This window comes from Ochotona princeps, chromosome 18 (assembly GCF_030435755.1).
Source record: "Ochotona princeps isolate mOchPri1 chromosome 18, mOchPri1.hap1, whole genome shotgun sequence".
In the NCBI taxonomy this organism is placed as follows: Eukaryota; Metazoa; Chordata; class Mammalia; order Lagomorpha; family Ochotonidae; genus Ochotona; species Ochotona princeps.
In genome coordinates, this window is record NC_080849.1 from 38,920,289 (window position 1) to 39,157,932 (window position 237,644).

General features: G+C 44.6%; 1 protein-coding gene across 2 annotated transcripts; it reads right to left on the reverse strand.

The window, feature by feature from the left end:
• Positions 1–2,653: 2,653 nt before the first annotated feature.
• LAMA3 (laminin subunit alpha 3) lies at positions 2,654–219,233 on the reverse strand. Of its 2 annotated transcripts, XM_058676778.1 has the most exons (75): positions 218,703–219,233; positions 202,133–202,285; positions 172,535–172,652; positions 171,388–171,506; positions 170,585–170,755; positions 167,131–167,222; positions 164,732–164,847; positions 161,952–162,070; positions 154,611–154,701; positions 152,140–152,271; positions 150,840–150,902; positions 143,356–143,490; positions 130,723–130,860; positions 129,237–129,283; positions 127,700–127,799; positions 126,990–127,042; positions 126,653–126,758; positions 126,321–126,420; positions 125,667–125,823; positions 123,400–123,532; positions 120,474–120,616; positions 117,787–117,884; positions 117,173–117,326; positions 109,386–109,546; positions 105,838–105,946; positions 103,217–103,314; positions 101,870–102,014; positions 99,433–99,559; positions 99,192–99,331; positions 94,502–94,617; positions 93,217–93,428; positions 92,062–92,266; positions 84,424–84,568; positions 83,586–83,726; positions 80,816–80,977; positions 78,438–78,536; positions 75,486–75,569; positions 68,330–68,560; positions 64,410–64,526; positions 60,199–60,308; positions 57,534–57,614; positions 54,252–54,358; positions 52,828–52,884; positions 51,825–51,976; positions 50,087–50,197; positions 49,878–49,989; positions 49,477–49,644; positions 47,527–47,723; positions 46,255–46,371; positions 45,497–45,651; positions 45,088–45,229; positions 44,258–44,360; positions 42,103–42,219; positions 41,838–42,017; positions 41,202–41,344; positions 39,840–40,010; positions 37,661–37,812; positions 37,344–37,506; positions 36,772–36,905; positions 35,501–35,645; positions 29,964–30,083; positions 29,490–29,623; positions 24,132–24,249; positions 23,287–23,427; positions 22,135–22,274; positions 21,280–21,411; positions 19,694–19,847; positions 17,814–17,983; positions 13,604–13,787; positions 11,938–12,078; positions 8,425–8,587; positions 8,179–8,309; positions 6,059–6,152; positions 4,420–4,533; positions 2,654–3,118 (listed from the first exon to the last, which is right to left on the reverse strand). In XM_058676778.1, exons 1-75 carry the CDS (start codon positions 218,988–218,990, stop codon positions 2,973–2,975), a joined length of 10,017 nt encoding a protein of 3,338 aa, XP_058532761.1. In that variant the 5' UTR covers positions 218,991–219,233; the 3' UTR covers positions 2,654–2,972. The 2 variants fall into 2 exon arrangements, with proteins under 2 accessions (XP_058532761.1, XP_012786938.2); XM_012931484.3 differs by lacking the exons at positions 68,330–68,560; positions 75,486–75,569; positions 78,438–78,536; ... (33 more) ...; positions 202,133–202,285; positions 218,703–219,233 and adding an exon at positions 66,983–67,254 and having other exon boundaries at positions 2,658–3,118.
• Positions 219,234–237,644: the final 18,411 nt, after the last annotated feature.

The following is a 237,644-nucleotide window of genomic DNA, read 5'->3' on the forward strand; positions in this document are numbered from 1 at the left end:
ATTTCAATTTTTCCTTGTGAACACATGTGCCATTTACATTCCATAAAACAAATTTATTTAAAAAATCATTCCACTCTTCTGCTGGCCTTAAGTCATCATTCCTCAGAAAGCCATGATAGGCACTTCTGCGGCTAGCACTGTTGCACTCAAAGTTGGAAATAGTAAGAAGAGAGCTGGGGAATTGAAAGGGAGAGGGTCTGGTGGTTAATGGGGTGTAAGTTGGGGTCCTGGAGTTTCACCATGCAGTGGTTTGGAGGAAAGAGGAGTCAGGAGTTCAAGTTCTCTGGGGGAAATGAGAGAGTGACCTGATAGAAAGGAGGGTTAGTGTATTTTGTGGTGACTGTCCTTCGCCGTGTGCTTATGGTGAGTGTGGTTAAAACTTAGGAACTGAGTACCGAGGGATGAATACGATTAACCAGTACCTTGAGAGGCTGAAGGATGCAGGCCCACAGAGGTGCCAGCTGCTTCACAGGTACCCGGTGCCCCTCAGGTGCTTGTCGCCAGGGAGATGTGCTCTCTCCAGGCTCCATGCCACTGGACCCAAACGGAATCAGCAGAAGCTCTGCAGAGAACTGGTCACAGCTGTTGATCAACAACCTTGTCCTCCTCTGGGGTCAGTGCCACGTCTGACAGCAGTGACAATATCTGCATGGCACTTGGAGTTTGCACATCATTGCCGTAATTCTGTATTGGGGAGCGATGAGCAGTGTTTTCTGAGAACAGATATTTACAATCCGGGGAAGGCCATACAGAAGGCTTTCCGTCTTGTCAACTACAATTCCATCTGGGCCTCTGCTGCTTCCTGGTGGCCAGAATCACATGCAACAAAGGCAGATGGCACACTGTTCCTCAACTTCTTACAAAATGGAAGGGAAACCACTGGGATTAGCTGCTGGAATCTAGGAAGAGCTAGCAAATAGTTTAATGAATAACTCCATAGTTCTGTTAGGTTAATGACAGGGTCGCAGAAGCAATGGCCATTGGTTTAAGGCAGATCTGCTAAGGTGGTAAAATGGGTGATCTTGCAGACCCAATAGTTACCTGGTACATATTTCATTTGAAACGTTACTCAGGGTCAACCACTGACCCTACCCTAGGGTTTCCAAAGATTCCCATTCAGCATGTGTCGAGTAATTGCTGAACTAGGGCCTTTCTACATCTCCAGAAGATTAAATTTAGTAGATTCCATTTAGTATGGAAAGCAGACCCAAACAGACTGCATTGTGAACATTGTAAAAGAACACTGGGCTGATGAGAAGATGATTCATGCTCCGAGGTGGACGGCAGGTGACTAAAAGATACCATATGGGATGACTGTGCCCAATTTTTACAATTTGTTATTTTTCTCCTAATGAGCAAATACTATGTGGAAGCTACAAAATTGCTTGCATAGTCTTCCTTGTTAAGGAAAGTAATGTCAGTTAGTAATATTGGCCTAATCCATCATTCATTTACTCTGTGGATAAAACTTGGAGCAATTCTTCCTTCTCACTGACCTCTGTCAGCTTGCCATTCAAAGCTTAGATCCATCTCCGCTCTCCTAGAGGATAGCTTGTGCAAAGACCTGATCATCACAGTCTAGACATGGTGGAGAGCAGATCGGGTATACTGGTCAGCTTTTGTTAATTTGACCAAAATGCCTAAGAGAAGTTTCTCAGAAGGAAACACTTTCTTTTGGCTCAGTTTGGGTCTCAGGATCCAGCAGCTCCATTAATTAGTCTGGGATTCTGGGAGAGCCTGGAATTGCAGGTGTGCAGAGGTATGATGACAGGTTGAGCCAGGAAGCAGCAGGCACGCCAGGCTTGTGGAACCAAGTTTCTAAAGGGAATTCCCTTCTGAGGGCCAGCGCCTGGTGGCTCAAAGATCTATCACCTCAAGTCTAAACTCCTAATCCAGCAGCCATTCACTTAAATGCCTCCATGAATTTGGGTAGCCAAGTCCTGCCTAATTCATAAAACTGGGGAAGATTGGGTTTGGGAAGCCAAAGGATCTCATAAATTAATAGGTTTATTAGTTCATTTTGCTAATTACTAGTATTATGAGTACTTTGTATTTCCACGGTTGGAATGTTTAATCCTTAAGGCCAGACAGCACTTCTTATACCTCACCATGTCTGACACTAAGCACTCACAGACCCTCACCAATGTGTGTTCAATAACTACTTGTTGGAAACTGCTGTGGGAGCACACTGAATAGGTGTTAAAGAATGAATACTATTAATAATGGCTGGGTCCGGCACCGTGGCCTAGCAGCTAAAGTCCTCACCTTGAATGCGCCGGGATCCCATATGGGCGCCGGTCCTAATCCCGGCAGCTCCACTTCCCATCCAGCTCCCTGCTTGTGACCTGGGAAAGCAGGCAAGGACAGCACAAAGTCTTGGGACCCTGTACCTGCGTGGGAGACCTGGAAGAGGTTCCTGGCTCCTGGCTCTGGATCAGAGCAGCACCAGCCGTTGTGGTCACTTGGGGAGTAAATCATTGGATGGAAAATCTTCCTCTCTGTCTCTCCTCCTCAAATAAATAAATCTTAAAAAAAAAGATCATCAAGCCATTGGCTTTGGGCTAACAAAGAGTAATTTACACAAGACACAACACTTATTTTATACCATAAATTATAATCCCTTAACAAAGGCAGAAGTTTCATATCCTTAGAGATTTAATTTTTCAACAAGTGGGAATGAAATCCTTTAATAGACATTTTTAATGGAAAACAATATTACCAAAAAGGTGTTGTGCATTTTTGAATAACAATTTGTTCTTCTTTAAGAAAAGGGATATTTATATAAAATACATGTGTAACACTGGATGCTTAGAGTGATTGGTGTACGTGACTGGAATTCTAAATAAGATGTGCTGTTAAGCCCATCTGGGTGGTATCTTGAGACAGGATTGAGCTCCAAACAGGGCAGGGAGGCACTTGGGGACTCAGTGCTTTTGAAGCTGAACTGTTCCTGGGGCTGTAACAGGCTCATGTCAGTGGTCAGGGCAGCCATTCAGACTGACAGGCCCCCGAACTTCTGAGGCTTCCGTGACATGGACAGGGTTGTGGTTGATGTGCATATTCTTCAGACAACCGAAAAATGATTTCCACACTGGCAGCTTCTGGGACTGCAAATTGGCTGGGAGAGAAAAGAAGAGGCGCTCAGTTCTGCCAAATGAAGCTCCGTGGGGAGCACACACAGGAGGATGAGCTGGGCGCAGGTGAGCTGCTGCTCTTTGCTGTTTCCACACAGCTCTGCATGTGACTCCATCCCTTTACATGTCAATCCTGCACTCCCTCCTTCCTGGGATGGATGCATCTGTGTCTCATCCAGGACCAAGAAGGAGGAGACGCCAAGTCAAACTCCACGTGGAAAGACTGTGAAACTCCCTGAAATGCTCTTATACGCTAAACTCTGCTCAGACTCCACCCCATTTTGATACCAATCCCTACCCCACAAAAAGGACTGTTACACATGGGAGTGGCCCTTTTGCTTCTTAGTTCTTGCCCTTGTTGTTGGTCCTCCTCCAGTTACCCCCATACTCTCTCCTCATTGTCAGCTCTCTGGCTCACACATGGCAGCCCTCTCTCCTTATGGAGTTGCCCATATTCAAGGTACATTCACTCTCACTCTTTAAAAAACAAAATTGTGTTTTCTTTTGTGCACTGTATTGATACTTCTGCTTTGGATTCTTATCTCAGGGTGGGATAGGGAAGGTCACTTGAAATAGAAACTGAGATATATATCCCCTAACAGCAGCATCCTGGGGTTTAAGAGACAGTCTTAATGGAAAGAACTAAAGGGATTTCATGTCTCAGCATCCTGCCCCCTTCATTTCCTCCTCTTGAAGCAGGTGTCTGACACTCCACCTGCTGTGATAAATTAGCAAAAATGCTACTCTTCAATTCCTTCACAGTCCAAATCAATAGGCAATAACTGAACTGCAATGCTTTTTATGACTCCTGAAAGGCCTATAAAATTAACTACCAGACCATTGGAAGGGACGTAAAACAATGAAGAATGAAAAGGTTCTCTCTGGGCAAAATTCCAGCCTTAAACTGGATTCCATTTCAACCCACCTGATGTCCCCATTATGGGCCAGTAACACCTAATAATTCACCAGCGAAAGTAAGTGCTCGAGAGGAGAGATGAGCTCTCCAGCCCCTTTCCTGATTCTTTGTTGATTTCAGGCTTCCAGGTTAATGCACTCTCTTAAGAGGGGCTTATAAATCACAGGCTTGGGACAATGTGGCATGGGCTGCCCTGAAACGTGTTCATTGCTGCCAACTGTTTCCCTCATCTCTGTCACCCACTCAATGTGGGGGGTGCCTTGCTGATAATCCATGGGCTGGGCTATCACCTTTGCCAGCTTAGGAGGAAAACATGAGAGCTGGCAGGAAGCATCATTGAGAAGACAGAGAAGTAAGGACTAGAGTTACCTGGAATACCTCCAATGTACAGTGGCTCTTGGGAAGGCAGGAAGGTGAGCTGTCCAGCTGTGTAGCTGTTGTCTGCATCCAGTTGCAAGTGCAAGATGTGTTGTTTGATGGTCACTGGGGGGAGAAAGCTGCTTAGATTTTCTGCCCTAGGGCAGTCCTCCTGCTTGGTTAATATCTATGCTACTGTGTCACACTGGTTTCCCTGGAACCCCTTCCTACATAGCCCTGGGAGCACTCCTACAAGCATTCCACCAGCTCCTTTGTCAGTCAACCAACTTCTTTTGAACACCAGGCACTGTTGAGGTGCTTCCAGACACGTGACTGACTGAAATGAGCACTTAAAATAAATCTGAATATGGGGCCCGGCGGCGTGGCCTAGCGGCTAAAGTCCTCGCCTTCAACGCCCCGGGATCCCATAAGGGCGCCAGTTCTAATCCCAGCAGCTCCACTTCCCATCCAGCTCCCTGCTTGTGGCCTGGGAAAGCAGTCGAGGACAGTTCAAAGCTTTGGGACCCTGCACCCGTATGGGAGACCCGGAAGAGGTTCTGGGTTCCCGGCTTCAGATCGGTGCAGCACTAGCCATTGTGGTCACTTCGGGAGTGAATCATCGGATGGAAGATCTTCCTCTCTGTCTCTCCTCCTCTCTGTATATCTGACTTTGTAATACAAATAAATAAATCTTTAGAACAAAAAGAAAATAATAACTCTTAAATAATAATAACCCTCAAAACTTACCAACAGCCAGAATTAGACAATAGGAAGAGCAGTTCCTTACTGAACATGGACTGTGTATCTGGCTATTTGGGGCAGTGTGCACACATCATCCAACTTAGTTGCCACAACCCATTTTATAGAAGGGGAAACTGAAGGTAAATGGCAAATGCATTACTTGCCCAAGGTCACTCAGGGCAAGGGATGGAAATGACATTTGACCTCTGTTGTTTTTGACTTCAGAGCCAAAAAGCTATCACAATATTATGCTACCTTAAAAATTAGCATGGCTAGTAAGTGTACTAGACCATATTTAAACTCCCCTTCCCCAACTCCAAAAACAAAAGCCAAAAACAAACATCCCATGAGGAGCAAAAAAAGCAAAACCAGGGCCCGGCACCGTGGCCTAGCAGCTAAAGTCCTCGCCTTGAAAGCCCCGGGATCCCATATGGGCGCCGGTTCTAATCCCGGCAGCTCCACTTCCCATCCAGCTCCCTGCTTGTGGCCTGGGAAGGCAGTTGAGGACGGCCCAATGCATTGGGACCCTGCACCCGTGTGGGAGACCCGGAAGAGATTCCTGGTTCCTGGCTTCGGATAGGCGCAGCACTGGCCGTTGCGGTCACTTGGGGAGTGAAATATCGGACAGAAGATCTTCCTCTCTGTCTCTCCACCTCTGTATATCTGACTTTGTAATAAACTGAATAAATCTAAAAAAAAAAGCAAAACCAAATCTGTTAAGGAGAACTTGAGGTAGCAGATATAAATTACATGGACAGAACAGGTTGATAATATGCATGGTAACCCAGAGGTCTGACCCTGGTCAGACACTATTAATGGACTGACTGAGCTTGCACTTGAGATATTCAAGTACAGGTGGAAGGAATGAAGACTGCTTCATATATGAACCACAGGCTACTGGATATCATACCTGCCACTGAGTGCCACTGTCCATCACACAGAGACTGCTTTGGCATGACCGATGTTGAGACCCCTCTTGTCCCACTGTCCACAGAGGCTGTGACCTGGAACACACATGTGTTTTCCCATTTCCTCCAGAAATCCAGGTGGAGCCAGTTTTCCATGAGCATCCTTCCTTCCCACCCCTGGTCATACTAACAGCCTACTAGGGGGCACTTCGGATACTGATCTGACTCCTGTACCAGGTGGCCACCTAGGGGTGCAAAGCTGGTGAAGCACTCCTCTACCGCACCCCTCTCAGGTTTCCAAGAGCAAACCAGGTTCTTGCCTGAAGGTGCTGGCTAAAAGCAATGAGCTTTTCCGTCCTCTCCCAACCCCAAGGCCTTTAGCCCCACTCCAAGGTTATTGACTCACATTGAAGGTCTTCACTTGCAATGAATATGTGACATGTGGTTGTCTTTAGAAGGACATGTGCAATTTGGAAGGCAAACATATTGCTGGAGACCAACATCCTGCTGCACCAGCCAGGCCATTATACAGTCATCACTTGAATGTGGCGCATGGGAGGGGTTCTTGTCCAAGATAAGAGACGAGTGCACCAAATGTGATTGTCCTGCCCAGCAGTGGGCACACTGTGTGCAGAATTCCACCTCCCCAGACTCTAGAGTGGGATCTCCACTGGGATTTTCCAAGGGTTAAGGTGAATGAACTGAGGGAACTCAAATCAAGCACACTTATAAATATTTTACATCCAATTTGCATATAGCTGGAGGGTGCAGCCTACTCTTAGGCATTTTTGAGCTAAGCAATGCCACTGCAGTTAGGAAGGCCACTGGGTCTGGGTTTGGTTTTTTTGTTATTTGCTATCCAGAATTTCTCACTGGGACCCGCTCCTCTGTAAAGCCAGTCTCCTCTCAACTACGCAGCAAGTGGACAGGTGCTGGCTTCTCTGATTTTGGATTTCTGCTCAGAATGAAAGGCTACTATTTCAATGACAAGTATCCCAAAAGTTTGGACCATTTTATCTTCTGAGATTTTCCCCTCTCACATTTAATGAACTGTGGATGGATGATGGATATGGAATCAGATGACACATCATCAATCTTTGCCTTCAGACCTTAAGTAAGAGAGGCTTTCTGGAAGAATTCTGTTTTTAAGAGATTTCCCAGAGGAGAGAGCTGGAAGGTTGAAAATGGGATATTGACCCAGGCCTGTGAGTAATGGGGAGAATGAGGTAGCAGAAGATTAAACTGAAGGAGAAACTCCTGAAAACTATAGGCAGTGGGTGTGGAGAAGAAGGCCAGCTTGGCTTCAGACTACAAAGCCTGGGGAGTTTTACAGAAAGAAGGGAATCCAGAGCTATGGTGTGGGATAGATGGTTGGGGAAAAAAACTATCTTATGAATTCTGGTAGTATGCTTAGGATGAGAGTAGAACCGCAGTGAGGAGGATGGTGAGGGGAAATGAATACTGATTAAATATAGTCAACCCCTGCTTCTGTGGTATCCACACCTATGTCTGAAGACAACAGGAAAAAAAATGTTGTGTCTATATTGCATATAGATTTTTTTCTTATCATTGTTTCCCTAACAATATAATACAAGGAAACCTTCAACAATTTACAGGAAAATCTAGATCATGAAAAATATATATATCTGGGTATAAAAAATGTGAACTTATCTTTAAATTCTGTACTTCCCATGGACTTTTTGAAGTCCCTTCTTGTCACAAATTTTGATTGCATTAGCAGTAATCTGAAGATGATTTAAAGTATACAGAATCTTGGAGCCTGCAGCAGGTTCTAGAACCAATCTCTCTCTGCCCCCAAGTCAAGCAACAGACCCAGATACTGAGTACCAACCCAATATGGCAGCTTCTCCAATCTGACAAAAGCTTTGGGATATAAGGATAATTATTATACATTTCACAGATTGAATTTCTCTGATTTTAAGATGATGGACAGAACATAATGGTTATACTGCTTGCCAAAGCAAAGTGATATTAGTCTCGAAGTCAGGTCTCTTAAACACAAGATTACGTTTCACCTTCCAGGGTAACTTTATTTATTAGGATCTCTAGGAAGGGCATCTGGCTTCCATCCACTCAGTCCTATTATCAGATTGCTACTCACCTGTCCTGCCTCCATATAAACACTCAGATGTTGCTTGGGTTGACTTCCGATGTGTATTAGGATTCCAGTGAGACTTCTTGGGCGAATGCTGAAAACAATTTTAAATTCCGGTCCCCATGACACAGAGTTGGCTTTCAAAAGGGAAAAAAAAAAAATAAAACAAAATCAGTTACAGCATTGTAATGAAAGGAAAAGGATAGAGTTCCTAAGATTCAAAGTCATAAATTCTACCTCATTGCTTCTTACCCAAGAGAACATGACCTCCTTCTTCTTGGGAGAAATAAATGCCTTTCTCCAAGGAGCCTCCCAAGCATGGAGTCACCCCGGCGTTTGCAGATGGGGTATCCAAGGGCATTAAATCCAGTTGGAAGTTCTTCAGGCATCCCACAAAGCTGTTTTGGGGGAGGCTCTGCAACCAAGCAGAAAGGAGAAAACTCATGACCCACAACTCCCAGAAAGGCAGAGGTGACCAAGTTAAGAATGTTGCATTGTATCAATCAGCACAAGGGGTAAAGTGGATAGAGGTGGCTCCATCCTGATTCAAGGAGTCAATGGAGGTAGTACAGCAGATGGCTGATTGGTGGGTGAAGCTTTAAGATGCCATTGGGTCAACTGGTGTGTGCATATGGTGGGGAAGGGGTGTGCTGAGCTTAGAACAGGGAGGTTGACCTGACCCTAGTCCACACAGTCAGAGCTACAACAGGGACAGTTTCCAAGCAATAATTCATACACCCATATCTTTGCAGGTATAAGTTACTTCTTAGGATTTCATGAGTCTCTGTGATAGCTTAAGACAAGGTATCTGGGTCCGGCACCGTGGCCTAGCTGCTAAAGTCCTCGCTAAAGTCCCGGGATCCCATATGGGCGCCGGTTCTAATCCCGGCAGCTCCACTTCCCATCCAGCTCCCTGCTTGTGACCTGGGAAAGCAGGCAAGAACAGCCCAGAGCATTGGGACTCTGCACCTGTGTGGGAGACCTGGAAGAGGTTCCTGGTTCCTGGCTTTGGATTGGTACAGCATTGGCCGTTGTGGTCACTTGGGGAGTGAATCATCGGACGGAGGATCTTCCTCTCTATCTCTCCTCCTCTCTGTATATCTGACTTTGTAATAAAAATAAACAAATCTTTAAAAAAAAAAAAGACAAGGTATCTAACTGGAAAAAAAAGAGGCTAAAATTTTCCAAAATTAATCAAGCAAAAAAAAAATTCCTACATTGTTGAGTTCAGCACAGCACCAACACTATTGACGAGTATCACCAGGGTGTCAGCAGGGAGCCCATGGCAGCTCCTCATCTGAGCCAACGGGCCTGGATTAGGAGTTTAGGAACCGTCTTTACTATCCACCAGATGGCCTCTATGTGGGCACTTTCCTGGGGGAGAAGTACTGTAGTTTTCATAAAACTCTTAAATCAGTTTAAGAATAAAGTCTCCAAACTGGAAAAAAAAAATCCCTATGTTCCTTTCTAAAATAAATGCTTCCAGGACACTAGAATTCTACTTGATAAAGGCAAGAGAGGGTAATTGCAAGGGAATTTGGCCATATAGGTTTAACATCATCCATACTCTAAAATTCAAAATGCTCCAATATCAGCACTAATTTGAGCACTAATTTGATACAGGGAGAAAATTATACAGCTGATTTCATGTGTTGGACTATAGGCAAAACTACAGAGGCTCTAAAAATATTGTCTAAAATTACTTTTGGGTTATGTGTATAAGGTAAGTATGACACATGCATGAATTTTGTGTTTATATACCAGTCCCATCTTTAATAAATTATTTATTTATATGCTACTAATTCCAAAATTCGAAAAAATGCAAAATCTGAAACATTTCCGTGCTAGATCATTCTGGATGAGGGACACTCAACCTGTCGTGACAGATGTATGGTGCCAGCATCAATGATAGGCCAGTGATTGGGCTTCTTAGAGCATTCTTAGTTTCTTAACACTTGTCATGAAAACCTACACCAGAAATCTGGCTGAGACTCTGTAGGATAGGCCAGAACCTGACAATGAAGCCCTCAATAACAACTGTACTTTCGGTATTCAGGAGCGGAGACTGGGTGATTAATAGGGAACAAGGCTAACTGTGGTTTGCACTCTGACGTGAAAGGGAGGCTACAAAAAGGACCTTGCTTATAAAGAATCTTGGAAATTGGAAGCTATCAGATGCTCCAGATAGTACAGTGTTGGATATGATAAAGGTGGCTACAACAATTTATCCAGGTCAAAATAATGCCCAAATTGTGCACTAGAATAGCTGTCCCATCCTGTGATTTAGCTGGGATATAAATAGGTACAAAGATAGAGGAAAAGCAAACATTTGAATGAACCTTAGCAACTACCATGAGGTACACAGATCTGTATTACAATGAATACACTATGAACTTGTTATGAGAGGGTTCTTCTGTTCATGGACATATGTATTATGAAAAGAAAAACTATGAATGGATTTTAAAAGCTGCACCAAAAATCTTTCTTTAAATCCATTTCCATGGATCTTTTTGAAGTACATTTATATATTTATGAGATACATCTATTTATATATGTGTATATTTATAATGTACATATGAAAGTTATTCTATATTACAAAGCAACTTGGGTTAGGGGCCAAATATCAGTGCAAAACACCTATGGGCCATGCAGAGCCCTGGGTGGTGATGAAGGAGGGCACTGAGCACCTAGAATAAGAACTAGGGGACTTAAAAATGTCACCAAAAGCACAGGCAGTCAGAGCCAAAATAAACAAATGGGATTACATCAAACTACAAAGCTTCTGTACAACAAAGGAGATGATCAAGGAAAAAGCAACCAACAGAATGAGAGAAAATCTTTGCACACTATGCAACAGATAGGGGACTAATATTCAGGATTTACAAAGAACTTCAGAAACTCAATGACAACAAAACAAACAACCCTGTGAAGAAATGGGCAATGGAAATGAGTAGGCATTTTTCAAAAGAACAAATTCAAATGGCTTATACATGGAAAAATGCTCTGGCCCCCTAGCTATTAGGGAAATACAAATGAAAACCACACTGAGGTTCCACCTAACTCCAGCAAAATTGGCCTACATTTGGAACTCTACAACACCTGCTGGTGTGGATGTGAGGAGAAAGGTACCTTACTCCACTTTTGGTGTGTAGGCTAGTTCAGCCACTATGGAAGTGTGGAGAAAATTGATCTATTGCATGACTCAGCTATCCCATTTCTGGGAATGTATCTAAAGGAAATGAATTGTGCATTTGAGAAAATGACCTGTAACCACATATTTATAGAGGCATAATCCACAATAGCCCCAGAAATCCTGCTTCTGATCTATCTCCCTACTATTGTGTCTGGGAAAGTAGGGTAAGATGGCTTGGATCCATTTACCCAGGAGAAATCCAGGCAGAGTTCTGGTTTCAGCCTGCCCAGCTGTTATAACCATCTGGGGAGGGAACCAGTGGATGGAAGAACTGCCTCTTTGTCATTTCCCCTTTTACTTAAATAAACTAACTTTTAAAGAAAAACAAAAGGGAGCCGGGAGTGGGGTGGGGAGGGGAGAGCCCTGGATCGAGTCCTACAGAGTTTGTATCTCAACTTGCACCTCACAAAGGTTTGTGAATGACAGCCCATCTCCTAGGGCTTTGAACATGAATTAGGCATTTTAGAAGGCTTTCAAAATATTTGTAGATTCTCAGAGTGCTGATGGAACTTGAATGACTGTGATATAAGGTGAGTGATTTTTACTTTGAACTCCAAGGGGTGACTTCTTACCTTTGGTTTCCCTGACGAAGGAGCTCCCAGGTAAACCGAGGCTCCAACACTGACAGTGGAGTTTCCAGGCAGACTTCCTCCCCGTGCCCTCAGGCCATCCACAACCAAGTGCACCTTTCCTCCATCTTGCCCAAACACCACCTTCAGGGGACAGAAAATCAGATTTTTTACCTTTGGTCACTGGGGCTATATTTAGTGCTCACAAGCACATTTTATTTTTAATGGAGCCTAAAAATGAACCAATCCAAAACTGCAACTGATCTTGAAATCTATGAAAAAATATAGGCAATCATTGGCACCTAAGTAAACAAATGTCAGTGAAAGAAGGGAAAGAACATAGTTGTTGGTACAAAACTGAGGGGAAAAGAGTTAGGTGAGTGAACTTCCAAAAATTCCTGGAAAACAGAATAAACAAGGCAAGCTTATTTTGGTATAAAAATAAGCATAAATAAAAATAAAATGCATAGTTTTTACATGGTATGTATTTTCCACAAACTTTCTTAAAATCCATCATATACAAAAGTTTCAAAAACTTTCTGTGGCCATGAAACAACCAGGGCTTTGCCTCTCTAACACTATTTCTGGTCCCTTTATATTCTGCTAACTCAGGCAGTTCCACCTCAGGGCCTCTGTATTTGTTGTCCTGGGCCTGGGAACTCTCTCCCAACACCTTCACATGATGTCCACTTCTGTCAGAGGCCTCTCTTCGCTATCATATCTATAACCTTCCTGCTTTGTCATTTCCTCTCCTCACTCTCAAGTCTTCTCCAAGCACCCACGTATCTGATGCTACAATGAGGATGCTTACATTTGGGTAGCAGCTCATGGACCAGTGCCTGAAGGACTGAGTGAATGCAACTCAAATCACGTAAGTTCTCAGAGTTCCAGTTCCCTCTTTAGAAAAAAAATAGGAACAGAGAAGGGTCTAGCCTAGTTGCTAAGATGCTCCATGTCCCATACCAGAGAGTCTGGGTTCAGATCCCTGTACTGTTGCTGAGTCCAGCTTCCTGCCAGTGCTGATCATAGGAGGCAGCAGTGATAGTTTAAGCAATTGAACTACTGCCACCCCATGTGGAAGACTTGGGTTGAGTTCTTAGCTCCTGGTTCCAGCCTTGGACAACCCCAGCCATTGTGGGCATTTGAGGAGTAAGCCAGTGGGTGGAACCTTATTGTCTGTCCTTCTCTGTTTCTCAAAAAAAAAAAAGTTTTTTTTTAAGGACCTCTTGCCTTATATTTCTTTAAATCTAGGATGCACCCATGCGAGAGCTGGGTAGCTGTGATTGTAGGTCTTTAAGCCTGAACCCCAAGGAAGGCATTCCAAGTACAGAGAGGGGCCTGGAGCCTTGGAGGTGAGCTAGAGACAGACCGTCCAAAAAGCAGGGGAGGCGGAGTAGGGATGTGGAGAGGAAGGAGGCGGCCCAGGGGGTCACCAAACAGATTGAAGACACAGCAAGGAAAGCCCACTGGGCAGTTAGGATGATGTTCCCTGCCTAGCATGGGCATCAGTATAGTACTAAGATGCTTGTCCCTCAGCGCCTCCAGCTGCACAAGTCCTCGCAGCACTCAGGCCTTGGTGCCTAGGAAGAATGCCTAGGATCCTGTTTCTAACCTCCCACCCGGATACCTACACCCCATCTGGAGGCACAGATGGGGTGCCAGTCCTCACCGTGTGCCACCGGCCATCATTGCATTTCTCTTTGCTCTTGAGCCGCAGTTTTTTTCCTCCAGCCTCCAGCGCAAAGATCAGGCGTCCCTTTGTCAGGAAAAGGGCCAGAAAGGAGTTCTCCATGCCCGTGTAGAACACCAGCCCCCTGGAAGCTGTTGTCTGCATGTCCACAGTGAACTGTGACCTGGGGTGGGGGAGATGGTGGTAGATCTTGAAGGGAAATGGGATTTTGTATGTCTCTCTGTATCTCAGAGCTGTGAGGGAGGGTGAGGCACAAATACCAGAGAGCTCCTTTTTTAAACAAACACACAAAGGCTTGTACTGATGAACTGACTCATCTCTCCAGGGAATTTGGAGAGCTGTTCTATGTTACCTGCGAACAGTTTGGGTATAGGAAGGCCCATATGCAACTTCAGTGGCTGACCTAGCCCATAGTGAACATCCCAGCACATGTGAGCAGGAACATGGCATGGCTTTAAAAAAAAATTCCACACTTCAACAAAAAATTCAGCTAAAATTCACCTAACACAAAATTCACCACTGCTAAGGTGTGGATGGGGTTTAAAGGTTTGCGGTTTGAGCCCCATCAAGGCTCACATGCTAGTGGTGGATCTTTAAGAGGCAGAGTCTAGTGAGAGGCGGCTGGGTCAAGGGGCACTGCCCTTGGAAGGGATTAATGTAGTGGTGGAAAGACCAGCTAATTCCCTGGAGGGCTGGTGAGCATCCAGTGGGACCATCCTGTATACCTGGCCCTCTCAATATACAGTTTGCTTCTTGTTGCTTCATTGCCATGTTGTGACACAGTTAAGGGGCCCTCTCCAAAGGTCAACCACAAGCGGCTTTGACCTTTCAGCCCCCAGCATCATGAGCCGAATCAGTCTTTGTCAGTTGCTTGGGTACTCTTCAAAGCCACCAAAAAAAGGGACTAAGATAACTAGCTTATCCTCAGGATAGGAGGGTTAAGTGTGTTCACACTGCTGTACAGCCATCTCCAAAACCCTCCCCGGTGCAAATCTGAACCTCTACCCACTCACCAGAGGCTTCCTAGTCTCCCCTCCTCCAGCCCCTGGCAATGACCTCCACTTTCCCTTTGGGTGAACTGGATATCTACAGGCACATCACATATGTACAGGTGGAATCCCACAATCTGCTTTTGCATGTCTTACTTCATACGGCAGTTTATGCTCATTAAGCCCATGAACATGCAATCCAATGTGGACATATTCATGGAAACAGGGACACAGGAGAAACGGGACAACATAAGTGTGATGTTTCCTTCTTGCTAAGACATTCAAAGGAGCTTCAAAAATTCACAGAGAAATGCGTGTGATCTTTCTATTCCACTTGTCCATGGACTTTTTAAAGCCCCCTTGTATCTAACACAGGGTGCAGAGTACACATATACTTTGTCTCACCCACACACACTTTTCTCAGACCCCAACACCCACCTATGATAGAAGAGAAATGAGACCAAAACCAAATAATGAAAGTTAATTTCCAATTGCATGGTAATTATACATCAAATACATTTCTGGCTAAGTAAGACTTTCTGTGGAAACTCACTTCTCATCTGTCTATCCAAAAAAACATAATGATTGTGTGCTGGGTACCATGCTGGAAGTACAGTAATGGATATTCTGTTCCTTGAGTCACTGTGGCTCCTAGGTGCACTTTGGGGTTCCCAAAGGTTCTCCAAGGAGAGGAAGTGGGAGAGCTAGCCATCAGTCAGCCATCATCACTTATTCCCTGAAGTTCATGTCTAGGCACACACTGGCTAGAAGGCAGAAACTGGGTTTATCCTGTTCATAGCTGGGCGGTATCTCCAGTGCCAGCTCCACAACAGGCACTGAATAAATAGTTCCTGAAATGTGTGACGTGGGCAATGGAAAATCTGGAAACAGAACCTCACAGTGGAAGAACCTTGCACTGTTAATTCTCTTGGCTTTTTAATACCAGAAGGCTGAGCTGCACATTTACACTTCAGATGAGCACGTTTCCTTGAGAGCAGCACTCTTCCAAATGAAAAGGAAATCTATATATGTTAAATCCAACCAACCAGATGGCAACATGGCTCAATGTTGCTGTGTTGGGGTGGAGATTTGGGGAATGTAGGGGGTTGGTTAGCCAGTTGAGGGAAGAGATTAGCAAGCGCTACAGAATGTGAAGTACTTTCCATACGTGAGCTTGGTGATCAGACTTGACATATGTTTTCCAGAATGTTTCCTAAAGTGATTTTCTTTTTTGTTCAGAAAAGACTAACTGCCAAACACTAAAAAAAAAAAGGCAACAGTGGATTCAGATTCCACTGTGTGCAGGTGGCTGGAGGTGTTGCTGTTCGTGACTGGGGGCGGGGAGGGAAGCTGGCATGGCTACTGAGCTTGTTTACACATTCACCAGAGTTCAAACAATGACACTGGGGTTCACGAGAAGCAAAACATCCCTAGAATGCAAATCAGAAGAACCACAGCCAGCCCCTCAAGTCATGCAACCTCCTAAGAACACCATCTGAGAGCTACACCAGCTGGGATTACAATAATGTCACAGCTACATTTACTAATGATGGGATGCCTATTCCCTTTGCCTTTTGAAATGCTACCCTTTTCATGTATGACATGTGACGCAAAACTGTTCAGGAGGGCATGGCTGCAGACTCTTCAGAAGCCAGATGAGTCATTCCCAAGAATGTGCTGGGAGAGAAGATGCCAGGGAGGACGCTAGGGAAGGAGGGTGGGCTGGGGACAGAGCAGGAGGGACAGCATCTGCTGCAGCCATTTTTAAAAAAAAAAAAACAAGAGAGATTCTTGTCATGAAGGCCAGCTTGACAAAGCAAGCTGTGACAGCAGTAGAGCCTCCCTGTCCAGTAGTAACAGGGCACAATCCCCCCTTCCTACCCAAGTCTTCCACCAGTTTTGACAAATGAGGAACCCCAGGACTTTCCATGCATGTAACAGGGAATCCCTGGAGCCTCCAGCCACAGGTTCCCCCTTTAAAAACCAGCATTCCTTATTTCTAGCCTTGATATGTCTCTGCTTGCATGGCTTTTGGAGTGGGTTTTCCAAAACCAAACTCCCTAACAGCTCTCACCTTTCCTCCCTCCCTACAAGGAGAGCATAACCAGCTCCCATGTAACTGATAAGAAAACTGAGGTCCAGGAAGATGTCTCATTTTGCGAAAACATGGGAGCCTTGGCTTGGAAGAGCTAAACAGACTGCAGTGGCAAGGAAGTTGCACTAACTCCCAGAGAACCTGCAGTTGGGAACATAGTGGACAGGCAACACCCAGCATCACACTAGGTGTGTAGGACCGGTAGGGTCATAGCTGCCCACCAAGGACTGTGAGGGGAGGTATATGGAGCTGGGCCCCTGATGCCAGTCTGGATGTTCCCCCAGAGGTCATCTCTGGCCCAGATTTTCTCAGTGATTTACTATAGTCTGAGGCCCTTCCACCTGCACCCTCCCAGCATCCTTCACAAGCTTTCCCACAATAAACTTCTCAATTACTTAGCCCCACCAAGGCCTCTGTGCTTCATAGCAGCTGAATGGACTTACACCCTGGGTTTCTGTAACTATAAGGTGGCCCATCTGGATTGAAAAGCATGAGCTAAAGCCAGGTCTTCCTGACCCTTGGAACATGCATTTCTTATAGGAGTGCTGAAGGAATGACTGCCACCTTTTAATTTTGTCTCCTTCAAAACACTGGAAAATTACAAACCTGGCCTTTTGATTTTCTTCTGACATCTTTAATACTACTGCTCATCCCCTCCCTGCCCACAGCAATGGAACTTGTTAGCATAAAAAGTCTAAATGCATTCTCTAAACCTGATTTAGCTCACATTGAGTCTACCTAAAAGAATGACTTCCTTCTACAGGATGCAAGAGAAGATAGGTGATTTATCAGGGAAATAAGCAGCAGCGTTAGAAGAAAACAGCATCAGTCTTATTTTTAGAACCCTGCTGGCTGGAAGCCGGAGCTGAGCTGAGCTGTTTCAGTGTCAGAGCCTGTGCGTCACGTTTGCAACCCAGCTGTGGGAGAAAGCTCCTGGTTGGCACTCATATTCCCCCTTCTGTGCAGGTTGGCACCTCGGTTCACAGGGATGACCGTGCCACCTTCACAAGTGGCAGATGCATGGCATCATGCTGCCAACATATCCCTGGGGTTCAATTGCAATCATGCTCTGAGTTGGCAGTGGAGCGAGAACATTTGAAAATACCTGGCTTTCAGCAACTCCTGGGGAAGCTTGAATAGCAAGTGGCTGGTGGGACTGTCCCCAAACCGGAGGGCTCCATGACTGGGCTGCACCCTGGGAAGTGGTGGGCAAGACCTGGCATCTTTCCATACCTCCATGTTCTTCAGAGAGGCCACTGGTGTGTCATGCAATGGCTGCATGGGAGAGGAGCAAAAAGTCAGGAGAGGTAATTCTCAGCAGGGAGTAAAGAATGATTATCTCACCCTAGGTCTTACTCCATTTTCACTCTGAATCCTCAGAGAGAAGTTTAATAGAGAAATAAAAGATCTGGCCAGTGGTTCCATGGGTGGGGAGTTACCAGCGTGAGACCTTTCTGCAGGCCATTCACTGGCAAGGAAGGGACAGGAGAGGAGTCCCAGCTTGCTCTTGACTTCATAAGCCATCCTTCCCAAAACTGGATCCTTCCCACCTCTGTTAAATAAAACAGCAGACACACTGCTGAATGGAGCTGGCTAGCCACACCCACCAAAGCACATAACCTCCTTCCCAGGATTATTTTCCCTTACCTGGGACATGGGGGTGGTACCACATAACCATGCCCCTTCCCACTCTCATAAGAAATAGGCAACTGGGAAGGGCCAACAAGGACTAAGAGGAGATGGAAGGTGGGAACACCCTCTTTTGCCTCCCTCATCTTTTCCTTTCCTGGTCCACTCTACTTCTAGGCAATGCATGTGTGTGTTCTTCACCTTTAAGTAAACTATATAACTTTGTGTTTCGTGTTTGTTCCTGTGGACAGAGAGCATGCCAAGGACTTGTGTGGTCCACCCACATGCTGTCTCTGGGCTTTGGACTTCTGTTCATGAGGCAACAATATTCGCTCAAGAGGAAAATGCCTGCTGCCCCACAGATCCAAGGGTTTTTCTTGAGAAGATGACTTCAAAGCTGGGTTTGTTGGAAGTGTGGGTGGAATATAACTGAGTGAATGTGGGTGGACCTTGCTTTCTGTCTCACTCTCCAAATCATCTGTGTTGGAATTCCAACTCCACCTTGCACCTGTGGGACCTTGCACACATTGCTTATCTTTTCAAATCACAGCTTTCTTTTTTCTAGAAGATGTGGCTAGTATGGCCTTACTTTTTGAGGATATCTAAAAGATTTAGTTACAAAGTAAGAAAATCCACTTTGTGCTTAATGAAACGCATGGCATATGAGGGCTGCTCAGGGTTGTCCACTTACACTATCTGTGGTGATCTCAGACCAAGTAAGGAATTTTTTAGGTCCTAGTCCTGTGTTCAGTCATTACAATGTCTCCACTCTTTCGCACAAGGAATTGCATTTCCTTTTAGTTTCAGTGGCACACACTGGAGTTTTGACAATTATGAAGTCTGGGCCTGTTCCAACAGGCAACCAAGTACAGCAGAGCAACTGTAGTACTCCCCAGATGTTCTTAAGGTGCAGTCAAGGTGTAAGATGCACTGGATTACACAGGGCCTGGGAACACAGGCTGGTTTTGTCATAGGAATTGCATTAGAGCATGTTGGACATCTAATGGCAGAAGGGGAATGGCCCTTGTATTCTAGACAAAATCATTACATCTGCTAGGGACATACAATAGTGTTAAAGAGCAACACATAAACTACAGCCAAGGTACTGTATGTTCCTGTGACTGCAAAAACCACCAATTCTCATCAAGATACAAAATAATAGCTACAGAGAAAACCAATTTGACATTTTGAGGTGGTTCAAATGTTGATGGCTCAGCAATGGTATTTCATATAGACCCCAATCACTGTGGGAATATGTGATTTTCTTCCTGTTCCCCCACCATCTCCCATAAGGCAGGCTTAAGAGAATCCCCTGGGGGGGATAAATGAACACCAGGATAGGGTGGCAACACTTACCTGGTTGATATCGAAAGCATCGGCCTTGTTCAACCTTGCAGAACCTTTAAGCAGCATTAGAAAAGGAGGTTGGTTCAAACTGCAGCTTCCCAGGGCCACGTCTTGCTTGTTAGATCTACTGGTCAGATCTAAGACTTCAGGACTCGGTGATAATCTGGAACAAGGACGGGAGTAAAGGTTGCTGCTGAAGTCCAACACACTGAGGAAGACTCACGGGTAGAGTGCCCCTTTCCAAAGCACACATCTTACTGTCATGGGTCCCAGGTAAACCTTCTTCTACTACCTCTACATCCCATCTAGAAGACTGAAAAAGGCTTGAGACATTTTATTGACTTGGACTGTGGCAGGACGGTGGTTGCGGATAAATAAGATTACTCCTTCTTTGGATTGGATGTCATCATATCTGACATGCAAATCTTATTCAGAGGGAAACACGGGCACTGATGACATGGACTGATGGTCAACACTGGGAGACATCAGAAAGGTTTATGGAAGGACTGATCTGATGACATTCAGGTAGCAAGTTACATGGGGAAAACTTGCTTGTTCTCATGACTATTTCTGGAACCTCACAAGGACAGGTGTGAACACTTCTTTGTCTTCTCCCTCACTTGCACTGCCTGTTGCAAACACTATACTACACAGGCAAGGACAACATTTCATCAGGAGGAGAGTGAGATCCCCGAGTCACATTGAGCCCACAGGAGGGTGGGTGACCTGCACTGTCACAATACACGCAGGCCCAAGCCGGAGCTTGGTATCCAGAACCAGGCTCTCCCTCGTTCCTGGGGAGAATTTTGCCTCTTACCTTAAAGCAATTCTTTACTGTCAAATGAACACTTTTAAACGCTTGCCTGCATGGAGGAGCCAAGCGCTTCTTTCTCTACTCACAGGCATGTACAACATTGAGATTGGTTTTCTTAGCCCTACATTGGTTCATGCAATTCCTTGCCCTTACAAATAGTGGAGAACTGATTAGATCTCATTGTGCAATCTTGATTAATCACATGGTTGGGTCTGGTGCTATAGTCTAGGGGCTGCATCTGTCAGGATCCCATATGGGCATTAATTCTTCTCCCAGCTGCTCTACTTCTATCTAACTCCTGCTAGCGGCCTGGGAAGCAGTTGAGGATGGCCCAAAGCCTTGGAACCTGCCCATGTGTGGGAGACCTGGAGGAAGCTCCTGTCTCCTGGTTTTGGATTGATTCAGCTGCAGTCACTGCAGTCCTTGGGGAGCAGATGGAAGACTTTTCTCTGCATATTTCCTTCTCTCTGTATATCTGCCTTTCCTATCTATGTATAAATCAAATGGTCAGCGTGATTGTTTCTCATGGCCGTAATCTGAAAGTTAAGGTATTTTCCAATGTTTTGTGCCCAAACTTTTCCAAATGGACCCAGGGCCCAGGACTCTTGAGGTGGTTAATTTTTAAATGTGTATATATTGCTAAAGCAGGTGGCATTTCAAAGGTTTGCAATATGAGAATGGCATGCAGCACACACTGACAATGCTGACCTTGGCATCCCAGCCCTTGAGATGACATCAGTGTGGGCAAGCTGTTTGCATCAGTTGCCCACAGAACACCCACCTCTGCACAAAAACATTGCTGATGCAACCCTCAAAAGAACTCCCGCCCAGGCGCAGAGACTGCTGGGAATTTGCAAAGCCTTGCAGCTTCTGGCTGCTCCTCAGAGGCTGATCATCAACAAGAAGACGGAGGCTGAAAGGGGAGGAGAGAAAAACAAGTGAGAACTGCTGGAAAGCTGATTCTCGCAATGATGTCAGTTGACTTTGCCTCAGTATCCACAATAGAAAATATACAGTTAAATCAGACTTAACTTTAAAGAGCATTAATAATTTCAATGTGTTTCTATTTACATGTAACATTTTATTAAAGTACTATATGCATACAGAAAATGCATATATCTAAGTGTTCAGTCCAATTTTTTTTTAATTTTTTAACAATTTGAACACACCAACGTAACCTTAGCCCAAACAAACAAACAAAAAACAGAATGGGTCAGGACTCCAGGAAGCCTGTCATGTGCTGCTCAATGCTCTCCCACCCCCATCGCTGCTCGCTGTCCAAGGATGACCACTCCCTTGAATTCAAATCCCATTGATTGATTCTGCTGGTTTTAAAGTTTGGTATAAGTGAGACCCTAAGAGGTGAACTCATCTGTTTTGTTGCACAGTATGTTTGTAAGCTCCATTCACATCATCAAACATTAGTTCTAGATCTTTCTTTCCTACTGTTAATATAGCATTTTATTTTGAATACACCATGATTTCTTTATTTGTCCTGCTGTTGCTTGTTTTTAATGAGGAAATTGTTATAGAACAAGAAATAAGGACAGGATATCAAGGAATATATTTGTCAAAAAGGCACCAAGAAAATTCCGTTGAACTACACAGAGCCCAGGGGAAGCAACACGGCACTCACCCAGCACTGTCACTTATGACAGACACGTAGTGCAGCAGGCCGTCCACGTATGTTTGTGGAGATCGAAAAATTGTGCCGCTGCTATCCTTGGTGCTCACTTCAATATGACCATTCTCCAGAGTGACCTGTAGGCTGCTCGTCTGAAATTAACACAGAGGATCACATCAAGAAACCCTCTGCATGTACAATGAGCATGTCAATATCTTATTGACAAACCATGTATGAAACAGGATGTTTTGACCCACAGTGTTTTGACTTTGTCATTCTGAAGTGAAGAATATTGTTTCAGTATTTTGACTTCATTTTTAAAAATACATAAAAATCTTACACAAATCATTACATTACCAATAAATTTGTTAAAATCACTATGCTGGACTTACATTTACTAAGGCAATCTAATGTCTCAACCAATTACACAAAATAGCTAAATCACTTCTAACTTTTTCTATCTATATTTTCACTTGGATGAAATGATTACCATCAAGATTCGTTTCTGAATAAATTTTACAGCAAAGAGTTGATTTATCATTTTTTCATTTATGATGATAACAATCATTTCTTCTTTTTGGTGCTTATGCATTTGTTTTAAATTATCTGGTCATTATTTCTAGGAAATACAGCTTTTCCTGTTAAACTAGGCAGATCTAAACTTTGTCGAGGTGATTTGACACTGTCAATTATTAATAAAAATAATGTGTAATTCAGCAGCTCTCATTTTAACTGTGTTCTCTACCAGGTCCAGTTTGTATTCTTTAAAAAGAGGTCATTTTTTGTGCACTTTCAGTCTGAAACAATTTTACAGCACATTATAACCACTGCTGTTTGTATTTTGTGCTGTTTTTTTCCAGTTGACAGTATGTATTATGAATTGGGTCAAAGAATGCTAATTTAGATATATTTATTGGCTAACCCATGAGACACAGAAGACAATCCCCCTAGGATGTGTCTGGGATGCCTCCGTTGCCACATGTATCAACTCCATCCTGTACATTACAGTAGACTTTCTAAACTTGACTTACTGTAGAATTAGCCCAGGATGGCAATGGAAGAAATGCTTGTCTAACTCCTCCACTTTCCAAAGCCCCCTGTCATTTTTGACATCAAATTTGGAGCTCCGTGTTTGATTCAATGTGAATGCACACTATTGCATACCCGTGTCTGATGATTTAATAATATACCACTAGGCTGAAACGTCTGGAACCCAAATGAGGTCTGGTAGTGGTTCGGCAATGGGAGACCCAAATTAGAGAAACTCAAATATCCTCCTTTGGAGAATGAGGCCGATCGCACGAGCTGCAAAGCAAAGATAGCATTAATCACTGATGCTGCAATCATTTCCCGGCTGAAGTACAGTGTTTTATTCTGCCTGTCTCACTTTCCCAAAAAGGACTGATGTGATTCATGTAGCCCCTCAGAAAGATGTGGAGCTTGCTTTTCTACGTAAGAAATAACCTTCATCTATAGGGTTTTGTGTTGTGCAAATGGATGTTGTTCTCTCCCACACACTAATTTTGCAATTTTTAAACAATCTATTTATTTATCTGTTTGATAAACAGGAAATTGTCCATCTGATGGCTCATTCCCCCTGTGTGCCACAGCCACAGGGCTGAGCCAGGTGGAATCCAGGAATGACCAACTCCACGTGGGCTTGTAATGTGGGAGCAGGGGCTCAGAACTTGAGCAGTCATCTGCTGCCTCATTGGCACGTAAGCAGGAAGCTTGACTGGAAGCAGAGTTGGAACTAGAACGTAGGCACTCAGATATGAAATGCAGGCATGCCAAGCGGCAGCTCTGTCCTCTATCCTACAATGTTCACTCCTCTCCCTGAAATTTAATAAGTGAACTTGAGGACATGACATGCTGTCCATTGCAAGTACACAGCATATATGAGCTTGCTCACTCTAACACAGTATGCTGCCAGGAAACAGTCACTAGCTAGGGTGTGCTCATGAGTCTGGATGTTCTGAAGAATCTCAAGGTTCTAACCTTCTTCTTACCTTCCAGTCTTCGGAGCACTTTTTGGTTACTCCGACAGAGTCATTCAACCGAATGACTCCAGTGGTCTTCTTCAGATTCTTCATGCAGCCTCGAAAAGCAGGTGTAGAAATGTTTAATCTGATTGGGGAAAGAAAAGATAAGAGAAGCGATTACATTGGGCTTTCCCCAAGAACTGTGCTTTCTGCAATACTTCCCTTCACAAGCAAGAATGTGATCTGTTCCCATGGAATTCCTGGGATCCTGCCATATGATCCTAGGAAAACTGACTTCCTTTCTGGGTGAGTTAGCATTCCTTATTGTAAAAATGCAGCTAACATTGTTAACAGAAGGATGTCAGAGTCTCCAAAAGGCAAAGAGATAAAGAATATACATGATACCTGCAACTGTCCAGCCCTACCTCTCAGAATCATGGTATTGCAAGGTGGGTAGGCACATTAACAAGTGGATATACCACATACTATATAAATATGCATTAGTACATTAATAAGCAAATTGTAAGAGCCACAGATGCTCTACAAACTTTTGTCACAGTTTTTCTGCTGCTTCTTAAGCAAGCCACTGTAAACCCTGAAGAAATGAAGTGTTATTTTTGTTTCTGTTCAATGAATGGGTAAGGTATCCTGATTTGAATAAAGTCTGTGAAACCTGTAAATAGAATGAACACTGGTTCAAATCCTCGCTGCTCTGCTTTTATACCAGCTTCCTGCTAATACACCTAGGAAAGCAGCAGGAGACAGTCCAAGATGGAGCTCCAAGATAGAGTTCAGGGCTCCTGGCTTTTGCCTGGTCCAAACCCAGCCATTATGACCATTTGGTGGGTGGACCGATTAATAGAATATCTCTTTCTTTTTCTCTTTCTCTTTTACTCATCTCTTAAATAGATAATTTTTTAAAATAAAATAGTATGTGTAACATACTCAAATGGTACTTGGACCAAGTAGAGACTCAGCGTGAGATATAGGATTAGTGACAATCTCCATATTATTGCTATAACACCAGCAATTTTTAATATTTATTTATTTATTTTTAAAGATTTATTTATTTTTTTATTACAAAGTCAGATGTACAGAGAGGAGGAGAGACAGAGAGAAAGATCTTCTGTCTGGTGATTCACTCCCCAAGTGACCACAACTGCTAGTGCTGCACCGATCCGAGGCCAGGAACCAGGAACTTCTTCCGGGTCTCCCACATGCGTGCAGGGCCCCAAAGCTTTGGGCTGTCCTCAACTGTCTTCCCAGGGCACAGGCAGGGAGCTGGATGGGAAGCGGGGCTACCTGGATTAGAACTGGCGCCATATGGGATCCCGGGGTGTTCAAGGCGAGGACTTTCGCTTCTAGGCCACGGTGCAGGGCCCTATTTATTTATTTGAAATGCAGTCAGGGAGCAGTGAGAGAGTGAGTTATCTTCTATTAGTTGGTTTATTTCCATAATATTTACAATACCCAGAGCTGCACCAGGTCCAAACCGGAAGTCTGGAACTCAATCTAGGTTTCCAACATGGATAGCAGGGACCCAAGTACCTCAGCCATCATCTGCTGCTTCTTATGTGCATTAGCAAGAAGTTGGACTGAAATTGGATGCAGGACTCAATCCCTGGTACTATAAAAGGGGATACAGGTATCCCCAGTGATCACTTAACCCCCAGTGCCACAACACCCTCTCTAGCAGGGATTTCTCTTCCCACACACTGCCTTAACATCTCCCCTTGGACTTCAGAATATGTCTGGCACTGATTTCACAGAAAGTATTAGCACGCATGAAGTAACTAGGACCAAGGCAAATACATATTTGTGTTTCTTCCACAAATGATGTGATAAGAAAACCCAAGCTGATTTCATTAGAAATCCCCAAGGCTTCTACATGGAAAGGTGTCTGCATGTGCCTTAACTCAATTCATTATAAACCGTTAAATTGCATGTCATATGTGTTAAAATTAAATTTCATTGAAAGGAAAAGGAAGAAACAAATTCTAACTTGCGTTGAGGAGCAAGTTTAATCATTTTTTTTTTATCAAGATGCCCTTTTTGCCTCAGAAGACAAAGTCCATTTCAGCTCTGGGAGCTTGTCTATTTATGCATGTTTGTACAAGTGTTTCAATAGGCCTGTTGGACACCAACATCCTCTAACGTCACTCTCTCCATAGAGTAGAGATCAAAGGGAGAAGGTGGCAGAAAAGAAAAGAGGGACAATAAAGGCATTAAACACACAGTACCTGTTTTGATAAGGTAGTACGACTCCATCCTTCCAGTAACCTCTTTTCAGAGATATTTTCTGATCCAATGTTTATATAGCAGTTACCACGTGCCAAGCTGTGCTAGTTCCTGTACATGTTTGAATCCCAGCAGGGACCCTAAGGGATAGGCATGTTACTGTGCCCACATTAAAGATGTGGCCATGAGGTGCAATGGGGTTGAAGTCCTTGCTTAGGTCACGCAGTGAGTAAATGGCAGAGCTGGGTTTTATCCCATCACGCCATGCAGGTTAGCCCTTAACAGTCTGGGTACCTGCAGTTCTTGGAAGTGATCGTAACTTCTAACTACACATCCGTTGTCTAGCAGAGGCATTAAGATGGGTTTATTTCTGCTAGTCCTGGAGAAGGCTTGGGGATGGGTCTTGTCACTTTGGCTCATGTAGAGACCTGGATTTCTGTTCTGATTCTAACGTGCTAGAGCACTGTGATTATGGAGAGCACACATTGCAGTATTAATAGGTTCTGATGTAGCACACTTGTTCTAAGCTAAGCTGGCTGTAAAAATTGAGCCAACTCCACTGCTGTTATAGGTAGTTCTCAGCAGAACACAAGCAAAATGCAATGCTAAGCATGAGTGAATGAACACTGGATCCCTCACTGACTTTTGCTTTTCTGATGATTTCCATTTTAATGTGTTGCTATTATTCTCCATACCTCTAGGGTATGGTTCTTAGGGAAAATGACCTTGCTGGTGTCAGCCCTTCCAGCAGGATCAGGAAGCGTTTGCACCTCTCCTGGGAAGCAGATGGGATCAACAGGCTGGGATTTCTGATTATCATATTCAATCGCTCCAACAATTGGGTCTCCATTCCCAGAAGATGTATTAGAGTGAGAGAGGGAAATACAACAGTCCCCCCCCACACATATACACACAGAATCACTCAGGGAGAGCTGCCTTCATTAGCAATCACAGCTGCGTGCCCTGGTCCAAATCACACAAGTGCACCCTGACTGGCTAGGTGGTCAGAACACAGCCCTCCCTGGAAAGGGCTGCCAGGTTTCCCTTACAGGGTCAGGCTACGAACTGTGGGTAAAATTTTCTTCTTTTTTATTTGAAAGGCTGAGCAACAGGGAGAAAGAGAAACAAAGAGATACAAAGAGAAAGAGAGAGAAGGAAAGGGAGGGGGTGAGAGAGGACAGGAGGGAGGGAGGGAAGCAGAGAGAAAAAGAGAGAAAGAGAGAGAGAGAGACACTTCTATTTGTTGTTCACTCCAACATGAATACAATAACAGGAGAATAGCCAGGCCAAAGCCAGGAGCCAGTAGCTTCATCTGGGTCCCCCACATAAGTGGTAGGGGCCCATCTTCTGCTGCTTTCCCAGGCACATAAGCAAGGAGCTGGATCAGAAGGCATGGCAACCAGGACTTGAACTGGCACTCAGGGGGTACTAGCATTGCAAGCACAGCTCTGGCCCCAGATGGACAGAAAAGGCTCTTTCTGTCCATCTAGACTGTAGGAGGCCAGTCTGAGGACTCCCTGGAACACCAAAGATTAGCTCACAGGGTTGGAGCAAAGCCCTGAGCAACTGAACATGACTTAGCTACTTTTGAAGAAATGAAAGATCAAGGAAACCTTCTGAATGGCCTCTCTATGTTTTGCCTTTTACATGTTCTTGCTATTGCTAATAAAAATTTGAAGCACAGGAGCAGACATTGGCATAGTGGTTAACAATGTTTGAGATACCTGCATTCCATATCAGAGGGCCTAGGTTTGAGGATCAACTCTGCTTCCACCTCCAGTTTCCTGTTAATGTGCACCTCAGAGGCAGCAGGTGATGGCTCAAGTAGTTGCACTCTGGTGCCCATAAGGGAACCATCGCATTCCAGGGCCCTGGCTTAGGCCTGGCCCAGTGTGGATGTATTTGAGAAATGAGTCAATGGATAAAAGATCTGTGTGTGTGTGTGTGTGTGTGTGTGTCTTTCAGATAGATCGATAGATAGGTAGACAGAGATAGATAGATAGATAGATACAGAAAATAGCTAGATGTCGAAAAATAAACTTGCTCAGAAAAAGAGAAGCAGCCCTGTCTGCAAGGTCCTAAGACAGGTGATTACTGCTCTGTATGTATGTATATCTCCACATCTCTGTGTGTATATGTGAGTCTTTAGATGAAGATCAAAAGGAGAAATAATTTGAGTACTGACTTAACTCAGAGTCATACCACTCTTTGGTGGCTGGCCATCTTTTCTAATAAGCCTGGATTGCCTGAGTGACATCACTGTGGGTCTTCTGCTAACATTACACAAATACAAACCAATGTCCAATGCTTCCCAGCATCCTGGGGAAGACTGTCTCATCACTCAGGATGGGCCCCCATCTCCATCACCTTGCTTGATGGCACACGTGGGGTGGGGAATATCCATGTGAACGAGACAGTGTCTCTTACACTTTTGGGAAGACTGCCAGAGGGGAGCAACCTCAGCTTTCAGTGCCCACTTCTTAGGCCATGGGGAACCTGGGCTGTCCTATGCCAGCTTGAAGGGTCCAGGGATACTGCTTCCATTCTATTTACTGACAGCACTGTCTCCTTAACTCTATCCTTGTGGCTTCTCTCCACTCACAAGCAACAATGGAGTAGAGAGGGCATTTAGCCTAGTGGTTAAGACACTCACACCCTGCATGGGAAAGCCAGGGTTAGATTCCCCAGCTCTGGCTCCTAACTCTGGCTTCCTGCCAGTGTAGACTCAGGGAGTCAGCAGTGATGGCTCAAGTGCTTTGGTTCCTGACACCTGCATGGAACACCTGGGTTATGATTTCAAATCTAACTTAAGCTTCAGTCCTTGCAGGCTTTTAGGGAGTGAATCAGTGGATGGGAGTTCTCCCCCACTCTTCTTTCTCTTTTTCTCACATAATAGAGAGAAAGAGAAAGATAGAAAGAAAGAGAGATTTACAATAAGGTTGACACACAGTTCTCCTAGGTACCCTGCTTCAAATGCCTAGTCTCATGATGCAAAATTTATAATCTGTTTTACTCTGGTGACTGTACTATTAATGCTGAGAGATGCTTCTTTGAAAACTAAAATAGATTTATCAGTAGCAAAACAACAACAAAAACTACTGAGACAGACAACTAGTTCAAAGAAATCAAAGCCAAGTGTGGTCTCACCTTTCTCTGATGGCAATTGGAATTCCCCCCAGGTAATATGTGCTGAAGTCAAATAGGTCCCCTTCAATTTGAATGCTTTGAGAATGCATGCTGATTAATATTTGCTTTTGGGCTTTTCTAACGATGATCTGAATCTGAAAGAAATGAGAGATGGATTAGTAGCTTACTCCCAGTGACTGAGCCGGGCTATTTTTGTATTCCACCAGATTCATTGCTCTCCCTAACAGGATCAAGATCTGATCCTAAAATATTATAACAGAAACATTTGCAACTGCAATCCATGGTGTTTTTACACATACCATTTGCCTGTTAGATATTTCTGCCTGAATATTTGCATTTTCAAAGGATGTGTCCCTCAGTTAATACCCAGCAACTCATTTGGTACTACAGAGGTTTTTCTTGGGGATCCTGACCCCACATTTTAGGGAAATGAGGCCATTTAGCAACTCAAGGAGACAGACGTAAAGGTTGTACCGAATGGTCCCTCCCGTTGTTGATGGTGCCTTGAATACCCTTCTCTTTGGGGGGTCCCGAATCCAGTCTGTACCGCACCATGAAACTGCCATCTTCCACGTTGAGAGAGATGAAGCGGTCCTGGAACACAGGAAGGGACAGATCACCACGGACAACTAGAGCACTGGACTCAGCTTTTTCCCAGGTCACAACTTCTTCTCAGCTTCCGCAGTCCCCTTCATGCAAAGGGAAGAAAGTGTTGTCCTATTTAACTTGCAGGAAGAGTAGGAGGGTGTGGTCTTGTAAGACAGGCTAAACACCATGTTCAGCACCTGGCACTTGGGAGGAACATTAATGAACACCAGCTGTTGTCATGATCATGTGTCCCACACTCCATTGCCAGCATGCAAAAATGGAAACCAAGGATATACATCTTTGTTTTTACTTTTTAAAGATTTATTTATTCATTTGCAAGGCAACTGAGAAAGATTAGATAGATAGATAGATAGACAGACAGACAGACAGATAGAAAAAGAGAGAGAGAGAGAGAGAGAGAGAGATCTGCCAACTGCTGATTGACAACCCAAATGGCTGCAATGGTCAATAAGCCAAAACTGAAAGCTTGGAATTCCATCCTCATCTCCCACATGGATGGCCAAGTACTTGGGCCAAATTTCACTACCTTTTCAGGTGCAATAGCAGGTAGTTGGGTTTGATGTGGAGCAGCCTGGACTCAAGCTGAAGCTCATATGGGATGCTGGTAGAAATAGGTTTAACCTGCCCTGTCCCCCAGATCTCAATGTCATCTGAAAGTAGGACTGCCACCTTTGAGAGACAAATAGGGTCTTCCTTCCTCACCTGAGATCTGTCACTGTCTCTCAATTTCCTTCTACCTCTCAGCCTCATCTGCGGCTCTTCCATCTTTGCTCTGGGAGTTCCTTGGAGATTGTACTCAGGACTCCTCCTAAGCCACGGGTGTGCTGTGACCAGCCACAGTCTCTCTTGCGATTCCAATGTGGGCACACCCACAATGCCAGCAGTTTCTCTCCAGCCCAGGCCTGTGTGCTGGGGGCCAGGTCTGCCCAGCTGTCTTCCCTGTGGGCACTGTTGTTACTTGCACGACTGCCACATGCCTCTGCTTGGGAAGGTTTTAGACAAAAGCTGTCTGTCTCATGCCTCCCACATGCTGTCACTGCCTCCTCTCCTTCCTACACACTGTCGCTGTGTTTTCTCTTACACACACACACACACACACACAGAGCCACAGCCACACATCAATGAATCATTCCCTATCCTCTTTTACCCCTACTAACCATATTGTGAATTCCCCCATTTCTTTCTTTATGTCTGTCTTTTTTGGGAGGGTGGATGAGGGTTAAATATTTGTTATTTATGTTTACTGAAAAGGCAGATTAAATGGCCTGTAAAACAGCTGGAGATGAGCTGATCTGAAGTCAGGAGCTTCCTACGGGGCTCCCGCGCAGATGCAGGGTTTCAAGGCTTTAGGCTATCTTCCACTGCCCTCCCAGGCCACAAACAGGGAGGTGGACAGGAATCAGGGCAGTCAGGACACAAACCAGCACCTACATGCGATCCCAGTGAATGCAAGGTGAGGATCCAGTCACTAGGCCATTACATCCTACCCTCCCCCAGCCTTTCTTGACTCTCCTTGCCAGACTCTTTGTCTCATCCACATGTCTTAACTAGACTGCATAGCAGCAACTTACAGGTTATTCATGTCCCATGTCCTCTTTCTTGCCTCTGGAATTCACGTTTCTTTCTAAATCCATGGTAGCCTTTTGAGATTGTCACTGTTGGGGCTGGTTCTGTGGCACAGCAAGTTGGGCAGCTGCCTGGACATTGGCTATCCCATGTGGGTGCCAGTTTGAATCCCAACTATTCCACTTCCAATACCACTCCCTCAACTTCTGATGCAGCTTTCTGCTCATGTGCTTGGGAAGGCAGCCGAAGATGGTCCAAGTGCTTGTGTACCTGCATCCACGTGGGAGACTCAGATAACGCTCCTGGCTCTTGCTCTCTGCCCTGATTCCTGTCTTCTGCCTGACCCAGCCTAATCAGTGTGACCATTTAGGGGAGTGAGCCAGCTGGTGGAAGACTTCTTCCTCCGTTCCTCCCTCCCTCTAATTCTGACTATCAAATAGATAAATAAATAAATAAATCTTTATAAAATAATATAATAAAATAAGACATGGACATAGGCAGAGACATAAAGAAAAGGAAAGAAAATGCCAGTGTGAACAAGCTCCTTTCCCATGCTAGCAGGACACAGTCCTGGCTTCCGAGGCTCTGGCCATCTCCTAGCTTTGTTCCCAGCACTCCCTTGGCTCCCCATGCCACCTTCACTCACATCCAGGAGGGCGGCTACCCTTCTCCCTCCAGGCCTTTCCTGTGTACCTTCCCTCCTGTCCCCTCAACCCCAATTCCTCCTCTGCCCTGTTCCCTTCAGATGCCCGTTGCTAGTTGCCCTCCACGTCTCAGGTTCATGATCCTTTGCTCAAGAAAGTCTTCTAAGTCATGGTGCCTCCCAATTCCTCCCCTATGTTACTCTCCACAGTGATGAATGAGGGAATGTGTGAGTTGCATTATCTTTGGTTAACATCTGTATCTCAGTCTAAAATTTAAGAACATGGTAGGATTGAGTTGTGGTTGTTCTGGTCATAATGTTATGCATACATAATATGTGACACAAAGACTTGAATTGGCTGTTTTCTCAGAACAAAAAGAAGCCCAGTAATTTCTGCCTTAGGGCCTGGAGGCTTTGCTCTCATCTGGCCTGCCCGTCAATGATGAGAAGGTTGCTAAGAAGGCCTCTCCTTTAACAGAAAGAAAAAGAAATTAACAACATTATGAAGTTAAATAACATGCTACTGAATGACTAATGTGTCGCTGAAGAAATGATAAAGAAAATCAAGAACCTTCTTGAAGAAAGGTATGATCTATGAGTCATTGAAGGATTTAATCAGAAGAAAGTGTTTTGAAGAGATGAAACTAACAACAACAAAAAAATCAAAATCCATGAGCTATAGTTTTGGCTGATTTTTGTTGGTGAATGTGAATCCTGTAGGCAACAGATGGGTTTTGTTTTTTAAACCAGTCTACTAATCTATGATGTTTGATTGAGCTTAAGCCATTTACACTCAGGGTTAATATGTTTGGGTGGCAATTTGGTCCTGTCATTTTAGCAATGGGTTGTTCATTGATTTGGTCTTGATTTGGTTATCATTTTACTGGAATGTTCTTCACATTTGCCTTTGGTTTTGGTGGGTGCTATTCTTCTGCTCTGTCAAGAGAACATCTTTAAGTATCCTTTGTAGGGCAGATTTTCAGTAGCATGTTATTTAACTTAATGGTGTTGTTAATTTCTTTTTTCTTTCTGTTGTTGATTCTGTTTTGTGGCTTTTCACTTAAGAGGATGTATAGTAGCTGTGTAATGGAGACTCTCATATATAGTAACATGTTATTTAACTTCATGGCATTGTAAATTTCTATTTTTCTTCATGCTGTTGATTTTGTATTGTGGCTTTTCATTTAAGGGGATGTACAGTAACTGTGAAATGGAAACTAATATATCCAGATGTGAGGATACAATGCAGTATGCATCTTCTACTTCCAGACTAAAGATGGACTCCCAATGAAACTGTTTACTATATCCTGACAATAGGATGCTGGACTCTCTGCCATTGTCCATGCCCACAATAATGGACATATGACTGTGTATGAAAACTATACTTCAGCAATGACATAGGGAACTTGGGGGTTGGGGGAGGAATTGGGGAGGGGATAAGGGAAATCCCAGGGGCCTGTGGAACTGTATCATAAAATGATAATAATAATAATAAATAAAAGATTTAAAAAAAAGAAGGTCTCCCCTTGAAGCCTGGGGCCAGCTTCCTTATTTAAAAAGAATATCAACCTTGGGCTGGATTCTAGAGTTCCATGGGAGTAGCAAGTGCTTCCCCAAACAGCAACTCTCCTGGGCCATTTCTTACATAATGCTGTCATGCAAGTTTTCCTGTAATAGAAGTGATATTACTGATTCTTTAGGAACCTCAAAAGGTAGTACAGGTTGAGCATCCCTAATCCAAAAATCCAAAATCTGAAATGCTCTAAGATAACAAACCTTTTGAGCCATAAGTCTGATAGTTTCATGTGTACAACTTTGCTTCATATACAAAATTATAAAAATATTGCCTCAAATTATTTATAGGTTACGTGTATAAGGTACACATGAAACAAATGAATTTCATGTTTCTTTTTGGGTCCCATCTCCAAGATATCTCATTAGTTATATATATATATTCCAAAATATGAAAAAAAAATCTCAAATCCAAACTTTTTCTGATCCCAAGCAGCATTCTGGATAAAGGTTACTCCAATCTATACAAAGAAGACTCTGTTTTGAAAACAGTCACTGAGCCCTGGAGATACTGCATGACTTGTCAGCTTTCCAAACCCTTCAGGCTGCTTAGGATCTTTGCAAACCATCAAAACAAGTCCAGCCTTGGATCTCCTGAAGGTCCAGACCAAACGTAATAAGCGAGGGTCAGACCAACACTGCATCCCTGCCTCCCTGCACACAGGCCTGGTCAAATCTCAAGCTTCATCCTCATCCCATGTTCCCAGAGCAGATTCTATGGGCTGATGTATACCTCTGCGGAAAAGCTACCTGGGAGAGCAACTACAGAACCTCGGGTTCTCTGGGGCATTGAGCTGTAAAGTTCATGGTGGATATGAAGGAGAGCACTGTTCTGGCCAACTCAGCATAGAGCAGCAGGGTGTGCTAGCAGTCACTTGAAGAAGGTCACCTAGCATTTTCCTAACCTGAAGGAGTTAAGAATGGTCCTCAGGGAGCTGATGATCTACCTAATAGTTAAAACTGCAAGGAAGGTGCCCATGGCTATCGAATTACCTAGATGTGATACCCAGCTCCAGTTCCTGACTCCAGGTTCCTGCCACTACAGACCCCTTCAGCAGCAGTAATGGATCACATGGTTGGGCTCCTGCCACCCATGTGGGAGATTCCAGATTTTGCTTGGCCCAGCTTCAAACATCACAGGCATTGGAAGAGTGAACCAGAGGATGGATAGAAAGTTCTGTAGAAGCCTTGTCTGCTTGAAGGTAGAGAAATTCCACATCTTGGGAGCTACCATCAGTCCCACACAGCCTGGGAAGAGGCAGACCAGAACAGAAACACCAGAAAGCTGAACAGTGTAGAGCTCATAGAACCCCAGCAGTACTCACTCATTTTGAGGCAGAATAAGTAGGTTACCAGGTCAACAGCAGTTTTCAAATAAAATTAGCAAAGAGAACAGAACAGGAGAGGAGGAACATCTCCCACATTTTGCTGGCATTGTTTCAAATTCCCGATAACATAAAAGATATACTCCTTAGTCATCTGGGCCAAGCACAACGGGACCAAGGGGAAGGGTCCAGGTAATATCTGCATGTGGCTGATGGTTTGTAACAACCCAATCATGCCTAAGTTGTCAAGCAGAACAGATATATCCATTAGTATTGGGGTGGTCGTCATCAGTTACCTGGTTTTCTGCAAAGAACACCACACCTCTGTCCACAGTGGTCTGAATTGTCTGTGCAAAGGTGAGGATCTGGGAGTAGGGTTGAGTTCGAATTCGAGCATAGCCTGTACCTTCAAAGTAATTTTTGTCCGACTCCTCCTTTCTCCTGTGAACATCAATTATGGGGAATCAGACCATGGCAGCTAAAGATCTCTATTCAAATGTGCTCATGGACACGAGGGGCTGTTCTGTGTGCAGTACAAGCACAGGTACACAATATGAGGGGGTCACTGTTGTATTCAAATGGAGGCAGCATCTTTAAAATGTGAAAACACACAGTTCTTTCTCCTGTATGCATTCTCCTACTCTTTGATAATCAAACCCTAGCTCAAAAAAAAATGATGATATTCAAAAGTCCCTTTGAAAATGTCTATCAGTTGAAGATGATTAAATGCAAAAATTATTAACTTAAAATGTAATTGTATTCTGAGTAATAATCACTTGAAAAGCCTCAGAATATTCAAAATCCTTTGAATTGCAGAGAAGGTTAGGAGCTCAAGGCAAAGATTTTCAACTAGATTCAGTTTGGCAGAATGCCTAAGTCACGATGGTATATTTTTTGCACAGCTATTTTTTAGTACTTACAACAAGTACAAGTTTTTGTGCCTAAGTCACATACCAGCTAATGTTGACTATTTTGTACTAAAAGGCACCACATTTTAAGAAATAATTATTTAAGGAAAATGGATAAGGCCCAGTGCAATAACCTAGTGGCTGAAGTCCTCGCCTTGCATGTGAGAGGATCCCATATGGGGGCTGTTTTCTGTCCCAGCTACTCTACTTCCCTTCCAGATCCCTGCTTGTGACCTGGAAAAGCAGTAGAGGATAGCCCAAAGACTGGGACACTGCACCTGCATGGGAAACCCAGAGGAAGCTCCTGGCCCCTGGCTTCGGATCAGCTCAGCTCTGTTGTAGCCACTTGGGGAGTGAACCAGTGGATAGAAGAGCTTTCTCTCTGTCTCCCCTCACTGTAAATCTGACTTTCCAATAAAAATAAATAAATAAATATATTTTCAAAGAAAAATGGAGAAAGCTCTATCAATCCAGTGTTTTATTAACAGTAGAAGGTTGCCATGATTAGATTCTAGGAGGGACTGTCAGTGCTGCCTGCACGCATGGTTCAAGGACTGCTGGTCCAATTTTACAGGCAAGTCCTTGAACCCTCCCTTCCTTACTTAGATACGCAAGTTCTGCACCAGCAATAGAGACATTGGTTGTGACAGTATATTTACCTTCTGCAGGGTTCCACTTCAGTTGTATTGAGATTGAAAGTTTTTTTGAAGTTGTATAAGCTCAGAACATTTTCATTCAGGTCATCTAATTCAATACAACCTTTATATGGCGGGAGTCTTAGTCTACTGGGAAGCTGAAAAAAGAAACAAACAACTAAATCCTCCACCAGTGTATCACAGAACAAGAATCAGGCTGTCACAGAAACAGAACAAGCCTATCATTTTTAGTAATCTCTGGAGTATACAGGTGAAGGGCATGGATCTTGGAGCCAAAATACCCTAATGCAGCTATTTACTAGGTACATGACCTTGGGCAAATCAGTAAACCTCTGTCTCAATTTCCTGATCTATAAAATGGAAATAATATTTCTTTTGCTTAAGTTAATATTCTTAAGCTTAGACTAGTGCAGTGAATAAGTGCTAAAGAAGTGTTAGCTACTATCTCTAGAAGTGCTTTAAGAATATATAGTTGAATGCATGCTACATACAATTAATTATAATACAGACACGAAGCCATTCTACCAAAGTAAAACTTAAATGTTTTACTACCATGGAAGAGCATTGGTACTTACTATAAAATCAGATGGGTAACCTCCAACATAGAACACGACATTTTCCGGATCCAGATTAAGGAGGGTGTTGCTAGTTCCACTCTCTATGTCGTAGAATTGAGGTGGCTTTGGTTTACTGGATGTGGCTTCTTTGGTGTAATTGAGACTTGCAAATTGATAGATTCTGTTTTTTAAAAATTAGATAATAAAGCAATGTGAAAACAGTTAAAGAATCCAGAGGCAAGATACTAAACATGGGGTTAACAAGACGTGGAAGTGGAAGAGCCTAGTGAGTCGTAGGTCAGGTTCCAGAGAGCGAGCATCAGTCAGATTCATACCTTTGAAATTTCACCCGGTCCATGACTGCCTCCTGGGTCTCACTCTCGGTCAATATCTGGTCCACCTGGAGTTCAGCCTCACGGTCTCCCAAGTTGTAGATACATGTGAGGCGGTTGTCTATGAGTGCCATGCCTATGTAGTCCCTGGAAGCCTGGAAGGAGACCCTTACGTTAGAACACTTCCCACAATGCATTGCCTCAGCAACCCATCCCAAGAGGTTGCAGGCCAAAACACCTATGAGTTTTATGCAACACACCCTAGGCAGGCTGAATGAATGAAGTTTCTCCTTTCATAGAATATGCCAAATGTTTTATCAATAATTTCCATAAGCTGTCTTTGCTCCTGTTATAATGCACTCATTTGTTCATTCCCCTATTTGTTCAATCCACAAATATTTGCTAAACACCTACCATTCCAATGGACCAGGTATATTAGCTCAGTCTGGAAAGAGAGTTAGCCATGCTCCCTTGCTACCATGTAACACTATTGTAATACTTTGTGCACTCCTCTGTTGCACATCCCTACACTAACGTGGCCAGTTATGTATGAGGGGTCTTCAGAAAGTTCATGGAAAATACATATTATAAAAAAAAACTTAGTGGGGCTCGGCAGCGTGGCCTAGTGGCTAAGGTCTTCGCCTTGATCCCATATGGCCGCTGGTTCTAATCCCGGCAGCTCCACTTCCTCTCTGTCTCTCCTCCTCTCAGTATATCTGACTTTGTAATAAAAATAAAATAAATCTTTAAAAAAAAAAAAAAACTTAGTGGATCTTACTTTTGTTTTGCACCAAACACATCTTAATTCACATTTCCCACAACTTCCTAAATTACCCTGGTGTATACCTTTCTTCTCTGTTAGAATGAGAGTGCAGGCAGAAATGAAAAATGGTGGGGCTAGCACTGTGGCTTAAAAGCAAGTCAAGCCACAGACTGTGGTGTTGGCATCCTATATGGGTGCTGGTTTAAGTCCTGTCTGCTCTACTTCTGATCCAGCTGCTTGCTAACGCACCTGAGAGAGCAGCAGCGGATGACTCAAGTGCTTGCGCCTCCACCACTCATGTGGGAGATCTGGTTGGCCCTCCTGCTCCCTAACCATTGCTCTGGCCCAGCCCTGGCCATGCAGACATTTGGGGAGGGAGCCAGTAAAGGGAAAAATCTCTCCCTATTCGTCTCCCTCTCTCTCTCTCTCAGTCCGTCTCTCTCCCTTTCTCCAACTCTGCCTTTCAACTAAATATATAATTTGATACCATTTTTAATGATGATAAAATTTACCATGTTTAAGTGTACATTGGCACAAAGTATATTGAAGAAATATTTTTTGTTTATCATAAATTCAGGATATGGCAAATGGTAGAAGTATGGTACAAAATGGTAAGTTTAAAGTATAAATTCTTTGTATAAATCTTTCACCTTTTACTAAAGTATAAATTCTTAAAGGAATAAAGTAAGGTGCAAAGCAAAAAGTCACATTACAAGGAAGCTGCAAATAAAGTGTCAACATCATGAGGTGTGAAAGGGTAATTCATAATAGTGTTGACTCTAAGAATTTTTGATTTTCCTCATCAGATAGCATTTTCAAAGACCTTCTTTCTTTCTGACACTTCTTTTCCAACAATTAAGTCCTAAGCCAGTCAGAGATCAGCTTTTCCTGTAACCCTGAAGTAGGCGGAAAATATTTTAACAGAAGGAATTAGGAGCTGAACCCAACCACTCAAAGTGCCTAGAATGGGCACGGGAATGCCTACATGCAGTTGTCATGAACGGCTTCCCTGTGCTCCCTGCTCAGCCTCGGACGGTCCTCCACCCGTCTGCCTGGAGGGAGACTCTGTGGCTATGCATGTGAAGAAGAGCAGAGAGACACCCAGCTGAAGAGGGGCTGCTCTTGACCTCCACAGAGCCTTGACGCGGACGCCCTGGTGCTGTGGAAAACACTCCCAGCCCCCAGGGTGAGGGTGTGTGTGCGTTCTCATGAGCACATATGTGTGCTGACATGCTGGGCTCCTTGGGGGAGACATCTCGGCTGACAGCAGGTGACAATGCATGATGATGGTGTCTGCACAGCACAGAGGTGCTGGCATTGCAAGGTGGCAGCGCCACAGTTGTGATCCACTTGGCAAAAGCACATGTCTCCCTAAACATCTTGTTTTAAATCTGAAAGAAATGTCCAAACAATACTTACATCTTTATTTCCGAGGTACATGACGAACATATCTTCAGTCCCGCCATTTTCTCTTGAGTCAGGTCTTTGGAGAAACAGAGACAGAGAAGTGTATCCTTTTAAATCTCCCGGATCAGTGGGGAGTCGGACTTCCACGCCAGACTTCCCATTGAATCTCATGGGGACAGTGACCTGTGAACAATGAATTATGTGATGTCAGACCTCCTGTGAAGCAAGGGGCTGGCTCAGGGAGGTGACTGTGCCTTGGTAGCCTCCTTCCCAATTATCTAGTTGCCTGTCTTGAATTGTGATAAGAAGGCAGTAAGAATGTTTCTTAAACTTGGATTTGAAACTCATGAAGCTGTTGTAGGACCTGGGTAATAAGCATTCATACTCTCTCTGTGTAGTAGCCAGGGGTCGTCAAGAAGCACGTTTAGATCTATGTAGTAGCAGTAGGAACAATCAGAACTCTAGTTCTACAAGGTTCTGGCACAGGCGAGCCATTCTGTGCAGATGGGCCTGGCACATAGTAGATATAGAATACAGCAGAAATAGTCTAGGATGAAGGTTTAAAGGAACTGATCCCTGTGTATGCAATTCATGATCTGGTCACATTTATCACAGGCTTTCATGTATTTAAAAATAAGAGAGACAGGAAGAGAGAGACAGACAGACACACAGAGTCATTCCTTCTACTAGTTCACTCCCCAAATGACTGCAACAGCTAGGGGCTGGACCAGGCTTAAATTGAAACTGGGACACCATCCAGGCCTCCCATATGGCTGCTAGGAACTTAAGTACTTCAGCCATCATCTGTTACCTCCGGGTTCGTGTTAGCAAGCTGGATGGGGAGCATAGTAACTAGGGCTCAAATCAGGTACTCTAACAAGAATGCAGGTGTCCCAGGTAGCAGTTTAACTGCCATACCACAATGCCTGACTTAAACATTTTTGTATGCATGTAGGTATGTATATATGCATGTATGTACGAATGTATGCACGTATTTGAAAGATGGATAGATAAACACATACACACACCCACATCACACATATACACACATAGTGAGAGAGACTGAGAATGTCCCTCATGCTATTTCACAGTTTGCTAAGTGGATACCAGAAGAAAATTCTCCCTCCTGCCCTCATGAATGCTAAAGGAAGAAACTGCTCCATGTTTCTGACACATCAGATACTCAGGGATGAATATCTTGTGTTGTTTAAAGGATGACCAGAATAAATTAATGTTTGTACCTCAAGTCACTAAGGAGTTAGGGGAAAAAAAAAGATAACTGGTCTGCCGGTAAATAAATGCCTTATTTTCTTGATAAATGTGGTAATTTATGGAAGAGCTAGTCAGCTACTAACCCCATAGGGACACACCCACCTTGTTTGCTGCATCTCTGGCCTGCTGAATTAGCTCCCGTATCCGGTCCACATTGTCAGAGATGTTTCCCAGGGGCAACAACTGTTGGTTGATACTTTCAATTTTGCTCAAAAGGTCAGGCAGGTTTCTGGTTAATTTTTTCACTGTTTGGGGAAATCGGAAAAATAAAAAATAAAATTGTGCCATGAGAAAGGTCAAACATGGATAATACTCTCATTGACATCACGTATCAACAGGCATATTTGGGCCCCAGAAGTTGAACAGAATGGATCATGCTCAGGAAATAACCTTCCTACATGAACCATGGTTATATTGTGCAATCTAGGGACCAAGTCCCTGTCCTTGATCAGGGGAAGAAAAATCTTTATTTTCTGTCTAACTATCAGTCATAATTCAATATTTTATGATTCAGAAAGCTGCATTCTCATTCCATAAATAAGAAAATCAATAGCACTGTCAATGGATTCAACAAAAATCCTTTCTAGTCTTCCTAACTGAAACAATATCTCTACTCTTCAAATGTATCCTGTAAGTTCTCTGCTGAGCTTTTCATTGCTGAGATCGGACACTGCTAGGAAAGCATGAGCTGGACCAAGCACACCACACTGGAGGAAAATGTCGGAGACTGCCTCGTACCTGAGCTATCTGCGTCCGTCAGGGCCTTGTTGAAGTCTTCACTCCGTGAGCTCCCATAAGTGTCCTTAATCCTTTCCACATCTGTCTGGATGGGGTGCAGCCCATCAAGAACCTCGTTTGTGATGTCATTGGTCTTTTTGACTGTGTTCTTCGTGATACTGATCACCTCATCGATGTCACCTAAGGCACACACAAATAGGGAACTGCAAGGATCTCCAGTGTCCAGTGGAAGGGGCCAAGCACAGTGGGCTGGGGAGATGCTCACCTCTCTGTATCCCATGGAGCTCAGCACGGAGAGCGGTAATGTTGGTATCTATCCCTTCTCTCTGAGATGTCACCGTTTGCAGCGTTTGCTTGAGGTTACTGAGAGCTGGACTGATTTCTGCAAGAAAAAAGCACCACGAGAAGATTACTGTGTGGGTTTGGATGCTCCATTTGCATTTGCATACCTCCCCGCCAGGGAGCCAGTGTCTGCAGAGTATAGAGCAGACAGGTATTAGCCCAGACCCACAGACCTGGGGCCCTCAGGTCACAGAGATCAGAAGTACATGAAGACCTCGTGGTAACAGGTTCCTTAAAAATGCACAGGAAGAAAGGGGCTGAGTAACTTGGGAGGGGGTAGCGCCTAGGCTTGCGCCTGCTCGGAGAAGATTGCTTAGGGAAGGACGTGTCTGTCTTGAACTCACTACTGCGCCCCAGTACACAGTGTAGTTCCTGGCTTAGGCTTACTATGAGGACATACTTGCATGAATCAATGCATCGACGAATGAGTGAATAGATGAATAATACATAAAGGATTCCTCTAATCAGGGGACATAAAGACGAGTGTTGCTCAGCCTCAGCCAAGCAAACACAGACACAAACTAGGCAGTGTTTGCTTTGTTCATGTCTAAACTGGCACATTTTAGAAAAATCCATGAAAGGAATAAAGATAGCAGACAAGCTTATTTGATCATGTTGCCATCTTTGGTTATGGGGACTGACTAGCAACTGCCTTAAAACCCTACTGATGATGTAGAACTTGAATTACAAATCCAGAACTGCTTTACTCGACATCTTAATCATAAAAACACTGATCCTACCTTCAAGTACAACTTTTTTTTGTTAGAAAGCATATGACTTAACAGGATGTCTCCCAAAGACTGCTTATTGATTTGAGAGGGAGAGAAAAAAGGAGGAGGGACCTGACTGGTTGAGTCTTCACCTGTTGCCTGCCAGGAGTTTGTACTGGGAAGCTGGAATTGGGAACCAGCGTTGAGTATCGAACTCACACATTCCAGTATTGGTCACAGGCATCTTAACTAGCAACTTTATTACTGTCAGTAGTGGTACTGTCTTTATACCAGGAAATCTTAATTCATGAAATTTGCTAGATAAATGATAGTAGATCACCTTTATCAACAAGGTCTACTCTGTGGATTTAATCAACCACAGACCAACAACATGTGAAAAAAATAACTGCATTTGTATTGAACAAGTATAGATTTTTTGGTCATTATTTCTTAAACTAACAACCATCAACAGAGCCTTTGTATTCTATTAGATCTGATGAGTAATTTAGAGGTGTTTTATGGAAGAATATGTTTAGGTCATGTGCAAATATTGCATCCTTTGATATAAAAGACTTAAGTGGATTATGAATTTTGGTAGTTTCAGGAGTCGGGAACCAAATCCCAGTGGATACCAAAAGGTGAGGGTACATCCTTTTTGTAATTCATTGCTTCATGCATCTAATTTTAAAAAACATAAATGGAAAGAGGGAAATCAGGAGGGAAGGAAGGGGGAAGGCAGGAGGACAGGCAGTTACAAAGTCATTATTTAATCCCTCTGAAAGGCCTCCTGAGGCCCCTCCGAGGTGGCCGATGACCACACACAGCAACCCAAGAGACAGCATTTTCAGAACAGGGATTCAGTGAACTGAAAACTTTTTAAAAAGACAATTGGAAGTTTTTCAAAAATACAATTCATGTTTCAAAGAATTCATGTCCTTCCCAGTACTTGCAATTGTAGAGACTTTAAATTACTAAGATTTTAGGACTTAAGAAATATTGAAGCTGTTTCTATAGTGATTCCAAATAAGCCATTTTTGACAGGCAAGTAAAATAAAACTTTCTAAAATACCCAAATCTGGAGACTAGATTAACTTATAATAGCCCCACCTCGAGGTCAGATTCAAAGAAGCCTGCTGCCCTCAAGACAGATTCTTATTGGTGAAGTTAAAATTAATTTCACATATGATGGGTTGAAGCCCTTTACACGTATTGGGCAGATGGGTGACATTGTTAGAATAAGTCATGGCTTTAGAAGTCTGCAATGGCACTCAGATTCAAAGGGGTGTTTGCTGTTAGGGCTGCCCCTTCTGGTCCCAAAGCTCATTGAAAGCTCTTGACTGGGTCCACCCCCCAACACACACCCAATACCTTGCTGTAGTTTCTTCTGTGTTATCTTGGCTTCCTTTAACAGTTGATCACTCTCAGAACTCAGGGTCTTAGCTTTTGCTGGAAGGTCTTCCTTTATCACTGTCTGAAAGCAAAGTATTTATCAGCCTTCAACATACTCTGTTCCTTAGAAGATCCACAGTTAAGATTTCTAATCTGAGACCCTTATCTTTAATTGTTAAAGGATGAAATTCAAACAGGAGGAGAGGACTAAACCTTTTGATGAAAGATAGAGCTCTAGGTAGACTTTTGCGACTTGGGGAGGTGGTGACACATCGACAAGCAGCATGATACCTGTCGCTCGCTGATACTTGTATAACGTGGACTACACTGGCTGCCCCGATTTGGGACATGATCCTCCATCTTTTCATTAGGTGTATCTGAGTTTTCAACTTTGATGTTTGATATTCCATCTTTATTTTCAAAATGAAGACTATTATTTAGTGTATATAAGATCACACACAACTCCAAGAATGCTCAGATTTAGGATCTAACCACAAGGAATAAACAGGGATCAAATCTCTCTTTTATTAATACCTGAATATAGCTTAAATACACCATTACAAAAAAATTCCTGATCCGAAATAGGATGGAATATTTATTTAAGTTCAAAACAGGTATTCCCTCTGATTTTTACTCAGTTTTACAAATATTTGTTTTTAAACAGACATACAAGGAAATACTGGCAAAGACCCTGTCTAGAGCAGGTTCAACTCTATCCCATATAGAAAATTCTGACTTAAAGCAACAACTCATTATAGAGAAAATAAGACAGGAAACCATCTGCAGAAGCCCTTGGTGCATGTGCCCACCTGGAGGGCAGACTCTGACGCGCTGGTGGCCTTGTTGGCAGCATCCTCGGCCGCTTTGATGGCGTTGAGGATGTTTTCATAGGCAGTGGCAGCGTCCACAGCACGGCGCACCAGCTCATCCCCACTGGCGTTCCTCTTGATCCTGGAAGACAGTATGGGGCTTCGTTCCTCCAGCTAGTGCTGTCGCCCTATTCCCTCAGCAAGCAGGGCCAGAGGCAGTGGCCTCCACAGTGCCCAGGGATGCAGCTGGGCACCTGCTCCCTCACTGGTGGACACTGAGCACTAAGGCGGGGCTTCCACCTTGACCGCACTCACTCCCTCATTCCAGACACCCAGCCAGCCCAGTGGGAGAGACCTGACTTGGCTTTGAAGCCAGCATCTCATTGGAACTTCCTGGCCATACACTCACTCTTCCAGCTGCCTCGCCAGCTCCTGCAGAGACCTGGCGTGATTCTCGGCTTCCACCACCAGGGATGTTTTGCTGGCAGATCTGGAAAGTGCTCTCACTCTGTCACTTAGTTCTTGCCTTGCTTCATTTAAAGTAGCAGCAACTTTTTCATATTCCTATTTTTTTTACAAGCAAAGACAGCATGAAATCAAAGACTGTATATGCCATTTCTCCAACTCTCATAATTAATGTGTTTCCAGAAAGCAACCATGAGAAATTCTATTTTCAAGCCCATTTACCATGCCAATTAATCCTTGGTGATCAGAGAGTGGCATTGAGAATATCCCTCCAGGTTTACTGGCATCTTGAACACCGTCCTTATAGCAGTACCCCCTTCTGTACATTTTATGAAAATACATTTTATGAAAATATCAATGTCAAGTTACACTAAATCAAGTGATCTATCATATAGAAATAGTTGTATTGAAAGATACTTTCAAAATGGCCCTTGGATGGCTAATACATTTTGTCAATAGTTTATCAAACCCTAAATGTCATCTATTAGTGCAGGCATGCTTGATACTTCAGAAATAGCACTGCAAGATGTTATTATCACCAAAGGGATTTGCTTGTTGCAGACAAACCAGGTAATGCCATTGTGAGCATTCTGGTATGTTCCTTCCCATCCCAAAGAGAAGACAAGGTCATCTCATCTCACAGTTTCCTGGCAAGCTCAAAGAAGTATTTTTAGCTTTTCTGGCAAGCAGGCAACTCCCTACCTTCTGGCTTTCCTCCAGCTGCTGCAGCACAATGTTGGTCTGCAGCAAAGAAGCATCTGCAGTGCTGAGAAACTTGGTAAAGTCACTCTGCAGGGAGCTGATTTCTTGCGTATGTCTCTGCAGAAAACGAACAGGTTAAGTGCTTGAGTGGCGGGCTACGTCATCAGAGGACACAGACACATCTGTCAGACAACAGCGCAGGTGTGATTTCAGAGGCAGAATGTTTTCTTGGCCCTAATGGTAGGGTCGATCACCACTGGGTGAAGAGCTCTGGGACCACTGCAGGCTTGATCTGTTGTTAACATTTACCACAGCTGTAAATCCACAAAGAACTCCAGTCTCTGCTGAAGAAGCTGTCCACACTGGGTGGAGGGAAACTTGATCAATGGAGTGGACATATTCCCAAACTCTGGCTGGTGGAACAAGTGATTTTGAACTTCAGCTAGGACCAAACCTCAGCACAGTCTGCATGCCAGTCACGGACAGAGCAGGTGCTTGGGTGAGAGAACATGGCCCCCTCTCCAAGAAGGCCAGGCAAGAAGGCCAGGCCAACGCTCAGAGACTCACACAGCTGCATCCTGCTTCCTTCCCTTGCACAGTCAGTGAGTTCACACTGTCTTGGGGGTTTTGGGTGCTAAGCACACAGATACCCTTAGCCAAGATCATTCTTTTCATTTACTAAGTTTTCCCTTTTTTGACCCAAGTATACGTTATTCAATTTGGATCATACTGTCATTTTATATCCCTCACATTTTTGTTCATCTTTTTGATATAATGTGCACTAGCAAAAACATCAACTCTAAAATTTGAGCTCAATATTTTATCGTTGTGACTTGTGTAGGTGGCCTGGATTGATAGTCCTTACCTGTGGCTTAAAATACCTTAGCTAGTGGGTGTGATCATGATGTTTACAGATCTGATATGAAAAGTCAGTTATTGAAAACATATCACATACTCCTGGGATTTATTACCATAATACTAAGCTCACATCCACTTGAAACACTATGATGTCAGTACTCTTCCTTTAGAAGTGAGGCTGAAGCTGTTTGCACAGCATGGTCTCAGGCTGAAATTCATAATCATTTCTGGTAGTGGAGGAAGAGGGACACCTTTGGTTTTGTATCTAATGCCTCATTCCTTTTTGATCAGGGTCTGAAGTGGTACAACCAGACATATGGATCAAGATTTGGCTGTGCTACCTTAATAACATTAGAGATCCCTGCTCCCTTCATGTTGTTAATGCAAATGTGTGACTTCCAGCCATCATCTCACCTTGATGTCTTCCAGAGTCTTCTCGTTGTCTTGGTTGAGGTTGGCGGCCTGCTTTGCTTGGGCGGATGCCTCCTGTAGTGCAGCCCGCAGGTCACGGAGTTTAGCTTCATATTCATTTAATGAATCCCATAGACTCTTGGCTAGTCCGTTGCTATCCTCTCGGTGGGTTGCCAGCAAGTTGCTTACCTGACTCAGCACTGGAATACATCAACTTAGTTTTTCTCTTGAGAGAGACTGTATGTTGAAGCTAAGTTACAAAGACTAGACACAGAGAATTGGGCTTCTGCTCACTTCATGATCTTCCTTGGACTTTCAGGGAAAGGGAAGAGAAACTAATAGTTATTCAGACCGACTGTGTCTACCACACGCATTGCCTCATTTAGCTTACATAGCCACACAAACACAGTAATCATCATGTTCATGTTTCATGTTGAGAGCGCCTAACGATCTGTGGGGCTGTCTAGCACAGCACCGCAGACCAACGCCCTGACGAAGGCAACAGTAAACAAGTTCAGGAAGTGTCTTCCCCTTGGGGCCTGGCTGTGTGTCCTGCCTGGGGGGTGACCTTTTAGCTGATTGGTCGCTTCCCACGTGCAGGAGTGACCTTTTAGCTGATTGGTTAGGTGTTATATATAAGCAGGTTGGGTCCCAGAGCAGAGCAGACAGAGTAAGAGAGCAGACAGAGAAGCAGAGCAGACAGAGTGAGAGAAAGAAGAAGCAGACGGCTTTCCTGTTTGCATGCTGCCTGATGGAATAAAGAGTTTCTACACAGCCACTCAGCGTCGGGTTTTCTTCCGCGGGTCCGGAGATTCCCCGACAGTTTCACAGATGGAGAATCTAGAAAGTAGGGTACCAACTCAAGTTTCCATGACCAGACTTGGACTTTGAACTTGTACTGCAAAGGATCCTGCTCCTTCCACCACAAATACCACCTCCCAATAGTGAAAGCCCAAGACTGACATTACGTCTGAACAACATAATCCAATAAGAAAATTGTTATGATATGTATGCATTAACTACGGAAGCACCATTTTGCTGCAGAATAAAAACATGCAATGAACTAATCTGAGGATACTTCAAAAAGTTCATGGAAAATGCAACTAAAATATAAACCTATTTTGGTACAAAAAGATGTTGAAATCTATGCACAGTTTTACATAACACCCATATTTCAAGAAGTTTTTGAAGAATCCCTATTTTTCTAAGTTTTGACCTATTGAGGCATTTTCTCTTGTTAACACCTTTAGATACATTGCCAATTTATAGAATATGTATCTTTTTGTTTTGATAAATAGGAATGCTCATTGAATTGATTCAAAAACCTGTTTTGCAGATGACAATGAAAATAACATAATGAAAAAAATGGAAAGAGTGAGTGAAAGAATCAAAATGCAGTTTTAAAAAAAGGGAAAGTGCTATCAGTATCAAACTTTAGGGGCACTTTTAAAATTCTACAGCTTCATGGTCCCATGGCGAAAACACTCCTGGTCCCCAGGGGGCACTGTAACAGTAATATCTGCTGAAGGGAGAAGTGAGGAGACCTTCCACCTGTAACTGGGAATTCTGTCTTGTACTTCGCACATCATAAATCAAGCCAATTAGAGTGGACTGGGTGTACAAATGTGCAAGTATCCAAGGCGGGCAGGCATTTGGCACAGCAGTCAGATGGTAGTTGGGATGCCTGTTCCCCTCATTCATACCAGCTTCCTGCTACGGCAAACCCTGGGAGGCTAGAGTGGATGCCACAGCTATTTAGGTCTCTGCCACCCACACTGTTGATCTAGATTGAGCTCCTGGTCTCGAGCTCCCAGTTTCAGCTTGGCCCAAATGGATAGGAGTGGCATTGGATCCACTGGCAGTGGATGGAACGTTTTTGTCTGTCCCAGCCTTTCCAATAAAAGCAATAAATTTAATGTTGTATATATGAATATAAGTTGGGAGCATCCTTACTGAGCTGAGCTGCTCGCTTCTCCGCTTCTGCTTCTCTCAGTTGGTTGCCAAAGTTTCGGCTCCGTAGCTCCCTCATCATGCGCTGCGCCTCAGCCAATTCCCTGGAAAAATCTCCTGAAGGTAAGTAGTTTCCTTCTCCATTTGCCCCAGAGATCTGTTTCAGTAGGACTGGAAAACAATGAGCAGTTTATTAAACGGGGAATTCTGAGCTCTAGTACACTATTAATAAATAAAAAGAAGAAAAAGAATGCTAGAAACTTGTATGGAGGTTTCATAGTAGTTTTTGGAATCACTACAGGATCTTTTTCACAGCATTGAGGAAAGGGAAACTCTCCCATTGTACGACAAAGGCCATGTAACAACAGCAAAACCATCTCATCGGACTGAGTCGCGCCTCTTACTGTTCACGTTCCGGATGACATTTTGAACCTTCACATCCAGCTCTTTGGCTCTCTGGGTTGTCTGATCAAGGCTGGCATAGAATGTTTGTGCTTTTCTGGAATTTACTTGTGCCTATATGAGTAATGGAATATTGAGCAATTAATTATGTGGAAGCCAAAAATAGTTTGAAAGCAAAATAAACTGTTGGGGGGGGTGGTTAACACCCTACCTTTTCTTGCAAAGTTTCAAATTCACGATTCAGATTACTCAGCTCTTTTTCCAGGCCATCTATGTCTGATCTACGACTTGAAATGGTAGAATGGTAGTTGAGCAACTGATTCTGAAAGCGAAGCAAGCACAAATTGAACTTCACTTGGGACCAGACTAACTCCCCTCAGATCTGGCAGATGTGGTAATAGACCAAACAGATAGATTTAGCAGGGCTGGTAGCACCACACACACACACACACACACACACTGGTTTGTACTGTCACTGCTCCATACTTGACGCAGCTCCCTGCTAATGGTCTAGGAAAGCAGTGGAAGATGGCCCAAGTCCTTGGACACTGGACCCACATGGAAGACCCAGACAAACTCCTGGCTCTCAGTTCCAGCTCAGCTTAGCTCAGGTCATCACAACCACACTGGGAATGAAACAGCAGGTGCAAGATCCCTCTCTGTTCTGTCCGTGTGTCTGCCCCAACCCCGTCTGTAACTCTGCCTTCCAAGGAAAGAGAGTAGCAGTGAGTATGAGAAGGGAGCAGAAATTTTTGAATGCTTAGGAATGTGACATTCTGGGACATGCTTAACTCAGCCCCAAAACAAACTCTAAAACTTACTGCTAGGATCCCCAACTGACCGAAGAGGGGCATTAGGTTTAGGGAGGCTCAGAGAACTGCGCTTTGTACCTAGATTTTTAGATGTGTGTTTTCTCATTCAACCTTGGTCCTGGCATAAACGTGGGGGGAATAGTATCTTTTTTTTTTACCTAGTCTTTTTTCCCAAGATAGTCACACATTGGAAATACTCACTGCTCCAGACACTAAATGCAACAATATCACTCACTCCAAATAGGGAGGCAATTGAGTCTTATAGAAAGGACAAGACACCTGGATTATGGTCCTGGGCCAGTCACTGGCTGGACAACCATGGACAAGTCACTCAGCAACTTTGGCCTTCCATTTTCTCTCATCTGTAATATGAAGATTTTTCCACACCATGAACTGTGACTTCCTGCCCAGGTCTATTAGATGGGATTCTTTGAAGCTGATGTGTGTTCAATAAAGTAGTTATCAGGCACATGAAGCAGCTTATCAGGTTAATCACAGATTTTTTTTTTTAGTATTACTAGGCAAACCCCAGATTTTTAAAAAGCTTAGCTGGTTATAGAACCTGGAAATAAATAGCTAGATAAATAGCACCCCCTCATTTCTATAAGATTAGTCATTTTCAAGTAAATTTCGATAAAGTATCTTGTCGCTCATCTTTTTTTTTAATTTGCTACTTTGTTTTAGAGCCATGTCCTAACTTGAATGAGAAAGCAGATGAGCTGTGTAACTTACCTCACAGAATCCTGTTACCCCCGTGAAACAGGTGTTACTCTTGATGCATTATCCTTATTTTAAAGATTTATTTCCTTGAAAGGCAGAGTTAAAGTGAAATCATGTCTCAAAGGTTGCTTTGGTTAGGTGTCTTTCCTACTGCTGTTTATCTGTTGGACAAATGTTCACAGGTTCCTACTGTGAGGAACAACTTCCCCCTCCCTCTGCTACTCCTTGGGCCTGCAAGGTGATCTGACAGGTAATTCGTGGAGGTGCCAATATTTTGAATTCATGAGTATGAGTATTTTTTGCCAGTGAACACTGAGTCTGCATTTGGAGAGAATGAGTCATCAGTGGAAGCAGCCTCTCCCCCTGTCCTACCCATTCTCGCAGCATCTTCCCCTCAGTTCCCCACAGAACATTTACCCTCAGCTCCTTGGTCTGGGTTTCCAGGTGCCTCATCTGCTCCAGAGCACCCATGCCAACACGCAGGCCCTGCAGCTGCGACTTGACCAGATGGAGTTCCTCACTCTTGGCAGCCAGGTCATTCAGGAGGGTTGTCACACAGCTATCACAGTCTGCAAAAGTGCTTCAGGTTACAACTTTGCTGGAAGGCAAGGGAGGACGCCAGGGCTGTGCAGTTACGGACACACGGTCATAGACACACAGAAGTCAGAAGCTGCCTATACTGGGGGGTCGGGGAGAGGGCAGGGGCGGTGCAGCATACAGGGAACTGTTGAAAACAGAACAGGGATTTTACACAACATGTGGCTTATTTTGTCTTGGGGGAAATATGGTAATACATTGTTCTTGTTTGTAGAGTGTTTGCTATTGGCCAAGCATGGCGGTGGGTATTCATAGGCATTTTCCCTAGAGACTATGAATTAGATTTAGCTATTACAGGTTGAGTATCCCTTACCCCAAAATGCTTGGGACAAAGTGTTTCAGGATTTGGAATAGTGGCATATACATAATGTGATGTCTTGGGGATGAGACCCAAATCCAAACATGAAATTCATTCATGTTTCATATACACCTTCTACGCATGGACTGAAGGAAATTTTACACAATATTTTAAATAACTTTGTGCACAAAACAAGATTTCATTAAATGGGATTTTCCCTGTGGCATTTTGTCAGTGCTCCAAAAAGTTTCTGAGGTTCTGGAGAATTTTAAGTTTGGGATTTTTGGGTTTGGGGATTAAAGGTACCAAACCTGTGTATCCTTTTTATAAACGGGGCTTGGAGAAATAAGGCCACTTGCTAAAAGTCAGCTAATAGTTGATAGAGACTGAAATGATTTGAAATTGTCCTCCTCCCACCTCTTTTGCCCATTGTTCCAAGCTTGTATATGAAATGTCTATCACGGGCTCACAGAATTATAATCTATGCTCCTCAATGAGGAAGAAAGAAGACCATCTTTTTCTCACCATCACATTCTTCCCCTGGGCTGCTGTCTTTGAGTTCATTGTGCTGGTTGATGCAATCTGAAATCAGAAAATAACCAAAGAAGACACTGTCATTAAACTTATTCTTCATCTACTCATTAACTTCATTTTCAGAAAAGCTGATTTTGGAAGATTTGCTTCAACCGATCATCCAAGAACATCGCTGGGTCTTTCAGTTCCCACCATCTCCCCTGTGATTATTCGGGGAACTTTCTGTCTCCCAGCACACTTGCTGCAGGGATTTCCTTGGTGGTCTCCATTATACATTATCTTCCTTCTACTCAAAGGGCCATGCTTTTCATATCAAACAAAACCTTCCAACCATTAGCATTCAGGCTTTATTCACTGCCTAACCTCCTTCATGTTCATGCTTCTTTTAAGATTGTTCAAGTGCACTGAACATTTGTTGAGAATCTGTGCTTTCACTGTGGATCATGTCCTTGTGCTAAGTGTAGGAAACACAAAGTTATCAAAACTTTCCTGTGACTGAACAGTCTCGTGGTGTACAGACTCCGTGTGGAGGGGAACACACACATGAGCTGAGAACTGAGCTTCCCAGCCACAGTGTCTCTTCCTAGCACTCCCATTCTTTCCCCATACCACATATTTTCATACCAACATGCCCCCTCACTTCTTTCTCATCTATCTTTGCCACAGGAAAATTTCTGAAACATGATCCTTTTGCATATTGACTGTGTCCAGGCAGGCACTGGCTATCCTCCCTAACTTTGTGTCATTTGAAAACACAGCAGGCATGCCATCTCTGGGCCCATCCAAGTCACCATTGTTGAACAACATGATGCCAAGGATACAGTCCTTAGGCACAAGAGTAAATACCCACTCCACTCTGTTATTTATCCATTCATCCTGAGTTACTTTGGAAATGATCACTCAATCAGTGAGAATCCACAAGCGCTGGGGTCAATTCTTCATCTTGGCCAATAGCTGTAAGAGAAGCTAATCTAAGGGTACATACAATGCATCTTCTTGACAAATATGAATATTCTCCAAGAAGGATGACAAGAGTCCTCCTTTTTGTTTTGAGCTACTCTTGGGGAGCCCATAATTATCTTTTCCTTGGTGTTTAAAATCCAGTTACCTACCCACTTCCCAACACATGCATTGCTATAAGAAAGAGTACTTTGGCCTATTCAGATATACACGTGCAGATAGAAGAGCTAACAATAACCTTATCATGTCAAAGCGAAATCAGTAAAAATCTCCAAAAGTAGGATTAACAGTATTTTATCTATAATTAGTTCAGTTAAAAAATCCTCCTGACTGTAGTAAGTTATTCACCAAAATTGTGTCTTGTGTGTCCCAAACATTTGTACTTAGATTCTTTGCCTGTTATTTTATACCAGTCTTTTAAATGCAGGGTAGCAAAGGTGTTGTGTTGGTCTTACCTCCCGTCACGGGGTCACAGCTGCCCAACTGGCCATTGCTGTTACAATTGCATGGTTGGCAGCTCCCTCCAAATTTTGGGGGATTCCCAAAATATCCTGGCGCACATCTATGCAAACATACAAAGGAGGAGAAAAAAAATAACTCCTTATTTATCCTGCCCAGTTGCCTTGTCATTTTGCTCCCCGTTTGAGCCAGGGTGGCCATGTGGGAGGAAGACTGACACCGACTTGCAAGAATAAAGTGTTTCCTGATGGAGCTCCTGAATTTGAGAAGTCTGGTGTGAGTAACAAGCAGGCAGGGACGGCTCCTCCCCTTCCCTCAAACACACCCGCCCGGTGGTTAAGTAGCAGATGAGCAGAGCAGACTGCTCAAGGGAGCAAATGGTTTAACCAACACAGAACTCATGAACAGCTGAATTTTACTGAAGACTTTTGTACCTAAAGATATGACAGAAATATTGTTTCATTCAAGGCTAATTTCCTTATAGAAAAGTTTAAAGTAAGGTTCATATAACTTCACAATTTTCATAAGACTTTTTTTTATCCTCCGTATTGTATTATTTCAAGACTGTATTAATTCTTAGTTACACAAGTTGCTACAGGTGGGTAGATGACGAACTGAACAGTAGTGAGAGTGCTCACACCTGCTGCCATTGACTTCGAGCGCGTGGTACTCTACGGACTTCAGTGAGGAGAGCTCAGTTCCTGATTTACAGGTTTGAACTCATGTTTTCTCAATTCTGTTTTCTTAAAGCTAAAAAAAAAAAATGCATGCTAATGCTTCTGGAGTTGGGGTACTAATTTCCATTTAGCAAATCTCTATTCCCCACCCAATTATCTCAAATTGTCATTAAATTAATGTGTAATATATTATTGTAAGCAGAACTGATAAAATCAAGGGAATATTGTATTTAACCTTTTTCCAAAATTTAAGCTTCACATCAACTTTAATAAGCCTTGCCAACTAATACAATGCTCATGCGATACGGAGGGCATGGCTTTTGGCTCAGGAAGCCCGGGCTGGACCCTGCCAGACTTAGGTAGTGCTATGATATTGTGGTGTTTTCATAACCCTTGAGTTTCAGCTTCTTCATCAGTTCTCCCCATGACATTATGAACTCCAAAGAGATACTACTTTTTTTTTTTACTGTTTTCCCTCATTTGCAGATAATTATTTGATGAATGAATAAAAGAATGCATAGTATTCTGATCAAAGGATGTAAGATAGCACAGTACAAAAACTAGCATAATGTCTACACATATGAGACCTAATAAAACATACATCTTATAATTGGTATCATTGGGAATTATTACATTTTAGAAGATAGAAAGGAAGGGCCCAGGCTGATGGCTCAATTGGCTAATTCTCTTCTTGCAAGTGTTGGGATCCCAAATGGATGCCAGTTTGAGTCCCAGCTGCTCCACTTCCCATTCAGCTTCCTGCTTGAGGCCTGGGAAAGCAGTAGAGGATGGCCCAAAGCCTTGGGATCCTGTACCCATGTGGGAAATCCAGAAGGAACTCCTGACTCTTGGCTTTGGATTGGCTTAACTCTGGCCTTTGCAGTCATTTGGAAAGTAAACTGGTAGATGGAAGATCTCTCTCTCTTTTTTCTGTAAATCTGCCTTTCCAATAAAAACACATCTTTTTCAAAAATGAAGAGAGTAGAAATAAAGCAAAAAAAAAAAGATGAGTTTTACCCAATTACTAAGATCACTAGGCTGAGATGGCTTGCCTAAGTCTGCTAAGCAGAGTGGTAATGTACTAAATATTAAACATTAAATATTAAACAAAATAAGCATTTGCATTCTTGAGGAGGAGATGGAGAGGAACTAGAAAAGGGAGTGGGAGCATCACCTGCTGCCTTTGCAGGCGCATCAGAAGCAGATGGATGGGGAGTTCAGCAGCTGACACACTGCTACTCCAAGATGAAGCTTAAGCCACTGTGCCACACACTGGCTTCCAAATTGACAATCTTGAGAACACAGATCTTTTGAATGTCTTCTCAGGGGAGGCAGTCACTTTCTTCTCCATAGCTACTAGACACATCAATTTTTCTGGGAGGCAATTTTGCAAAATGTTTTTAGAGCTTGAAAACTGCCTATCCTCCTCTGATCCAGGAGTTCCACCTCTACAATCATAACTTGAGGGTTTAGGTACAAAAATATTTAGATACAAGTATTTAATTTACATAATGCCTTCAATAGAGAACCATTAAAGGATCTCAAAGGCCAAGAGTATGGGGAGTGTCAGCATGACTCTAAATTTGGCCCAAAGATGCCTCCATACATGAGTCCTTACATGGTGGACTACAAGCTAGTTAACTAAATGTAAGTGTTGGACTGACATCTGGGAACTGCATACCTTGACATCACGATGCACGTGGCTTCCCAGCATGCTTTGGGAATGCCCCCGGTGAGGGTGAGGCTGGAGCAAAACCACAATGCTAATTATATAATAATGATATAATGATCCTATAAAAATATAGGGTTGCTCCAGTGTCAAGCTGGAGTTCACTGAGCATGTGCAGTAGCTCAAAGTGTCTGGTCTGGTTGAGCTCCTCCTTTATTAGAATTCTTTAACCGTAAATTCAACTGTGAAGTGGTTGGTCTTGGGGGCACTCAGCACACAGCCTGGTTCCTGCTCCAATCACAGCATCCACCATGAGGATTTTAGGGTCTCTTCCCCAGTCACTCATGGCCAAATGTCTACCTGATAATACAAGGCATCACAATTCAGAAATGAACAGGATACAGATTATCCTGAAAATGTTCAAAATACACCATGGGGATGTGTGTAACAGTTTATTAAACTGCACATTTGTGTACAGGTACATCGGAGTGTATACACATGGAGAGCGGAGTATGCAGGAATGAATCTACATGGGGCAGGAGTGTGTAGGAATGTCTGGGTGGGAAGGGAAGGTAGGCAGGTGGGGTTAGAGATGTGGAGGACCAAAGAGGAAGTAGGAGGGGAAGGGGATGTGAAAACAGGAGAGGGGTGGCAGATGGGTGTTGGGCAGTGCCCAGGACTATGTATGATGTGCTCTTGTGGGGTGCCTCCCTCTCAGCTTTCAGACATACACAAAGCAAGAGAGAGCGGGAGGTTAATGATTTGCTAAGTGAGAAGTGTTGTATTTTTCAAGACACCATTTTCCAGCCCTGAGGATTACCAACAGCCCCACCCCTAGCTCTGAGCCACCACCCAGTAGAGCCCTAGCCATGCCCCGCCCATGCCCAGTGGCAGTGTGTTTGTGTGTGTGTGTGTGTATAAGGCACACCCACCTTTCACACCGAACTCCTGTGTACCCGGGTTTGCAGGAGCACCTCACGTTTCCCCCATTCACAACACAGCCGGTGGCAAAACTGGAAGGAAGATAGAAAGAGGTCCCAGTCAAAACCAGACATCCATGAGCCTCTATTCATTCGTTTCCAACACATGGGCTGGCTGGCAAACATGAAGGGAAAATTGAAAGCTACAGGCTGGCTTCTTTTTGCGCCATGAAAATCTTGCCCATCGAGACTTGCAGAGATAATGAGGAATTATTTCAGCTGATACTGGGTAAATCGTGGTGAATAAGGACTCAAGGCATTCATTTCCTTTTGGGTTTGGAGAAAGGCATTCCTTCCTTTAAGTCAGCAAAACGTCTCGCTGTGCAAGCGATGGTTATAGCAGCACTTTTCTGCAGATAGCAAGGAACAGATAAAGCAAGTCAAGGCAAAAAAAACATCGAGTTCTGATTCTTTTTAAAAACTTGTCTCTGTGTGTATTCAAATCGTTTTTTAACAGACACATAAATTCTCTTCTAGGTGGACGGGGTGCATGTGGGGGGGTGCCTGGGCCTACAGTGCCCAGAAGGAAGCCCAGGGCCACTGGTTGGCCTGTCTTCATGTTTCTGTGGGTACAATCATTGGCAACGTTCAAATTTTTTCCAACCACATTATGGAATTTTGAGCCCTTTTATTTTAGTTCTAAACAAGAGGTGGGAACCTTTTATTTTATTCTGCCAAGGGCCATTATGTTACATATGACATCATTCGTGGGCTCTACAAAACGACCAGTTTAAAATTTAGCCTGCTATGAGACTTATGCAATTTCAAGTCCCGCCTGTGGTTGTCTTGGCAGGGTCATGTCAAACGACCTCATGGGCCTTACAGAGCCAGCCAGTAGGCTGGACACCCCCCACCCCTGTTCCAAAGTGATGCAGAGTGGAGAAGCGTTTAAAAAAAAATCACCAAGAAGCTTGTTGCTTCGAGATGCATCTGTCATTGACCCTGACACTGTCACTGTGCTGAGGGAATAGAATTTATCCTTGGAGGTCCTGGGAGATGGATTCAGACTTCCACCTCAGGAAGTCAGCTAGAACTCAGCAGTTCACAGCTTGCTGTCACTGGAAGGAGAACCGGAGAAGACTGGGGCTTTATTGATGCTCCTGAGCAACTACGCAGTCCTCTCCCTTCCTGGGAAATCGACCTTGACGATCACAGCACGCCTTGCAACCAAAAATGGAAAGCTTTTGCCAAATGCTTGAGTGGAAATCTTGCTGCTTTCTGCTCCCGCCAGCGCCGTTCCAACAAGTCTGGGCAAGCAGCAAGTGATAGATCCCTCCACAAATACAGCTGCAGGACTGGGCAGGCTCTGGCGGATCAAACCCACAGAGAGCAAAGCAGGGCGAGCCATGCAGATGAGTGGCTGCGAAGGCTGTGCTGGGCAGCGACCTCTGGCCACAGGAGACGCAGCCAGGCTGACGCTGCACTGACAACCATCTGCCTGTGTTGTACACACTCGTTTCTGAACTTGTCTGCTACAGGGGACTTTGATCCACTTCTGGAATCTCAGACTGACGCTTGCTTCACTTGGGGGTTGACTTTCTTGTCCTGGGCTTGGATCCCACAGTGAACACATGGCAATGAGCCAAAATAGAATGAGGTCCCAAAGTCCAGAGAGAGCCTGGGTTACCAAGAGAATAAAGGTAGCTTTCAATCTGAATGAGCCTGAAAGGAAAGCTCAGATTGTGTCACTGTGGGGCCTGGCAGTGTCCCCAAGGTTCCATTACCCTGAGAACAACAAGAAAACAAAAACAAAAATCCAGATACTGTGCTGCACCTGCAAGTCCCAGGATCAGAGCCTGAGCTGCCCGTGGCTCTCTTCGGGGTTCTTGCTTACACCTTGCTTCAGCCCCTCGCCTTCTCATCTGGGAACGCATCCTCCCAGGGGCTTTACCTTTTGCACTGTTTTGTTCGAGACCCACCCCCCTGGTGAAGACAGAACATTAGCTTGCTGCATCCCATTGTCCAGGTCCCTGCTACACTGGTGGCTTCCTCGACTGCCTTCCATAGAGAAGCTGATCATCCTATTTCAGAAAACACCCTCACTATCTGAAATCCTACGGACACATCTCTGTGTGTCTTTACTGAGCAGGACAATTCCCCGGTCTCCCTCTCCAACCAGTTCCAGGCGAGGCCCCATGGGACCAGAGGCTCTGCCAGAGAGAGGTTCTGCCATCTTTATGCCAATCTTCCCAGGAGGAAAAAGGGCCAAAGCCTAGTGCGATGGGCACTCAGAAAATAACAGCCTAACCACCAAATGAACAGAAAGAGAAAGAGGAAAAACAAAAGCCCCAGAGGACTATAACTTGCAGAGACTACTTCTGTTTTGTTGTCATTGTTGTATTAATTTTTGTTAATCTTCTAGCTTCATTGAGCTAGGAGTCACATATCATACAATGAATCCATGTAAAGTATGCAGCTCAGCAGCCTAGCATGTTCACAGAGTTGCACAACCTTGCCACAGTCAGCTTTAGAACACATTTATCATTCCGAAAAGCAATCTCGACATCCGTCAGCAGTCACCTTGCATCCCCACCAGAGTCTGTATTCACTCGCCCAGTCCCAGGCCACCACCAAACCACTTCCTATTTCTATAGGTCATTTTCAGCATCGATAGTACCTGTTGGTGTGAGGACATGGGCAGACACCACAGGCTCCGACGACCGCGTTCCCATAGTAACCCTCCTTGCAGCGCTCACAGTGGTCCCCCGCCGTGTTATGCTGACAGTTCTTGGGATAGGTGAACAGGACAATTACTTGCAATCCAGGATGGGGATTGTTTCTGAGGTCATCGCAATGCTACCTACTTGATTATAACTCAAGCCCTCCAACTCTAAGCAGAAATGGCTGCCATCTAAAATACAAGTGTTGGGGATAGAAGCATAGGTCTGAATGTCCTTGTCAGTTATTCATGTGGTCTGAGACAGCAATACTGACCAGGTTTAAATTCTACTCCAAGCTTTCACAGCTGTGGAACTGCACAGGTTCCTTCACTTCCCTGAGCTCTATAGCATTTTTTAATACATTGATTTTGCTGATGTCTGACTCAGGGACAAATGTAATTTTCTTAAATATACAGTTAGAAACATGCTCATTTTTCAAAAACATTGGGAAGATTTTTAAAGGTATACCTGGTCCTTGGGAAACACATTCTCTCCCTCTTCCCTTTAGAACTATTTCTGCAATAAGAAACTTCATTTTCCTTTAATTGCCTTAACATTGATACACTGAAGAGCAATTAAAGTTTTTGAACCATTGGAATTTGTGAAAACAATAAAAGGCCACATTGTTTCTGAAGAAAGCACTCAATTAACGTCCCAAAGAAGCAAGAAATTAATTTTGCTTAGGCATTTCTTTTATGTAAATCCAATGATCTTCATTCACATCAATGTCTAATGGTAGCCGGAGAAGTGCTGAAATGACACAACTTTGTAGCTGAGCATTCTATTGATCCATAACCTAGTGGTTTGTGTTGAAATAACCTATCATGTAGAATTTTTACTCCAACAGTACCTGCCGGGGGCTTAAGAATAAAGAGCTTTAAATGCACAAAGCCATATAGAATAGAATCATTACTGTGGACCACTTGATCACTTAGAGATACTGTGTGTTGATTTGATTAAATGACCTGAAAAGATTATAGTTTTCAAAATTTGTTGAGACATTTTACCCCTGTATGTGGAAGTAGTACATGAGCAGGAAACTTTAATGGGAGTGGATTTTAAAGCCGTGTCCGAAGCCAGGTGGGGAAAACTCCATCACCAGGGGACTGGTTTATTGACAAAGCGAAAAGTTACACTTCATTCATGAACATCACCCATTTGTCTAGATTAAACAAATGTGTCCTTTGGGAACCATTCAGTAGCAGAATTACAGAGGACACTAAGATACTAAAGTACAGTTTCATATTTTCTTCCTATATAGAAAATCATAAGGGATTGGTAAAGTAGAAAATGAGGAAGGTCTTTAAAATGGGATGTGGCTCACACATTCCCTCTTGGCCACCACCAGAAGGCTCAGCCCTGGCCAGAACGTTGTTTCCCCAGTTCTTGCCCTGTGGTTTATCTGTGTGCAGAGCAGTTGTGTCCGGGGCAGGGGAGACACTGCTCCTGCCTGTACCTCTCCTTGGCTCAGGTACCCCGAATCTCTCGTAACACACCTGCTCTTTCCAACTGATCTTTAATATTTCCACTTTTCTCTTTAGAGGCAAATGACAATTTCAAAGAACATGCTTGCATGGATGCATTTGGGTCCTATGTGTATGAGCTCTGAAGCTGGAAATGTGGAAGGAACAAGAATGGAAACAAGTTACACTGAGGACATTCTGTACAACTGAAAACACTTGGAGCACTGACCTTCCTCAGGCAGGAGAAGAGAGGAGGAGGTCAAAGCTGTGTTGTTTCTACCTTTGCTCTCAGTTAATAGTGGCTAGCAGCTACCCTTAAATCAAGTCCTGAACTTGAAGCATCTGCCTATAATGTTTTCTAATGTTTTACTGTGAATGAATGAATGAATGAATGAATGCCACAGGAGCCCAAAATACACTCCCACGGCATGTGTTCCCCTAGCTCTTTTGACACCAGACACCTATGGGGCATGTATTTTTTGCCCAACTGTGCAAGGTACCAGGAATGAAAGATAGATTGGTACCTTGATTCAGGAGCAGAGAAATTTTCAAATTTCATTTTAATACAGTGTGGAAATTGTGGTGCTGTGGCAAAGCTGAGCCAGTGTACCAAGGGAGCAAGAGGAGGAGTTGCCCCAGGAAAGGCCCCCTGCAGGTGCTGCTGCCTGCTTGGAGAACAGGAGGAGGAGAGGCAAGAGAAAGGGAAAGGGGAAGGGACAAGAGGACAGAGAGGAAGACAAGGTTATGGTGGTAGGAGGGAAGTCAAGGACAATGGAAGACAGAGGAATTGGGGGGAAGGGAGAAAACAGACCTCAAAAAGGTGGCAAGGCAGGGACCTGGGATAAAAGAGAATCTGCCACCTGTCGTTTGTATCTGGACACACTCACTGTGCTGCCTGCTAGCAAAGACCTTTCAAAATTGATTATTGAAATGACATGGATGCTTGCACCTGTGTGAAGTCTTCAGCTTTAGAAACTGATTTTACATCTTGATAAGTAGAGATCACTTTGCAGGGGAATTCATCTGAAAAAGCACTCAGTTTGCTCCTTCCTGTTTAAGAGTCAGGCTGCCTCCTTGGCTTTCATGTAATGGACATGCTGCTATGCAGTATCACCACTCGGTCCTTGCCATTGAGTGTAGCGCAGGCTCTACATGTCTGTACACACCTGTGGGTGTGCACACTGCATAACCCTCACTAGACAGCACACTTCTGGAGAGGTTATGTCTGCTGATTTTGCCCTGGCACTTTAGCTTGCCATCTAGCACAAGAGCAAACACTCTGTAAGGATTTCCTGAATAAATGTTTTTCCTAGCGTCCACATGGGAGACACGGCCACAAAGAAAAGGGACTAAGAAAGCAAACCTTGTGTGCCTCAAATCTGAGCTCTGATGTTCACTAGGTAAGCAGACTTTCAGGAAAACTGCCCTTGTTCTTTGGTAGCTGTTATAAGTGGACTGGACTTCTAGCCATGGGTCAGTAGTAAGATAAACACTGTTCATTAAAGCATCTACCAGTGTTACATGTAACATATTTTCTCAACATAAACAGGGACATAGGGATATTTATCAGCGGAAAAAAATCTTTCTCCACATCCTTCATTTCTTTGGAGCTTACAAAGTTACAGTCCAACCAAACGCCCCATGCAGTGGCTCTTGGCAGCGGTTTCCTAGTCTGGCCTGTCCCTTCTTGTCCAGGAGGCATTCTCAGGCACATATAGCACTGCCTCAAGAGTCTAGGAGCTCCAATAACTGAAAGACACTCTTGTGGCCTGACACAATGCACAGGAAATCCATACTGGAATGAAATATTTCCATAGAAACACCTCCTGCCTGGGGGTTCTGATGCTCCTGGGGGTTCTGATGCTTGCAACCCTTCCCCTCATCCCCAAGGATGGACTCTAAGAGAGGGGCGAAGGAAACCAGATTTTAAAAATTCCAATTCCACAGATGAAAGACAAAAAGTTCCTCAGAAATGGCTCTTATGGGAGAGAATTTTATAAATGAGTTAAAAAATAAGATAATTTTCCAGCAGTTATGTTCTAGATATTAAGGACTGTCTGAAGCTTCAAGAAAAAAAAAAATACAAGCGTTAATACAGGGCGCTGCAGCTGGGTTGTCCTGTGAGGAAGGGGAGGAGGTAGAGCTGCCTCCTCCTCCCCCGCCTGCCCCTGTGCTCCCCGCCTGCCTCTACCCTGCCTCTCCCGGCCCGCCCCATTGACCTCTGTCATGGCAATGGTGGAAGGTTTGGGTTTGACCCAGAGAATGGGAGCTAAAAACCTTTCTCTGAACCTGCTTCTCTCTTGGCTGCTTTCCTGAACTTTGCTCTTCTGACACCCGTGAGACCCTGCATGACCTCCTCTCACCACAATGGAACTGGAGCTCGGAGTAGAGGCTCTGCTTTATTCTATCCTGGCAAGTGTTCCGTCCCAAGGATCCACCTCTTAAAATCATCTAATGAGACAGGGGTTAGAAACAAGGGAATAATTGTTCAGTCTGGTAATCTTTTCCAATGGTGTCTGTTAAAGTGAACAAAATGAAATGTAAAATACAGACTTCAGTCCAACAGCACTGAGCCTCCTACACATGCACGACTATTCGGAATTGGATGTGGGATATAACACTAACATCTTAAGGCATTGAGTGGGGATGTGGGGACAATGGAAACACATGGCTTGCTCATAACATCAGAGCATCAATGTACTCACGATACATATTCCTGTGCCATCCTGGCATCGATTTGAATGTCCGTTACAATTGCAGGGCACACACCGTCCAGGGTACAAGCCTCCTCTGTCATCCCGATAGTATCCCGAGCTACAACCCTGTGTTCCAAACAAAGTGCTTAATTCAGTACAAAGCAAGGAAATAGTGACATCCAAAGCAGGTGACAATTCTGACTGTGAAGCAATTCATGTCTTTTCTATCCTTCAGTATGTGTAGATTGCTAATCTCAAACTGACCAGGTCCACCTGCTTTTTTTGCTGGGTTGTATTTTGTCTCCATGCTACGGTACAGATGGGGGGAGGGAATGGGGCTCTTTCTTTCCACATCAGTTGTTATGGAGGTTGGTGGATGGGGTGGAACCCTGATGATGAGGGGCCCAGGCCTCGGGGAGGGCGGACACTGAGATGATCCCCTCAAGCTCTCTTTGGGCAGCTGTTCCCTCCCCAATGTGGGCTTGGGCTGATGGGAAGAGTTGTCTAGGATGAGAAGGAGGAGTGAAGGGGTTTTGATCTGGGCCTATGCAATTATGGTGCCATTGCTGGAATCACTTCCCTGGCACTCACCATTCTGTAGGTAATGCGAGGCCCTGGGAGAGGGGAGGTGCTTGAATGTTCCAGAATGTTTTTCCAGAATTGAATCCAGAGACCCAGCCTGAGGGAGTGTGGGGGGCTTTGCCTTTTGTTCTGGTTCATAGCTCCCTGAGTATTTCTATTTCAAATATTTTGTTTGCTTCCAGCATAGCAATATAGATTACTAGTTCTCTTTTGTTTGAAAAGAAGTACTTTTTTTTTTAATGAGCTGGTATCCTTTCAGAATGTATCTCCAACAGAAAGGAAAATACAGTGGTTCTTATCCCAGCCATCAAAAATTATTCAAATCTCTGTCCTGAACGAGAATTTTAGACATGGTCTTTGTTTGGCAGGGTTCATTGGTGCATAAATTAGAATGTTCTTACTTCTGTTCTTACTTCTTTCACTGAACTGCCTGATGGCCTATCATTAAAGCATCAGGAAAAATTAATATTTTAAGACACAAGCTAGTCTTTTCCAATCCTCTTTAAATACATATGTCTGTAAGATTCTGAAATGGTAGTGAAAGGAAATCTTGAACAATCATTCTCACTCCTTCCCAATCACAAAAGTCTCACCGAGCCAGGTGGAGAGGAAAAGATGCAGAGGGGAGGTGTGCTTTAGCTGCTCCCCAGGAGGACCCTCCACACCCCTACCGGGAGCATCTCCCACCATTACCAACCTAAACTGCTCATCAACAAGATCTTAATTTCCAATACAACGTTCCTTTAATCTATTAGGAGCCTTGTGTAGGCAAAAGAACACATCCTGGAAAAAAATGAGATTACCTATGTGTTATATGAATAGGCTTGTCCTGGAAGAATCAAAATATGAAAGGAATGTTCTTTCACTGAAAGCACGACTATTAGATGCATCTGAATGGGATCCAGCCACGGGTGGTGTGATCACACCCACAAACAATCATCTCCACCAATATGGGGGAACTTCCTTAATAAAGATCATCAAACAAAGATAACATTCCCGGCTTGCAAAAACAATCACACTTGGCAGAGAACAAATGACTGCAGCAGGCAACTCTATCTGGTGAGTTTATGACAAGGTGCCTGAGTAAAAGTCTTCATTAAACATGCTTTGGGAAAGAATAGTCTGTCCTGAATACAATGAAGTCATTCATCTTAACTTGCTTCTGAATAGAAGTAGGAAAAATACTTTCAAGAGTTCTGTATCACATGACTTGCAAAATATTTGCCAGTTACCTAAATACAAGCATTTTCTCACTTCTATAGCAACAAACTCCTATTTCACAAACAATTCACATGGTGTGGAACAAATATTTTTTAAATGCGAATGCATCTGTCTCTGCCTCGGATTTCGGTAAAGGGATTTTGTAACCGGTGAAGTTTGCTTAAAGTGATACTTTTCTCAAGTTCACTTTCCCAAGTAAGCTTTTTGAGTACTAACGGTAGAAAATCAAGTTCCTTTCTGATTTCCAGGGCTGTTCAAACTTCAGTAGGATCTGTTTTGCTCAATGTATCCAAAAGTATCCATGTAACCTAGCCCCAAAGGTTTAAAGAAAGCAGAATTTTTGCATGGCTCATGCCTGGCAGACTAAAACCTGTCTCTTAGGTATTGTGCAAACTTTTGCTGAAACATGCTTTCATTGTCTTTCTCATTTTATTTTGTGGGTAAATGTTCTTCCAAGCGAATCTGGGGACCCACCGGCACTAACCTCTTCAATCCTAAGGTTAGTGTCTAAGAGGGACAAAGTTTCCTAGCAAGTGAACATTCCCACCAGCATTGATGCTATTCCAGGTGGGCTGTTGTTTATGGGGCTTGTGGTTAACAGCTCTGGAGAGCTATCTGTCAGGTCCTGTAATAAACACTGCCAGTCAACGCTGCCCTGGGGAAGTCGTCGACCCCTCCCCCAGCCCACCTATGTATTTATTCATCTCTAGAACTTAAAATGTCACAAAGCTAGGGACTCAGTCCCCATCTCGAAGTAAAAAACGTAAAAAGGTTGTTACCTGGCTGGGTCTAAACTCCGCAAAGCTTACTTGTAGCTGACTTTGACCCGGAGGCTGAAGAAGCTGTGCCCTTTGTTGCTGTGAATTGTATCCCAGACACTGCGCCAAGGTTGCCCCAAAGATCCAGAGCCTCAGGAAGCACCAGGCTGACCGCCTCACTGCAGGGGGCATCCTGGTGCCTCCCGCCGTCCCGCCAGCTGCACAGAAACCTCTGCTTCTTCCTCTTATACCTGCCCTTCCTGCTTAGTGCTCAAGCCTGCCTGACTCAGGGAAGGTAGGCTGTCTGCGGCGAGGGGCCCCACCTTTAAACTTCACACATGAGTCAGCCCGTGCCAGAGCGCTGCTAACAGTCGCACGGGTAAGCGCGCCGCTCTGTAATTCCTAGGAGGTGGGGCAGGCAGCACCTTCCACCCATCTTGCCCCGCAGACGGCACTAGTCAGCTAGAGCCGCTGTAAATCACAGGCTGAGTCACAGCCAAGTACACGCCCTGGGTGTGAGGCGGGTCATCCCGGCTCTCTTCTTTTTTCTTGGGCTGTGAATTTTGATCAGGCTAGAACAGGTGTGGAGGGGTAGGGGGACGATTGAAGCCACCTGCAAGCCAGGTTCAGGAGCCACAAGTTCTCAGAAAACCCATGGTCAAAGGAGATATCTGCAGGCTCCAATGAGCAGAAAGTTTTGTGCAGATCACACACACACACACACACTCTCAAGGGTTTGCCAGATCCACATATGTTGGCCATGCAGGATCCACAGCGTGAGCAAGCTTACTATTTCCCAGCGAGTACACTAACAATATGTTCCCCCTCCCCCCTCTTTTACCTTGAGGGCTGGAGATCTGCTGCATTTTCATTTTATCACACATTCTAATTCCTAAGAACCAATCAGATCCACCAGAGCTGAAACAATGAGGACCAGCAGCAAGTAGAAGTGAGTTCTGTTGGCAGAGTCCAGTGTGTTCTGCTCTTCCGGGTCTCGGAGGATGGTGGAGAGGGAGTAGGTATGCGGAGGGGACTGTCAAGGGAGGCCTTGGATTGGAGGCAGGCAGAAGCAGCACAGGACAGCTGCTAGGAAAGCAGTGGCTCAAATACTGGGAGACTGAGAGATTGCTGGTGTCTGTGTCACATCTGACTGCTGGAGGTTGTGCAGGCAAGACACAAGCTCTAGCCCTGCAGAAGCTAGGACAATCCAGAGTGCTGAACAATCTCATGGTGCTGGACCACCAGTGAGAGTAGAGGGCACAGCCAACACACACACACACACACACACACACACACACACACACACACACACACACACACACACACACAAATGCCCAGGGTCATGTTGGCAACTGGGAACTGTCCTACCTGACATGAGTCACCTGCGTAGTCAGGAGGGCAGGCACACATCTCAACGTGATGTGCCCTGCGTCCACTTCCTGAGTCGGAGGCTTCCTCCAGCCCCACCTCACCCAGCGTGAGCCGCTGCGTCTCTGTGAAGTAGAGGCCTCGGATGCGCAGTCCATCCAACCGAGACAGCACCATCATCAGCTCCTCTCTGGACACTGGGGCGCCACTGCCTGCATGTCGGAAGTTTCCCTGCACAGGGAGATGGAGTGGGGATGCTCTCTCAGTCAAATTCATGCCCAGGGATTTCAAAGAAGAAACTCACAGAAAAAGAAGAAGATGGGAAGATGGGAAGGAACCTCCTGAAGCCTGCATCCAGCAATCAGAGCTCCCGGAGAAGCATAAGAAAGACAGCAATCAAGGGGGGAAAAGTGATGTCTTTGTTTACTTTTATTACCAAAGACACCTTTCTATGTGTAAGCAGCAGATAAAGGATCGAATGCAGAGAGAAGCTGAGTCAGGATGCAGTCATTAAACACACAGGAGTGACTGCCTTCCCTCGCACATCATGCAATGTCAATAACTTATTATAATAAAAAACATGTAATGCAAAGTGTACTGTATCCACCATGTTTTACTGCACCCTATAATCTTGTCAACAGTAAGCCTAATGCTTCTCAACATATATCTAGAACTTGCCCAGCTTGCAAAGCACTGTACCCACAAAACCACTGCACTTCCCCTACCACCATCCTGCATTCTGAGAGCCTTGACTATTGTAGATAGCTCTTGCAAGAGGAGTCGTACAATATGTGTCTCCTAATGCTTGGCTTTTTTCACTTAGTGCCCTGTCCTCAGGGCTCCGTCAGGGCAGCATCCCTCACTTTTTGAAGGCCACCCAATGTCCCTTCGTAGGCCTGCATCCCTTTTCCCTTTGTTCATCTGTCACTGGTCCTTCAGCTTGCTCCCACCTCTTAGCTACAGCAAAGAATACTGCCACACGAGGGGTGTGCAAATACTCTACAAGACGCTGCTCTTGAATTCTCTTGGCTATAACACCAGCAGTGGCACAGCAGGATCAGATGGACATTTTTGTTTTTAAGTTTTCAAAGAACCTCCCCCACTGGTTTCCACAGTGGGTGTCCCATCTCACACTCCCATCTACTGTGCACAAAGATCCTAGTATCTCAATGGCATTGCTAACTCTCACTATGTATTTTTTTCTTGTTGATTGTTGCCATTCGAATGGGTGTGAAATGGTATCTCATTATTTTCATTTGTATTTCTTAATGAATAATTAGTAATTCTGAGCATTTTTAATGTAAAACCCTTCATTTTTAACCTTTATATTTTATTACTTCCTTTGAATTCAGTTCCTATATCTCTTACAAGGCACAGTAATAATCTCCCAGGACTGAAATGTGGATTGAAGTAAATTAAATGATATAATGTAGAGAAAGTGTTCAATATGCTACATTAGGTAAGAAGCAGCTATTATATCACTTTATTTTTTTAACAACCTCAGGTATGAATTACATATAATATTCTGATTTTGAGTGTACAAGTTTTGGTATGTAAGCATGCAACTATAACATAATCCTAGAGTATTATCATTATCCCCTGAAGTGCCAGTAACACCCTTCTGCCAGTTCTTAGTCCCTATCCATCTCTACCCCATGTCCTGGGCAATCACTAACCTGCATTCTGTTTCTATGGATTTGCCCATGCTAAAAAAGTTACAGAAATAACAACATAATTTCAATAGTATGTGTTATGGTTTGGACATGTTCTGCCTCCCAGACTCATGCAGATATTTAAGTACAAAAGTTGTAAGTGAATGGTACAATAAGAATACAGAAGTGAACCTAATTATGTCTAGGTGGTAGGCTGAGTGGTAGGTCCGGATGTCATTTGGAAGGTTGTTTCACAGGGGGCTGGATTATGAAAGCTTGAGTGTAGCCCACCCTGGCTTCTTGGCCCACCACAGCATCCTGTGCAGGTAGGGTCTACCATGACCTTTGCCAGCCTCACAGAGGTCAAGCCAAAAGGGAACAAATCCCCATAGATATGAGTTAGAGAAAACTTTCTCTCTTTCTAGTGTAACTGCATTTTAAGTTTGTTTTTAATTGAAATAGAGCATGTATTCCCATTTATTCAGTTTCTCCTCAACTACCCAAACAACCAGGCTGGCTGGGGCTGAAGCTGGGTGCAGGAAACAGCATTCAGGGGTCTGACATGGGTGGCAGAAACCCAATTACTTGGGTCATTATCACTTCCACCTTCTGTATTAGTAGGAAATGGGGGGCATGAGCTGGAGTTGGGAGTCCAACCTAGGCACTCCAGCATAGCAAGGAGGAATCTTAACTGCTAGCTAAATGCTCACTCTGATCTTTTTTTCTTTTTCTTTCTTTTTTTTAAAGATTTATTCATTTTTTATTACAGCCAGATATACACAGAGGAGGAGAGACAGAGAGGAAGGTCTTCCATCCGATGATTCACTCCCCAAGTGAGCCGCAACGGGCCGGTGCGCGCCGATCCGATGCCGGGAACCTGGAACCTCTTCCAGGTCTCCCACACGGGTGCAGTGTCCCAATGCTTTGGGCTGTCCTCGACTGCTTTCCCAGGCCACAAGCAGGGAGCTGGATGGGAAGTGGAGCTGCCGGGATTAGAACCAGCGCCCATATGGGATCCCGGGGCTTTCAAGGCGAGGACTTTAGCAGCTAGACCACGCCGCTGGGCCCGATCTTTTTTTCTTAATAGTTACATGCCTCATGTATTTTGTTATAGTGATAAAAAGCTGACCAATAAAGCATATAAAACTTTACTTCTATTACTAGTTACTTACTATTACTACTATCTTATCTGCTTCTTTATGCTATTATTTGTCTCAAAAATTACATGTTTATAGATGACAGAGCAAAAAAGAGAGAGAACTATCTTCTATCTGCTGGTTCATTTCCCAGCCCAATCACAGGACTGGGCTAGTCCACTTAGGAGCCAAGAACTTCTGTCAATTCTTCTACATTGATGGCAGGGGCCCAAAAACTTGAAACATCATCTGCTGCTTTCCCATGTGCATTAACAAGGAACTGGATGAGAAGTGGAGTAGCTGGAAGTTGAACTGGCGCTCCAGTATGGGATACTGGCATTGCAAGCAGTGACTTTTCCCAAACTCTGACCCCTTCTTTCTTCTCTGAAGGACATTTTGCCTGATACATAATTCTAAATAGATAATGTGTTTCTTTCTGCATTTCCAATTTGTAATCCCAGGCCCTAAGATTTTCATGGTTTCTGAGGATGAACCAACTGGTAATATTACTGAAAACTACTTGTATGTGAAAAAAAAAAATCACTGCCTCTAAGATTCTCTCTTGGTCTTTTTTTTTTTTTAAAGATTTTTTATTATTATTGGAAAGCCGGATATACAAAGACGAGGAGAGACAGAGAGGAAGATCCTCCATCCGATGTTTCACTCCCCAAGTGAGCCGCAACGCTGGGACCAGGAACCCCCTCCAAGTCTCCCACACAGGTGCAGGGTCCCAAAGCTTTGGGCCGTCCTCGACTGCTTTCCCAGGCCACAAGCAGGGAGCTGGATGGGAAGTGGAGCTGCCGGGATTAGAACCGGCGCCCATATGGGATCCCGAGGCTTTCAAGGCGAGGACTTTAGCCACTAGGCCACGCCGCCGGGCCCCTCTCTTGGTCTTTTAACATCTTTAATATGGTGTGTCTGAGAGGGTTGTCTTATATTTAACCTCCTTAGAGTTGTTGAGCTTTTTGGATGTATAGATAGGTTGTTTTCATCAAGTCTGAACAGTTTCCTGCCATTATTTCTTCAAGTACTTTTCTTGCCCTGTCTCTTCTCTTCTTCTTTTATCACCTTTCACACAGACTGGTACACTTGTGTTCCACATGTCCTTGAGAGTCTGGGTATTTTTCCTCACTTCTTCCTTTCCATTCCTCTGGTTAGAGCATCACAAGCAACCTTCCTCATGTTTTCTGATTGTCTTCTTCCTGCTCAAATTGGTTTTTGAGCTCTTGTCTCATTAACCCTAGCTGCCATAATAATACCAAGTGACTTGAATATCAGAAATTCTTCTCACAGTAAGGGAACCTGGAAATTGCACACCCTGGTGCCACCTCATTTGTGTTCTAGCAAAGATCTCTTTCTGATTTGCCAAGGTTGAAGGTTGTCTTCTTGCTGAGTCCTTACTGGGCAGAAATCAAGAGTGAGTTTTTGCTGTCTCCTTCTTAGGACATTAATCTCACCATTGCTTCATACTAATGGCCTTGTTTAATCTGGGAGATTTTCTAAGTCCAAATATAGTCATTTGGGTGATTAGGACTTCAACGTAATAGTTGAGAGGGCACAATTCAATCCATAGTGGTCCTTCATTTCAGCGATACTTTCCAACTCCAGAATTTCTATTTGATTCTCCTTTTTCATGTTTATTTTTTCACTGGTGTGTTTATTTGGTGAGTATTTATTCTTTTAGCTATTACTAGGATGTCTTTCAGCTCTTTGACCTATTTGAGAGGCTGACTTAGTCTTTTCCTAGTAAGTCTAACATCTCGTCTTCCTTAGGACGTGAGTTCATTTTTGATTGCTTTAACTAAAATCCCCAAGTTGAACTTCTTGTGAAAGAAAAGGTTGATTTCAGCTCAGAGTCTGGAGGGTACAGGTCTGGTATCTGATCAAGGTTGGTCATGGTGGTGTGGAGGAATGATGGAGGGATAATGAAGGAATGAGACAATGAACCAAATAGTGGAGAGAGAATAGCTAGGATATTCTGAACTCAAAACAACCAACATTCCTGCAAGACCCACCTTCCGAGGGCATGCTCCAAATCAACTAAATACTTCCCACAAGACCCACCTTTCAGTTGTCATAATCAGACATTCCTCTCTACTCCTTATCTATTAACCATGAAGGCATCTGCATGAGTTTTGAGGAAATAAGTCCTGCTTGACCCACAGAACTCAGTGACATCATCTTCCCATATGGACCACTCCTCTTGTTTCTTTGCATGTCTCATATTTTTTTGTTAAAATCTGACATACAAAATAGCACCATATGGAAATTCTGGTGATATTTACCTTAATCCCCATGGATTATTTTTATTGTTTGTATTATTTTTATTTTAGTCAGTTTTCTGAATTGATCCTATATAGTCCATATTCTTTGTCATGTTTGATCCTAAAAATGTCCGTCCTATGAGTGATAAGTAATGAATGGTCAGAGATTTTCTTGAATGACTGGGACCCAAGAATCTCCCAATGCTTACAAAACGACACCGTGTATATATTAGGGACCCTCTTCAATTCTAAGTTAAGGCAGTCATCAACTTCCCATCTGCCCTCAGTTACTGCTTGCAGTCTCCAGCTCAGCCAGGGTAAGAGTTTGGGGATTTTCAGGTTTTTCATCATTCATTCACAATGTGTGTGTGTGTGTGTGTGTGTGTGTGTGTGTGTGTGTGTGTGTGTGTGTGTGTGTTGGGGGCGGGGGATGCACAAGTCTGAGTCTTCTGCAACCCCGGAACTCTGTTAAAACTTTCCAAAGCCTTTATGACCACTTCACTTCCCATAATTTTACATTAAGCATTGTAATTTATTATTTGCTCCAGTCTCTTCTAGGAGGTTAAGTGATTGCCTTAAAACTGTTTTCAATACCACTTCCACAGAAAAGGCTCCAGTGAGGTCAGATAAAGACAAAGTGGCAAGTGAGCTCTTCAAAGCAAACCTCCAGACAGGACAAATTATTATACTTCTCTCAGAAGGAGGTTTTGAAGGCTTTTCAATTCCCCTCTACCTACCCTCTCCCCCTGATTTGCCACTGGTACCTGCCAGGCTGCTGGGTTTCATTGTGGTTATGGGCGATCGGTTTGCAAGGCCACTGAGAAGCTGGAGAGAGAAGCATGGAAATGGGGCAAGCTGAGGACTGCAAGTGCTCCTGGCTCTTACAGATTAAACTATTTTTTTCCCAGAAAACTTTTTCTAGATGGTTACAATCCTTTGATAGCTTGGCAGAATCCTGAAGACGTTGATTTTTCGCACTTTTGTCAGTTTTCTCATTAATTTTATGGAGAAGAAAATCTGTGAAGGTGCATACCCCACCAGTTTTGTTGATGGCACCTCTGTTACATAAACAGAATCTTATGTGCAACAGGTAAGCAATTTGTACCTCCCTTCTTTGACTCAGTGTAATGCTATGGGGATTCGTCTGTGTTGTAGTAGGTATCAATATTCGATTTCTTTTATGATGAAATAGTATCCTATTGTATGGATGTACCCGGACAGAAATATTGAAAGCTGTCTTTGAGTTCAAATTTCTCAAAAAATTTCACCTCAAGCTAGTGAAATGTTTATGAATACAAATGGAATGTTATCTTTAAAACTAGTTGTAAATAGACACATGTAATAAAATGCTATACAATCGGATTTTCTTTTCTCCCCTCCCCATCCATGGAAATTGGCTCCAACACCTCCTTCCTCTACCCCATGGATACCAAACCATGGGTGCTCAAGTCCTCTTTTCAAAATGGCACACTGATCGCATATAGCTTTCACAATCCTCCCATGTAGTTTAAGTCATCTTTAGATTACTTATAATACACACTACAAAGTAAATACTACATGAATAGTTGTTACATTTCATCATTCAGGAAATAATGACAAGGAAAAAAAGTCTATACATGTCCGTTGTAGGCATTTTCAGAACATTTGTAATATATGTTGCTGGAATCCACCCACACAGAACCTACAGATATGAACAGCTGACTCCATTGCTCTAATTTCTTATGATATGACACACTTTCATAGCTTTTAAAATCCATTTCCCAAGCATTTGTTGGGTACTAACGAGGTCCCAGGTACTGAGGGGACCTGAATATAAGAAGGAGCTAACCTGCAATGTTTACAAGATTACAGGATTTCTTAGACAAATAAAATGCACCATGAAATGAGAGACAGTGCTGAAGTAGCATGAAGATAGCATAAGCCAAGCCATCAGAATGCCAGATACTTTCATAGTCTATATAATTTATATTTTAAAATCTCTGTATAAGCAGAATTTATATTTTCAATTCTTAAAAGTCAGCTAGAAAACAATTTGCCATTGTCTGTAATCATGAAGTCACAAAACAGAATCACTGAGAACAATGTCACAGATGTCTTCCTTTACCTCAACCACCTGGACTCGGCCCTGATGTAGCCGGTCTGGCCGGGGCGGACTGGACTCCTTATGAACAAGGGACATGTGCTGACCCTGTTTATAGAAAACCATGAATCCATTAGTGCCTTGGTTGTGATGTTCAGAAATTCATAATAAATGAAAGAACAAATTCCCATGGGTCTCCATTATATGAAACACTTGACTCTGAAAAAATAGGCCAGATTTCATTGACTTGTAAAAGGATTTATAGTGCAGAAATGGAATAATACAAATATAGTACATATTCACAAATAGGAATTCAGGAAAATTCTCTTGACTAAAAGTGGTTAAAAAGATTGGAGAAAATTTGGTTATATGGGCAACATAGTTTTGTATATGTGTGTGTACGTGTGTACTTTGATTTACTTACTTTAAAATTTTCCTTTGTGTGTGAGAGAGAGAAAAAGAGAAGGAGAGAGATCATCTGTTGGCTCTCTCCCCAAATGTACACAACAGCCAGATCTGGGCTGGGCTGAAGCTGGGTATTCAATCCAGGTCTCCCCCATGATGGCAAGAACTCAATGACTTGAGCCATCACCACTGCTTCCCTGGGGTCTGCATTGATGGGAGCCAGAGCTGAAGCCAGGTACTGAACCCAGGAACTCCAATACTGGACGCAGGTATCTTAACTGACACTGGAACTGCTGGGCCATGTGCCTATTCTAGCATTTTAAAATTTAATTGTACATGCTACTCCAAAGGAAAGACTAGAAGATAGTATCTGGGGAAAAATCACTTTTAAAAATCATGTTCTACAGAGAATGCAGGAAGTGCTGCTTTCATTACTGTCCAAAGGCTCAGACTGCGATGGCAAGAAAGGTATTGTGGGTGGGTTATGAAAGGGGACCAGACACACAGAAGGGCTGGCGAGGCCTGCCTGAGCCACCAGCATCACCATGTGGAAGGAGGCCTTTGCTTGCAGCCTCTACCTTGTGAGTCCACACTTACCCTGTCCCAGCCTCTACCCTAGCCCATTTAGGGCAGCTCTTGAGGGCCTGTGGGGACCGTCAGCACCCAGCAGCAGCAATCTTGCCACAAACACACACACACGGAGGCCCCAGATTCTCTGTGGTACCACCAACTCCAACAGGGTTCTATTCATCAGAACTGGTGGTTCAGAAAAAAAAAAAAAGATGTGGGGGGATCACAATCATGGCAAACCCTGAGAAGTCTGCCCCTGAGGCTCTGTATTATAGCAGAGTGCATGTTTTGGGCGGCTTAACGATGTTCCATGTTTGAAGGTAAAATTAAGGGGAAATTTTGATCATGACCAAGATCAGTAAATTGCACTAGTTTTCACAATAATCTCTTTGGTGTTTTTTTTTTTTTTTTAAATAAACTTCCAGGCACATGAATGGCCTCTGAGATATTCTGCTCAAAAAAAGGTGACAGTGCCACTCTGGTGGCATGCTTCCTGGGTCACGGCTGAGGTGCACACTACTGCTTACTGTCTTGACTATTTTGTTTTCAGGTTGTTCTGCAGAAGTTTCATGGAGTTTTTAATGCGGTCATTTCACAGCTGTGTAGATCAATAAAGACAAAATGGCAGGGCACGCCCCAAGCAGATAGCTATCAGGGAAGGTGAGGCCCTTAGCTGTGATAAGGTGCATGAGATCTGCTGGTTCCTGTTTACAGTCAAAGAGGCAAGAAATCTCTTCTGGAAGCCCTGACTGCATCACATGAGCCACAGCACAGAAATCAGACACAGAGCCAGTCTCAGACTCTGGTGCAGCAACCAACATTGGCAGTGCTATGTTCTGTGGCACAGGAGATCCAAACATGACAGGGGCGTCAGCCCTGCTCCAAGCTGTGTGTGAGATCACAGCAGGGGATCACATGCCAGGCACGCACTGGGTGGGTGGTACCTTTCTTAACACACACACACACACATATACACAAAAGAGCTTCCTGCTGTTCATAGGCAGTTAAATTCCTATTACAGTGTCATACGTTCTCCTAATACTTCCAAGCTTGTTTCCAATGACTGGCATGGTGGGCTCAGTATCCCATGAGTTCAGCCTCCTCGGGTCCTGGTTGCCTCTCTGCCAAGGTTACCTTAGCTTTTCTCTTTCCACATCCATTCCTAAGCCCTTGGCTCAAGGTGACTCTTCCAAGAAACCTTCTGAAGGTCTCCCACATTCCTGAGCTCCTACCTCTTATTCAGATAAATTCCAGCTCCAACAAGCCTTATTTGGGCTTTCCCTCACTGTTCAGTGAATTAAGAATTTACATATTGTTCTGATTCCTCTCTGTTTGAGAGGGAAAAAGAAAGAAAGGCAGAGAATTATCTTCCATCCTCTGGTTCACTTCTCAAGTGACTACAACCATCAGGGCTGGACCAGATGGAAGCTAAGAGCTTGGAATTCAATCCAGGTCTCTCATGTGGATGTCAAGGACTGCAACCACTTGAACCATCACCTGCTGCCTCCCAGAGGCATACATCATACATCAGCAGGAAGCTGGAGTCAGGAGCAGAACTGTGACTCCCACCAAGGCCCTGTGATATGGCATGCCTGTACCCCAACCAGCAGTTTCAGTTCTGTGCTAAATGCCTTCACTTCACCACTCTCCTTTCTGAGAGCAGGAGTCCCATGACCTTAACAGAGTCCAACAATATGACCTTGCACATAGCAAGGGATCAAAAGAATTGATGAAACTCCATGGAAAGACAAAACCATCATCATGCTCACCAAGAAATTGGAACTCTGGACACAGGACCATCGTCTGTACGTGGGAGGAAGAAGGGAAGACCCATTGGGTGGGAGGAAGCAGTCTCCTAAGGAGATGCACATGCTCTCAGCTTTCTTTCCAGTTTCTAGAAATTCCCAGAAACAACCTAATCCAGACATTTTGTAGGCCACCACATCAAGATATCCAGAATTGAGATGAGCACCACTTCCTGCCACTCAACCTGATACCTACTGTGAGTTGCACGTCCGGCCTCTTATCCAGAAGAACCATGTCTCCAGGCAAACCAAAGGACTTGGCTTGGTAAGTGAGGAAGCCTCCGTAGGAGGAAACCTGAAATGGAATACAAAGCATCAACAGCACAGCACTGGGAGAAGCTGTGCCAACGTCAGCCACAGGAGAAGCACATGGGCACTCATAGTCTGGGATGACACTCGAACTGCCCCGAGAGCGGGACTCAGGATGACATGGGCAGTCATCAGAAAGGACATGGACAACACGTACTGTGGGGGGAACAACACTGCCTGGATTCAAATATTCTTCTGCACCAAAATAAACTTGTGTTTTAATTCCATTTTCCATGAACTGTTTGTAGTACCCTTGAATTTTCATTTTCTCCTTTTTTTATCACTTTTATAACATTTAAAATGATTGGTATGGACATGATTGAGTTCTATGAGGGAGAAGATGTTCCTAATAAAAAGGAAAACAATTGTCATACTGACACAAGTATGATCCTTTTTTTCCCCTAAACAACTGCTAAGCCAGAATGTTTACCTGTCTGCAGCTATTCCGAGAAATCTAGGCCATCAGCTTCTTATGTAACAGCGAATCGGGTCCTGCCTATCAGTTACAAAATGAATCTCTAAAAATAATATTTTTTTAAAAATCCTAAAGCAGATGGTAAAATTTCCCTAAGTTATCACAAATTCTGCTTGTATGATTGACTACACGATTGACTACAAGCCCTGGGGACACAGTGGTCTCTCAATCCCATGGGAAGCCCTATATAACTGTGGTGGGGCCATGGAGGAGAACAGTCATAGCTTCTGACAGCTACTTCACCCCGTCTCCCTAAAAATCAGTCAGTGAGGAAGGGTTGAAATCAGAGACAACATCAGCCCAGACAACAGAGCACAAACCCCCCTTGGAGGAAACATGCAAACACAGAGCAGGTGTTCTGGGATCCCAGGAGACAGAAGCTTTTCCTGGGAAGTTGTAACTGACAAAATCTCAGAGTTAAGGTCCATGGAGTTTGCATGTAGTCCAAGGTGAAATTCTAAACCATGTTTACTGAGAGATTAAGTATCATCTTTAAACATGCTAAGGTTATTTACTACACTTGTCCCTTTAGTCTATGTATTCCTGCCTGCACAAGACGAAGCCTAATTCTTCTTCCTTGAATATGTGCTAGAAGTAATGATGTACTGCTAACGAACAGAATGAGGCAAAAGGGAGAGTATGCCACGTCTAAAAAGACTGCACCTTCTGTCTTCAGCTTCAACCCCTATCCTCCCAAGAGGTGCCTTGGGGGAAGCCAGCTGCAGTGTCATGAGGTGCCACTAGTCTCCTGTGATAAGAACTGAGACTTCTAACCAACAGCTAGTAAGGAACAAAGGTTGCCAACAATAAGTGATGGGGCTTGGGAGGTGGAAACCTCCTGCTCCAGATGACCACAGCTGTAGCCATCTCCTTGTGGGTCCCTGATCCACAAGAACTATGCCAGATAATATCTGCTGTTTTACACTACTCCAAGTTTTGGGGTAGTTCATTACACAGTAATAGATAACCAGCACATGGGCCCACTGCATGGTGCTAGACAGAGTATTACGGAAGGGAGAAGTCAGGCCAGATATCAAACCTCACAGCCTTCCAGGCACAAGACAGATTTGGAGACCTCAGGACATGAGGCACTCCTGTTCAGTCATTCTAAGCGGCAGGTCAAAGCATCCCCCTGCACTGTGCTCTGTGAACTACCCTCTTCTTCAGAGTTCTACCCTTGCTAACAAGCACTGGTCACATGATGGAGTTCCCACATGCAACCGGCTGCTCTGTTCTCAAAACAGGTGCAGCCAAGCAGGCTCTGAAATAAGGATGCTCACAGCACTCTGAGGAGTGTGTAACTAAACACACACGGTGCTCTAATGTCAGTGCAATCACCAGTGAGCCCTGTGCTGCTTTTAATAAGCCCGTGAGTCACTTGGCAGCCTTTGTTTTCTTGAAAAGGAGCTTTCCTTTGCTGCAAAACAAAGAATTCCCGGTATTGGCAGTTAAAGGCATGTGTGTCCCAATTGCAACAGATCTACCATTCACTTTTATTTTTGTCTGGAGGAAAATTATTTGGCGTTAAGGAGAAAGCAAGTCAGACACACCATGTAAGCTGCCTTCCTTTGGTGACCACACTCAGGGTGGGGTGTGGTGGGGGGCACTCGAGCTGCTGAGGCCCTCACAGTAGGGAGTTGGGGTCTCTTCTTCACTGTTAGTTAACCCAATTTCTTCAGAGTCTGCAGCCTGGAAATGTAGATGCTTCCCTCCAGATATTCAGGAAACGATGCTCATGCAGTGACGGAGGAGCCTTGCAGAGGGTTGACCAGAACCCAGACCATGGTTACCTTGTCCCCTAGGTAGGAAGGGGGCGCCACCCAGGATGCACTGCGGACTGTGGCAGGCAGCTCCTGAAGATCCACAACCACACTGTTGCTGCCAGGGTTGAAGGAGACAGGCACATCTCCTCCCTCTGCCGTCTCCAGGCGCCAGCCCAGCATATCCACAAACTGCAAGGCAGAAGCAATGGAGGCGAATGGATGGATGCTGCTTCTCAGGGAAGGCTTCCCTACACATCACACAGAGAGCCTGGGACTGGCACGTTGCTTTCAAGGTAGCCCTTCTCCCTTGGGTGTCTCCCTCCTCAGATACCCAGGACAGAGCCCTTACCTCTGCCTGCACCTGACCAATCACAACCCAGAGCTCTCAGAGGGCAGTGACCCAACACATATGGGCTTTAGCTTGGGTCTTCACGTGTAGCAGATATTTGGTGAATATTTGCATAGTAAATAAATCTTGGCACGAAAAATAATAGAGCTAGAGGCACACTGTAATGGTGGGCTCCTCACGGAGAAAAACGTGAGGCCAAAAATAGTGGTTTGCCATCAGTATTGTTTTTCTCTAAATGAAGCACCAAAATTAAACATTTCCCTGGTCACAAAGGAAGCAGTTTAATTGGAAGGGAGAACAAAAAGAGCTGGTGAGGCATACATTAGATATAGCGCTTTCCGGTTCTCCTGAGACTGGGAAGAGGAGACTTCATAGCGGATTTACAAGCTAATTTTTTTCCCAATTACCAGCCAGGGCTACTTGTAGGAGGCAGGCAGAAGATCTATAAAATAATCCTTATTTGAATACTTGTTAGATGTAGGACATGGCACACAGAGTGAGCAAGCGTAGGATTATCAGTTTGTGGAATAATGGAGGCAATAAAATTGTAGCTTTATGAAGTCAATTGAAAGTGTGCCAAAGAAAAGACCTAGTAAAGTAGATACAAAAGAAAGAAAAGAAGGAGAAAGACAAAAGGAGGGGGTGATACTACTGGTATAATAAGAGATAGTGATTTCATTTTTGTCCTCAGGTCCTGGTACAGACTCCCAAATTCTGTGTAATTTCTGATGGGGACAAGAGCATCTTTTGTCACGGTATTTGTCTTTATCCCCTCCACACACCCCCAAACTCCTGACACTAGAGCTTTTAAAAGACCATTAGGAATCTTGGGAGTGATGAGAGTTTGCACTTGTCTGCTAATGAGATCTTTGCTGGCAGGGGCTGCTAGTTAGTTTCAACGGGAGAGGGCTGAGACATAGAAAGCCTGAAGCAGTGGCTCAGAACTTTCAGGCTCATCCCCTGCCACTTTGGGACGGGAGAAGGGTTGGTGATAAAGTCTACTGTGAACATTAATGATTTGATCAAATGCACCTACACAAGAGCCCTCAAGGATGGATTTGGAAAGCACCTGAGTAGGCACACACATCCATGCACTGGGCAGGTGGCTCACCCCAACTCCATGGGAACAGAAGCCCCTGTGTGCAGGCCCTCGGAGCAACACCCTGCATACCTGTGCACCTGTACCCTCTGCAATGTCCTAGGTCATAATCCAGTGATGCTGACTAAAACAGACCCCTGAGTTCTGAGGGCCAGCACTGCAAATCACTGGAGCAGGAGGGGTTAGGGGAAGCCTTGGTTTATAGCCAAGTTGATCACCAGTACTGGATGCCCAGGGCTTGAAGTTGGCATCTGAATTGGGACGAGTGTTATGGGATTGAGTCCCCCAGCTGTGGCATCTGGTCCTACATTCAGGCAAATAGTGACAGAGCAAATTTAATTGTAGGAACCCCCCACCCCAGCTGGTATCTGCAGAGAACTGGAGAACTGCTTGGAAAACAAAGGACAAAAACTCTACATCCTTGGTGTCAGAAGTGCTTCGAGTAAAGACAGAGTTTTCTTTAAGTGGAGGAAATGATAACTGCGTTCATGTCCTGAGTGTTTATTGAGCATCACTGCGTGTCAGCCTCTGTGTACTGGGGATGTATCCAGAAGCCACACTAAAGTGGTGGAGGGAGGTAGATAATCAAAAAGTTTTAGTCTAGAATGCATAGTATATGGGACTATGACACATGCGAAGACCAGTGTGAGGGCACAGGGAGTGGTCGGGGGAGCTATTTTACAGACAGTAGCAAGGCCCCTCTGAGCATGTGACATTCGAGCAGAGAGCTGACAAACCTGAGCAGCAATCAAGAAGCCATCCTGGGAAAAGATACTGCAGGCCAAGGCACTGCGAGGGCAGTGCCAACCATTTCAACCAAGGAATGTACGAAAGCTCCCCACATGTCATGCCAGTACATTCAGCTGATGCTCAAAAGGGTAGTAATGCCCTGTCTCTGCCCCCATACCCAATTTTGCCTTCTGGATTTCAGTTATCTGCTATCTACCACAATCTGAAACTACTACTTGGAAAATTCCAGAATTGCAGAATGTGTAAACTCCAAATTCTGTGCCATTCTCAGCAATATGACGACATCTCTCACTGTTCCTCAATGCTAACAACAACAACAACATCAAAGCTGTTAGGATTTTGAAATAAGCAGAGGGACACAAACATTTCTCCTGACTTGAACATTATACAATACATACATGTATCAGAATATTATATGATATCCCATGAATATATGCAATTTTCATGAACCAGTTTTTAAAGACATAGGAAACAACAGGATACAGGGAGTTTGGTGATGTCTGTGGTTTCAGGCATCCACTGAGGGGTCTTGGAATGTACTCCCTCTGGATAAGGGGTGAGGCCTAAGGAAATAAACGAAAGCACAAAGAGTGACCTACCTTGGATCTTCGCTTATGCGTACTACGACAATGATTGCTTACTCCAAAGCAAAAGCAACTGGTGCAACCCTTGGGATTGGCTGGGTCCAAATAGAATGATCCTTCTCGACACATATTACATTCTGTACCTCCCACATTTTCCTATTGATACGGAACAATAGAAGCAAATGATCATTCTTCCAAACATTCCCCCACTGCTGTTGCTACACACAGATGGAAGAGAGAATCCCCCAAGTTCAACAAAATAGCAAACTAGCATTAGGATTCCCAGGATGTGAGACAGATTCATTCCACTCAGCCCCACCCAGCATGTACCAGCTGGGACCTGGGTGCTCTCCCACTTCCTGGCAGAACCCTGGAGAGCAGAGATGGTAACCTGGGCTCTGCAGTCCAGGGTAGACTGGGGAACGTGCAAACCTCCTGAAATTGTACTGAGGTGGAGAGGTCTGCACCGGGACATCTGTATACTCAGAACATCACTGTGGGCCATACAAAATTAGTAACTTAAAAACTGGCCTGCTGTAGATTTACTGAATTTCATGTCCCGCATGCAGTTGCCTGGCTGGCGCCAGACTATGGTTTTTGCAACCAACAGGCTGAACTTTTCCCATTCCTGTTAGATAGAAATTAATTTTGTTTTTTCTTTTTCCTGGTTCCACCTGTCCCTACCTGTCTATCAGAGCAGAAGGGTCTTCCTTTCCAACTATTTCTAAAGAATGAGATCATGACTATAAAATGTGAGCTCCATCATGGGTCATTCCCATTGCCTTCATTTTTATGGTGACTCAACGTGATGAACATCCTCCCGACAGCCCCGGTGCTGTAGAACCTGTCTCACCTTGCAGAGGCAAGCTCCCGTCTGTGGGTCACATACTCCTGGCTCCATCCCATCTTGGTTGCAGTTGCATGGAACACACTCTGGGAAGTGGTAAAACCCAGCAATACACCGGTCACACTGCCGCCCTGTGACTCTGGGCTTGCATCTGTAACCAAAGCAAAGGGAGCCCAAATCCTCCTTGTCCTTTCATGTACAACTCTAAAGGGTCCAGCTACACTGGTTAAACAGGACACAGTGACTGCCGGGGGCATGCCTGTAGCCCAGGCAAAATGCAGAGGCACAGGTAAGAGGCATTTTGAGAAAGCAGGTCAGGACAGCAGTCTTGGTTGCCTTGGTTGCTACTGTGGCAGACTGGGACAAGCATAATGAACAGCAAATGTATTTGATTCACGGTTCTGGGGGCTGGAAAGCCCAAGATCAAGGAAGTACACCTGATGACAGTTTTCTTGCTGGTAAGTAGGTGGGGAACAGGGCAAAAAAGCAAGGAGAGGAAACTGACAGCCTTCTGCCCTTTCATTTATTCATACAGGAGGAGCTCTCTGGACCTAAATACCTCCCAAGAAGTATTTAGGGGCACCAGGGATTCAATTTCCACAATGAAATCAGGGTGAGAACATCATGTTGCATGACCATAGACCTCCCTCATGGACAGGTTGGGTTTGGCATTATTCCAGGATGCATCTGGTCCCCAAGCCTGGAGGGAAATAAGAACAAATATGCACAGCATCTAACCCAATCCACAAGAGGCCCACATTTCCCTGTGCAATGTGGCAGGCGCACAGGGCCTTAAAAGATGGTGCTGTAAAATCATAGGTGGGGCTTGCATTCTAGACAGAAGGAATAGAGCAGGGAGACCATCCAATGTGTGCAGTGAAGAGATGTGCTTCTGTGGAGCAGGGAATGGTCAACTGTGAACCTGCAGAACAGGGTGGGAACCCGGCATGGAGGTGGAGTGCTGGCCTGTCCTGTGCCGCACAGTACAATGGCCAAGACCTGCACACCTGACAGGTAGATTGGGAGTTCAATTCCAACTCTGATCAGATGTGGTGCATTGTTCTGCAAGTTTTTCACTTCTCAGTGGCTACTTTTCCAATCTGTTAAGTGGGAAGAAGGGGAGCTGCAGCCTCCTGGGATTGCTGGGAAGAGAGACAGGTAATGGATGCCAACACTCCATGCTGTGCCCGGCACACGCTGGACTCTCCAAGAGGCATAGGCATAGAGATCTGTCAGAGAGGAATGAGCATAGAGCTCTGTCAGAGAGGAAGGAAGGGCTTATGGGAGGAACACAGGCAGCAAGAGGGGTGCAGCAGCAGCAAGCAATAGGACCGGGGGAGAGAGTAGAGGAGGCTGCGCTTAGGCAAAGACTTGTGGAATGCAGAGGAGGGGTCGGATACAAAACTATATGGGGTGAAGTTGCTGAGATTTGTGACATCCAGAATGAGGGGAAGTAAAGGAGAGGCTGCAAGGGAGATGCCCTGTTTTCTAGCTTTGTGGTGGAGGTGGAGGATAAAGGGTACTGGGAAGGGGATATGAGGGCCTGCTGGAGCAGGGATCTAGCTGGCAGGCAACTGCCTAAGGTGAACTCAGCAGAATGTGCTGAGTCATCCACCAGAAGCTCTTGCCAGTCAAACCCAGGGTGGGTGTAGCCGGGAAAGCGCAAGAACATGAGCACAGAAAGCTGTGAGTGGCTGCTGGCAGAGCCCCCCTTCCCCAGGTAGCCAGCAGGGGCAGAAGACGGAGGAGGACTGGAGCCCGGGTAGCCTAGCTCTGCATCTTACAGCTGAGATCTGCTGGGATCTGAGGCTCAGAGGATTAGCAATGGGCTTTTTATTACAACTTGGAAGCAATGGTTTATCATGAAGTTACTACAGAAGGGAAGTTATCAGTTACCTCCTAAGACCTACTAAAATTTCGTTTCAGGGACCACTTTGAAAATTCTAGATGTAGCTTGATAGCCTGGCAAGCTTGCCATTGGCAGATGCCTGCTTCCAAGCAGTTGGAAGATTCTATGCATCCTTCAGGACACAAACATGAGACCAGGGGACTTGGGTTTGAATCCCAACGCTGCCACTTACAAGACCTTGACAAATTCAACTCTTTCCAACCGAGTTTCCTTGTCTGTCAAAGTGAACATCTCTACTTCATAGGATTGCCACCAGGGCTCTCATACAGGTAAGCATTTGTTGATTGTGGTCCTTCCTGTGATATTAGCTAGGAGGGGCCACTAGGCACATTTTTAATCCACTCAGTACACCTGAAAAGACTGAATCAACACTTGCTGATGAGTCACAGATCCATTCAGTTCTTCCAGCTCCATCCCTCTCATCTCTCTCCCCATCTTCTCTCCCCAGAGATCATTTCTGGGGAAAGAACATTGCCATTTTGCAAGCAGCAGGCTGATACTTCAGTACTTCACTTGCAAGTGGCAATGTTCTGTGTGAAGTGAATCACTCTGGTGCACTGGATTGCAAGTGTCAGGAGAGGGGTATTAGTGCTGTGATCCAGTGGGTTAAACTGTGTATGGGAATGCCAGTACAAGTCCTTTTTACTTCACAATTCTGATTCAGTTTCCTGCTAATCTAAAGTGGCTGGAAAAGCAGTGGAAGACAGCCCAAGTGGTACCCTGTCCAATTTGGGAGTTCCAGATGAAGCTCCAAGCTCCTAGCTCCTGGCTCCTGGCTTTGACCTGGCCCAACACTGACCATTGTGACCATTTGAAGGGTGAACAAGGAGATAGAAGATCTCTGTCTTTCTCCCTCTTTCTGTTGCTCTGCCTTTCAAATAAACTATGTAAATCTTTTCAAAATAAAAGAAAGAATTTTACAGCAAGGGCAGTCCTGGAAGCTGCTTGTGCATATGAGGAGGAAGGGAAACAAAATCATGACCTATCTATTCAGTCCAGAACATCTGGGAGCTGATGGGTGGAAACGAGAGTGGGCTGATGGGAGTGGGGGGAGGAGGACGGATCAGGGGAGGGAGGTGGACACATGGGCAATACAGAATCCAGTTCTGAACCCCAGTTGGTGTATCAGCTGAGAGAACAAGAGTGGAAGAGAAAATGCAAAATACAGGGCTGTAATAATAGTAGTACCCTGGACCCTGACCAGCCCACCTGGGGCTGAGAGGTCAAGGTCAACCGAAACATCGAGAATTCAAAGCCTGCATTCCCAAGTCCTTGCATTCACAGACGCTATGCAGAAACAGCCAGTGGCCAACATTTGGCACAGTGGCTGAGATACCACCGGAGTTGTCCAAGTTTGTATGCTGAAGTTCAAGTTCTAGCAGGAAATTTCCAACTTCCCGCTGAAATACACCCTGGGAGGCAGCAGGTTATGGTTCATTTCCTTAGCTCCCTACCTCACACTGTGGAAGGCTCGGATTGAGTACTGAGTTTCTGGCTTTAACCTGGCACAGCCCTGGGTGTTGTGGACATTTGGTGAGTGAACTAATAGACCAGGCAAGATCTCTCTGTCTCTCTCTTTCTCATTATTCCTCAAATAATTAATTAATATTAATAAAAGACTGAAGTATCAATTTTTTAAAAAATGTCCAGAAACCACACGAGTCACTGGAGGTATCATGACAACAGGGGAATAAACGAAAATTCTTCTTCAAATGCTGGCTGAACATCTTACAAAATAACCTGAAGTCAGTCTGACCTTGGCACATTTCTCCAGAGAGATTCTGTGACCAGAGCAGCTGCCTGCATGGCAAAGGCAGGAAGATTCGAGCAGCTGCTGCTGCCTGGAGGTACGGAATGGCAACTCTGGGAGGCGGGTTGAGAGAAGTCATCTCCAAGGCGATGGGCCGACGGCTGAACATGATGTTAACTGTGTGCAGGTGTGTGGGCGTTGGCCTCATCCTAGAGGAACCAGGCCATTGCTCACTAAAGCCCCTCTGTGTCATGTTTGCATTAATTGCACCTTCATCTTAGCACCTCAAGTCTACCTTACTCATTCTCTAATTAACAGAATGTCTTCTGTACACATATCCCTGTGCCAGGAGACATGGGACAGAGTAGAATGAGTCAATATTGACCTTGGCATATTGTCACAAATGACCCAGCATTTAGAGACAGGGCAAGGGAAGTAATGAGGTATTAGACAGAATGGGATTGCATTCAGTGTGCTTTAGGCAGTCAATAAGGGGGTATCTCCATGGTCTTATCAAAGGCTCTTTGCCCTTTTTTTAAGGATTAGGACTTCAGCTGATCATCCAGGGAAGTCCCCCAGGAGTGGGGAGGGTGGAAGTCGAGAGAAGGTAGGTAACCATGACTGTGGCGATGCAATTACAGCTTGTGCTGGGTGCTGAGTGTTGTCTCTGGCCCTGTTCTAATGCTCAGAAAGATTATCTAGGAACTTCATGTAGTAGGTAGCTTGCAAGCTCTGTTTCACACATGAAAAGAAGTGATGCACCCAAGGTTTACCAGATGGCAGCGGTCAAGGCAGGATGTTACCTTGTGCAAAGTCCCAAAATGTAGCCTTCAGTCAGGACAGGGACCGGGGGTGGAGTCAGTGAAATGGATGGAGAAGGACTATCCAGAGAGATACGAGACAGGCACTAACATCACAGGCTGTAGAGGATATGACGGAAGGCAGGAGAAAGTCTTGAGCCCCAAGGACAAGGCCAGAGCCCCATCTTCCACAGTTTCTGCAGGGTCCTGGCGTTGCACATTGCCTGCAGACCCGGTTGCTACTACTGATTGAGATGCATCACAGAGGTTGCCTTTCCGGGTTGTCAGGACTTGAGGACTGATGTCTATCTAGCTGGAAGCACTTCTGTGCAAAAATGTCAGGTCAATGGCCTCTTCCAGTATTTTCTGTTTCCACTACCTATAACAACATTTAGAAAATCTATGGGGACTGGCTGAGAGAGAAGTCATCCAAAAGGTTTTCCTGGTGCCGGTATACTACTGAGAGGGAGCTCTGGGCCAGCTGGATACCAAAGTGGGCTGCTCTCTCTGTCAACCCACTTCAAAATAGCTGGAAAGAAGGTGGCCCACATTGTGATATTTTAAAAGCAGTGCCTTCCAGCTTTTTCATATCAACCACGGATCAATAAAAATCTCCTGAGGCTGCTCTAGCCCTTTTGTGTGTTCAAGGGATCAGATGGCATCCATCTCCTCCTTAAAAGCTAAAGCAAATTTAGTTTTCCATGGATATTTTATTTGATTAAATACATTCAGCTGCTGTTGTGTTGGTTTTGAGGTTTTGCTTACTACAAGCGCCTTTATGATCTGGATTTAACAGAGTTGGCTAAAAGAATAAACATCTTGAATTCATACAATTTGAGATATCTGATTTTTAAATATCTTATCTGTGATCATTTGTACAACTCCAAGAGAGTCGGTTATTTAATTGAGAAAGCATGTCTTTTTCTGTTAAATGTAAATTTCAGGTATCTGTCTTTTTTTCTTTTTAACATGAGCTGTAGGTTCCTCAAAACACATTCCTCATCTTAATTAGGAAGTTTCCCAGGGAAATAAATAGCATGTTTTTCCTTAATATTTAAAAGGAAACAATCATTTTAGGCAAGCAAAAGCTTTTTCAGCATTAACACCGAAATTTCATCAGCAATTTTTATGTAACTTACAGTAAGGCAATATGCTGAAAGTTCTTCTGATGTTATCTGCCAACAAGCCTTTTATGACAAATGCACATTGATCATGCGCTGATATGTCATCCGTTAAGTTGTTACAGGCTCTGATAATGTGAAAATAACCAGGTGCGGAAGATCCCATCCAGGTTTGAGCAGAACTCTACGACATTAGGCATTTTCCAGTCTATTAAATCATCATTGTCAGTGAAGGCTTAAAAAAAAAAAATCCTTAGAATTTCACCTAAAAACTGTGGCAAATCCATCCATCACCCTCTGGTACCTTCACTGATTTTTAAACATTTTAACACATTCTCGGTTGTTTTTCGGTTGTTTTTCTCTGTGGCAGCAGCACCCTGGAGTTGTGTGGGAAGTTCTGTTTGCAGTAAGTTACTCAGCTAGCCAGCAAGTCCCTCTAAAAACTCTGAATAAATTTCCCTTGCTTCTCTTCCTGCCTGCCCACCACTGCTGCAGCTCCTCAGTGGGCCGTGGTTCCTGTGATGAAACAAAGGCTGACTTCTGGGCCCACACCTGGTGGTGGGGCGACTGAGCTGACTCAGGCAGGACTCACGCCTGCGGTGCAAACACTCAGAGTGTCTCCTGCCTTAGGGTTTCCTTTCAACTTCCTTACAAGGTCCCAGGAGTACCCAGGAACCAGTAGGCACAAGGAAACCATGAAGGGTGTGGTAAAGTGCAAGTTTCACAGCTACAAAAAAGCTGCCTTTTGCTTCCGCCCACTGGCAACCAATGTGTCCAGGTGCTCACCGCCAGTGCCTGCCCGCCAAGGGGACCTTCTCCGGAAGTAGGTCTTTGAGGATGGATATAAGACGGAGGCTACTGCAGTAGAGTGGGCTCTGAGCCAGCGTAACAGGTGTCGTGATAAGAAAATGAGGAGATATATAGATATCTAAAGAGAGAGAAGAAAGCCATTTGAAGACAGACACCCACAGGGACAAGGGAATGCGACAAAGTGGGCAGGAGTTGCAGCGACACAGCTACAAGCCAAGGAGCAGCCAGGAGTGCTGCCAGCCACTGGAGGTAAGGGAAAGGCATGTAGCAGGTACTTCTTCGGTCTCCCAGGAACAGCCAACCCAGCTGACCCCTTAAATCCAGAATTCTGCCATGGAATGAGTATCTCTTGGTGTTAATCACCCAGTTTGTTCATGGGTGACAGCACCACCGTAAACTAACAGCTGTAGGCCCCAATCTGTGTTCCTAGGGGTGTGAGTGCGGGGTGGGCAATAAACCTTAGGCCTCATGAAATTTCCTGCCATACCAGCCTGCACTAGGAAACTCTGGCTCAAATTAGGAAATAACATAATAATAAAATACCTCTCCCCAACACACCAGCCTTTTTTGGGGGGGATTCTCTGTGTAGCCACTGTCAGGCTCATCACCTGCATTGTGTGACAGAAGTTTTTACCTAGCAACACAGAGCTCAGCCCACTAAGCCAAATCTTTCAGCAATGTAGCATTCACTTAGGTCAAGTGTGCTACTTGACTTTGACTGTTGCGTATTGGACTGTTTGGTGTTCCCCTGGGCAGTCCAACTTTCAAGTCAGGCTGCCCACCCTGCTTCCTTCCTACACCCCAGCAAGCCCTACAGCAGAGGCTCAGCACCCCTCTTTCAGCCCACCCATGCCGGTTAGGCTGGCAGGCCCAAGGATTTCTCATTGTGGCACATTGCCCTGATAACAGTGCCGGCTAACCCTAACCCAGGGTCATGACCTATGCCGAGATGCAAATGACAAGTGTTCATCACAAGGTGTCTCAATCGAGGAACCTGACAACTGCCTTTCTCTTCTGGTACGGGCACATCACACTGGAGTCAGAAGGCAGAGCTGTTTTTGACCAAAGGCCATCCATGCTGTCTGGCTGGGACTGGTCATTCCACCTGCCACAACCCTGCTCTGGCTGGGAGTTCCCCCTGAGACCACACAGGGCACCGTTGGCCCAGTGGGAACAGTAACCACCAGCTCATGGATGAACGGCGTCTTACCTCCCCTACAACAGCACCCAACAGGCTGATCCTCCCAGGCTCACCTGCACTGGCCGCTGTCCTTGTCGCACTCCAGGGAGGCAGCACCCACGGTGCCCCTGGTGGAACAGTTGCAGCTCTCACAACCGACCAGGGGGTGGAAGCTGAAGGAATGAGTCTCACACACCTCACATTGGGGCTTGACTGTGTGTGGAGGGCAAAGACACTGCCCCGTTGTCTCTTCACACAGGCGCTGGCCGCAGTTGCATGCTGGTCGGGAGACAGAAGATACCAAAGGAGGGTCAGCCAGCATCTAACCTCCAGCAGGCCTGCACCCACTGCCAGGCCTTCTAGAAGTTTCTGATGGATCCAGGAGAAATGCCAGATCCACTTCCCTTCCACTGTGCACATCATTGACTGGTTGATCTGAAACGCCTATTTCTCAAGCACACACAACCAAGCATATCCAAGTCCTGTGGCACACAGCATGTGGTTCCTGATGGGGGCACAGGTGTACCAACTAGCTGCAAGACAGCTACTCAAATGAAATGACCTAGCAGCAGTCATGTGCCACTCTAATGGGGGCAGAAGCTCCAGTTCATTAGAAGTTTCTAGAAGTAAGCATATAGAAGATGCTCAAAGCCTCCCTGAAGTGGCTCCACAATCCTCCCCTTTCCACCCACACCCCAAAACCAGTGCATTGCAAGCCCAGGGATGGGAGCCAAGGTACAACGCAGCAGCATCAATCTTCCTGCTGGTCTCCAGCAAGCAACTCTATCCACACACCTGCTCTCTCACTGCTGCCACGTGACGTGGGCCTACCCTGTGCCTGGGGCCACAGGACAGTTCTTAGATACAGGCTCAATGGCTTCTTGCCCAGTGATTGATGTGTCTGTGTGCCCTGACTTTCTTCACTGCTGTAGGTAGGAGATTGAGATGCCCAAGACTCTGAAATGTAAAACTGTTCACATTACCTGCTTTGCATGGAACTGAGAAATGTTTGTCTTTGAGAACTTTGATACTCATAATGTAGCCTGTGTTCTTGGGTACTCAGAGTAAATGCAGAGTCCTGAGCTATCCAAATCTGTGTATTTCAGAAGACCCCCTCCTCTTCCTGCCCCAGATGAGTCAAGCATAGCTAAATTCACAAAACTGCCATGGATGAGCAACATGCCCAGGGGACCAGATGAGACCTCAGATATCGGGGAACCTGCACTTACGTTTGCAGAGTGGGAATCCGTAGTAGCCTGTGGCACAGCGGGTACACTGCCGCCCAATGACGTTGGCTCGGCATGGGCACTGCCCACCCTCGGGGCTGCAGCGGGTACTGATGGCCCCGGTGGGATGGCACTCACAAGGCAGTGCACCATTATGGTAAAAGGCCACCAGGGACCTGGCAGAGCTCTTACAGAATGCAGAGGCCATCTGCGGACTGTGGAGATAAAATTACTTTTGGTGAGCCCCCAAGGGTTTGTGCCCAGAAACATCTCAACCTTCCCTTTCCCACTTGCTCCACCTAGTGGGGTCTTCCTCTGGGGTTTGGGAAGCAAAGCACCCCACCCTGGAACCGGCCAGTGATGCCATGTGAGGACTGCTTGGTTGGAAATTCTGGGGATTGGAATAAGATGGTAAGAATACAGAATGAGCTATATGGTATGTGAGCTTTGTCTCATCAAGTGGCTATGAAAAGTACTCCATATGCGTAACAAAGCTACTAATAAAATAGTGAGGAGAACTGTAAATAGTTAATGAATGTTGTCTCCTGGAGGCCATATCTACATCTCACTTAACCTCAGTTACCCAACCAATGAGGCCTAAACCCCATGTCATAGATAAGACAGCTGCGCCTCCTGGATGTTAAACAGCATCCCCAAAGCTGCAGAGTGATGGTGTGGCTGAGTAGGAATTCAAATCCACAGTTATTTCATTTCCCAGAATTTGTTCTTAATATTTGTTGTACAGGAGGCATCTTCTCCCAAGGCTTCTGAAGCCCCTGGGTTCCTCAGGAAATCTACAAGGGATAGTACCCTTGGAAGAGAGTAGCAGGAGCCAACATGCAGGCTGTCCTGGACTCCTGACATTCAGGGACATGAGGAGACGGGGCAGGGAGAGTGAGTCTCTGGACATTTCACAAATAGGTGACAGAGGAGAGCTGGAATTAGGGCTGACATCTTTCTCGGGGAGGGAGGGGGATGCCCTGTGTGGTGTCTTTTAGGCATCTGCATTAATGCACAGCCAGCAGCAAGCAGGAAGAGACCCTCCCCTGGGTAGACCTCTGATGAGTTCAAAGCTGTCCCAATGATGCATGGCAAGGCCTGTCCTAGCAAGACGGTCGATGCAAAAAAACAGTGGCTCCCTCCACAGACCTGGGGCTCATGGCTACTCCCCTAAGTGGCCATAGGAAGAGGACAGACCCAGGGTCAGTGGCTCCCTGGCTCCATGCTCTTAATGAAGATGCAGGAGTGCCCCACACATACCACAGCCTTCCCACCAAGCGGCACTTACTCAATATAAAAGCTGTTTCTTCCACAATGGGTGACAAACTCAAAGGACTTGTCCACTGAATTTTTGTGAAGTATTTGGTAGTCATAATTCTCTGCAGGCACCACTAGAACACGGACCTGAAAGAAACTCATCAGCATACATTAAACTTTCCCTTCACTGACATTGATGTCTTATTGTTGAGCCCCCAAGACCAAATGAAGCAGGATTGATGCAGAAAAAATCGCAAAGGCTGTCTTTGAGGCTGTGCAGGAGACAGTGTATGCCAGGCGGACCGCCTTGGGAACAGCAGCCTTGGGAGGTGGCTGAGTTGAGGATCTTAGGGGTGAGCAAGACCCATGTGGCCTATGTCAGGATTACCCTGGCACTGTAGGAATTGTGGTTTTATATGTTTAGAGGAAAGCAAAGTCAAGTGGCAGAACCTAACTAATATCAGGGGTTATCTGTGATATTAACATTGGATCTACTATTCTACCATGGACAATTGCAGCCCCAGCTCTAAAAGTGCAACTTTGTTCTTCCTATATCTGCTTAAATAAGGTTGTGCCAGGGGCAATTGCCATTCAAAATGGTAAATGCCTTTGTGGAGTGCTTACAGTGTGCCTATGGCTCTCACAGTACTCAATTCAGTACCTATTTACTGAGCATCATGTGCCAGGCAGTGTCCTAGGCAGATGGGGATATCAATACACTCAGGTGCCTGTGCTCTGGGAAGGTGACATCTTCAGAGAGAGAAGCACAACCAGTATATTACATGGTCTCAGGGTAGGGTCCCTGCAGGACTGCTAGCTCTCAGCAAGGTTGGGTGGAGCCAGGGAGGGGAATCAGCAGAGACAGTGTGAGAAAGTTTAGTGTCATGAAGGGAAATGGCACATCTGAGAGCCTGAGGATGGGTTAACATGGTGAGATAGTGAGGTGAGGGAGAAGGAAGCGTACAGTAGGGCGACAGCCAATGGGGTATAAGATAAACCAGGAGCACATCCCGAGGGCCTTGTATATCAGAGGGTTAAGTTTGTGGATCAGTATGAAGTGCATTGATCAGAGGAAAGTACACAGATCAGCTTGAGGCCTGAGGTGCCATAGATGGGCCTGAGTGCAGCAAGTACACTTGTATTCCATCAGAGGAGTCACTAACAGAATACAGCTGCATCACATGCATGACCAGATCCCTTGAGCCAGGCAGGTGAAGACAGAGAGAGGGAGGCAGTTGTTTGTGGCCAAATAGGCCAAACTATAGACTAATATGCTAAGGAAAATGAGTCAATCCCAAAAGGTCAGATATCATATGTTTGCTCAAATAAAAGATAATATGATGTCATATCTAATGATTTTACCTGTGAATTCTACCTTATTGCACCTAATTATTTGCACCCTTTGTAATAAGATCTTACAATGTAACCCATGAATCAATCATCCATAAGAGACTGATTGCTTATAATCTCCTGAGATTGTAATGTCGCTTTTATCACTGTTATTGCTATTGCCCATAAATAATGAGGATCTAATCCTCACTGTACCTTCACTAGTGCATTGGGACACACTCCAGCATTTATTCCTACATGAAGACGCTGGATATTCTTTTTCACCACCCTAGCGTCACATTGATACCTTTGTTATATGTCCATTAACTTCATGTGGATGAAGGTTCACTATTTTTTCCCCCTGTGGTGGACTGTACTCAAGAGGATGCATTATGGAAATGTAGTGGAAATTAATATGTTCATAGGTGGAAACAGAGAGAAGTACTTCCTCATGCATGTTCTACAAGGATGGACTCACAACGAAATGACTGATCATCTCCCCCATGGTTGGGAGACACCTCAGAGGTAGCATGATGGACTTGTAAAAGTTCATTAAAAACACACACTTGGACCATCTTCTGTTGTCTCAGCCATTAACAGGGAGCTGGGTCAGAAGTGAAGCAGTTAGGATAATGACATCTCTTTGGGATCCCAGCATGACAGAATAGATCCACATCTCTCACCATACACTAAGATCAGATCTAAATGGATAACAGATCTAAACCTACATCCAAAAACCTTCAAACTTTTGGAAGAAAATGTTGGAAACACACTGGAACACTTAGGGGTAGGCCCTCACTTCCTAAAAAAGACTCCAAATGCAGTAGAAATCGAGACCAAAATAAACAATTGGGACCTCATCAAACTAAGAAGCTTCTGTACAGCTAGAGAAACAATCAACAAAGTAAAAAGGCAACCCACAGAATGGGAGAAGATCTTCGCACACGACATAGGTGATAGAGGGCTGATCTCCAGAATATACAAAGAGCTACAAAACAACCAAAATGTCAAAACAAACAAGCCACTCAAGAAATGGGCACGGGAAATGGGCAAACACTTCACAAAGGAACAAACCCAAATGGCAAATAAACATATGAAAAAATGCTCAAGTTCCCTGGCAATAAGGGAAATCCAAATTAAAACATCAATGAGGTATCACCTAACGCCAGTAAGACTGGCCCACATGAATAAAAGCACCAACAACACTTGTTGGCGAGGTTGCGGGGAAAAGGGAACCCTACTCCACTGCTGGTGGGGCTGCAGGCTGGTACAGCCTCTATGGAAATCAGTATGGAGAATATTCAAACAACTCAAATTCAACATACCGTATGATCCAGCAATAGCACTCCTAGGAATATATCCAGAACAATTGTTTTATGAGAAACCAACATGCACTCCTATGCTCATAGCAGCACAGTCAGTAATTGCAAAAACATGGAAGCAACCAAAATGCCCATCAACAGAGGATTGGATAAGAAAGCTATGGTTCATCTACTCCATGGAATACTACTCAGCTATTAAAAAAAACAAAATGCAGTTCTTTGTGGCCAAATGGGCCAAACTGGAAACCATCATGCTAAGGGAAATGAGCCAATCACAAAAGGTTAAATACCACATGTTTGCCTTAATTTAAGATGATATGATGTTATGTATAACATGTTATGTTTTGAATGTTATATGTTGTGTATAAACTAAATTGAAGTATAGGTGAGGTGATCACAGAAGGTGGCTGGGAACTCGTATTTACTTTCAACATGTTGGTTACTCATTACTATGTCAATTAATTCCATAATGATGTAAATTTTTGCTGATGGTATGATGGAGCTTTCAATTGACTGGGATAATACTCTGCTAGCTCTGTCTTCAGACCAGAGAGGGTATATCTAAGAAGACGTTGAACTTGACTGGACAATAAGATGCTGGACTCTATGTTTGGTGTATGCTTGCAATGGGGGAATCTCAACTGAACTTGAACTGTGGTTATGCAACAAGGTGGAGGAATCCACCATGGTGGGAGGGTTTGGGGAGGGGTGGGAGAACCCAAGTATCTATGTAACTGTGTCACATAATACAATGTAATTAATGAAGTTAAATAATAATAAAAAAAAAAAAACACCTACTGTAAGACTGGAGAGGAGAACAGAAGGGAGAGCAGGGAACTTTGGTTGGGGGAAGGGGAGCCTCAGTGCTTATTAATCTGTATCATAAAATAATCAAAGAAGAAGAGTAAAAGAGAAATTAATACAGACACTAGAGCTAGGAGGGAAAAAAAATGGAGAGAGAAAAAAGGGATGCTACTCACTTGAGACCAGTCAGATAAGGAAGGAATGGGGCAAGTGCACAGCAAGATGTTCGCTGTCCAGCATTCCTATTTCTCATTATTCATTTATTTGCTTATTTTACTTTATCTTCAAAAAGAGAGAGAGAGAATTCCCATCAAATACCCACAGTAATTGGGCCTGGACTGAGCCAAAGTCAAGAGAGACAGAGAACTCAATGCAAGTTTCTCATGTGAATGGCTAGAGTCAACTATTTAAGAGATGGAAAATGTCTGGTCTGTGGGCTATACATAGCTGGGAATATTATTTGGTCTGATCCTGCCAAGGTGAAAACAGGACTCAAAATTCAGTAAATCAGGGCTGGCTTTGGGGCACCATGGGTTAAGCTGCCACCTGCCTCTACCATTCCAAATGGGCACTGGTGTTTGAGTCCTGACTGCTCCATATCCTATCCCACTCCCTGCTAATGTGCCTAGAAAAGCAGAGGAAACTAGACCAAGTGCTTGGGCTCCTGCAGCCACAGGGGAGACCTGGAAGAAGCTCCTGACTCCTCATTTTAGCCTAGCCCAGAACCAGCCACTGCTGCCATTTAAGAAGTGAACCAGCAAATAGAAGACCTCTTTATCTCCCTCTATCTCTGTATATGTGCCTTTCAACTAAATCAGCAAACAAATCTCAAAAGATTTCAATAAATCTATAGCAGGCTAATTTTTAAGTTGATAATTTTGTATGACTCCATGAATGATGTTATACATATTCAAATGGCTGTTGGAAGAAAAGAGGTTCCTCACCCCTGAACCATCCCTGCTAACTCCCAGGGTCTGCATAAGCAGGAAATTGGAAATGGGAGCACAGCAAAGTCTTGAACTCAGGCACGCTGAGATGTGGGTATCCCAATAGGTATCCTAACTACTAGGCCAAAGCTTGTCTGATCCCTCAATCTCCATACACCTTTCATGTGTGAGTGTGTGTGCGTGGAAAAGTTAACTGTAACACTGAAACATTTCCCACAAATATAGCTTTAACTCCCTGGGGCAATCACTGCTGTGAGCCAACCAGATGTACAAATGGTGAAGCAAGACAGCCGTAAGCGGAGGGACAAGCAGAACTCACCAGCACTAAGGACTTCCCTTCTGGAACCTTCACAGTAACAGCAACTTCAGGCTCCGAGAGGTCAAACTCCACCTGGCCGTCAGCGATCACTTGGTCCCGGCAGCCAAGCACATGGGGGCAAAAGGAGGCACTGAAGAAGCCTGTGTGGAAAAAAGAAAGGTTTTCTCACATGACTGCCAGGATGGCTGGCCGCAGGTGGCAGCAGGCTAGTTGGCCTCAGGGGCTGTTCACGGTAGCTCACCAGACCAGGGTTGCCCTCCATGCACAAACACCTGAGCAGGAAACACTGGGTGCTTGACTTGACAAAAATGGATGACAATGACGTACCGGCCCCTGTGTGGCACAAGTCCTCTCAGAGTCACTTGGTTCTACAAGGCAAAAACAGGGAAAATATTTCCCAGAACCCACAGTGGAAAGAAATAGGAATATGTAGAGGTTAAAAAAACACAACAATCCGGGCACTGACCCAAGCAAAAGGACCACCTGTATTCCCAGAGCAACCTTCACATGAACGTTGATTTGTAATCACAAAATCTGGAAATAAGCCAGATGTCTCTTCCTGCAGAACAGACAACCTGTGGTGCCACCTGAAGCTTGTTCGAGGAGATATATCCTTCTTGGATAACTGTTTGCCAAAATATCCCAGAGTCAAACATATAACTCAGAAATTGCCCCCCATGTATGAACCCAAGAGAAATGAATACAGTGTTTTGCCCAAAGGCTGTATAAGGATGTTCTTGGTGGCACTACTCATACTAATCATATGTTAAAGAATATGACCTTGGGGCTGGCACTTTAGCAGTGTGGGTTGAGTCACTGCCTACAATGCCGGTATCCCTTATGGATGCTGGTTCAAGTCCCCTTCATCTCCCTGCCAATGTGCCTGGGAAAGCAGTGGAAAATGGCCAAGTACCTGGGTCCTTATCACCCTTCTGGGAGAACCAGGTACAGTACCAGGCTCCTGACTTTGACCTGCCCCAGTCCTAGTCATTGTGGCCATTTAGGTATTACACCAATGAATAGGAATGGAAGATCTCTCTCTCTCTCTGCCTGCCTCCCGCCTTCCCTCCCTCCCTCCGTTCCTCTCTCCCTCTCCCTCTCCTTCTCTCTCTACCTCTCTTTCTGTAAGTCTACCTTTCAAATAAATAATTTTTTTAAAAAGAGAATATGATGTTTTTGGGAGGCAGAGACAGAATTTCCATATGCTGGTTCACTTCCCCAATGTCCCAAGCCAGGAGCTGCACTTAGTGCAGGTCTTTCATGTGAGTGGCAGGAACTCTGCCCTCTGAGCCGTCACCATTGAAATCCAGGGTTGGCGTTGGCAGGGAGCTGGAGTCAGGAGCCAGAGCCAGGCACCGAACCCAGGCACTCCACGTGGAATGTAGTTATCTTACTGGACATCTTAACTGCTAGGCCAAATGCCTGCCCCTAACTCCACCTTTGATGTTTGACCCCCCAGTGGCTTTCAAGCCTTATCGCTCTCCTTTTTGCCTTTTGCCCCATGCCTGGACAAGCTGATAAGAAAGCCAAGGGTCTCCCTGCCTTTGCACAGATGGGGAGTTTAAATCACACAGATCCTGGCCCAAGTGAGATGGAGTCCCCTCAGACTGTCCCATCCACTCCCTTTTTGCCCACCAACAAACACTAAAAGCCAGAACCACATGCTTGCTTTTGTTTATGTGTGTGAGCCATGCTCTCTTGGAAAGGCTCACAATGCAAGTTGTCTTTGACTTTCAAATCTGTAACATAACAACTAAAGTTTATCTCACATTTCCAGTGACAGCTGTGACTCTCCTGTATGTAAATGACATGGAGATCAAATATTAATCTGGTGACAACAGCAGGATTAGAGTTCTGTTTTCCTTGATATCCACTCCCATCCCTCACTACGTTAGACTGCCTTCCACAGCATTCCATATTGCAGTACCAGCTCAAGGCCCAGCTGCTACCAATGGAACTGGGATGACAGTGGAAGATGGCTCAAGTGCTTGGGCCCCTGCCACACACGTGGAAAGACCTGGATGGAGTTCTGGGCTCCTGACTTCAGCTTGACCCAACACTAGTGGTTGCCATTTAGGGGAGTGAATAAGTAGACACAAGATCTGTTTCTCATGCATTCTCTCTCTTTCTCTCTTTCTCCCCCCCTCTCTCTGCTTTTCAAATAAATAATTTGTAAAAACTTTGAGATTTTATAACTTACTGAAAATTGTATCATGTCACTGTATTTCACCTTCATGCTCTATACGATCCACTAATGTGTATTTATTGAGAACTTCCTATCTACAAGGCATTGTGCTTATGAGCCAAAGAAGCCATCCTACTATACAGCTATTAGACTTCTAACATAGCTTGGGAAGAGAACTAAATTCAACAATGTCAAACAGTCACAGTTCATAAAAAGATGAGCTATCACATCATAAGGGCCATGAATGGCTGCCCAATCACTGTGATGCCACAGGCCAGGTTGATCATGGCCTGATTAACCCAACACCTGCATTTTCGGGATTCTCCAAAGTTGAAAGTAGTAGGGGCAGCAGAAACACCAGCAGGGTTCATTTGAGGCCAGATTCTTGGGGGGTACCTACAAATGTGCATTGCTAACATTTTGTCAGCTGATGTGGATCCTGCTGTCCTCAGGCCATACCTGGAGAAATACTGGTCTTCAAACAGGGTCCTACCTGTGGTGCCTTCAGGTTGAGTCCTGGGGTAACACCTGCAGACTGGGAAAGACCCCAGGGTGGATGAGGGAGAGGCCCTCCACCTGGGACATCCAAAGTCAAGGCTGTTGGAGGAGTTTCATGGGCCAGGGAGATGCAGGTGGCACTGAAAAACAGAATGATTAAAAATTCTATTTTATAGTAACCAAAAACTGCAGGACATCCCAGAAGTGAAGAGACAGATGTCCAATAACCATGTGAAGGCCCTTGGGTTGGGAAAACCACTGGACTCCAGTAATCTTTGCACTTACTGCAGGTATTAGCCAAGTGTATTCCAACTGCTGGTTCAGTATTAGTTAAAACAGACCAGAAATCCAAATTTTTAAGATTAAAAATAGCTAGGTAGAAACTTACCAAAGCTGGATTGCCAGAACTGACATTCATTATTAAAATGAGATCGAGACAATAAAACACTCCCTGCTAAACAGGCCAAGTTGCCATAACAACACACAAAAGAGATCAAATACACATCAGCTCTTGGAGGCACAGCCCTGGGAATTCCTACTCTCCTAATCACACACACAAGACTGCAGGACTGTGCCTATGATTTACTTTTGAAACCACAGTGAAACAGCCCTATCCAAATCCCAACCAGCATTAGTTAGTTAATTCTGATAACATAGCTGTGAGACAGGACATAGTTTTTGTGGTTTTTACAAATGAAGAACCACAGACACAGAGATTAAAGGATTAGAACAAAGGGTTCAGAATAGATCGCAGGATATCTGCCCTGGGGGGCTGGGTTTAACTATTTAACCAGTCACTCTGCTGTCAGCTTCCTGATATGACGGAATTCTGGAAAATTCCAACTGCTGAGGAAGATTACTCACCTGGCTTTTCTCTTTCTTTTTTTTTTTTCTCCCTTAAATCCATTACCAGACCTTAGACCTTGGCTAATGATAGTTTCTGAATTTAAGTACAGGTTGACCATGACTATTCTCAAATTCTAAAACTCCAAACCTGAAAGTTTGTGAATTCTAACATGATACCACAAGGGGAGGATTTCATACCGACATCATGTGACAGATCACAATCAAAACACAGGTGCACCAAAGATTTGGTAGCAAATTTCCTTCAGGCAGTGTGTACATAGCACACATGAAATGAAAATGAATTCTATGTTTAGACTTGGAGCCCGTTCCCAAGACAGCTCCCCACCTACATGCAAATATTCCAAAATAAAACCACTTCTGGTCCCAAGCAATTTGGATCAGAGACATGGAACCCGCACGAACTTTCAGCCTTCTGAGAATCCCAGCATCACTCAGTGCACCCACGAGGCAGAAAGGAAGGAGGCAGACACACTACCTTTGATTGCCAAAGGGTCCATAACTGGCAATGCAGTGAACTTGAGGTCTCAGGTACTCTGTGGAGAATTCCTCAATGGGTATGATACAAATTTGATGCTGTTGAACAAACACAACGTAAGAAGGCATACCACAACAATCTGCAAGACCCATAGAAAAGTATTTTAAAAAGCTATCAAGTAAACAAGTCATCTAGAACAATTATAATCGTTCTTTTAAAGGAGTAAAAATTGAGCATAGCATGCTACAGTATCATTATGTAACAAATCCATTATGCTGTTCTACAGGATCATGGATAAAATTGTTTCAGGAAAAATCACATAAATGAAGTTGAAAACAAAAATCATAGGAAAGCTCAAAAAACAACTCTATTTTTGTGATTTTGGTTGCTCATTTATTGCGTTGTTTGTTTTGTTGTTGTTGTTGTGTTCCTGCCTGGGTCCCAGGCTGAATCCTCAGCCCCCTTGGCAGAGGGAGGATGTGGCAGGTGGCTAGACAACCAGCACTGACAGAGGAGACTGCTTCTTCTGGAAGAAGCCTTCTACATAATGGATGTCTCCTATATCGGGTACACTTGAACTTGGCTGAAGGATTTGTCTCCAGCTCCTTTTTGGGTCACATGAGAAACTTGTCATTGATTTATGATTTATGATTTTATTTCATTTTAAATCAAAACTGTATTACCAACTCTCTTGCCAAGCTCTTCCAAAATCAGGACAAAATTTTTCCTGAACACCAGTGACACAGGAGGCCCTGCAAGACCAGGGCGGCCAAGGCCTTCATGGCTTTGTGCAACCCTCGGCTCCTTCACAAAGGGCAAACCTGCTGTGCTTAAAAGAGGAAGATTCAGCCCCATTAGTATTTCCAAAGATGAAGTGGTTAGATCCACTTGGATTGTTATGCTCAAAAAGAGCTCTAATTTTATGACAATTTTTTTTAAAGACTGAATTCTGGCCATGAAAGAGCAGGCTCAACAGCTTTTTGTTGTTGTTTTTCCTTCTAATTTTTAAATTAGTTTATTTGAAAGGCAGAGAAGGAAGGAGGGAGAGGAAAAGAGGGGGGAGAGGAAGAGGGGAGGGAGAGAGAGGGAGAAGGGACATCCGCATGTATATAATGTCTCTATTTGAACTAAATGTGGCAAAATGTTAAAAACAAGTTAAAATAAATTTTAAAATTTTCATGAAAGAAAAAATATTCATTTGTTTGAGAGGCACTGAAACGGAGAGGAGGGAAGAGCGATCTCCTGTCCACTGGTTCATTCCCCACATGCCCACCACAGCTGACTGGGCTAGACGAAAGCCAGGAGGAGCTTGGCACACAATGAGCACTGAAGGGTCCCAGGGAATCAACGCCCTGCTGCCTTCTGGAGTGTGCGGCAGCAGAGAAGGAGCCAGGAGTAGAGCGGGGACTCAGACCTAGGGACTCTGACATGACATACGGGTGTTCCAAGCAATGTCTTCCTTGGGCTAGATGCCCGCCTCATACTCACACACGCTTCAACGCTCTGAGATACTCATTAAACATCTGGCAACTCCTTCTTAGCAATTTCCTGTGTTTATTCTAGATTGCAATAAGTGAGCTGGAAGGTTATACAATCTGCCTCTCTTAGTATTTCAATTCTTAAGAATATATACTGAATAATACACTTCTTGATGGGACCAGTGCCCTGATGTAGTGTGTTAAGAATCTACCTGCAGTGAGCCTGGCTGCTCCACTTCCAGTCCAAATCCCTGCTCATGCACCTGGGAAAGTAGTGAAAGATGCTCCAAGTCCTTGCATCCCTGCGCTCATGTGGGAAACACAGAAGAAGCCCCTGGCTCCTGTCTTTGGACTGGTCCAGTTCTTTTTCAGCCATTTGAGGAGTGAACCAGCAGATGGGAGATCTGTCTCTGCCTCTTCTTCTCTTTCTATAAATATATCTTTCCAATCAAAATAAATAAATCTTTTAAAAAGAAGTCTTTTAGAATAACAAGTGATTATCAATATTAATATTTTGCTAGAATTTGCCAAGAAATTAAGAGAAATAATAATAAATAACTAATAAAACAATAAAATGAGCAAGAAAATAAGCAATAACCCAGGATTTTCTTTATTTCCAAAAATAGTAATAAATATAATGATAAAATATAAGTCATTTCTAACAGTAACAATGAATAAAAGTGAGTGAGATGGGGTTGTTTCAGATGTATGCAAATGTGCTGATAAACCATAATAGGCAATGTGAAAAAGGCTAAAGCAAATGAAAGGACCAGTCAGACTTAAGATGGGAGAACTTAGTGTTTCAGAGGATGACCAGTGACAGGTTAATTTCACTGATGTGATGAAATTCCAGGTGAAACTAATAAGAAACAGAGGTAACCTTTTGCCTATACGGACCCACCATGATACACTTAAACAGCAGAATGTTAAACTTGCAACTGAAGTACTGTACTATGATGACAATATGGCGGAGAATGTGGGAGGGGAAATTGCGGAGGGAGGAAGGGAAAGGGAGGGGAGGTCTCCATACCTACAAAACTATTCCATGAAAAACCATAACAGCAATTAAAGAATTAAAAAAGAAAAAGAAGCAGAAGTGGTCACAAAGCTTGTAAACCTCTATGGGTAACAACAGGAGCCTACCAGGAGGAGCTGGGCCATGTGCGCCTTGAGCTGAACGTCCGCGTCTTCCAGCAGCTCCCACACAGCCAGGCGGCCCAGGCCATCCGTCACGGCACTCCGGCATGGAACACTGCAAGCGGGATGAGCACATGCTCAGCTGGCCTCCCAGATTCTCCCTCGTGGTAATGCCTAGCCTCCAGTTTTCCTGGGTTACACATGGTGTGAAATTTCTGCACGACCAATAGAAGCCAGGAGCAGCCTGCTATGGCTTGTGTGTTGCCCTCCAAGTCTTCGCTGGAATTTAGGTGACACCATGGCCTTTAAGTGAGAGTTAGGGCATGGAAACCCCACCATCAGGAGTGGATGAAGGCCATTATCCTAGCATCGGGTGACTTATCACGGCAGCGGCTCAGCTCCAATAGCGAGCTCTTTCATGCCCGAGTTCTCTTGCTCTTCTGCCTTTACAATGGGATGACACAGTAGCAAGCCCTTGGCAGACAGCAGTGCCATGCTCTTAAAATGATGAGAAACACTTTTCTTTATAAATTACTCAGCCTGTAATATTCTATTGTAGCCTCAGAAAAGCAGCCCATAAACTCTTCAGGGGAGAGAACATGGCTGTGGCCAGGGTTGTACCTCCCAAGACCAAGAGCCCCAAATACCTGGCTTAACTGCTGGGAAAAGAATCCCAAGACCATTCATGGAATATCTCCAACACATAGCCTTCTTAGAAATTTACCAAGATTCCTGGGACCGCTTGTAATTACATTTCCCATTAGCCTCGTAAGGACCATACCTTGCCCAGGCAGTAAGTATGTCTGACCTCACACAACATCTCAGAAGCACAGAATGTGCCTTTCAACTTCTCTTCCTCGTTCTCCATTTCCTTGACTGGCATCCCTTCCCTCCATCCCATCAGGCGAGCGAGAGTGAAGCAATGTTTAAAAGCTCACAGCTTTGCATCAAAGAGTATAACTAATGGGAAGACTCAAAGAGGGCATATTTAAAATCACATTTCTGATTTCATACTCTGTAGCAACTTTTCTGTCTACAAATATAATTTGGAAATGAGGGACACATTAAGACAAAAATGACCATCTCCAGTAGGTATTTGAAATAATTTAGGCAATGCCTTTTTTGCTGAAGAATTAAAATGTCATTAAAACATACGAACAACTGGGCCAGGCACAGTAGCCTAGTGGCTAAAGTCCTCTCCTTGCAACCACCAGGATCCCATATGGGCACCAGTTCTTATCCCAGCAGCTCCACTTCCCACCCAGCTCCCTGCTTGTGGCCTGGGAAAGCAGTTGAGGACAGCTCAAAACCTTGGGACCCTGTGCCCCCATAGGAGACCCAGAAGAGGTTCTGGGCTCCTGGCTTCGGGTCGACTCTGCTCTGGCCATTGAGGCCATGTAGAGAGTGAATCAGTGAATGACAGATCTTCCTCTCTGTATATCTGACTTTCCAGTAAAATTAAAATAAATCTTAAAAAATACAAACAACCAAGCACAATTTATAGTATACATATAGAAAGCAAGTAAACATTTTTCTATTTCCATATTTGTGGGTGTGTGTGTCAGTACAACACATTCTTTCTGGATTCAGACGTATTCTTGGCAGTTAAGTGGTATTAAGTTATTCACTTTCATGTATCTTTAGCCTATTAAGATATAATTGTGGTTGAGAAATCACAAGCAAAAGGTAAGATGGGATTGATTTGATCATCGGTGATCACCTGACTCGCAGACAGCAAATGTGACTGATCTCACCGCTCTGAAATGTGGTGTTCCTGTAAACACCCACTGCTGTGTTTTGAACAACCTAGTTAGGACTCACTTCAGCAATGCTGGGACAGGACATTTGTTCCCTCAGGAGGTTCTGTGATGTTGAAACAGCCTGTCATTCAAAATAGGTTCCTACGGGACAAGTATTTCCAATAGTGCCATACTTGAGACTCCTGGGCTGGTAGCCTGTTCATTTTTGCTTGTTCGTGTCACAAAGTAAAGGAGGAGGAACTTTTTTAGTTAACACACACACACACACACACACACCCCTTCCTAGAAGTCATTAAGTGCAATGAAAGTGATTCCTAAGCAAATGCATGTCATCCTGGATTTCTGACCACAGAGAATCAGAAAGCAGAGCTCTGTGGTGCAGGTGTCCAGAGCTAAAATGGTCAGGAGGGGGTCACGCAGTTCTCAGTCCGCCATGCCCACGGGGGCCCTAAAGCAGCTCTCAGGAATGCGGGCAGGCTGCTCTCTCTCCTGCTTTGGAATCCCTCCTCTCCTTGGCATAGCTATGCCTGCAGGTTTTCAGAGATGATTCAGAAAATAACCACAATCATTAGGAACATTCCTCCTGGCCTTTTAGCCACTCCACTCTGCCCTATGAAACAGGAACCAAGCCGCACAACCTGACAGGAGGATGGAGACAGAAGACTTGAAGTGGGGGGTTGTGTGGATGGAGTATGAAGAAGCCCCTTGCTAGGTCCTGTGGTTCAGTCCCCAGGACTCAGCTGACATGGGGACATATTCATCTGAGAGTGTGCATTCAGGGATTGCTCTGTTGCCTATGGGTGTAACTCCTGCTTCCAGCTAATAACAGAACATTCTGGGGAGCTCTGGGAAACTCTGACTTCTTGCTGCTGTTACAAATCCTAATGCAATCATATGTGGGTTTTTTTTTTATCACCATCTCAGAGACCAAATCATCACATCTGAGTTTTTAGGGCTCCTGGGAGCATAATATTAAGTCACCAGCCATTTCATTGAGTCCCATTGAAGTTTTCACTCTAAGCTATAGAAAGACCTCTTTTTATAAGTTCTTTTATTTTTCACAATAGAGACAATGTCCAACTCCTTCAGGTCATCTTGAGTTTGACCCAAAGTAACATGAAATGAAATGTAACAAAATGTTACATTTTGGACAAGGACTGGGTGGGTTTCCACCTGCTCTTTCAAGGGATGCCACTGTCCAAGGCCATTTGGTACACAATTAATCATCTCACAAGGAAACAGTATGTGGTTCCTTAATCACAGTATAACTGAATATTTTGCACGCATCTTGAGAAAAACATGCAAAGAAAACCATTTTTAGTAAACCCTTGTCAGTGAGTATTCTTAGAAGAGGAAAACTTCAATGGAGAAATTCTAACGTTCACTGAATTTGTTGTTGATTTTTTTTTTCACCAGATGATCCTCAAATATTAAATACCCCAGTTCTGAAGCTGTGTTGTGGGGCTGGTGTACACCTCCTAACACTGCTGAGAATGGATAAGACTGTTACTATGAGGCACACAGTCATGGGCATCACAGGCCTTGGGTGAGGACACTGAAACTACGCCCCCCAGTGGAGTGACAGAGAACTACACACAGAGATCACGCTGCTTCATGCACACCTGAACCCCGATGTTAGGTAGAACATAAAACTTCTCAGGAAGAAGCTGCCCAGAGACAGGATGCCCTGTGTCCACAGCAGAAATGATCATGGATCACACCAATAAAGCCACACCCTCCAAAACAGGTATCCCCCTTTTTCAGGGAAGCTCCCGGGGGTATGGGACTGATTACCTGTACTTGCAGCTGTAGATGTTCACCTGGCCCACCACAACAGCACCAGGGCTCTCCATGCTCACATCCACCACAACCAGCTGGTCTCCTTCAGTGACATACTCAATCACAACCACATAGGGCCCAACCCGTGGGACGCGCAGCCGCAGGTGCAGTTCCACCTGTCCGAGAGGGTGAGCAGACAGATGGTCATTGAAACTGGACGGGTACCGGATGCATTTACAAGTGAAGTGGTGAAAACAGAGAAGACGAGCCGGAAGTGTTGCATGTGCCATCACAGTAAGAAATAGTGTCTTTAGACAGGAATGTCAGATAAAGTACATGGCAATCCCTGGGGTTCTGCCTCTTCTTTCAAGGAGGGTTTCAAAAACCTGTTCCTCAAGGTGAAAACCCCTCTCAGGTGTGAACTAACAAGAACTTACCAATAGGGGCTAACAGGGAAGAAAGCGTACCTGGAGGCTCTTTAGCTGTTCTGGGAAGGGAAATCATGAAAGAATGACACATACACTATGCTCCTGGGAGAATAACTGAAGAGTTTGGGCTTCAACACACAGATTAGATTTTGGTGTTTTGCGTAAACACCAAGTGATCATACTTTGTAATCAGGGGTGATTTTGCACCAAAATGACCAAAACCCATAGGTCACATGGCCAGCAGAGTCCTCAAATATTTTCTACCTGGCCCTCCCCTGCTCCAAGCATCACTTCCCGGTTAGCATCAGAATGCCTCCAACTGTGTGGTTGCGGGCCAGCAACCACACACCCACAGGCCTTTAGGTCCCACTGCATAAAATGAAGACAGCAATGGCACCCACCCCTTGCGATCGCTATGTAAGTTAAAGGAGTTAGTAACACAGGCCTCTTAGAGCCGAGTGTGACACACACCTGGCACTGTTTACCCACTGACAGCTGTAATTGGGATGATGGTCTCTGGCCCTGACTTGATGCTTTCACTCAACAGTAATTCATGTGTCTTCTCCTGAGGAGTAGATATGCATCTTTTTTTTTTCCTAATGGCAGACCATATCCCATAGCAAGACACAAAATCATGCAGCTAATCCCCAACTGATGAACGCTGGGGCTGGCTCTGATTTTCCTGACACGTTCACACTAGTATTTCTGCAAAATGCCTAGGATGAAAATGGCTGGGTCAACAGGTGTGTGCACAGTGAACGCCTGGGTCAGTGTCAGTCCTGCATTCCTTGGCAGTGTCCCCAGCTCATCTGTAAGCTCACACCCACTACAGCTTTACTGCACTTCATTAAAACAGTCCCCTTCTATTTGCCTCTAGGAAATTCACACTCCCTTTTTTCCTTCTGGACAGCTCTGGATCACATAACTATGATTTTCCACAGTGAATTTTCTATCAGTTAAATAATAGACTTCCCTCAGGAGGAAAAATGGGGATTACCCACACCACTTTTGGATTCTGCTATAGAATGAAATATGGGGTGACCCCTGGCCCACATGGAGAGGTAATTACCAACCTCTCTCCCCAGTCCTCTCCCAAAAAGCGCTTGGCTGCCTCTACCCTGTCCCAAATTGCACACAGAGCAATGACTTATCATCTTTCCTCCCACAAATTAGTATCGCAAGTTCCCAAACAGCACTCTATTATGAATGCTGCTGCTCCTTTCATGCTGAGTCCCATGGAATGATTTTTGGAAGACTTGTCATAAAAGCTTAAAGCACATCTGAGGGTGGGAGCATGTTTTGAGAAACTTAGATAAAAGACTTAAAAGGCAGCAAAGCAGACACTGCTTTTTGCTGTTGTCATTATCTTTTGAAAAAGAAAACTTGAATAGAACCCTAGTCAAGCTGGAGGAATCTTTCTGGCTGTAGGCACAGGACTGCCCCCCTTTTTAGGGAAATCTTGTATATACAATAATAAAATGAGAATCCGAGTAATTTGGCCAACAAGTTAGATCGAACACCTCCTCTGTGCCAGCCTCCAGCCAGATGAGGGATGCACAATGGGAAGCAAGTCAAATTTCATCTCTGCCTTCTGATTCTTTTGAGTCAGATCCTTGGGGAGGTGAGCAGACAAACTGAGTATAGAATGACACCTGTAATGAGTGTTGTGAAGCTGGTGCAGAACAGGGAGAAGAGAGAACCCGGGAGGCTTCAAGAGGAAGCCATACCAGCTGAGTGTGGGGAACAAGGAACTGATAAACCAAGCCATGAGCAGAGGGAACAGCCTACAGGAGGCTAGCCTACAACACATAACACTGTAGCGTCCCTATAACCCAAGTTCAAGAGACTGAAGGTAGACGGGGGAAGTTGAGGACCACAGGTGACAATATGTGGCGGAAGATATGGTCACCTTCCAGGATATATTAAAATGTTTATCTCTGCCCTAAGACAAACAAGGTGAGTATGGCAATGTTTTCAGTTGTGTGTGGGTAGGCCAGTAGTGAGCAGATGTTTCCTTTCAAGACAGCTATGGACTGGAAGATGGCCTGGGAGAGAACTCGCGACTGATTAGGGGCTACTGAAAAGATTCTTGTGCAAAGTGACGACACAAGTTGAGTATCTCTCGTCTGAAATGCCTGAGATGAGAAATGCTCCAGAAAAAGAAATCTTCTTTTTGTAATTTGACATGTTCTTGTATATCTATCTTAAAAACAGTTCCCACACAACATTTATGATATGCATAAACCTTATACACACAGCTTGTACTTATGTTCTTGGGGTTTTTTTTTGGAGGGGGTGGGGATTGTTTTGTTTTGTTTTGTTTTAAAGATTCATTCATTTTCATCGGAAAGACAGAGTTCTAGAGAAAAGGAGCGACAAATAGAAAGATCTTCTGTCTGCCGGTTCATTCCCCAAGTGGCGGCAACAGCCAGAGCTGAGTCAATCCAAAACCAGGAGCCAGGAGGTTCTTTCAGGTCTCCCACGTGGGTGCAGGGTCCCAAGGCTTTGGGTCATCTTCAACTGCTCTCCAAGGCCACAAGCAGGGAGCTGGATGGGAAGTGGAGCAACTGGGACATGAACTGGCACCCATATGGGATCCCAGCACATGCAAGGCAAGGACTTTAGCCACTAGGCTACTGTGCCAGGCCCATGTTTTTGTTTTTTGTTTGTTTTGCTGGGCCATGTTCTCTGTTTTTGTTTGTTTTAATTTATTTTGAGAGTCAGAGTTAAACAGAGGGAGGTCAGCTGTGCTTGCTCCCTATGTTGGAGCTCAGGAGTGTCAGGTTTTGGAGCATTTCTGTTTTCAGATCCAGATAGGGATGCTCTACCTCCATGCTGAGCACGAGGGAGGAGAGGAGAGGTAGAAATGCAGAGAAACACAAAGCTTGGGGCATAGACTCAGGAGAGAAGGAGTTGTGGATGCCCCTAAAAGCTACAGGTTTTGCAGTTAGAGAGACAGTAGTCCCATTTGCCTAAGGAAACAGCAACTTGGAATGAGACACCCGAAAGGTAATGCAGTGAAGGAAGCTGAGTTTGTTGCTCTGCAGATAAAAGGAGAGGTATGGTTGGACATAGTTGGCGAGGTACCTGTGCAGAGCTGGTGTTTAATAAGGTATGACAGGACTGCTTAGAGAGAGAGGACAAAGCGTTAAGACAAGCAGGGTGGAGCCTCAACAGATTCTAACAATGACTGGCTACACAGGAGAGGGTAAGCCTGCCAATGATATTCTGAGGAGCAGTAGAAAGAACCAGGACACTCCTAAATTATGGAAAACCAGCTGAGGGAGTTTTATCCATGGTTTTACTTTCTGTGAATTCAATTACCTATCGTCAACTGCAGTCCAAGACATGTTCATGGAAGATTCCAGAAATCAACAATTCATATATTCAAAATAACTTTAATATATATTTTGGTATCTTCTATTATCAGTTGTTGTTTTTAATCTCTTACAATGTCTAATTTACAGTTAGGACCTAGTCACAGGCATCTATGGAGGGTAAAAGACGCAGTATAGTACTTGGTACTTCCCTATAGTTTCAGGTATCCACTGGGGCTGTGGATGTATCCTCTGTGGATAAGGAGGGAAGACTATATTGGAAACTGCTGAAAAGTTTAATTAGATGAGGACTGAAATATCTTTACTGAACTTAATGACAAAGATAACACTGGAACCTTCGGGAAATAAAAATATTGGAATGGATACAAGTCAGAGGTATGAATGAGACATAAATAATTCGAATTTTTTTTTTAAAAGCCAACCAGATTTTGGTTTGTTGTGAAGAGAAGGTTATAGATCCCTGGCTGAATGAGAATGTTAACAAAAATAAATTCAAATTGAGCATTTTCAAAAAGGTAGGCGATTTCCAATTCAGACAGCCCAAAGAGCTTATGTTTGACGATTCTCTACTACTCTAAGAGATAGCAAATCTGGGGAAAATGTTATGAAATAAAACCAGAAACATACATTTCAGATCAGAACAAGGCCATGTTCTGAGGCCTGCCATCCCCTGGGGCAGAAGCAGGTGGCTTGGGCCCGCAGCGCAGCGCCTGCACAGCAGAATATTCCTGTGCCCCAGTCACAGGCAGCAGCCACACCCAGCCTTTGACATTCTGTTTATTTGTTTCTTGTTTAAGCCAAGGGTAAGGATGTTCTCAAAATACAAAAGTAGCTTAAAAAAAAACAGTGTCAATCTGCTGCTTGTGTTATGATTTTATAGGAAGTTGTGGAATTTAGGAGACAAAGGTCAAAGATGTGGGCTTATGACCAATACTGAGCTGAGCCACGCGCTGGCCCATGACCTCAGTCCGTACCATCCTCAAGCTCACGGCAGAGCGGAGGCACACAGCAGCCAATGTCTTGGCTCCGGGCTCAGGACCAGCAGCCATGACAAGACCTGGCAAAACTACAGTTAGAGATGAAGGCAGAGCAAGAGGGAGAAGATGAAAGTTTCGTTCAAAATAAAGCCCATAAGCCTGCAAACACAATACAAGCCCAGAAAGATCCCTAACACAAGGACAGGGAGCAAAGCCATCCATCAGATGATGCGTTCACTTGTGATAAGATGCCTTCCCCAGACCAGACAGACAAAACATTTAGATCCATCTGTCTATAACCTGAAGTTCCCCAAGTTCTAATAACGAAGTCTGTTTGTGGCAAAACCTACTGACTCATCATCCAGGGGCTACATCTGAGCTGACGTAAGTCTGACTACAATCTGCACATTTCTGTCTCCTTTCATGATTTTCATTGGAGAATTACCAATCTATTCGATTCTGGAATGCTATGCAAGATGTTACTGGAAGAGTATCATTATTTTTTTCAAATATTAAAAATCCTGAATTTTGAAATACAACTGGCTCCAAGTGCTTTAGGATACTAAAAAAAAAAAAAGTTAAATGCATGAGTAACTTCCACTTAAGAAGTACATGAAATTTTGAAGCAAAAGCTGGTAGAAAAAATAAGAAAAAACAAGTATGAGAAAGTGAAATAGGAATAATTGTATAATGGAGGCAAGTATATTATGAAGTGAAGATACATTGCAGTATACACTTCTACTTCTGGATACACCCAATGAAACTGTCAAATACATCTTGACAACTGGATGCTGGACTTGCCACCATTGTCTATCTATCCAATATCATGATACATTCAATAAAATAATGATGGACTTGTGACTATTGCTGAAGGATGATATTATTGTTATAATACAGAAGAAAACAGGGCGGATGAGGGTAATTGGGGAGGGTGGAAGAGAAAATCCCTGAGCCTAAGGAACTGCATTATAAAAAATAAAAATTAAAAAAATTATTGGATGAAAAATACAAATTGAACCTTACTGTATCAACTCTAGACCAAAGAGAATGAAACAGAACATCTATATCTTGTGAAACATCCTTGAGGAATTCATTAGGAAAATAGCACTAAGCGCCAAGGGGCTGTAAAACTGAGACAGCAGTTAGAGGAGGGATGAAGAGGCTCCTGAAGCTTTCCAGTCTGAAAATCCAGAAGAGAAGAATGTACGGAAGGGCAGCAAAGTAACGTCGGAGCAGGTGAGGGTTGAGGAGTTCCCAGGATGGAGGATACGAATGCCCATTTTGTTTTGCACTACTCACAGGTGATTTCTCATGACCATCAGTTAGGCAATATAATGAACCTGATTTTGGCTTAACAGTTTTGTAAGTTTTCTGGAAAAATTATTTTTAAATTGGATGAGGCTACCCCTTAAGGAAATGAGCCCCAACAGTTTAAGTATTTAGCAGGGGGCATGTAACTAACAAGGAAATAGAGAGACTCTGTCACTGGAAGAGATGCCAAAGCCCCTTCCAGCTCCTTGTCTGATTCTAGCAAAATGTGCTGTGATGTACAACTGTCTGCAAAAACCAGCATGATACTTTACAACCTGCCTTCTTCAATAGGGTACCCACTAGACAGCTACAATTATTGGGCTCTTCCAGTGTTACCAGTTGGGGGCCTGAATGTGTAGCTAAAATGAAGCTTCATTCATTTAAGTTAATATTTCCACTTGGGGCTAGAGGCTCCATGTAGTGGACAGCAAAGTTTCATAAGCTTTTGGCTAAAATGATAAAAATAATGATTCAAGTTTTCACTTTCTACTCATCAACCCAAAGTGACTATGTGAAGCAGCTCAGCGGCCCTGGACTATATCAGAGAAGGGGGCATCTCTCAGGGACTCACCAGCATGTCTTTGGGGGTAGGCTGCTCCTCCTCATCTGCACCATCCTGTGCTCTGGGGGACACACTTGCACATGAACATACATATGTATGTTTACATGCTTATGTAAATATGCAAAACCTTTGCCTGTCATAGCTCTGTGTGCAGATACACATACAGCGTGGAAGGGGGATCTGACAAACTTAGAATAAGTAGAGACAGGATCATCTCACTTATCTTTAGGCACTGGTTTATCACCGTGAGCACATATCATTTTACAAAATAAAAAATTCTCATGAGATGAATACCATACTAAAGAAATGTACTTAAAATCTTCAGTGGCCACCTTCAAAATGTAAGGGACTTGGTTTATAAAATAGTATACATTGAAAAGGTCAGTGAGAATTAACGTTGCAAAGACTTTGCTCCCAAAATTTAATCTCCCAGATGAACATTTTCCTCCAAGATAGAAAACAGAGAAGATTACAGAAAATAAAGAGACTACTGTGAAGGAGGGATTTTTCCCCCCAGGGTCTTTACTTTGCATTATTCTTCCTGTTACTGATGACAGCCTGAACTTTTAACTCAACACTTGAATCTGTACAGTGGTGGATCTACCTGGGAGGCTCAGAGAACTCCTGGATGAGAAGGAACAGCAAGACCTGCAGGGACCTGCCTTCTGAACCAAGAGGTGGCTGCCGTGGGGTGCAGCAGTTCCAGCTTCTGAGCTCGAGGAATTCGGGGATCACAGTTAGCTTCCCCTGAGGGGCTGGCCACTGAGTCAGTGTTGAATCCATTTAGGGTAAGCCGTGCCATCTCTGGAGGCCTTAGAGGTTGAGTCATGTGTGTCTTTAAGAGAAATCTTGGCCTGAATCCAGTAGAACAGGATGTGAGCTTTGGAACCAGAAGGAAAAGAGTATGTGCTGCCTGCCCATTGTCTCTGCTGTGTCTAGAAAGGGCTGGAAAGAACATATCTAAAAAAGAACAACCTCACCACAACTCAGCCTCATTGTGGGGTACTGTCTGGCTAAAACCCAAACCAGAGAACTAATTCAACAATGACTGACTTGATGTCTGGGAACAGTTCTTTCAGATTGTACCAAGTTAGAGAAGCAATAGTGGTCAAGGATCTTCAGCAAAGGTTGGGGAGTGGGAGGAAAGCCAATGAGAGCTTTGACAGTAAATAAAGAGGTTGCCCACCTGTCTCCCACTGAGGTCCACCATGACTGGGTGTGCAGGGGTGGGCTGCCTCACTGCCAACGGTCTTGGCTCCCCATCCAGCAGGAAGTGTCTGGCCTCACAAGCGAATGTGCAGGGGAATCTGGTCACTGGCAGATGCTGGTAAAGCAGGCAACTTTAACAACAGTGTAACACACAATAGTTAGAAACAAGAACAGGAAACATGATATCCAGGTGCAGCCTCAAGGACTCGGAGTCATCCCGTTCATTCACTCCTCATTCCTTCATCATTTACTCAACACACTCTTCAAGTCTTGGTGCATTTTCATTTTGCATGTGGAACTGAAGACACAAGGTTCTGCTTTGTACCCTTCCCCTCACTGGATGCATGGCCTGGAGGGACTTACTCGGCATGCATCGACATGTCCACCTGCTAGAGGGTGGCAGCTACCTGTGCACAGTGCATTGAGACTCTTAATGGGAAGGCACAAGGAAGACATGGAGGAAAATCACAATGAAATATTTCTCCAGAGTGCATACGGCCCTGGCTGTGCTCCTGAGGACACCTGCATTAAAGGCATGTAATCTAGGGGTCCCTGAAGACACGGTGCCTGTGTCTGTTGCCCCACACTAACTTCTCATGGGGTGATCCTGCCGTGGCGCACGGGTCCGTGACAGGCAGCTGCAGCACAGGTGCTTCGTAGTAGTCCCTGGGGAGCAGCACCAGGTAATCCTAGCAAACAGAAAAGACAGTCACTCATTCTGCTGGCAGCCCAGACAGACAAATCAGATGAGCAAGACTGGGTGAAGTCACCCTGACTCACTAGAATACACATCAGTCACTCAAAGCAAAGGTGCTTTATGGCGACAAGCTCCTTAAGGGTGAACATTTTTACTTTCTCAATCCTAGAAGAAACTGTACCATCTTCACTAGGTTTACTAACACATTTGAGGACCAATAAAGATAAACTGTCCATGGATACAGTGGCATTTGGCATAGTAGTTAAGGTGCAGCATGGGAAGTCTGCATCCCAAAGTGGAGAGCTTGAGGTCAAGTGCTAGCTCCACTTCCTGACCCCAGCATCCTGCTAATACCAAGCCTTAGAGGCACAGGTGATGACTCATGTTTGTACCTGGGCCAGTCCCACAGGGAATTGGGATGGAGTTCTGGACTCCTGGCTCCAGCCTGGCCCAGCCCCAGATTTTGTCGGCTTTTGGGATGTGGACCAGTAATAGAAGATCTCATTTTATTCTGCCTTTCAAATAAACAAGAATAAATAGATACGTATCTTTAAAAATGGTCTTTTGAGATGCATGTTGCCCTCCTCACTGTAGAACACTGAATGCTGCCCACATATGTAAGCTTTGTAACCCCACTGAGTGGTGCCCAATTGGCATGCGATACCAAGGACTGTTTTGTGACACTGATGATTCACAGAATGGAGCTGGCCTATTGCCTGTGCTGCGGACTAGAGGAAGAACACATTCCACTGAGTGTGCCAAAGGAAGCCCACCACGTACACTCGGCTCAGCAGCACTGCAGGGATAAGTGGAGCTCTGGGCTTCTGAGCCGCAGATGATGTGGCAGCTTCCAGAAATCCTGGTGCTGCTGCCAATCTACAGGGGAGGGAGGGGCTGCAAAGGAGCTCACACAGATCATGAGGCACTTGCTCTGTGCAGAGAGAAACATATAGGAGGGGAGAATTGGAGTGATGCAGGCGACCCTTTAGTCCTGCTGCCTGGAAGAGTTTTCACCTTAAAATGATTATTATGCTAATAGTAAGCTGTCTCAGGCTGGGATCAGATCTTCATTTGTTGTCCCATAGATCCTACTTTGGCAAAGGTTGATAATAGACACTCAATAAAGCAGTTTTAGAGGAGATAGGATCAGAAAAAATGGGAAAATGAATGTGTATTATGACCCAACTGCCCAGATTAAATGTCATTAAGCATCTTCTTTACCTAGGTAATAACTTACAAGGAACTTCTTCCCCTCAGTCCAACTTTGTACCCATTATTGGTGTCAGTGAAACTCTTTCTCTTTTCTGAAATCTGTGGAACATTCTTAAACTTTAGAAAAATGTATTTGAAAGGCAGTTTGTCAGAAAGAGAGAGAGGGATTGAGGGAGGGAAGGAAGAGAGAAGGAAGGAGGGAGAGAGAATCCTTCATTCATTAGTTCACTCCCCAAATGGCTGTAACAGCCAGGGCTGGGCCAGCCTGAAGCCAACAGCCTTAAACTCCATCCTGGTCTCCCATTTAGGTGCCAGGGGCTGAAGTATATGGGTCATCCTTCCACTGCCTCCTCAGGCACATTAACAGGGTAGCTGAATTGGAAATAGAGCAGCCAGAATTGAAACTGGTACTGTAATATGGGATGTTGAATGCCAGTGCTGTAAGGAGCTGCTTAACCTGATATACCGTCACACCATGGCATAAATCCTTAAATTTCTTAGAGCCATTAAACTTTCCACTAAGAAGATACAAGATTGGGCAATGAACAGATAACATAAATTGTTACAGTATCTTTGTAAGATTCCAGATTTGGAAAAGATCTATCAGGATAAGTATTTCCTGAAGGGTACAGAAAAAAAAAAAAAAACTACAATAGGCTTGGTTGGCTTTAAGGGACTTGGCCAACAGAGCTGCCTACATGGCCAGTCAATGGGGGACAGAAAAGCTTCCATCTTCCCCTCTGAGTGCATAAAATGAGGGTTCTGCCAGAGTGCCTGGGAGGCTTTTCCATAAGCATACGTCAAAGGGAGCATCTTGGGAGACAGATTCTACCCTTCAAGCCTCTAGGGCTTCTCCATTCGGCCATTGCTTCTCCTAGTGAAGAGCTGTATGTCTGAGGTCACCTGTGGGTGACGGTGCTGCCAGGAGGAGGCAGGAGAGAGTAGGACGTGTGTTACAGACAGGCATCGGCTCTTCAGCCTCCATTCCGCACGATCCCCCTGGAGAAGCTTAACTTTCTGCGTGCGCAACTGATTCATGACGGAAATCGTCAGAACTCACTTTCCAAAGGCATGGCCATAGGCACAGGCTTCTGAAGGTTTTGCATTCCTTCTGACAACTTCGTGTTACTCTCACAGTTTTGTTTGCTTCTTGCTTTGTCCAAGAGGTGGTGGCTGGAAGGACCTAACGGGTACTTTCAGCTTCTTTGTCACTACATCATTTAAAGGCAAATGAGGTTGCTATGTCTCATATGGGTTGCTGTGTATGATTCTAACATTTTTTTGCTCAGCAGGGATCATGGCATTAGATGGGCCATCTCTGAGTGGGGGCAGATTCCCATAGACATGGCCATTCAGAACTACGCCTTACCAAGAGAACTCCTTCTGCCTTAATGCAAGCAATCCAGGTCCCTGGTGACATTGAAAATGGGTCTGCAAGGCCATTGCCAGGGATGGTGACAAATGTGGGTTCCTTACTTGGCAGGAAGATGATCTCTTTGCTTTGAGCAGCACCTGTCAGACAGAAAAAGAACGGCCTGAGTCATTCTGTAGCACTCAGTGCTCATTTTACATGTTCAGTGCTGAACACCCACCTTACACCTGGAAAGCCACAGGCAATTTACAGATCATACTTACTAATTTTTTTTTAAAAAAGATTTATTTATTTTTATAGGAAAGGCAGATATACAGAGAGGAGGAGAGACAGAGAGGAAGATCTTCCGTCCGATGATTCACTCTCCAAGTGACCACAATGGCTGGAGCTGAGCCAATCCGAAGCCAGGAGCCTGGAGCCTCTTCCAGGTCTCCCAGACAGGAGCAGAGTCCCAAGGCTTTGGGCTATCCTCGACTGCTTTCCCAGGCCAGAAGTAGGGAGCTGGATGGGAGTGGGGCTGCTGGTATTAGAACCGGCGCCCATATGGGATCCCGACACGTTCAAGGTGAGGACTTTAGCCACTAGGTTATTGAACTGGGCCCACTGATACTAATGTTTAAGCATTATCCTGTATGCTCATGTGTAAAATAAACTAGAAAGATGTCGATTAGATGTTAGCAGCTGTGATCTATACTGGGATTGTGAATGATTTTTTAAATTTATTAAATAAGAATTTTAATTCATGTAAGCAGTACAGGTAAGTTCCTTACATTCAGAAAATGTCCACCATATTACACCAGGTATGAGGTTACTCATTCCTTTTTAATACATGATTTTAAAATCTTAATTTCCTTTAAATAGCATATGTTTATTTTGAAATAATAATAATTTTTTGTTTTCATTTGTTTCAAACACTATGTTTTCTTCCACATTAAACAAAGGGTCTTTTGCAGCAGGGTCACCTGAGTGTGGGTGAAACTTCAGAAGAAATGTCTATTGTGGATCCTTGCAGCTGTTCTTACCCTGCAGGTATCTTTGGGGCCCTCCACGTGCCAGGCCTGGAGCTAAGTTCTGAGGATAAAGCAGCAAACACAGAAAATATGGCCTTAGCTCTGTGACCTTATAGTCGTGGGAGGTGAGGGACCCAGACTAGGACCAGGAGATCTGGGTGTTGTGTGGACACTGGGCTGGGGAGGGAGCAGGTGGATTACACTATCAGGCTCTTGATGCAGACTTGGGGAAAGGTATCCTGGAGGATGAGGGCACAACCCTGTGCATCAATCAAGGTAGTGTCATCCAGGAGAGAGAAAATTCATGATAGAGCCTGAATACTTTGTCTACAAAGACAATACACTGAACCTCCCAGCTCTGTGTCCTCAACCCTCTTCAGCTCAGAGTTTTTGCTGAGTAATGAAACAGACATTAAGGACTCTGAAAGAGACAAAGCAAGCCTGACAGTCTCACTACTGATTATCAAGGTGGAGTTAATCAACCTCCAGTCATGTAACGTTGGCTGACACATCTTGGGAGTCACATCACGTCTCTCCCTCCAACCCTGACTGCTGAGGATGCTAACAATAGCCGCTTACTTCTTGATCTCCAACCAGATTTCCACTGGTGCCATTCTGTGGAATTCCAGATACTCTTGGGATCTGTTTTCCAGGGTAGTAGAAGCCCTACGTCCCCACTGAACACACTTCTTGGCCTCATCTCTAACTGTGGCAAGGCTATGCTGTCCTCCATAACCCCTCTGCCCTCAGAAATCCCTCTTCCTTCTGGTGTTCTCTTGGGCTTCCTGATTCTTGACACTCACTGTAAAAAGTCCTAACCTCATCCATTTCCCCTTGAACTACTCAGTTTACTTGAAACTATGGGAACATTTAGAGCAGGCCATCCAAGTATCTCAATGTCAAAAAATCATCACCTGTTTCACCTTGAATGAGCTATAAAATAGCACATCTTAGTAAAGCTATCATGAGCCAATGGATTCAGCCAATGTGAGTGATTATATCCATTTTTAAATGTCAATAAATGATACATTTATCAAAACTTAAGTACTGATAATATTTAGAAAATACAACAGTTAACAAAGGACAGGCTGTGCATGGCTTGGCTTCCAAACTCATACAGCACTTAAAGCCCCAAAGTCGTAAGTTAATGGTGCTAAGAGAATAAACACAAAATCACATAGCCTAGACCTTGGAGAGGCCCTAAGTCATGGTGTGATTGGGGTGACTTCTTGAAGGACAATTTTTCAAAGATCTTGAGTCAGCTGCATTCTCTGTTGCCTTCCTAACCCACCCCTATGTGTGTCTCCCATATGCATTTTACCATTGCCTGCACCAGCCTCTTGAGACAGCAAACCCAATGGTGGCCTAGCGGCTAAGGTCCTCGCCTTGAAAGCCCCAGGATCCCATATGGGCGCCGGTTCTAATCCCGGCAGCTCCACTTCCATTCAGCTCCCTGCTTGTGGCCTGGGAAAGCAGTCGAGGATGGCCCAAAGCTTTGGGACCCTGCACCCGCATGGGAGACCCGGAAGAGGTTCCTGGTCCCGGCATCGGATTGGCACGTACTGGCCCGTTGTGGCTCACTTGGGGAGTGAATCATCGGATGAAAGATCTTCCTCTCTGTCTCTCCTCCTCTCTGTATATCCGGCTTTCCAATAATAATAAAAAAAAAATCTAAAACTTGAACTTGAACCTATGAAACTGTGAGCCAAACAAATCTCTGTCCTACACACGCAGCCTGTCTTGAGTATATTGTTGTAGTGACCAAAAGCTAGCAAATACCACAGGATAGCTAGAGAATTGTGAACTCAGACCAACTCACAGTCTTCATGTGTTCTGAGGATGGGTAATCGTGGAAATGGAAGAAAATGCTTCACTACTTGGCTATTGATCAACTGATGAGGAATTTTACCTACCTCCTTTATCCCAGGATGGGTAGATACTTATGCGACCAGATGTTGCTTCACGTCCAGGATTAATGTATCTCAGAATAATACGAAACAAAGAGAGATTGGACTTGTCCACATTCAACATCATCTGTACTTCATTCTGAAAAATACCAACAGACCACAATGAATAGATAGTAATTTAAAAGATGCTAGGTGACCTATAGCTTTATTCAAATTTCACAATTGGACTTGCAGCATAAACATAAATTTGGTAACATCTCACATGCACTTAGCAAACACCATGTAACTATGTGGAAGAAGGTAACAGGTGGCCCACTTGGGGATGAACTCACATTCCCACAGCAACTGACCCACCACCACCCGTTGCCCTTCCCCCTTTTAGACTTCTGTAATCGGGCAGACAGAGCAGAGGGTCAGACGACTGAGGTTAGAAATGTCGCAGAAGAACTGCCACTGGCTAAGGAAAACTAGAAGGCAGTGAGAAGGAAAGGAAAATGTATGATATCAGAGCACTACCCCAGAGATCATTCCACGATCCACTTCACACGCACAAAAAGCTAACTGGTCACAGAAACTGAAGATGGCAAAAGAAAGGCAAAAGATGCCAAATGCACGTCTTGTAAAATCTGGATGCAAGTAAAACCCTGTGCCTATGTGTCTTGTGAGGTTCTGTCTCCATCCTGATCCAAGGAGAATGTGGGCTTCTCCATCCACAGGGAAGATCCCAGGCTTTTGGGGTCCCTCAATACTCTGTGAGCACTGTGGATCAAGGAATATTGAAAAAGACTAATTTTTCAAAATTCATGTATTTGAGAGTCAGAGAGAGGGAGAGCAAACGAAAGATGACAAGAGCTCTGATCTTCTGGTTCATTGCACAAATGCCTACAACAGCCAAGGCTGGGCTGATCCTGAGCCGGGGCCCAGACTAAAAGAACTTAATCTAGGTCTCTCCTGTGGGTAGCAAGGATACAACTGTCTGAGCCATCAAACTGAAGCCAAGACACAAACCCAGCCTCTCCAACAAGGGATGCATGAGTCCCAACTGATATCCCAGACCAAGACACCCACCCTAGAAGTAAACCATCTTAGTTCTGAACCACAGATCACACATCTAGACAGAGCTATGGCCCACAAAAAGTCCATTAAGCTTGGAAATTCCAGAATTAATAGTTCTTTTGCTCTCTCCCTCAGTTCCTTAGGGTCATATGGAGAAACACATTCTAAGCAAAACATCAGCCGCAATGAACACTGCTTTGGGGGTAGGGCCACTGACCCCGAAAGCAGGAGCTACACATGACCCACCCTGAGGAACTCGTGTTGGCCCTCATAATCAGACAGGATTCATGTCTAAGTGTCAGTTCCAAGGGGAACATAACTATGCAAAATGGCCTACGGAGCAGAGTGCAATAAGGAGCCATTCAGGGGACACCACCCAAGATCCTATGACCAAAAATACTTCGTCTGAAAGTCCACCAACAGAAAACTAATCCTCTGTGTTGACCAAATTATACACCAAATTGCTGTCTTTGAGACCATAAACACCTGTGAGAACACACATATCTGACTGGACCCCACAGTCCCTCACATCCTATCATGGCACACGAGGAGCCATGGCTTCTTTCTGAATAATGAAGCAAGATTAGGGCACTAAAGAAGCCAACTTGCTGTATTTGGAAGACAGGAAGAAAGAGTAAGATGCCTTAAGGTCCAAAGTATTATTTTACAAGGTAACTTGACCAGGCAAAATGCAGCACCAGAATGAATGAAGTCTCCAGGAAAACTATGTCCTGATCCCAGTTTCTCTACAGGCTGACCAACATACAAACAGCATGTGCAAGTTTTGAACTGTGCAAGAACAGATGCTGTGTTTTCCTGCACTAAAAACAAGTTTACTTTTTAATTCCATTTTTTCACATACTCTGTGAAGCACACTCACAGCCAAATATAATTTAGGAAAATCCATCTTGTTAAAATGTCTCCACAGATGGCCAATTTTCACAGAAGAATACAGAAGATCCAGTAATTCCTTTGTCTTCTGATTAGGTGACCAAATTACAGAAACAATGAACTGTAAATCCACTTACATGCCATCATTCAACATCCCCCCTTCTCCCAAACCCCAAACCTAACCTTAACTTCAGGCCAGTTCACATCCTGGACAAAAAGAACTCTGGAGTCAGTTCTGGGGGAGGGTCCCTCTACAGGGTTCCTGCGCATGCTCTGGGGGTGTGCATGACTGCTTGGGTGCGAGGACTCCCCTGCAGGCTGCATACCTGCACCGACGTCATCTGGGTATAGCCTCTCCAGCTAAACTCAGGAAACATCAGGGGATCAAATCCAAACCGAAGGGCTCCTCCATCGGGCGTGGTGCCTTCTTCAATCTCATACTTCATGTGATGCAGATCCGGGAAATAGTGATTCTTTGCAGGACTTTTACACATAAAAAAGTAAATAAATGCTCATACAATACACGAGATTTGTGGATCATCTCAACAACCCTTAACCCCAATAATTCGTGTTGTCACAGGACATTAGATAAGGACACAGGAAATACGCCCCTTGATCTTTTGGTAAAAAGATCACTTTCATTCATGAAGACATTCCCATAAACTACATCTAACACTGAATTCCAAGCATGGAGATGAGAAGGGCACTTGAAACAACCATCAGTTGTGGCATTATTTAGGATGTTCTAAATGGTTGCTACCAACTAAGCAAAGTCAGGCGAGGTTCTGTACTATGTATGGATTCATTCATTTGGGACTCTCAGCCTCCAAATCTATAAGTTAAACAACCTAATAACTTCCTTCATAACTTACCCTCCCGCAGCCCTCAGCCCTCGGGGATTTTTGTTATGGAGACAGAAAAAAGATCCCAACATTTGCCTTCCATATGTGAACTCGGAAGAAACCTGCCCAGGGACTCACCGCTGGCACGCCTTCCCCACAACATGCTGGCGGCACTGGCATGCTCCGGAGGGCCCACTGCACATGGTGGTGAGTGCCCCGCCAATGTCACATTGGCACCCTGGGGATCAGAGAGCAACGGTGGTTACCCACTAAGTCATCTCCAGGTGGGATGCTTGTCTTCTGTCAACAAGATGGAAAACCAACCCCCCAGGTCACAGTGCCTGCTGTTTTCCACTGCCAGCCCACCCATCCAGAAGTCTACATGATGATGGACAGAGAGGGAAGTTATCCTGAAGGTCTGTGTCCAGCAACACTTTTTTTTTCTCTCAGGATTCATCAGAAGTAATCACCTTGACACCCAAAGTAATTGCTCTTGTCCAAAGCGAAATATCCATCCTCACAGGTGTCACAGGCATCCCCAGTCACATGGAGCTTGCAGTAACAGTCACCATCTCCCTGCAGAGCCATGGGTCAGAGGACAAGATGTGACACAATTGCAAAAGTCATGCATCTTCAAGGTGGCAACAAACTGACTCCTTGTACCACAGGAAACATCTTAGGCAGGACCGGAAAAGGACAGCCATACTCCATCCCACTAGGAAGGACTGGTCCACTCTTCCCAGAAACTCCACAATCACTGACAACCAACCCTCTTCGGGGTCCACCCAGGTCCCCAGCTCACTTTACCTGCCCACACTCTCCAATTCCACTGGCTGTTCCCGCCTCATGGCATTGGCATTCTGTGGAAATAAGAAATCATCTTTGAACCAAAGTTCACACAAAAGACAGCTCGCTGGTTCAAATATTCCTTGCTTGCATGCCCTCAGACTTTCTAATGAACTTCAACAGTTACACCACTGAAACCTAAGACTGGATTGCTTTCTAGGGTTAGGAGACCAAACTAAGCAAGACCCTCCATTCACAGGAGCTAGTGTATAGTAACTCCAAGACAAAAGCTGCAATGGCATGGGACTTGCAAATGATTCTAATGTCAAGGTCATGGTTAACATATTTGCATGCAAATTTACTCTGTGAAAGGACATTCATTCTCATTGGTAGCTTTAACTCGGTGTTTTTTCTTAGTTTCCAAAGTAAGCATGAAATTAAACCAGAAAGAATAGATTCTAAAAGCCAAGAGGTTAAACCCATTTATCGAGCCACTGACTTCACAAGTAATGTAAGGAGAGAAGCCGCAAATTCCTGGCTGAGATTTCAAAAATGATAGCAGTTCTGCCCAGAGTGTGTGTGCGCATGGTGGCAGGAGGGACCAACACGTTATACAGAGCCAAACTGACCCAACAAACAGCTCTTCTGCGACTTTCATCACAGAAGTAGAGAAAGGGAAGAGAGCGCTACAATGTAATAAATTATGGAGGATGGGGGATAGGAAATCTTACCTGAACATCCATGAGGGTTTTCTTGGACCAGGTTCCAATACAATGGCTTGCAGATGCTACAAGTAGGGCTTTCAACATGAAGCTTGCACTGGCAATAATCCTTCAATGAAAAGCAAGCTAACATTTGATATCTTGGCATTAAGACATATTTTGAAATAGGTGGGCTGAGCCAAGGTTTGTCACAGAAAGCTTCCCGCTAATGTGTACCCCGGCAGGGAGTGGTGATGCCTCAAGTAACTGGGTTCTTACCACCCACGTGGGAATCCAGGATTGAGTATTTAACTTTTGGCTTTTGCCCTGGCCCAGCCCTGGCTGTTGTGGGCAGGGAGGGTGAACTGTGGATGGAAACTGCCTGTGTATGTATTTTTTTCTTTGTCAATCAAAGAATTTCTGAAACATTTTTAAAGAAAGAAAAGCAAATTAAACTTCAGTGGGAATAAAAGGACTGGATTAATTGCAACAATCTGTTAATTGATTTTGGCTTTCTAATTTATTTATTTATAGTTCACATGTATGATGAAAAGGAGGGGGCTAGTGCAGTGGCATAGCAAGCTAATCCATCTGTGGTAATGAAATCCCATATGGATGCCAGTCTTAGTCACAGCTGCTCCATTTCCAATCCAGCTACCTGCCAATGTGCTGGGAAAGCAGCAGAGGATGGTCCAAGGCTGTGGGCCCTTGTACCTGGGAGATCTCAAAGAAGCTTCTGGCTCCCAGCTTTGGACCAGCCTAGCTTTGGCCATTGTGACCATTTCGGGGCGGGGGGTGAATCAGTGGGTGGAAGATCTCATTCTCTCTCTCTGTATGTGTGTCCCATTCTAACTTTGATTTTCAAGTAAAATAAATAAATCTTTCAACAGATAAAACAAAATGTATAGAGAATGAAAGAATATAAAAATCATTGTTGTTTATATCATGCTCAGTGTTAAGGCTGTTACTGGATGAACTACACATTTAAATGGAAAAGCTATCTTGAGAGCTAATGTGTTGGGAATCAGCAAATGGAAACATTTACTTTCAGGGGGTTTGGGACCATAGGTGTACCCAAGCCCTGCGCAGGGGCTAGAAGCTTCCCTTCTCCAAGGCTCACTCAGTGTGTGGAGGCTGGGAATGCTAGACTGCATGGCTAAGGAGAGTCATAATTTCTGAAAGTCTTAGAAAAGTAACCCGAACACCATAGAACTGTACTTGGAATAACAGGAAAGAAATTGTAACCACTGTGTACACAGTCTTTTGTGTGTGATGCGCTATTGGCCACTGGCCTCCATTTTGTTTATACGTATGTCACACTGATGCACAGGGCTCCACGGTAGCTACTCAGGGGCTTTAGACTACAGTTCAAATAAACCATACTCTTCTCCTTTTGAAACAAAAACTCAGAAACTCAAGCCTGCACTTTCAGAAAGAATAAGGATTTCTTGAAGCAATATATCCACCGTCTTACTTAAACCTTCTTTCAGAAGCTCTCACGTGGTTAGTCTTTCGTAAATACCAGAATAGTAGAATTTCAACCCTTGGATATAAATTCTCTACTTACAAAACCAGAGTCACTGGTCCCGGCTGGGTCACAGGCACCACTGGAACCTGTGCAAGATTTAGAAACATTTTCAGTGTCTGGAGTGTGTTTAGGGTTGTTTCTATGCTTTGATGCCTCAAGTTTCAAAAGTCTTATAAAAGCATCTATCTAGCTCTACATGTTTGAGAGAAGCATAATAAAGACTTTGTGTACAACTCATAGAAAGTCATTTCAAATGATGTTTAGCATTCTTACTCTCCAAATCACTCCTTTAATAAGCATCAGTGTCTGATGGGTGATGATTTAAGCATTTTGAGCACTTTTACGACTGTCCACAAGAGGGCAATCTTGTACCATGAGATGGTAAATTGTCCACCGTAAAGCAGTTTCTGAACTTCTTAGAAACTTTGTCTTTTAAGTTAATCAAGAGTGAATTCTGTTAATTATCACAGTCCCTGGGTTCCCCACGTGTGGCAAAGTTACATCTAAATCAATGGGTCCACCTTCCTGCCTTTGTGTCTGGCCCCACAAGCCAAATATCACATATAAATATCAGGAAGTCCCAGAATAACTTTTAGCACACAATGGGTCTGAAAAGGGGTTGAGGAATCTTCCTGGTCGTCTTTGCCTTCCTTTGTTTTCTCTCCATTTCCCATGTTCTCTCACACTCTGTCTCTCAGGCCTTCTCACAGGCCAGGGGCCCCTCTGACTACCACCTGCGATGCCCGCCCTCAAGCACACCACCAGGTAGGATCAGCCTGCAGGTTCTGGGACAGAGATCTGTGCTGTGCCCTGTCAGTGCCCTGATACCAGGATCCCCAAGTTGCTTGGAGCAGCGAAGGGTCTGGGAAAAACACTGTTCTCCTGATAGAAGGCTTGGCTAGCCCTCCACAAACTCCTCTTTTCCATAGAGTCTGAAGTTGGCTGTCAGGAGCCACAGGATGCAGGCTGGTGGAGAACTACAACCGCCTCATTTCCATCCCTTCTACCAGCAGGCACTGGTCCCTCTCAATCTGTTTCTTTCTCCTCCTCAGCTCACTGTTTCCAAATTGCATGGATCCCTGGGCCCTAACCCCAGAGGCCAGAGGCTGGCAAGGAAAGAGAGGCAGAGTTTTGGCACAAGTCCTGCTTAGCCTGTGTCAGGGCATCTCTCAGAAAGATCCCAACACTGCAAACATCAACGGCAAGAGAAGGCCTGGTGTTCTGGGATGGGGGACAACAAATACTGGGGTTAGTGCCAAGGAGTTACCTTTGGCACACTGCTATGCCCTGAGAACTGGCAAGAGCACAGAGGAAAAAAATGTATAGCATGGGGGGCTTTAAATGCTTTTAGGTTAGGGACAAAGCATTTTAGGTTACTTTGAGAATGCATGCTTGACATATGTGTCTTCAGTGGACTGGAACTAGGGAGACTGGGTCAAATGTGTGGGAGTGACCAGAGCTGTGTCTGTGGAAGGAGCTGCACACACCGAGGAACAGCCCTGGGGCACTCTGCTAGCTCCCCTACCTTGGCAGTGGGGGAAGTCATAGGCTCCCGAGAGACACCTGTCACACCGCTGTCCCGTAATCCCCGGCTGGCATTCACACTGGCCGGTCTCTGCATTGCAGGGTGTTGGGTAGGATCCAAGCGCGGAACACTGGCAGGCTAGAGAGGTGAAAGGAATGCAGTCAGACTCATTTGCAGGGTGGGAGGGGGCAGGGCTGTGTCCTGGAATCAGAACATGGGGTTGGGATCAGAAACACGCAAAAGTCACCTCCAGATCCACCTCTTACTAGATGCTCGACTGCACCCAGCTTCAGTTTCCCCTCCCATCAATGGGAGAGATGCTGGCCTCCACTCGGGAAGCTTGCTGTGAGGATGAAATATGTGCAAGAGCTGAGGTTAGCACCTGTCACCGTGAGCACACAGGAAGTGCTGACTTGTGTTTCTGTCGCTAATTTTGTATTGAACAGGAGTGGCTGGCAGTGGGTAGGGGCTGTGAGGTAACCAGTGCTTCCAGCAGGGAAATGGAGGGAACAGCTGAGAGGGGCTGCATCTCACTGGAGATCCCCTTTAACTGCACATCCCACTGAGGATCAAGTGCAAAGCACACCAGTCCAGCTCAGCCAACACTAGCCTGTCTTCTCAGCACTCCTGTCTTGTGTACCTGTCTTTTTCAAAGTCTAGAGTAGCTGAATAATCTCAAAGTTATGCAGACAGGGTGAGCTCAATGCTTGGCAAACAGAAACTGCTTGGTGTTCACTCTATTACTACTTTCATTCTAATTACCCAAGTCTCCCCCACCCCCCATGCTCCAGGAGCTGCACCTCATACAATCTCATACTAGATTAATGAAATTCAATGAATCAGTATTTCTTACTTCCAAAATTTATATCCTACATATATAATAAAAAAACTTTTTTGGCAAAACATAAAAAATTCTACACTAGTTGGGGCCTCAGGGGAAAAAATTCCTAAGTCCCAATCATTGTGATTTTTTTTTTACAGATCACCCCCAAATGCTCCAGCATCCCTGGGCATGGGAACCACACTGCTTTCAATCTCTGGCAAAACTGTACCAGTCTCATACGCTGTTACTCCGAAAATAACAGTAAAAGTTCTTAGTAAAATGATGAGGAGGAGTTTGCCCCAGGCTGTCATTGGAAGCATAAACTCTCCCTTCCAGAAGAACATCTACCTTTCTTTCTTGTTTACAAATTGCCTGGGACTTGAATGGACCGCACAACTCACCCAAGGTGCACAGTTACAGGCAGACTCAGAGAATGTGCTACCATCTCATCTTTCCGTTTTATCATCATCCAGCCAGCAAACGCTAATTGAAGACTTACTCCGTTCAACAGCTAAGACACTGTGGTAGAAGCACATTCCAAACACACATTTCCTGTTCTCAGGGAACCCAAAGTCCAGAAAAGCAGTTAGAAAATTACTGACACAGCGTGAAATACCCTGCAAGAGACAAAATGTAAGAGATCTGCCTAATGCTGTTCTGCCAGCTGTTAGCCCTTGATTCGATTTGTTTCAGGTTTATTTTCTGACTTCTGATACCCAAATGTCTGACCAGTAAGTCTAGAGTAATTGCTACTTCTCTCAAAAAAATTATTATTTTATTTTATTTATATATAATTATATAAATATATTTAAAATATATTAGATGTGATAAATTTATTATAATCTATAATAAATATATTTGTTCTATATATTATATTATATATTACACTATATATTATACTACCTAATTCCCCCATGTCATCAGAATGGTGTAGCAGTATGATGCTTAAAGAGGGAAGATCATTGAGATTCCTATAACTAAAAGCTCAGGACTGGAGAGCTGGGAAGCCCCGAAGAACAACAGAGAAGGTATATTATTGGCCTTACCCATTGAAAGCAAACTGCTCCTGTTGGCTTGTAATTACCACCTGATTAAGTTTATACTAACCATTGTCATTATCCAAGATCAATGTTTCATGTACAGGCCAAGAAAATGAACTGAATGGAAATGTGCTGGAAATCACCACCCCTGGCCCACGTCCCAGCAGTGGTTCTAACCTTGGCAGTTGTTGCAAGAAGGAGGTACTGCTTTGTCTCTGCTATCTTCCTAAACAGAGATGGTTCTCATGGCTTCTACTTGGCCTTTTCCATCATAGACATCACCACTTGTCATATAGGGACCCAGTGTGGTTTTTGCCAGCACTGAATATTCCAGTTATGGATTCAGGATGGGGGGAATAATCACAGGACAAGTGGGGAGTCTGCTGGGCCTGCTGTGAGACACACTGATCCAAATTCCATCAATCACCTGTCCCCCACCCCAGAAACCCTTAGGACTGGACAGCCACAGTGGCCTTTAGGAGCTTTCAAAATCTATATCAGTGCTCAGCCAATGTTCAGTAATACCTGAAATGTCTCCTGTTGCCATTTCCTCAATGCACAGTCACTCCTGATTGGGAGGGTTTGAGGAGGGGTGGGAGAACCCAAGTATCTATGTAACTGTGTCACATAATACAATGTAATTAATGAAGTTAAATAATAAATAATTTTAAAAAAAAAAGTCTGGAAAACCCTATGGGGGAAGGCTGGGAAGAAAATCAGTAGAACACATTTTTGGAGGCGTCACAAGATCCTTCCTCTAGACCCCTGGGGCTTCCTGTCTTTCAGAGAATTCTGGGACTGTGCCTGAGCTTAAGTCCAGGAACAGATGAAGGAAGTATGACTTGACGGCTTTATGTTTGCAGTGAGACTTGTGTTCACTTGACCTAGGGTTCTTCCATTCACACAGATCAAGTCAGAACCTAGATTTCCCATCTGTTTTACTCCTAGGAACATCATGTTCAAGTAGCCAGCACCAGAGGACCTGTGATTCATTTTGTTTTGACTGCTGTTTTGATTCTATCGTACACTACAGAACCTATGTCCACCTTGCTTTTGATGTTGACCCTGGCTACCCTGAGAAACAAAGAGCACCTCCGCATTCCATTTTCCAACTTGATAGCAACAATTCCCATACTGCTCACCCTGCATCAGATCCCTCTCTGTTTATTTCAGTTCCCTGAGTCAATGTAGCATTAATCTACTCAGACATGGATGGAGTAGTTGCTTCTATTAACAAAGAAGACTCATGAAAATTCAGGAATTCTGTCCCCATCTTCGTCATCATCTTCTGGTACATCCCCAAAGCAGTTTTCAGAATCTCAGTCCTTACAAACCTTTACCCTCGATTTAGCAGCAAACACTATGAAAGCTTGCACTGTTGTTCAGACACTCTGTGGATGAGGCTCTGTGTTGGTTTTGAACAGTCTCCATCCTGAGACTGCAGGAGACAGAATTTCCTTTCAGGAAGGCATGGGTTGTGGGTGCTGTATCTGAGCTGGGAATGCAAACTCTTAAGTTCCTCCTCCTTGTCTTCCCCTATTTCATCTCTAGCATGATTAGCAGTAACCAGCCAATCTCACTATATCTGTTAGTTTTACAACAATCCCGTAAGTTGCCGAATCTGTAATCTCCCAGAAGCTGGCTTCTTATAAGTCATGGGTAAGAATATCTAACAGTAGCCTTTGTGTGTATCTCAGTTGCCACACCACTCCATGGGGTTGTCTGTGCTCTCTTCACTATTGGAAATACAATCTTTCGTGCCTCTAAACATAATCAGATTAGAGTATCAACTGTATACACTCCCAAACCCATTCTTAAGATCCTTTTGCTGTATAAATGTTCTTTTTGGTGTCAACATCTATATTAGGGTTCTCCAGAGAAGCAGTGTGCATAGGTGTAGACATATATATTATAAGGAATTGGATCACCAGTGGGACTGGCAAGTCCAAAACAGGCAGGGTGGGCCTGAAGGCTGAAGACTCACTGCATACCACCATGGTGGTACACAATGCAGGACGGCTTCTCCTCAAGCACCTTACAACACAGCGACTGAAGTGCAGCAACAAACCTAAGCACATGCAATTCGGGAGCTTTGTTATCCCAAAGAGTTGACTTGCCAAAGAGGAGAAATGACCTCTTTAAAACTCAGATTTAGTGCCTTCAAGTGGTAACACCTTGCAGAGGTGCAGCAACCTCTCCAGAAGGCTGTCCATGATCTAAATCAGCACCAATCAGGCCACTGGTCTCTTTCTAGTCATCCACAAGTCTAGGAACCAAGGGGTGAAACAGGAGTGCATACTTCATCTTTATCCCTAGTGACCCACCAGATGGATTTTTGCTTCCTGTGTCTGCTAACGTATTCTCTGCTGACTCAGCATGTTCCTGTCAGGAGACGTAGAATGATTCCCCTAAACTGATAGTTCAGACCATAATTGCCTCATCATGACTCTAAACTAACAAAGATGGAATTAATTGCATTAACTGTTATCAAAGGAAAATGGAAATGCTGCTCCACAACAGACATGAGGAAGAACAAGTCATGAATACAGGGGATCCTTGCATATGTTAATATTACATCCTCTGTAATAGAAGTATATAACAGCTCAATTCAGGGTGCATATAGTTATTTTCTGTAAGCAGAGTCATGACCTTGTTATAGTCTTAACTGGATATTGTAAAGAGACTGCATGCCTGCTAATGGAGCAGGGGGTAGACTTATGTGCATTAACTGTATGTGTGGACTAAGCTAGGCTAGGCAGCTCAGATGTTCATTCAACTATTGATCTAGATGTTGCTGTGAAGGCAGGTTTTTAGACAAGACTGGCCTCCATATTAGAATCGTGATGAAAGCTCACAGCTCTCCATCAGGTATCCAATCAACTGAAAGCCGAAAGCACTGCTGCTGCCCTGAAGAAGAGGAGACGTTCTGCCTCCAGCTCATTTTCAGACTCAAGCTGCAGAGTCAGCTCTTCCCCGGGTCTCCAGCCTGGCAGTCTATCCTGCAGATTTCACAGCTGCCAGCCCTCACAGTTACATGAGCAAATTCCCCCAAAATAAACCCGTCTATGTGCTGGACGCCACCAGAAAAAGACTGATGTAGCTTGAGATGGAATGAGGAGGATGTGAACTGGGATTCTTGGGTAGAAGCTTCCCAGGGCAATGACGCAGGCCAAAGTTTGCAGTTAGCAAAGCCAAGTCCAAGCCCTGGTATGTGATAAACAGCATGGCTGTCAGGCCTCAGGGAGGCAGACATATTCGAGACTTTAAGTTCAAAGAGCTTGCATACCTGGGAGTGCATCCTCCCTCTCTCTCCTCCCTCCTGTTCCACAGCAACCCCCTAAAGCCCTCAAGACACATCAGCATTACTGCTGACAATGCTTTCCCAGATAATAAAAGCTGCCAGACAAGGCCAAGAAGTGTTCTGTCTTCCAGCTTGCTGGAAGAGTCCCCTCCACCCCACTGGATTTAAATCTTATGTTTTCAGAGCTGTCACAAGGGCACAGCAAGCTACTCCTCTACCCTGCAGTGCTGGCATCTTATACGGGTGCCAGTTTGGGTCTCAGCTGCTCCACCTCCCATCCAGCTCCCTGCTTATGGCCTAGGAAAGCATTAGAGGATAACCCAAGTCCTTGGCACCTGCACCCACATGGTAGATCTGGAAGAGATTCATGCCCCCGGCTGAGGATCAGCTCAGTTCCAGCCTTTGTGGCCATTTGGGGAGAGAACCAGTAGATGGAAGACCTTTCTCTCTCTTTCCTTCTTTCTGGAAATCTGCCTGCGGCATTGAAAAACCTTTTCGCTTGTAATAACGGGGATATCAGCCAACGGAAACCCACTGGACTAAGCCTGGGAAAAAGCAACACGTACATATATATTAGGAAGATCTTCAGAATGGGCATTGGAATAGTCCTGTCCCTAGCAATATTTGGACAAGGCTTTGCATGTGCAGTAAAACCCAGACAATGCAGTAAAACCCCCTGGGATTCCAGCCAGTAATATTCAGCTTCCCCTCACCCCGAGGAGGAAGATGATTCTCTCATAGGAGAATTAATCACCCTGACTAAACAATTTTCAGTATCTGCGTTGGTGACTTGGTGACTCTAAGACCTAGGCCTGAGTCCACCTGCTCCAAAGGAGATTTGTCGCCTACCCTAAAACAGGCATGGTCCCAAAACACTAAAAGAGTGGAAAGCCAGCTCCTGATCCGTGGCATGCTAAAGGTAACTGTGAATAAAGAAGTTCTTCAGTGTACCAGCTCCCCAAGGGACCTTGAAAAACACTCTCAGCCACGTTTGCTGTGATCACAGTATCGGCAGCCATGTTGGGGTGGCTGGGGAGATCTACTGGAGTCTGGTACTGGAATGCCCATTAATCAAACCCCTACCATGGATTGATATTCCTCCTGGGATGGTAATGAATGATACTAAAAGTTGAGGTCATCCTGGGGAAAGTATGGGAGGAATAAATAATTTTTAGTGAAAGCCAAGCTTTTAATTATACTAAATAAAACGGGGGGGGGGGGGGTCTGGTAAGAAGGGTGGCCTTTTTGTACCAGTACTAACCCATCTGGCCACAGAGCCTGTATTTATAGCTACTATTATTTTTAGGGGTTTTTTTTTTTTTGAAAGATTTATTTATTCTCATTGGTCAAATTTAGTCAGGTTTACAGAGAAAAGGAGATGCAAAAGAAAGATCCTTTGTCCACTGATTCACTCCCAAAGTGACCACGATGGCCAGAGCTGAGCTCTTCTGAAGCCAGGAGCCAGGAGCTTCTCCCACATGGGTGGGAGGGTTCCAAGGCTTTGGGCCATTTGCAACTGCTTTCCCAGGCCACAAGCAGGGAGCTGGATGGAAAGTGGAGCATCTGGGACAAGAACTGGTGCCCATATGGGATCCTGGCACATGCAACATGAGGACTTTAGACACCAGGCTACTGCACTGGGTCCTAAAGTTTTGTTGTTGTTGTTTAATTTTTACTAGAAAGGCAGATTTACAGCACTTGGCTTCAATCTGGCCCAGCCCTTGCCTATTGCAGACATCTGGTGAATAAATCAGCGAATGAAAGATCTCTATTTCTCCATCTCTCTGTATCTCTTCAAATTAATTAATTAATTTGAAAATAATTATTTATAAGCACAGACATTCAGGGCACAGAGAGCTTCTCTGTCATGCTCCTCAATGTCTTTCAGCATTAAATACAGCCCAAATTCACTGTAAATTCCATAATCATGGCTGTTAATGGAGAGTATGAGCAACTATGGAAACCCTTCTTGAGGTCCATCCACAAACAGGTTTATGACAGGTATCATCGCACTGGGTCTTGCAATATCACTGGGAGAGAACTAATACTGTGATTAATGCTAACCTCTTCTTTGTCAATAACTTGCTCACAGGTAAGGCAAAACTACATAGACAAAGTAAGTTACTAGTGGCATAGAGACCCTCATTGTTTAAGAAGTGCTCTTACTGCTCATGACTGTGGGACTTTCCCTTCTGCTAGGAAAGTGTGCTGACACCTTCTTCAGTCAAAGCCACAAGGCTGACTTATCACAGTTTACTCCTCTAGAGCTGGATCTTGGGTAAGTTAAACCCACAAAAAAGCTTAAGGCTTTCTACCTCTCCACCTCAGTGTTCCCTTACACAAACACTGAATTATGAAGGGGAGAGCCAATCCACGGCACAGCTTCACAAACCTCAGCTTCAGAGTGCTCCCCACTGCCCCCTGGCTTCACCCATGCAAAGGCTGGGAGCCTTCCCCAGAACCACTTCTCGTCAGCTTAGAGCCCTTGCGCTCGTCTTGAGATTATGCTCACAGGGTAAAGGCCATAGATCTTTCCTTAGAAAATTCCTATAAACTTATTTTATGTTAGGTTGGGCTGAGAAGTGACTCCAGCACCCTACCGACACCAAGCTGACACTCCCATCCAAGAATGTTTGGCATGCCAGATTACCCTAACCTTGTCTCTGCACAGAAGGTCAACACCGCCATGATGAATACCCAGTGCTACACATCACAAGCAAGTGCAAAGAGGACTTGCTACCTTTCCCCTTCTACTGCACCTAAGTTATATAACCAGTGCTGTATACCTTGGGCAGCCATTTCCCTCACATGGTCACCCCGCCATGCAGAAGTGGTCTCAGGCCATATCCCACCAGTGAGTGGTCAGAATCTCTCCTCTGATGAATAAAACCCTTTGCTTAAACTTAAAGAAGCCCTTTCTTTCAATCACTTCTCAATCTAACATTTTGTAATAGGAAGAATCTATTATCACCTCTCCAAGTCTACAGCAACCTCTGTTGGGAATAGTTCTGGGCCCTGGATTGAGTTAGCATTGTTGAGGTTTGGGAGCAGTTGAACTTCAAGGTACCCTATTCCATAGCAGGGGATGATTTTGGGTTCCCTTTTCCCACCCTGTAGTCTCTCAAGTGATAATCAATGGATACTTTGCAAATTACACTGGAAAAGAAGAAAGGACAGAGGGAGAAGGGAAAGAGGAAGGAGAAAAATGAAGAACAGGGAAATAAAAAGAGAAAAGTAGGAATGAAGGACTGGAGAGGGGAAAATGGAAGCCAAAACTACCTCCCAAACAGCCAAGTAAACTAAGAGAACCGTTGCTGTAAAGACCAAGAGGAGAACCAGAGACATAAACTTGATTTATGTATGCACAGTTCTACAGTCTGGTCTTATGATTATGAACTGACTTACACATTTAAAAAAGAAAATTACAGGGCACTTGAGTGATGCAAGCCAAAATGAGAAGAATGTGGCATTGTTCTTAGAGAAAAGTCTGGAGTAAATTCATTTAATGCAAAACATAAGTCCAGGATGGCAGTTGGAAAGAACTGTTAGAAATATTTAAAAATTCTCTTTCAAGAAGATTTTTTTGGAAAACTTTTAAAGCTATAAAAAAGCGAAGCCGTAAGAAAAGAAAAATTAATGGCTGAAATCAGGAGCCTGTAAGTCACTTGGGGCCTCGTTGTAGGTAGCAGAATCCCAGGTCCCTGAGCCATCATCCGTGACCCCAAGGATATACATTAGCAGGAAGCCAGATTGGAAGAAGAGCTGGGATTTAAAGCCAGGCACTCCTAATAGGCGACCCCCTCCCCACCCCGAAGCAACAGCTCAGCCACTGCATGCAAGACCTGCTCCAAGTGTTACCCTAAGAAGAACGCTTCTATGATTGAATCTCAGAAGTTTTCCTAATTTTTCCTAAGATTGGCCACTATGGATAACTAAGCTTTCTCAGAAGCTGAGATTTTACTGATGGTTTTTGCTATCCCATTTTGGTTGTTTCATCCCGGTTTTGTTTTGAGGGAACTTGTCCTTTTTTTTTTTTTTTTTTTTCATTCCTGCTGTTCAGATGTGTGGACTCCACTCCCAGATTATGCATGTAGGCTGACTCAGATTTGGCCAGTTACAACCTTGGGCTCCATGGCTCAGGCTTGATGCAGATGTGTGTATGGGCTGTCATCAGAGCCAGTCTTGCTCTGGAGGAAAGCACACTCCTGTCCCCTACTCTTGAACCTAGAAAGTTCTCCAGTAGTTAGCTTGCTTGCATATCACAAGAAAACACCACAGATTGCATGCCTTACACAACAGAAATTTCTTTTCTCACGGTCTCAGGAGCTGAGAGTCCAAGATCAAGATGCCGGAAGATTCAGCTTATACTAAGGCTCTGCTTGCTACCTGATGGAAGGCTCCCTTCTCACTGTGTCCTTACAGAAGTGCAGAGAAAGCAAGAGCATGCCCCCAGTGCCTTTTCTTATAAAGCCACTAGTCCTAGTCATGGATCGTAATCCCACCCTGTGACCTGATGAAAGTTTTATCAGTTCCTGACATACTTGTGTTAGTCATTCAAAAACATGACTTGGCAGGGACACAATCCAGCTGGTAGCAAGGTGAAGACAACATACAAGCCAGCACAGCTCAATGATGGAAAAAAGTAAATCCTGGTAACAACTTTTAGGCCCTGGGATCCAACCCAGCCACTCCCACATGGAATGCAGATATCTTAGCCAGCAGGTCAAATGCCCATGTATTTTAGAACAGACATCTATCTGGACAGAAATCTTACCTGTTTGGAGTGGAGTCTCCCAGTACTCCTGGACAGACCTACTGGAAAGGAACCAAGACTGTCTAACTTGCCCCACCTGACCATAGTAGGTGCCCACACATTTCTTGCCTCATCACATTAAGTAGAGGCCAATCCCAGCACACTCTCTGCTCTGCTTCCAAGCAGGAGACATCCAGCTCCCAGATTCTGGATTTCTGAGATGAATCTGACTCCCAGGCACCTCTGTCATCACCCACCTCACTTAGTCCCCCCCGTGGAGGTGAGGAGGGGATAAGCACTGCTCTCTCTCTCTCCTGGAACAGGGAAGGGTCTCCAAGTACAGTGTTCTCTGTAGATATCGACCTGCCAGGGTTCTGACCCACCCTCCACCCCAGCCTTCCCACATGCCTTTGAGAGTTCAACAATGGTGAAACGGGTCTCTGGACAGTTCCTGAGGAAATCTTCAAGGTGATGCGTTGGCCTTGGATTTGGGGCTAGTACTACAATGGTATTTTCAAAAAGAGTGATATGGGTACGTTTTAAAATACTTCCTTTGTATTTGATTTTAAATTCAAGGAAAAATTTCTTTGCTATATACAACTAGGACACATGCACAGGACGAGTCAGTTTTCGTTCTCTGCTCTCAGGATACTTACTGTCATTGTTTTTCAACATGCTAATTATGATGCATCTAGGTGTGGCTACCTGTAGGTGTACTTATCATGCTTGCAGTTCACTGAAGATAGGAATAGAGATTCATTTTAGTAAAACTGAAGATGTCTTCAATCATTGTATCTTTTAACATTTTTTTAAATACTTATTGTTATCTACTGGAAGGTGGAAGGGTCCAAGCACTTGAGCTATTATCTGCAGCCTACCATGATGCATTAGCAGGGAACTGGATGAGAAGCAGAGTAAACCAGGACTCACAACAAGCAGTCCAACATGGGAGGCAGCAGCAGCTGAACCTACAATGCCACCATGTTTGCTACAGTTATTATGTCTTCAATTATTTCTCTATCCTTTTTCTCTCCCTTGTCTCCTTCTAGTACTCCCATTACAAGTAGTTGATGCGCTTACGGATGTTCTGTATTTCCTCTGGTGAAGGCTGAGAAAGGAAGGCAAGAGAAAGGCAGTCAATGAACGGGGCACAGTAGGGAGACAGGAGGAAAAAGAAGGCTGCAGAGTATGACCTACAGCCATATAAACCACACAGGGAGTGAACCCGGACTGGACCATGGGCCCTTCAAGTGACCTAGAGAAAAGTATACAAATGAAGAAGAAAGAAGAGAAAGAGAAGGAGGAAGAGGAAGAAAAAGGAAGAAGAGGAAGGAGGGGAGGAAGGATGGGAGGAGGAGAAGGGAGAGGAGGAGGAAGAGAAGGGAAAGGGGAAGAAGGAGGAGTAAAAGAATAATAACTAATGCATAAGCAAATGCTTCCTAGCCCTAACACCTTCATGTGTCAGCTTACATGTAACACAACAATGTTATAAAGGTGGCACTGTTCAGACGCTGGGGCACAGAAAAGTTAAGGAACTCACCCAAATTGGCAGAGTATAGCCCTTGCTCATCACTGCTTTGTCCTTCAGCCTCAACAGAGTCTTCCCCACTCTTGTTTCCCAATTTACAATTCCTTAATGTGGCTGACCTTGTACATGAGATTACTCCATAACTACCACAAAATCCTCCTGTGTTCCGATTGGAAAACTAACAGCAGTGCTTCCCAGATTCTCTTGGAGCTGGAGTCTAGCTTGCCAATTAAAAGACTTGGAGCAACATTAAAAAGATGGGAAGCAAGGAGATGGCTGTTTCCCAGCTGATCAGGATGCAACTCTGTCATGTGGCGTCCAGGGCACCCAGAGATACCACAGAGGCAGTAGACAATGGTCTTCCTGACCCTGGGCTGCGCTATGGATGTATGGGTTTCAAACTTCGCCATCCCACTGGAAGCTTCCTTGGAAGTCCAGCCCAGAGCTCACTACTCCAACTCTTCATGTCTCAGGTGAGCCTCTCATTGCCTCTGACAACTTTCCTGTTTATAACTAGACCCTTTCTGGAGTGGCTTACTTTCACTCCTCTTTTTTTCATCTCCCTTCCCCTACAACATCATCTGCAGTGGGCAAAAACAATAGCAGATAGGGACAAGCCAGAAAGGGAAGCAAGAACTTGGGCAAATTCATTCTTTGCTCATCTGTCCGATACCAACTACACACCATGTTCTAGGCACAGAGCCAGACATCATCTCTTTCTGTCCCCACCCCTCTGTAACTCCTACTAGATGAGACGCCAGGCTACAAAACAGACATGGAAGGAGAAGTCTGTGGGTTCTAGGACCTGTGGCTTTGCATATGCTGTTCCCTTCCCTAGAATGCCCTGTCTGCCTCTCTTGTCTACCTGACAGGTCGCTTAATGCTACTCAGTCACTAGCTCCTCTCCAGAGCCAGGACTTGAACTCCAGAGCCAGTAATTAAATTCCAGGAGACATGCACCCAACCACTAGGGAGAAGAAGAGGAGGGGTTGGAAGATCAAGATTAAGGAGCTGACAAGGTCCGGATAGGACAAGTCATGCATCACACACACACACACACACACACTCAAGGGACTAATTCAACTATAGGCCTCATGGCTCATCCTGAAATACAGTAGGCTCTGCCTTTCCTTGGGAGAGTTTATCTTGGAAAAGTGATGATCTGCATGCTAAGTTTTGCTCACTTACCTACGCAGATGGGGAAGGAAAAGAAACCAGAGCGGCAGGCATCACACCGAGGGCCCTCCACCCCAGGGCGGCACAGGCACCTTCCCTGGGCATCACAGATTTCGGGGAGAACACCTTCCAAGTCACAGTCACACCCTGCGAAACACAAGACACATTGGGGGGGTCTCCACAGTTTACTAATTATGTGTGGTTTATAAAAGTCTTAACCCAGAAGACTAGCTATTGAGAGAAATAAACAAATATTCAGGGGCAGGCAATTGGTACAGAGGTTTAAGTTGCTTAGGACATATGCAATCCAAATGGGAGTGCCTGGTCCAAATCCTGGCTGTACCACTTCAGATCCAGGTTTCTGATCCGCAAGACCCGAGAACTTGAGTCTGTGCCATCCACATTGGTGACCCTGATGGAGTTCCTCACTCCTGGCTTTGGCTTGCAACAGGAGTGCAGATAAAAAATTTCTCTGTGCGTGGTGTGTGTTTTTTAAATAAGATGCAAATAAGTAGGTTTTTCTAATATTCAAGAAAAGCCAAAGATACCATTAAAAACATCTAGGGTCAGGCATCAACTTGCCAGTGACAATTGTTCAACATCTACTACCTTCAGATCCTTTCTTCCCTCCAACTCTGAGCCTCTTGCAGTAAAATGTCAGTTTATTTCCATCTAATGGTAATTTGTATGAAATATTTCTATCTTCCATTTTTAGAAGATTTATTTATTTTTATTGGAAAGGTTAATTTACAGAGAGAAGGAGAGAAGAGAGAAGATCTTTCATTCATTAGTTCACTCCCCAAATGGCCACAATGGCCAAAGCTGAGCCCATTCAAAACCTAAAGCCAGGAGCCAGGAGCCTCTTTTCCAAGTCTCCCACATAGGTGTAGGGTCCCAAGGACTTGGACCATTCTCTACTGTTTTGCCAGGCCACAAGCAGGGAGCTGGATCAGAAATAGAGGAGCTAGGACCCAAATTGTTGCCCTTATGGAATACCAATACTTGCAGATAGAGGATTAGCCTGTTAAGCCACTGTACTGGCTCTCCACCTTCCATTTTTGAAAGGAAAAAACCACTCACATTAGTTCAGACTTAACCTGTGCAAGACTGTGGCTTTGTGGGCCTCCCTCAGACTGTCTCGCTTCCCAGGAGCCAGGCTGCTTGCGACGCCTCCAACCACTTGGCTTTGACACCTACCCTGATCCATGGCACAGCTGGCTCCTTCCTGCCCTTTGGGAGTCAGTTCTGATTCAGCTCCACAGAAAGTCCCCCAAACCCATGTGCACACAAGGGCTTCCCCATCCTGCTCTAGATTGGCTCTATTTACCTTTCACAATACATTAATCTTTGGAGTCACATACAATTAGCCTATGACTGGAAAGATCTATGGGACAACATTCCATAATGACGAGGGAAAGAGGTGGATATGCTGCCCTGTGACTTCTGAGCCCACATCGCCATGAGTTCTCCTATTTCTGCTCCTGCTACCTGGGAGTCCTGAGGCCATCTTGGGAGGAACCCATAGTTTTCCTTCCTGGAGAATGAATACCTACATAGGAGAAACATCCAGTGGCCATAGCTGATCCCAGCTCCTGTAGAGCCATGAGCCAAATCAGCCAGCCAACATCATTGAAAGAAATAACCCTGAAGTTGTGAGCCACAACAATGTAGGTGATGTATCATATGGGAGTAGACAAAAGAAACACCCAGCAGACTGGATACATAGACCCCAGGCCTCCACATTAGATTTCTCAACACAAAGCTATGGATTTGTCCAAAAGTACAGCACCTTTGTTTGTCTTCATCATGAGTGGAACAATGTCTCTTATATGTAGCTGAGAAAATGAAAGCACAAGGACCTTGTTGGTGAGCAAAAAGATAACTAGCAACTTTGATTAACTTGCCCAAGGGCACACAATCAGGAAGGGCGGAGTTAGGGCTTGAATCTAAGTCGGCTTGATTCCAAAGGAGTACTCCTTCTACTAAACTAAAAATACAAGCAGGTAACAATCTTATCTGTTTAAAGCATATCCTATGTTAATACATAGTAATCCTATGTTAATATATAGTCAAACAAATCTCATTTTTAAAAAATATTTATTTATCTTTATTGGAAAGGCAGATATACAGAGAGGAGGAGAGTCACAGAAAGATCTTCCATCCTCTGGTTCACACCCAAAAGGCCACAATGTCTGATGCTGAGCTGATCTAAAGCCAAGAGCCAGGAGCCTCCTCCTGGCCTCCCATACAGGTGCAGCGTCCCAAGGCTTTGGGCCATCCTCTACTGCATTCCCTGGCCACAGCAGGAAACTGGATGGGAAGTGGAGCAGCTGGGATACAAACCAGCACCCATACGGGATCCTGGTGCATGTAAGGTGAAGAATTAGCCATGAGCTATTGTATTGGGCCCAAATCTCCTATTTTTAAAAAAGTTATTTATTTGAACTGCAGCGTGACAGAGAGGAAGATACAGAGCGAAAAAGAGATCCTCCACCTACTACTAGTTTACTTCCCAAATGGCTACATCAGCCAGGAACTCCGTCTGGGTCTGTGAGATCTGGGTCTGGGGGTGGGCCTGGTGGGGAGCTTGGGGAACTCCCCTGTGGAATGGCATTCTCAGCTGACATTTGCCAGTGGGTGCTGTAGCCTGGCCCAGCCCGGTCTGTCCTCAGTTCCAGCTCATGATGCTAGGTGCTGCAGCCTAGTCCAGCCCAGCTAGCCCCTAGTCCCAGCCCTAATGTGAACTATTTGGTGTTGCAGCCCAACCTGGCCCTTCCTGCACCCCCTCCTGTTTCTCAAATCTGCCAGTGCGTGTTATAAACTGGCCCAGCCTGGTCTGCCCCTACACCTGAGTCACACATATGCGGCAGGTACTTTAAGCTGGCCTGTCTGGGCTGTTCTTTCTTTGCCACAGCATCAGCTGGCAAATGTTGGGACTGGGGCAAATCCCATCAAGCTAGACTGCAGAACCACCTAGAAAGTGCAAGATCCAAAGCTGGGAGTGGGCGTAAAAGGGCACCTCTTTGATGGGTTGCAACTACCACTGGTGAGCATGAGAAGCAGGGCTGAGTATGGGCCTTGCTAGACAGGCAGTAGCACCTACCATCAGGAGTGTGGGCTGAATGGTGGGGTTCATTGGGCTGAGCTAGGCTTCAATGCCCATTGACATCTATGAGAGCTGAGCGGGATTTGGGACAGACTAGTCGAGTCCGCTGCACATATTGGCAGACACCGAAACCACAAGGCTGGGAGAGGGCCTGGTAGGGATAATTGGGGTCACCCTGACTAAGCTATAGTTCCTGGCTGGTGTAAGTGAGGGTCAAGTGTGTGGTGGGCAGGGTTGGGCTGGTGTACATAAGAGATGGGGCTGGAGTCAGAACTGACACAACAATTGCAACTGCAAGTGTGTGCAATGGCTGATATGGGTGACAGAGTAAGCTGGACCCCATACTGACAAGCAGACACAAGAGTCAGGTCTGGGATCACTTCAGATAAGGTTTCATTGGGGATCCCCTAACTGAACTGCTGGACTCAGAATTTTAACCATGGGGAGAATCGCAGGATCTGTGGTTGACCATGGAGTGCATGTGTAAGAGCTGAGCCTCCTCAGTGGGAAAGATGGAGCAATGGACAGCATTTCCATATGCGCATAGGTATCCTGAGAATCCTGTGAATCCTGAGAAATGAGATTTTAGGCCCAATGGCTTCCTAAGGTCTTCATTTTCCTTCTGAAGACGCCAACCGACATGTAAAATATTAAATACTTCTGTATAGTTTCTTCCTGTCCCAACCACAAAACATAGCAAGGAAGAACAAAGCTTTTCCTCCCTGCAGAAGTGACCAAGGGCACATTCCTGATGACAGAAAACTGGGAAGCCTGACTGACATAGGCCCCAGCCTGTGCCTCCTTCACAGCTGCCTACAAAGACCCAATTCCATGGCCCACGGCCTTAGAACACCAGGACCAAAAGGATTATCTCATGGTGAGCTACTCTTGGCATTAAATCAAGCATTGGGATCCAGTGAGAAACTTGAACTTTGCCTTGGCATTCAGATTTCAAAGGATTACAATTCACAAAGCAAGCAAGGCATCCCACCCTCAGCAGTGGACCATGGTGATTCACAAGGTCTTCAAATGTTCAAGGAAAATGCATACTATGAAAGAACTGATGCATGAACTGCAAAAACACCTTTATGTATATATGAAGATTTTAAAATTCCACCCCTCCCCCAAATTTTCAAATTTGTGTTTCTTTAAAAGACACTCCATCCACTGGCCTACTCTGCCAATGCCTGCAATGATCGGGGTGACCCCAGAACCCCTGTGTCTCCCACCTGGTGGCAGGGACCCAACTACTTGAACCATGACCCGCTGCCTTCCAAGGTGCACATTAACAGATGGCCGGGAGTTGTGAGCAAAGCCAGGACTAAAACCCAGGTACTCCAACCTGAGCCATGGGTGCCTTAACTGCTGGGCCAAATGCTTGCCCCTCTGGGACATTTTTTGAAGTAACTTCATATCTCAAAGTAATTTCCCAGCGAGTGTTCAGGACCTCCCTTGGGGTTAACTGGATTGTTCTGTGAGGCTCCCAAGGAAGCTTGGCCGCACCCTACCTGGTCCAGTCCAGTTCATTTCCAAAGTTGATGCTTAAGAGTGATCATCAATCTCAAACCCCAACCTTTCCACAATGCTCCCCAGTTTAAACCTCTCAGCAGGGATCCAATGCCTTCATACACAGGGAGGCTCCTTCTGGACCTTTCTAGCTGCCAGCACCCCACATGGCACCCTTGCACAAGTTAGATAAAGATACCCTTCCCACAAGATATTTTCCTATTACCTGCCATCAAATTGCTTTAAGTACACAGTTGTGCAGTATCTTTAGCCCCCTTAGATAAGGCACAGCTGTGCCTTGCAAACCTGTGTATCCAAGTCCAGTTGCCACTTGGACTTTTCTCCTAATCTTCTAGGTCCTACCTCTAACTCCTTCTACTTCTTTGGGGATTCTCATCCCTCCTGCCCCCTGCTATCCTCATGCCTTCTCTCACTGCCCCTAGGCCTGGATAACTCTTACTGATGCTCCAAGTCTCACTCAGATGTCCTCTTCCACTCTGGAAGACCTCCCAAGCTCCCTCCTTCTCGCCTTCCTTCCTCTACGACTGACAATGGTGAACAACTCCTCCTGACATAATGACTGGGGAAACCAAAACCCACTCTCTTTCAACTCTCTGTCTTCCATCTAAATGGGCTGCTTTACAGAATTATTTCCCTGGTTGTCTCAATTTCCACGAAAAAGGAAAGTCTTTTCATGACAAAGGAGTCTTACTGCACCTGCTGGCTTTGCAGAGCACTGTTCTTTGTTTTGGGTACCTGTCCTTGGCCTTTGAAGATGCATCTATCCAATTTGAGGGTCCACAAAATATTCATGGAAACATATAGTATGAAAAAAACTATTTTGTGTGCCAAAATAAACTTTAATTCCATTTTCCCAAGACCATTTTGAAGTAGCCTTGTAACTCTCAAGCAGATATAAGTGATCAATTGAACCTAGAAAATTTGAAGAATATCTAGGGTCATGAAATACAGTGAAAACCCTGAAAGCATTCTGTATTCTCTCTTTCCTCACTTTCCAGTGTCTGGTATTGAAGATGTGAATTTTCTAGATCTGTGGTTTTCAGTCTTGGCTGCAGATTGGCATTTGTTGCCCAAGCACTCTTGTCTGGGTGTGGGGTCCCACACCCAGAAATCTCAGGGTCTGTCAGCTGTGGCCTTAGGCCCAGATCTGTCCTGTTTTAATAATTAAGGCTTTCTTAGAACCCAAGCAAGCTCATTCATCTACACAGTGCCTGTGGTTGTTTTTACACCACAATAGCAAACTTGAATATTTGCCGCAGATTATTCAGCCATAAATATTTACTAACTGAGCCTTGACAGCAAGATTTGCCACCCACTACATGGGAATTTCTACTTACAAGGCAACAGATCTTAACAAGAAACAAAATATCAAATCCTCTGTTTTACCCTGGAAATCTCAATGAAGATCTGGGGTGATTGACAGAAATTCATATAAAATCAAAAACACGCCAAGACACACCCTTGATTAGAAACTACTGTATCAGAGGACATGGAAACTTGAATGGACCTTGAAGAATTAAAGTCCTCAAGAACAAGAGGATAGCCAGTACAGTCCAGGGCTGTAGGTCTTCTGACAGTTGACTTCTTTGTGCTTCTAAAATTCACTGCCAGTTAGGCCACAATTGGGTGGTTTTTTTTTTTAAAGCATTAATAAACTAAATTAAGTAGCAATTTGTGCAAAATCCCAAGTAAACCTAATTGCAGTCAATAAAACATCTTGTCCTTGAGGCTGAGTCTCAAGTCTTCCCTGATTTTGCAACAGACATCTGAACTTCAAGTTCAATTACATTTCTCTTTCTGACATTTGCACCAGTCCACTGGAGGAAAAGAAGCAGGATCACAGAGGGATGGATGATCACGGACAGACAGAAAAGAAGAGATCTGGAACATTCAGAGCTGTAAGTAAGGCTTCAACGCAGAGTTCCGTTCTAGTGCATTAACAACATTTAAGGAAACATCCACTGACACCCACCATGGGCAAGATCCCACCATAGGTGCCAAGAGGACCACACACTGAGGCCGGCATAGCTGCTTTCTTCGAGTGCCTGTGAGTGTGGTGAAGGCAAAAGACAGTGGGTCACATTTACAGCTGCACTGTGCTGTGTTGTGGTTCGCTAGCAGATTCAGAAAGTGGAGAGGGTAAAGGAATAAAGGAATAAAGCCTGGTGGAAGTGTAAACAACACCGAATACATCCTTTCTGCTGTCCAACAACCCCACACTCATTCGATGCTTTCTCTGATACGTTAGCTATATATCTGCTCCATGCTCCAAGACCTCTTCCCATTCTTGTATCTTCCCCTGGCTTCTAATTTCACAAAGGAAACAAGAAGCAACTAGAACAGTGCCTGCTTCCAGCAGCTCTCATCATCACACCAGCCTGTTCCTCCCAACAAGCCGGAGTAGAGAATGACAGGTAGTGAGCCGGTCCTTTAGAAATCATCCACCCTGGGCCTGGTGCAATAGCCTAAGTGGCTAAAGTCCTCACCTTGCATGTGCCAGGATACCATCTGGGTGCCAGTTTGCATCCCAGCTGCTTTGCCTTCCATTCAGCTACCTGCCTGTGGCCTGGGAGGGCAGTGAAGGACAGCCCAAGGCCTTGGGACCCTGCACCCATGTGGGAGACCCAGGAGAAGCTGCTGGCTTTGGAGCAGCTCAGTTCCAGCCATTGTGGCCTCTTGGGGAGTAAATGGAAGATCTTTCTGTCTCTCCTTCTCTCTATAAATCTGCATTTCTAATAAAGAATGCATCCACCCTGCCTCAGGAACGAGGATTTGAACTTGGGTTTGGCAGAGTGCACAGTAAGCAGGAAAAGACGCAAAGAATATTTTCATTGAAGTGAAAACCAAAAGATCTTTCATTTACCTTTTATATCCCCAGCAACTGGATCTTCTGGATTTGAAACAGGAGTGGAAAAACTGGGATTTCCTAAAAAATGTATTAAAAATACAGAAAATGATAAAAAGAGGTAATAGAGTAAACCATTAAGTAGCACTAAGCAGGAAGAGACTAAAAATCGCCACACGACAGGATATGAAGCAAGGCTGATCAAATATTCTGACTTACATATCAGCAAATACAACTGATGTTCTGTGCTCACAATCAACCACTAAATTTCAGAGTAGGCAGGACCTGGCTTCTTTATCTCTAGTTTGTTTGTTTTTTCATGTAAAATTGAGGACAGCTTTAAACACACACACACATTTTCCTTCAACTTTATGCCTTGAAATCTTGTTGATGCCATAAAACATGCACAATCCCTTTCTTTCCCACTCAAAAGGCAAGTGAGGTTTCTGCTCAATGCCCTAGCTGACACCAACACATTTGAAACTAAGTCTTGAACTGATGTCATCATATTTATGGCTAAAACACTGGTTCCTTGAAATGTAATATGATCATATAATTTATTGTTCCAACAAAGGCCCTCTTACTGGAATTGGGTGCTATTTTAATAATGACCCTGGGACAGCAGGTATAAGCTGGAACATAAGGCCACCCCATTCACAGGAGTACTGTCCCCAAGTCTCCACCATTCAATAAGCTTTTCCTGTTTGAGCCCTGCAGGAGAGGCAACAACTAAAGCAGCAGGTGGGAGGGGGGTATGGGTGGCAGTGGGAAAGGGGTGTCTTTGCCTTAGCCCCAAATGTACAGTTTTTTACACTGTCACAAAATGAACACAACCAGTGCTCTTGCCAAGGTTTGAGAAGCTGATTTACAGAATCTCTGATTTGTGTTCTATAAAATTTCTAACAGGTCCATATCTTTTCTCTTGAAGATACTTGCTGGGCTGATTGCAGAGGGGTGGAAGTGGGGGTTCTCACAACTTGGCCTTCTGCAGAGTGGGAAGCATGAACCATGCCCTTAGCCCCTCAAGAACATCCAGAAGTCACGAGATTCCTTCTGGGTGTGGGAAGTCACACCCACGGCTTACCATTAAGCTGCAACGACCAATGTCTGACCATTCTTAAACACCGACTGTATGGTACTGTATTTAGGGTACAACACTCTGAAGATCAAGAAGACTATCGGATGTACTAACGTAACATTTCCATTCCAAACTTGGAAACATCTCACATAAACACACAAACCTACCCGTTCCAATCCTGCCCCACCCTTGTCTCCCAAGCCCTGGCAGCTGGCCTTGTGTTTCACAGCGGATACTCACTCAAACAAAGTGGGAAATTATAGTAGCCATCAGCACACTTCTCGCAGTGATCTCCGTGGAAATTCGCCTTGCAGTGACAGCGGCCTGAGCCCTGTTCACAGCCGTCTGCTCGCTCAGGGTCACAGCTGCAAGCTAAGAGAGATGCACATTTTCAAAGGATCAGTCTCTCACTGTACTTCATATGTCTAACGGTCACACTGCATCTCAGGCCATGCTTCATGCCAGCTCATGGATTTGCAGTTACTCTGAAAAAGGCGCAGCCTGTCTCACATATCACACCTGATTGCTGGTTCCCATTGACCAGCCTCGTGGGCTGACAGAGACAAGAGAGACAAGAGAGAGAGAATTTTCTACCTGCTGTTTCACTCCCCAAATGAAGCCAGGAGCCAGGAACTACTTGCGGGTTTCTCACAGGGATGCAGGGGCCAAGGACTTGGGCCATCCTTTGCTGCTCTCCAGAAATTAACAGGAACAGAAGTAGAGCAGCTGGGATTTGAGCCAGTCCCTATGAGATGTCAGCACTGCAGGTAGAAGTTTAACCTATTATGCCACAGCACTGGCCCCAGAAAAAGCATATTTTTTAAAAGCTCTATTTACTTGAAAGAGTTATGTAGAAAAGGAAAGAGGCAAAGACAGAGGGAGGGAGGAAGAGAGAAAAACTGAGAAAATCTTCTATCCATCAGTTGACTTCTATGATGGCTGCAATGGCTGGGGTGAAAATAGGAGCCAGGAGCCTCGTCTAGATATTGCACGGTGGTGCAGGGGACCAAACACTGGGGCCACCTTCTGCTGCTTTTCACAGGCCACTGGCAGGAAGCTGGACTGGGAGTGAAGCAGCTGGGACACAAACTGGTGCTTATGTGGGATGCTGGAGTTGCTGGATCCCAAAATATGCATCTTTAATAACTAAGAATACTCTTGGAATAGATCAGTTCACACAGCTTTGGTTTTCAAATAGTAGTGATACAGTGAATTAATCTGAGGGTGGCAGTAGGTATAGAGGTGGATTTAAAAAGGAAGCAACATAAAAAACTCCTGAGTGGGCTGAAGGTTATATGAGCAACTTCAAAAAGCTCATGGAAAGTAGAATTAAAAGATAAGTACATGTTGGCACAAAAATTTTTAAATCCTGGAGCAGGAGTTTGGCATAGTGAATAAGATACCACCAGGGTCACCTGCATCCCCTCTCAGAGTGCCTGGGTTCTAGCTCCAGCTCCACTTCCCATCTAGCTTCCTGCTGATGCACCCTCCAAGGGGCAGTAGAGGACAACTCCCATAGCTGAGTCCGTGCCAACCACATGGAGACCCAGACTTGAGTTCCTGGCTCCTGCCTTCTTCCTGGCCAGTTGTGGCCATTCTGGGCATTTGGGAAGTGGGCCAGGGCATGGGAGATCTCCATTTCTCTGCCTTCCAAATACATGAAAAATTGTAAGTTGGTTAACAATCATTTAAAAAATTATTCTAAAATCAATGCCTAAATTTTTTCATAATACACATTTTCCAGAAACTTTTTGAGAATCTTGCATCCACGCAGAGAGAAATCCATAATCTGGCCTAAAAGTGGAAATTCCACAGAAAAAGAAAATGACATTTTTCTGTATAATGGTTATGTTACGGGATGACATGTCACACAATGAACTACACTACCCTACATTATACTACTCTATACTATCAATTAGTGGTTTTGTTGCCCAAGCCAAAATATTTAACTACTCAAATCCCTTATCTAAAATGAAGGTAATAATAGAACGTCTTAAATTTGTTATGACGCTTCAATAAGATTTCTGAAGGTATTTAGGCACATGATACATTTGGAGAATGACTAGATATTATAGCTATTTCAAACACTATGATTATTATTAGATCCTTATGAATGTAGTCTTAGCTTCTCTGATACTAATTGGAGTCACAGAAACACATGGAAGCACCAGAAAATGGGGGAACCAATGGGGTTTGCAAGCCTAGCATGTGACAGACCTAATGTGGTCATTTCCTAGGTGCTTTCAACAGTCCTTCATTTGTTCTTACAAAAATCCAAAGCTCAGATTATGTAGCTGCATGAGGTCACACAACTAAAAATGGAACCGCTATGGGAAGAAAGGAGTTTACTAATCAAGCAGAGGAACCCTGGGGGGAGAATAAATGCTTGAAATAAAATGTACAGATACATGAGCCAGTGCAGTAGCTCTGCCAGCGCTGGCATCCTGTATGGGTGCTGGTTTGTATCCCAATGGCTCCACTTCTGATCTAGCTCTCTGCTTATGGCCTGGGAAAGCAGAGGAGGGCCCAAGGCCTTGGGACTCTGCAGCCCTGTGGGAGACCCAGAAGAGGCCCATGGCTTCAGATAGGCTTAGTTTCCGCCATTGCAGCCATTTGGAGAGTGAACCAATGGAACAGAAATAGAAGATCTTTGTTTCTCCTTCTCTCTGTAATTAACCTTTTAAATAAAAATAAATCTTAAAACAACTTACGGATGCAGCCTTGGGGGGCATCAACTGGAACCCCAAAAGGGCGGTAGTAACCTTTGGCACACTTTTCACAGTTTATACCAGCTGTGTTGTGCTGGAAAGAAAGAAAAGATGCTTAGAAGAGAAGATCTTGGAGAAGCAGTCTAGGATCCCTTCTTTTGTGTTGTTCATTCAGAGAAATGAACAGTTGTCATTTCAAAGTCTCACACGCACACGCAAAGCATTGCTTTCAACATGGAATCTACTGGTTTACCATTAGCTTGAGGAGTGTTTTCCCATTGGAAAAAAAAATGAGGAAATTTCTATGAAGCAGACAGGCCAGGCTTTCTTCTCCATGCCAAGGCCTCTGTTTTCATGAAGTCTTGACATTTGGATGAAAAATAGAAAACTCAAGGCTCTCTGCCATTCTGGAGAACAGCTGAGTGGTTAATAAACCTCCCAGCCCAGGTTAACCCAAGGAACCAAAGGTTAAGTGCACAGCAGTTTATCTTCTCCAGTTTGGGAAGAAATGATACACATAGAGCTTCATCTCCTGTCATTCTAATTTTACCTATGCTTTAGTCACACGATCATTTCCCAAGCATTTCTATTGCAAGAATGGAAAGTATAGGCCTGGGTGTCATGCCCAGAGTTCATTTGAAAGAAAACACAATATGTAGTTCATGGTCACTCCCTGTAACTGCTATAAAATCAAATTACCCAACACACAACATTAGTTTCCAACAACTACACACGATAGATGGAGTTCAGTTCTTCCTCCCTCCCTCCCTCCCTCCCTCCCTCCCTCCCTCCCATTTCTCATTTGGAAATAATTAGGGGGACAGGGTTCTTTCATTAATGAAAGGAAAGGCAATAGGAAGTTAACAAGAACAAATGCAACACACTTTGATTCCCTGAAGAAGTTTGCATAGAAATACAAAGGGGGAGAACAATGACTCATTCTTTGTCCTCCTTTGTTGAAATTGATTTTATTCACTGTGGCCTTGTGTTCACTGCCACTCCTCATCCTGTGGGCTAACATCTGAATTCACTTCAACACTGACATCAAAACTCACCCTGGCCTTCTGACATGCACAGACACTGTGGGTAAACGTGGAACAGCTGGAACCCACCTTTCTGTCCTGTCAGATGCTAAATAACCTTCCCTTCTGGTGCCTGCCATTGCAATGTATCACAAAGGACTCAAGGTAACTTGGGATGCCACATCTTTCAACAGAAAATGGGAAAACAATCTCTAAAGTGGGCAGCCAGGCTTTCTCCTATAGCACAAGGTAGGGTTCATGTTACAAAGGAGTTAAACTTATAAGGCACAAAGAACAACACAAAGAACTGACAGAGAGGAATAAATCACCCTGCGGAGAGAATCATGCCTGTGGTGTGCCTTTCACTCTCAGGCAGTTCCATAAGATTTGCATAGCCTGAAGCAAAGATACATCATGGAAACCAGGGAAGTTCTGGTCTTGGTTGGGTGAAGGCGAGGATGACAACCTAGGATAGTGGGACTCCTTCATTTCTATAGAGGCGGTTCTGGAGAAGTAATCTTGATTGGATGGATTAAGACTTTGAAGCAGAATTCAAATGACATACAGCACCAATGGGATAACCTAAGCTATGCAAGATAAAGTGTGGAGTGAAAGATGAAATGCACTCCCACTTTGAGAGACCCCATACCATACTGGAATGCCTAGTACCAACTCCTCTTCTAATCCAACTTCCTGCTAGCACGGACCTGAGCGGTAACAGATGATGCTCAAGGACTTGGGTTCCTGCCACCCAATGGGAGAACTGAATGAAGTTTCAAGCTCCTAGGTTTGGCCTGGTCTGCCACTGGCTGTTGTGGGCTCCTGGGAAGTGAGGCAACAATTGGGAGATACTCTCATTCTTGCTAGCTCTCTCAAATACACCTATCCTTTTTTTAAGATTTGTTTTTTTTATTGGAAAGGCAGATTTTACAGAGAGAAGGAGAGACAGAGAGAAAGGTGTTCCATCCACTGATTTACTCAGCCAGAGCTGAGCTGATCTAAAGCCAGGAGCCAGGAGCTTCTTCTGAATCTCCCATGTGTGTACAGGGTCCCAACTGCTTTCCCAGATCACAAGCAGGGAGCCAGACAGGAAGTGGGGCAGCCAGGATATGAACCAGCACCCCTAGGGGATCCTGGCAGATGCAAGGTGAGGATTTAGCCACTAGGTTTCTGTGCTGAGCCCACATTATCTTTCAAATAAATAAAAATCCTGTTGGAATTCCAATTGTGATTATACTAAACTTATAAACAGGTTTTGAAGAAATAGTATAGATTTGTGATACAAAATCTGGATTACATGATGCCTCTCCATGTAATTTTTAAAAAGCTTTAATAAAGTTCTATTTATTGCCCCAGAGCACCTGTTACTCATCCCGATATCCACAGTTCTGCTCTCGGTAACATACATGTTTGTTTTCTTAATCTCTCTGGAATGATTTGAAATTTCTGGTGAATAGATGACATTCTATGGTTTTGTGGTTTTTTTGTTTGTTTGTTTGTTTGTTTTGCACTATTAGGGAGCCTTGTGGGGAGGGGTATTTTGTTTCCCAAATATCTTTTCTGTCATTTTGTAGAACTTGTTGTAGGAGGGAACATAGCCATGTTTATTTCATCAGCTTCTTATCCGCCCTGCCCCCAAGCTTTGTTTTTTTCTGTGTGAGAAAGACAAACAGCGTAGAAAGAGCGAGACCAGAAACATTAAGGATGCTTAGACTAGGCAAAAAGCATCAGGGTTAGATCCAGCTCCTGCCTAACACGTTTGGGAAAGCAGCAAAAGATGCCTCAGGTCCTTGGATCCTGCTCTCACACGGGAGACATGGAAGAACCTTCAGGCTTCTGGCTTCAGACCAGTTAGTTCTGGTCACTGGGGGCCATTTGGGAAGTGAACCAATAGATGGAGGATCTATCTCTCTTTGTGCGCGCATACGCGCATACACACACACACCCCCCTGTAGAAAGAACGCTCCTTTTTTTTCTGTAACTCTAGCTAGAAAGCAGAAATTTTTAATTTTAAAATTAAATTGTTAAATTTATTTTTTTTTAATTTCAAAAACAATGTTAGAGAGTGGCCTTCCATATGCTGTTTCACTTCCCAAATGGCTGCAGCAGACACTGGGACAACCCAAAACCTCTTTCAGGTCTCTCATGTGACTACAGGGACCCAAACACCCGGGCTATCTTTCTCTGCTTTTCCCAGGCCATCAGAGGGAAGCTGTATCAGATGTGGAGGTCCAACCCATTGCAACAAGGCCAGGGAAACAAATGAGTGGCATTAATGTTAGAAGAGAACTTACTCTATTTGAAGATAACAGGATTGCTCATATAGAAAAACCTAAGGCATTTGTAATAGAACTATTATAAAAATATGCAAACTTTAAAATAAAATTACAGGACACAAGGATAGTATGTAAAAGTTTTAGTCTTACGTATCAACAGCAAGAAAATGAAAATGGTCAGAAGTGGAGCAACTGGGACATCGGTGCCCATATGGAATGTCAACACACACAGGTGACTTACCCACAACACCAGCCCCTCTTTTTACTTTACAGATACCATCCCAATGTCTTACAGCCTCCACAGTTTCTAATGATGAGGCAGCAGTCATTGTAAAATGTTTTCCTTTGTGTGCTAAAAAGATTTTCATTCTGTTGCTGGTTTTCAGTAGCTTGGACCTGCTAGGTTCAAAGGTGATTTTTTTTGTGTGCTCACCTAAATTGAGGTACACTGAGCTTCTTCAATATTGCTTAATCTATTGCAAAATTTGAAGAATTCCCTGCCATTATTTCTTTACATTTTTAATTTCGTTTGCTTTATTTCTGTTTCTTTGCTTTATTTCGGTTTCTGCCACAGAAACCAAAGAAAATAATTGTGAGATGACTAGCACAATTACATGTGTGTTAGTCATTTTAGTCCAGTGTATTTCAAAACCTTTTCTTCATTTTTAAAAATATTTTTTTCTTTCTCTTCTTTGGAAATGCCTGATTTCTACTGATCTATCTTTAAATTTACTGATTTTCTATTATCTTCACTCTGCTAAAAAAAAAAAATCCAATGCATTTTTTTCATTATGTTAACTTTTGCTTTAGGTATAGCATTCTTATTTGGTTCCTTTTACAGCTTTTTACATCTCTGTTTATTTATCTTCCCATTAATAATAAGTATATTTTTATACATACTAATGAGTAGCTACAATAGAAATTTTAAAATCCACTCAATTCACCTCAGAATTGGTTTATAATAATTGACATTTTTTTTTCAGTTGTACACACTTTGAAAAATTTGGGGTTGAACCCTGGACGTTGTGAATGTTGTAGAAAACTGGCCATTTTTCATAAAGGAGATCTGTTTGTTACTAAGACAATTTGACTTTACTCAAATTGCAAACTTTCCCTCTTCAGTGATAACTCAAACATCAAATACATAAAGTTAGCTAAAGCCCCATCCTATGCACTAATTAAACTTGGGGAGAATTTCTACTCAGAATTAGGCATCTCCCATCCTGCCTTTTTTTCTGAATATCCTACTAACTACCTACAAGTTGTGGTTTCATAAAGCTCTCCACTCTATTTCTTCAGATTAGAAGAACTACAGATGTTTTAGCAGAATTTTAGCCACACTATATGGCACCAACTGCTAGGCAACATTTGGCTGAAGTCATTCACCCAGGGCTCATCTGACTTGCCAAGTGGTTGTAGCCCCCTTGGAGGATTCTCCAACTGTGTTTATTTGCAGCATCTTGAGATCATTGTTTTGGCTTTGCCTTTTCGTTTTAGGGATTTGTGTTTTCTCTCTCTCTCTCTGTGCGTGCTTTTCCCCATGGATACAGGGTTGTTGCCTATGAGGAGTAGAATCTGTGGAAGCTGCAGAAGCAGAGCTTTCTCCTTATTCTTGGCTTCTATGATACAGAAGTTGTTCATGTTGAAACAAATACTCAAAACAGTCAAGTGCTAAATCTGTTTCACTAAGAATGCAAAATAAGTAAGATGATTTTTACTAACTGAATATCTAACTTAGGCAAAGACACTTTACATTTAAATTGGAAACAAGTGCAATATTTCCAAACAGCATTTTAGTAATTTCAACTGCAAAAAAAAAATGCTTTTGTACAGCTACTATGAAAAACAAAAGCCAACTAAATTAGTGATCTTCTGGAACAACATAGCACAAAACTGGCAGGAAGAAGCAGAGGACATTAAAGGGCTCGGTCCTTCATCTGGAAGATTCTCCCCGCACGGACCATTGCTTCTGCGGCTCTCATGTGCTTCTGTGCTACCAGACAGCCTTGCAATGCTCAGCCTTAGGAGGATCCTCGGTTCACTACTCTCACTGATGAGCATGACAGCATGAGAGCTGGGGGCAGACCAGACCAGGCAGGTCTTACATGGCGTCATGTGAGCTGGATCAGGGGAAAGCCATACTGGATTGACTGTTCCTACTGGTGCATGCATAAGCCAGAGTGGGTTGGTTGGACTTTGCTGCAGCATCAACTGGCAGGTGCTGGCACTGGAAGCAAATCCTGTCAGGCTAAACTGCAGAACGACCTGGAAAGTACAAGATCCGGGAGTGGACCCATTAGGGAAACAGTGGGTACCTCCCTCTTTAGTGGCCACTCCAACTGGTGAGCAAGAGAACCAGGACTAGGGGCAGGCACGGCTAGACAGAGAGTGGCACCCACTGGCACCAGTGTGGGCTAAATAGTGGGGCTGTTTGGGTTGAACTAGGCTTCACTGCCCATTGACAACCATGAGAGCTGATTGGGATGTGGGGCAAGCAAGTCTGGAATCACCTCAGATAAAGTTTCTTTGGGGATCCCCCCAACTGAACCACTGGACTCAGAACTCCAACCATGGGGTCAATTGTAGGTTCCATGGTCTGATTGTGGAGTACTTGTGTCAGAGCTGGGCCTACTCATTGCCTCCGATGGAGCAGTGGACAGCATAACCAGGTGCACATAGAGGATATGGCAGTACATTAGAGCCTGCAGAGAATATCTGGTACCATAACAGAGGACAGCAAACAGAACAAATTGATCAACTACTCCAGCCAAGTGTTGGCAGTGAACATCTGGGCAAAGGGAGACTCTAAGGTGGACTATGTCAGTCACCTTAGTGGCTTCTGGAGAGCTTTCATCATAGTTAGAGTGGCAAGATACAACAGCAATTCAGAACTGTTAAACTATCAAAAGCACTTGAGCGGGACGCTCGAAGCATACCCCACAGCGGGGACCCTGGGATGGTTGGGCAGCTGGGTATGGTGGCATCTCCCCTCATCTCCCCCTTCTCCCAGATACAAAAACAAAAAAAGAGAATGTGGAAACAATGGCCTCACCCACTTTCCTCTAGCTATTGACTCTTTCCACCCAAATCAACTATGTGGAAATCATAAAAAATAAAATAACAATAATAATAATAAAAAGATCCTGGTTATTTCACTTTTGGCCAGAGCTTTGTGACTTGGGGAAAATCTGAAATCGACACTTTCTTTATTGACCATGACAAATAGTAAATGGTAGAAGGGGAGAAGTGGAGAATGGGGAATCTCTCCAAGGCTATGGAATCCTAGTTTCATATGAGTTGCAATTTTTCTAGGAACACTATCTTTTTAAGAGTAACATTAACAAAACATTCACATCAGGAGCACACAGAGAGGGTGGAGGGGACAGCATCTCTGATCTGGCCATTGCGGCCATCTGGGGAGTGAACCAGTGGATGGAAGACCTCTCTGTCTCTTTTCTCTGTACATCTGCCTTTCAAGTTAAAATAAATAAATCTTTAAAAAAAAAGAAAAACATATAGGAAAGAATGGCAATATCTACCAAATACACAGCATTTTGTAAGATTTGGCTAAATTTCTGTGAAACCATTATCCTATAGGAGGGATAAAAATTAGTGCTGCATCTTGGTGCTTGTGTCAGGCATCAATAATTTATCATGTTGCACTTCTTCATGGAGTCTAGATTCAGAATCTAACCGAAGTCAGAATTTAAACTCAGCTTGGGAGTCAGTATCTATTTTCTTGTCTTAGAGTCTTTCTACTACAAGGTGGGTAGCAGTCAGGGATGACAGCCGGAAATCATCTCCACATAGAGACCTAATAAAGGGCCTGCTGAAGCAGTTGGGCAAACGTCCCTCGGTCCCCTTTCCCTACAAGCCCCAAAGTATATCTAGCCAAAAAGGCTTTTTTTATGAGCAAAAGTGAAGAAATGGTCTAAGAAGTGAGTGTCTGTCACATATCACTTTGTTGACATCTTTTCAGGAGCTAGGCTTACTGAGTGTTCATGCAGTCTGGTGACACATCCATTCTGATTTCAACAGTGCCTCACCTGACAATTAATGCAGACCCCTCCACCTGCATAGACACCTTGAATATTCAGGCTCGCCTGCTGCTGCTCAACATCAGAGTCATAGTAGCAGTCATCAGCATGGCCGTGGCAGTTACAGGCTGAAAAAAAAAAAAGTATGCTGGGTCAGTATTTCATCATGACTTGGAGGCACTTAGCAATTCCCAGAGATGGCACTGCCACCTGTGGTGCCACCACCAAGTGTGTTCTGGATCACCAGGGTCACGCTTAGCGGAAAATTGTACAGATTGTCACACCCCAAGAAAATGTAATTCATATAGCTCCTTTCATTTGGTATTAAGGGAGATGGGTTTCTCTACCTTAAAAAAATTAAGGGTTATAACTGTAATTCATTAAGAAACACCAAATGTCAAACCAACTTCAGACACAAGGAGAATGTGATGATTGCTAGTGCTAACACTAGCCATAATAAGTGAGCACTTGGTGCCCATGAAAAACTTCATGGGCATCATCACTTAGTCTGCACAACAGCTCTCCAAGGTGGATACCCCATGACCCTTCTAGCTAACAGGGGAAAGTTGAGGATTGGACAGGTGGAGAGATGTGACCACAACAGCACAGCTCAGGAGGAAGCGGGGCAGAATTCTGACCTTGGTTGGATTTCAGAACCGGTGCTTTCAGCCAGTATGCTAAACTTTCTATCTCAATGCTGTGATGCTGATCCATGGGCAATGACTTTACTGACTAGCAAAGCAAAGCTTATCTGCTCATTCTAAGTCCTGTGCTGACGTGTTTCATTGGCAGTGCAGTATCTTCCTCAGGACCCAGCAAGTGCTTCAAACCATAGAACAACACTCTGCCAGCAACAATGATGTCAGAGTTTTTAGTGATTTTGGAAAATATCTGAAAATATCACATGAAGGGGGGCAGCATATAATAGAATAAATCTTAAGTGCCCATAAAACACTAAAACACTCAATAAAATGTCAATAGTGGTGCTGAATGTTCGTGAGGTGTACCTGAGCATTCTTTTTAGACAGCACCCAGAACTTCCACAGTATTAGTGCATCTCAAAACTCCCGTGGAACTCCTTGTTGGAAATAGTGCCTATTCAAGTTTGCCACTTGTAAGAGCATCACTCTCATCCCCTAACAGTTATAGAATCACAAGTATAACATTGTTACTCACCTAAGACAATAAATTTGGATCCAAATGCCTTTTATCATAAAAAAAGACATCCATCCCCAACTGCTAAGAATATTCAGGAAATCAAGCCATAGTCTCTAACCCTAATAGGCAAATGTTGCAAGAATGTTCTCAGCAACAGGAATAAAACTGGAGCTTCCCAAGAAGATTGGTGTAAAAAGAAAATCAGTGATTACATGCCTCAGGGCCTCTTTGTTTAAAACAACCATTTTCATACCTTCTATCACACCCATATCTGTCTTTTCTCCATCCTCCTCAAGTCCTCTCCTTCCTCCCCTCCTTGATTCTCACACCTCTCTGTCCTCTCTGTTCCCAGGGACCTGTTTAGACAGTAAGTACACCTCCTTCTCCTAACAGTTAAGTCTTCAAAACAGTTAAAATTGCTACCCAGCATCACATATTTCCTACCTAAGATTCCTAAAATAAGTGGTCAATGGGGCCAGCATGTGGCACAGGGAGCTAAGCTGCTGCCTGTTAATACCAACAGCCCATAGTGGAGTACTAGTTCACACCCAGACTGCTCCATTTCTGATCCAGCTCCCTACTAGTATACCTGGAGAGGCAGTGGAAGATGGCCCAAGGGTTTAGGCCCCCTGCTACCCACGTAAGAGACCTGAAAGGAATTCCCAGCTCCAGGTTTTCACCTGGATCAGCCCCTGCCATCTGGGTAGTGAGCCAATTGATAGAAGATTTCTCTCTCTCTGTCTCCCTCCGTCTCTCTCTCTCTCTCTCTCTCTCTCTCACACACACACACACATTCAGCCTTTCAAATAAAAATAAATAAACGTTTTCTTAGAAATGAAGAAGAGGCCAACATATTAAAAGCTCCAATCCTTGCACATCTGAATGGCCAATGCATAGTGATAATGTTTACTGTCATTCATTTTAATCTCATGTCTATATTTTGATTCGGAGTATGGTGCCTTTATCTCCAGGCTGAGATTTTTTCATTATAGTAGCTCCTCCTTAGCTGATTTTTGCTTTCCATGGTTTCAGTGACCCACGGTCAACTTCTGACCAAACATAGTAAATGGAAAATTCCAGAAATAACAAATTCATAAGGTTTAAATTACATGCTATTTCAGTAACATAGCATCCTAGAATGTCCTGACCAGGACATGAATCATACTTTCTTCATTGTCTCCAGGCTGTATGTACTGCCTTCCCATTAGTCATTAGTGACCATTCTAGCTATCAGATCAACTATTGTGACATCACAAAGCTTGTGTCCAAATAATCTTTATTTTATTCAGTAATGGCCCCAAAGTGCAAATGATGCCGACAATTCAGATTTACCAATGGGAAGTTAGATAGCACCCCTGTATAAGAGAAAAGCTGACAGTTTCCACTTTATCACAGGGGAAAAAACCACAGGAAAAATACAGTAGGTCCAGGGTTCAGCACTATCCGTGGGTTCCAGGCAGCCACGGCAGTTTTGAAATATTTTCCAACCACCAAGGGGTACAAAAGACAGAACCGAGTCCATAAGACTGACACGATCCCAGCCTCATGAGCTTGTGGAATCTTGCCATGAATCACTAGGTGAGCCTGGGAAAACTACACAGGGGTCCCTGCAGCCGCAGCCGGGCACTCACCTTCACACTCATTGCTCTGCTCCCAAGCAGCCGGCTGCCAGCGCTTCTGGTTGTACCCCATGCAGCAGCGATCACACGTCTCCCCACAGGTGTGGTGCTGGCATTCACACCGGAACCTGGTCGTGAGAGCAAAGCATGTCTCAGTAATCAAAAACTTGCATTGATCAGTTGATTCTGGATGAAATACTGACACTTGAACAGTGGCCCAGCTCATCCCTGGTCCATTAACTGAGCAACTGTGGGAAGACAGCACTTGGCATATGCCATCTCCAGTCCCCCTGTCCTGTACTTTAGTTTTATTTTAAAGATTTATATTTTTGTATTGGAAAGTGAAATACACAGAGAGGAGGAGAGTTACAGAGGAAGATCTTCCACCCATTGATTCACTCCCCAAGTGGCCACAACAGCCAGAGCTAAGCTGATCCCAAGCCAGGAGCATCTTCTGAGTCTCCCATGCAGGTGCAGGGTCCCAGGAGTTTGGACTGTCCTTGACTGCTTTCCCAGGTCACACACAGGGAGCTGGATTGGAAGTGAGGCTGCCTGGATTAGAACTGGCACTCGTATGGGATCCCAGTGCACACAAAGTGAGGATTTTAGCTGCTAGGCTACCACACTGGGCCCTTTAGTTCCATTTTATTGTCCATGAAACTACAGTTCAGATGTATTAAGACAATGGTCTCCAAGGTCAAGGTGATGAAACTTAAGCTTGACTTTGGACAAATGAACAAGCAAGTGCTGTGTTTCCTGCAGTGTGTTTAATATGTTGTGTTTTTTTGTGTTTTTTGGTTTTTTACTAATATCTGGAATCCTGTGGAAAACAACATCTGCTCAAATTTAGTGCTCTCATTTGTAGTCACATGGAGATTTACCAAATTCAGAAGACAGCTACTAACAGGACCTAAGAGAATGCTGCTCCCAGAGGCTGTCCCAACACCATCCCAGGGCCAAAGGCTGACATGACTCAGCAAGACAAATGACTAAATATCTGAAAAAGCAGGGAAAGCATCTGGCTTAGTGGTTAAGATGCCCTTTGGGATACTTATATTCTATACCAGAGTGTCTAGGTTCAAGTCCCAGCTCCACTTCTAAGTTTCTGCTGACGAGCATCTTGGAGGCTGTGGGTGACAGCTCATGCGGTGACCCAGCTTCCAGTGCGTTAGGGCTCTACTCTCCTGCAGTCAGGTGGAGGTAGAAGAATTCCCAGAAATAAGTCTTTGCTCACTACATGTTGGTCAGCAGGTGGATGAGCCCTCGCGGTCCCCCGATCCCTGGAGGAGGGGCAGCAACAGCTTCACTGGCCAGGGAGGAGAGCTCCAAAAAGCATACCACACACCTCGTAGGCTGGTAGTGGGCAACTCTGTCTGAACACAGACCCAGGCCCAAGGCTGTGAACCTGAACCTGACGAAAGGAAGGATGTATCTTAGACACATGCTACTCTTGGAGATTTGTAGACTCTCTAAAACCCACAGAAAAAAAGTATTCATGTATCTAGTATCCAATCATTGCTAGCCCTCGGAAGTATCCCTCTTGTAGTGGTAGCATGGCTGTAGACAACTGGTGACTACCCAATATTTGAGACCTACATATTGTATGTAAAATGTTAAGAAAACCAAGAAAGGGTACACTTATGTCATAGCAGCACACTCCACAATAGCCAACAGGTGGAAGCAACTCAAGTGTCTCTCTGCAGATGAATGGATAACAAGATACACACCATTTCAGCCTGCAAAATGAAATTCTGACACCTGTGTAACATCTTGAGTACATTATGGAAGGTGAAATAAGCCAATCACAAAAAGACCCCTATGACAAAGCTTCACTTCCTTAAGGGACCTAGGATAGTTGAACTCACAGAAATGGAAAACAGAATCCACAGCCTAGTGGGGGTGAGTGGGAAGCTGTGGGTCAGTGGACACAGTTTCATTTCTGCAAGATGAAAGAGTTTTGGGAGATTGGTTGCACACAGTGTGAATTTACTTCAAAGAACTGATGTGTGCACATAAAATTATTAAAGTTATACACTTTATTTATTTTCCCACAACTTACAAAAAAAATTGAGTATTTGAAAATGGATACCCCCCTGGTCCTATTAAACCAGAAGTAATAAACTTCAGTTCTCTTGCAAACTGAACTCAATTGCTATTTACTGCCTGAGGAACCATCTTGTGGGAGATGAAGTAGCTGCATCTCAAATCATCTGTAGCGTGCTAGAATTGATTGATCATGTCTGCTGTGGACCCTCGGGGATATCTGAAAGGAAGGAAGGAGCACATACTACTTTTTTTTTGATCCTAAAACATTCCTGTGGAGGGCAGGAACCTAGAAATATTTAAGAAACATCCACAAAGACACTCAGACTTAAACATAGCAAAGCTTTTAAGTTGCACACTGTACTTACAATTCTTCAGAATTATTTACATTGCAAACTTCAGCATGGCCATTGCAAACACAGCGCCCACCAATGCTGATATCCTTTATGCTGTAGTAATACTATAGTAAAACAGAAAGCAAAATGAAAGTTTTACCAAAAAGCAGCATAATCTTTCTCTTCCTAACCTCTAATCCACATCTGGGTTGACCTAACTCCTGTTTTATTCCATCCTTCTTAAAAAAAAAAAAAAATCAGAGTTACAGAGAGGAGAGATAGAAAGAAAGAGAGAAAGAGAGAGATCTTCTATCTGCGAGTTCACTCCTCAAATGGTTACAACAGCTAGAGATGGGCCAGTCTGTAGCTGGAAGCCAGGAGCTTCTTCTGGGTCTCCTATGTACATATAGGGGCTAAGGCCTCGGACCACCCTCCACTGCTTTCCCAGGTTATAAGCAGGGAGTTGGATTGGAAATGGAGCAACTGGGACTAGAATTGGTACCCATATGGGAAGCTGGCACCGCAGGTGGAGGATTAACCTGCTGATGACGCCGTGCCGGCCGCTGATCTAGCCCCTTAAGTCATTTCTCCTTACCTTCTTAACACACATGGGAACCACATTTGGACATAACTTGTCTTCCATCAAATTTAATAGCATGATGCCAAATGTTCTCATTAAAAAAAAAAAAACTCATATGCTTTAAGGGACATTTTTCTTGAACCATCATATTCATGGGGCAGGCACTGGAACACATGTATTCCAGATCACAGTGCTGATGCCAGCTTCCTCTTAATGAGCACCTTGGCAGCAGGTGGTGGCTCGGATCGAGTCCCTGCCACTCACATGGGAGACCTCAACGGAATTCCAGCGTCCCTGCTGCAACCTGGCCCAGCCCAGTGACTGTGGGCATCTGGGGAGCAAAACAGTAGAAGGGAGAGCTCTGTTTTTCTATCATTCAGATTTAAAAAAAAAATACTAAAAGGAACACCTGTAGTTGTTAGAAAGGGATTAGGACCTCCAAGTCTTTTTTAAATAAATCTAGATGTTAGACATTGAACATTGTTACTTATCAAAACCAGGATAGGTACCAGATATTTCCCACGTACCATGTACAAAATACTGCCCCAGACTGCAGAAATGGACAGAATATTAGCAATGATAGTGCAGAGAGAGCCCCCAAGGAAATGGTTGCTGAGGTCTTGCTAGTTCATGGCTACAAAAGCCAAAATTAAAGTCAAAAGTGGAAGCTCCCAAAGGACAGAGCTAGAAACAGACTCAGCTGAGTGAAGACTGCCCCTGAACGAGGCTGTTAACATGCACAGCCCACACCATGAGGGGGACCCTCTCCAGCATGCAGGCGCCTATCAATACCCAACCCCCAGCCAGCTGCCTTGCTTCTCACACTTAGCAGCAAACTGTCTAGGATTAGGAGAGGAGTGTGGGGGCTATTACACAATCTTGCTCATGGAGGCCATGTTGACAGGGAGCCGCACACCTGCCAGCCAGGGAGGCCTGGAACTGCCAGGACAAGACGGTCTTTGTGTCTTCATGGTTGTTGTTATTTTCATTGAGCACAGTGGTCTTAAAGAGCTCTATTCATCTGGGGTTGGACTCTGTTCCCTATTAAAAACTGTTTGGGTGTCAAAACTTCCCAGCCACACCTTACTATGAAGCCCTTAACAAAGCCCCTGGCAAATTACAATTCTGGATGAAGGTACCAGGACCAGCCCTTGGCAGTTTGGCAAGGGACACCAGAGGCTTTGGTGCTAACCAGGACAGGAGCTTCTTTCTTCATGTGTGCTAAGCGTAACAGCAAGAGTGAGAGCAAGCATGAGTGGCACAGCATTAGCCTCTAGCTAGCCTTACAGGAACCTGGTATTCTATATTTCTCCCCTAAAAAGCAACTCAGATTTGGAGAATCAGGAATACATACATTTTGTGCTTCATAAAACTCGACTTAATGAAAAAGCTTATGTTTGCCTAAGTGAGAAGCAGTATATATGGATATGAATGCAAATGTTGCAATTTCAAAAAGACTGCTTGCATAAGAGATGAAGTACCCAGAACCTTGCCATAGTTCAGCAGAAAGTCCCACTCTCGCTTGTAAATCTGTATCCTCAGACATCCAACCCCATCTCCACAGGCTCAGGGGCTTAGAGAGAGTAAAGCAGATGGATAACGTAGGAGATGGGCCCCTACACCCAGGCTGAAGACTGTGCTTTGCCAACAATGCTCAAAACTGTAGCCAACCTGACATGCTCCCATGTTCCTTTCCAAGAGCTCTGACTTCCCTACCAAAACAAAACAAGACAAAACAACAAACCACACTTGGGGAGGTGTATAGACCAGTGCCAGGCATCTTCCATTTACCCTTCCAGAGGCTGGGGCTGAGCTATAAATGCTACAACCATGGACTTTCTGGCTCTTGAGTTTCCTGTTGCATTTGGCCAAAGGAGCCCGTAGCAGGTGCTCAGAGTTGGGGAGAAGAGTGAGATATCCATGACTGCTGCTTCCCTCTGCATCCAAGACACCAGGGCAGTGTCCTGACCCGTGACAGCAATAGGTGTGCAGGCAGGGCATCCACATGCAGGGAGCACTCATGCTCCCCTATATCTATGTTCTCCCCTACTTTAGCTGCACAAGATCACTCAGTCTGCACATCTAAGTAAGGCAGAACCTCTGTATGTTCTACCCTCTCTGTTAACCAAGTGTGGGGGATTCAGAGGTCTCTGAGACCCAAGTCATGGTTGAACCATTACCTGCAAAAGCCTAGTTCCCTGAATGACGATGTGGAGTCAACCTCATCTGTTCACCCACAGTGGACCATGATGGTATGAACAAGAAACAGGTGGCATAGCACATAAAGCTGCCACCTACAACACCAGCATCCCATATGGATTCGAGTCCCTAACTGCTCTACTTTTGATCCAGCTCCCTTCTCATGCACCTGGGAAAGCAACAGAAGATGGCCCAAGTGGTTGAGTCTTGAACCCACATGGCAGACCCAGAGAAAGCTCCTGGCACAGCCTGGGTAGTTGTGCCCATGTGGGGAGCGAACCAATGGAGAAAAGACCTCTCTGTCTCTCCCTGTCTCTGTAACTCTGTCTTTAACATAAACAATAAGTAAATCTCTGAGAAAGGGAGGGGAAGAGAAGGGAGAGGATGGGAGGAGAAGGAAACGGAAGAGAAGTAGTTGTTGTTTACTTTGTCTACCCTCTGAGACTTAATCGCTAGCTGTAACAGCCCATCCAGACTAATTTGAGGCTGCCAATGATCATTTGCCTTTCATCTTCCTGAGGATAATGATTTTCCTTCACAACAGCCGAATTCCTAATTAATTACATATAGTATTTTTGACAGAATGACCCCCATGCTTATGCCATGACTGCCTATAAAGATTACTTAAAAGACTTGAAGGTAATTAACTTGTTGAGCAGAGAAAGCCACAGAACAAAGACAGCTTCCAGCCACTCAGCCACCACTCACCCGCCTCGTGACTGTGGGATCCCGCTGGGCTTTGGAGATGAGGTGTCCGAGAAGGGTGTTGGTTCGAAGGAAACGCAGCCGGATGTTTGTGGCCTTAGTGAACTCCCTCAGGGTGGGAGAGAAAGTAAAATTTTTTGCTCCTGGACGACCATTTATCAAGGACACCACAACCTAAAACATGACACACACATACACACAAATGAGGAGAGGTTCTTTCATCCAAATTGAGCTTGCAAGGAACTAAAAATAACTCCGCTGCCTCAAAGCACAGGGTTTCTTTGAGTCATTAGTTGCCTGCAGGTGTTCTCGGGCCTTGTAAATCCCTACAGCCATCCTCACTAGCTTCCTTTTCCCTCTCACTTTCTAGCCCCAAGTCGTCGTGGCAGTGGGCCTGGCACATAGGCTCCCGGCTGGTATGGTGTTCTGTTTCCCTCACCTGTCTATCCACTTTGCGACCCCCAGGAGACAGATGTCACCCAGCCTTGCCAAAAGGGCCTGGGTATTCGTGCTACCATCACCTCTCACCCCTCACTATTTCCAGGAAGGATGGGTGAAGAGGTGGGAGACCCATTTCCTAAAAGGTGATCTTAAAATCTGGACCTGCAACCCTGAATCCCAATATCTTGGGAGATAATTCAATTCAATTCTCAAACAGAGAATCCAACCTGTGATTGTTTTATGGTCCAGCCTTTGCATGGGTTTCCATCCTGTCCTATGTTAGATTTTTGTGAAACTACAAGTTTCACAATTATGCAAAATTGGACGTCTTCATGTTCATCCCTGAGTCTTTTAAACCTCCTCACCTCACCGTTTTCCAAAGGCACGATTCGGGAATAGTCCGTCGTACAGAGTACATCATCGTCCCGGGTGAGACCTGTATTTGCCTCCTTTCCAAATTGTTCCAAACAGTCTCTCTTAGAATCTAGGAAGAACATACTTTAATATCATAAAATTCAATACTACCTTTTATTATAAATCTCTTTTTAAAAGTCCAGGTTTTCTTAAGAAAATATGTAAGAAGAAAAGAGAGAAACATTTAAAACTTTTAAACAAATGCTAAGAATGAAGTTTTTCTTCTACATACTAAATCATCCCAAGCAATTTGACCTTCAGCAGCAACCTCTGGACAGGCAGTGCCAATTCCACTCCGCTCTTGAAGGAAATTTACCCTCTAAGGAACCTTTGTGAGTAAGTCCAATGCCTTCAGAAGCAAAATTCCTGTTTCTCGGAGTTCCAAGACCCTGACATTCTTCTCTCAGGAAGGTAACAAGAGTCACGGTAAGAAATGCCCAATGCAAGATCTGTGAAGATGGAACTTAGCACCTAATTACATCAATGAGGGGGAACTGGGAGTGGGCCACTGCAGCAGGTTTAGCTGCCATGCAAAACACCTGCATCCCATATTGGTGTGCCGGGGATCAAGTCTTGCCTCTGATTCTGATCCAGCTTTCTGCTGATACACCTGGGAGGCAGCATAGAATGTCGCAAGTACTTGGGTCCCTGCCACCATGTGGGAAACTCACACGGAATTCCTGGCTTCAACTTAACCCAGCCTTGGCTGTGGTAGGCATTTGGGGAGCTACCTAATTGAAGATCTGTGTCTCTCCTTCTCGGTCACTCTGCTTCTGGAATAAATAAATACATAAAACTTTTTTAAACAGACAAAAAAAGGGACTGGAGTTATGATCCAGTGACAGCTACGTTGCTTTCGCTGCAATATTGGCAAGAATTGTTACTAACAATAGAAGTTTTCCTCTCAGTTCTGCTCCTGGTATCCTTGGAATTATTTAGCACATTCTTGAGAAATTAGCATGCTCTGAGAATAATTTGCAGATGGGGGAGGGGAGGGGATTAGAATTAATCCTAACTAGCTACAGTCAGAGCCTAATTTTCTAATTAAATCCATGGTCTTGATTTGTTGCAAAGAGTTAAAGCCCCAGCATTACTTACGAGCAAAATATTGCCAAGGTGAGTATGTGTTTCCAAAGTCCACAGATCTTTCCAAGACCCAGAGATCAGGACGAGGAGAATTTGCGAATTTGATTAAGACATAGGCCACTTGAAAGAGCTGATAAACAAAAGAGATACCATTAGCAAAGTCTCAGCAGTCACAGCTTCAATCATCTCAGTGATGTTGACTCCCAAAACACATCCAGAGCTAACCCCTCTCCCAAGATCCAAGCCTCCCTCCCTTCCTCCCTTGTTTCCCTCCTTCTCTTTCCTCCTCCTTCCCTCCTTCCCTCCTTTCCTTCTTTCCTTCTTTCCTTCCTCCTTTCCTTCCTTCTTTTTTAAGATTTTTTTTTCTTTTAAGTCAAATTTTAGAGAGAGAGAAAGAGAGGTAGAAAAGGTCTTCCATCTGCTGGTTCACTCCCCATATGGTTGCAACAGCCAGAGCTGATCCCAAACTGGGATCCAGGAGCTTCTGAGTCTCCCTTATGGGTGCAGGGTCCCAAGGTCTGGGGCCATACTCTGCTGCTCTCTCAGGTCATAAGCAGGGAGCTGTATCAAAAGTGGAGCAGCTGGAAGACAAGCCAGCACCCATTTCAGACACCAATGCCATAGGGTAGAGGATTAGCTTGTACCATGAGCCAGTCCTATATCCTTTCTTTCTTTCTTTCTTTTTGAAAAACCCAAGGAATGTCTTCATTGTTAGGCTAAATTTTCACTCAAGGCCATTATTTCTGTCCATTGAACAACTCTTCCTGGGTGCTTCCAAGTTTATCACATTCAAAACTAAATACATCATTCATGTGTATTCACTAAATACACACCAACTTTGTCACATCTTAACCAATATGCCTTTGAATTTCAACCCTCCTACACAGCATCTTCAAGTTTATACATAGAGATGTCTGATGGCAAGCAATGGTAATCATGTGTGAACCCTTCCAAGGTCAAGAGCCAATAGTACAGGCTGGAGTGTCTCTTGGGGCTGTCATAACCCTCAGCTCCGGGTGTTGGAGACATTACAGCCCTGTGACTGAGAGCTGAACAGCGGCTTGGTCAGGCGGTGGCACCTCCTCCCTTGTGCTTCTTCCATTGGTCTTCCTTTTCCCAATTGCTCTCACTTTTCTAAATTTTCTTCTCCCTCACCACTCCCTTCTTCATGGTCAGAAGGAGGCAAAGGCACAAAAAAAGAGATGACATGGAGCTTGAGTCTTGCATTCTTCATCTCCCAGTCTTGAACTCCAATGTGCCTCCGTGGGGACCGCACAGGGTTCCTAGCAGTTCTTCTCCCATCCCTTTCCCTTGAAACTCAGCTGGCTTAAATTTTGAACCCTGAGATTTCAGGATTCCCAAAGGGCCTGGGAAGACAAGGAATGGAGGGTGTTAAACAAACCTTTATCAACATGTTAGTGAGAAAGATGATTCATTCATCAAAAGCCCTAGGACCCCCGAATCAGATCTCAGGGTGACTTTCTAAGGAGGATTCCCAACCTTCCCAGGCAGGTGCTTGGAGTCACTTGAGCAAGTAGCTCTGCTAGGCAGTGGCAGGCGCACACTTGTACCCTGAGGGATCCTTGGGTTTCCTGGAAATTCTCAGGAATAAGGGAATGTCATCTTTCCTTATTTAATACATACCAGCAAATAGTAAGAGTCATACATTTTAAAAAAAGTCTGAGAGCTATTCACTAATGTAAACATTCCAAACACCAAATAGAAGTCAGAATCTCCATGGCAACATTTGTTGAATTTTAGGGTCTCAGGATTCCTTTACGTTAAAAAAAAAATTACCAGGGAACCTCTTTTTGCTCAATCTCATCTCATTCCCATGTAATATCCTTGAGGACAAGAGTAGAGAATGCCTGCCCTCAGGCTATATAAGACCCATGAAATCATTTGATCTGGCCCTGTGTAGACAACCTCAGGAGGGACTCAAAATTTATTAAGTGTATAGCAGGCACATTTTTACGGTTTTTAAAAAATTATTTATTATTTTATTTTGATAATCTTTACATAGTTGATTAGGGCACAAAGGATCAAGAGCTACAGGAAAGTGAGTAAGACCATTGTTTTCACATGATTTTTTTTTCTAGGAATAGGGCAAGGAGTGAGATAAAGGGAGAAGCCCCACCCAGCCTCCCACCCATTCCAGGGTCCCCGATGTGGGGCATGATCCAAGGGAACTGCTCAAGTGGTTTTGACAGTTCAATAGTTCTGAATTGCTGTTGATTTTGCCATTCCAAGCATGATGAAATCTCTCCAGAAGCCACTGACCGACATAGTCCACCTTGGAGTCTCCATTTGCCCAGATTTTCGGTGCCAATGCTTAGCTGGGGTAGTTGATCCATATGTTCTGTCTTCCGTCCTCTGTTGTGGTACCAGGTGTCCTCTGCAGGTTCCAATGCACTGCCATATCCTCCATGTGCACTTGGATTTTCTGTCTACTGTTCTTCTGTTCTGTCTACAGTAGACAGAAAATCAAGGTGCTTTGACACCTGCACTCCATGGTTAGACCATGGAACCTGCACTTCTCTTCATGGTTGGGTTTCTCAGTCTGGCAATTCGACTGGGGATATCCCCAAAGAAACTTTGTCTGAGATCATCCAAGGCCTGATTATTGTGTGTGCATGCTAGTACAGATCTGGCACAGCCCATTGCCCCAATTAGCTTATGCATATACTGGTGGTTGCAATTGCTGGGTCAGTTCTGTTTCCAGCCCTGTCTTCCACACGAACCAATGGGTGTTGCAGTCAAGCCTGATTCTGCCCACCTCACACTCAGCCCTCACACAAACCAATGGGAGCTGCAGCCTAGTCAGGGCAACTCCCCAAAACCCCCACCAGGCCTACCTCCTGCCCTGGTTCCCATGCTTGCCAGTATGTACAGCAGAGACTAGTCCAGTCTGTCCCACACATCCCATTCAGCTCTCATACATGTCAATGGGCATTGAAGCCTAGTTCAATCCAGTCAGCCCTACTATCCAGCCCATACACATGCTGGAGGGTGCCTTTCTGTCTAGCCACCCCTGCCCCAGTTCTGGTTTTCCTGCTCTCCAGTGGAAGTGGCAACCCAAGAGGAATGTGCCCACTATTTCCCTACTGAGCCCTCTCCACAGGGTTGGGCCCATTTATCCCCTGCAGAATTTACCCCCAGACATGGTTCTATTGCGTGCTGGTTGGTGTCATGACCCTTCCTAATGTGACTCATCCCTATTCCAACACTCAGTCAGGTATTGGGCTCTAGCCCTGCCAGACAGGCCCTCAGCCACAGCTTTCGTGTGGACTGGCGTGTGGCAGTCAACAATTTTCTATGCTAACAGCCCAATGCAGGATTCTCATGTGGGCTGGTGAATCAGTCTGACCCAAACAGATCATATGGACTCTCCCTTCCAGGTCTTAGTTTCCACGCTTACCAGCAAGTCCAGTGACCCCATCATTGGGAGTCACCTAGTATTCATCCCTAACCTATACTCACATTGGCCTTATCGATGGACATCTCTAGACAGCAATTACATACCCCAAAAACCCTAGCGCTCACTGCCAGGCAGCCAACAGGCAGGACCTAGTGCCCAATGGGCACAGTGGCCTCCCAAAAGCCCAGGACTCGCTCACCATGTGGCAGCAGTGGTCATGGCCTTAGTCCCAAGCACTGGGTCCAACCTGGCACAGGTACCCCCCACAGCTGCCACACTGCTGAGGGCTGCTCTTACCTGAGCCCCACAGCCAAACACAACATATTTAAATTAATAATCTTATAATGATATTATAAATATCCCAATGATCCTTGGCAGGAAAATACTTTTTCTCTTCCTGCAAATCTGCCAAGCAGGTAAAAATCCTAACTCCAGCAGCAGGCGGTGACTCACCCAGGTGACCCATGAGCCTTGAGTTATGCTAAGGGCCTACCACACAGGTCTAATTTAATAAGCCCACCATTTCACCTGTTCATCTTCCAGCACCAATCAGAACATCCCACACTGAGATGTTTCTCTCCCAGTTTTGTCTTAAGAACTTGTTTCTGAGGTTTATGTGCTTTGCTTTTTGGAATGTTACCTTCCATTTTTTTGTTCTGAGTCCATTTGCACTGGAAAACTACACAAAGGTAATTCAAAAAGTTTACTGAAAAAAAAATTGATACATTTATTTTGGTTCCAAAAATTGAAATCAATGCCTTCTTAGGGCCTTCTAAAAGTCCATGGAAATGTACACTACAGAAAAGCTATATATTACTTTAAAAATTTTAGCACACAAAAAAGCTTACTTCTAAGATTTACTAATTTTTACTTGAAAGGCAGACTTACAGAGAGGAGAGACAGAGAAATCTTCCACCCGCTGGTTCGAACACTCACCAAATGGCTGGAGCTGAGCCAATCTGAAGACAGGAGCCAGGAGCTTCCTCTAAGTCTCCCATGTAGGTGTGCAGTGGCCCAAGTACCTGGACCATCCTTCGCTGCTTTCCCTAGCCATAAGCAGGGAGCTGAATGGGAAGTGGAGCAGCCATCCGTATGGAATGCGAGCACTGAAGGTAGAGGATTAACCTGCCCTAATAAGCTTATCTTTTAAACTTATCTAGTTCTTTATGTCATTTGGAAGACAGAGGGAGAGAGGAGGATATATCATCCAGGCTCTGTTTTAATCACAGAATGCCTGCAACAGCCAGCCTCGGCCAGGCCAAAAACCATAGAGTTCAATCTAAGTATCCCATATGGTGGCAGGAACTCAGGTACTTGAACCACCACCTGTTGCCACTCATGGTGCACATTAGCAGGACGCTGGATCAGAGGAACCTGGTCTTGAACCAGGCATTCCGATATGGGATGCAGGCATTCCAAGTGGCCTCTTAACTGCTACACCCCAAAGCTCATCTTTTAATTCAATTTGCCATGAAAAATTAAATTAATTGATTTTTCCATGGAAACATGCACATATGTTTTACTTACCACTATCACTGCTGTTGTAACTTGTAGTTTCATTGTGTTGCCAGGTGCTGCAGCTCTGTACCAATCTCCTCAAAAACTTAGACTAAAATACCATCCTGAGTGTGGCAGGTGTTTGGTGCAGGGGTTAAGATGTTCCTCGGGATACATAGATCCCATATCAAAGTGCCTGGCTTCAAGCCCGGGCTCTCACTGGGATTGTAGCTCTCTTGGCAGGCCACAGGTCCCAACTCAAAATAGTGGTGTTCCTGTCACTCATGTGGGAGCCCTAGATGGAATTCTGGGCTCCTGGCTTTAGCCTGGCCCAGCCCCAGGTGTTGTAGACATCTGGAGAGTGAACCAGTGGATGGCACATCCATGTGTATGTATTTCTGTCTCTGCTTTTTGAACAAGTAAAACTTCAAAATGCATTGAGTACCGCAGCCTGGTTCAGGCATGAGACACCAACAAGCAGGGAGCTTCTCTCTCCTGCTGGATAAAGTTTTATGGCTTTCAAATGGCTCCTTCTGTAGAACTGCTCTCTTACTATCCTTACCTCAGTTTACTTTTTGGTCATGGAAAATACCTCAGGGTGTTCATGAGTGTCTCTTGAGATCCCCTTATGAAGATCGTTCAGGAAACTAGAAAGAGAAATGGGCTTTGGAGTCATTACAACTAGAATAGGAAAATCAAAGCATGGATTTTTGAAGAAATCACACTTAGGGATCAGAGTTAAAGGAGTGGAGTGATTGCAAGGGGCTGAGTTGTAAACCTCTCTCCACTTGCTCGGCTTAACTTTTCTCCATGGTTATTTAGATAGATAAAAAGCAGGCCTTTGAGTAATGTTTTAATAGAGATTATATTAATTCTAAAGGGTGGGGGTGTGAGGCACTTGGACTTCAAGACAGGCCCATCCGATCTCTGTCTCTCGGCCTGTCACCCCCTCCCGCCCAGTGCTCTGTTCTGAAATCATCTGTGCATTTCAGGGATGTAGATGGGAGGGGTTCGCTAGAAGCTATGAATGAATAATTGAATATTATCAGTTGTCTAATACCTAGAAAGAGAAACAATGGTTTCATCCAGTGGTTAGGATACCTGCACTGGGACCACCCTGGGACATACTGGATAGAGCCATTACCTACATTGCAAGCATCCCATAAAGGTGCTTGTTCATGTCCCAGCTGCTTCACTTCAATCCAGCTCCCTGTTAATGGCCTGGGAAAACAGTCAAGGATGGCCCAAAGCCTTGGGATCCTGCACCCACAAGGAAGACCTGGAAGAAGTTCCAGGCTCCTGGCTTCAGATTGGCTCAGCTCTGGCCATTGCAGCCACTTGGGAAATAAACCAGTAGACAGAAGTTCTCTGTTTTTCCTCCTCTCTGTATATCTGACTTTCAAAAATAATGATAATTTTTAAAAGATAGTTGTATCTGATATCAGAGTGCCTGAATTAAATTCCTGCCTCTGGTATTTTTTACTTAGTCCCCAAAAGGAACTGACATTATTTTAGGTGAGTCAGGAATGTCCCACATTGTTTTATAATCTGAATTCCATTACAGAGTCACAGAATGTTCCACAGTCTGTATCTGTAAGATTATTTTGTCATGATTTCCCAGTGAGGAGCATCTTGAACCAGGTCACCACATGGATGCCACGTTCCTCTGCTTCAGTCACATACGATGGAACATGATGTCAGGTTACTTATGATGACACTGTGGGATCTCTTCCTTAGGAAGATGCCTGTAGAACTGTGGTCTCCCTACTTTTTACTTGTTGAATATGTGACTAGTGTTGAATTAAGCCTGTGATTGTGGTATGGCTGAAAATTATGCCTTTAGAAAAATTAATGAAAAGAAAAAAATGGAGGGAGGGGAAACTTGAGGGAGGTGGTTGAGGAGAGGGAAAATGAGGCATGGTTATCAGAACTGCATCTATGAATTACATCAAATCTCTCTTTATACTCATGCACAATTTTTTAAAAAGAGGGAAAAAAGATATACACCAGAGTTTTTCACTGCAGGCTACCCTTTTGTCTCAGTAATTAATAATAATTAATAAGTTAAAATGAATTAAAATAAGTTAAAATTAATAAGTAAGCTGTCACAAGATGTCTCAAAACATTCATTTGTTAACTGTAATATTGGTGTTGCTGTGTTCTGTGTATCAAATTTTAATCCAAGTTATGAAAATAGAGATCCAAACAATTTAAACCTACTTTGTGATCGATGCGTATTTGGAAAATCTACCCAGTGAGTTAATTTTGTTAAAATTTATTTACATATTTATTTATTTGACAGGTAGAGTGACAGAGAGGGAGAAACAGAATCTCCCATCCACTGGTTTATTCCCCAAATGGCCACAACAGCCGAAAGCTGGTCCAGGTCAAAGTCATGAGCCAGGAACTCCATCTGGGTCTCCCTCATGAGTGGCAGGGACCCAAGTACCTGGGCCACCCTCTGCTATTTTCCCAGGCCCATTATGAGGGTGTTGGGCCAGAAACAGAACAGACAGGACTCAGACCAGAACTCTCTATGGGATACCAGCTTCACAAATGTTGCCTTAACCCACTGTGTTACAATGCCAGACCCCAGTGGGCTAATTTTATAAGGATGGCTTTGATGGAGAAAGAAAGACATTGGTTAAGTGAAATTAAACTCTATATGGAAAGCTGGTTTGAAAAATTTTCACAACTTTTTGTCGAATTCTCATAAAACAATCAAAGCCAGTGCTAAAAATGCAACTAAGCTGGCACAACAGAGGATCCTTTCAGCCCGATGCAGAGAGGACAGCTGCCAGCACTTTGCCTGGTTCACATCTGGCTGTTCACATCTATCTGCTTGATTTATCATCTCCCTATGCCCAGAGATTCAGTGCCTGGCACCCTCAGAAAGACTGCTTCGTTTAGTTCTGCAACCCTTCTCAATGGCTCCCAGAGACATCTGCTCACTGACAAGGAGTTCCCCCGGGAAGATGACTCATTCTAAAAACTCGGAAATCACTAGAGAAGCACCTGGATCCCTTCTCATCCCAGCATCTCCTTTTGGAATGAAGAACACTCATTGCTGACAAGTGCTGCCCTTTCCAGATTTCCCCTGAATTGTGTCAAGGTTCTCTCTCCTTGGTCGTGCTGCCCCTTCCTCTTCATCTCATGGGGCCAACACCCTGTCTCTCCAGGTTCTTTCCAAGCAGTAAAGACTCAAGTCCACAGGAGGCAAAGAATGCGGCAGGAACTGGAGAGGAAAGAAGAGAGTTTCTCACTTCTTGACTTAAAATGATCACAAGGATTGGAGAAACACAACCTCTAAAGCAAACCTTGGTCTAAAGATTTGGGCTGCAGCAGTAACTTGGAAAATAACAACTTATGTATTCATTAATTCATTTGGAAGGCAGGGTTCCAGAGAGAGAGAGAGGTTTCCTTCTTCTGGTTCATGCCCCACATGCTCACAGCAGCTGAGACTAGGCCAGGCTAAAACCAGGAATCCAGAACTCCATTTGAATCTCCAGCATGGGTGGCAGGAACCCGAGCATTTGCAGCAACATGTGCATTGGCAGGGCACTGCATTGGAAGTGGAGGAGCCAGGACTCCAACATGGAGTCTACAGATATCACAAGCAACAATTATCTGCTCTGCCTACTATTTTACCCACCCCCAGCAAAAACCATCTCAATAAAAAAGCTCAATAGGGAAAAAAGGAGAAGACAGGGATGTTAAAACAGCTGTACTGAAATGCTATACTGATGTTATACCTTTACCTCCAGAAAGGAAAAAATAAAGGTTGATGTACAGCATGATTTTCAGTCCCATAGACTTTAATCATTGTTCCCTGAATAGACTTAGAGAACTTGAAATCACACTACTTCTCCAGAGCATTTTATCCAGAACTATCAATCTACAAATTGTTTGGTAGATAATAATAAAGAAAATGAAGTCTATTGGAACCCAAGGATGCTAGGTTCTAGACTAGGTCATACTTTTACCCTCTGTCTATAGCCACTCTCACCTTCTATCTGGGACCTGCTTGTCATTTTAAAACTCACTTTTCCTCATTCCTTTTCAAACTGCAAAGAAAATTAGGTATTTAGTCAAGAGCTTGTCTGATTAATGATACAGAAAAAGGGAAATGATAGTTACGTTTTTTCCAAGGCAACGTGATTTAATTAGCAAAATAACATCAAAATCCACTTTGAATTTTTTATTTTTGAGATGAAACAGCTCCAAAAAAGAAACTGACTTCTATAAATGGCTTACATCAGGGCAAGCCTCAATAGACTATTTCTCAGTGATGCTGCCTTTTCCTAACCAGATTCCAACTGATTTCATTGCATTTTCCATAAGTCCTTATGCATAATGAATGCTCCAGTCTTCTTTTAGCCAGTGTTTCTGGATAAGGAGTATTAACATTTCTGATCTTCACTCACAATGTTCCTTTCCTAGTTTAACTGTCAGAGCTATTCCTGTCTCATTCTGTTACATCTTTCTTAAGGTTCTGCATCCTTGGCTATCTCAGAACTTTCCCTGAGGCTAAACATGACCTTTTTTGACTGTGTTGTCCACATCCTTTATGATGACAGCAGTATACATCTGAAGGGTACAACGAGTCACTTTTCCTTTTAAATTTTATATGTTTAAAAATTAATTCATTGATTTGACTTACTTGAGAGGCAGACAGAATCTTCAAATGCTTTCAACAGCCAGGACTGGAGCAGGCCAGCACTGGGAGTCAGGAACTCAAGCCAGGTCTCCACGTGAGTGGCAGGGACCCAACGACTTGAGACATCACCTGCTGCCTCCCAGGAAATTGGAATCAAGAGTGGAGTCGAGACTCAAGCCCAGGGACTCCTGTGTGGGCTGAGAATGCACCAAGCAGTACCTGAACCCCTAAGCCAAATGCCCAGCCTTGCACACTGACTTTTATTAGTTAGAACAATCTCTTTAAGGATGGACTAAGAGTTGATATGTCATTCCCCACCATCAGAAAACTGATCAAAGTCTTCTTAAATGTTGTTCTTTGGCCAAAAGCTACATTTACTCTATGAACATTAATTTTTTTAAATGGTAGTTCTTGATTGTGGAGCCTGGGAAATCGACAAGCCTAAAGAAAGAAAGAGACCATAACCTATGGGGCAATCACCTGCATGGGAGAAGGGTCACAGCCCAGTTCAAGAATCAAGAGGCTGCTTTTGGGGTGCTCAGGGCCAACACAAGGGACTGGCCAGAGTGTGCCTGGATGGGGGCCATGTTGGAGGTGTTTGTCTTAGGTTTGCTTGTCTTCCACAGGTCTGAAAACCCATCCTATCATCCGAGTCTTGCTAGGCACAAACTCCAGCTTGAGAAGCTGAAAGCATCCATTTCTGCAGCTCGGCTGGTAGGGGAGGCAGCCCATGAGCAGCTGCACAGCGAAGCAGAGCTCCCCTTCCAAGATGCTGCATATGGAAGCAAGCAAACACACAGGCTGAGATACTAAGCAATTCTCTGCAGATGCAGCAGAGGCTGTAGTGCTATCTGGCTTCTGAGGGCATTGGCTGGTCACCCAGGGCCGACTGTGCTGTCAGCCCCTACCCTCTCCCCGCTACCACCCATGCTCAGCCTCCACCATGGTCAGCAGCGTTCGGCAGTATCCTTGCACACCAATTTGGACTTAGGCTGAGTTGTTCTGTCTGCACTCTCCTCTGCTTCGGCATGGTATGAGCTGGATGCCCCTCAGCTGCTCCTTCCACCCTGGAAGTTTGGTTTTTTTCTACCAAATCTCAAGTAAGAAATCCTTCCCCTTACTTTCCTAAACCTCTAGACACATTGGCATCTGTGCATGCCTGGCCTCTCTCCAACCCAGCCACCTCAGCTTCTGGGAACAGCCCTCTCCCTTTCTTCCAAATCCTCTTCCAGTGGCGAGTGGTTAAGTCATGGCTTGGGGGCCCAGCAGCATGGCCTAGCTGCTAAAGTCCTCGCCTTGAACGCACCAGGATCCCATATGGGCGCCGGTTCTAATCCCGGCAGCTCCACTTCCCATCCAGCTCCCTGCTTGTGGCCGGGGAAAGCAGTCAAGGATGGCCCAAAGCTTTGGGAACCTGCACCTGCGTGGGAGACCCAGAAGAGGTTCCTGGTTCCCGGCTTCAGCACAGCACCAGCCGTTATGCTCACTTGGGGAGTGAAACATCGGACCAAAGATCTTCCCCTCTGTCTCTTCTCCTCTCTGTATATCTGACTTTGTAATAAAATAAAAATAAATCTTAAAAAAAAAAGTCATGGCTTGGAATGCCCGCCTCCCAGGGCAGAATGGCTGGCTGCAGTCTCAGCTCCACTTCCAGCTTCCTGATAACACCTGCTCTGGAAAGCAACAGGGATTCTCCAAGCGGTTGGGTTCCTGCTATCCGTGTAGGAGACCCAGACTATGGCATTTGGGGCCTAAAACAGCAGGTGGCAGTTCTCTCTCTCTCTGTAACTCTCTCACGAACACTCTGCCTTCCAAATAAATAAAATGTATTTAAAATTGAAAGCTCTTTAAAAAAACAAAATCTTGCGCTAGCTCTACCCTCCCATCTTCCATCACAGCCACACCTCCTCCCCATGCAGTCGCTCACCCTGCTGCCTCCCCTGTCACTCCCAGTCTCCTTCAGGGATCACAGCGACCGTTCTCACTGACCCCACATGATTTCCATCTTACACCCCGACCATGGACTTTCTAGCCCAGACTTCTTTTTTTTTCTTTTCTTTTTTTTTTTTTTCATTATGTTTTTGACAATCTTTACATAGTTAGAGTAAAAAGGTTCAAGGGCTACAGCAAAGTAGGTAAGACTATTATTTCCATATTGTTTCCTTCATGTTTAAAGGGGGATATTGAGGGAGAAGCCCCACCCAGTTTCCCACCCACCCCAGGTCCCGGATGTAGGGCATGCTCCAAGGTTCTTGCTCAAGTGGTTCTGATAGTTCACCAGTTATGAATCGCTGCCAGTCTTGCCACTCCAAGCATGATGAGGTCGTTGAGGAATCCACTGATTGACATAGTCCATCATAGAGTCTTCATTTGTCTGGTATTTCGCTGCCAATATATAGCTGAGGTGGTTGATTGACCTGTTCTGTCTTCTGTCTTTTCTTGGTTAGGGTTCTGAGACCGGCATTTCGATTGGGGAGATCACCAAAGAAACTTTGTCTGAGGTGTTCCCAGACCAGATTCTTGTATGTACTAGCAAGTACAGGGACCGGCACAGTCCATCACCCCAATCAGCTGGTGGTTGTAATCGCTGGGTTAGTTCTGTTTTCAGCCCCGACTTCCACATGAACCAATGGGTATTGCAGTCCAGCCTAGTTCTGCCCAGCACATACTCGGCCCTCACATAAACCAGTGGGAGCTACAGCCTAGTTGGAGCAACCCACCATAACCCCCACCAGGCCTGCCCCCTACCCTGGTTTGTCAGTGTGTGTAGCAGACTAGTTCAGTCTGTCCCACATCCCATTTGGCTCTCATATATGTCAGTAGGTATTAAAGCTTAGTTCCATCTAACCAGCTCCACTATGCACACAGATGCTGTTGGGTGTCTCTCTGTCTAACCACCCCAGCCCCTGTCCTAGTTTTGTGCCCTCCCATGGGAGTGGTAACCCAAGAGGGAGGAGCCCACTATTTCCCTCCCAGGCCTCTCCCACTCCCAGATTATGCACTCTCCAGATGGTTCTGTGGTTTGTCTTGACAGAATTAGCCCCTCGTGCCAGCTTCTGCCAGCTGATGCTGCGACTAAGCCCAAACAACCCTCACCCACTCTAATTTTGTTTGCACCAGTAGGAACAATCAGCCCAGTCTGGCTTTTCCCTGATCTAGTACACATGAGGCGCACAGGTGTTGTAGCCCTGCCTAGTCTGGTCTGCCCCCATCCCATCTCACGCTCTCCAGTGGAAGTAACTGTCCAGCAAGGGAACTCCCCCCATATCCCCCCTGCTGGCTCGGCCCCCTCCTTTCCTGGTTCTCACGTGTGCTGGTTGGGCACTGCGGTCACATTTGGTACATGCACCTCACCTTGGCATTCTGTATTGTGCACTGGTTTTTGTCGCGACCGAACCCAGCTTGACCCACACTGTTCTTGTGCTTGGATTTGCCAGTGGATGACGTGAACTGATTCAGCCTGGTCTGCCCCCAACCCATGCCAAATGTATGCCAGTGGGTAACTTTCCATGGCCTGTTCTGGGCTGTTTCCTATCATGTTTCTTGCGCTTACCTGCAGGGTCTGTGTCCTGCCAGAGGAGTTGCCCAGGCTCCTCCATCAGAACCTCTCCCAATGCCAGAATTTGCACATACCAGGGGGTCCATAAACCAGCCCTACTCAGTTCACCTCCTGTCCTAGCAGGAACAGTGGCTTTCCCTGACTGGCCTTCAACCCAAACTGGTCCTTGCTGTTGGATGTTTCAGCCCAGCCATGGCTCGTCTATACCCACATACGGCTCACACATGGCCCAGACTTCTCACACCAACTTCAGACACAGATTTTCAACTGTGTCCTTGACAGCTCCCCTTGTAGGTACCCCACTCTGCCCTTGAGTCAGTGTAACTCATACCAAAACTTAATCCTAGCCCCAGGAGCCTGCATACTCCCTGTTCACATTGCACTCAGAGGCTCCAACACTCAAGTTAGTATTTTATTTGCTTTTCTTTTAAGATGATCCTCACATGCATTTCTAACAGAGTGTCCCTGAGCAGAGTGCACATAGCCTTGTGAAAACATGACCTTACCCACTCATAAGCTGAGCAGGAATGCATGGCTATCTGAGGCTGGAGGCTGAGCCAGGGCTGCACACTGGCAGGTAGCCCAACCCTCAAGGGCAGTACTTAATGGAGGGCCGCTCAGAGTCATCCTCCTCATGATGAAAAACTATGTCACCAGTTGAACTTGTGGGTCTGGATCCTCAAGCTCCCTTGTGTTGCACGTGCTTCTGCCTAAATGCTCTGACTCATGCAAGGACCCCAGCAGAAAACCTATGTGGCAGGACAAAGGTGGAAAAGAAAGATGTCCTGGGTATGAAGGATCCCAGCAGAATGGATGCAAGAAGTTGAGCCAGGAGTGGGTGAGGTGGTGGAGGGGGGGTGGAGTGTGCACAGATTCCACTGGACAGACAGCAGGATGGGTTCTTTGTTCAGCTCAGCCTCCACCGGGAGTCAAGTGACCTTGCCTGAGTCAGTTGAACTTCCCCAAGCCTTGGTACTTGAATCCTGCTCTTGAAATCCTGGGATTTCACTGGGAGGAACCAGAGCAGGGACTGAAGCTTGCTCCAAAAGAAACAGGAAACACATTAGGAGCCGCAGACATAGGCAGGGTGACCAGACAGATGCACACAAGGAGGTGTAGGTCAAATAGGGAAAATGGAATCAGTGGCCCTGGACTGATTGGTTCCGGGCATGCGTAGAGGACAGGGGTGAGAGCCCCACATTCCCATCCCCTCCACTGGCAGAGAAGAGCACTGATAAGGGAGCATTCTCCATGATAGCAAACACCAGTCCCTGACCTCTTAGGCAATGGTGGACTGCAGTGAGCAGCCAGCATTCAAGAGAGGAGGATTTCAGGTTAGAGGAAGGATGGAGTCCCAGAATCTGTGCAGAGACCCATCCCCACTCAGAGCCCTGCCCTGTCACAAGCCATCCCTGTTGTCTCATTCCTTTGTCTTCCTCCCTCAAGTCTCTCCCCAGGCCCAGGAGCCTCTTCATTTCCCAAACATAAGTCAGACAGAAGGGGATTTCTCTAAAGTCAGTGTTGACTTACCCCAACCCATATTGCACATGGGGACATTAAAACTATTATAACTGAGACCTAAATGAACAACTAAGATGTAGCTTACAGGATAATTCTTACAAATAATATTTTTAAGATTTAATTTTGCTTTACACAAAGGCAGATTTACATAGAGAGAAAGATCTTCCATCCACAAGTTCACTTCCCAAATGGCCACAATGGCTGGAGCTGACCTAGTCCAAAGCCACGAGCCTATTCTGGGTTTCCCATGTAGCTGCAGGAGTCCAAGGACTTAGGCCATGTTGCTTATGCATGTGCTGATCCAGTGACTTGGCAAAAAATCCCAAAAGTCTTTCAGCACCTTTTCCTGGTTTCAGGCCAGCTGCAGGCAACATTTTATTTATTTATCTATCTACGTACCTGTTTATTTTTATGATACAGTTCCACGGTCTCAGGGATTTCCCCTTCGCTTGTCCCCATTTTCCCTCCCCCCGACTGATTTTCCCTATAACAACACTGTAGTACTTTAACAACAGTCACAACTCCACCTTTCTGCTATTTAAGTGTATTATGACATTGTAGGTATAAACAATGGTAGAAAATCCAGCATCCTATTGTCAAGATACATTTAACAGCTTCATTGGGAGTCCATCTTTTATTCAGAAGTAGAGATGCATACTGCAATGTATCTCCACTTTTCGATATGATAGAGGAGACGCTCCTTTTGAGGATGGAGGGAAGAGCCTTATAAGCACAGATGCAAGTAAGCATAGGCACTTGGGGAGGAATCAGCATCTTCTCATGGTGTTGGCTGCCCATCACTGAAATTTTCCTTCTTTGCCTATTTCCTGCTAGGTAACAAAAATAGGTACATTCACTGCCTGACTTGTAAAGAGATGGAACAGCTTCAACTTCAATTGCAATTCAATGGCCAGGCCCCAGGGAATAAATACATTCCAAATTTGGGAAATCTCTTGGAGCTTGGAAGTGTCTATTGGAATACTTGACCCTGCCTTGTATTTCCCTGACCTCTGGCTTCTTCCTTCTGTGGCCTGGCAAGATATTTCCATAAACCAAGCTGCTCCGGATTGGCTACTTCTTGAAACTTCTGGTGCAAGGGCACAGACGTCTACAGATTGTCACTTAAGGCTACCTCACACTTATAGCTTGGTTAGAATTTGCATTTTGGTTCAGGAAGTTTTTTTCTGTCTCGTTCCAAAGACTCACTCTAGAAAGTTCTACACACCTGTCTCTTGCTCTATGACTAAGAAGTTGAGGATAGAGTATCACACTTGGTTAGTCTCAGAATCCGGAGCTCTTATCAGTTGTGAAATGCAGGCTCAAGGGAAAAGATAATGGCAATGGTTGCAGGAGCCAGGGCAAGGAGAAAAAGGTGACACCTGCAAGAAAGATTAGTCAAGCAGGATTATTGAAATGATAGAAGGGGATGAAGGAGGAAAGGGATGAGGAGAGCTAGCATTTATTGAGGATTTTTATGTGCCAGATATTATAGCTTTCTAAGGCCTTTGTACTATTATTATCCTATTTTTGGATGCAGAAACTGACTTTGGGGAAGAACTATAATGTGTCTTCTAGTGTCTACTAGTCACACAGTGAGTTGATAACAAAGCATGGACTCAACCCCACATCTAATTCCAAAGATGGTGCTCTATGCCATTAGCCACTCTGGAATTCCAGACCAGGTCATGGTAGAGAAGTTTGTATAGTCCCTTATTTGGGGATACTTTCCTTTCTGGGTCCTTCTGTCAGTGCTGGGAATTGTTACACAGTTGAACTTCCCAGTCTATGCCTAAGAAATTTGAAGAGCAAGACTATAAAGAGCTCCCTGCATATGAGAGAGGTTTTGTCCCAGTCCCTGGGACTGAGTGTCCCTGGAACACCACATTCATGATCATTCTCATGGCCATTTGTTAAACTTGGCCCACTCCTTGTCCTGGACCTCCTCCTGCTCCAAAATTTTCACCTCTTTTCCACTGCCCAACTTACTGCTGTCCCAGGCATTGCCTCAACTCTACTTACAGTGAGTCCTGCTAACCTCTTGCCACTCAGCAGCTTTAGCCTCCCCAGGGAGCAGCATGGAGATACAGGAGGCACGGGCGTACCTACACACCTTTGCATCAAAACCATTCTAACAGACCATCCCCATGCACATTAACTAACTTTTGCGACATGTTTGTCCAGCCCACGATAGGAATGCTGTCTTCCATCAGCAGCACATGGCCAGCACTTGTCCTTCTTCTATGGAAACTTGCTGTTGGATACATGTGAAATCAGTGTAGTCCCTTTACTAAGACATTGCCCTTTTAGTAGTTGGTAGGAAGCCTACTCTATATCCCAAAATGATGCCAGGCCATCAACTGCCAAGCCATCTGACAGAAAGCTGGCTCCACTGTGGCTCCCAGTGGAGTGCACATTTTCCCTGGGCCATGAAACATGCCAGTGTGGTGGACAAAATCAGTAGCTGCAGGCACCCATATTATAATCTGTTTAAGTCTGTCTATGTTAGGGAAGCATATGCAGAGAGAAATTTCTGTGTAGAATATGCTTGACTTAGCCCTATAATGTCCTCCATGGTAAGCAATCACTGTTAACTAAAGAGATAGCATGGCTAGGAAGAGGTGCAACGTGGGAACGTGGGTGGGAAGGGGTTTTAACAGAATGCTCTGAGACACCATGTGGGCTGTGATGAAAAGGCTCTGCATGAATCCTGTTGTGTATTTAGAAACAAACCCACTCTCAGCTATCAACACACATATGATTATCCTACCGCCCCTGGGAACACTTAGGAGCAAAATAAAATATATGGGAGCAAAAAAAAAATGCAACAGCTAATGAGGCCTTGTAGTTAAGTGATGGGCTTGCTATAGGAGGAATAAATGACAAATCCATGTGAACGGGAACCAACTGGATGAAAGCAGGTTCTCTCTATTGTGCGTTTTGAAAGGAAAATTGCCAGCTGGCCCCTGTGTCTGCCTCTGATGCTTGTTTATCCTACTGCCCACAGAGCTGCAGAAGAAGTAAAAGTGAAAATTGTGGCCCAGCCAGCTATAAAGCTTGGTTGTTTTCCAAAGAATTGTATTAAATTTCCAGAAGTAGGAAATATTCACCACTATATAATAATACCTATTTCTTACGGATATACAAAGATTTCACACTTAACACAATGTTAAAGTCAAATGTTTATTCCAAGTCAGAGCAAAACACATGAATAAATTGAAAAGAATAATTGTATTTTACTGTTTCATCAGTTTGTGCCTTGTATTTATCTATATCCTATTTTGTTTAAGAAAATGGGATGGGAAGTGACTTATGGCAATGTGTAAGGATACAAAGAAAATGGCAATTTGAAACACCAGAAATCAAAAATAGTTGAAGAAAAGGAAAATATAAAACATATAAACATACATTGTATTTTCTAAATTTTCATTTAGTCACCTCCTAAATAATTTCCTTTCATTTTTTCAGAGATGACAATAGGGAGTTCTGGTAAATTCCAACCAGTAGAAAAGTATCCTTTGGTGGATGATGTTGTGGCACAGCGTGGTAAGCCACAGCCTGCTACACCTGAATTACCTGAATCAGTTAGTCCTCCACTTCCAATCTAGCTCCCTGCTAAAGCACCTGGGATAGCAGCAGAAGATGTCCCAAGCCCTTGGGCCCCTGACACCCATGTTAAGACCTAGATAGAATTCCTGCCTCCTGGCTTTGGCCTGACCCAGCCCTGGCTGTTGTGGTCATTTGGAGAATGAACCAGAAGTGGTAGGTAGAGATTGATAGATAGACAGACAGACAGACAGACATAAGATTAATCAATAGAACTCTTTGTAACTCTGCATTTCAAATAAACAAAATCATTTTTAAAGCATCCTTTGCAAGGCAGGGAGTGAGATGCCATTCAGAGATGCAATGAAAGACAGATATCCAGCAAGAACACAGATACTAGGAAAGAATCTAACACAGCAACTATTATAAGGGAGCAAGCAGGGGCAGTAATGCCTTCTCATAACGGCAAAACAACTTTCCCTCCCCAGACCTGTGAGGGAAGAAGACAGAGCAGATGTGACAGCCAAGACCCTAATTATAACTGAGACACTGCAAGCTGTGGGCCAGAAGGGACAGCCACAATAGATGCCCACACTCAGTCTCCTCTGTTCTCTGCACTTGTGCATACTTCCTGGGACCACATCCTGCTGCTGCCAAGCGAGGCCAGCATCTGGAATGCTGATCAGAGAAGGGTGAAAAGCAGAGGGGGCAAGGGAGAGCTCCATGGTCACAGGGACTCGGAGCTATTTAAGGTTGGAAATAACTAGCGAAGATATTTTGAACTGAACAACCAAATCCGAGCCAGAGGAGATATCTGTGGGGACAGACGGGATAGGCTGAGTATCGCGGATGAGGCACAGGGTGCTCGGAGCTTGGAGGGAAGTTACTCTAAATATAGGCAGGGCCTGGAGGTTGCTCGACCGCCAGCAAACAGACACAAGTTCAGAGAAAGTGATGGGAAACCCAAAGCCCATCCCCAGGATTTTACATTTTTTTTTGGTAAAGAGAAGGGGAGACAGAGTGATAAAGAGATCTTCCATCTGCTGGTTCACTCTCCAAATGGCCGCAATGGGCCAGGTAAAAATCCTGGGATTCCAGCCAAATGTCCCATGTGGACCCAAACATTGGTAACATCTGTTTCTACTTCCTCAGGCACACGATTGAAAATGCACCTGTACTGAACATATACATAATTTTTTCATTATTCCCTGAGCAATACAGTGTGACAACTATTTACATAATCGTAACACAGTACTAGATTTTGTTAGATTTCTAGTAGATGATTCAAAGTATACAGGAAGAAGTGTATTTGGTTACATGTCACCACTGTGTCAGCTGGCATTAGATACTGGAGCACTGATGGATTTGGGGACTGGTGGAAAATACAGTCTTTTCTGCATATCAGATAACTGTACCAGGCACCTTCAGGCCCAGTCCTGCCTGGGGCCTGAGCCAAGAGACAGCACTGTGCCCTCCTCTGAACCTCAGGCATTCCCAAATCAGCTCCCTTGGCACAGTCTTCCTTACAAGGATCCTGGGCTTTGCTTACCTCACCCTGGCCAGGCACCAGAATGTGCCCTCTCACCTTTACATGAACTGTGCTAGCTGCTGTGCCCACCCCAGACCTGCTGCTGGAAACTCCAGCCTGTACCCAGCTGCCTGCACCTGCCTGGACCTGCAGTTTAACACTGACCCTGAAACAGGGAAGAATGGGTGGTGTTTCCCAGCTCTGGGCTCCCTAGCCCAATTCGCCACCATCTCCTTGCAGGCTGTTTAGGCTGGGTGACTTTGAAGTGGCAGAAAGAACTGGATAATCTGTTCTGATTGTTCTGTGATGTTGAATGATAAAGGGAGACACTGCTCAGAGACCTTAAGACCCATGGACCAGAGTACATGTAGTACATCTGGGATTCTGAAAGCCCGGAATCCCTTGCATGTGTGGGTTGAGAGTAAGAGATGTGAATATAAGGCACTCCCTCGCTAGGCTGGAGGGCAAAGTAGTGGGGAAGAGTGGCAGGAGCTGTTGACACAGGCATCACAGACTGGCTTCTGTCATCTGAAAAGCTGGGAGCACCACACTCCTCCCTGCAAGCTCATCTGGGCTCATGGGTAATGGGTACACCTGTAACAAGGCAGGCAGGGAGCCTAGGTCTGCTGGGGACAACCTCCTTGGAGAGCCTGTCCCACTAGGCCCTGGGCTCAGCATCGTCGTGTATCTGCCATCAGGGTGCACAGCATCACTTCCTGCCCCAAGACAGACAGTGACCACAAAGAAGGGTGAGTTATATGTGGTTTGGCTTCTAATTTTTCCTGAGAAGAAGAAAATGAAGTAGGAGAATGGAAAGGAAGAAGACAATCACAGAAATGGAAAGACAGCTCGGTGGTGGAGCAAGGCTCCAGGACACCCAGTCACATGTGGCAGCAGGGACTGTGTGGGGGCAGGGCAGGTTCCCTGGAAGACAGCAAGCAGAAGAGAGGATAAAGCCGGAGACTCCATATTTAGCTCCAGATTTCAACAGAATTGTTGCGAGGAATTGGTAAAAGTAGGTTTTCCTTGTATCTGCCTGCCACTAATAACAGTAGCTAAGATCCCATGATTGAAAGCCAAAATATGCCTGAAATCTCAATAGTTTCACAAGGGAAGAAGCATACAAAATGATTAGCTAAGGGGAAAAAATGCTACAAAAAAATCTTGGTTTCCATTTCCTGGGTATTTTTCCTTTTTCTATTAGCCTTTAAACCTCTCTGGGGGCCTGTCTCCTCCTAAAACAGAAGGGTCAGAATGGTCCCTTGGGGCTCCACAGGCGCCAGGAAAGGGTGGCAAAGTTTTCCCATGGATCTCCTACATCCTACTAGCAAGCTTTGGGCTACAGCCCCCTTTCTAGCAAACAAAAATCACTTGATTGCTTTCCTAATTCTAAAAGCAATGCATGCCCATGACAGATAACACAGATGTACTAGGAAACATGGATGGAGTTCTTGTACCTTGCAAGGTACTATTCCAAGAGCCTTTCCAAAATGGTCTTACTAACTCCTCCCAACGACCCTCCGAGATTGGTGCTAGATTCCTGTCCTTATTTTACAGGAAGAAATTGGCCCTGTGACATTAGCTAGGGGGCACACAAGATGAGAAAGCCATGGGGCTTTCCTAGGTAATAAGCCAGAGCCAACAATCTGAGCTAGGCGCTACTTGAGGTTTACAAATGCAGAAATCACTCACCCTTTAGGCAGAAAAACACACACAGCATTCTAAGAGCTCTCTTTCCTGATTTTCTTTTTTTTATATGAGGCACTTTAAAAGCTGAGGGGAAACTGAATAAAAAGCCAAGTATGAAACAGGTGCTGACCTGCCATTACCAACACTCACATCCCAAATTAGAATGTCTGGTTTGAGGCCCACTTCCACTTCCAACCCAGCTTCCTGCTTATGCTCATCCTGAGAAGCAGCAGATGATGGGTGAGTCCTTGGGTCGCTGCCACCCACACAAGAGACCCAGATTGCCTTCCAGGCTCCAGGCTTTGACCCGGCCCAGCCTGAGTTGTGCAGATATTTGGAGAGTGAATTAGTGGACAAAACGTCTCTCTCGTTTTCTCTCCTTCCCTCTTTCTCAGTCTTTCAATACTGAAAAATAAAGAAACCTTTTTGAAAAATGAAAGTTCAATTTGGTGAAAAGTTTTAAAATGCACACATATGAGGAGTCTTTATTGAGTTTTGGGGAACTTGATGCTGTAAAGACAACAACAACAAAAACCTACATGGGTGCTGGCACTGTGATGCAGCACATTAAACTAACACATGGGATTGCAGCTACCCAACGGGCACCAGTCAGAGTCCTGGCAGCTTAATTTGTGACCCACCTCCCCACTAATGCTCCTGGGAAAGAAGCAGAAAATGGCTCAAGTCCTTGGGCCCCTGCCTCGTGTGGAGACCTGGATGTTCTGGGCCCTTGGCTTTGGCTCTACCCAGCCCCAAACACTGTAGCCATTTGGAAAGTGAACCAGGGGATAGAAGATCTCTCACTCACTCTCTTCAGCCTTCTCCCTCTATAACTCTGCCTTTCAAATAAATAAATTAATCTTATATAAAAAGAAACTTTATACTATACAGATTTTCAATTTTTTCACCAACATAATTTATCTTTCAATTCTATTTTTCCATGAATATTCTGAAGTTTCTTCATATATGTATATTATTTTTACATAAAATGTAGTCACCCATGGGTGACAAGTACCCAATGACTTGAGCAACATCATTTCTTCTCAGGATATGTACATTAGCAAGAAGCCAGACCAGAAGTGGAGTAGCTGGAAGTTGACACTCCATTATGGCATGAAGGCATCCCAAGCAGTGACTTGTCTATTACATCAAAACCCTTGATCCATGAATCCACTTAATCCATGGGCATGAGATCATTGTCCTTTAATTGGGCATGAGATTGTGTCCCACTTTGCACTATGTGGACAATGCACTGATGAGCTATCCTAGGTCATATTTGAACACTAATCCTATTCCATCTGAAGGATAAATTCCAGGAAGTAGTAGTTCCATGTCAAAGATAGACAGAAGCCTTTAAAAAGACAAACATCTTTGGATGGTGCAATAGCAGCAGTGAGCTCCCAGAACCATAGAGTGAACATGTCTATAGACATCTCACTCCCAAGAGATAGGGTACTTTATCCTCCTTGAGGCCTAGGAGGAGAAGAAAGGGCAACAGGGATGATTTCTTTAGGTGTAATAATCATATTCCATGTTTGTCTAGTGCTTTACAATAGCCAGAGAACATTTTTATACTCTTAGGAGTCTCCAACCACAGCAGCGAGCCTTCCCCTGTCTGCCAAGCCCACCACCAGACCCCTGGGTGTGCCCTGGCCCCAGCCTGCCTATGTCTCTCTGAACTTGATCATTTCCATAAAACCAAATGTTGGGCCAGCAGCCTGGGCCCTTCTCAAGAAGACAGTGGTTTCCCTCCAGGTCAGCTCCCTGTCCAAACAAAACCATCGTCAGTGCCATAACCCACCATCTTCCTCTGCTTGCCTAGCTGTGTAGACAGCCCTCAGAGAAGTAGGATCAACTTTTCGTAAAGAACAGCAGGGATTTGTTCCTATTTATTTTCTCTCATCAGTCTGAGCTATGATCAGGGAGTTCTCAGGAATCGAGTTCTGTTGGCAAGTCCACACTCTAGTTTCTTCTTTTTTGTTCTTATTTTCATTGGAAAGGCAGATCAGATATACAGAGAGAAGGAAAGATACAGAGAAAGATCTTCCGTCCACTGCTTCACCCTCCAAATGGCTGCAATCACTGGAGCTAAGCTGATCCAAAGCCAGAAGTCAGGAGCTTCTTCTAGGCCTCTCACATGGGTGCAGGGTCCCAAAGCTTTGGGCCATGCTTCACTGCTTTCCCAGGCTACAAGCTGGGAGCTGGATGGGAAGTGGAGTAGCCGGAACACAAACTGGTACCCATATGGGATCCTGGTGCTTGTGAGGTGTGGATTTAGCCATTGAGCTATTGTGTTGGGCATCATATTCTTCTTTCATGAGACACCTGTAACATAAGGGTTGGTCCAGCAGCTTACGACTCTAATCTAAGTACCCTGGTATGCAATAAGGGCAATCCAAGTAGCACCTTAGCTGTTACACCAACCTCACTCCAAAATAATTTTTGCTTTTATCTTTTCAATTTCATTTTTTTAATGTGAACCATTTGAAGACCCCTCATAGAATAGTCCATGCCTTCTAGTTATGGCTACACAACACTTCAAAATGTTTCAAAGAGGCCTGAGTATCATGTGGAACCAACCACCTAATTAATTGCAGAGCTATAAGGGATCCACTCTCACCCTTGGCATTACGTTTCCACTACCACTGTGTCCTAAGAATGTTAGCCTGCCACTGGGTCAACTTTGGCTCATTCTACATTAACTCAGCAATTGTGTATTGAGCATCTACTACAGGCTAAAATTGTGCAAGATATTAAGAGCAAACTGCCATATGGTGAACTAAAGACAAAGTCCCTGACCCTCAATCCGTGATGCCTACACAGTTCCTTAGGGATCTAGAAAGCCTGAGCTAAAACCATCTGCTTTCTGGATGGAGCTGTTTCCACTCGGGGAGCAGCTGAGTCAGATTCTTCTGTGACAGCATCAGCCAACATCTCTAGAATCAATTTCATTTCTAAAGGTCCAAGAAGGAGAAACCTTGCCCAGCCTTCCTTCTACACCTGTCTCTGGGCAAAGAATAGTTTGATTCATCCCCCAATGTCTCAGAGAAAGTGAAGGGGGTCAGCAAACAGTAACAAAAGGCCCCGTTAGGCATCTCCATGTTACAGTCATTCAGATGGCCGGAGTCTGCGTTTGAATCTGACCCCTGTGGTGGTCGCTGTCCCTGGTGGGCTCAAGACAAAACAAAAAGGAAGAGGGATGGCAAACTTCTGCTGTGACCCAATTCTCCTTGAAAGAATGCTGTGTTTCCTTTGTTACTCTCAATCTTAGAGCATCAGGACACTTTTCTGTTTTCTACTATTTGCATTATAAGTGAGTTAGTCAGTGTTTGCTTGTGTCAGCAAGGGGCTCAGCCTAGGCTTTCCTCTTGCTTTTATCTAAACTTGGCTCTTCTCTAAAGCATAAGATGAACACTTGACTACAGGTAGTTTATTTAGGAGTTTATCTTGGGGCAGGCATTCAGCATAGAAGTCACTGTTTGGACCTCCCCCATGATGTGTTGGAGTGCCTTGGTTCAAGTCCTGATTCTGCTTCCAATCCACCTCTTGTTAATGCATACCCTAGGGGGTGACAGGTGATGGTTCAAGGTTAAGAATCCCTGCTACCCACATGGGACACCTGGACAGAGTCCTGAAATCCTGACTTTTGCCTGGCTTGGACCCAGTTCTTAAAAGCACCTGGGGAGTGTTGAACCAGTAAATGGAAGAATTCTTTTTCTCTTTCTCATTGCTTTGCCTCCCACCTACTATGTGTGTGTGGTGTGTAAAAGAGAGATAGACACTGGTTTTCAAATGGCTTTTTGTAAAAAATATTTTTTTAAAGGAAAAGAAGCTGACAAATTGTGAACAGGAGGGCCCGGCACAGTAGCCTAACGGCTAAAGTCCTTGCCTTGCACACGCCGGGATCCCATATGGGTACTAGTTCATATCCCAGCATCCCTGCTTCCCATCCAGCTCCTTGCTTATGGCCTTGGAAAGCAGTAGAGGACAGCCCAAGACTTTGGGACCCTGCACCCATGTGGGAGACCCAGAGCAGGATCCAGGCTCCTGGCTTCATATTGACTCAGCTCCAGCTGTTGTGGCCACTTGAGGAGTGAATCAGTGGATGGAAGATCCTCTCTGTGTCTCCTCCTCTCTGTATATCTGCGTTTCCAATTTAAAAAAAAAATGTGAACAGGAGTGGTTACAAAAGATTTGCTTATTTTGCATGTTTGTTTCAACAGTAGAGTAATCTGAGAGAGAGACTGAAGAAGATATATATACACAGAGAAATATTCTATCCACTGGTTAATTCCCCAAATGTCCACAACAGACAGGGCCAGACTAGGATGCAGGGGAGAGACAAGCCACAATGACTGGTGTGTTCCCAAGCAGATGACTGAGACAGAGGCAGCTGAGGCAAGTCCCACCAGGGACTCGGAATCATGCATCCGGATTGGGCCCACTAAGAAGAAGGGCACGGGGCTATTATCCCATCAACTCCCACCTATCAAGGTTGCCCTTAGAGGAATTAAATACTAAACATCCCAGGCTTCTGTCTATGCTGCTTTAAAGCAAACAAGGATGCCAGAGAGAACCTTCAAGCAAGAAGCAGCAAGTCAGATGCAGGTCCTTGAGATGGGGTGAGTGAGGAGGCACAGGAACTCTCCCCTGGGGCTGCCCCTCTGAGGGACCAGATGCTGTGGGCGTGACATCCACTGGCTCTGCGAATCCTGAAGGACAGTCCCAGCAGCTCTTCCTGTGGCTGCCATCTGTCCCAGTCGGCCTCTGTCTTCAGCAGCCAAGCAAAATCGCAAGCAGCATTATCCCATCCCTTTGCACCTCCTATTTCAGAAGCAGATACCCAGTCCTTCAAGATCTTCATTTTGGGAGTGGGGGTTTGGAGTGTTTTAATTTTTACTTTTTTATTTTTAGTGCTCATGGGGCAAGGGCTGTCTGGGATGTACTATTGTTTGGGATGCATGTCTACCACACTGAAGTACCAAGTTGAGTCCCAGCTACTCCAAGCCTCTGACCCAGTTTCTGCTGTTGAGGCTGGGAGGCAGGTGATGACGGCCCAAATACTTGGCTCCTGCCACTACATGGGAGATCTGAAAACAGAGTTGCTGGCTCCTGACTTCAGCCTGGCGTGGCCCTGTTTGCTGCAGGCATTTGGGGAGTGAATCAGTGCATAGAAGATCTGTGTGTGTGTGTGTGTGTGTGTGTGTGTGTGTGTGTGTAGGTCTCCTCCTTTCTCCCTCTCATCACTCTGCCTTTCCAGAAAATAAGAAAGTCTTTTTTTAAAATAATTAAAAATAATACTCTTGGGACATTAGAAATGGTGTAAAAGCTATCAAGTTCATTTCCAGATGATTTTTACCCGCTGTTCCCCAGAACACAACAAGAAGAGCATGCTCCATGTGACTCCTCTCTTGACCACATCCTACACTCCCCCTGATTTCAAGGTTTTGGAGACCTGCCACACTCCCTCCACATGTTCTCCCATGTGCCCCACCTTCAGGGAGGGAGCATGAAGGTGAATGCAGGGAACCCACGGAGTGAAGACCAGATTCCCATTCAGAGCGGGAAGTTCAGGATGCCTGTGCAGAACCCATGGCACTTCCTTCCTCCTCCCAGGGGAGGGCTCTCCTGGGGCAGGTTCATGCCCAACCAGGAGTCCAGGGAGAGCCCTAAGGCTCCATATTGCAATGATTCTCCTCTTAGAAACTTGACCTCTACATTTCATTTTAGACAAATATATATATATATATATATACATATATATATATATATGTAAAATATACTGGGACAGATAATATGAAATCCTCTTGCAAGACATTATGTTCTTTGTCTATAGTCTGAAACTGACAAACAACACTAAGCAAATGAACTTGAACTTGAACCAGCTAATACCATGACTCTAGTGAGTCACAGCCCTGTCCTATATTTGCCACCTTGTAAGGAAAAACTCGGCTTTCAAGATCAAGTCTGAAGGTAGAGTCTTTACTTGTCAAACTGTGTGGGCCAAGAAAAACAACCATAAATACCAGCAAGTGGTCCAAAAGGAGAGGAAAAGACAACCTCTTCCTAGCAGCATAAGCCGTCAAATTTGCTGTAGCACATCAATCAAATTCCAGCTCTCAATTGTTCATAGCCAGTTTATAACCTTATTTTATTTCCAAGTCATGCATCAAAATTCACACTCCCTAACTCCAAGTCTTAATGCCAATATTAAACAATCAAACCTAAACTCCCATTCTCACAGTTTGTTGCAGCAAAGAAAACACAGCTCTTAGCAATAGGACATAAAATAGGAATCCTACAAGACCACACTTGTTTACAACATATGTTGCTCCAACATAGAAAACGAAGGACCTTAATCATCTGACATCCATTTATATTGCTTTTCCTGTTCCTAGATTTATACCCAGCGTTTTCTACAGTTGTAGAAGCCCAAAAGTTGTATCTACATTCTTCTTAATCGTGAGTGCTTACTGAAGCTTATTCTATAAAGTACAAATTATTACCATGGCTCTAAAGAGATTTTAAAATGAAGCAGTTAACTCACTTAAACCTTGCCCCAATCCCATGAAGCCTGCACAATCACCTCATAGATGAGGCAACTGAGGCAGTGAGCAGCGAAGCAGCTTGTACATGGTCTCCTAAGTGAGTGGGCAGTGTGGTCAGGCCTGGACTGAGGTTAGCTAACTCTTGGGCACCTCACCAAGGATGTGGTGGATGCAGGCTTCATTAATATCCATGTGATGATGCATGTCTTTAGTAATCAGCAAATTACTAAATCGTTCCCTTTGATGCTTTCTTAACTATCTCAATTAGGGGATTCTCAGTATACAAAAAGAATGCTTTAAAAAACATATTCCCCCCCAAAAAAATAACTTAAAAGGAAAAAAGTCAGCCCAGCAGGCATGGGATGTTCACATAGGTTGTTTTGATGGGTTAAAGTTCCTGGCAGCCTCCTGCGAACGGGCACTATTGGAGGCAAGGGTGATAGTTCAAGCAGCTGGGTCCCTGCCATCCAAGTAGGAAACCCAGACTGATTGCCTGGCTCTTGGCCTTGGTCTAACCCAACCCTAGCTGTTGTAGACTCTGGAGACTAAATCAACAGATGGGAAAAAATCTCTCTGTGTTTGTCTCTGCCTTTCAGAATTGAATAAATGGATAGAAATGAAAACTCTGTTAGGTACAGAAACCCCCAGTTAAATAAGCAATGTCACAAGTAAATTTTGGTTGTTATAGACAGCATCTACTAAATTAATGTTAGAGATTAGTTGTTAGAGGGCTAAGACTATTTCATGGTTGAAATTAGAGTTGCAGAGTCTTGAATCAGGAAGGATCTCTGTACTACATCAGGTATAAACTTATGGTAAAAGTATTCTGTGGAGCAGAGACTGTACCAGGTGTATTCACCAAGAGTCCTCTCAGCCCCTCTCAAATAGGATGGACCTGAAGCCCAGTTCCCTCATTGACCAGCTGGTCAAGCAAGGCCCAAAACAATGATAGTTAATGCTCATATATATCAGGGTTTACAGGAAAGGGAAGACCTTATTGTATCTTTGCTGCACACAAGCTCAACACAGCATTATTCACAATAGCCAACAGGTGGAAGCAACCCAGTGTGGCATGAATACAATATGACATAGCTATGTAATGAAATATTACCCAGCCTTTAAAAGGATTTTAAAAATTCTGACACACACTACAACACAGATGAGCTCTAAGCATTAGACTAGGTGATATAAGTCAGTCACAATAAGACAGACAATGTTTGGTTCATCAATCCATAGAAGATAGGGTGGTGATTGCCAGCAGTTGTAGACAGGGGCAATTGAGGCTTATTGGGTTCATAGTTGCAATTTTATGAGGTAAAAACAAGGTGAATGATGCTGTTGACCGCATAAGAATTTAATATGCTGGCCACCACCAAATTGCACATTTAAAAATGGTTAAAATGATAAATCAGATTGTGTGCATTTTACCACAATCATAACTATTAACAAAAAAATCTTTGCCAATGAAACTTTACAAGGATAGGGATTCTTATTGCCACTGGCATTTTCTGTGTTTTAAGGGAGACAAATTTTTATTGACAAATTTAACCCCATTAGAGCATTCAAACTCAATAGTGTGATTCTTTTGGTTAGTGCAGAGATCACCATGGAAACACAAATGCTCCCCTTCTAGTTACAAGTGTGACTTACCTGACCCAGGTCTAGGGTGAGGTTGACTCTGTTGAACTGTGTGCCCGAGGAGAGAGGGGGGCTTTGCCACCAGCGCTCAGAACCATCGATGGCATTGGTGGCCGGGTGGGCCTTCCTGGGGTCCTCGGAATTGCAGTAGTCACAGAATTGACCCTGGAGAGTGAGAGGGCATTCTTTTTTTATTTAAGTAACTTTTTTTCTTTATTTTTGTCAATTACATAAGGATTTCTGTAGTTTTCTTTGAAAAATCATGCTTACCCAAATATTTTTTCCTATCTGTGTTATAGAAATGGAAACCAAAGACTACTCTATAGCTCAGAAATGCCAGCTACTGAAAATCATTATCAGGTTTCAAATACAGTAGAAAGGCTGTTTTTGTTTTTGTCTCTTATTATAAGCACCCTCATCTGCTTAGTGGATATAGATTAGATTCCTAACTATGTCCTTCTGGGCCCATGCAACACTTTGCAAAGAGCCTATCATGTTTAGGAACAGAGGCATTTTCATCTTACCCCGTAATTCCTCTGCCAGAGATACAAAGAGGGGCTCTGACCTAGACCCAGCCCAGGTGGTCAGGGCACAGATGACTCTCGGGAGGCGGAGTCTTGCAGAGCTCACAGTACTGGGGTCAGAGGTGGTGAATATTCCCCATGGAAGCAATGGCATTCTAGCTGCTGGGGGCAGAGAATGGGCAGACCTCTGGTCCCTGGTGGTGTGCAACAACCAGACACAGCAGGTGCAGCCACTAGCCATGAGCACAAATGCAGAGGCCAGCTGCCAGCATCTGATGTAAGTGTTGATAGACAAGGCTTGACTGGTAAAAGAGAGAGATGTGGTTGGCTGTCAACTCCAGGCCAAGAAGGAGATAATGAGCTTGGTAGGTAAATAGAGATCCATTTCCACCTGAGTGACACCTGGTTAGCATCATAATATTTCATTCCTTACCAATTTACTCATTTTTCATAGGCAGAATCTTTTAAATCTAGATTTTGTTTGGATTGTTCTTTGCAAGACAAAAGTTTGTGGATATTTACTGCATGAAAAGCTGAGCCTAGGGCTTTCTTCTATGTTGATTATTTTTAACTGAATAAGAGGATCATGCTTACTCAGAGATGGATTTTCCATTCTGAACAGCTCTGCTCCCAAACAAAATATCTCAGTGTACAACCACCACATGTGAAGTGAACAAAGAAGCAAACATACACCCATAGGCATTCCTCCAAAAGTACTGTGACAAAATGGGGCAGTTCTGATCCTGGCCAGCATCTTAAAAGTTCATCCCTAAATGTTCAAAGATGTATTCAGAGACCAGCATCATGGCACGGCAGCGCCATATTATTGCTTGCAATACTGGCATCTCATTTGGAAGTGGCTGTTCCAGTCTCAGCTGTTCCACTTCTGATCCAGCTTCCTCCTAATGTGTCTGGGAAGGCAGCAGAACACAGGAGACCGAGATGGAGTTCCAAGTCCATTTTTTCCCACCTGGCCTTTGCAGCCTTTGGGGGAGTGAATCAGTGAATGGCATATGAATATCTCCCTCCCTCCCTCCCTCCCTCTTTCTCTCAGTAACTCTGCTTTTCCAATAGATAAATCAAAATAAAGAAACTCAGTCGTGATAAACAACCAAAGAAGTGTGATCAAATGTTTTCATCTTATATGTGACTGGCAGTTCTTACATACCTGGTGAGCGATTTGTGCAGCTCTTTCCCTTTTGACATTATATCACGACACTTATATAACTCAGAAGTGGCACCTGAGGACCACGTGACCCATCACTCACAAGGTCAGAGATCACACCTGTCCTGCTTTCTACTTTCACTCAATACACAGCCTAGCACAGAAGCTCAACAAAGGAATGATCCACCAGTAATTCTTCAAAAACAGGTTGAGTTACTTCTAAAAATGTACCCTAATCAGGGGTTTAATTAGCAGCTTTTTAAATATAGGACACCTAAATGTTTATTATTGGTACATATTTTCCCTTCAATGATCTTTTTCACATTTTCCTCCTAGAGAAAAATTTTACTAATTACTGGATGAGGGAATTAAACCATCTTTATTAGAGGTTTTTAAAAAATTATATCTATTAGAAGCACATTTCTTCTAACCAGATGGAGCGTTCTACACTGTTGTGGGGACTGTCGATTTTTTAAAGATTTATTTATTTTTATTTGAAATGCAGATTTTACAGAGAGCAGGAAAGACAAAGATCTTCCTTCTATTGGTTCACTCTCCAAGTGGCCTGAAAAGCCATAGCTGAGCTGACCTCATCCAAAGCCAGGTGCCAATATTCTTCTGGGTCTCCTAAATGGGTACAGGGTCCCAAGGCTTTAGGTCATCCTTTACTGCTTTTACAGGCCACCGTCAGGGAGCTGGATGGAAAGTGAAGCAGCAGGGACATGAACCAGCACCCAGGACTGTCAATTTTAAAGTCATAATAAAGTTTAAAAGGACATTGATAGGATGCCTATTATGTACCAGGCACCACCCCTCACATGCTCATACAAGCTGTTACCATCACCTCTATCTGCCAGATGAGGGGGCATAGAGGTTAGTCCGTTTTCGCACATCCACACAGCTGGTAAATGGGGAAGTCAGAATCCCAGAGATGGCGTGATAGTCATTATGCTGTGACGGCAACAGCCACAGCCCTAGCTTATTCATGGATATTCAGTAACCTGCCTTGCCACCTATAATCAATGTTGAGTGGCAGCCTGCAGGACAGCCTCAGAGCTATGGTTCCAAAGTTTCTTTCATGGAGAATCATCTCATCTTTCCTGTTTGCTTTGGTGCAGAGGTTCCTTCTAAACTCAAGCTGAAAATGTAATGGCCATTGTAACAGTATTAAAGAGGTAGCACTCATGAGAGGTGATGAGAAATCCAGTGAGTGGATTCACATAGTTCTTTGGAGAGCAGGTTTCATAGTTTAAGAGTGAGTTCCTGATAAGAAACAAGGAGTTTAGCCAATTTCGTCTGTCTGGTGCATGCTCGCTTGTCCTTCCACTGTGTTGCCATGTAACGTGAAGCCGGTTGCCAGATGGCAGCTCCAAGCTCTTGGAATTCCCAGCCTCCAGAACTGCAAGCCAAACAAGATTCTACCTTTTATAAATAGGTCCCAGTCCATGGTACTGTGGTACAGCAGCATAAAGCAGACAAACACAACAGTTGGTCCTCTGGCCCTTCTCCTGCCCCAAGGGAAACTCCTGGGACCACTGAGGAGACTGGGAAGAACAGGCACCTTCAGGGGGGAAGGGCTAACACCACCATGTGGACTTCCCACTCACAAGCTAGGAATGTTGTAAAAAATGGCTCTTTTTTTAAAAAGATTATCTTCAAAGGAAATAATTTTACAGGAAGACAGCACCCCAACGATGCATATGCCAGTGTTGCCACTTGAAAATATGACTGACACAGAAATTAAAGGTGAATTCCTGGCAGTGAACTTTGCCTGGATAATAAAAATGAATCAAATTTTTGGTATATTTCCACATATAACATTAGGAAAACAAAACCCCTTGACAGCAATGAGTCTAAAAAATAACAGCAAATCAAAATGCCAGTTTTCTCTAGATTATTTAGGTGATACTGTCTTGTGCCACATGAAATAAGTTTTAACATAAATAAATATTAGTGAGCAAAACTGTAACATCTTTTTAAAAATTATCCTAAAAATTAATAATACATATAATAGAAAGTCTTGCTTGTTTAAGCTATTCTATAATAACCAGAGTGAAGTGTTTTTCTTCTAATACTTTCATTAAAATATTCCTCCTTTTCCATTTTATTTTTGAACTTTTAGTGACTTCTACCACAAATCAACTTAGCTAAAAAATAAAAAAAGTGATTCAGTAATATCCTGGAAAAAATAAGACATTGGAGTAAAACAAACAAAAGCACTTCAAAATTTAAAATGTGAAAAACTCAGGGCCAGCATGTGGGATGGTTGATTAAGCTACCACTTAGTAGCACAGCATCCCGTCTGGGAGAGCCAGTTTGGGTCTTGGCTGCTCTCCTTCGCATCCAGCTTCCCGCTAACGCATCTTCAAAGACAGCACAAGATTACTGCCGTAATTACTGGAACCCTGCCATCCACTTGTGGAATTCCTGGCTCCATCTGCAGCCTAGCCCAGACCTGGCATTTGCAGCCATTTGGGGAGTGAACTTTAGATGAATCTGCCATATATATATATATATATATATATATATATATATATATATATATATATATATATAAAATTTTAAGAATCAAGCAGGTTATACCAAGGCTTATTTCTGTTGTTGGTAGCAAGCTCATACATGTGTACTGTATAGCGGGTAATAACTAATTCACAGCTCTGAGCCTGAGGCCCAATGTTGACCAAATGATACATTTTTTAAAAAGATTTGTTTGTTTTTACTTGAAAGTCAGATTTTACAGAGAGAGGAGACAGAGACACAGAGAGAAGGTCCTCCGTCCCCTGGCTTGCTCCCCAAATGGCCACAACGGCCAGAACTGAGCCAACTTGAAGTCAGGAGCTAGCAGCCTCTTCCAGATCTCCCACTTGGGTACAAGGATCCAAAGACATGGGGATCCTCTGCTGTGTCCCCAGATCATGAGCAGGGAGCTGGTTCAGAAGTAGAGTAGCCGGTCACAAACCTGTGCCCATATGGGATGCTGGCACCACAGGTGGAGGCTTAGTGTGCTATGCCACCATGTCAGCTCCAACCTGTGTTATAATGTGGTCCATTCTGCCTCCATTTCCCTCTGTCTCCTGGTTTAAAGAAACCATCAACCTGGAGCCTGATTAACTTTTACTTTCTTTCTTTTTTATTTCACTTTTATCACATCTACATGTGCTTCTAAGAAATGCCTTTCATTTTAGTTGCTCTGAACATGAACCGCAGCCATATGGAATGCCAGCACCCTAGGGAAGAGAATCAGCCTGTTGGGCCATCACACTGATCCCATAACCAGACATTTTTCAAATGCAGAACAAAAACTGACAGAAACCAGAGGATATGGGGTTAGAGCAAAAACAAGGAGCATTTTTACACAGGCCAAGGTGAGAACCCCAAAAGGTAAACCGACAGGGAAATCACTGAACTGTCTAGTCCTATGGGAAATAAGAACTGTGATGGGGGAGGAAGAGCAGCCCTTTAGCCTAGGGGTCGCGGTGCAGGTTAGACCTCCTGGGTCCCACAGCAGAGTACCTGGGGCTAATGTCCAACTCCAGCCTCCTGCACGCTCGCTCGCTCTCTAGATAGATAGATAGATAGATAGATAGATAGATAGATAGATAGATAGATCCCTCCCTCCATTTTTCTGTCTCTCTGCCCTTTAAATAAGACAAAAAGCAGGGAGATGGAGAAAAATACAATGAGAAGGGCCAGAAAGAAAGGAGACAGGATTGTTCAATCAAACCACTGAACAGAATTCAGTGCCCGAGTTGGGAATGCCCAGGAGATAAGCCAATGCTTATGGTCCATGGAGTGACTCACAATTTTTCCGAAAGATGGATAGAATCTCTCCTAGTTCCTAACAGTTTGTGATGATTTCTCCTTAACCAGAAAGCTCAACTGTGATGCTTTGTAGCCGAACTTGAAGTGTAAATATTGCATTATTATTGCAATGCTCCCTCACAGAACTTTTGTTCTATTGTTCGAAAATGCATTCATCTCTGCAACTCATCCTAACCACAGTACTCTGTGGGCAGCTGGCAGACAAACACACAGAGTTGGATCTACCCTTCCAGAAAGCTAGTGGGAGACTAGACAAGTAATTCAATCACTACATTAAAGGGGGGGCTGAAATCAGGACAACACCAGAGTGAGATTGCCACAAAGGCAAGCAGCACTACACCTTGCTTACTTTGCACAACACTTGAAGGCATGCATTGGTTAAAATATTAAAATGTTAAAATGAAGAAGCAGAGGTTATGCTGTGCCACATGGGTGAAGCTGCTGCCTGCAGGACCAACATCCCATGGGGGTGCCTGTTTAAGTACTGGCTGTTCCAGTTCCCACCCAGCTCTCTGCTAGCAGCCTGAAAAAAAGCAGCACAAATTGGCCCAAGTGCTTAGGTCCCAGTCACCCAAATAGGAGACGCCTGGATGAAGCTCCTGGCTCCCAGCATCACTGTGGCCCCAGTCCCAGTCATTTCAGCCATTCAGAGAAAGAACCAGAGGATGGAAGATCTCTCTCTGCCTCTTTCATCTCTCTAACTCTGCCTGTCAAAGAAGCAAATAAACTTTCAAATAAAACAGATGAAGAAGCAAAGTTTCAAAGAGATTCAAGCGTCTTGCCTCAAACCACATAGTCCAAGGTTGGGCCGAGACCAGGACTTGTGTGGGGGTTGAGTGACATCCTCTAGGCCACAGGATGCTTCCCAGCCTGGCCAAGCTGCTCTGGGAGCTACAGCCAAGAGCCTGGTCTTAGATCGGGACCTGACTACCAGCAGATGTGTGGGAAGAGACCCAGCACCTGGCAGAAGCCCAGATGTATGTCCCAAGAGCAGACGCAGTAAGCCAGGCAAGACAAGCACTGAGCCATGCTCATCCATCAGCAGCAGTCACTTGTAGGCACTCAGGTTGATTACTGATAGCTACTTTCCTTTTTTCCTTTTGCATTTGCTTATGTCTCTAAAGATTTATTTATTTATCTGAAATAAATTTGGAGAAATTTGGAGAGGGAGGGAGGGAAGGAGAGAGACACACAGAGAGATCTTCCATCTATTGGTTCACTCCCCAAATGGCCACAAAGGAGTGGGCCAATCCAAAGCCAGAAGCTTCTTCCATGTGCATATGGGATCCAAGCACTTGGGCCATCTTCTGCTGCAGAGAGCTGGGTGGGAAGTGGAGCAGCCAGGACTTGAACTGGTACCCACATGGAATGCCCACACTGAAGGCAATGGCATAACGTAATATGCTACAGCACAGACTGCTCCTTCTTAATTCTGTGTAATATGTACATGATATTACGGTATGCATATACATACCACAAATGTATAAATCATGCAAATTAACATATCTCCTCACATAGTTAGCTTGTAAGAGAGAGGAAGCACCTGCAATCTGCTCTGTGACGCTCTATATAGGATACAACCCCCCTGCTGCGCCTGAGATCTTTTGGCTCACTCATTTAACCGAACTGCTGCTTTGTACCCTGGGGCAGCGTTTCCTCATCCCCCAGCCTGTCTCTGGTAACTATCTCTCAGTTTTTTGTATTCCATAGCCTGGAGTTCCAACAATCAGTGATAGCATAAGATACTTGTCTTCCCATCCTGTCTTGATCATTCAGCATCAAGTCCTCTAGGATGTTGCCACAATGGGGGAATTCCCTTCTTTCAGGTTAAATAACATTCCCTTGTAACACATGAAGGTTCTACAAAACGTTGATAGAAAATGAACTAGAAGTTCATTTGGGAACACAAACTTTGAAATGCATGCATACTTTCTTCACAGGATACATTTTCTGGAAACTTCTTGAATATTCCTTCTGTATACTACAGTTTCTTCACCTTTCCTTTGCTGATGGACCCTTGGGGTTTTTTCTGCCCTTGGTTATTGTGATTCAAGCATCACCGCCCAGAAGAGCTGACTGGGATGCTATTTTCTGCTGATATTGCCCATGCTAAGATGCTGGGTGAGGGCCAGAGCTGTGATGCAGCATGTTAAGCCACCACTTCCAACACCAACATCACATATCAAAGTGTCATTCAAGTTCTGGCTACTCTGCTTCTGGCCCAGCCCCATACTAATGTACATAAGCAATCAGCAATGGCCCAAGAACCTGAGCCACTGCCACTTGTGTGGGAGGCCCAGATGCAGTTCTCGGCTCCAGGCTTTGGTCTGGTCCACCCCCTACCATTTAGCCATTGGAAGTGAACCAATGCATGGAATTAATCAATCAATCAATTTCTCTCTCTCTCTCTCTCTCTCTCTCTCTCTCTCTCTCTCGCCATCCCACTCTCCCTGCAACTTTGCCTTTGAAAGAAAGAGATTTTTAGAAAATGGATGAGGGTCAAAGTAGGGCTGACAGAATGTTCAGTGCGCTTTGATATCTGACACTGGCCTGACATCCCCTGGGGCCAGCTCCATACATCACATCACATCCAGTGAGACTAGCAAGCATTCAGATCCCGCTCCAGAGAGTCACAGATCTGCTGCTTGCATTAGGCCAGCACGACGTGATCTCCTTAAGTAAGCGTTAACTCTCATGGCCCTAATCAGCTTCAGCCTTGCCTCATCCTGGTTAGAAAAATGCATTTTTAATTACCTAATCACAAAGTCTCACCAAGAACCTGGAACCACCCAGGCAGTATCCCTATTCTCCACTCTCCCATACAAAGACAACACTGCCGTGCTGCAGTGTCAGCATGAACTGCTTGTTAAGTGCATAAAAGCCAAACATTCATTACCTAGGCTTCCATTCACAGGAGTACAAACATGGTCCCTCAGGACGACAGAGAGCTCCAGCCTCACTGCTACAAAGGCCAGAAGTGTGAAATCCAGACACCAGGAGGGCCATGCTCCTTCTAACACCTGCCAGAGAAGGATGCCTTCTGGCCTCTTCCAAGCGCTGGACATGACCACTGCATCCAAAACCTCCACTTTGAAACTGAACACAACAGGGTCAGATCTTTCTGCCCAAAGACAACTTGTTGAATTTCAGAGTTTTGGTGTGTGTGTATGTGTGTGCGTGTTCCCAGCAGCACTTTTATCAGGGTTTTGCTGCCTCAGAATTCAACACTGGTGTTGCCCTTTAAACATTTCTTCGCACAAAGTATCCTGAAGCATTTAAAACAAGGTGTCACGCAGGAAACAGGAGCAGGGGTCTTGGCCTCCCTTCAGGAAGCACATGCGCTAATAAGGAAATAGAACAATGAATGGCTCCAGGGTCAGGAGTGGAATTAGGAAGATGGAGCAGAGTTGAGCTGGAACTCTGAGGAAGGAGTAGTCAGCTCAGCAGTGGTGGCATTGCATAGTGGTAGGAGTGTGAACTCTGCAGCCAGAGTTGCTGGGTTTGAATCCTGGCTTCATTACACACTAGCTGTGTGATCTCATATAAGTCACATACCCTCTCTGTCCTTTGGGTACCGCATCTGTAAAATGAGCCAGCTAAGGGTACCTCCTTTATCAGCTCATAAATGGCTGTGCTGAAGGAGTCAATATGGATCTAGTGCTTTAGGACAGAGCGAGGCATCAGTCAGTGTTACCTAAGTATGTGTTCAGTTCATCCCTGCTTTTGTGAAGCACGGGATCCCTAGTTTACAGACTGTTCTCTCACCTCACCATTCTGCCCCTTATTTGGTACCCATTGCATAAAAGAATATGTCTTATGTGGTACAACTTGAAAGGAATGGAGAAACGACTTCTTGAAGATGCATGTAAATAATCACTTAAGCCCCATGTTACTCTAGCTAGTATCAATTAAATCCATTTGTATTTTCTGCTCATCTAGGGTAGCAAAAACCACTGAGGGAACACAATGCACTAGTAAATCTGAGAAACGGGTAGGACATATGGGACTCCATGAGCCGCGTTTCTCCAGGGCGGTTTCCAGCTAGTTGGCCTGATAGGTTCAATCAGCATGCTGGGAGCTCTTTTTGGTAAAGCAGATGAAGGGTTTCTGAGCAAGCATAAGCTGGCACACAAGGGACTTTAGCCCCACTCTCCTGCACCTTGTCCAGTAGCCCAGGCATGCAGAACAGCCACAGGCAGTGCCATTAACTAAAGCCACACAAGTGCCAGCTAGGAAGTCCTTTCCAGGCCAATGTCTCCAGAATTGTGTGATAAGATTAGTACAAATGACTTCATCACAACTAGAAACATAGTTGCACATATTTCAGGATGTTTTAAAATGTTCACATTTTTAAATTTATTTTGCTATAAAAAAATCTTTAATTCCATGCCTATTTTTTCCATAATGCACATTCTCCATGAACTATACGACTATATTTTGGGTTTGTAACTCCTATTTTTTCCTAAGACATGTGCATTAAAATTGCAAATTTATGTCAGCAGACAACAACATATAAAGGTGTAATTTTCAGTACTAACTACAGAACGCATAGAAAGCAGCTGGATAGAAGAAAAAGTTTCAGGCCCGGCAGCGTGGCCTAGCAGCTAAAGTCCTCGCCTTGAACGCCCGGGGATCCCATATGGGTGTCGGTTCTAATCCCGGCAGCTCCACTTCCCATCCAGCTCCCTGCTTGTGGCCTGGGAAAGCAGTTGAGGACGGCCCAAAGCTTTGGGACCCTGCACCCGCGTGGGAGACCCGGAAGAGGTTCCAGGTTCCCTGCATCGGATCGGCGCAGCACCGGCTGTTGCGGCTCACTTGGGGAGTGAAACATCGGATAGAAGATCTTCCTCTCTGTCTCTCCTCTCTGTATATCTGACTTTGTAATAAAATAAATAAATCTTTAAAAAAAAAAAAGAAGAAGAAAAAGTTTGGATGCTACTAAAGTTACATTGGTATCAATACAAACTGGATTATTACAAATTCAGGATGCTAACCTACAGAATAAACACTAAGAAACAACTTTAAAATACACACAGAAAATGAAGTGAAAGAGGAATGAAACTGCTACACATCCAAGTAGGCAATAGAAGAAAAAAAGACATAGAAAGTCAAGGATAGGCCCCGCAGCGTGGCCTAGCAGCTAAAGTCCTCGCCTTGAAAGCCCCGGGATCCCATATGGGCGCCGGTTCTAATCCCGGCAGCTCCACTTCCCATCCAGCTCCTTGCTTGTAGCCTGGGAAAGCAGTCGAGGACAGCCCAATGCTTTGGGACCCTGCACCTGCGTGGGGACCCGGAAGAGGTTCCTGGTTCCCGGCATTGGATCAGCATAGCACCGGCCCGTTGCAGCTCACTTGGGGAGTGAAACATCGGATGGAAGATCTTCCTCTCTGTCTTTCCTCCTCTCTGTATATCTGACTTTGTAATAAAATGAATAAATCTTTAAAAAAAAAAAAAAAGAAAGTCAAGGATAAAATGAGAGGAGCTCTTCTTTAATAGCAGTCACTTTTTAGATCCCCAACTAAAAGGCAGAGCTTAGTATAACGTTTGTTTGTTTTATAACCCAAATATACATCATCTGTAAGCAACCCATTTTGTATCCAAAGACACAAGGTGGTTGAAAGTGACAGAATAGCAAAACACTTCAGGAATATTATAACCAAAAGAGAACCACAGTATAACAAACAAAATGAACTTCACGTCAAAAATTGGTACAAGAGGAAAAAGATAAACACTATATATGGATGAAAGGGTCAATTTAGCAATAAGATACAATGATTTTAAATACCAAACAACAGAGCCCTAAATATACATGAAGTAAAAATTGACAAAATTGAAAACAGAAACAGAAAAGACTTTAGTAGGTTAATAATAAGCTGCTTCTTAAAAGCTCTCCCTCCCTCCTTCTCTCCGTTTCTATAACTGCCTTTGAAAGAAAGGAGGGAAGCAGGGAGGGAGGGAGGGAATGAGGGAAGGGGGAGAGAGGGAAGGAAGGAAGGAAGGAAGGAAGGAAGGAAGGAAGGAGGAAGAAAAGAGATGTGTGGCTTTCACATTCATATGCATACTTAAGCTATACAAAACAATATTAGTGGAGTGGTTTAGCTACACGTGAGGGGATGGAGTTAATGATAACCTTGTGTCCCTTCCCACTTCTATATTTCTTCCATTGATTGATTCAGACTCCCAATGACAGCAGTAGTTTGGAGCAGGTAACGGATATTTCAGTTCAAGGATTCAGCATTTGCAGCTTCCACTCTCCCCCGCAATACTAAAGATCCGTGCACCCCAGCAGTCTGTGACTTACTATCGAATAAATCCAAATTACTGCAACACTGGTGTCTGGAAGCTGGTTTTGGGCTGGTGAGAGACCTTACCTCTCCCAAGGAAAACACTAATGTGTTTTCCAAATACTTTGTGCTTAATTTTCACTGCTGAATGCTGGTTAGTACCCATAAATGTGGAATAAATGATTTTCCTAAATAATTTTTTACTAAATAATTATTTATCTGATTCTAGTCATTTGACTGGAGTCTTAAAATAACTTTCGTCATTATTATTAATATTACAAATATGTCAACGACCATTATAAGTGTTTTAGATTTCCCACTGAAGATTTTTGTATTTGTTTCAAAAAGGAAAAGGCCTAGGAAGTTAAATGATTTCCACTCACAATAGTTCTATAACAGCCTTGATGAAGTTGAATTTCCTGTTTATGACCATTAGTCCAAGTTACACAAACACATGGCCAAGGCTCTTGTGACATACAGCATGCTTCATGCATCTGCGTGCATTTCTCTAGCAATATTATTCAGATAACTACACATCATTAAATTATATAAAATGTGTTGAACTGTAAATATGCAGAATATACCAGATCATGTTTGGCAAATGTGTGCATGTCATCCCTCATGAGGATACGCTTGTAGTGATAGACTAAGCTATATATGACATTTCAACATGACCTTGCATTTCCCTCTTATCAACACCTCTGTCAGATGTTTGGATAAGTAGCAATGCTCTTGGATTCCATGCATAAGAAAATTTTAAAACTAAAGGACAAAGTGTGACATCTTTCAGCTGTAATTACTTCTCCACAGAATAGAATTGGTGTGTTTTTCATATTTACCCTTTATGTCAATTCCTTACAACCTCTGGCTCTATCTTCACTCCACCTCTATCTTCTCTTCAGCACTTCCTGAGTCCCCACACTGGTCCAGACTCCGTGCTGAATCAGTGAGGATAGCACCGTGAACTCACAAACAGTACTCCTGAGTCCCAGGGCCCTTACGCACCAAAAACTCCACGGCTGATCACCGTTCTATAGGCAACATGCTTCCAAACTACAGTGAAGATTGTTCACATGACACAGTTCAGAGTTTCAAACCTTCCTGCCTGTAGACCCAAGTTGCCATTCAAGCATCAGCATTTTTCTCAGATTTTCTATCAAAAACAAAACAAAAACCTGTAAAGCCAGTACCGTCCCCCCCAAAAAATCTGTAAAGCCAGGTTTATCCTATGACCTTTCCTTACATTTTCTCCAAAATCCTTTTAACCTGAAATTTGTAATTTTTTAAAATGTATGCTAATATAAACAGAACATGTTTAATATATTCCATAAGTACAGTTCTAAGAAAATAACCATGCTTCCCCTCCTCCCCCTCTCTAAATCCAGGTTATTTACCAAAGTTTATTTTTAGGAAGTTCAATGTAGTCAAAATGCTTTAGCTAACTCTTCTCTAGTTTCCGTCTCAAGCTATATATGAGCAGCTCAAGACAGGCATCACACAGACACAACCAATGTTTCTTTAAAAAAAAATTAAAAAGCAGACTAACAGGAGAGAGAGGGAGATCTCCCACCTGGGTACAGCGGTCCAAGCACTTGGGCCCTCCTCTGCTGCCTTCCCAGGCCATTAGCAGGAAGCTAGATAAGAAGCGGAGACTCAAACCAACGCGCATATGGGATGCTGGCACCACATTACCTGCTATGCCAACAGCACCAGCCCCACAACCAGTGTCTTCCCTTCTCCCGCCAGTCTATCACTACTCTCTTCTCCAAAAGTCAGTTCTGCACCATCTGTTGCCAATACCAGGCTAAAGCCCTACTCTCTGAATCGCTCACCCCAAACACACCACTCTCAGATCAGCAATTAGCACGCCTTCCCAAGTCCTCAGCTGTGAGGGCAGAAAGCACGTGTCGGCAGGGGTTTGTCTATTCTCTTTCACACATCACACCAGACAGCATTCTCTGCAAACTACAGTCAGTTGGGTGACTTCAGAAAGCTACCGTCTACTCTAACTAGGACTGTGAGCTCCTGTTGAATGCCCTTTGCTTGAAATGCAATTGAAACAGGACATAGGACTTTTCGGAGTCTCTGGAATGGTTGTGTTAACCTAGAAGCAATAAATGAGGCTACTAGCTAGGGAGAAACGAAGTTAGTGTCCTGGGAGGATTTGGGGGAAGTGATGGCTGCAGACAACTTCCACCTGGCACCCACCCTGCCCACAATGAAGCCAGTACACTCCAAAGCTGTGGGTGATAGCCACCCAGAGGGATGCAAAAGGAAATCTACATTCTGTCTGTCCTTATTTTACTTAAAAATGGAAAAGTCCCGTTTTACTAGTGCAGTCATGTGTCATTGAACATTGAGGATACAGCCTGAGAAATGTCAACCTTGTGCCAATATCACAGATTATACTTTGCAAGCTCACACAACTACAATGACCCTACGCAAAAGTGTATCTTATGGGGCCACCATCATACATGAGGTCTGCTGCTTACAGACACATCAAGCAACACATATCTGTATTTACTCTAGATGGGGTCAGGGGCCTTCATCTAGTCCCCACCAGGCTATCACCTAACCACCACATATGGCAGTTTACATGGGTCTGGTTAAGTGCACATGTGGATTCTGCTCTAAATAGCAGAAAAGTTACAAAGTTACAAAGCCTGCATGGAAATAAGGGCTTTTTGACACCCCATGGCTCACAGGTGATCTCATGGTAAAATACTTAAAAGGCTTTTTATAAACTTAGACATACCATTCCACATTTGCTGACCTCAGTTGGGATGAAAAGTGGCTGCCTGTGATACACTTCCTAAGATCTTTACAGAGCAATAAAACACACACTCTCTGCTGTAAAAAAAAAAAATACAGGGATTGTTTTCACAACGTGTGGCAAAGTAAACATTGTTCTAAGGAACTGTAAGCTTTGGAAAGAGATTTTGAAAAATAGATATTTGGCACACTTTCCATCTCTTTGGCAACAAAAGATGGAAATGGGAAACTCCAAAAACATGGGGGAAAAAGTCCCATGTATTCTCGTATTTTTTCAATAGGAAAAGTGTGGTGAGTCTTGAATCTGTGGTTTAAAACATTCAACACACAACACTTTCTTTGCAGGAAGGACTGGAATACCATGTGCACAGGAGATGATTATTAGGTCAATTTCTCCTTTACAAACTTGTCAGTGTAACTGGAGGAAGGGGTTGAGCTCAGGGCGAGATGCAGTGATCTCAGGTGGCGTGAGACCCATGCAGCCCCATAGCAGCTTCCACTCAGTGTAACGACACTCTGCACTCTACATCGGACACTTGTCATGCTTTTCAAATGACGTCTTCATATTTCTTTTCTGCGCATAAAATTCTAAAGCTGGTTCTTGAACTCAGAAATCATAGCTCATACATTAGGTCCTACATTGTTTTGAGGTATCTAGGTATTTTCAGTTATGATAACTACCCAAATCAAGTGTTAATACAGTACAAATTTTACATTGTTGTAAATGGGTTGTGTATTTGGGCTAGCACGTGACAGGAAGCTTGAACAGTCCTGGGTTCCATATACAGTTCTGCCCCCATCCTAGCTCCCTGCGCATGTATGCCCTGAGAGATGGCAGGTGGAATTCGAACTCTCAGGTCCCTCCCTCTCCTGTGTGAGATCACATGGCTCCTTGCCCTGGCCTGTCCAGCCCCAGCTCCTGAAGAAGATATGAGAAGTGGGTGGGACTCCCTTTTTGCTTGTCAGATTTTTGAAAAGATACTCTTAATAAGTGCTAATGTAAATGCGTTAAAATAATGATATCCACAATTACACTTTTATATGTACAAATAGTTATACACAATGGCAAAAGAGCCAGAGAAAGCAAAATTATTAGGGAGAGGGTAATTAAAGAAATGTAAAGGTACTTTCTTCACTGTCATTTTCCTTTTATTTTCTCCTTAAGTGCTTTATAGCATATATCAATAGGATAGTGCATGCAAATGGCTTATGAAGAAATAAGAATGTGAACAGCTGATCATTCAGCCATGTCCACGGTGGCAGCAATTTCTACAACACTGAAGGTCCGAAAATGACTCCCCCTCCTAGCAACACTTTGAGTCCTCGGCTAAACTTCCCGGTATCTCGAGGGGATGGCTTGGTTTAGTGGACTTGGGATAAGGACCGAGTTCCAAGGCCACCATCCTTACGTGATGATACAAGTCATATTCTCATCCTCCTCAAAACATCTCCCAGCACAAGGCCTGGCACGTGTGTGCCGCTGACCAAGCGCGATTGCCCTCATCAGGTGGGCACCGGCACAGCCTTTTGTCCTGTGGCTGGCCATGGCACCTCAGGCAGCCAGGCGAAGTCTCTGTGACATCGGAGTGACAGAATCTCAAAGTTGTCTTTTGAAATGCACCAGGAATGTTAACTGCCTCCAGCTTTTCCCAGCAAGGTGAGGAAGCTGAAGGGGCTGGGCCCAGGCGTGCAGGTGAAGCCTGCCCAGGTGAGCACCCAAGACGTGCCCACGCCGGCCGGCATCCTGTGGACCTTCTCCTCTGCATGCCAGGACCTGACCTCAGCCTTCACTCACCTGGTGTGCATTGCCAGCACGCCTCAGGTGACTGTTCCTCAGCATTGCTCACGCAGGACACCGCTCCCACTCCCCAGTGTTCCCGGCTCGCGTCTCGCAGTCCTTCCTTGCGCCCGTGGTTACTAGCGCGCGGGGAATGGACCCTTAGCCCCGGTTGACTGGCCCACCATCGGCAACCGTTGCCCTCTTTCCCAGGCCTGCTCTCTGCGGGGAAACTTACCTGGATGGCGTGGCCGCTACCCTGGGCTGTGGGACCCCCTACCAACTTGCAGTAGAGCTCGGGCGTCGGTCGCCCGCCACCGTCGCCCTGTCCGCGCTCCCCACAGGTGGCCGTGGCCCAAATCCTCGCCGCCTCGGCCAGGTTGAAATAAGGCGGATCCAAGCTGCGCCGTGGCGTGGCTCCCGTGTCCCAAGCGGTAGCACACCAAGCGGGCAGCACCGGTAATAGAAGCAGCAGCAACCGGAGTGGCCGAGGTGCCCTGGCTTGCACACCCGCGGCAGTTGCCATCCCGCTGCACAGGGCCCGCCTGCAGCAGCCTCCGGCCGAGGGACTCCTGGGCACGGAGGTCCCGGCGTCCGCCGCTCAGTGCCCGCCTCTCGCTGAGCCTGCAGAGCTAAGGGCGAGCGCAGCCTCGGGTGTGGGCGGTGCCGAAGCCGCACCCCGCGTGGAGCGCGCCACGTGGGGGCGGCTTCTCTGCTCCGGAGCGTGCAGCAGCCGGGACCACCAGCCGGGCGATCAGGAGCTGACAGCGCCCTGCCTCGGGCCAGCCTGAGTTGTCTCTGCAGGCACCCGGCGCACTGCGAGCTTTGAGGGCGGGGACTGGGAGAGGCGTTCCCAGGCTCCCACTTCCAGCAAGGTGGCGGCAGGGGAGCCAGGGACGAAATCGCATCGTTCTCCTCCCCGGAGAACCACAGTCTAGGACCAAAGTTAAAAAAAAAAAAAAAAAAAAAAAAAAAAAAAAAAAACAAGAATAGTTTCTAGTCAAGAGGCTTGCAGCCCACGTTGAGTGAGATGAGTGCAGGAAACTGCCACTGCCAGCAGAACTTTCTGTGATTAACCGGACAAGTATTGATCCGTCCTTTTTGCAAAGACTATTGATCTAGTCTTTGGGACCGGAGCCAAAGCTGAGTGGCGGATGGAAGGAGCTGCCCGAATTAGGCGTGCTGGGGCGCACATATTTAATCCACAGGTGTGGACTGCATTGAAGGAAATCTTATGCCTGCACAGTATGCTGAATCGATGAGACTTAGTGTGAACTGCTCGAGCTGTAACGGGGGTCTCCGGACACGAGAGACTCTCAGAGTTGAGGTGGGGTAATCCGTGCCGGCCGCCTCACCAACATGCATGTGGGTCCTCTAAGCAATTGGGGAAGGGTGCCCAGACTGCGGGCCCGGGGCCATGGCGAAGGGCCGCTCAAGAGGGAGAACTAGAAAGCTGTAGAAAGAAGAGGCAGGAGGGGCAAGTCTTACTCAGGTCCCGGAGCAGGGACTCAAACGCACAGCTGAAAGACACAGTGATTCCCTCCCTCCTCCCCACTTGCTAACATGCAAATGATGGAATCCTGACCCAGAATGATGGTTTTAGCAGATGGAGCCTCTGGGGGTGACTGGGTCAGGAGATCAGAGTTCTGTGGATTAATGCCCACCGAAGGAGCTCAGAGGGCCAACCTGCTTGGCACCTTCCGGCACAAAAGGATGGAGAAAGTGACCTGGCTGGACACTAACCACCCTCCCCAGACAGGGAACCTGCTGAATCCTTAATCATGAACAGCGGGAAATAAACTCTGCTGCTTAGAAATCATTCAGCGTTAAGTAGTTCATTGTAGCAGGTGGAAGGAATTAAGATAACGGAACGAGAACTATCTAGTACAATTAGTAAATGCTGGAATATATTATAGGAGAAAGAAGCGTCTCTACTTGTTCTTTGAAAGTAGAAAGAAGGGGAATAAACCTATGAGCAATACTAGCAGGTTGATTGCTTTAAAATTAAAATGAAAACTTTCACATCTGAAAATATCCTAACTAACTAGAAATAGAAAGCAAATGAAAAGAAAAAGACCCTGCATACCATACACGGTGTGGGACTGATGAGTTTAATATTTGAGGTTTTTCTTAAGATTTATTTTATTTTTATTGGAAAGACAGATATACAGAGAGGAGAAGAGACAGACAGGAAGATCTTCCATCCATTGATTCACTCCCCAAGCGGCCGCAATGGCTGGAGCTGAGCCGATGGAGTTCAAATGGGATACCAGCACCACGGGTGGAGGTTTAAACTGCTATGCCATGGCACCTCTTTATCGGTCTTGACCATTGTGTTCATTTGGGAAGCGAACCAACAAGTGAAGTGTGTGTGTGTGTCTATATGCCTGGGATGTGTAGTAACTGTGCAATGGAGACTGTCCACATCCATTAGCATGTTATTTAACTTCATGGTGTTATAAATTTCTATTTTTCTTCCTGTTGTTGATTTTGTATTGTGACTTTCATTTAAGGGGATGTATAGTAACTGTGTAATGGGGACTATCATATTCAGATGTGAGGATACAATGCAGTATGCATCTCTACTTCCAGATCAAAGATGGACTCCCAATGAAACTGTTTACTATATCTTGACAATAGGATGCTGGACTCTCTGCCATTGTCCAAGCCCGCAATGAAGGACTTATGACTGTTTATGAAGAACTGTACTGTAGTATTGTAGGAAGACATTGTGACTGTAGCTCAGCGAACGTAGTCAGCGAGCACGGGATTACAGTTGATGGGACAATATTTGTATGATAAACAACTGAATGGATGTCTTGTGTGTGACTGACTGGATATCCTTTGCATGAGAACAACTGTATGGCTACCTTTTGTGTACCTGATGAGATATCATTTGTATAAGAACAGTTGAGCCGGAAGTAATATACAAGGCAAAAGGACTTCCAAACTAAGGCATAGAAAACAGTTGATGGTTCTGTTGATGAACTAAGTATCTCTACCCTAATCCTGTATGACCCTCAGCATATAAGGTCTGTTGCCCCTAATAAATTTTGGCTATTGATCATCAGTCAGTAGTCCAAGCGTGTTATTATCGGCTCCTTGCACCAAGTCCATCGCTGCAGGACAGCGACAGTAATAATACAGGGGAACTCAATGGGTTGAGGAGGGGACTTGGGAAAAGGGTAAGGGAAATTCCAGGGCCTATGGAACTGTATCATAAAATGACCATAATAATTTTTAAAAGAAGCAAAAAAATGAAACACTATAATAGGTTATTCAAGAGTGCATAGGTGGGATGGGGAGAGAGAATTTTTAACATCGATTTTCTTTTTTATTTGCATATATTTAATTTTTTCCAATAATGAACCTATATTATTTTTGTCCTAATAAGGATTTCTAAATATTCTAAGAAATCAATTAAATAAATGTCTCTCCCTGCCTGGAACTGTCTTATGCTAGTGATGTGATTCACCTGATGACAGAAGGATGGATTTTTACGTACTTTTGAGCATTCTTTCCAACACAAGATTATTTGAAATAAAACGCTCAACAAATGGCAAAGATCTCTAGATTATTGTATTACAATGCAAATATGAAAGCAAAGTCTATGTTGGAGAAGTTAACAGACTCTACAGAAGCCGGGAACTCTTCCACCTGCCAGCTCACTTCACTGTGGTGTCCTGAGCTACCAGGAACCTCAGCAGCAGTGACTTCAAATCAAACCTTTGCTTTCAAAATACCTCCTACTTTGCTATAAAAGGTAGCATTTCATGCATGACATAAAATTTATTGTATGGTAGAGTGATGATATTTCTCTTTCATGCGTGTCACTGCATTCCACAGTTGAGGCTAAGTAATACCATTGACCTCACATTGTCATCACAGTTTTAAAATAACTGTGATGTCAAAGTACAGCAAGTGTGTTTGCCTGCAGAGAACAGCTTTCATGAGAATCAAATGAAAGCTACGAATCTAAAGTTAATATCTGTTAGTAAAATTATCTCTGCAAAGATTATGTATCCAAAGCAAACATCCAGGGAGCACCACCCCTCTACAGGTCTGGATGCAAGGGATAGAAAGGTGAATAATGATACCTTAGGGACACTACGGAGGTGACCACTATCCTAAATTTTTTAGAGATTTATTTATTTTTAATATGAAAGGTAGATTTACAGGGAGATGTAGTGACAGACAGGAAGATCTTCCATCTTCTGGTTCACTCCCCAAATGATCACAAAGGCCAAAGTTGAACCGATCTAAAGCCAAGAACTTCATCCAGGTCTCCCATATGAGCATGGGGTCTCAAGGACCTGGGCAATCCCATGAGCTGGAAGCTGGGTTGGAAGTAAAGCAACTGGGACAGTGACACAGGCCACCCACTATAGGATGCTGGCACTTGAGGGGGATTAGCCTATTGAGCCATGGTGCTAGCTCCTACCATTTTTATTTTTAATAAGTTATTTTTTTTATTTTTTTATTTGTTTATCTGTTGGAGGGAGAGAAAGAGAGAGAATCTCCCATCTTTTATTTGCTCCTCCAATGGCAGGGCTAGGCCAGGCTAGCATTCAACTACTTGAATTGTCATCTGCTGTCTCTTAAAGCTGTGCATTAGCAGGAAGCTGCAACCAAAGGCAGCCTTGAACCCCTGGACTCTGATATGGGATGTAGGCATTCCAAACAGTTTCTTAATACACCAAATACCCATTCCCTGTCCTAAAGTTCAAGTGAAGGAATGTGTAAGCAAGTGCTTTTAAACACAGAAGAAAACATACTTGTGTTTTTAAGGCAATATTGAGCCGTTATGTTTTAATGTAAACAATGACCTGCCTATGGGCATAATCAGTGGGATCTAGGACTTTAGATTCCAAGTTGAAGCTCCTGGAAGGACCAAAGAAAAGGCTCCTGAGTGGGACCCAGCTGCAGCATGAAGTGTCCCAAACACAAGAGCAACTTCTGCATTGCTTCCCTTTGGAGGGGGTAGGGAGACAGACTCGCATAGTAAAGTCTAAACAAAATCAAAATGACACAAGTGAGTTGGAGTTTGGCTGTCCTCCCAGTTCTTCAGAAGTGATTCATGCCTTGCTAGGTTCTTCAGATCTTAAGAGGGAAACACAACTTGTCATTCCATTGTTGGAAAGAATTTCCCTAGAGTCAAGAATGTAGGCATGCAACTGTGATAAAGCCAGTGAGTCTTGCAAGGAAATGGTCCAACTCCTTAGTGACTAGTTAGTAACGCCGGGTGATTGACCCAACATTGTCATTATGGTTTACATTCCTTTAAGTCAAAGCATAGGTTTTCTTCTTCATCTTTTTGTATCCTTTCCCCGAATATGTCAACTTTTTCCTTCTGTCCTGCCAAGTCCTCCTTTGGAATATAAACTACGACCAAACCCTAGGTTCTGTTCTTTCATTCTTCTTTAAATTATATTATTAACTGCAATAGCTTGTCATCAACTTGGTTTTGCTTAATGAGTTGGCTGCAGAAGTTTCCCTCTTACATTGTCACTTCACAGAGAAAATCATGATGTCATTGAAGGTCCATAGCAGTACATGGAGTAGCAGTAAGAACAAGAAGAATACAAACCAAATGGGAAAACCAGAGGCATTTCTACATATAATTCCAAACACTTTGGGAGGCCTCTCCTTGGCAAAGCAAAAGGAACTCAACAATGAGTGAAGTTTCATGATGGTTAGCTTCATATCAATCTCTAAGACAGAAAGTATGTTTCCAAACCCAATCATTGTATTAAAACAATAGCAGCCTTTTATTCTCCTCTCACAACCTCCTACATTGAAAGAATTTCATCAACTATATTTCTTAAATATTCTTTCATGTTATTAAAGACCCACCCAATTGCAAATGTAGATTTTTAATTAGCGTGAAGTCATGACTGTACTGAGTTAAGGATCATTCTAGCTCAACGTGGAAAAAAGAGTGTGTTTTCATTAGCCCTCAATGCCAAATAGAATCTACATAAAAGAAGGGCTTATGTTAGTCATTCTGAGAACTGAAAGTTGCCCCCAGGCATCAGAAATCACAAATCTAGCACATCATTTTTGTTTATAGATAAGGAAGTCCAGGTCAACAAACTTACCCAAGTCCTCATTCCCATGCAATCATCTCCAGAACCCAACCATACGGCTGCCTGGGGTCACAGCACTGCTCCCCAGCCTTGCTTTCAAGTGCAGGCCTCGCTGCTCCAGGGGCCCCAGCCATAGGGCTGCTCAGAAAGTAGTATTGCCCTGTTGGCCCATCACCTGCACCTGGTTTATCCGCCAAACTCCAAATCCCCATAGTTAAACCAACCAGAGTAAACTTCTCTAGATCACATACGGTAGGTAGACGGCAGCGTTGACTGCAACCTCAACAATGTTCCTCCAGTTGGAGCATTCCCTGGTGCTGCCTGCCAAAGACCCTATGAAAAACTCACATTCCAATGCATGAATTTCCCTCCAGTTCTTGTTTCACACCCTCCAGTTTGGCCCTTGGGTAAAATATGCAGGTGGACAGAGCAGGTAATTTTACCCATTTGTTATTAAGGAGGATTCCTTTTTTCCACCTTAGGTGTGTGTTACTACAAGCAGCAGCTCTGGGATAAAAGAAAGTCTAGACCTATGTAACAGAACCTTTTGTTTACAATGACATTTTTTCTTAACATGCCACAGCTATCCTGCAGAATGGGTGGAGACCATTCTCCTTTGTAGATGAGTAAAAATAAAGTAGTGAGTAATGAAGCTATTTTCTCAGACTTAGCAGGGATTTAAGGAATGGAGACTTCTTTGTCTTCACAGGTGGGTTAGTAATTGATCTGGCAGAGATTTTGAGTGAAAGTAAGAATCAATTCTCTGAAACACCCTCTTGCATCATTGTCATGTCTTCCTCTTGCTGGTCACCTTGCGTTGAAGGATTTGAATCCCACTGAATAGTCTGTGACTACACGTGTTAACGCCACCAGTCAGGAAAAATATGTCACCACCTAGTGTTCAGCCATGTTGCAATTTGTCTCTAAATTCAAAGTATGCTGTAAGAACTTGTCAAACAGACCCAATAAAGGCCTATTTAGCAATAAAACCTACAAACTCTTAGAGGCTAGGAGCTAGTTATAGATGCAGGTTGCCCTGGCATGTGAAACAGCTGGAAATTACGAGTGCACTTACATCTGTGGCTCTGGGAGATTAGGGAAAGGAAAGTAAGACAGAGTGAACAAATGGCCCGCCAAGTCCAGCTGGAGTGTTCAACAGTACAACTCCTGAGGGTGGAGCTGCCTATTCCAAGACCACATTGCCCAGTTTTGCTTGCATCTAAGCAAGGATCATATGACTAATTCTTGAGCCAATGAAAAGTGCTCAAAAGTAGTCCATTAAATACCTCTTGTATGTGGTGGGGTAGTGTGTGGTTTAGCAATAGGATGCACATGTCACATACAGGAGAATATGGCAGATCTACAAGACAGAAGTGCCCTGGGTTCCCAAGTCATCATATGTATGCTTGCCCCACACTTACCTGCACCAGGCTCTCATATGTAAATGAGAAATAGGCCTTCATTAAATAAAACCACCAAAGGTTGGAAGATTATCTACAAAAGTAGTTAGTGATGTCATTGCTAATACATCTAATTAAACTATTTTTGCATAGGTGAAAAGAGAAAGCAGAGCCTCACAATGAAATGTTCAAGAAAGCCAACCAAGGTTCTGAAACTCAGCTGTAACTTAGATCTTAGCTCTTGGAAAACTTCTAGAGTTTTTTTTTTCTTCATCTATAAACAGGTAAGCTTACTATATGTATGTATGAGACAGAGAGAGAGATGGAGAACTCCCATCTGCTGGTTCACTTTCCAAATTTTCACATTATTCAGGACCAAGGAACACAGTCCAGGTCTCCCATTTGGGCTGCAGTTAACCAACTACCTCAGCCATCTTCTGGGGTCTGCATTAGCAGGAAGTTTGTGTCAAGAATGGTGCCAGGAGGAGACTCGCAAGATGGCCGACATAGGAGGAAGACTGTGAGAGAGCTCACAGACAGAGAGGGCTAGAACGCGACAAAAGCGTAAGTGGAGCAGCATAGAACTACAGGGAGAAGAACGTGAAGTTCCCTGGACAGTGTGGAACCAGAAAAATCCACACAACTCGGAAGAGCAACCAGGGAAAAACAAAACGAAGGGCAGGGAAGACAACTTTCCGCTCCTGACCTGCTGAGTCACCTTTGAATGCAGACGCTGAAAGCCGCCGACCGACCCGCAGACGCTGAAAGCCGCCGACCGACCCGCAGACGCTGTGGCCGTGAGGACCGGTGGTGATCGGGACCTGCTGGCATCTGCTCACCCTGGTCACCAGGACCAGCCAGGACCTCCGCCCGCTGCGGACACCAGGACCCTGAGTCACCGGGACCCGCCCGCATCCGCCCACCCTGGTCGCCAAGCCCCGCCGGGACCGCCGCAGCCTCCAGGTTCCACCCGCCTACATCCGCCAAGACCAGCAACGGACGCAGTAGCCAGGAGACGCATCCGCGGCGAGGGTTCCCACCAGAGGAAGAGGCAACTGAATGGAGAAAAGCTGGAACCCTTCCCACTGAGATCTGGAACAAGACAGGGATGTCCACTTTCTCCACTACTATTCAACATAGTCCTAGAGGTACTCGCTGAGGCCATAAGACAAGAAAAAGAAATCAGAGGAATCCAAATGGGAAACGAAGAAGTCAAGCTCTCACTATACGCAGATGATATGATTCTTTATGTAGAAGAGCCAAGAGACTCAATACAGAGACTGCTAGAACTTGTACGAGAGTTTGGTAGAGTGGCAGGGTACAAAATTAATGAACAAAAATCAACAGCCATAGTGTATGCGAACAGCCCCAAGATGGAAAAAGACTTAACCAGCAAGATACCATTCAAAATAACAGAGAAAAGTATGAAATATCTGGGAATAAATCTAACCAAAAATGTAGGAGACTTATTTGAAGAAAACTACAAACTACTTAAAAAAGAAATTGAACAAGACCTCAAAAGATGGAGTAACATCCCATGCTCCTGGATAGGTAAAATCAATATCATTAAAATGTCTATACTGCCAAAAGCAATATATACATTCAACGCAATCCCAATCAAATTGCCCAAAACATTCTTCATGGAACTGGAAACAATGATCCAAAAGTTCATCTGGAAGCACAAAAAACCACGGATAGCTAGAACCATCCTGAAGAACAGGAAGTTAGCAGGGGGAATCACAGTTCCGGACCTCTGGACATACTATAGGGCAGTGGTTATCAAAACAGCCTGGTACTGGCACAAAGATAGAGAGGAAGATCAATGGAGCAGAATAGAAACACCAGAAGGAAACCCACACAGATACAGCCAAGTAATCTTTGACAAAAAGACAAACGACAATCCAGGCAAATGGGAAGGTCTGTTCAATAAATGCTGTTGGGACAACTGGTTAATAGCCTGCAGAAACAAAAAAATAGATCCACATCTCTCACCATACACTAAGATCAGATCTAAATGGATAACAGATCTAAACCTACATCCAGAAACCTTCAAACTTTTGGAAGAAAATGTTGGAAACACACTGGAACACTTAGGGGTAGGCCCTCACTTCCTAAAAAAGACTCCAAATGCAGTAGAAATCAAGACCAAAATAAACAATTGGGACCTCATCAAACTAAGAAGCTTCTGTACAGCTAGAGAAACAATCAACAAAGTAAAAAGGCAACCCACAGAATGGGAGAAGATCTTCGCACACGACATAGGTGATAGAGGGCTGATCTCCAGAATATACAAAGAGCTACAAAACAACCAAAATGTCAAAACAAACAAGCCACTCAAGAAATGGGCACGGGAAATGGGCAAACACTTCACAAAGGAACAAACCCAAATGGCAAATAAACATATGAAAAAATGCTCAAGTTCCCTGGCAATAAGGGAAATCCAAATTAAAACATCAATGAGGTACCACCTAACGCCAGTAAGACTGGCCCACATGAATAAAAGCACCAACAACACTTGTTGGCGAGGTTGCGGGGAAAAGGGAACCCTACTCCACTGCTGGTGGGGCTGCAGGCTGGTACAGCCTCTATGGAAATCAGTATGGAGAATATTCAAACAACTCAAATTCAACATACCGTATGATCCAGCAATAGCACTCCTAGGAATATATCCAGAACACTTGTTTTATGAGAAACCAACATGCACTCCTATGCTCATAGCAGCACAATCAGTAATTGCAAAAACATGGAAGCAACCAAAATGCCCATCAACAGAGGATTGGATAAGAAAGCTATGGTTCATCTACTCCATGGAATACTACTCAGCTATTAAAAAAGACAAAATGCAGTTCTTTGTGGCCAAATGGGCCAAACTGGAAACCATAATGCTAAGGGAAATGAGCCAATCCCAAAAGGTTAAATACCACATGTTTGCCTTAATTTAAGATGATATGATGTTATGTATAACATGTTATGTTTTGAATGTTATATGTTGTGTATAAACTAAAATTGAAGTGTAGGTGAGGTGGTCATAGAAGGTGGCTGGGAACTCGCATTTACTTTTAACATATTGATTACTCATTACTATGTCAATTAATTCCATAATGATGTAAATTTTTGCTGCTGGTATGTTGGAGCTTTCAATTGACTGGGATGATACTCTGCTAGCTCTGTCTTCAGACCAGAGAGGGTATACCTAAGAAGCCGTTGAACTTGACTGGACAATAAGATGCTGGACTCTGTGTTTGGTATACGCTTGCAATGGGGGAATCTCAACTGAACTTGAGCTGTGGTTATGCAACAAGGTGGAGGAATCCACCATGGTGGGAGGGTTTGGGGAGGGGTGGGAGAACCCAAGTATCTATGTAACTGTGTCACATAATACAATGTAATTAATGAAGTTAAATAATAAATAATTAAAAAAAAAAAGAATGGTGCCAGGAGCCAGGCACAATAGCCTACTGGCTAAAGTACTCCCCTTGCACACGCCGGGACCCCACATGGGACCCATCCAGCTCCCTGCTTGTGGCCTGGGAAAGCAGTTGAGGATGGCCCAAAGTCTTGGGACCCTGCGCCCGCGTGGGAGACCTTGGGGCCCTGTACCCGCGTGGGAGACCTTGGGGCACTGCACCCACATGGTTCTGTTTCTCTGGAGAACCCAGATGAAAGCAGCAGCCTTCCCCTAGCTGGCCTTCTGAGCCCACATCTGGGAGGACTCGCTGCTCCAAAAGCCTTCTTGTTCCCTGCTCCTTGACACATCCCCTGTACCTCCCTCCCAGTGCAGTTGAACACTGTCGCATGTGCTCGCTTCGGCAGCACATATACTAAAATTGGAAATGAACACTGTCGCATGGCCAGATGATCGACTATAACACACAAACAGGGCGGAGCATATGTCAAGAAACTGACTTGCAGGAATGCTGCCATCTTAGAGAAATCTACACCCACATGGGAGACCAGGAGAAGACTCCTGACTCCTTGCTTTGGATCAGCTCAGCTCCCGCTACTGCAGCCACTTGGGGAGTGAATCAGCCGACAGAAGATCTTTCTGTGTATCATCTGTACATCTGACTTTCCAATAAAAATAAATAAAAAATAAATCTTTAAAAAAAAGAATGGGGCCAGGATTTGCACATTCAAATTTCTCAGGTTCTGATCATTTTTCTCAGCGCAGCAAAAGTTCCCTGATTCTGCATTCATGAGGCAGTGAGGGTGATGTCTTCCCCACCCCCAGCCCAAAGAGGAGGCTCAGTAAGCCCAGATGATCGCTGTAGTGAAGCCTGTGAGCTCCTATTTGGGTCATTAATAGATTGCCACAATTCTTCTTATTCTTTTTTTTAATATTCATTTAGAATATTATTTAAAATTTAAAAATTATTTAAAAATATCATTTTTAATATTCATTTAGATACACAGACAGAATGAGAGACAGAGAGGAAGATCTTCCATCCACTGATTCACTCCCCAAGTGGCTGCGTCAGCCAGAACTGAGACAATCCAAAAAGCCACGAGCCAGGAGCTTCTTCCAGGTCTCCCACGCAGGTGCAGGGTCCCAAGGCTTTGGGCTGTCCTTGACTGCTTTCCTAGGCCACAGGCAGGGAGCTGGATGGGAAATATAGCACAAGGATACCAACCAGCACACAAACTGGCACCCATATGGGATCCCACCATGTGCAAGCCAAGGACTTCAACCACTAGGTTACTGTATTGGGCCCAATTCTTCTTATTGTTACTATAATGTCATGTCTATGTGGAGTGAAAGCCTCAGCAGAATACAACATGATGAAAACTCTGAGATTCTTTACAACTCTATATTTAGATAGTACAATTAAGTAATTAATTTTATTATGCCTTACACTCTTTTCAATATTGTTTTGACTACTTACATCCTTAATTTTAATTGCAAGATCGCAAGTATCCTGGATATAAAAATGTATCTTTCACTGTGACCCCACAAACAATTTAAAAAATGCCCAAATACCGGTGCTGTCCTATGAGATGCACAAACATCAGCTAATTTTTTTTTAAAGATTTATTTTATTTTATTACAAAGTCAGATATACAGAGAGGAGGAGAGACAGAGAGGAAGTTCTTCCGTCCAATGATTCACTCCCCAAGTGAGCCACAACGGGCCGGTGAGCGCCGATCCGATGCCGGGAACCTGGAACCTCTTCCAGGTCTCCCAGGCGGGTGCAGGGTCCCAGTGCATTGGGCCGTCCTCAACTGCTTTCCCAGGCCACAAGCAGGGAGCTGGATGGGAAGTGGAGCTTCTGGGATTAGAACCGGCGCCCATATGGGATTCCGGGGCTTCAAGGTGAGGACTTTAGCAGCTAGGCCACGCCGCCGGGCCCAAACATCAGCTAATTTTCTAGGTAACCTAATTCCGTCTCATTTTTTAAAAGTTGCATTTATATAAGCTTGATTAGATAATCAGTATGATAAATTTCAATACTGCTAGCCAGGTGATGAACACCACATTTTAAGCGTCCTTCCGTTATTTCTATCAATTGAGTCTCAGCTTGATTACAGGACTGGTTTTGGCAAATGCAGACTCAGCAAAACAGTGCAAAAAGAGGCTTACTCATCTTCCAAGCTGTAGGAAAGCCAAACGAATGCTAGAGAAAAGAGGCTTGGCAACTAGCCAGGTTTGGCAGAGTAACATCACCGTGGCTGTTACTAACGGAGCCTTAAGTACTTGCCTAAAACCCCAGGTGAAACCAGCAGAGCCGTCCAACTGATCTCGGCCCAGAGGACAGACTCATGAAGAAGCAGTTCTTTCTGCAGCCCGTGGTTTTGGTGACAATCTGTTACGCAGAAACAGAAGACAGCCCAAACACTCAGAAGCTCATTTCCATTCCCTAACCACCAACAGGAGCTGATGCCGCCTACTGTGTGTGCGTGCGTTCCATTCTTAAATGGCTTGGTTTATGAAGCAGTGGAGGTGGAATACAGAACACTTCTGTTTGGGTGAGAAATTTTTCTTCCGGGAAAATATTTTAGAGTTTGACTTCTGCATTTAAAATTTTTATCTATGATGTTAATGTTTTTAATACAATTAAATGAACTGGATCTCTGATTTGGTTTTCTTTTTCTTCTTTTCTGACATTTGCTTCTGGGTAAGTATCTAGGGAAAAGCAAAATTTGATCTCTTGAGTCTCATGCCCTGTTTTCCGCTCTTGCCAGAGTTCTGTTAACTTTATCCCAAGATTTTTTTTTAAATGTTCTTGTGAACAATACTGCTTGCCAAGGCATCACAAATGATGCCAGAAAAGACAATTCAAAAACAAAAAGCAGAGTTCTTCGTCTGTGTCTATATGGCTCCTACCAGTCAGGAACTGCTTCTGTGGCTCTCTTGTGAATGTGATAGTTTTTTGAAGAATGCATTTTGAACCTTTGTCACCCTTCCTGTAAGAACTGTCTGGGACTCAGCACAGTGGCTTAACTGGCTAATCCTGCCCTTTCAAGTGCCGGGATCCCATATAGGTGCCAGTTCGTGTCCCAGCTACTCCACTTCCTACTCAGCTCCTTGCTTGTGGCCTGGGGAAGCAGTTGCAAATGGCCCAAAGCCTCAGGCCTTATACCCACATGAAGACCCAGAGGAAGCTCCTGGCTCCTGGTTGCAGATGGCTCAGCTCCAGCCATTGGAGCCACTTAGTGAGTAAGCCAGCAGATGGAGGGTCTTTCTCTCTGCCTCTCCTCTCTGTAAAATCTGTCTTTCTAATAAAAAAAAAAAAATATATATATATATATATATATATATTTATTTATTTATTTTTGACATCTTTACACAATTAGGGTAAAAAGCTTCAAACACTACAGGAAGATGGGTAAGACAATTAGTTCCATATTGTTTCCTTCATATATCTGATGTAAAAGGGGATTTTAAGGGAGAAGCCCCACCCAGTTTCCCACCCACCCCAGGTCCCGGATGTAGGGCATGTTCCGAGGGTCTTGCTCAAGCGGTCTTGATAGTTCAACAGTTATGAATTGCTGCCAATCCCGCTACTCCAAGCACGATGAAGTCATTGAAGAATCCACTGATTGACATAGTCCATCATAGAGTCTGCAATTGCCCAGTTTTTCACTGCCAACATATAGCTGAGGTGGTCTACTTGTTCTGTCCTCTGTCTTTTCATGGTTATGGTTCTGAGTCCAGCCATTTGATTGGGGGGATCCCCAAAGAAACTTTGTCTGAGGTGTTCCCAGACCAGATTCCTAAAATAAATATATTTTAAAAATAACTGTCCAGGCCTCTTTTTTCTCCTCAGCTGCAATTATATTTTTCATTTTCTCTTTTCATTTTTTTACATACTTTCAATAACTTCTTCTTTAAAGTAGGTATTTTTCCTTTATGTATAAATTGGGAATTTTTGGTTTTCCTTAAAATCGAAGAGTTTCTTTAATAATTTCATTAGGTATTAGAAAGACCACAAACATAATAAGCAAAAATAATGGAAAATCAGAAGAAAAATCAGCAGAAGCTCATTGCCCAGCTGATTTGCCTCAGCGCAATCCTGACTTACTGACTTGGTGCTACCCCAAGTATGGCCTGTCAGCTAGTGGCAGTCTGTCATAATGAGAAAAGAATAAAAAGCGAGAGTAGTTACAAACATCAGCAACCAAAGTGATACTTGCCTGCCATGGCATTCAACTGCGTGGGTTTTCTCCTGATAATATAGTTATATTACATATTACTACATATTGGTCAGTAGCAGATTGGAATTCCTTTTAATTTTATTTTATTGGGTCCAGTGTTGTGGCATAATAGGTTAAGCACCCTCCAGCAACACCAGCTTCCCATATGAGTGCTGGCTTGAGTTCTAGCTGTCCTACTTCCAATCCAGAGCCCATCTAAAGTGCCTGGGAAAGCAATGAAAGATGGCCCAAGTCCTTGGGCCCCTGAACCCACAAGAGAGATCCAGATGAAGCTCGTGGCTACTGGCTTTATTGTGGCCCAGATTCAGCCATTGCAGCCATCTGGGGAGTGAACCAGCAGATAGAAGATCTCTCTCTCTCTCTCTCCCTTCCTCCCTTACTCCCTCGAGTCCTCTCTCCACTCTCTCTGTAACTCTAGCAAATTAATAAAGTAAATATCTTTAAAATCAAAAATAAGAAAATTAAAATGTCTTGCTCTTATTTTATTTTTATTTAAGACAAAGCAAACAAGAGAGAAACAGAGACAGATTGGCGCCATCTACTAGTTCACTCTCAGTGCAGTGGTTGAGGGTGAGCAAGGCAGAAGCCAGAGACAGGAATTCACTCCAGGCCTCCCACACGGGTGGCAGAGGCCCAGTTCCTTGAGCCATCATCCCTGCATCTCAGAGTCTGCATTAACTGGAAGCTGGTATAAGGAGCCAGCGGGAGCCAGGGAGCAAATCTAGGTACTCCTACAGTGGGCTACCAAAGTCATCACCAGCATCTTAATAGCCAGGCCATAAAGTCCACCGAGGAATCGACTTAAATGCGCTTTGCTCACAGATAAAGAAGCTCTAGTCTTGTCGACCCCAGGTGACTTCACCGTGTGGGGAACATCCAGCCAAGTTGGACAAGGCCTATGGAATCACTTGGTCTTGTCCTGCCAAGGCAACTCAAAATTTCAGAAGCCTATAGCAAAAGTCACCTTGATCTCACACGCTCCTCAGGAGCCACAGGTGTCATCAGGGGCCTGCTGGGGTCTTTTTGCCCCTACCCAGCTGGCAGTGGCAGGAGTGGCTCTGGACTATGCGGCCTGGATGCCAACAGCACTGATTTCAACCCTCAGGCCACCCAGTGGCGCACTCCAGGAACTTGAGTTTGAAGATTGCAGGAAGATTGGAGGACTGCACAGGTGAGGGAAAGCAATAACCTGTGGATTCATGCCCAGGTGAAGAATTACTGATGAGGGACAGCCCTGGAAAAAGCCACCATAAATGCAGATGAGGAATGACTCCAGAAGGATTCCCAACCACAAGTCCACTGTACTTGCAGATAAGTGAGAGGACTAAGACCTGGGGACTAAGAAGGGGAGAGACTGGGAGACCCTTATGGGTCCGACCGATGCGCCAGCCCACGTGGGAGTTCTCAGCTGGGCTTGTTAGTATGACACATTACTGACTACCACACGCCAGCCCACATGAAAGCTAGGACTGGGGACTGTCTGGCAGGGCTAGATCCCAGTACATGACAGTGAGTGTTGGAACAGTAGACAGGTCACATTATGCTTGGCCATGACACCAACCAGCATGCAAGAGAACCAGGTCTGGAGGTAGATCCTGTGGGGGATATGTGGGCCTAACCCTGTGGAAATACAAGTCCCACTGAATAGCTTAAGAGCTGGGGTGGTGAGGGGCTGAGCTAGGTGTGACCATGGAAACTGCCAACGCTCACAGGTACTGGGGCTGGGAACAGGCTGGACAGATTCAGGTTGCAGCACCAGTATGCTCATCCTGAAACAGTGTGGGGCAGGCCAGGTTGCATCATCCACCAACTCATACAAAAGCTGATGCAGAGAGGGCAAGCTGTGCTGGGTGAGGGCCTGGCATCCACTGGCATGTGTGAGATCTGGGTCTGAGAATGAGCCAAGTGGGGGAACCTGGACAACTCCCCCATTGGATCATAGCTCCCACTGGCGAGCACATGATCCAGGCCTGGGTGCTAGGCAGACTGGGCAAGGTAGATCTATCTGTCGGCAAGTGTGTGAGCTGGTTTTGGAAGGGGGTGAATGGGGCAGAGTTGAGCAGACCTTAGCCCACTGGCAAGTGCAGAAACCAGGCTGGAGTGTGGGTTATTCCAGGCTAGGCTGCCACACCTGCCAGTTTGCAAGAGCCAGAGATGGGAAACTGAGCAGGACCAGGTTGCAGCACCTGCCAGTGAGAGTTGGCACTGGGGGTGGACCTGGTCAGGCCAGGATACAGTATCCAAGGGCAAAGGCCAAGACAGGTGAAGGACTATGCCAAGCAACCACTAGCATGCATGCATGATATCTGTGGCTGGGAACAGGCCTGGTTGGGGAGCTAAGGGGACACCCTAGCTGGGTTGTGGTTCCCACTGGTGAGTACAATGGCTAGAGTGGAGGCTGTGTTCTGGTCTGGACATGGCTACAGTTTCCCTCAGCATGGGCGTGGACTGGGTCTGGGGTGTGCAAGACTGGGCTAGATTCCAGCACCCCACTGGAGCTCATGAGAACCAAGATGGGTGTAGGATGGCCTGGGCTAGGTCTCTGTCCCTGCTGAGCCAAGTGTGAGCTGTGTCTGGGTGTGGACCAAGCTTGGCTGGGCTGTAGCACACAACAGTAAGAACTAGAAAGGGTGAGGGTCTGTCCTGCTAGGACAGGAGGTAGACTAAGTAGGGCTGGTCCATGGATCCACTGGTGGGTGCAAGATCTGGCATTGGCAGAGGTTCTGATGGAGGATCTTGGCAACTCCTCTGCTGTAAGACAGTCCCTTCAGGTGAGCACAAAAACCAAGACAAGGAGCAGCCCAGACCAGGCCAGTAATGGTACCCACCGGCACACATTTGGCTCAGGTCTGGGGTGAGCTAGGCTAGGCCAGTTCATATCACTTGCTGGCAAATCCAAGAATCACAATGGTGTGTGGGTCAGGACAAGTTGGACTGCAATCCCAGCCAGTTTACATTAGGGTCTAGACTGGTGCCTACCTGGGGTAGGCTGAGCTAGGCTGTAGCCCCCACTAGCATGAGCTGGAACTGGGGATGAGCTGGGCTGGGCCAGGCTACAGTATCTACTGGCAAATACCAAGGTGAGGCAGGCCATGCGAAATGGGCCGCAGCACTCAACCAGCACATACAAGACCTGGAGGGTAGGGACTGAGCACACTAGGGGGCTGCATGGAGCTCCCTTGCTGGACCACCACTCCCACTGGTGAGTGTGAGAACTGGGGTTGAGGGAAGACCAGATTGGGCAGGGCTACACCTGTTGGCCTCATGTTAGCTGGATCAGGGAAAAGTCAGGCTGGGTAGACTGTTCTTACTGGTGCAAGCACAAGCCAGAGTAGGTGTGGGTTGATTGGGCTTTGCCTCAGCATCAGCTGGCAGGTACTGGCACAGGGGGCTAAGCTAAACTGCAGAACCATCTGGAGAGTGCAGGATCTGGGAGTGGGCCCAGGAAGAACACAGTGGGCACCTCCCTCTTAGGTTGCCACTCCCACTGGTGAGCACGGAAACCAGGATTGGGGCAGGCACAGCCAGACAGAGAGTGGCACCTGCCAGCACCACTGTGGACTGAATAGTAGGGCTGGTTGGGTTGAACTAGTCTTCAGTGCCCACTGACATGCACGAGAGCTGAATGGGATGTGGGACAGACGGGACTAGTCTGCTGTACATATTGGCAAACATGGGAACCAGGGCAGGAGGTAGGCCTGATGCGGGTTGTTGTGGGTTGCCCCAGCTAGGCTGCAACTCTGACTGGTTTATGTGGCCAAGTATGTGGTGGGCAGTACTGGACTGGGCTGCAACACCCATTGGTTTATGTACAGGACAAGGCTGGAAACAGAACTGACCTAGCAATTGCAATTACCAGTGTGTGGATAGACTGATTGGGGTGATGGGTTGTGTCAAACCCTGTATTGGCAAGCACACACAAGAATTAGGTCTGGAATCACCTCAGATGAGGTTTCTTCAGGAATCCCTCCAACTGAAAGGCTGGACTCAAAACTCCACCAGCTAGAAAATTGCAAGTTCCATGGTCTGACTGTGGAGTGC

Excerpts from the sequence above, each read along its gene's own strand:
- LAMA3 (XM_058676778.1), bottom strand. The coding sequence starts at position 218,990 with ATGGCAACTGCCGCGGGTGTGCAAGCCAGGGCACCTCGGCCACTCCGG. Across the intron at positions 127,800-129,236 it reads GGACCAGTGACTCTGGTTTT|GATTATTGCCAGTGCAAGCT; the intron begins GTAAGTAGAGAA and ends TTTTCATTGAAG. Across the intron at positions 80,978-83,585 it reads CGCATAAGCGAAGATCCAAG|TTTGTGGATATGCTGGGCTG; the intron begins GTAGGTCACTCT and ends TCTGCCTTGCAG.